The sequence below is a fragment of the Salvelinus fontinalis genome, chromosome 11 (assembly GCF_029448725.1).
Source record: "Salvelinus fontinalis isolate EN_2023a chromosome 11, ASM2944872v1, whole genome shotgun sequence".
NCBI lineage: Eukaryota > Metazoa > Chordata > Actinopteri > Salmoniformes > Salmonidae > Salvelinus > Salvelinus fontinalis.
The window spans coordinates 11621443-11830082 of record NC_074675.1 but is presented as its reverse complement, the minus strand read 5'-3'; the positions used below and the strand labels follow the sequence as shown (position 1 = coordinate 11830082).

Sequence of the window (208640 nt, the reverse complement as noted above, 5' to 3'; positions counted from 1 at the left end):
CACACTGCAACCCCTGGGGGGCGCCACCAGCCTAGTTAACTTGATGTTAGACCGTTGTTCACCCTGAAGTAGTTTGACATTTATTGTCGTGTGTCTTGTCCTGGAGGCAGAACTGATCAATTTCCCCTTAGACAGGCCAGTTTCAAAGTCAAAATTGGCTATATTGAAAACAAAAATTACCTTTTTGGTCTTCATCTAAGGTTAGCCATTAGGGTTAGCAGTGTGGTTAAGGTTAAAATCTGATTTTATGACTTTGTGGCTGTGCCAGCTAGTGACCACTTTGCAGAGCTGCCTCCAGAATAAGATTCATGACGAAAAACACGAACCTGAAAGTAATCTATGGGCCAGTGGAAACTAATCCATGGGTCTAAATCACATCCCTATTATTGCAGTTGAAACAAACTGATCTGAGGTGGTGCTGGATTTAGGCCTAGAGGTGCATGGTTGATGAGCTGGGTGTTTCCATTCAATGTGTGTTAAAATAAACCTGAACTTTTACTTGGTACACATGAATAGGAATAGGTAGACGTTGTTATTTCTTAAAGCATGTACACTCTTGTTTGTTATAAACAAAATACAGGTAGCAGTTTTGACAGAGACACTAACATGGCTAACATAGCCCTCTAAATTTGTCGATATCATAACTGTAGAGGGTAGGTATGGCCAATGATTTACTTTCTGCAAGCAGCCATAACACACTGCATCCACCAGGGGATGCCATCAGCCTAATTTTGTAATAATATATCGATTTTTTTAATCTAATTTTGTAATAATGTTCTTATTGGAATTTCAGTTCTTCCACATTGACAACAAAAAGATAAAACAACTACAATAAAGAAAAAACAAACAAACAGAAGAAAATTAAATACTAAGGCGCCGTTTAAATAGAGTAATTAGGCCCAATACATGGAACGTACAGTATAATCATGAGACAAGTAAACAAACTGCCTGCTGCCTGACGAAATCCCTATTTCAATAGTTCTTAAAAATAGATAAGGCATACTTTTAAGACTGCTGAATAACAACTATCAATCAATTATACTGATCTTTTTTTATCTGTCGGGTAGAGATACTGTACCGAAGCAACTGCTCTCTATCTCTCTTCTGTGCTAGAGATGGTAGCGACAGCAAGACATTCCACATCCAACTTTTTCGGATCGGGACCACTATGGTGTACTCATTGACCCGTGCCCGATAGGGGGTGCCCAAGAGACTGTAGGGACAGCATTCAAGATGAACGTTCGTATACACTGCTTCATGGGGCATGCCATCTTTCTAGATCCAGTTTTACTGGGATTACTACGCTTGCGCACTAGCACTCAGTGCACACAAGGAGCAGTGACGATGTCATCACGTTATCCAAAAACATGACAGACATTGGACGAATATAAAATTGTAATATCTTCGGCTGTGAGTGAAAGCCAAAGATATAAAAAATGCATTCGTCCAATGTCTGTCTTTTTTTCTTATTATTATTATTATTTGACATTTTTATTAACAACAAATCAATACAGAAAGTACATAAGGGAACACAAGTATATATAGATTATATACACTGCTCAAAAAAATAAAGGGAACACTTAAAAACCACAATGTAACTCCAAGTCAATCACACTTCTGTGAAATCAAACTGTCCACTTAGGAAGCAACACCGATTGACAATAAATGTCAATTTAACATGCTGTTGTGCAAATGGAATAGACAAAAGGTATAGACAAAAGGAATAGACAAAAGGTGGTAATTATAGGCAATTAGCAAGACACCCCCAATAAAGGAATGGTTCTGCAGGTGGTGATCACAGACCACTTCTCAGTTCCTATGCTTCCTGGCTGATGTTTTGGTCACTTTTGAATGCTGACGGTGCTTTCACTCTAGTGGTAGCATGAGACGGAGTCTACAACCCACACAAGTGGCTCAGGTAGTGCAGTTCATCCAGGATGGCACATCAATGCGAGCTGTGGCAAAAAGGTTTGCTGCGTCTGTCAGCGTAGTGTCCAGAGCATGGAGGCGCTACCAGGAGACAGGCCAGTACATCAGGAGATGTGGAGGAGGCCGTAGGAGGGCAACAACCCAGCAGCAGGACCGCTACCTCCGCCTTTGTGCAAGGAGGTGCACTGCCAGAGCCCTGCAAAATGACCTCCAGCAGGCCACAAATGAACTGTGGCCTGCTGGCTCACCAACCCTGCAGTTGGCTCACCAATAGGATATTATTTCGGAACCAATATTCTAAAAACAAAGAAGTATTTTTATACAATATATCCCGATTATTCCATATATAATATCTGTGTGGAGAAAAATTTTGTTTATAAATTAAGGACCATGACAAGAAAACCTGCCGATGAAAGGCAGAAAGTTTCACTGGAATTTTGTCAATATTATAATTGCACAACAACATGAAGTTAAGGCCACCAAAAGTAGAGAAGACATGATGAGGAATAAAATTCCAGATAGAAGTGGGTCTTCTTAGGAATTGTTTTATCCAATTGATCTTAAAAGTATTATTTAAAGTAGTAAAGTCCAGAAAATTCAGCCCACCATTCTCATAAGTGTTCATTACAACAGTTTTCCTAATGGGTACGGTTTCTCCAAAGAAAGTTGAAAAGCATCTGGTCTATCTCCTTGCTTATTTTACTGTCAAGATATAAAGATAGAGCGCCATATGTTAGTCTAGAGATACCTTCAGCCTTGGTTATTAGGACTCTACCTTTTAAAGATAAGTCCCTCTGTAGCCATTGATTTAGCTTCTTCTGGGTATTTTTAATAAGAGTGTTAAAATTCCAATGTCCTGTCATGTTTCTGGATAACGTGATCACATCATCACTGCTCCTTGTGTGCACTGAGTGCTAGTGCGCAGGCGTAGTAATCCCAGTAAAACTGGATCTAGAAAGATGGCAAGCCTCATGAAACGGTGTATACGAACGTCCATCTTGGATGCTGTCTCTACAGTCTCTTGTGACAAGGTAAGGTTGGTATACAGAAGATAGCCCTATTTGGTAAAAGACCAAGTCCATATTATGGCAAGAACAGCTCAAATAAGCAAAGAGAAATGACAGTCATCATTACTTTAAGACATGAAGGTCAATCAATTGGATGGCCAAGAAGAAGCAAGAAGCTGAAAAGTTACCACCGTTTCATTAGAACTACAACTCCCACCAGCTGTATATCTCACTTTCTCCACTTTTTGGGGGAGGGCATTTTCTAAAAGTACTGTCAGTCAGTAAAAAAAAAAAAAGCGGCCTGTAACTAATGGGTTCTTACCATACTGTAAGTCCTCAGTTCAAACAGGCACACTAAATGTTGTACCATTTTATTTGATCAAATAAAATTGTAAACTTAAGTTTAAAAAAATGAAATGTTGACAATCCAAAAAGTTGTGGAACCAAAATGTATATATTTGTTTATTTCAATTTATTTGAAGAAAAGTGCAAGGGTGCCAATATACTTGGCTGTCACCTTATGATTATAATATCAAGGTAAATAAGAAATTCATTATTTGTAAAATGTTGTACAGATTTTGAGCAATCACTTTATTATAAATCAGTTCCACTATTAAATGTCATGTAATATAATGATAATGGTGTGACAGAGTATAAAAGACACAACTTTGTCATCCAGTGTGAAGAAAATAGGTATTTCTGTGGCATGATTCTCACAGCATATTCTTTAAAGTAGCTGTCCAGTGAAAATCTTGTTTTATTTTTTATCTCATTTGTAAAGCTCATATTCTGTTTGCTAATACCCAAACAATGTTGTTGACTCTTAATTTACCGGTAGGACCTTTTTAATTCTATGAGCAGTACATTTTGCCAATATTTTAGCATTTAGCATTTTTTTTTAAGAGACTGGGTCTTTGTACTGCCCCCCTAGCTCCTGCGTCAGTAGGAGATATATCAGTCTCTAATTTTGTGTGTCTGATAGTTTATATATGAGTAATTAAAACATGACATTAATTGATCTTTCAGTAGTTCATAAAAAGCCTATCTCTATTGGAATGCCATCGAGGCCAGGCATTTTCCCCGTCTGAAAGTAATCAATTGCCAACCATAGTTAGTCCTGTGAAATTAGGCCTTCACAATATATTTTTGTGTAGCAGATAGTCTAACATGATTTTTGGGGAAACGTACAGTACCAGTTAAGAGTTTGGACACATCTACTCATTCAAGGTTTTTTCTTTCTTTTTACTATTTTCTACATTGTAGAATAATATTGAAGACATCAAAACTATGAAATAACACATTCTGAAATCATGTAGTAACCAAAAAAAGTGTTAAACAAATCAAAATATGTTTTATATTTAAGATTCAAAGTAGCCACCATTTGCTTTGATGACAGCTTTGCACACTTGGCATTCTCTCAACCAAATTCACGAGGAATGCTTTTCCAACAGTCTTGAAGGCATTCCCACATATGCTGAGCACTTGTTGGCTGCTTTTCCTTCACTCTGCGGTCCAACTCATCCCAAACCATCTCAATTGGGTGGAGGTCGGGTGATTGTGGAGGCCAGGTCATCTGATGCAGCACTCCATCACTCTCCTTCTTGGTCAAATAGCCCTTACACAGCCTGGTGGTGTGTTGGGTCATTGTCCTGTTGAAAACAAATGATAGTCCCACTAAGCACTAACCAGATGGGATGGCGTATCGCTGCAGAATGCTGTGGTGGCCATGCTGGTTAGTTGTGCCTTGAATTCTAAATAAATCACTGACAATGTCACCAGCAAAGCACCCCCACACCATCACACATTCTCCTCCATGCTTCACGGTGGGAACCACACATGCAGAGATCACCCATTCACCTACTCTGTGTCTCACAAAGACACGGTTGGAACCAAAAATCTAAAATTTGGACTCATCAGACCAAAGGGAAGATTTCCACCAGTCTAATGTCCAATGCTCGTGTTTCTTGGCCCAAGCAAGTCTCTCCAAATTATTGGTGTCCTTTAGTAGTGGTTTCATTGCAGCAAATTGACCATGAAGGCCTGATTCACGCAGTCCTCTGAACAGTTGATGTTGAGATGTGTCTGTTACTTGAACTCTGTAAAGCATTTATTTGGGCTGCAATCTGAGGTGCAGTTAAATCTAATGAACTTATCCTCTGCAGCAGAGGTAACTCTGGGTCTTCCTTTCCTGTGGCGGTCCTCATGAGAGCCAGTTTCATCATAGTGCTTGATGGTTTTTGCGACTGCACTTCAGAAACTTTAAAAGTTCTTGAAATTGTACAAATTGACTGACCATGTCTTAAAGTAATGATGGACTGTCTTTTCTCTTTCCTTATTTGAGCTGTTCTTGCCATAATATGGACTTGGTCTTTTACCAAAGAGGGCTATCTTCTGTATACCACCCCTACCTTGTCACAACACAACTGATTGGCTCGAACGCATTAAGAAGGAAAGAAATTCCACAAATTAACTTTTAACAAGGCACACCTGTTAATTGAAATGCATTCCAGGTGACTACCTCATGAAGCTGGTTGAGAGAATACCAAGAGTATGCAAAGCTGACATTAAGGCAAAGGGTGGCTACTTTAAAGAATCTCAAATATAAAAAATATTTTGATTTGTTTAACACGGTTGGTTACTACATAATTCAATATGTGTTGTTTCATAGTTTTGATGTCTTCACTATTATTCTACAAGGTACAAAACAGTAAAAAGAAAAGAAAAACCCTTGAATGAGTAGGTGTGTCCAAACTTTTGACTGGTACTGTATATCACAAAACTCATCATCAACTCAGGTTGGAGGACCTTACAAGGCCGAGTATAGCCCACAAAGATCTCCGCCACGGCACAACCCAATGGGGGGCGCCAGCCCGGACAGGAAGATCACGTCAGTGACTCCACCCACTCAAGTGACGCACCCCTCCTAGGGACGGCATGGAAGAGCACCAGTAAGCCAGTGACTCAGCCCCTGTAATAGGGTTAGAGGCAGAGAATCCCAGTGGAGAGAGGGGAACCGGCCAGGCAGAGACAGCAAGGGCGGTTCGTTGCTCCAGTGCCTTTCCGTTCACCTTCACATTCCTGGACCAGACTGCACTCAATCTTTGGACCTACTGAAGAGATGAGTCTTCAATAAAGACTTAAAGGTTGAGACAAAGTCTGCGTGTCTCACATGGATAGGCAGACCATTCCATAAAAATAGAGCTCTATAGGAGAAAGCCCTGCCTCCAGCTGTTTGCTTAGGAATTCTAGGGACAGTAAGGAGGCCTGCGTCTTGTGACCATAACGTACGTGTAGGTATGTACGGCAGGACCAAATCGGAAAGATAAGTAAGAGCAAGCCCGTGTAATGCTTTGTAGGTCAGCAGTAAAACCTTGAAATCAGCCCTTGTCTTAACAGGACGCCAGTGTAGAGAGGCTAGCACTGGAGTAATGTAATCACATTTTTTGGTTCTAGTCAAGAATCTAGCAGCCGTGTTTAGCACTAAAATGTAATGTATTTAGTGCTTTATCTGGGTAGCCGGAAAGTAGAGCATTGCAGTAGTCTAACCTAGAAGTGACAAAAGCATGAAAGTTTCAGATTTTTGCAATGTTACGTAGATGGAAAATAGCTGTCCTTGAAACAGTCTTGATATGAGTAACGCCGAGGTCCTTCACAGTTTTATTTGCGACGACTGTACAACTATCAAGACCGGGTGGCGCAGTGGTCTAGGGCACTGCATCGCAGTGCTAGCTGCGCCACCAGAGTCTCTGGGTTCGCGCCCAGGCTGGGCTGGGTTCGCACCCGGGCTCTGTCGCAGCCTGCCGCAACCGGGAGGTCCGTGGGGCGACGCACAATTGGCATAGCGTCGTCCGGGTTAGGGAGGGTTTGGCCGGTAGGGATATCCTTGTCTCAGTATGTAAATAAAAAATAAAAAATGTAATAAAATGTATGCACTCTACTGTAAGTCGCTCTGGATAAGAGCGTCTGCTAAATGACTCAAATGTAAAAGGATTTCTCCATCGTTTGTAACTTTTTTCTGTAGGTTCTTTTTGGTCGGGTTACTGTATTGAATTTGCTCTGGGGAAAAACATTTTTTTTAACTCGGTCTTTCCTGAATAAATAAATCTCCTTTTGTTTTGTGTGTAGATTATTCAGGGATTCTGTAGTACATTCAACACCATTGATGTGTAATGTTAGATGTTCTATTTATGTTGAAATTCTTTTCTCTGTTGACCGATACCGTTTTGATGAAAATGGAATTCAATGGCCTCTAAAGGTACAATAATTGGGTCCACTGAACCAGTATTGTGCAAGAAAAAGTCCTTACTTTGTGTTAAGAAAGTAGTGTCAGTCAATAAACCCTGGTTAAATTTCCAATATGCCTGTCCTCGTGGAAGGTCTGTCATACTTATATGGAGGGATACTGTATAAATTGATGATCTGATCGCATTCAATCCTCAATCAATGGACAGATACTTTAAAACATTTGACAACAAACAAATATAAAACAACTTAAAATATACTGTACAGTGAGCTATTTTATAGATATACTGTATCACAACATTCCGATCTCAGTCCATTGCTCAGCGGATCTTCATGACGAGCCAATTCCAACAAGTAGTGCCACCAAAAAGGCTATATTTCCAAGGAAAAACAAGACCAGCAGTAACAACTCCATTCTTGTCTGGGGGAGAAATGAAAAGTCAAGTACAGCCGTGGCAGACAAAATAGTTGTTATGAATGAGTCACTTACTAATTCACTGACACAATAAGTACATTTAAATGTGTGGGATTAAATGGTGGGATTCAGCGTACCGATTCAGAAGCACTCTCTGCATGATCTAGAAGAACAACCAAAGTTATATTGAAGTATTTGAAAAGAAAAGAGAAACCTGCACACTTCTCTTGCTTGTATCACTTTGTTTATTCAAGCTTACGTGTCGGCCTCTTGTCCTTCGTCAGAGCTTTTGACGTAGGCCAAGAGGCCGACAAAAGTTATATGGCAGATCCACAATATGAGGTTATTCAATATTATAGGGGGCCATATATCATCAACCTGAATTTAACTAAATTAAGATCGATATCATTATGTATTTGATCTCACCATTGAGCTTCCAGCGCATGTGGAGTTCTAGCAGGATGTACATCGTTGCCTCCCATCCAACAAACCCCCCCATCACCTTCAGAAGCCAACCATTCTCAGAGGTGTCAAAATACGACAGCCCAGTGAATATGGCTGCCACTGGAAGATAATGTCAACACAATTACTAACATGGTAGTAGTGCAACAGCAAACATGTTTGACAGATATTGGCTGAGAAGATACGGTACTTTGTACTATGCTAATAAAATCCAACAAAAAACAATGTCATGATCACAGTTCCTTACCAGCTAAAAGTTTTATTGCCACAGCATTCAAAGCATGCGACCAATTGAAGAGGAATCGCCTGTGAAAAAACAATAACACAAAAATAATACATTACCTTGAGAAAACAAGCCACTTTTGGATTTACATACACATGAGCAAACTGACATACACTAGGTATGAGTCTGGAACCCTTACCAGTGATGTTGAGGTCCACATCGGAACATGGCAGCGATTGGCTGGAAGAAGGCCAGGATCATAACGATGCAGCCCAACACAGGATGGGCTCCCTATAAACACAGATGGGCTCCCTATAAACACACTGGGCTCATAAACTGTCTCTCTTAACTATTTCAATTATCTGAGCCTTCCATAATAGAGTAGGTATAAAACTGTAGACGGCACAGCATTTGTCAGATAGGTCTGTTTGTTTTAAATAACAATCGGCGCGCAGTAAAGGTTTATGATACATACCCCACTCCAGCCTCCAACTTCTGAGAAGGCCAAAATGAAGGCGATGATGGTGGCGGCAACAGTGAGTGTCATAAGAGACACGTGCACCTGAGGAACATGCAAGTCAAGAGTACAGATTATATGACATTATTATTTGGAACTAAAAACATTACTAATTTTTATGTTCATTTTCTTATATATATTTGTTTTCTTATTGTTGTTGTATTGTCGAGAAGGAACCTGCAAGTCAGCATATTGTTGGACAGTGTATACCATGTGTATCCCGTACATACGACTAATATAACTTGAAATTTGAAACTTGACGGACGTCAGTCTGCTTGCTTAATTAACAGTATAGCTTCCTCGCCTGCTTGACACACTCTCCCAGTCACGCTATATGTAGAAAAGGCACCAATTCGATAGCAGTGAAAACATTTAAAGTACAATCTAACTTACGGTACAATCTAATTTTGTTACACTAACACATTAGGGACAGTATTATAGAAACTCACCAGAAACCAAACATCTTTCCCAAAATAATGTTTCCCCTTGGCCACACCTTTCAGATACCTGGCTATGATCATTCCCAAACTACCTGTGGTCATCCACGATATCAACATCAGGGAACCTGAAGTACAACAGGATAATAAATCAATCATCCATAATCAATACACAAATCTATAAGCTTGTATATGTAGTTATAATCAGTGTATTACCGTATAACAATTTGTTTGAGGTTATGCATGCAAACTCTTCTCACCAAGGAAACGGCAAGCTTACCATGTGCTTTAATAATAGGTGGCTCTTTTTCACTTTTAACAACTTGAGGACTTGAAATATCCACTTTAGTGTTACTGATGAAGGTGCCAGTGTGAAAGCCGATTGTCCCTGTCAAAGTCAACCGAAAGGTGAAATGGAAGAGAAACAGAATAAAAGGATATTATGAAACATATGACTGCTTGACTGAAGCAGACCGCTTTCTTCATCAGGACCAGGCCCACAATATTTGAATACTTATTAAATAACAGGGCCCGTATTCATAAAATATCTCAGAGTAGGAGTGCTGAGTTAAGATCCCGTCTTCCATGTCCATGTAATGTCACTCATTATTATCTAAAGATGTCATAGCACTATGTAAATAAAATGTCAGAGGGACACAACCACTTCCTTTGTACCAGGACTGGTGCTACAATGTTGTAAACTTTTGGCTCATACTGTACCAGTACTGGAGGGTCCGTGAACGATCATGAGATAGTAGAGGGAACTGGACCCTCCGGATCGCTGAGTTGAAATGGGGTTCCTAGTTGTAAAGGAACAGCTAATGATACTATTATTCACTGAGGATTTAACATCAGAAACATTTCCCTAGAAAAGGACAAACAAGAGACATTTGAGTCATTACCGATTGTTTTGTGAGTCATTATAGCATCAGGGTTGGAGGTACATTCCATTTCAAATCAGTCAAATCAGAACTTTAATTCCAGTCCATATTCAATTTCTATCATCCTCTTAGCTTTTCATATGTCATCATAGCAAGCAAGTACCAGAGGAAGTATGTCCGGTATCTTCCTTCCTGTTGAAAAGGCGTGTTGCAATTGGATGAGCCCGCCACTGTCCCGTCCACAAATATAGATGTCATCATTTCCCTTATGTGATGCAGAGGAAAACAGATTATGAGAGGAACACAATCAACCCTGCACAGGCCACTTGAAGGTGCAGGGTAAAATAAACAAAAATTCATAAAATAAAAATTGCACACTGTTGAATGCTCCTGCAGTTTATTGGCTGCCTTCCAACTGCCCTCATACAATCCCTCTTCGTTTTAAAAATTAACTTGTTCACCGTTTTCATTGAAGTGAAAGTATCTGGACGAGTGCCTCGAAATTTGGATAAGCATATTGAATTGCAGGATGTGCATGCACTACTTCTGAAAAGGCTACATTACCATCATCTGGTCATCTGAGAAGCCGATGGCGATGTAGCCATCTGAAGGGCCAGTCATCTCCAGCTGGACGGCTGTATCACCGGGAGAAGTCATAGCAGACAGGAAGTAACAGTCTGGACTGACCCCAGGGTCACAGTTCAGAGGTTGGCTGAAACAGACCTTAGTGCTGCCACATCCAGTGCTGGAGTTGGACAACTATTACAAACATATTCAATGTTATTGTAAAGCACTTTTGGGACAACTGATGTAAAAAATAAATGTTATTGTTTGTTTGAAAATGTAATATGACAATATTGTCTGAGAGTGAGCGGTAGTAGCCTAGAGGTTAGAGCGTTGGGCCAGTAACTGAAAGGTTGCTAGTTCGAATCCCTGACCCGACAAGGTGAAAAATCTGTTGATCTGCCTTTGAGCAAGGCACTTAACCCTAATTGCTCCAGGGTCGCCGTCAATGACCCCACTCTCGGGGAGTTGGGAAATGCAAAAAACACATTTCCATTTCACACCTCACGCTCGTACAGGTTACCCACTTCTACATGCAATGAAACAGGACAAATACAAATATCCCCTTTTGATAGACTATCAATTACACTTGTGATACATTGTTAAGACAAGTTTATGTTTAGATAAAACATATTTGTACTATTATCTATTACCATAAGTACTAAGGATTTCAATGGAAATACTGAGTACATTTACATGCACACTAATAATTCGATATTAAACTGATTATGGCAGTAGGCCGAGTATGGCATTAGTCATGTAAGCACCTTACTCTGCTTATCTTAATTGGCGTAAATTCATAATCTAAGTAAGCATACGCTGATTAAAACATCTGGTTTCTGAGCAAACTTTTGAATTATTAGGACATGTACACTCATAAAAAAGGGTTCCAAAAGGGTTCTGCAGCTGTCCCCATAGAAGGAGACTTTAAGGTTCCAGGTAGAACCCTTTTTAGTTCCAGGGTAGAACTCTTTTGCGTTCTATGTAGAACCCTCTGTGAAAAGGGTTCTACATGGAACCCAAAATGATTCTACTTGGAACCAAAAGGGTTCTACATGGAACCAAAAGGGGTTCTTCAAAGGGTTCTCCTGTGGGGACAGCCGAATATCCCTTTTGGGTTCTAGATAGCACCTTTGAAGAGTGTAAACACCTTAATCGTAGTTCCAGCAGTGTATTTGATCTGCGCATGTGATAAAATCACCAGTGCAAGCCTCCCTCCTTTGCACGAGTGAAGGGAGTTAAAAATGTCAGAAGTCAGAATCAAATAGGCTTCCCAAAAATAACATGGTAGCACGTATATTTTGATTGGCAATTTTCCACATTTATCAAAGTCCCATCAGTAGCCTGATTTCGTGTTCAAATAAACAGGATTATTAGGGAAATCATTCTTCTTGCAAAGCATGCAAATGTATTAATCAAATTATTATATTAATCTAAATATTCACAATAATCCTATAATGCAAGTTACCAAGGTAGCTTAGCAGTTCAGACGTATTTTTCCGTGTTGTCGTGTCGTGTCCTGTATATATATATATTTACACCTTTTCTTCACATATCTTTTATTTATTTTATTATCCAAGAACTCAACTACAAAAGCTTTCCTGCAAAAGCTTTCCTGCAACCCGCTTCACCAATTACAATAAGTACTATTCACCTCAATCTGAAAATCCATCGTGGAAGATAGCCAGGGGCTAATTCAGAAGCTAGCCTGAAAGCTAATCCAGAAGCTACTCCGATAGCTAGCCAGAAGCTAATCTGTAGCTGCCCCGAAATTAGCCGGTTTGCTGGCTAGCGTTGGTGTTTCAGCTGCCCACGTTTTGCGGTCATCAGCTATTCCTCTAGCTCGATAATCTACCGGCACTTTAGTGCAACGCGACTCGGACCGGAGCATTCCGGGACTTTTTTTCTCTCAGTTTCCCCGGATTCCAACCGCAGCCTCAGCCTCTATTTTGCACCTTGATTTCGCAGCTAGCTAGCTGCATACCGTGTGACTATTGGCTTACGTCGACCCCGGAGCTAACTCAAATCATGCTGGAGCTAGCCAGCTGAGGAGTTCCATCACCATCCGGACCCGCTTCTTTGTTGCTGCTGCAGATACGGAACCCCACCGGGCCTTCACGACTGACTGCCGACGTTATCTGCCCGAGGGATTTATCCAACCGGCACCTCCGTCCCGGCGTTACCTGAACGCTCATCTGAGGCCCGCTAATCGTTAGCTGTCTTATCGGCTGCTATCTGAACAAAACCCCACTACACGGAACCTACCGACGGAAACGCACGAGGTATCTACAAACAGACCTCCATCCTATGCTGCTACCGATAGCCATATACCCGGCCAGCTGTCTGGATCGCCACGACCCCAACCAACCTCTACTCACTGGACCCTTATTTATCACTCGATTAAGCTTGCCTCTCCTTAATGTAAATATGCCTTGTCCATTGCTGTTCTGGTTAGCGTTTATTGGCTTATTTCACTGTAGAGATTCTAGCCCTGCTCTCTATACCATATCCAACCCTGCAGTTCCACCACCCACATATGCGATGACATCACCTGGTTTCAATGATGTTTCTAGAGACAAGATCTCTCTCATCATCACTCAATACCTAGGTTTACCTCCACTGTATTCACATCCTACCATACCTTTGTCTGTACATTATTCCTTTAAACTATTTTATCGCCCCCAGAAACTTCCTTTTACTCTCTGCTCTGGTAGCTCTAGGCGACCAATTCTCATAGCTTTTAGCCGTACTATTATCCTACTTCTCCTCTGTTCCTCTGGTGATGTAGAGGTGAATCCAGGCCCTGCAGTACCTGGCTCCACTCCTATTCCCCAGGCGCTCTCTTTTGATGACTTCTGTAACCGTAATAGCCTTGGCTTCATGCATGTTAACATTAGGAGCCTCCTCCCTAAGTTTGTTTTGTTCACTGCTTTAGCACACTCTACCAACCCGGATGTATTAGCCGTGTCTGAATCCTGGCTTAGAAAGACCACCAAAAATTCAGACATTTTTATCCCCAATTACAATATTTTCAGACAAGATAGAACGGCCAAAGGGGGCGGTGTTGCAATCTACTGCAAAGACTGCCTGCAGAGTTCTGTTATACTATCCAGGTCTGTTCCCAAACAATTTGAACTTCTACTTTTAAAAATCCACCTCTCTAAAAACAAGTCTCTCACCGTTGCCGCCTGCTATAGACCACCCTCTGCCCCCAGCTGTGCTCTGGACACTATATGTGAACTGATTGCCCCCCATCTATCTTCAGAGCTCGTGCTGCTAGGCGACCTAAATTTGAACATGCTCAACACCCCAGCCACCCTACAATCTAAGCTTGATGCCCTCAATCTCACACAAATTATTAATGAACCTACCAGGTACCACCCCAATTCCGTAAACACGGGTACCCTCATAGATATCATCCTAACAAACTTGCCCTCCAAATACACCTCTGCTGTTTTTAACCAAGATCTCAGCGATCACTGCCTCATTGCCTGCATCCGTAATGGGTCAGCGGTCAAACGACCTCCACTCATCACTGTCAAACGCTCCCTGAAACACTTCAGCGAGCAGGCCTTCCTAATTGACCTGGCCGGGGTATCCTGGAAGGATATTGATCTCATCCCGTCAGTAGAGGATGCCTGGTCATTTTTTAAAAATGCCTTCCTCACCATCTTGAATAAGCATGCCCCATTCAAGAAATTTAGAACCAGGAACAGATATAGCCCTTGGTTCTCTCCTGACCTGACTGCCCTTAACCAACAGAAAAACATCCTATGGCGTTCTGCATTAGCATCGAACAGCCCCCGTGATATGCAACTTTTCAGGGAAGCCAGAAACCAATATACACAGGCAGTTAGAACAGCCAAGGCTAGCTTTTTCAAGCAGAAATTTGCTTCCTGCAACACAAATTCAAAAAAGTTCTGGGACACCGTAAAGTCCATGGAGAATAAGATCACCTCCTCCCAGCTTCCAACCGCTCTGAAGATAGGAAACACTGTCACCACCGACAAATCCACTATAATTGAGAATTTCAATAAGCATTTTTCTACGGCTGGCCATGCTTTCCACCTGGCTACCCCTACCCCGGACAACAGCACTGCCCTCCCCTCTGCTACTCGCCCAAGCCTTCCCCATTTCTCTTTCTCCCAAATTCAGTCAGCTGATGTTCTTAATGAGCTGCAAAATCTGGACCCTTACAAATCAGCCGGGCTAGATAATCTGGACCCTTTCTTTCTAAAACTATCTGCTGAAATTGTTGCCACCCCTATTACTAGCCTCTTCAACCTCTCTTTCGTGTCGTCTGAGATCCCCAAAGATTGGAAAGCAGCTGCGGTTATCCCCCTCTTCAAAGGGGGGGACACCCTTGACCCTAACTGCTACAGACCTATATCTATCCTACCCTGCCTTTCTAAGGTCTTCGAAAGCCAAGTCAACAAACAGATTACCGACCATTTCGAATCACACCACACCTTCTCCGCTATGCAATCTGGTTTCAGAGCTGGTCATGGGTGCACCTCAGCCACGCTCAAGGTCATAAACGATATCGTAACCGCCATCGATAGGAAACAATACTGTGCAGCCGTATTCATTGACCTGGCCAAGGCTTTTGACTCTGTCAATCACCACATCCTCATTGGCAGACTCGACAGCCTTGGTTTCTCTAATGATTGCCTCGCCTGGTTCACCAACTACTTCTCTGATAGAGTTCAGTGTGTCAAATCGGAGGGTCTGTTGTCCGGGCCTCTGGCAGTCTCTATGGGGGTGCCACAGGGTTCAATTCTTGGACCGACTCTCTTCTCTGTTTACATCAATGATGTCGCTCTTGCTGCTGGTGATTCTCTGATCCACCTCTACGCAGACGACACTATTCTGTATACTTCTGGCCCTTCTTTTGACACTGTGTTAACAACCCTCCAGGCGAGCTTCAATGCCATACAACTCTCCTTCCGTGGCCTCCAACTGCTCTTAAATACAAGTAAAACCAAATGCATGCTCTTCAACCGATCGCTGCCTGCTCCTGCCCGCCTGTCCAACATCACTACTTTGGACGGCTCTGACTTAGAATATGTGGACAACTACAAATACCTAGGTGTCTGGTTAGACTGTAAACTCTCCTTCCAGACCCACATCAAACATCTCCAATCCAAAGTCAAATCTAGAATTGGCTTCCTATTCCGCAACAAAGCATCCTTTACTCATGCTGCCAAACATACCCTTGTAAAACTGACCATCCTACCAATCCTCGACTTCGGTGATGTCATTTACAAAATAGCCTCCAAAACCCTACTCAATAAATTGGATGCAGTCTATCACAGTGCCATCCGTTTTGTCACCAAAGCCCCATATACTACCCACCACTGCGACCTGTACACTCTCGTTGGCTGGCCCTCGCTTCATACTCGTCGCCAAACCCATTGGTTCCAGGTCATCTACAAGACCCTGCTAGGTAAAGTCCCCCCTTATCTCAGCTCGCTGGTCACCATAGCAGCACCTACCCGTAGCACGCGCTCCAGCAGGTATATCTCTCTAGTCGCCCCCAAAACCAATTCTTCCTTTGGACGCCTCTCCTTCCAGTTCTCTGCTGCCAATGACTGGAACGAACTACAAAAATCTCTGAAACTGGAAACACCTATCTCCCTCACTAGCTTTAAGCACCAGCTGTCAGAGCAGCTCATAGATTACTGCACCTGTACATAACCCATCTACAATTTAGCCCAAACAACTACCTCTTTACCTACTGTATTTATTTATTAATTTATTTTGCTCCTTTGCACCCCATTATTTCTGTCTCTACTTTGCACTTTCTTCCAATGCAAACCAACCATTCCAGTGTTTTTTTTTTTAGTTTTTATTTTACCTGCTGTGTTGTACTCACTTCGCCTCCATGGCCTTTTTATATTTTTATTTATTTATACATATATCTGTTTGCCTTCACCTCCCTTATCTCACCTCACTTGCTCACATTGTATATAGACTTATTTTTTTATCTTTTTCACTGTATTATATGTTTGTTTTTACTCCATGTGTAACTATGTGTTGTTGTATGTGTCGAACTGCTTTGCTTTATCTTGGCCAGGTCGCAATTGTAAATGAGAACGTGTTCTCAATTTGCCTACCTGGTTAAATAAAGGTTAAATAAATAAAAAAAAAAATAAATAAATAAAAAATGTAATCTTACTCACTTTTGAGGATGAGGCGAAGGAGGAGGTAGAGGGGATGGATATGGATATGTTGTTAGTTGAGGGTGCAGCAGCAACGTTGTATGTAACTGGAGAACTTCTCACTCCAACCCAGAAGGTGGAGTAATCTTTTACAAAGGATGCACTGTAGAAATGGCATGGCAGAACAATAGTAAAGCAATGTAATAACATTAAGGGATGGATTTTTCATTGAAAGTGTGCTTTAGTCAAGAACGAGGCTTAATCTGTGTACCGGAAACCGGGCCCCAGGGTATAAGACGTGAACATTCTGCTTCACAAGCTAGGGGATATTGGATGGGTGAATCACCTGAATTGGATGGAGTTGAGGTTGCCTGATATGTCGGCCCTCCATATTCCCTGGATGGAGGATTTAGGTGAATCTGATGTGTGAGAAACTGCAGAATTCTGAGAAAAGGAAGGAGAAAAAAAGGATCCAGGAAGATTTAGTTTTATTCAGATGCAACAGTGTGATTCCATGCCAGGGAGACCCAAAGATATTTAGGGTTTCTTAGATTGTTCTGGCTATTCTCACATAAACATTTAATTGGGAGGAGGGATGTTTGTTATGCTTTTTACATTTGTATTAAAACAATTAGGTGGGGGGGGGGGGGTGGCATCATGATGAAAGTGGCCACTTTAGGCCCTTTTAGACCTACAGTGCATTATTGGGAAAGTATTCAGACCCCTTGACTTTTTCCAAATAATGTTATTTTACAGCCTTAATCTAAAATGTATTAAATTAAATGTTTTCCTTGTCAATCTACACACAATACCCAATAATGACAAAGTGAAAACAGGTTTTTAGAAATTCCTTATTTACATAAGTATTCAGAGCTTTTTCCATAGAGCCTCTAAATTGAGCTAAGGTGCATCCCTGTTTCCATTGATCATCCTTGAGATGTTTCTACAACTTGATTGGAGTCCACCTGTGGTAAATTAAATTAATTGGACATGATTTGGAAAGGCACACACCTGGCTGTATAAGGTCCAACAATTGACATTGCATGTCAGAGCAAAAACCAAGCCATTAAGTCGAAGGAATTGTCCGTAGAGCTCTGAGACAGGATTGTGTCGAGGGAAGGGTACCACAACATTTCTGCAGCATTGAAGGTCCCCAAGAACACAGTGGCCTCCATCATTCTTAAATGGAAGACGTTTGGAACAACCAAGACTCTTCCAGAAGCTGGCCGCCTGGCCAAACTGAGCAATCGGGGGAGAAGGTCCTTGGTCAGGGAGGTGACCAAGAACCCGATGGTCAGTCTGACAGAGCTCAAGAGTTCCTCTGTGGAGATGGGATAACCTTCTAGAAGGACAACCATCTCTGAGTGGCCAGACGGAAGCCACTCCTCAGTAAAAGGCACATGACAGCCTGCTTGGAGTTTGCCAAAAGGCACCTGAAGGACTCTCAGACCATGAGAAACAAGAATCTTTGGTCTGATGAAAGCAAGATTGAACTATTTGGCCTGAATGCAAAGCGTCATGTCTGGAGGAAACCTGGCACCATCGCTATGGTGAAACTTGGTGGTGTCAGCATCATTATTTCCGTTTTTTAAAAACCTATTTTTGCTTTGTCATTATGGGGTATTGTGTGTAGATTGAGGAGGACAACTTAATCCATTTTAGAATAAGGCTGTCACGTAACAAAATGTCAAGGGGTCTGAATACTTTCCGAATGCACTGTATACATGCCTCCTGTAAGATCCTATGATCCGTGAACCGTACATGTTACAGACAACATCTGTGTCATTATACTCCTGATGGTGTGCTCCAAAATATGGAGTATGTCTCGATTCTGATATTCAAAAATATACTTTAATTTATTCAACATTCAAAACATGAATATCTCAAAAGACATTCGTCTTCAAAGAAAGCAGAGCGCGCTCCCACTTTCCAAGGGGAAACCACAGAGCAGGCTCAACTCTCCCGACTTCTCAGTCTACTTGTCCCAGGAAATAGGGGAACCCTTAAGGTGCCTGCTACAATCAGGTTTCTGAGTTTTACTTGGTTACATTCAGGAAGAAAAAGAAAATCACCCCAACACTCTGGGACCTGTGGTGCCACCTTTGAGTTATGATACATTTTATGAGCACCACCAACACAGTGAATGGGAAAATGGATTCAAAGGAAACTCCGTCTGCTGGTGATTTTCCGAATGTGCAATCATAAAGGTCGCCGGAACTGTTCCCACCTGAGATTCAGGCAGTATATATACAGTACCAGTCAAAAGTTTGGACACACCTACTTATTCAAGGATTTTTCTGTATTCTTACTATTTTCTACATTGTAGAATAACAGTGAAGACATCTAAACTATGAAATAACACATATGGAATCATGTAGCAACCAAAGAAGTGTTAAACAAATCAAAATATATTTTATATTTGAGATTATTCAAAGTAGCCACCCTTTGCCTTGATGAAAGCTTTGCACACTCTTGGCACTCTCTCAACCAGCTTCATGAGGTAGTTATCCGGAATGCATTAACAGGTGTGCCTTGTTAAAAGTTTCCTTCTTAATGCATTTGAGCCAATCAGCTTTGTTGTGACAAGGTAGGGGTGGTATACAGAAGATAGCCCTATTTGATCAAATACTTACCTAGTTAAATAAAGGTGAAATAAAAAATAAAAATGTAACTTAGCCCGAAGACCCGACATTGACTTGCATAGAATTCTACTTTGGGCAGATATGTGCGTTTGGTTGAGCAAAGTTTCCTCTCATGACCTCTACCAGCCAGAATTATTAATAAAATGATACTTTACCGGTTGTCCGTGAGGTTGGTCCTTTAGCAGGTAAGAATGTGACATCAAATATCGACAGAGTAGTGTTATCAACCTGACCTTCAGTATGCTGGTCTGTATTTAATTTTTATTTACATTTTTTATTTTCAATACTGATGCAATTCACATGTGACAAACACTTGCACAATATGGCCGAGCCTAGCCGAACTTCCAGCTGATTGCGAGGAAACGTTCCCTTTGTCGACTATATTCAGCTATTGTTTACATATTGTGCATCAAGCGCAATGCGTCAATAGATTGAAAATACAAGAGACAGAACCTACCTGCGCCACAAACATTTGCGTAAGGTAAAGGTTTTCAGACCTGCGTGAGCTGCCAATGGAATCATCAGATACAACCAGAGAAGGTCCATGTGAGCAGCCGACTGAAGGAGCGGCTGGAGAACTGGTGGAGGGCCCAGAACCACATCCAACCATGGTAGCCTGGAGAGGCGGGACAAAGACCTCAAGCAGGAGTTCCGGGGTCTATGACAATCTAACCTCACATCTCTCACGTCTCCCAAGCTGAGCTTGCCAGCCAGAGCCCATGAATGGGTCTGCCAACACCAAGTCGACTGAGGGTTGACATAGCAAGGACTTCAACTCCACAGCAGGGTTTTGAAGTAGCAATGATGTTAACCTCAACCTCAACCGTAGCACCAGGAGACCAGTCCAGCAGCACCAATGTCAACCCTCCAGCATTCCTGAGGAAGGAGCCGAAAATGCCTTCTTACCAGCAGAGGGTGGACATTGAAAACAACCTGCTGAGGTTTTTAACAAATGGCCAAGGCGTGGCGGTGGCAAGAGGAAGAGTGGGCTGCTGTCTAAATCCATTGCTCAAGGGAAAGGCCATAGAGGCTTGCAGAGCAACTGATGAGGGGTTGTCCATAGTCTACAAGGACCTGAAGGAAGCACTGCTGGTGAAGTTGGACATCTCTCCAGAGACCTACCTTCAACGCTTCAGAGCTGGATCGACACCATCGGGAGAGTCACAGACGAATACTTCCCACCGCCTCAGGGACTTCTACTGCTGATGGGTTCGACAGGGGGAGGCACAGGACAAGATCAGTGAGGTCGTCATCCTCAAGCAACTTCTACAAGATCTGTCACACAACACTCGGACCTGGGTCCGAGAGTACGAGCCCAAGGATGGGCTTATGGCGGCCAAGCTGGCACTGCAGTGCCTCAACATACGAAAAGGAGCCCATCACAACCTGCAGCATCCACTCCAAGAAGCTTCAGAGGCATAAGGGACACCAGGAACACCAAAGATGGTGGAGGTAACTCTGGGGGGGTTGTAAATAAGGGATCGTGCAGTTTGTTCAGATGGGAGGGACCTGTTTTTATTGTCAGCAGCAAGGGCACAAAGCTTCAATGTGTCCACCACGTAAGTCCAAGCTCTCAGGTTTACTGTTAAGTGCCCAGAGAGTGAGATGGTGTTCAGGATAGGCAGAGTGGGGGAGAGTCAGTCTTGCTACCTGTGAAAGCTAATGGTCAAAGTCTCACTGAAGTGCTTGACACTAGTAGTTCCCTGTCTCTGATGCAGACCTTTGGAAAATATACATTTTAAAAACTCAAATAAATCAATTTAATATAACCTACACAATCACAATAAATCCATAATTTATTTAAGGCAGGTCTAAAGAAACATGATATGAAGAAAATGTAGTCTATTTCAGAAGAACCAATTAGCATATTCTGAGTCGTCCATATGTTAGGCCCTGATCTGGCAATGTCATATGGCTGTGGGCTACAATAGCTAATTTAATATTTCCTGTGGCATTATTTAAAAATATTTTATAGTAAGAAGAATACAATTCAACATAGCTGAATAAATAGAAATTATATTTCCGAGGGAGTGTGTAAATGCGGCTATTCTATGTTGAGAGGTTAACAAAGTGATCATTAGAAACAGGTCCTCCTATATGCTTAATTTAGAGTTAATTATGCAACTTTAGTTGTGATACAAACCTTAGGCTATACAGTGCCTTCAGAAAGTATTCACACCCCTTGACTTTTTCCACATTTTGTTGTGTTACAAAGTGGGATTAAAATTGATTTGTCATTTTTTTGTCAACGATCTACACAAAATTCTCTAATGTCAAAGTGGAAGAAAAAGTCTAACATTGTAAAAGATAAAAGATTAATGAAAAATAAAACACTAATATATCGTGATTAGATAAGTATTCAACCCTCTGAGTCAATACAAGTTAGAATCACCTTTGGCAGCGTTTACAGCTGTGAGTCTTTCTGGGTAAGTCTATAAGAGCTTTCCACACCTGGATTGTGCAACATTTTCCCATTATTATTTTCAAAATTATTCATGTTTTGTCAAATTGGTTGCTGATCATTGCTAGACAACCATTTTCAGGTCTTGCCATAGATTTTTCAAGCAGATTTTAAAAAAAGGATCGGACCCTTTTTTAAAAATATTTTCTTGCCCAAATCTAACTGCCTGTAGCTCAGGACCTGAAGCAAGGATAGGCATATTCTTGATACCATTTGAAAGGAAATACTTTGAAGTTTGTGGGAAATGTTCTTGTTACTTACAACCTCATGCTAATCACATTAGCCTACGTTAGCTCAACCGGGGGGGGCACCGATCCTGTAGAAGTTAAGTCAAAACTGTAACTCTACCACTCCGGAACATTCACTGTCATCTTGGTAAGCAACTCCAGTGTAATTTTGGCCTTTTGTTTTAGGTTCTTGTCCTGATGAAAGGTGAATTCATCTCCCAGTGTCTGAGGAAAAGCAGACTGAACCAGGTTTTCCTCTGGGATTTTGCCAGTGCTTAGCTCCTTTTCCGTTTATTTTTATCGTGAAAAACTCCCCAATCCTTAACGATTACAAGCATACCCATAACATGATGCAGCCAGCACTATGCTTGAAAATATGTAGCGTGGTACTCAGTAATGTGTTGTATTTGCCCCAAATTTGTTTTCAGGACAAAAAGTGAATTGCAAACAGAATGCATGTTTTGGAATACTTCTTATTCTGTAAATGCTTCCGTCTTTTCACTGTGTCAATTAGATTAGTATTGTGGATTAACTACAATGTTGCTGATCCATCCTCAGTTCTCCTATCACAGCCATTAAAGTCTCCTGCGCAATGTTTATAATCGGAGGCGGAGCCTGTCTGCATAGCTTGCTCACCCGCAGCTCACCAGCTGATGTAGGCTGTGTGTGGTGCATCCTTCCGAACGCTGTTGTGCTCATTAATTGTGCTCATCACTGAAAAGCTCTCAATCTCTCCAAAAACTCTCATTCCATTCAATTTAGTAGTCAGATTTTAGTCACAGAGATCATTTTGTTTCGTCTCGTTTTAGTCAAATGAAATGAAAAGTAATTGTTGCTTAGGTATAGTTTTTTTCTGGGTCTATTTAGTTAGCTATAGTCTTGTCAGTTGCCACTGAAAAATAAGTGTTTCACATATTTTAGTCACTATTTTTATCTACACTGATTATGCACAATTACAGGATGTGCTCTCCTAACACACACACAGTTTTCTATTGTTATCCTTGTGGGAACCAAAGAATTGATTCCCATCCAAAATCCTATTTTCCCTAACCCTAAATCTAACCCTAACCTAACCATAACCCTAAACCCCTAAAAGTATACCTAATCGTAACTCCTAACTCCAACCCTAATTGTAACCCTAAACCTAATCCCTAAGCCTAAAATAGGGTTTTTCCTCATGGGGACCGGCAAAATGTCCCCAAATTTTCCTTGTTTTACCTTGCCCACAAGGATAGTTAAACAAACACACACAACCTTATATAAATATATCCTTTTTCTCAGCCACTTTACCCTTGTTTGTATGCTTTTAACTACCTCATCTACAGTTGAAGTCGGAAATTTACATATACTTAGGTTGGAGTCATTAAAACTTGTTTTTCAACCACTCCACAAATTTCTTGTTCACAAACTATAGTTTTGGCATGTCGGTTAGGACATCTACTTTTGTGCATGACACAAGTAACTTTTCCAACAATTGTTTACAGACAGATAATTTCACTTATAATTCATTGTATATCAATTCCAGTGGGTCAGAAGTTTACATACCCTAAGTTGACTGTGCCTTTAAACAGCTTGGAAAAATCCAGAAAATGATGTCATGGATTTAGAAGCTTCTATTATTCTGACATTTCACATTCTTAAAATAAAGTGGTGATCCTATCCTAATTTTTACTAGGATTAAATGTCAGGAATTGTGAAAAACTGACTTTGAATGTATTTGGCTAAGGTGTATGTAAACTTCCGACTTCAACTATATCACCAGTGTCCCTGCAGTCATATCAGTACATTCTTGTGTTCTTTCTCAACTGGCATTGACACTTACATTTATTTGTATTTTTTACTTCTATATTGACACTGCTATTTTAGATTTTTATACTGCATTGTTAAAGGTTTTCAGTGTAGACTTACAGATTCTACTCTACCCGACAGGGTAGCAGGAGGACCCATGCAGGAACACGGAATAACTGATCTGTTTTGGAGTGTTTATCCGAGTGGATAAAAATAATAATACAAAAAAAAGTTATGCCCCCCCCCCCCCCACTACTAAAACCAAAGTTACGCCCCTGGTTATATGTAATACTGTAGCTCTCATAACATAACAGAAAAGCAGGCAATAGGTCAGGTGGTAATAGATAGGTGGGAATAAACAGAATGAAATGGAATTATACAGTCTCTATGGGAATAGACTCACAGGTAGTCCGTTGCAGGTGAGTAGCTGGGCCTCTCCACTTGTTACAGTGAAGGATCCCAGAGGCCTGCTTCCTCCAACCTCTCTGGCTTGTAACATAAACCCAATGAATGGAGTGGAAGCTGCCAGGAGCCTGACTGTAAACAACAGTGTTTAGTTGATTTAAACAACACCATAGAAAATGGAGACCGTTATTAATTCCATATCTACATTTCAGCATATCTACCTATAACAGCCAAACCATAGATAGATTAATAAAGCCTATATGCCTAGTAGTGAGGGTTCAATATCTCTGCATGAACCTTCCAGTAATAGAGAAAACTACATGATGTCTCACCTATGATTTCATCGCCCTCCTTAAAGCTGAATCGGTCAGTGGTGACAGAGAATGGAGCGGGATTTTGCTGCGCACCTTTTTTGTGCTGCGGTGTCATATTGTCACACGCCCCAGTCACCTTTCCGGAGCTGTAGCACTGCACCGCACGCAGATAACACGCCAATAACACAATGATAAATATGTATCGTTCCATTTAGATTAAATTATTAAAACGAAAACTGTAAAAAAAAAAATGCCTACTGATGGAGACCATAACCCACCGATGCCGGAAAATTGTGAAGTTTGGGTGAGGGGTAGAATTTGTATTATAGTGCCTTGTGGGTGGAGAGTAGACTAGTCGCGACAGGTTATGCTGCGTTCATAACCAAGTGGGATGGTGGAAATTACCAATTGTGACGTCGTAAATATTAGTTGGATGCATTCACTCCTTGATAGAATGCTGATTGGCTAATGGCCAAGTTCGCCAACAAGCTCTGTCAACCATAAACTTAAAGTACAGCCATTATGCTTGTAAACAAATGATAGTGTTCAAAAACCACATTAATAGATTGTTTTTAAGAAATTGTGTTTTGTTGTTGCATTTAACTGCCGAAAATGCTGTTATCGAGGTCACTTCCTTGACTTCAGAGGTCAGCATGTGGGAGAAGTCGGAGCTCAGGTATGATAGACGAGTTTTCCTTTCGTAATTACCAGTTGGAGGGGCATTCAAGTGGATTTTTCAGAGTGGTATGGGTAAATACCACCTTCCCACTGGGTCATGAATGCAGGGTATAACAGGTTGCTTCCATAGAGATGTGTAGAGCTCGAAACTTTGGGCTTCTTGCCCAAATTTGCCATCTACAAATTATTTGTTATTATGTTCCGGCCCCTTGACCATCCACTCAAGAAAAGAAAAATGGCCCGTGGCTGAATCTAGTTCCCATCCAATTGACTACTTTAAAATTGTGAAAGTCCTCAATGGTGCTGCCCATGCTAAAACTGGCTTTTGGGTACTCGAGACCTCTATAGAGTACCACAGTATGAGTCGTAATACCCATAGAACCTAGCGGTCAAACAGGAAAAAGGTTCCAATTGTTTTTCCACCATTCATTTTTCCCATAGGGGATTTTAGAAACATTTAAAATAAGAGCTGGGGTTTCATGTAGGCTTACTCTGGTGTGATGTTTTGATAACCCTGTAAATCTCTTGGACAAGTTGACATTTATCAAAATTCCCTGTTTGACCGCTAGGTTTTATGGGTATTAGTTCACCTCCACTGTGGGGCTGTATGCATCTCTATGGTTGCTTCCCACAATACCGTACCAATGTTCCTTCCAGGCTTACAGTTTTCTACATTAGCTTTGGTGCAATTATCACAAGTATGTGGTGAATTTTCTACACTCTTAGTACAAAAATCCAAACCGATAACTGTAATCAAATGAAACAAAGGAATTGAATGAAACGTAACGTTTAGCAGCCACTAGTTTGAATCAATCTTGAGCATTTTGCCATTGGTTCTCATCGACATCACAGTAACTCTCCTCATTGTTCATACACCTGGGGGAAAAAAACATCAAGCCTCAAATACAGTACCAGTCAAAACGTTGGACACCTACTCATTCCAGGGTTTTTCTTTATTTGTGCTATTTTCTACATTGTAGAATAACAGTGAAGACATCAAAACTATGAAATAACACATATGGAATCATGTAGTAACCAAAACAAGTGTTAAACAAATAAAAAATATATTTTTGATTCTTCAAAGTACCCTTTGCCTTACATTTACATTTTACATTTAAGTCATTTCGCTGACGCTCTTATCCAGAGCGACTTACATTTTACCTTTTTATTTTTTATTTAACTAGGCAAGTCAGTTAAGAACAAACTCTTATTTTCAATGACGGCCTAGTGAAAGAGTGGGTTAACTGCCTTGTTCAGGGGCAGAACGGCAGATTTGTACCTTGTCAGCTCGGGGATTTGAACTTGCAACCTTTTGGTTACTAGCCCAACGCTCTAACCACTAGCCTTGATGACAGCTTTGCGCACTCTTGGCATTCTCTCAACCAGCTTCACCTGGAATGCTTTCCCAACAGTCTTGAAACAGTTCCCACATATGCTGAGCACTTGTTTGCTGATTTTCCTTCACTCTGCGGTCCAACGCATCCCAAACCATCTCAATTGGGTTGAGGTCAGGTGATTGCGGAGGCCAAGTCATCTGATACAGCACTCCATCCCTCCTTTGTCAAATAGCCCTTACACAGCCTGACTTGCCTAGTTAAATAAAGGTTAAATAAAATAAATTTACACAGTCTGGAGGTGTGTTGGGTCATTGTCCTGTTGGAAAAACAAATGATAGCCCCACTAAGCGCAAACCAAATTTAGCAGACGCTCTTATCCAGAGCGACTTACAAATTGGTGCATTCACCTTATGATATCCAGTGGAACAACCACTTTACAATAGTGCATCTAAATCTTTTAAGGGGGGGTTAGAAGGATTACTTTATCCTATCCTAGGTATTCCTTAAAGAGGTGGGGTTTCAGGTGTCTCCGGAAGGTGGTGATTGACTCCGCTGACCTGGCGTCGTGAGGGAGTTTGTTCCACCATTGGTGTGCCAGAGCAGCGAACAGTTTTGACTGGGCTGAGCGGGAACTGTACTTCCTCAGAGGTAGGGAGGCGAGCAGGCCAGAGGTGGATGAACGCAGTGTCCTTGTTTGGGTGTAGGGCCTTATCAGAGCCTGAACGTACGGAGATGCTGTTCCCCTCACAGCTCCGTAGGCAAGCACCATGGTCTTGTAGCGGATGCGAGCTTCAACTGGAAGCCAGTGGAGAGAGCGGAGGAGCGGGGTGACGTGAGAGAACTTGGGAAGGTTGAACACCAGACGGGCTGCGGCGTTCTGGATGAGTTGTAGGGGTTTAATGGCACAGGCAGGGAGCCCAGCCAACAGCGAGTTGCAGTAATCCAGACGGGAGATGACAAGTGCCTGGATTAGGACCTGTGCCGCTTCCTGTGTGAGGCAGGGTCGTACTCTGTGGATGTTGTAGAGCATGAACCTACAGGAACGGGCCACCGCCTTGATGTTAGTTGAGAACGACAGGGTGTTGTCCAGGATCACGCCAAGGTTCTTAGTACTCTGGGAGGAGGACACAATGGAGTTGTCAACCGTGATGGCGAGATCATGGAACGGGCAGTCCTTCCCCGGGAGGAAGAGCAGCTCCGTCTTGCCGAGGTTCAGCTTGAGGTGGTGATCCGTCATCCACACTGATATGTCTGCCAGACATGCAGAGATGCGATTCGCCACCTGGTTATCAGAAGGGGGAAAGGAGAAGATTAATTGTGTGTCGTCTGCGTAGCAATGATAAGAGAGACCATGTGAGGATATGACAGAGCCAAGTGACTTGGTGTATAGCGAGAATAGGAGAGGACCTAGAACAGAGCCCTGGGGGACACCAGTGGTGAGAGCACGTGGTGCGGAGACAGATTCTCGCCGCGCCACCTGGTAGGAGCGACCTGTCAGGTAGGACGCAATCCAAGCGTGGGCCGCGCCGGAGATGCCCAACTCGGAGAGGGTGGAGAGGAGGATCTGATGGTTCACAGTATCAGAGGCAGCCGATAGGTCTAGAAGGATGAGAGCAGAGGAGAGAGAGTTAGCTTTAGCAGTGCGGAGCGCCTCCGTGACACAGAGAAGAGCAGTCTCAGTTGAATGACTAGTCTTGAAACCTGACTGATTTGGATCAAGAAGGTCATTCTGAGAGAGATAGCAGGAGAGCTGGCCAAGGACGGCACGTTCAAGAGTTTTGGAGAGAAAAGAAAGAAGGGATACTGGTCTGTATCCGTTGACATCGGAGGGATCGAGTGTAGGTTTTTTCAGAAGGGGTGCAACTCTCGCTCTCTTGAAGACGGAAGGGACGTAGCCAGCGGTCAAGGATGAGTTGATGAGCGAGGTGAGGTAAGGGAGAAGGTCTCCGGAAATGGTCTGGAGAAGAGAGGAAGAGATAGGGTCAAGCGGGCAGGTTGTTGGGCGGCCGGCCGTCACAAGACGCGAGATTTCATCTGGAGAGAGAGGGGAGAAAGAGGTCAAAGCACAGGGTAGGGCAGTGTGAGCAGAACCAGCGGTGTCGTTTGACTTAGCAAACGAGGATCGGATGTCGTCGACCTTCTTTTCGAAATGGTTGACGAAGTCATCCGCAGAGAGGAAGGAGGGGGGTTGGGGGGCGGATTTAGGAGGGAGGAGAAGGTGGCAAAGAGCTTCCTAGGGTTAGAGGCAGATGCTTGGAATTTAGAGTGGTAGAAAGTGGCTTTAGCAGCAGAGACAGAAGAGGAAAATGTAGAGAGGAGGGAGTGAAAGGATGCCAGGTCCGCAGGGAGGCGAGTTTTCCTCCATTTCCGCTCGGCTGCCCGGAGCCCTGTTCTGTGAGCTCGCAATGAGTCGTCGAGCCACGGACCAGGAGGGGAGGACCGAGCCGGCCTGGAGGATAGGGGACATAGAGAGTCAAAGGATGCAGAAAGGGAGGAGAGGAGGGTTGAGGAGGCAGAATCAGGAGATAGGTTGGAGAAGGTTTGAGCAGAGGGAAGAGATGATAGGATGCAAGAGGAGAGAGTAGCGGGGGAGAGAGAGCGGTTGGGACGGCGTGATACCATCCGAGTAGGGGCAGAGTGGGAAGTGTTGGATGAGAGCGAGAGGGAAAAGGATACAAGGTAGTGGTCGGAGACTTGGAGGGGAGTTGCAATGAGATTAGTGGAAGAACAGCATCTAGTAAAGATGAGGTCAAGCCTATTGCCTGCCTTGTGAGTAGGGGGGGAAGGTGAGAGGGTGAGGTCAAAAGAGGAGAGGAGTGGAAAGAAGGAGGCAGAGAGGAATGAGTCAAAGGTAGACGTGGGGAGGTTAAAGTCACCCAGAACTGTGAGAGGTGAGCCATCCTCAGGAAAGGAACTTATCAAGGCGTCAAGCTCATTGATGAACTCTCCAAGGGAACCTGGAGGGCGATAAATGATAAGGATGTTAAGCTTGAACGGGCTGGTAACTGTGACAGCATGGAATTCAAAGGAGGCGATAGACAGATGGGTCAGGGGAGAAAGAGAGAATGTCCACTTGGGAGAGATGAGGATCCCAGTGCCACCACCCCGCTGACCAGAAGCTCTCGGGGTGTGCGAGAACACGTGGGCAGACGAGGAGAGAGCAGTAGTAGTAGCAGTGTTATCTGTGGTAATCCATGTTTCCGTCAGTGCCAAGAAGTCGAGGGACTGGAGGGAAGCATAGGCTGAGATTAACTCTGCCTTGTTGGCCGCAGATCGGCAGTTCCAGAGGCTGCCGGAGACCTGGAACTCCACGTGGGTCGTGCGCGCTGGGACCACCAGGTTAGAGTGGCAGCGGCCACGCGGTGTGAAGCGTTTGTATGGTCTGTGCAGAGAGGAGATAACAGGGATAGACAGACACATAGTTGACAGGCTACAGAAAAGGCTACGCTAATGCAAAAGAGATTGGAATGACAAGTGGACTACACGTCTCGAATGTTCAGAAAGTTAAGCTTACGTTGCAAAAATCTTATTGACTAAAATTATTAAAAAGATACAGTACTGCTGGCTGGTGAAGTAGGCTAGCTAGCAGTGGCTGCGTTGTTGACTTTGTTTGAAAGTGTAGCTGGCTAGGTAACCTCGATCACTGGCTAGGTAACCTCGATAACCTCGATAATTACTCTAAACTACACAATTATCTTAGATACAAAGACAGCAAAGACAACTATGTATCTAGCTAACACTACACTAATCAAATCATTCCGTTGTAATGTATTATTAGTTTCTACAGTGCTGCTAGTCGGTAGAAGTTGACTAGCTAGCTAGCAGTTGTTGACTTAGTAGAAGAACGGTGGCGCGGCACAGCGGATGAAAATAGCTGGCTAGCTAACCTCGATAATTATTCTAAACTACACAATTATCTTAGATACAAAGACAGCAAAGACTACTATGTAGCTGGCTAACACTACACTAATCAAATCGTTCCGTTGTAATGTATTAGTTTCTACAGTGCTGCCAGTCGGTAGAAGTTGACTAGCTAGCTAGCAGTTGTTGACCAGGTAGGAGAACGGCGGCGCGGCGGACGAAAATAGCTGGCTAGCTAACCTTGATAATTACTCTAAACTACACAATTATCTTAGATACAAAGACAGCAAAGACAACTATGTAGCTAGCTAACAATACACTAATCAAGTCGTTCCGTTGTAATGTAATAGTTTCTACAGTGCTGCTATTCGGTAGAAGTTGGCTAGCTGGCTAGCTAGCAGTGTTGACTACGTTAGGAGGACGAAAATATCTGGCTAGCTAACCTCGATAATTACTCTAAACTACACAATTATCTTAGATACAAAGACGGGTATGTAGCTAGCTAAGAAAAATTGCTCAGATTTAACAAATCAAACCGTTGTACTGTAATGAAATGTAATGAAATGTAATATTACATGTGGAGCGAAGCGAACAATCATCTGGTGACATGTACCCTGTGGATTGGGGAAATCATTGTATAATGCTGGTTAAGCGTGCCTTGAATTTGAAATAAATCTCTGACAGTGTCACCAGCAAGCACCCCCACACCATCACACCTCCTCCTCCATGCTTCATTGTGGGATCCACACATGCAGAGATCATCTGTTCACCTACTCTGCGTCTCACAAAGACACAGCGGTTGGAACCAAAAATCTCAAATTTGGAATTATCAGACCAAAGTAAAGATTTCCACCGGTCTAATGTCCATTGCTCGTGTTTCTTGGCATAAGAAAGTCTCTTATTTGTATCCTTTAGTAGTGGTTTCTTTACAGCAATTCAACTATGGCCTGATTCACGTAGTCTCCTCTGAGCAGTTGATGTTGAGATGTGTCTGTTACTTGAACTCTGTGAAGCATTTATTTGGGCTGCAATATCTGAGGCTGGTAACCATATGAACGTAACCTCTGCAGCAGAGGTAACTCTGGGTCTTCCTTTCCTTTGGCGGACCTCATGAGAGCTAGTTTCATGATAGCGCTTGATGGTTTTTTCGACTGCACTTGAAGAAACTTTTAAAGTTTTTGACCTTTTCCGGATTAACTGACCTTCATGTCTTAAAGTAATGATGGACTGTCATTTCTCTTTGCTTATTTGAGCTGTTCTTGCGATCAGTAAACAATGGACCTGATCGGACAGCTCAGAGCTTCTGCTCTTTTCTGTCCATAAAAAACAAATGGATTGGTGGAAGAGGCAGGGCAGGCCAGGAGCAAGGAAGGAGGGTGTGGTCAAGCAAGGCATCCCCATAGGGATATCTTCTGTATATCACACCTACGGCAGGTAGCCTAGTGGTTAGCGCGTTGGGCCAGTAACCGAAAGTTTGCTGGATCGAATCCCCGAGCTGACAAGGTAAAAACCTGTCTTCTGCCCCTGAACAAGGCAGTTAACCCACTGTTCCCTGGTAGGCCGACATTGTAAATAAGAATTTGTTCCTAACTAACTTGCCTAGTTTAATAAAGGTTGCATACCATGTCACAACACAGCGATTGGCTCAAACACATTAAGAAGGAAAGAAATTTCACAAATTAACTGCCACTTTTCAACCTCATTCATTATCTCCAGCTTCAAATCAGTATGTGAAAATGGTACATTTCTTCATTTTGTAGAAAAAAATATAACCTTAAAGTTCTACCGGATGACATCAATAGTTAAATGTAAAAAAATTGTCATTTTTCAAACACTATGTGATTCGCAGTAACATGGGGAGCAAGAAAATACCCTCCCTCTGGCTAGAAACTCATTGCCAGTTTGAAAATCACAGTTTTTCTTACATTTAGAACTTTTCTTCTAATCTTTTTCACCACAGAAACACACCATTTTCACATGTAGGCCCCGGTTTGATGCTGGAGATAATGAATAAGTTGAAAATTGGCGGAGTTGCCATTTAACAATGCTGTTTATACAGCTTGTTGACATTCATTCAAGGACACCTTGACTTGCATTACACACCCTTCACTGCAGAAACATTCTCTCATGAAATCATGGTTATAGAAAAATATTTCTGTAAATGCGACCTGCTACAAGTAGGGAAAATGGTATGGACAAAACAGAAATGTGACCATATCTCTGACAGTAACCCTGAATGATGAATGTGTGAAATATTTTGTCATCTTTTTGGCTAACCACAATGGAACATTATAATCTTTAAAGGCATCTAATCTTTAAGGCAGAACAGGTTTAAGCAAAGTATAGTGCCATAGTTCTCAGGAAGGTGTACCTATGGCGATAGGAGGGACAGGAGGTGGACTGCTGATACTGCACTCTGCCTTTGTATGACCTTAAAACTACTTGGGTAAAGCAAATGTGTCTCATGGTGTGTCATGATCGTGATGGCCTGAACTCAGAACGCGATAGAATACCAAGGCAAACCGTAGTAACTGCAGTCAAAACATGGTGGAACAAAGCCAGAGTGCAGTAACTTTACTTACTAATGTTTTCCTTAGTTTTTACTTGGATTTTGTAGTTACTGCAAATTTGACACTCAATTTTCTCTAAAACAGAAGAAAATTTAAACAATACACTTTGCGACAAGATAAAACAGATAACACAAAGACTTCGGTCTTAATTGTTAAGCAGAATACATCTCTGATCTTGTCCATATCAGATTGTTTCAAACTTTCTGTGTAAAATAATAAGTCATCATCATAATAGTACATGACAGTATATCATACTTTATATATTAATACTTTACAAACATACATTTTCGTTATGTAGTTCTCAAAATCTGTAGTAGAAAAAACAGTTTAAAATCTATAGGTTTACCAAACGGTTAAGTGATTATGGACTGGGCATCCTCACTCAGCCCCTCTCCATTCCCATGGACGTTTGAGCCCTGGACGGGTGCTATATAGGCTGGGTCACCCACAATTACCACTCCATCAACCTACGTTTGTCAGAGAACCACAGCGAGACGATCCAATTTCTGCTCATTAAGTCTCCTTAGGTTCCCATGGTATTGGTATTATCTTGCCTCCAGCGAAACAATCCCCTTTTTGAGTGGTCTGCTGGTGCCATAATGGTCTGGAGCCCGTTCTGCCACACTCATTGCCAGAAGTCAGCGCAGCCTGCCCCGGGACGTCTTCCTAAGGGCTAGGGAGTTGCCCCGGACCTCTCGAGTACCTGCGCCCGTTCATCGACTACCGGAGCCTCAATGACATCATGGTGAAGAACCGCTACCCACTACCACTCATCTCCTCGGCCTTCGAGCCACTCCAGGGGGCCACCGTGTTCTCCAAGCTGGACCTACGTAATGCCTACCACCTGGTGCGGATACGGGAAGAGGACGAGTGAAAGACGGCTTTCAACACGGCCAGCGTTCACTACGAGTATCTGGTCATGCCATTTGGCCTTAACAACACCCCAGCTGTGTTCCAGGCTCTGGTTAATGATGTTCTCTGCGACATGTTGAAAAGCTTAGTCTTCCTCAACGACATCCTCGTCTCCCCTCTGACCACCCAAGAACACGTGCTCCACGTCCGACTGGTTCTCCAACGCCTCCTGGCAAACCAGCTTTTTGTGAAAGCAGAGAAGTGCGAATTCCGTTGCTCCACCATACCCTTCCTGGGTTACATCATCGCAGGGTGGTGGATTGGCCCCAGCCTACGTCCAGGGTGCAGCTGCTACATTTCCTGGGATTCGCCAACTTTCATCGCCGCTTTATCCGGGGTTACAGCACCCTGGCGTCCCCTGTCTGCACTCACCTCTCCCAACGTTCCGTTCACGTGGTCCCCAACTGCTGACCGGGCATTCCGGAATCTCAAACACCGTTTCACCACAGCTCCCATCTTGGTTCAACCTGACCCGTCCCGCCAGTTCATGGTGGAAGCCAACACTTTGGATTTCGGAGTGGGGGCTGTCCTGTCCCAACGTTCTGCCCTGAACCTCAAGTTACATCCCTGTGCTGCCTTCTCCCATCGCCTCAACGCCATGGAGAGGAACTACGATGTGGGGAATCGTGAGCTTCTCACAGTCAAGATGGTGTTGGATGAGTGGCTGGAGTGGCTGGAACGTCCACAAGAACCTGGAATATCTCAGCACCGCCAAGACTCTCAATTCCAGGCAAGCTAGGTGGGCCCTGCTTTTCACCCAGTTCAACTTCTCGCTCTCATACTGACTGGGATCCAAGAAGCCGGATGTGCTGTCAAGCCGCTATAGCCCCACGGCTAAGACCCCGGAACCATCCTTCCCAACTAGTGCCTGGTGACGGCACTCAGCTGGAGAATAGGGAAGCATTTCCGTGAGATGCAGCATACCCAGCCGAACCCCGGGGGGGCGGGGGGGGGGGGGGGGGGCAGATAACCGGATGTTCATTCCTGATGCGGTTGGCTCCTTGGTCCTTGAGTGGGCCCACGTCTCCAGGCTTGCCTGCTACCTAGGCTTTTTATAGCTACGGTTTACAGGCCTCCTGGGGCATATACAGCGTTCCTCACTGAGTTCCCTGAATTCCCATCGGACCTTGTAGTCATAGCAGATAATATTCAAATTTTTGGTGATTTTAATATTCACATGTAAAAGTCCACAGACCCACTCCAAAAGTCTTTCGGAGCCATCATCGACTCAGTGGGTTTTGTCCAACATGTCTCTGGACCTACTCACTGTCAAAGTCATACTCTGGACCTAGTTTTGTCCCATGGAATAAATGTTGTAGATCTTAATGTTTTTCCTCATAATCCTGGACTATCGGACCACCATTCTATTACGTTTGCAATCTCAACAAATAATCTGCTCAGACCCCAACCAAGGAGCATCAAAAGTTGTGCTATAAATTCTCAGACAACACAAAGATTCCTTGATGCCCTTCCAGACTCCCTCTGCCTACCCAAGGACGTCAGAGGACAAAAATCACTTAACCACCTAACTGAGGAACTCAATTTAACCTTGCGCAATACCCTAGATGCAGTTGCACCCCTAAAAACTAAAAACATTTTTCATAAGAAACTAGCTCCCTGGTACACAGAAAATTACCAGAAAATTAGAACGGAAATGGCGCAACACCAAACTGGAAGTCTTCTGACTAGCTTGGAAAGACAGTACCGTGCAGTATCGAAGAGCCATCGCTGCTGCTCGAACATCCTATTTTTCCAACTTAATTGAGGAAAATAAGAACAATCCTAAATTTATTTTTGATACTGTCGCAAAGCTAACTAAAAAGCAGCATTCCCCAAGTGAGAATGGCTTTCACTTCAGCAGTAATAAATTCATGAACTTCTTTGAGGAAAATATCATGATCATTAGAAAGCAAATTACGGACTCCTCTTTAAATCTGCGTATTCCTCCAAAGCTCAGCTGTCCTGAGTCTGCACAACTCTGCCAGGACCTAGGATCAAGGGAGACACTCAAGTGTTTTAGTACTATATCTCTTGACACAATGATGAAAATAATCATGTTCTCTAAACCTTCAAGCTGCATACTGGACCCTATTCCAACTAAACTACTGAAAGAGCTGTTTCCTGTGCTCGGCCCGCCTATGTTGAACATAATAAACGGCTCTCTATCCACCGGATGTGTACCAAACTCACTAAAAGTGGCAGTAATAAAGCCTCTCTTGAAAAAGAAATCTTGACCCAGAAAATATAAAAAACTATCGGCCTATATCGAATCTTCCATTCCTCTCAAAAAAAATTGAAAAAGCTGTTGCGCAGCAACTCACTGCCTTCCTGAAGACAAACAATGTATACGAAATGCTTCAGTCTGATATTAGACCCCATCATAGCACTGAGACTGCACTTGTGAAGGTGGTAAATGACCTTTTAATGGCGTCAGACCGAGGCTCTGCATCTGTCCTCGTCCTAGACCTTAGTGCTGCCTTTGATACCATCGATCACCACATTCTTTTGGAGAGATTGGAAACCAAAATTGGTCTACACGGACAAGTTCTGGCCTGGTTTAGATCTTATCTGTCGGAAAGATATCAGTTTGTCTCTGTGAATGGTTTGTCCTCTGACAAATCAACTGTACATTTTGGTGTTCCTCAAGGTTCCGTTTTGGGACCACTATTGTTTTCACTATATATTTTATCTCTTGGGGATGTCATTCGAACACATAATGTTAACTTTCACTGCTATGCAGGTGACACACAGCTGTACATTTCAATGAAACATGGTGAAGCCCCAAAATTGCCCTCGCTAGAAGCCTGTGTTTCAGACATAAGGAAGTGGATGGCTGCAAACTTTCTACTTTTAAACTCGGACAAAACAGAGATGCTTGTTCTAGGTCCCAAGAAACAAAGAGATCTTCTGTTGAATCTGACAATTAATCTTGATGGTTGTAAAGTCGTCTCAAATAAAACTGAAGGACCTCGGCGTTACTCTGGACCCTGATCTCTATTTTGATGAACATATCAAGACTGTTTCAAGGACAGCTTTTTTCCATCTACGTAACATTGCAAAAATCTGAAACTTTCTGTCCAAAAATGATGCAGAAAAATTAATCCATGCTTTTGTTACTTCTAGGTCAGACTACTGCAATGCTCTACTTTCCGGCTACCCAGATAAAGCACTAAATAAACTTCAGTTATTGCTAAATACGGCTGCTAGAATCCTGACTAGAACCCCAAAATTTTATCATATTACTCCAGTGCTAGCCTCCCTACACTGGCTTCCTGTTAAGAAGGCAAGGGCTGATTTCAAGGTTTTACTGCTAACCTACAAAGCATTACATGGGCTTGCTCCTACCTATCTTTCTGATTTGGTCCTGCCGTACATACCTACACGTACGCTATGGTCACAAGACGCAGGCCTCCTAATTGACCCTAGAATTTCTAAGCAAACAGCTGGAGGCAGGGCTTTCGCCTATAGAGCTCCATTTTAATGGAATGGTCTGCCTATCCATGTGAGAGACTCATCTCTTCAGTGGGTCATATTATTGAGTGTAGTCTGACCCAGGAGTGTGAAGGTGAACGGAAAGGCTCTGGAGCAACAAACCGCCCTTGCTGTCTCTGCCTGGCCGGTTCCCCTCTCTCCACTGGGATTCTCTGCCTCTAACCCTATTACAAGGGCTGAGTCACTGGCTTACTGGTGCTCTTTCATGCTGTCCCTAGGAGGGGTGCGTCACTTGAGTGGGTTGAGTCACTGACGTGATCTTCCTGTCTGGTGTCGTGGCGGAGATCTTTGTGGGCTATACACGGCCTTGTCTCAGGATGGTAAGTTGGTGGTTGAAGATATCCCTCTAGTGGTGTGGGGGCTGTGCTTTGGCAAAGTGGGTGGGGTTATTTCCTTCCTGTTTGGCCCTGTCCGGGGGTATCATCGGATGGGGCCACAGTGTCTCCTGACCCCTCCTGTCTCAGCCTCCAGTATTTATGCTGCAGTAGTTTATGTGTCGGGGGGCTAGGGTCAGTTTGTTATATCTGGAGTACTTCTCCTGTCTTATCCAGTGTCCTGTGTGAATTTAAGTATGCTCTGTCTTTCTCTCTTTCTTTCTCTCTCTCAGAGGACCTGAGCCCTAGGACTATGCCTCAGGACTACCTGGCGTGATGACTCCTTGCTGTCCCCAGTCCACCTGGCCGTGCTGCTGCTCCAGTTTCAACTGTTCTGCCTGCGGCTATGGAACACTGACCTGTTCACCGGATTTGCTACCTGTCCCAGATCAGCTGTTTTCAACTCTCTAGAGACAGCAGGAGCGGTAGAGATACTCTCAATGATTGGCTATGAAAAGCCAACTGACATTTACTCCTGAGGTACTGACTTGCTGCACCCTCGACAACTACTGTAATTATTATTATTTGACCATGCTGGTCATTTATGAACATTTCAACATCTTGGCCATGTTCTGTTATAATCTCTACCCGGCACAGCCAGAAAAGGACTGGCCACCCCTCATAGCCTGGTTCCTCTCTAGGTTTCTTCCTAGGTTTTGGCCTTTCTAGGGAGTTTTTCCTAGCCACCGTGCTTCTACACCTGCATTGCTTGCTGTTTGGGGTTTTAGGCTGGGTTTCTGTTCAGCACTTTGTGACATCAGCTGATGTAAGAAGGGCTATATAAATACATTTGATTTGATTTGATTCAACTGAAATGTGTCTTCCACATTTAACCCAACCTCTCTGAATCACAGAGGTGTGGGGGGCTGCCATAATCGACAGACATGTCTTCGGCGCCCAGGGAACAGTAGGTTAATTGCCTTGCTCAGGGGCAGAATGACAGATTTATTTCCTTATCAGCTCGGGGATTCAATCAAGCAACCTTTCAGTTACTGGCCCAACGCTCTAACCACTAGGCTACCTGCCGCCTCTATTTATACCTGTGTACTTTGTTTGTCTGTTGCCAGTTCGTTTTGTTCGTCAAGCCTACCAGCATTTTTCCCCTTGCTCTTGTCTGTTTCTAGTTTTCCCGGTTTTGACCATTTTCTCTGCCCTGACCCTGAGACTGCCTGCTGTTCTGTACCTTTTGTACTCTGATCTGGATTACTGACCTCTGCCTGCCCTTGACCTGTCGTTTTTCCTGCCCCGTTCTAGCAATAAACTTTTGTTACTTCGACATTGTCTTGCATCTGGGTCTTCCCTGAAACGTGATAGAGGCAGCTTATTCTAATGCTTAACCTATATTAATGCACTAAATGAAGATTTGGCACAACACATTATAAAATATATTGAGACAAATTACAGACAGTAACCTACAAGTAGCAAAATATAACTCAATTGATTGAACATGAAATGTATTTCAATATTTTATTTTACCTTTATTTAACCAGGTAGGCCAGTTGAGAACAAGTTCTTATTTACAACTGTGACCTGGACAAGATACAGCAAAGCAGTGCGACAGAGTTACACATGGAATAAACAAACGTACAGTCAATAACACAATAGAAAAGTCTACATACAGTGTGTGCAAATGAAGTAAGATTAGGGAAGTAAGGCAATAAATAGGCCATAGTGGCGAAATCATTCCAATTTAGCAATTAAACACTGGAGTGATAGATGTGCAGAAGATGAACGTGCAAGTAGAGATACTGGGTGCAAAGGAGCAAAAATTATAGATGAGCTGTGTATAGGTGCAATGATCTGTAAGCTGCTCTGATAGCTGATGCTTAAAGTTAGTGAGGGAGATATGAGTCTCCAGCTTCAGTGATTTTGCAATTTGTTCCAGTCATTGGCAGCAGAGAACTTGAAGGAAAGGCGGCCAAAGGAGGAGTTGGCTTTGGGGGTGACCAGTGAAATATACCTGCTGGAGCGCGTGCTACGGATGGGTGCTGCTATGGTGACCAGTGAGCTGAGAAAAGGCGAGGCTTTACCTAGCAAAGACTTAGATGACCTGGAGCCAGTGGGTTTGGCGACGAATATGAAGCGAGGGCCAGCCAACGAGAGCATACAGGCCGCAGTGGTGGGTGGTATATGGGGCTTTGGTGACAAAACGGATGGCACTGTGATAGACTGCATCCAATTTGCTGAGTAGAGTGTTGGAGTCTATTTTGTAAATGACACCGCCGAAGTCAAGGATCGGTAGGATAGTCAGTTTTACGAGTGTATGTTTGGCAGCATGAGTGAAGGATGCTTTGTTGCAAAATAGGAAACTGATTCTAGATTTAATTTTGGATTGGAGATGCTTAATGTGAGTCTGGAATGAGAGTTTACAGTCTAACCAGACACCTAGATATTTGTAGTTGTCCACATATTCTAAGTCAGAACCGTCGGTTGGAGGCCACAAAGGAGAGTTGTATGGCATTGAAGCTCATCTGGAGGTTAGTTAACAGTGTCCAAAGAAGGGCCAGAAGTATACAGAATGATGTCGTCTGCATAGAGGTGGATCAGAGAATCACCAGTAGCAAGAGCGACATCATTGATGTATACAGAGAAAAGAGTCGGCCCGAGAATTGAACCCTGTGGCACCCCCATAGAGACTGCCAGAGGTCAGGACAACAGGCCCTCCGATTTGAGACACTGAACTCTGTCTGAGAAGTAGTTGGTGAACCAGGCGAGGCAGTCATTTGAGAAACCAAGGCTGTTGAGTCTGCCGATAAGAATTCGGTGATTGACAGAGTCGAAAGCCTTGGCCAGGTCGATGAATACAGCTGCACAGTATTGTCTCTTATCGATGGCGGTTATGAAATCGTTTAGGACCTTGAGCGTGGCTGAGGTGCACCCATGACCAGTTCAGAAACCAGATTGCATACCGGAGAAGGTACCGTGGGATTCGAAATGGTCAGTGATCTGTTTGTTAACTTGGCTTTCGAAGACCTTGGAAAGGCAGGGTAGGATAGATATAGGTCTGTAATAGTTTGGGTCTAGTGTCTCCCTCTTTGAAGAGGGGATGACCGCGGCAGTTTAACAATCTTTGGGGATCTCAGACGATACAAAAGAGAGGTTGAACAGGCTAGTAATAGGGGTTGCAACATTTGAGGCTGATAGTTTTAGAAAGAGAGGGTCCAGATTGTCTAGCCCAGCTGATTTGTAGGGGTCCAGATTTTGCAGATCTTTCAGATACTATCTGAATTTGGGTGAAGGAGAAATGGGGGATGCTTGGGCAAGTTGCTGTGGGGGGTGCAGAGCTGTTGACCGGGGTAGGGGTAGCCATTGAAATAGGCCTATAGCCTACTGTATAGTATATTTTAATGCGTCATCTCAGTTTTAATTTGAGACATCTTTTTATATTTCGCTTGTTTGTATCAATTGCAAAGACATCGCAACCTTGAATTTGTAGTCAACCTTGTTTTGAAGTTATTGGTGTCACAGGAGGCAGATAAACCATGTAATTCTATATTTAGCGGAGATCTTCTGTTTATAAAGTGACGCACAAGGGCAAAAAAGCATCTAACAACCCACTTAGCTGTTCTACAAGCGGTCTGAGACAGGTGTTAGATTACGGTCGTTTTCAAGTGCAAAAAAATGGTTTTGGGAAACAGCTCGGAGATTTAACAATGCGCCTACGATGTACTTAGCCTTAAGATGCTTTTGGGAAACCGGGCCCTGGATAGCTAGTTTGACAAAGCTGGCTGTAGCCTTGAGCACTTAAAGCAGGGGTGTCAAACTCATTCCACGAAGGGCTGAGTGCCTGCAGGATTTTGTTTTTTTCATTTCAATTAAGACCTAGACATCCAGGTGAGGGGAGTTCCTTACTAATTAGTGACCTTAATTCATCAATCAAGTACAAGGGTGGATCGAAAACCCGCAGACACTCGGCCCTCCGTGGAATGAGTTTGACACGTGACTTAAAGGCTTAAAAAGTACATTGAAGGTAAAACGTTTTTTTTTAAATACTTAAAGGTGCAGAAATCTCTTCGCCATTTCCTGGTTGCAATTTTTTTAAATTGTTTATCGAATTTCAGTTTGTGTGACAAAACAAGCAGGTGTAGAGCCCCAAACTCTACTCCGGACCTCGAAGCCAGTGCCACTGCATTTTTTCATTGTTCCCCTCTAATCAGGGACTGATTTAGACCTGGGACACCAGGTGTGTGCAATTAATTATCAGTTGGAACAGAAAAGCATCAGGCTCCGGACCTCGTAGGGTAAGAGTTGAATACCCCTGGTGTACAGAATCATTGTACCATCTAAACCACTGTGAAATATATTTTCAGTAACCAAAAATATTGTATTTTCATCTGTTTGAAGCTGTGGAACAAAACCAAAAGTAAAAGACACAAAAACTAAACTTAAGAATGGGAAGCATAGAAATTGCTCACATAGAACAGATCTCCAACTTCTTAGACTTGCTTTCAATGAGAATGTCTGATCTATAACTCTATACAGTTACATATTGCAGCTTTCATTTAGCAAAAACGATAAAACAAAACTAAATGGCAGTATCATGTGTTAAAACATCTAACCTTTCAGACATGGACCTTCTAGATTAGAACATTCTAAAAACACTGGTTTTATACTGTGGCTTGAGCAATTAACTAATCAGGTACACCTGGAGTGTGACCTGCCATACAAAACTTAGCTACTCAAAATTAAAACAAATAAAATACTTAAACAATTAACTGCTTACGGTTGGGACTGATAGTAAGCGCTGAGTAGGCTGTGGAAGGATTTGAATGTTGATGAATACATGAATACAAAACATACAAACACGCTTGCTCTGAAGAAATAACTTTCATACACATTCAAAAGAGTCCAATGCCTCTAGTGAAGAAGCCTCTCCTTCACAGATAGCCTACTTCAGACATGGCATCTTTCCATCTCACAGAGCTTCAGATGGACTTATTACAATAATAAAGTAAAACAGAAATAGATTATTATTAATTAACCCTTTATAACCATTTAGATGGCCATATAAAATATATATTTTATAGCCTACAAACATTTAAATATAATTGATCTACTATCAGTTCAAAATATGCCACTAAAGGGTTTTGAACATGAATTGTTGAAATAACATTATTGTTCACTTTATATCAACTTCCAATAGTAGAAAAAAAGGTCAAATCTAGAACCAAAATCGTTCTTCGGCTGTCCCTGTAGGAAACTTTAAAGAACCCCTTTTGGTTCCAGGCAGAACCTTTTGGGGAACCCAATAGATGCCAAGTAACCAGTAAGTGTATGATGAACGAGATTAGGACACGAGTGCTGAAGCCCCTACCTTTCCCATCAGTGACAATAGAAAGACAATGAGTGAAGCCTGGAGCCGAGGTTATATTAAGACACCAGTCTCAATGTCAACAGTGAAGAGGTGACTCTGGGATGCTGGCCTTCTAGGCAGGGTTCCTCTGTCCAGTGTCTGTGTTATTTTACCCATCTTAATCTTTACTTTTTATTGGCCAGTCTGAGATATGGCTTTTTCTATGCAACTCTGCCTAGAATGCCAGCATCTCAGAGTCGCCTCTTCACTGTTGACGTTGAGACTGGTGTTTTGCGGGTACTATTTAATGAAGCTGCCAGTTGAGGACTTGTGAGGCGTCTGTTTCTCTAACTAGACACTCCAATGTACTTGTCCTCTTGCTCAGTTGTGTACCGGGGCCTCCCACTCCTCTTTCTATTCTGGTTAGAGACAGTTTGTGCTGTTCTGTGAAGGGAGTAGTATGCAGCATTGTACAAGATCTTCAGTTTCTTGGCAATTTCTCACATGGAATAGCCTTCGTTTCTCAGAACAAGAATAAACTGACGAGTTTTAGAGAAAGTCCTTTGTTTCTGGCCATTTTGAGCCTGTAATCGAATCCACAAATGCTAACGCTCCAGATACTCAACTAGTCTAAAGAAGGCCAGTTTTATTGCTTCTTTAATCAGAACAACAGTTTTCAGCTGTGCTAACATAATTCTAAAAGGGTTTTCTAATGATCAATTAGCCTTTTAAAATTATAAACTTGGATTAGCTAACTCAACGTGCAATTGAAACACAGGAGTGATGGTTGCTGATAATGGGCCTCTGTATGCCTATGTAGATATTCCATTAGAAAATCAGCATTTTCCAGATACAATAGTCATTTACCACATTAACAATGTCTGCACTGTATTTCTGATCAATTGGATCTTATTTTAACCCCAACCCCCAAACTTTTGAACGGTAGTGTACGTTAAGTAGGTCAGGTGTTCCGATGCGTGTCTGGGTGTGGTTTGGCGGGTTTCGTTCACTCAGGAGTGTGTGTTGATTGATGATGTACGTGCAGGTGTTTAAGTGTGTTTATTTGTGTTAGCGACTGGTTCGATGTGTGGGGAGGCGTGGTTGAGCGGTTGTGGTTCACTCAGGAATGTGTGTGATGAGTAAAGATGTGCAGGTGCGGTTGTTTATAATGCCTGTGCAGTGTTCTGTACATCAGACTGTGTTTTTCCCACGATCTTCCCCCTTCTTTGTGGTGTGTGTGTGTTTAAGGCCTGTTGCGTGTGTGACTAAGATGATGTGCGTCTCCTTTTTTTCCACACCTAAATGGGCGTGGAAAAACATCAACACATTGGACAATGCCACTACCAGTATCTAATAGCAATGTGTTGAAGATTCCAGTAAGAGGATGAATAAACAATGACTTTGCAGAAAAGAGGGGCTGAATCATCATGACTATGCAGAAAACAGCAAGAGGATTATTTCTACTGGTATTATACATACAAGTTTAAACTGGAACAAAAATGTGTTATTTTTTATTAAAGTGGTCGGTGGTGTAACATGTGGATGTATAGATTTTCACAAAATATTTGATATTTCTGATTCACAGTTTGTCTCATCAGTCATGAAGGCAAAAATATACAGGCTACAGTATGAGACAGCATTTAGAACTGGAAGAAGGGCAATTCACCATTGCAGGGATGAGTGCAGAATTAAGATAAAAGTACTTCTAAAGTACTCAAAGATTATAGTCTACAAGATTTCAAAGCAATTCAAGAAGTATTGACTAGGCCTACATTGACCATGCAAGCCACATTTATAAAAACGCACATTGGCATAATATCCAGATGTAACAGAGTTTGAGGGTTTTAGAGGTTTCTTATGTTGTTAAAGGCAGTTTTTTATAGATAGACACAGGGTTCCAGCTATGGAGTATGAGATAATGTTTCAAATGTCTTCACTGGAAATACTGTCATAAGTGAAATATTGGGAGGCTGTAACTGTAATGTGTTGAGAAGAAAAAATTAGAAAATAAAAGAGGAGAAAATATTTTCCATCTACAGATCTTGTAGGACCTCCAGTAAGGTGGTGATAGACCAGGCCTGGGTCTCACAGCTGAAGGGACAGTACTGGCCATTGTCATTGGTCAGCTCAAGTAGACACTTCCAAGATAATCTGGTAGGTGATAAGAGAAAATATTGATTATGTGACAATTACAATCAACCATAACAATTGAGTTTAACAATGGAAAAATATAATGTACTTCTGACTCAAAAATAACATTATTCCATCGTGTGACCATTTTGGTCACTTACCGTTTAAACAATTGAGAACGTTATAGTATGTGCGGTCACTTCCATTCTTTGGCTTGTGTCTTACCTCTCCAAGTGGATGTTAAGCCTCCTCTTCACTAGGTTAACAGTCTTGTCGTAGATCTCTCATCTTCTTGGAAAACTACAGTTCCTAGCTATTAAGAAATGTTTATGTGGGCTGTAAATGGCTTGTGTCTTACCTCTCCAAGTGGATGTTAAGCCTCCTCTTCACTAGGTTAACAGTCTTGTCGTAGATCTCCCATCTTCTTGGAAAACTACAGTTCCTAGCTATTAAGAAATGTTTGTGGGCTGTAAATGCGTTAACGGATCCTTCGTGGTACTTGAAGCCCTTAGCGACATTGAAATCCTCGCTATCCAGAGCGTTATCATAGACACCACGGTACTTCATGTCACTTCATGAGGGGAAAGGAAATAGATGTATTAAATGTGGGTTAAGAATGAAAGTCTGAGTGTGGTGCAAGAGATGGGTCTAGTCTAGTGAGTAACACAGACGTCTTCTGACTATTGCTGGGGAGCGAATCTTTGTTACGCTGTCAATTTTACAACTGTTTGTTCTCTATCTTTCACCTTTCTATCCTGATCTGATGTGTCTAAATAAAGCAACAACACAAGAAGAATGATGTACTGCATGTGAATGTGTGGATGAAATATGTCAGTGTTTGCGTCTGAAATTATACCCTATTCCCTATGGTTCCTGGTCATAAGTAGTGTTCATTCCCAGGGGACCAACGTCTTCATTCCCATGGGACTGAGTAGCTTCTGCTCTGCCATCTCTAGTGCCTCCCCAGACTCTATCCACTGTGAACAGCTCTGGAGCCTGGAGAACACAGAGAGGGACAAGGTACAAACATCCCAGCTAACAATTCTAGGGAGAGAGAACGTTTTTGTAATGTTACCTGTAATCAGGGTGCGAATGAGACATGAGCTCCCGTCTAGGCAATAAAAGTCCAACTTTGGGGGGGGGGGGGGGGGGGGGTCTCTAAATAATGATAATCTGAGTATTGGTGATACACTGGTAATGTTAAACACTCCTCCAATCGTTGTGAGATCTGATGTTCTGCCCAATGCAACTTGGGCTCCCGAGTGGCACAGCGGTCTAAGGCACTGCATCACAGTGCTAGAGGCGTCACTACAGACCCTGGTTCGATTCCAGTCTGTATCACAACCAGCCTTGATTGGGAGTCCCATTGGGCAGTGTATAATTGGCCCAGTCCGGGTTAGGGTTTGGCCGGGGTAGGCCTAGGTTAACAATTATGCAAATGGAGTTTACATGTTGGTCGATAAAGATCAAAAATATTTTTGGACAATTGCTGTTTGTGTCTCATGTGGTTCCACTGTTTTGCAAAAACTGTCTTGTAATAGTTACATATAATGTTAAAAAAAACTGTTTAGCATTTGCATTTAGTGTGATAACAATCAGAAATTACTAGGCTAACTGGCTACAGTTATTTGGATCCCAGTTTTGCTCATGTGGATTGCAGTTTCCTTGAGCATTCAATGAATCGAGACAAACTAACGCAGCCCACTAAACTGAAGTGGGTTTGCCAAAACAACACATTTCTCTTGCAAAATGCACAAACACCATCAAAGCTGAAAATACCCATCTCAAAATTAAAATCACTCCATCAAAACAGTATCATTTGTCATTAATGAGAAGATTTATTTAGCAAAATTAACTAACACCCTCTAAACTGTTATTTGCAATAGCTTTGCATACAACACGCTGTAGGCCTCACATGACAGTGATGTCAGGCCTACAGCGTGTTCTCTACCAGAATCCGCAGCGAAGTCTGTATATTGATTATCACTAAGTACACATGTTATTGGTTTATCATGGTTGTGAACACTGTAGGCCTAACATGACATTACGGTTGGTGCACCAGGCCAGAACTTACTTCAGGCCAGGTATGGCAGTTGCATCACTTGCAACTTAGAGTACCTTTCTCAAAACGGTATAATTTGTCATCTATTAAGAAAGTAGTCTCACCATTTGTTACATAGGCCTGATATCACAACAAATATTAGTTTTTTTGATTGCTTGTTTCTGGAATCAGGGTTCATAGTTAAGACTGCCCACTAAACTGAAAGTGTGTTTGCCAAGGCAACCCATTTCTCTTGAAAAAATGTATGTGTGGGGGGGGGGGGGGGGCAACAAAAAAAGTAGAGACACTCCCTTCATGTCAAACAGAAGTTACCCATAACATGGTTACCATGTTTTCATTCTATAAAATATTACTGTTCCAGACATGTTTCATGGGATGTTGCAAGAACATTCATGTGTTCAGCTTTCTGAGGGTTTGGAGAACGATATGTTTCATTGGAAGAACATTCCTGTGTCCAAGAACATTTAAAACACAGGACATCCTCTCATGGTCCCCTAGAGCTTTTTGTCTAGTTCTCGGCTTGTTCCTGGGACATCCCTGAAGACTGATGTTCACCTGATGGTCCCAAAGAAATGTTCTCCCAATTAAAACTTGTTTCCTTACACACCATCCCTCGTTACTGTTGCTGAGCCCATCAAGGCCCTGGTCGGTGCACCACTGATCCATTAAAGCGGCAATCCTTAGTTGCTACATCAATTTTTGGACGTATACATTTATGATATGTACCCATTGATTCTTGAAGAATATAACTTATAAATGCCTCATGTACTTAGTTCAACTGTCGTGATGAACTATGAGAACCCCAAAAAATAAACTTGTTTTATTTCAATGTTAGCAAACAAAGAAAACGTAAACAAACACTATCTAGCCTCAAAACATGGTTAAAACTATGATTTTGATATCATGGATGATCAGTCCTTGCTTCCATATCACTGTTTATGAATTTGGGAGAACTCCAGCCCTATAACTCAGCTTTTTACTGAATCAGGGATGGGGAAATCACTTTGTTATTGTTTCTACTGCTGATTGCCACTTTACCAACTCTTTGCATGTTGGCAATGTTCAGGACACCCACAAACAGTGCTTTCAACATACATACAGTATATGACACACTTTGACATACATGATTATGTTGTGCATGTTCATACATACAGTCATTATTATTAAACATGTCCTCACCTGGGATTTGAACTCACAACCTCTTGGTTTACGGCATTATCATATTCCTGCTACGCCACCATGTATTTGTCAGTGATTAATTTCACATGCATTGCTGCACTTTGAAGTAAATCTCAGCTCTGTTAAAAGTACACTCAAGAAAAACATATTGTATTTATCATAGTGATTCAGGAGCAACATTAAAACACAGTAATATGCCCCACAAACATTAGACAACTACACAGAAAATCCCCAAATTGCGGAAATAAGTAAATCAAATCAATGATGAGAGATTAGTTAGATTAACTGATAACTGACACCGGCATAGTGGCGTAGCAAGAACGGAATGTCGTGAACCAAGAGATTGTGAGTCCCAGTTGAGAACATGATGAATAATATTTACTGTATAAATGAACATAGACAATGTAATCATGTGTGTCAAATATGTAAGTTGAAAACAATGTAAGTTAAAAGCACTGCGTGTGGGTGTCGCTAACCTTGTCAACAGACAAAGAGCTGTAAATAGATCAGTGATTCACCAATCAGGACCTTGATGGGCTGGCAACAGTAATAAGGGGTGGTGTGTAAAGTTTTTCTTTTTTGGAGAACGTTTCTTTAGGACCATCAGGCAATGTCCTAAAAATGTCTTTAGGGACGTCCCCGGAACACGCTGGGAACTAGACAAAAACCTCCAGGAGACCATGACAGAATGTCCTGTGTTTTAAATGTCATTGGACACGTTCCCATGAAACATGTCTGGTGTGATGTTGATGAAATTGACATCAAAGCTGGGACCGAGAGACTGAAAAACAGCTTCTATCTCAAGGCCATCAGACTGTTAAATAGCCATCACTAGCCGACTACCACCCGGTTACTCAACCCTGCACCTTAGAGCCTGCTGCCCTATGTACATAGACTTGGAATCCCTGGTAACCTTAATAAACTGAACACTAGTCACTTTAATAATGTTTACATACTGTTTTACTCATTTCATATGTATAATACCTCTGTATTCTATTGTATTTTAGTCAATGCCACTGGGACATTGCTCGTCCAAATATTCATATATTTCTCAATTCCATCGTTTTAGATGTGTGTATTGTTGTGAATTGTTAAATAATACTGCACTGTTGGAGCAAGGAACACAAGCATTTCACTACACCCGCAAAATCATCTGCTAAATATGTGTATGTGACCAATAAAATTTGATTTGATTCTGAGAACATTAAATCAAATCAAATGTTATTAGTCACATGCGCCGAATACAACTCCTTACAGTGCGATGCTTACTTACAAGCCCCTAACCAACAATGCAGTTTAAAAAATACAAATAAGAAATAACAGGAACAAGTAATTAAAGAGCAACAGTAAAATAACAATAGCGAGACTATATACAGGGGTACCGGTACAGAGTTAATGTGCGGGGCACCAGTTAGATGGAGTAATTGAGGTAATATGTACATTTAGGTAGAGTTATTAAAGTGACTATGCATAGATAATAACAGAGAGTAGCAGAGGCGTAACAGAGGGGGGGCAACGCAAATAGTCTGGGTAGCCATTTGATTAGATGTTCAGGAGTCTTATGGCTTGGGGGTAGAAGCTATGACGCTTTGCCTGTTTGATGGTTCGTTGGTAGCAGCAACATTATGTACAGAATAAGTTCAAAAATAAGTTACAAACAATGCAAAAAAACGAAGACAATTAAACACATTTGGTTAGGAGCACGTAAAACGTCAGCCATCTTCTCCGGCACCATGATACATGGCAACCTTGTTCTGTGTATGTTTGGTGTGATGTTGATGCAAGGGCGTAACTTTGTGTTGCATATTGGGAGGGTCAGGGTCAATAGGTTCTGGTGATTTAAAAAAAAATAGCTGTGAAATTGTTATTTCCAGGGAATTTGTAAGAATTGTGATTCTTGTGCACTCACTGTACCCGAGTGGCAATGGGAGTGACTTTTAGCATGAGCTGAAAACTTCTTCCAATTTCTAAAGCCTGTGCTGACAAATGCAGGGTCTGATTTTGTGCCAAATGGTGACCTCTTATTCAGAAAAGTGTTGGTGCAATGGAAACATAAAACCCCCTTCATAGTGTTAGGGTTATCCAGAGTACTGACTAGCCTTTACAATACTAATGACGTAGCTAAGTATGCCTTAACAGAGCCAGAGTGGCCCATAGGGTAGGGGCCTATCTTCTTGTTTATTTAGCATGAGGCAGTTTGATGTAGAAGTATTTTCCCTGGACAGGACACTAGGACGTTAGCTACAAGGCTGAGGCAGTAAAAAGGAACAGTGCTTACCACCACAATGGCGATAGCAAAGTTAGGCCTTAGCTGCTAGTCACACCAGGGACGGGTGGCAGTTCTTGTAGATGCCTCTCTTGTGCACCAGGTCTGGATGTTTCTCATTGGGATCCTGAAGGTTGTGAGACACATCACACTGGGCACAGAAGTCGATTCAACGTATAATTCCACTTTGGTGGATGACGTTGATTCAAACAGTGTGCGCCCAGTGGGATAGAACATCTCAAAGTTCTGCTGGATCCTACAGTTCCATTCTTCACAGGGCAAAGAGATATTACGACTAAGAACAAAACAGATACACTACCGTTCAAAAGTTTGGGGTCACTTAGAAATGTCTTTGTTTTTGAAAGAAAAGCAAATTTTTTGTCCATTAAAATAACATCAAATTGATTAGAAATACAGTGTAGACATTGTTAATGTTGTAAATGACTATTGTAGCTAGAAACGGCTGATTTCTTATGAAATATCTACATAGGCGTACAGAGGCCCATTATCAGCAACCATCACTCCTGTGTTCCAATGGTGTAGCTGTAGCTGGGATTCCTTTGAGCTTTGTCACTCTCTCCCATCTTGTCCATCCATGTCCCACAGTTAAAAAAATTTCCTCAATAGACAAACCCAGTCTTCATTCACCCTGACCTTAACTTTAAACCCTGGTGGGGAAAGACAACCAAGTCATGAGAAAAAGAAAAAAGCTGATCAACCCTGCATCTGTAAATGAAACATACTCTTTTTAAGTTAATGAAAAAAACTTCGGAAACTATTCAGACCCCTTGACTATTTTCACATTTTGTTACGTTAGTCGTATTCTAAAAATGATTAAAATAGTTTTTCTCTCTCTCAATCTACACACAATAACCAATTAAGAAGCAAAAACAGGTTGACATTTTTGCTAATTTATTTAAAAAAAAATATATAGAAATATATTATAAGTATTCAGACCCTTTACTCAGTACTTTGTTGAAGCACCTTTGACAGCGATGACAGCCTCAAGTCTTCTTGGATATGACCCTTTATTTGGGGAGTTCCTCACATTCTTCTCTGCAGATACTCTCAAGCTCTGTCAGGTTGGATGGGGAGCGTTGCCGCACAGCTTTTTTCAGGTCTCTCCTGAGATGTTCGCTCGGGTTCAAGTCCGGGCTCTGGCTGGGCCACTCAAGGACATTCAGAGATTTGTCCCAAAGCCACTCCTGCGTTTTCTTGGCTGTGAGGGTCGTTGTCCTGTTGGAAGGTGAACCTTTGCCCAGTCTGAGGTCCTGAGCGCTCTGGAGCAGGTTTTCATCAAGGATGTCTCTGTACTTTGCTCTGTTCATCTTTCTCTCGATCCTGACTAGTCTCCCAGTCCCTGCCACTGAAAAACATCCCCACAGCATGATGCTGCCACAACCATGCTTCCCCGAAAGGATGGTGCCAGGTTTCCTCCGGACGTGACGCTTGGCATTCAGGCCAAATAGCTCAATCTTGGTTTCATCAGACCAGATAATCTTGTTTCTCATGGTCTGAGAGTCTTTAGGTTCCTTCTGGCAAACTCCAAGTGGGCTGTCACGTGCCTTTTACTGAGGAGTGGCTTCGGTCTGGCTACCCTACCATAAAAGCCTGATTGGTGGAGTGCTGCAGAGATGGTTGTCCTTCTGGAAGGTTCTCCCATCTCCACAGAGGAACTCTAGAGCTCTGTCAGAGTGACCATTGGGTTCTTGGTCACCTCCCTGACCATGGCCCCTCTCCCCCGACTGCTCAGTTTGGCCGGGTGGCTAGCTCTCGGAAAAGGTTCCAAGAGCTGGCCAAGGTGGTTCCAAACTTCTTCCATTTAAGAATTATGGAGGCCACTGTGTTCTTGGGGACCTTCAATGCTGCAGACATTGTTTGTAACCTTCTCCAGATCTGTGCCTCGACACAATCCTGTCTCGGACATCTACGGATTCCTTCGACCTCATGGCTTGATTTTTGCTCTGACATGCACTGTCAACAGTGGGACATTACATAGACAGGTTCCAAATCATATACAATCAATTGAATGTACCACAGGTGGACTCCAATCAAGTTGTAGAAACATCTCAAAGATGATCAATGAAAACAATAAGCACCTGAGCTCAATTTCGACTCATATCAAAGGGTCTGAATAATTATGTAAATAAGGTATTTATGATTTTTATTTTTCATAAATTTGCCAACATTTCTAAAAACCTGTTTTCACTTTATCATAGTGGGGTATTGTGTGTAGTAGATTACTGAGGGGTATTATGTTTTAATCCATTTTAGAATAAGGCTGTAATGTAACAAAATGTGGGGGAAAATCAAGGGGTCTGAATACTTTCTGAAGGCACTGTATGTGTTTATTTATTAATTCATTTTTACTCTTTTTTCTCCACAATTTTGTGGTATCTAATTGGTAGTTACAGTCATGTCCCATTGCTGCAACTCCCGTAAGAACTCAGAAGAGGCGAAGGTCGAGAGCCACACTGTTTCTTGGCACAATGCCCACTTAACCCGGAAGCCAGCAGCACCAATGTGTCAGAGGAAACACAGTGCACCTGGCAACCGTGTCAGCGTGCACTGCACCTGGCCTGCCACAGGAGTCGCTAGTGCACGATGGGACAAGGACATTCCTGCCGGCCAAACCCTCCCCTAACCCGGACGACGCTAGGCCAATTGTGCGCCACCCTATGGGTCTCCCGGTCGCGGACGGCTGCGACAGAGTCTGGACTCAGAATCTCTAGTAGCACAGCTAGCACTGCGATGCAGTGTATGTGTATGCGTGTGTGTATTCGTTCTTCTATCCTTATGGGGACCTAAAATCTCCCAAAGTCCCCACAAGGATAGTAAAACAAGGAAAATCCTTTCCTATGTCCCCATGAGGACAAAGGCTATTTTTAGTTTTGGGGTTAGGTTTAAGATTAGGGTTACAATTAGAGTTAGTGCACTGCGTTAGTTGTTAGGTTTAGGAGTTAGGTGTTAGGTTTAGGGTTTGGGCTAGGGTTAAGGTTAGGGAAAATAGGATTTTGAATGGAAATACATTTTAGGTCCTCACGAGGATAGAAGAACAAACCTTGTGTGTGTGTTTAAGAACTTTAAGAAAGTTGAAGCTCATTTACAGCATTTCTATACAATTGAAAAACTCTAAAATGCTATTTGGAGAACAGAAAAAATAAGCAGAAATTAGCCCAACCATTATCACATTGGTTGCTGTAGCTTCATTCACCTCAGTCGATCTAAAAACACATAGCCTATTAGCTAAACAATCAGGGGTTGGAACCAGTTTAGGGAACAGAAAACTGTAAAATAACAAACATTTTCAAGGAACATAAATGGAAACGAAGTAGTCCATACTGTTCCGGAACAGAACCATTATTTTTAAAACATGGGAACCGGTTAATCAGGTTCTTTAGGTTCCTAGTCCCACAAAAAAATGCAACAAAGTGCATCTGCAAAGCCCTCACTCTGTCACTCAGAAATGTATTCCATTATCTGCCTGCAAGCTGAAAATCTTTGCCAGTGTGTGCGTGTTTAGGCTACCTGCCCCTCCCCCCTCCAACGCATAGGCTACTGTACTGCCGTTACCATAGGCTACTGTACTGACGTTACAAGCGTGGTTCAGAAGATAGGAGAGATTTTTAATTAGCTAGAGGAGAATGGATTCGCTTTTTTCAATGGTAGTTAAGGATACAATAGGCCTAGTTATCACCTTTCACATTGGATTTCTAACTACAAAAACGTAAGATATATTTATAAATTCTGGTGCCGCTTTTTACACACGCCTGTGAGCTAGCTAGCTCAAATGACATTCAAAGTTCTTTCATAGAAGCCGCTCCTCCTAGTTATAATACTGTGGACCCAATTAGGATAATGCATGTCATAACAAGATGCCCAGCGCTTCAAGCCTCAACTCTCTCTCCACCCGTAAAATTTCAGTCGCATCTTGAGTCATAGGCTACACTTGTCTGTCCATCACGTATGTAAATCGCTTGCATGCCTGCTTTATCAGCAGTGATGGGTGAAGTCATTTAATGAGCTAAATGTAAAAAATAAAAATTCACAGGTTAAAAAAGGAACAGAAAGGAAAGATAAACCATTTTTTTTTTTTTTTTATGTTTTACCTTTATTTAACTAGGCCAGTGTGTTCAACTAAGGGTTAAATCGGTTTAGAACTTTTTTTTGCTAGTCGGAACAGTGGTACGGAATGAAAAAATAACAACAAATAGTGGTTCTGTTCAGAACTAAATGATTAGCCGCTACATATTAACTGTGCACGTGCACAGTGTTCCCGGTTGGTAATTCGGCCATGATTACTACAAATTTAGATAGCTGGCTAGACTAACTAGACCAATTTAACAAAAATGTTAACTGACATGGGCTAATTGAATGCCTGTCAATGAGTCACATATAACAAGAGGGAAATTGCTGATGCACAACCAAGTTTCAAAACTGCACCTTGTGTATTCTACCATTCTAACTCTCAACAGTAGGTTGAGTCCAAAATATATTTTTTAATAACATTTTTAGTCCAGACCTCGGTGTCCGCATATGTAGCTACTGCCCTGTGTGCCATCATCTGTCATGTTGCGGTCTATCTGTGGTCCAGCGTTCCTCTCCCTGAACTCCACCCCTTGCATGTGATGCGTCATCGCTTCATGGATGACATCATACAGCGGCTGGATCTGCAGAAGTGACATTGCAAATCCACTTTGATATGTACAGTCAATAAAGACAAGTAGAATTGAACACTGTCTACAAAAGTGTGTGTGTGTACCCAGGCTCCGGCAGGCTGTGGCTTGGACATGTTTGTGGGGTACATCCTGGCCACAGGGAACATGAGGACGTCGACACTGTCAGGCACCATGTTGCAGTAGTCATGAACGCACTGCAGCCACCACCACACTGCGTCACGGCAGTTATAGCGAGTGCCAGTCCTGTGACACTGCAGGTTGGGGTTCAGGCCACACCACAGGCTGCCGCGAACACCAGGATGAAGTTTATGTGGAAAAAAGTGACAGATATAAGCCATTAGATAAATTCAAGCAATCATCTGTATAACCCTGATAAAGGTCTGTTGGCCAAAACGTTTATGTGAGAGGCATTCAATTGTTTAGCAGCATCCAAAATCACAGGTGCACTGGAGTTTCTTACTTTTTATGGATAGTTTTATTCTCCATGCACATGGAAACTTTATAGGTGAGAGCTGAGAGTGTGAGACATAACTGGCCTTCAGATGTCTTCCTGTCACCAGCATCAGACCTCGCAGCACGATGAAGTTGTCCCGGCTCCAGCAACGGAAGATCCCAGCTGCAAAATGAGGGAAACCTGAATGTGCCAGAAAGACAAACATTAATATTGGCCACCCAGTAACAAAGAAAAAGAAAGGGAGCAACATTATGTGGATGTATCTGTATCTCTGTAACAGTACAGTCAGAGGGATCTTCCATACCCAGAAGGGCAAAAATAAAGTTGTAATGAATTGGATTTAAATTGAACTTGACTGAATTGAAAGCCTTACCTGCACCAGGGAAACACATCACTGCTCTTTATCATTGGATATATTGTTGAGACGGTAGGGCACGTCGTGCAGCGTGGGAGCGAGGGAGGCAGGGACAGGGCCAGGTGCAGGCCCACACCACACATCTGTACTGAGCCCAGAGCTAACTGCTTCACCAGGGTGGAACCAGTCTGGATAAAGCTTAACACACAAATATTATAAACTGAAGGACTGTCCATGAACTTAGAGGTTTGTGGAACATTTTCAAGTTAATTCAGAACAGCAGTATTTCTTTTACTCTGGTCATGACTAGTCTTGTTGACAAATTCAGATTTTTCAATTTTATTTCTGAATAGGAATAGCAAGATGCCATTAAAGACAGTTTTACATTTGATTGATGGTTGTATAGACCCCAACAATGATGGAGTCAAAGTAGCATAGCACCAGGTAACCAGTGATGTACAAGGGATATGTGAACATAGCCTGGAACCACTTGCCCACATGGAGGGACAACACGAGACATATCATTTAACTGCAGAACAGTATTTGTTTATAGTCACCACCAGTCTATAAAAAAAAACACTGAGTGAACAAAACATTAGGAACACCTTCCTAATATTGAGTTGCACCCTTTTGCCCTCAGAACAGCCTCAGTTCATCAGGACATGGACTCTACAAGGTGTCGAAAGCGTTCCAAAGGGATGCTGACACATGTTGACTCTAATTGCGTCAAGTTGGCTGGATGTCCTTTCTATGGTGGACCATTCTTGATACACAGGAAACTGTTGAGGGTGAAAAATCCAACAACGTTGTAGTTTGACACATTCAAACCAGTGTGCCTGATACCTACTACCACACCCCGTTCAAAGGCACTTCAATCTTTTGTCCTGCCCATTCACCCTCTGAATGTCACACATACTATACACAATCTATGTCTCAATTGTCTCAAGGCTTAAAAAATATATTTTGAAACTATCCCCTCCCCTTTATCTACAATGACAAAAGTGGATTTAACAAGTGACATCAATAAAGGATCATAGCTTTCACCTGGATTCACCTGGTCAGCCTGTCATGGAAAGAGCAGGTGTTCTTAATGTTTTGTACACCAAGTGTAAACAGTACATAATCAATGCAATACAACACAGCTGCAGAGATTGTGTGTGATGTGGTTTGTAAGTCTACTGCTTGCTCAAGAGGTAGATTACCATTTACCAGTAGAAGACAGCATAGTCTTATGGTAGTTACTTTTGTGAATGAATAGGCCCTATGTCTGCAATGCATATGTCAGATATTGTATGGGCTGAGATTCATCACAAAAACAACCAAGTAAAAGAATCATGTTGAGTAACTGTACTGCCAGTGGAGTAGTGAGTACGGCTGGAGAGTTGGCGTCAAACACACTACCTGTCTTGTAGTGATTACAGAAGTGGACGAGATGTCTCCTCAGAACCCCCACCTACTCCTGGAACTTGGGGTCCACACTCGTCCTGGGAGGACAACATGGGTTACAGACTACTAGAGTCTGAAAGTTGTACTTCAAATTAGATAAAAATGCATAGCACATCAATGCGAACTGTGGCAAAAAGGTTTGCTGTGTCTGTCAGCGTAGTGTCCAGAGCATGCAGGCGCTACCAGGAGACAGGCCAGTACATCAGGAGACGTGGAGGAGGCCGTAGGAGGGCACCAACCCAGCAGCAGGACCGCTACCTCCACCTTTGTGCAAGGAGGTGCACTGCCAGCGCCCTGCAAAATGACCTCCAGCAGGCCACAAATGTGCATGTGTCTGCTCAAACGGTCAGAAACAGACTCCATGAGGGTGGTATGAGGGCCCGACGTCCACAGGTGGGGGTTGTGCTTACAGCCCAACACCGTGCAGGACGTTTGGCATTTGCCAGAGAACACCAAGATTGGCAAATTCGCCACTGGTGCCCTGTGCTCTTCACAGATGAAAGCAGGTTCACACTGAGCACATGAGCACATGTGACAGACGTGACAGAGTCTGGAGACGCCGTGGAGAACGTTCTGCTGCCTGCAACATCCTCCAGCATGACCGGTTTGGCGATGGGTCAGTCATGGTGTGGGGTGGCATTTCTTTGTGGGGCCGCACAGCCCTCCATGTGCTCGCCAGAGGTAGCCTGACTGCCATTAGGTACCGAGATGAGATCCTCAGACCCCTTGTGAGACCATATGCTGACACATGCACATTTGTGGCCTGCTGGAGGTCATTTTGCAGGGCTCTGGCAGTGCACCTCCTTGCACAAAGGCGGAGGTAGCGGTCCTGCTGCTGGGTTGTTGCCCTCCTACGGCCTCCTCCACGTCTCCTGATGTACTGGCCTGTCTCCTGGTAGCGCCTGCATGCTCTGGACACTACGCTGACAGACACAGCAAACCTTTTTGCCACAGTTCGCATTGATGTGCCATCCTGGATGAACTGCACTACCTGAGCCACTTGTGTGGGTTGTAGACTCCGTCTCATGCTACCACTAGAGTGAGAGCACCGCCAGCATTCAAAAGTGACCAAAACATCTGCCAGGAAGCATAGGAACTGAGAAGTGGTCTGTGGTCACCATCTGCAGAATCACTCCTGTTTTGGGGGGTGTCTTGCTAATTGCCTATAATTTCCACCTTTTGTCTATTCCATTTGCACAACAGCATGTGAAATTTATTGTCAATCAGTGTTGCTTCCTAAGTGGACAGTTTGATTTCACAGAAGTGTGATTGACTTGGAGTTACATTGTGTTGTTTAAGTGTTCCCTTTATTTTTTTGAGCAGTGTATATATATATATTTCACCTTTATTTAACCAGGTAGGCAAGTTGAGAACAGGTTCTCATTTACAACTGCGACCTGGCCAAGATAAAGCAAAGCAGTTCGACACATATAACACATGGAGTTAAACAAACATACAGTCAATAATACTGTAGAAAAATCAGTCTATATACAATGTGAGCAAATAAGTTGAGATAAGGGAGATAAAGGCAATAAATAGGCCACGGTGGCAAAGTAAATACAATATAGCAATTAAAACACTGGAATGGTAGATTTGACAGTAGATGAGTGTACAAAGTAGAAATACTGGCGTGCAAAGGAGCAAAATAAATAAATAAATACATTAGGGGAAGAGGTAGTTGTTTGGGCTATTGATAGATGGGCTATGTACAGGTGCAGTGAGCTGCTCTGACAGCTGGTGCTTAAAGCTAGTGAGGGAGATAAGTGTTTCCAGTTTCAGAGATTTTTGTCGTTCGTTCCAGTCAATGGCAGCAGAGAACTGGAAGGAGAGGCGGTGTCGTCTGCGTAGAGGTGGATCAGAGACTCACCAGCAGCAAGAGCGACATCATTGATGTATACAGAGAAGAGAGTCGACCCAAGAATTGAACCCTGTGGCACCCCATAGAGACTGCCAGAGGCCCGGACAACAGGCCCTCAGATTTGACACACTGAACTCTGTCTGAGAAGTAGTTGGTGAACCAGGCGAGGCAGTCATTTGAGAAACCAAGGCTGTTGAGTCTGCCGATGAGGATGTGGTGATTGACAGAGTCGAAAGCCTTGGCCAGGTCAATGAATACGGCATTCTGAATGAATACGGATGTCTTCAATATTATTCTACATTGTAGAAAACAGTAAAAATAAAGAAACTCTTGAATGAGTAGGTATCCAAACTTTTGACTGGTACTGTATATATGTGTGTGTATATACATATATCATGTTTGGTATACTCAGTGTATGTATGGTGTGTAATGTGAATAGACAGTATATGAATAGAAACGGAGTGTACAGCAGTAGTTATATAGGATGAGCCATGACTTGTCACCCACAGACCATGTGTATCATTTGTCTCAGAGTAGGCGTGCTGATTTAGATCATATTACATGGACACACGGGACACTCCTACTCTGACACTTGATACATAGGGCACCTGGGACAATCTCAATAGGACAGTGTATTCTTACCTGAACAATATCACACTACCAGGGTGAGCTGTTCAAATTTAGTCTGCTTAACAAATTCACTGCGTCCCTTACCAGTGACGGCAGCATGCTTCACAATCTTGCTGTCATGTTGCTGGACAGTTCCAGTAGAAATAATGGTACTAGCAGTGCCTTACACATGTACATGAGTTATATTCCTTTTGTATAGACTGAAGTGACCCAAGCACAAAACATCAGGTCTAAGAACAGCCCTTAATTATCACACAATAATCCCCAGGTTCTCATGTCTTATAAACTAAAATGGTCCATTGTGTACAATCACATGCCAGGCATATAGAGACATGCCTGTAACCCTAGCTGGGAGGTAAAGTTGTAATTCTATGGTGCTGTTTTCATGTTACCTGGATGTGTTCTCTGATGTCTACAGTGTGCTTAGGCAGACTGTTGATGCCGTTCCTGTCTTTCGGGTTTGACCCAGCGATCCGATCCTCTCCACAGTCCTGGCCTCCAGAACCACCACCTCTTTTTGAAAGATTTTGTACAGTGGTGGAAAAAAATACTACATTTGTTTTACTTGAGTAAAAGCTATACATCAAATTCCTCACATTAAGCAAACCAAATACCATTTTAATTTGCTTTTTTAATTTACAGACAGGGGCACACTCCAACATTCACAAATACAGTGATTCTGCCAGATCAGAGGCAGTAGGGGTTACAAGGAGTTATGTTGATAGGTTTGTGAATTGCACCATATCGTTGTCATGGGTAACGTCGAGGAACATGGCATGGGCGATAGAGGGCACTAGACGTCTGAGGCTGGGCTGAACGAACGAGCCCACAGGCTCTCCACCAAATGTGTAGATCAACCTGCCCTCCTCGTGACTCTCTCCTGCACTCATGGCCTCTGAGGAACAGAGACAGACAGAGAGATAGAGATTGTTATTGTAGCAACTAGATAAAACAGGCAAATGGTTATAGCCAATATTCTAATATTACCCCCAACAGTCCTTTTTAGCCAAGAGACAATCAATTGCAGATGTATTTAATTTCATGTGTATCAATATACCATGAACAAAGGCAATACCCAACTGTTGAAGCAAAACAGAAACAGTGAACACTTATTTTTCAATTTCTACCAGATTATGTAGCCTGGTGCCAGATCTGTATGTGCTCTGGTCCACTCCAATGCTCAACTCATTTCCTAATTGTCAAGGAGTTGGCATGATTTCACAAATAGACTGGCAGTCAGGCTATAGATTACGTGCCATTTGTGCATTTCCCAGGCTCTTACCTCTGATGAGGGAGATAATGGCCAGTCTAGTGACAAAGACATTGTCCAGATCCTCGCTGCCCGTGAACAGCTCAGCCACCATATACAGGTCCGGCTTCAGCTTGCGAGCTCTATCCAGCATGGACTACATACAGCACAGCCACACCACATACACACAGACCAGGGCACACAATGCAACACAGGCAATGTTGGGGAAGGGAGAAAGAGATAGATATGAGACAAGAGAGGAGGAGAGGGCGAGAGATGGGAAGAGGATATAGAAAGAGATAGATATGAGACAAGAGAGGAGGAGAGGGCGCGAGATGGGAAGAGGATATAGAAAGAGATAGATATGAGACAAGAGAGGAGGAGAGGGCGCGAGATGGGAAGAGGATATAGAAAGAGATAGATATGAGACAAGAGAGGAGGAGAGGGCGCGAGATGGGAAGAGGATATAGAAAGAGATAGATATGAGACAAGAGAGGAGGAGAGGGCGAGAGATGGGAAGAGGATATAGAAAGAGATAGATATGAGACAAGAGAGGAGGAGAGGGCGCGAGATGGGAAGAGGATATAGAAAGAGATAGATATGAGACAAGAGAGGAGGAGAGGGCGAGAGATGGGAAGAGGATATAGAAAGAGATAGATATGAGACAAGAGAGGAGGAGAGGGCGAGAGATGGGAAAGGGAAAGTGAAGGGGTACAGGCTTTGGCAAGAAATAAAGTAAATATGAAAGCGACATACAGAGGGGAGGGGGACATGTCAATTACCAGGCAACAAACAAGTTAATGGTGGGAATTAGCCCGGTTAAAGCCCGATGTTGGGAAATGTAGTAACAAAATCAATTTATGTTTAAGTGAATGTGCAAAGGTAGTCCGGTGATAATGGAAAATATAGTTATACACTTAATGTTTTGTATATTAAGAACACCTGTTTTATGTGCCTTTGAACAGGGTATGGTAGTAGGTGCCAGGCACAGTGGTTTGTGTCAAGAACTGCATCGCTGCTGGGTTTTTCACGCTCAACCGTTTCCAGTGTGTATAAAGAATGCTCTACCTCCCAAAGGACTTCCTGCCATCTTGACAACTGTGGGAAGCATCAGTCAGCATTGCCCCCCCCCCAAAAAAAGGGGAGGGGGGGGGGCACAACTCAATATTAGGGATGTGTTCCTAATGTTTGGTATACTCCGTGTATATTAATGATTTTTTACAAAAGATGTGAGATTTAAAGTAAGCAGTGGAATAAGATGACCAATAGAAAGAGAGCAGGAGAGACAGACAGATTTAGCATCATGCTCAGTCAGGACAATGCATTAGTCCAGTTCCAGTACAGTCCTACACCACGATATGGCAGTAGCATGGCCTCTGACCAGACTATCACATACAGGTTACGTCTGACCGCCTTGGCTGGTGCCAGCATCGCCTACAGAGACCACCACATCACAGTAAAGAATCCTGGGGCTACAATTTGTTCTTAAACACTACTGTGCTGTGATAAAGTATTTGCCCCCTTTCACAGCACTGAATGTACTTAGATTTATTTGACAGCATTGGTAATTTTTCATAACGCTCTAGATGTTCCACATTCACACAAGATGGCAGGAAGACTAGGGGTTCCCTTTTCTAGAAAGACTTCAGCGTTTTCCCCCTTGCAATAGAGGATAATGTTGGCCTAGTAACACCTGTAATACTCAGTACATTCAATTTAAGAGTATCATGGAAAATATTCACCAGGTTATGCAGATATGAATGTGTGGATCTACAGTCAGATCAGAATGCTGTATCTCGGTCATGCAAGTGTAGCGAAGCGACAGTTGTCCAGGCGTACGCCTGTGGATTGTTTGGTCGTGATCTCTGTGTACTACTTCATGTCTCCCCAGCAGATCAGCTCTCCCCCCAGCAGCACAGCTTCAGGCTGTCTCCCCAGCAGATCAGCTCTCCCCCCAGCAGCACAGCTTCAGGCTGTCTCCCCAGCAGATCAGCTCTCCCCTCAGCAGCACAGCTTCAGGCTGTCTCCCCAGCAGATCAGCTCTCCCCCCAGCAGCACAGCTTCAGGCTGTCTCCCCAGCAGATCAGCTCTCCCCCCAGCAGCACAGCTTCAGGCTGTCTCCCCAGCAGATCAGCTCTCCCCCCAGCAGCACAGCTTCAGGCTGTCTCCCCAGCAGATCAGCTCTCCCCTCAGCAGCACAGCTTCAGGCTGTCTCCCCAGCAGATCAGCTCTCCCCCCAGCAGCACAGCTTCAGGCTGTCTCCCCAGCAGATCAGCTCTCCCCTCAGCAGCACAGCTTCAGGCTGTCTCCCCAGCAGATCAGCTCTCCCCCCAGCAGCACAGCTTCAGGCTGTCTCCCCAGCAGCACAGCTTCAGGCTGTCTCCCCAGCAGATCAGCTCTCCCCTCAGCAGCACAGCTTCAGGCTGTCTCCCCAGCAGATCAGCTCTCCCCCCAGCAGCACAGCTTCAGGCTGTCTCCCCAGCAGATCAGCTCTCCCCCCAGCAGCACAGCTTCAGGCTGTCTCCCCAGCAGATCAGCTCTCCCCTCAGCAGCACAGCTTCAGGCTGTCTTCCCAGCAGATCAGCTCTCCCCTAAGCAGCACAGCTTCATGCTGTCTCCCCAGCAGATCAGCTCTCCCCTCAGCAGCACAGCTTCAGGCTGTCTCCCCAGCAGATCAGCTCTCCCCCCAGCAGCACAGCTTCAGGCTGTCTCCCCAGCAGATCAGCTCTCCCCCCAGCAGCACAGCTTCAGGCTGTCTCCCCAGCAGATCAGCTCTCCCCCCAGCAGCACAGCTTCAGGCTGTCTCCCCAGCAGATCAGCTCTCCCCCCAGCAGCACAGCTTCAGGCTGTCTCCCCAGCAGATCAGCTCTCCCCTCAGCAGCACAGCTTCAGGCTGTCTCCCCAGCAGATCAGCTCTCCCCCCAGCAGCACAGCTTCAGGCTGTCTCCCCAGCAGATCAGCTCTCCCCCCAGCAGCACAGCTTCAGGCTGTCTCCCCAGCAGATCAGCTCTCCCCCCAGCAGCACAGCTTCAGGCTGTCTCCCCAGCAGATCAGCTCTCCCCCCAGCAGCACAGCTTCAGGCTGTCTCCCCAGCAGATCAGCTCTCCCCCCAGCAGCACAGCTTCAGGCTGTCTCCCCAGCAGATCAGCTCTCCCCCCAGCAGCACAGCTTCATGCTGTCTCCCCAGCAGATCAGCTCTCCCCCCAGCAGCACAGCTTCATGCTGTCTCCCCAGCAGATCAGCTCTCCCCTCAGCAGCACAGCTTCAGGCTGTCTCCCCAGCAGATCAGCTCTCCCCTCAGGTACAAGGTAGAGACAGACAGGGATGAAACAGAAGAGTTAGAAATATCAATGATATCTAAAACGAAAAAGAGTCACATTTCTCAGGAAAAGGTCAATCTTTACCACCCCCTTTTGGTATAGACTGGATATGGCAATTATAGGACGAAACTAGGCCACAGTTACAACAGCACTAGCAGATGACCTGGAACCTAAAACCACTGAACTATCAGCTGACCTGGAACCTTATACTACCGAACTATCAGCTGACCTGTAACCTAATACTACTGAACTATGAGCTGACCTGTAACCTAATACCACTGAACTATCAGCTGACCTGTAACCTAATACTACCGAACTATCAGCTGACCTGTAACCTAATACTACTGAACTATCAGCTGACCTGTAACCTAATACTACTGAACTATCAGCTGACCTGTAACCTAATACTACCGAACTATCAGCTGACCTGTAACCTAATACTACCGAACTATCAGCTGACCTGTAACCTAATACTACCGAACTATCAGCTGACCTGTAACCTAATACTACCGAACTATCAGCTGACCTGGAACCTAATACCACTGAACTATCAGCTGACCTGGAACCTAATACCACTGAACTATCAGCTGACCTGTAACCTAATACTACCGAACTATCAGCTGACCTGTAACCTAATACTACCGAACTATCAGCTGACCTGTAACCTAATACTACCGAACTATCAGCTGACCTGTAACCTAATACTACTGAACTATCAGCTGACCTGGAACCTAATACCACTGAACTATCAGCTGACCTGGAACCTAATACCACTGAACTATCAGCTGACCTGGAACCTAATACCACTGAACTATCAGCTGACCTGTAACCTAATACTACCGAACTATCAGCTGACCTGTAACCTAATACTACTGAACTATGAGCTGACCTGTAACCTAATACCACTGAACTATCAGCTGACCTGTAACCTAATACTACCGAACTATCAGCTGACCTGTAACCTAATACTACTGAACTATCAGCTGACCTGTAACCTAATACTACTGAACTATCAGCTGACCTGTAACCTAATACTACCGAACTATCAGCTGACCTGTAACCTAATACTACCGAACTATCAGCTGACCTGTAACCTAATACTACCGAACTATCAGCTGACCTGTAACCTAATACTACCGAACTATCAGCTGACCTGGAACCTAATACCACTGAACTATCAGCTGACCTGGAACCTAATACCACTGAACTATCAGCTGACCTGTAACCTAATACTACCGAACTATCAGCTGACCTGTAACCTAATACTACCGAACTATCAGCTGACCTGTAACCTAATACTACCGAACTATCAGCTGACCTGTAACCTAATACTACTGAACTATCAGCTGACCTGGAACCTAATACCACTGAACTATCAGCTGACCTGGAACCTAATACCACTGAACTATCAGCTGACCTGGAACCTAATACCACTGAACTATCAGCTGACCTGTAACCTAATACTACCAAACTATCAGCTGACCTGTAACCTAATACTACCGAACTATCAGCTGACCTGTAACCTAATACTACTGAACTATCAGCTGACCTGTAACCTAATACTACCGAACTATGAGCTGACCTGTAACCTAATACTACTGAACTATGAGCTGACCTGTAACCTAATACTACTGAACTATGAGCTGACCTGTAACCTAATACAACTGAACTATGAGCTGACCTGTAACCTAATACAACTGAACTATCAGCTGACCTGTAACCTAATACTACTGAACTATCAGCTGACCTGGAACCTAATACTACTGAACTATCAGCTGACCTGGCTCTGCAAAGTCCCTCAGGGGGTCATCTGACATCACCCAACCGTTGTGGGCCAGGAAGTGTCCGTCTGGCTCATCAGCTGCATTTCCTGGTCAAATGCCAAGTTGTCCTCTGGTGAAATATCTGCACACCACTGGATGTTTCCCGGTGACAGGTCCCAATTTAGGCGGGTAGTCCGCAAGGTGTTTCTAAATTACATTTCCCACGATGCAGTTCTAGCACTCAACATTAAGCTCCTCAACCAGTTACAACACTCCAGGACAGATGAGGGCTCATTACTGTAACACAAACACAGGAGTGACAAACATTTGTAGATCCAACACCAGTGACAAGGTAACACCAATCTCAAGATTACTGGGATCATTTTCTTCAAGGTATTCCCGCTCCTCTACAATTGGTCTAAAGCACCCGGACATAAAAATTGTAATTGTCTTATAGAAGTTAGCATACAATAAGGTGATTCGACAAAATTAGCAATTACTCTGTATGAGCGGGTCTATTGCAATAATGGAGTATCCTAAAGCAGACATGTTTTGTGGCCACATATGGTTTGTTTACGTTTCTACTGTTGAGGCTTAGAGGGAGTTGAAGTAGACTTACAGCTCCATCTAGCGGTCGCGTCGGGGATAACAGTTGACAACTATAGCATTAGCTTAACCCTAACCCTTCTCCTAACCTGCTATGTTAATTCACCTAAACTGCTGTGTTAATATCCTAATCTGCTGTGGCGACAAATCATACCACTAACCTCACAATCGTGTAATTCGCAAACATTCAATGAAATACTTCACTCAGTATAGTCACGCTCACCAAGTCCAACTTTGAATCGTTGATATCCCAGGATTATATGCGCAATAGCCCTGGGGACGAGGTTAGATGGTTCCTCACCCTGAAAGTAATCTATGGGCCAGGAGAAACTAATCCATGGGTCTAAATCACATCCCTGTTACCGCAGTTGAAACAAACTGACCTGAGGTGGTGCTGGATTTAGGCCTAGAGGAGCATGGTTGATGGACTCTCCCCAGCTGAGCTTGGTGTTTCCATTCTATGTGGGTTAAAATAAACTTGAACATCTTATTGGGAAACATGAATAAGTAGACGTTGTCATTTCTAAAAACATGTACACTCGTTAGTCCTAAATAAAATACAGGTAGTTGACAGACAACATCTTTGAAGGTCCTCCACAGCTTTAGCCAGTTGTTGGAGTTGGGGACGTCCATAACACAGCAGAGACAACCCAAGAAACCATTCTCGTATCATGTTTCTGCTGTTCTATGGCGGTATCGCTGCAGAAAGAGGTCAAGACAAACTATTCAGAGAAGTGACAGGTTAGCATCCCTCAAGGGCTATAAAGTCACCTTCAAGTGTACAATTTAATGAATGACAAGAATAAAACAGCCAACACAAGGGCTTTACAATGTACAAGTTTATTTTTAATGAACTCTTCAGTGGTTGGTAGTCACAGCACAGCTCGCATGTATGAAGCCACACGCCTATTTTACAAGATGGAAAATTTAAAAAAGGAAAAACAGCAAAAATGTAAACCAAAAGAGGAGATGGCCAACAGTCCAACTACAGAAACGGTTTCTTTACTACAGTATCCTTAAAAAGGCCACTGAAATGCATAAAATGTGTTTGATGCATGGACTTTATTTGATGGTGGCTGACATCAAATACTCCTCACATGGCATTGACAGTGCATGTAGACATTGTAAAAAGGACTGGGTTAGCAATACCTAGGATCTTTTAGTGACAACACCTTGGCTAATACTACGGCTTAAAAAACAACTGAAAAGAAAATGAACAGCACTCATCCAAAGATACTGAATACAATGTGTGAAATGTAGTGAAGCAATTATATTATTTGTATCTCACAATTACCGTGAACACTTAAAACTGGAAAGAAAAAGCACGGAACACTGCCAGCCATTCCCTTTAAGAGAGAGGCCCTATTGTAATCCAATGTCTTTAGACTATAAATGAAGAAAATAGTTAAAAACACACTTTTTTTGTCCTCTGGAGTTTGTATATTTTTAATAGTAACAGACGGGAACCATAAATGCATGCCATGTGCTGGTCTCAAACGATACATACAGGTATATACAGCATCACTCAGTACCTGCTAAAACGAAGTGAGAAATACAGAGTAGAAACTACACTACAACCTTAAAGAAAAGAAGGGGGGGGGGGGGGTGAAAGGGGTGAGCGATGGAAAGATGGAAGAGGAGTGAAAATCCTACTAGTGATGGACTCATCATTAAAGCATTTTTATTAGAAATAAATGCATATTGCACATACAGTGAAAGCTTAAATTCCACCAAGTCCACCTGTTCTGTAAAGCGATAGTTCCATTTACCTCTGAGGGAGACACACAAAGGTACAGAAATGGAAAGGGGGTGAGTGGCGTGGATAGAGGTGTGTGCGTGTGCTTGGGTGGTGTGTGTTTCGGGGTGGGGGGGGGGTTGCGTGCACTAAGACGGGGTACGACTGAGAAGTCTTCTGCTGTGAGGCAGAGCCTCCAAAAATCGGGGAGGACTTCTTCTGGGGGGAGAGGGGGTCAGAAAGAAAAGGACAACTACACATCGCACAACCCTTGTATGTAGGTCGAGGAACAAACAGGAAATGAAAACAAAAAGACCAAATAAGAGTTTGTGGCACAAATAAAATCAGGTGTGAAATAACTGTCCTTCTGTGACAGCCGAGAGATCGATACAAGTGTTTTATGTACAACTAAGGCTTATTGGTTAAATAGTTGAGGCTTCCCCGCCCGCAAACGCTTTTACATGCCGTTCACAACCCTATCCTCTGCTAATGTAAACTCAGTGGTTCTATCTGGAGAGCAGCCACAGGTTGAAGTGGAGAATAACCTAATGGAGAGAGGGAGGACATGGAGGACGCTGTGGTGGTGGGAGAGGAGAGAGGGATAGAAGAGCTGAGAAGGAGTCTTGTTGCAGATGTCTCTTGCAATTAATACCTAAAAGTTGCAATTCCATTAGTCACTGCCATGGAGGAGTGGGCGGGCGCAGGAGGGCGGGGGGGGGGGCTGTTCTACTTGGAAAGCTTGCTAATGACTCGAATAAGAGCTCCGTTCTCATCCTTTAGTCTCTGGTTGTCTGCTTTCAAGTCTGGTAGCGTCTGGAAGAGAACAAAAAAGAGAGAGGGAAACGGGTTTAGAGACATGTCACCGTAGAGACACGTTGAAGTTTACCAGTCAGCCCAGTTCTAGAAACTGTTAATTGCAGTGTGTCATCAGCATCTTTGACAAGCCAGTCTCAACCATTTTTTCCCCCTTGTCTTTATTTTCTTCGTTGAGAATGGAGCAAGCACACCCCGGTCCAAAGTCTCTGCTAAATAGCCATGCAGAACAGGAGAGGCGGCTCCACTGGCAGCCAGGAATACAACACACTCTTCAATTACACAGCACAAATCCTGGCAGCACAAACAGTGCTCCTTTGTTTGAAGCATACAGGGCTAAAAAATGCATGAGCGACAACTCAAACTGTTGCAGCATCAAATAATGCCTCTGCAATCGTTCAGTTTTTCCTATTTGTCTTTGTGAGGTAGACTTATCACGTGTAAAGCTAACGCCATCTCGCAGTCAGTACCCACCCAATACCCATTTCTGCCCTGAACCAAATTTCCAAACTAACTGCTATATGAAAAATGGCATTACTACATCTCTGCCTTAATACAATGACAGTAGTTACGTTATTCACTAACATAACACCACTGCCTGTCATCTTGGTCACAGTTTGTGAGTTTAGTCTGAAATAGAACCTTTAACTAGTCATCAGTGTGGTGCCAAAGTGTTGTGGATTAAGTGGGTAATATTACGAGAGAACTACGAAATACTACCCAGTTTGTTTGACAAAAGAAAATATAACTAAATCACAATGAGTCACAGATTTTCATTCCCAAATATAATTCCCTCAATATCAACTAAAACCATACTGAGCTAAGCAGATTCATGAAGCCATGCAGTCCAGCATTGCCTGGGGCAGAGCAACCATGGCGGATTGCCCAGTCCCTCTTGAAACACTCCAGCACTCAGATAGGGAACAACTGAACATCCAGGGAGATCAAGAGCAAAACATAACTGTCCACCGCAAAACTATAAGGCATTTTATTACAGATGACAATCAACCAACCTGAGCTTCTTATGGTATGTAATGGAAATTGAAATCATGAGCAAGAGCCAAATTACTATGTCTGTCTAGGTCACAGGGAAATTAAATAAGACCAAGTCTAAACCTGCAGTATTGGGGTTACCCAGTCTCAAAGCTGGGTTGATGTCATCTATAAAGACTCAATTGAAACGGGGGTAGGACTGGAGAAAGACACTGAGGGGAAAGCAAATGTGTCCGTCCTCCATAAAAAAATGTCCGCCATTTGACACTAAAAGGAAGCCACGTCATGCAAAGCCAGAAACAAGCCGAACGAAACAACGGCACTCCCTGATAAAGACTTCAAGACTGCACACTGGGGAGGAAAAGAACAAAATGGGGCACTCTCCTTTACAGTATATCAAATTATGTAGTCAAATCAATTGAATAAAGACCTAATCATGTAGTCCAATATTTATACTTCAGGTGCTGCACTAACACTAAAGCGGTACATTTGCTTATATGAAAATGAACACCTGAATTGATACTTACCTGACTGAAAATAACATTTAACTATACTGCGAACTATAGGTACTGTAAATGGAAAGTGCCCAGTCAAAACACACTCCCCAATATGAAAACCAGAGAGGACAGGGGAGGTAGGGGAGTCAGTCTCAGGGGGGGAGGAGAGAACCTTGTAGTTGGGCGGCTGGGGACCTGCCTGTCTATGGGTGAGGTCGGAGCACGAATGGAGCATGAGAAGGGAGGGTGAGGGGGTGAGGAGGAGCGGTTGGGCAGGGCTACAGGTCCACGGAGGGGGGCAGCTGGCTGCAGGCTGACTGGGAGAGCTTAACCACCACACGGGCCAGGGCCCTGTTCTCTGCCTGCAGCCGCTCCTTGACCTGACGCAGGGCCTGAACCTGCTTTACCTCTGGGAGGTTCTGCAGGAAAACCACAACACAGGGAGAGAGAGGGGGAGAGCGAGAGAGGAGGGAGAGCGAGAGATGAGGGAGAGCGAAAGAGTCAAACCAGCAGAGGGCAGAGCAAAGGGGGAGATGGGAGAGTGTACCAGAAAGGAGAGACAGAATGGAAGACAAGGGGGGCCAATACAAATTATAGAGAGGATAAGAAGAGGGGGCAAAGAAGACAAAAACAGAAAAAGGAGATTGTTAGGAAAATGGAACAGAGTTTGGAACTGGAGGAATGACAAGTGCTTTCCAAGCAGGCTGGCATGTAGTAGAGACAGCAATCTACAGTAGCAGAGTAGAATAGAGAGCGAGAGGAAGACAGATATGGTCGCTGGGCTGCCTATGACCTAGAAATAATCACTACATTATGGCAGTGCTGGGAAGAAGGAAAACACTTGCTTATTTTGTTGCCCCATTTCTAAGAACATCCAATCTCCTTAGTTAGAAGGGTTTACGCGTTATGTCAACATAGATTATATAGAGCATCCCAAAATGTGGCAATACTGAACACGCGCGCACACACAGAATACACACCACAGATAGGATACACTGGGGGCTCAAATCAAACACTGGGGAGTGTACAGTGACAACAGCACTATGCTGACTGTCAGTTAGGATTGTTACGTTTTACATCTACAATGCTATAATTCACAGCACCAGAGAGTTTATCAAATGGGATATTGAATTGACTCCAGCCCTCCTCACATTGGTCCTGTGGCAGAGTGAAAAATAGCAGTCTGTGCAAAAATGCTATCCCGTAAAGTAACTTTGCTCAGCAATACATTTCAACAGGGCATACTAATATAGTACACTAGTGGTCCAGCTAAAGTATACAGTATGTTTAACATTGGAATATTGACTGCTGTTCCTGATCTTAAAAAGGGGCAATATGCTATTATGTCACTCAAAACCTTCTGGTGCCCTACACACAAATAGGGCCTTACACCCAACAACATACATCGAGGGCACAGTCACATAAGACAGTACCTTGAGTTCCTCCTCCATCTCAGAGATCTTCCTTTCTAGAGCTCTTCTTTCCTGCGGGGAGGGGGACAAACAGATGTTAACCCCGGGTTTAAAGAAGAGGGAGACGAGCATAGAAAACACCACACAAGACAACCACAAGGCTCCCACAAACTGCTTCAGTTATGTTACCTCACACCTCGTGGCCAAAACGAAGGCCATACCTGGGCTCCGCAGCGCAGCTGTTACAGCCTTGAGTGACCCTGGCTCTGATAGCAGTTCATTTCATCACGAGACGAGATTCCATGGGGGGGGGGGGGTGATAACTATCACCAATTACTTTCATTTTAGCCAAAGAAAATGTGACATTAATGGACATTTAATTTGGCTTGACATGCGGACCACGGCGCTAAATCCACAACATTCGGCAGTCAAGTGTCACCTGGCTTCGCATCAGTTCAAAAGATTGACGAGTGACTGAAGTGACCGCCTGGCGCTGTGTGGGAGAGCTGGGCAGATCAGCTCAAATCAGCTGCAGACCACGGAACATGAAGGATGCAAATTCTGCCAATGAGAGGACTACATTAAATATTCTGCAAGCATACATGTTTAGGATTGGACATCTTTCAATTGCACAGTTTGATTGAGCTGATCTACCCAGCTCTCCTCCCACACAGCTACTCAGGTCACTTCAATCACAAGTCAATCTTTTGAACTGATGTGAAGCCAGGTGCCAGGACACTTTACTGTTCTAGTTGAGCTTAGTTACAAGTCATGTTTACTCACTTTCATGTTGGCTATTTTTGCTTTGATCACATCAGAACCTCTATTTTCCCCTTTGCACTATTATTCATCCGTCTTGCCCCTCTCGCGCAGCGATGCGCAAATGCAAGTGGTTGCTTTTTTCCTATGGGAAAAACCAATGCTATTTGTTGAATATTAGGAGTATGGTAATACTTCTGACATTTCTGGAAAGCTTAAATTCTCCCCTTTTAAAGAAACCACTTATTTACCCCCCTTTACAGTTATGATAGGGAGAAAATCAGACTCGTAAATTGTTTAACCTGTAGCAAAGGCTTTATAGCCTATATGGTTAATTATGCCTGGCATTAGTTTCAATCTGCCACATTTAATGTTAGAGGTAGCCTACATATTCATTATTTAATAGAAGAAAATGCACCGAATTATGTGGCTAAAATGTGACTAAGCCTAAAAAGGTATGTTATGACTAAAACAAAGACTAAATCTAAATTGACACCGATAGTAAAACCTAGCCGCAGTTATACCCAATAAAGTGACTGTGGAGATGAGGTGTGAACGTCAGATAACAGATGCAGGTTGAGGAGCTTCATGAAGAGAGACAGAGGCGAGAGGAGAGTGGGTGAGGTACACACGCATGACTGTGAAGCATGTCAAAGCCAGAACCATGGAGACTTATCTAAAAAGACCTAACTTGTTTAGTGATGCATGTCCCATCTTCTCCTGATGTGGTTATCTAAACATGACAAGTTAATGAAATTACTCATGGGTAATGTCAGTCATACTGGCAGGGCCAATGCAGCTAAAATAAAAGAAGCAGTTGGCTTCGTTAAAGGCACACCCAAGCTGTGAAGGTTTGGAGGTATGCAGACTTTAGGGAACGCCAGGGGAAGGAGATCAAGGGAAGTTAATCTATAATCCGGTGACAACGTGGACTTTAATATGCAGACTAAAGCAATAGAATTGGGTATGAGTAAATCATTCATGGAAGATGTTTGGAGTTCAGGAGAAACTTTATTTCTTGGCCACCATGCGAACTACATGTGCCTGTTGTCGTTAAGGTGATGTTTGTGTCAGTCGTTAAGGTGATGTTCCTATGGGGTCAATTTCACACCATATGTATTGAATTCAAAATCAAATAAATCATGAACATGAAAAATAGTTGAGAATGTAAACATGTTTGAGGACGGGTGAAATAATGGATGTTGAAATCAAAAACCAAACAATAAAAAAAATATATAAAATTGTAAACAAAAAGAAACATAAAAAAAAACAAAACAAAAAAACTTGTAAGCAAATCATTTTGCGGTTAAACTTTCCCAGCAACCAATCGTATTGAATAGATTTTGCCTATGGTCTTGCCTGCATGTACAACCCCTTTGGTTACGCTACTCGTATCTTTGCTTTCAATGTCTGTTTCTCTGCTTTCACTGCCAGTCTTTTCGAATGCGAGTCAAGCATTATTTTTCCGTGAAAGGCGGGGTTTAGAGGGAGGCGTAGACAAGTCTCCATTGGTCCGCTAGTTTTGGAGTGACGGTTCGTCTTAACCCAATCAATGAACATGATAGGCTTTTTTTCCTATTGCCTACTTAAGTACAGTCTGATGTCCTCGTTTTAGGATTTTAACCAACGTACTTCAAACTGTCAGTCACGGGTCAATAATGTACGGATATTAGAAGCATGTCTATCTAATACATTTAATGGCAAACCATCTGTCACAAAGTTCAGTGCAGGTGTTGGCAAAAGGTTCGCCATACACCTACGCCAAACATTGTGCATCAGGTAATTTGTATGTTTACCTAAGTTTACTTAAATATTTTATGTTCTCGCTTTAAAAATTATTTTCTTACAAGTTTTGGGGTTTTTGCTTTTGATGTATTATTTTTGTTTACAATTCTACATTTGTGGCCAAAAGTTGAGAATGACACAAATATTACTTTTCACAAAGGCTGCTGCCTCAGTTTGTATTATGGCAATTTGCATATACTCCAGAATGTTATGAAGAGTGTTCAGATGAATAGCAAAGTCCCTATTTGCCATGCAAATGAACTGAATCCCCCAAGACATTTCCACTGCATTGCAGCCCTGCCAAAAAAAGGACCAGCTGACATGTCAGTGATTCTCTCATTAACACAGGTGTGAGTGTTGACGAGGACAAGGCTGGAGATCACTTTGTCATGCTGATTGAGTTCGAATAACAGACTGGAAGCTTCAAAAAGGAGGGTAGTGCTAGGAATCATTGTTCTTCCTCTGTCAATCATGGTTACCTGCAAGGAAACACGTGCTGTTATCATTGCTTTGCACAAAAAGGGTTTCACAGGCAAGGATATTGCTGCCAGTAAGATTGCACCTAAATCCACCATTTATCAGATCATCAAGAACTTCAAGGAGAGCGTTTCAATTGTTGTGAAGAAGGCTTCAGGGCGCCCAAGAAAGTCCAGCAAGCGCCAGGACCGTCTCCTAAAGTTGATTCAGCTGCGGGATCGGGGCACCACCAGTACAGAGCTTGCTCAGGAATGGCAGCAGGCAGGTGTGAGTGCATTTGCACGCACAGTGAGGCAAAGACTTTTGGAGGATGGCCTGGTGTCAAGAAGGGCAGCAAAGATGCCACTTCTCTCCAGGAAAAACATCAGGAACAGACTGATATTCTTCAAAAGGTACAGGGATTGGACTGCTGAGGACTGGGGTAAAGTAATTTTCTCTGATGAATACCCTTTCCGATTGTTTGGGACATCCGGAAAAAAGCTTGTCCGGAGAAGACAAGGTGAGCGCTACCATCAGTCCTGTGTCATGCCAACAGTAATGCATCCTGAGACCATGTGTGGGGTTGCTTCTCAGCCAAGGGAGTGGGCTCACAATTTTTCCTAAGAACACAGCCATGAATAAAGAATGGTACCAACACATCCTCCGAGAGCAACTTCTCCCAACCATCCAGGAACAGTTTGGTGATGAACAACGCCTTTTCCAGCATGATAAGGCAAGTGATAACTAAGTGGCTCGGGGAACAAAACATCGATATTTTGGGTCCATGGCCAGGAAACTCCATAGACCTTAATCCCATTGAGAACTTGTGGTCAATCCTCAAGAGGCAGGTGGACAAACAAAAACCCACAAATTCTGACAAACTCCAAGCATTGATTATGCAAGAATGGGCTGCCATCAGTCAGGATGTGGCCCAGAAGTTAATTGCCATCATAGATTGCAAAGGTCTTGAAAAAGAAGGGTCAACAGTGCAAATATTGACTCTTTGCATCAACTTCATGTAATTGTCAATAAAAGCCTTTGACACTTATGAAATGCTTGTAATTATACTTCAGTATTTCATAGTAACATCTGACAAAATTATCTAAAGACACTGAAGCAGCAAACTGAGGAAATTCATGTGTCATTCTCAAAACTTTTGCCCACGACTATATATATATATACACTGCTCAAAAAAATAAAGGGAACACTTAAACACAATGTAACTCCAAGTCAATCACACTTCTGTGAAATCAAACTGTCCACTTAGGAAGCAACACTGATTGACAATAAATTTCACATGCTGTTGTGCAAATGGAATAGACAAAAGGTGGAAATTATAGGCAATTAGCAAGACACCCCCAAAAAAGGAGTGATTCTGCAGGTGGTGATCACAGACCACTTCTCAGTTCCTATGCTTCCTGGCTGATGTTTTGGTCACTTTTGAATGCTGGCGGTGCTCTCACTCTAGTGGTAGCATGAGACGGAGTCTACAACCCACACAAGTGGCTCAGGTAGTGCAGTTCATCCAGGATGGCACATCAATGCGAACTGTGGCAAAAAGGTTTGCTGTGTCTGTCAGCGTAGTGTCCAGAGCATGCAGGCGCTACCAGGAGACAGGCCAGTACATCAGGAGACGTGGAGGAGGCCGTAGGAGGGCAACAACCCAGCAGCAGGACCGCAACCTCCGCCTTTGTGCAAGGAGGTGCACTGCCAGCGCCCTGCAAAATGACCTCCAGCAGGCCACAAATGTGCATGTGTCTGCTCAAACAGTCAGAAACAGACTCCATGAGAGTATTACGAGGGCCCGACGTCCACAGGTGGGGGTTGTGCTTACAGCCCAACACCGTGCAGGACGTTTGGCATTTGCCTGAGAACACCAAGATTGGCAAATTCGCCACTGGCGCCCTGTGCTCTTCACAGATGAAAGCAGGTTCACACTGAGCACATGTGACAAAGTCTGGAGACGCCGTGGAGAACGTTCTGCTGCCTGCAACATCCTCCAGCATGACCGGTTTGGCGATGGGTCAGTCATGGTGTGGGGTGGCATTTCTTTGTGGGGCCGCACAGCCCTCCATGTGGTCGCCAGAGGTAGCCTGACTGCCAATAGATACCGAGATGAGATCCTCAGACCCCTTGTGAGACCATATGCTGACACATGCACATTTGTGGCCTGCTGGAGGTAATTTTGCAGGGCTCTGGCAGTGCACCTCCTTGCACAAAGGCGAAGGTAGCGGTCCTGCTGCTGGGTTGTTGCCCTCCTACGGCCTCCTCCACGTCTCCTGATGTACTGGCCTGTCTCCTGGTAGCGCCTCCATGCTCTGGACACTACGCTGACAGACACAGTAAACCTTTTTGCCACAGCTCGCATTGATGTGCCATCCTGGATGAACTGCACTACCTGAGCCACTTGTGTGGGTTGTAGACTCCGTCTCATGCTACCACTAGAGTGAGAGCACCGCCAGCATTCAAAAGTGACCAAAACATCAGCCAGGAAGCATAGGAACTGAGAAATGGTCTGTGGTCACCACCTGCAGAATCACTCCTTTTTTGGGGGGTGTCTTGCTAATTGCCTATAATTTCCACCTTTTGTCTATTCCATTTGCACAACAGCATGTGAAATTTATTGTCAATCAGTGTTGCTTCCTAAGTGGACAGTTTGATTTCACAAAAGTGTGATTGACTTGGAGTTAAATTGTGTTGTTTAAGTGTTCCCTTTATTTTTTTGAGCAATATATATATATATATATATTGCCTTCAATTGTTTGGTTTTTGATTTCAACATCCATTATTTCACCCGTCCTCAAATCTGTTTACATTTAACTTTATTTTTCATGTTCATGATTTATTTTAATTCAATACATATGGCGTGAAATTGACCCCATACATGTGTCAGTTGTGAAGGTGATGAGTGAACACTTTCCAAAAAGAGTGGCAAAAAGCACATGCGTAAGATAACACATTTACATTGAAACAATCCATCACGTATACTCGCTATCACACACTAGGCAAAAAGAACAACCCCGTAGAAAAAGTGACCACACACTGGCTAAAAATGTACAAAAACACGTGAGAGAAGGTAGGTAGCTCGTGCTTGGGTAGGGTTGCACGCCCCCCAGCCAACTATAAGAGCATGGTGAGCCAGCCAGCAGGAAAGGCAGTAGACTGGAGAAAGTAGTCAGGTTTATAAGACCATACCACCCAGCTGAAATTGGGGCCTGGTTGTAACCTTCAGACATAAACCAGTTGGCATTGATTACCACGCTGTTAACCACTACCATTACCAATTCAGTTCAAACCAATAATAATAATAATTGTATTTGTAAGTGCCTTTCATTCATACATCTCATTTTTGTAAGTTCATTCATTTGTTGGGTAAAATGATTAAGTTAAAAACATTAAAACATTCAAAAAAATCATTACCCTTTTCTCCATCTCAAGCTGCGACCGGTCAGCAAAGCGCTCCTGCCTCTGTAATACAAGCAACGTCGATAACCCACAGTTAGCGAGGAAGTCCTATTTATTCACAATGAGTGATCATAATGCTACATGATACATACTAATTTCCCAACTGTACAGTGCAGCCTGGCCCCAGTGCCTCACCTGTGTGGCCTTCTCCAGCTGTAGCTTCAAGTCATTCAGCTGCAGGTCGGTGTCACGTAACTGGGACTTCAGCTTCTCATTCTCAGCTAGGATCTGCTCATAAAGCTGAGAGAGGAGAAACAAGAGTCAGGAAAAAGTAACTTCACAGGGAAGAATTACTATTTCTATGGTGTTGTTATTGAATCTGGTGTGATTTTAACTAAGGTAGAAGGTGAGTGTCTGGGAGTTCCAGTACCTTCTTGTAGTCAGTGCTATCGTCTCGGTCCAGCCTGCTTGAGAATGACCTGCGACCCTCGCCGTAGACACCCAGATGGTCATAGCGGTCGGAAGAGGAAGTGCTGCTCTCATTCCTGAAGAGGAGAATAAAAACATGGACACTTAGCTCTACAGTATCTTACTGACCATGTCTAATATTAACACAGCCATATACCAGGTTGTCAATGGTTTATTTGGTCCTAAGTGGCACAAACCCTCCAAGTGAAGGGTAAAAAGACAGGAAGGAAGCATTCCCAAATGGCACCCTATTCTCTACATAGGGCTCTGGTCAAAAGTAGTGCACTATGGGCCCTGGTCAAAAGTTGTGCACTATATAGGGAATAAAGTGCCATTTGGACAGACCTGAAGAATATACTGAATTTGGCACGTACCTGGACAGTCGGTCGCTCTGTGAAAAGAAAAACAGCAGTGATTTAATGTCTTTACCCGATGTTAATACAAGCAAATCCACATGACCGATTCAAAGCAGTTTTCCTGTTGTCTAGACGAGCGCAGTGTCTGGAATGTAAATGATCAATTAGAGTGCATTTGAGGGTTTTATTGTTCTGCTGGGGAATGTTTGGAGCATCACAATGAACACAGGATCTTTAAGGTGCATTCTATTCTCCTAACACTTCTTTTTGTAAATACGGAATTAGATATACTGCTAGGTTATTCATTTCCTTGGCATCAAAAGGTCTGCCTCATTGACTTGCAAAGAGTTGACAAAGCTAGATGTTGGACAAATTAGTGTCCAGCCCCTCTCAGCTCTGAGCCGCTCTCCCTTCTCATAGCACCTGACCCCTCTGCACTGCAACAGCCCCCCACATAACCACATTCCTGAATGGCTGCCAAGCCTGCCAGTGCCTTAAAGGCCTGCCCCTGATCCCAGTCTCTCCTAGCTCCCGCTGCTCCAGCAGAGTGCCTCAGAACAGGCGGGATGTGGGTCAGAGGGCCAAGCCTACAGCAGTGTTCAAATTGCTGTTGTCTTCCTGAAGCTGAAGGAGCCCGATCGCCAGGAAAAGCACTTGTGTGTCAGCATATCTTTAAGACCTTAGCTACAGAGATTAAAGTGGTGATGGGGAAGAAAACTGACATGAACAACCAGTTGTACTACAGGTGTCAGAAAAATATACTGCTTAACCTGTTGAGGATGGGGGCGCTGTTGTCACTATGCTAATCGTGTAATTTTTGAAACGGCTTCCCACAAAATTCTTGATCGTACAATATGCATATTATTATTATTATTGGATAGAAAACAGTCTATAGTTTCTATAGGAGTTGAAATTTTGTCTCTAAGTGGAACAGAACCCATTCTACAGCAATTTCCCTGACATGGAGTCAGATTTCAGAAATGTTGGCCCCTGATCTGGAGTCAGTTAAAAGGCCTCAGTTATTGCTATGAGTATACGGACACTGCTTACGTCTTCCCCTGGATGCCTTTACGTGATGACGATTTGAATGGGGTCGATTGCGCGTTCACAGGCACTACAAATTAAAAAACCCTGTAGCTAGGAACTCTTTTCTTGCTGCGTAATGCGCCTGGAGGACATCGACCCGCACTTGTTCCAAGCATTAGTGGAGGGAGTAATATTACTCTGGTCATGTTTCTACTCGTTATGGGAGTTAAAAACATCATAAAGGTAGTTAATTTAAAGCGTTTTATAGCAATTTATATCCGTTTAGTGCGATTTTGGGACATTTATTTCTGAAACGCTGTGAATTGCTGGGCACGCTTCCAGTTCATCCCGAACGCAGTTGGCATTTCCACATGGCAAGAGGACAGCTTTCCACCAAAAGACGATTAGACCCAAGAAAGGATCCTTTGCCCAAGATACTGATGGAAGAACAGCTCAAAGTAGGACATTTTTATTATGATAAATCGTGTTTGTCGAAAAATGTTAGTGGCTTAGGACGCCATGTTTTGACGTAGCTTCGCTTGGCGCAAACTGTATTGAAAAGTTAGGATAATTAAAAAAATGTAATTCCGCGATTGTATTAAGAATTAAATTGTCTATCAATCCCTGTCCACCCTATATTTTTTAGTCACGTTTATGAGTATTTATGTATAAGAGTAGATCACTGTCTAATATGGCACACGGACATTTTCTCACTAGCTGGGCTACATTTCACATTGTCTAACCATGATTTTGGTGGCTAAATATAAACATTTTCGATCAAACTCTATATGGATTGTGTAATATGATGTTACAGGAGTGTCATCTGAAGAATTCTGAGAAGGTTAGTGAAAAAATTAATATATTTTGGCGATGTTGACGTTATCGCTCACTTTGGCTAGAATCAATGCTGGGCTGCTATGTGCTATGCTAATATAACGATTTATTGTGTTTTCGCTGTAAGACACTTAGAAAATCTGAAATATTGTCTGTATTCACAGGATCTGTGTATTTCGATTAGTGTATGCTGTGTATTTTTACGAAATGTTTGATGATTAGTAAGTAGGTAAACACGTTGCTCTATGTAGTTATTCTAGTCCATTTGTGACGGTGGGTGCAATTGTAACCTATGCCATCTACCTGAAATATGCACTTTTTTCTAACAAAACCTATCCCATACCATAAATATGTTATCAGACTGTCATCTGATGAGTTTTTTTCTTGGTTAGGGGCTATAAATATCTTAGTTTAGCCGAATTGGTGATAGCTACTGGTGAATTTCGCGGCACTGGTTTTTCAGTGGGGGTGGGGGGGGAGTGCCGCTAGCGGCACCCTCATCCTAGACAGGTTAACAAAAACACCAAAGCATGTTTTAACCTACTTCGCTCAGGTTGTGATATATTTTGAAGATCTTGACAAATTCAAATCTCCCTCAAGTCAAGAAAAAAAACATGCTTCACTTCACACTGCAAGTAATTGATAAATGCAGGGACATTCTTCATTAACTCCAGTTATCCTTGACTTTCACCACCAAAGGCCAGCTATGTTTACCACCTAAAATCAAGTGGGCAGAACTGGAGGGGTGAAACTAGTTACATATCACAATACTATATTGATACTTAGACGTGCATTCAGTACAAATCGATACTTGCAGTCAAATTTACACATCTCCAGCTGGCTTTCGGGGGTCACATTTTTTTTCTCCAATTGTACAGATGATTTTATTTATTTTTTAATTGCAGCGTTTAAAAAATCCTATATCATTGCTTTAAATCAATGCACGGGCGATCACTCTCGCTTGCCATCAATTCCATTCCAATTGCATCCAAAATAGACAATCCTGTTCAAGATTGAAGAGAGAGATTATGCATAATAAGCTTCTAATTTATTGCCTCCGTCTCTTGCACAATACGCACAGCTGTGCTCCGCTCGCTGGCCTCTAAAAAAGGCTCCTTAGCTCTTGGAGTCCCATGCAGGAAAAGCTAGACTAGAAAACCTTGCTGGACATTTTCTTTGCATTTCTTATACCAATAGACTATTTGAAGAGAGCAAACAAGAGTTGTGCGTCCGAATGTTAAATGCAACAGCCAATAGAACTCACAGGTAGTTTGAAAGAGCGAATGCGCGACGGCGCTAGACTATAGTAGTCATTTATTCAGACCCATTAACCATTCAATCCTCATGGAGAAGTGAACACCTTCCACATCTCATTCTAGTCTTACATTATTCAAGCATGTCATTAGAATGATGGACAAACTTATTTAATTTAACTGTTGAAAGCGAGGAAGGAACGGAGCAACACTAGAGAGAGAAAGGAGGTAGGCTAATAACAGGAAATATCTCGAAAAATGTCCATCAAATTTGCTAGCCTATACTTGTAGGCCGCATGTGCTGCACCTGCTTTATCATGGTCTGAACAAGGTGTGTAATTCCAGTCCATATAATGCAGTTCACACTGAAAAAAAGACTACTGCCCCTTGTTTCATTTACTTACCCATAGATGTAGCTATACGCTTTGTTTTTCTGCCGTGCATAATGTGCAGTAGCTTATATATCATATAGCCTATGTATTGGATAACGTCCCAATCATTCGGCCTTCGACGCATTGTCATTAATGTAGGGCTCATAATATGTATTTAATCAGGCTCAGGTTGCATCAGGCTTCAATTTTCAAACAAAGCTCTAATCAGATCCAGACATAGGCCAATTTATATGCTTTATAATGCTTTTGAATAACACTTCCGGTTTTGATGGGAAGTACCGGGTTACATGGGAGAAGTGACTTATTTTCAGGATGGAACATTTGTAAAATACCAGGAAACTATTCAACCCTAATTACCAGGTAACGTTAGTTGACTGTACCTGCAACACAACTCCTGTATTGTTCATCATATAGCTTGTTCTCCATCTTCTTAAATAGTGAGCCAACATGTTGTTTTCAGCCCTTTTATTTCCATGACTGATCAAAAGTCATTTTCTCATGCGCTCTCGTCTCTCTGTAGCAGACATGTAGTGATCAATAGTTTGAAACATCAAATCGCCATACACATCTTGTATCGGCCCCTAAGTATCCTAACATTGTATCGTGAGGTCCCTGGCAATTCCAAGCCCAGGGAGAAAACCAAATCAACTCTGGCAGGAGGGAGCAGCTCTTCCTGAATGCTTTCCTATCCATGCAGAGATAATAGACCATTTCCTATTTGGTGTTCCGTTAAGGCCCCGTCCCAACGTGCAGCCTTCGACAACAAAGAGATATGCTGGCTTTCTGGCTGGTTGCGCAGTCCACCAGCCCTCCTCCTCCCACTGTGTGCGTCTGATCTGCAGCCAAGCGCCTGGCCACATCACTGTCCGCTCCGCAGCACTGCATAGGACACACCCCTTCCAAAACAGGAAGACTTAGCCAGGGAGACTCCATCTTATTTAACCTTTATTTGACAGGGAAGTCATAACAAGACTAGGGTCTCTTACAGATGAGCTCTGCATAAATACAAACAGATACAATATACAACATAACAAAAAGTATTAAAAGGTCACTGATCATTACTCTGAACTGACCAAAGAGGACGAGAAAATCTAATTTCAGAGAGCTCTGGAAGTTGTTCCACATGAAGGTCGCAAAAAAAAAAAATCCCAACCCAACTGTGGAGACCAAAGGGGCCTCCAGTAGTATCCAAACCTGAGACTGGGTTTGGTCATTTGTAACTCTAAATTGAATTAATGATACAATAGATAGGAAGTTTCTTCATGAGTCCTTTGTAGATAAACAAAATTCTGCTCTCTCTTTACATCCTGAGGCCCGACCCATTTTTTGTTAGTCATACCGACCTTCTCATCTCCCTCCCAAAGGTACAAAAGGAACTCCGTTGGGGGTTCTTTAGCTATGATTACAGGGTGGATGTCGTGTCCACTAAAAATAAATCCTCTCGGATTGCAGAATACTGGACATTTTTCACTGCATGTGAAAAAATAAAAATCTTTAAAAAAGTAATTGTCAATATCTAGTCCAAAAAAGTAACTAGCCCAGAATGTTTTAATTCCTTCCATTTTCCTAATAGTGAAAACTGCCTGTACGTTCAACCTTTGACATGAACAAGAAAATGTTCTTTGTGTGGTGGCTTGTTTTGGAACTTACTGAACTATGGTGGAGAGTGCTTTGCGTTTGAGGTCACCTTAGCGACAGGACAATCACAGGAAAGGAGGAACCATGAAATCCAAAGTAAGCATAAGAGGGAGTCTTTACAGTACCAAAGCTGGCCAAAATAGGCCAAATAAAGGAAAAGCAGAGGCACTTGCTTGGCCGTGACTATAGACAAGAGCAAAAAAAGTTGATTGGGGTGGTTGAACTTCACCAAAAAAATGGCCACTCTAAAAGTGTTTAATCAAAACAGTCTATCCTTTAGTTTGGGTCTCAGGCTGGAGGTTGGACCACAGACAGTTGCGGTAAAGAGGTCAATGGAACTCATTCAAAACAATGGAAATGCCATGGAAACGAGTGCCCCCTCGTTTCCTCAATGCCCCCTAGCAAAAACAGCCTATAGGCTATTGTTCATTACGGATATTTCACAATATGTTGAGGTATAAATCTAAGCATAACGCTTGTATGGATGTCAACCCCGATACATGTCAATTTACATGTTCATGTCATAGTCACCAATCAATGGGGTTCGTGACACACACACTGAAACTCTAATGTGGACATGCCTTTCAGTTAAAAACAACTGCCTTCCCATAACCAATCTCTGTATGCTAGCTATGCTACCATCTCATACAAACTTGAGTTAGCATTTAGCAGTCACTTCTTCAAAGCGTGAAAAGGGGACAACTTTAAAACATTATGCAGTGAAAACAGCCCAAAATACCCAAATCAGACTTTAGTAACCACCTTGAACACGTTTCAAATTAATACAAAAATCATTACGGATTTCACAAATATCCACTTAGTTCGATCAGATTTGTTGAATTTGCGCAAATGAGGGCGTCACAGCATCCTGCGTTCCAATGACCTCTTTACTGCATCTATTGCGGGTATATTTCTGCATGGTTGTGTGGACTGAGGTTACCTGAGGTTCACCCTTGATGCTGCCTTCCTCCGAGTCCGCCGATTGGTCTGGGTCATTGTCATCACTCTGGAATGCAAGGAGGGACAGGAGGTCAGGAACAGCCCCGGGAAAGTTATTCTCAGAATAAACCCAAAGTCTGGCTGAAAACCCCCAATCAGCTACATCCAGATGTTTCATGAAGTGCACTTCAGTGTTGTACCTCGAGAGTAGTTGTACTGCTAAATCTATAAAATGGCTTTTTACCTCAAACTGACATGTATCCTTATTACCTTCACTTCTTGTGGATAGGGGGCAGCATTTTCGCGTTTGGATGAAAAGCGGGCCCAGAGTAAACTGCCTCATACTCAGTCCCAGATGTTAATATATGCATATTATTATTGGATAGAAAACACTCTGAAGTTTCTAAAACAGTTTGAATCATGTCTGTGACTATAACAGAGCTTATGTGGCAGGCAAAACCCAGAGGACAAACCATTCAGATTTCTTTTAGGTCACTCTTTTCAATGGGTTTTCATTGGGAATCCAGATTTCTAAGGGACCTTCCTGCAGTTCCTATCGCTTCCACTGGATGTCAACAGTCTTTAGAAATTAGTTGAGGTTTTTCCTTTGAGAAATGAAGAGGTAGCCATGTTCAGAATGAGGCTCCACTGAAGTGTACTGTTTGTTAGAGGCGTGTGACCAGAAAGCATGCTACACATTGTTTTCCTCCGGTATTGAACACAGATCATCCAGTCTTCAATTATATCGATTATTTACATTAAAATACCTAAAGTTGTATTACAAAAGTAGTTTGAAAAGTTTGGACAAAGCTTACAGGTAACTTTTGAGATATTTTGTAGTCACGTTGTGCAAGTTGGAACCAGTGTTTTTCTGGATCAAACTCGCCAAATAAATGGACATTTTGGATATATATCGACGGAAGTAATCGAACAAAAGGACCATTTGTGATGTTTATGGGACATATTGGAGTGCCAACAGAAGAAGCTTGTCAAAGGTAAGGCATGAATGTCTTTATTTCTGCGTTTTGTGTCGCGCAGTGAGGGTTGAAATATGAGAGTCTGTTTGTTTGCTTGGTTGCTATCCTCAGATAATAGCATTGTTTGCTTTCGCCGTAAAGCATATTTGAAATCTGACTAGTTGGCTGGATTCACAACAAGTGTAGCTTTAATTTGGTATAATGAATGTGTGATTTTATGAAAGTTTAATTTTATAGTAATTTATTTGAATTTGGCGCTCTGCATTTTCACTGGATGTTGGCCAGTTTGGACGCTACCGTCCAACATATCCCAGAGAGGTTAAGGGTGGGTCAAGTGGGCTCTGATCATTACACTTGAGGCATATCCACATTAAAGTGTCAGTGTGTTTATGTCACAAACCCCATCTTGGGTCCAGAAAGACACCCCGGTGGAGCGTCTCTTCTCACGGGGCCGCCGGCGATCACGTATGGAGCGGGGCTGGGACTTATCCTCTCCCTCCTTTTCCTCCTCCTGCTTCTTGTCGGATTCTGTCAATTACAGAGAGATTGAGTGAGACACATGCACTGGACCTAGTACATTTGGGGTCAATTCAAATTCTTCAGGTTTACATTGTCAAATCAAAATCTAATTTTGGAAATGCATTTGACTTTACTGAGGAGCCTAACTGGTGACAAACTTTTAGTCACCCAATAAATGAGCATGTCCTTCATCAATAGTGTTCATTATAGTCAGTGTGTGCCGACATCAAAGTTTAATTCCATCAAAGCGTAGTTCGGTAAACCTTAAGTTAAATCTTTAGTTTGCGCCACTTGGGAGGCGCAGAGGTCTAAGGCACAGCATCGCAGTGCTGAGGCGCTACTACAGCCTTGGGTTCGGTCCCAGGCTGTCACAGCCGGACGTGACCGGGAGAACCATGGAGCGGGGCACAATTGGCCCAGCGTCATCCGGGATAGGGGAGGGTTTGGCCGGCTGGGATTTCCTTGTCTCATCGTGCTCTAGCGACTACTTGTAGCGGGCCAGCCGACTGCAAGCTGACTTCGGTCGTCAGTTGGACGGTGTTTCCTCCGACACATTGGTGCGGATGCCTTCCGGGTTAAGCAAGCAGTGAGTCAAGAAGCAGTGTGGCTTGGCAGGGTCATGTTTCATTTAAGGCATTTCATTTAAGGCAACCCAATCCTCTCCCTGCCTGGGTGGAATTTAGGTTAACCAGTCTATGCTCACATGGCTATTAGATACAGTGCCTTCAGAAAGTATTCATACACCTTGACTTGTTCTACATTTTGTTCTGTTACAGCCTGAATTCAAAATGGATTAAATTGATAATTTGTTAAACCATCTACACAAATTATCCCATAATGACAGTGAAAACATGTTTTTATATTTATTGAAAACGTAATAAAGAAATATAATTTACATAAGTATTCCCCTGAGTCAATTCTTTGCAGAAGCACCTTGGCAGCGATACAGCTTTAAACCTCTGGATTTTAGGATTTTCTCCCATTCTTCCTTGCAGATTTTCTCAAGCTCTTAAATTAAAATGGGGAGTGGCAGTGAACAGCAATCTTCAAGTCTTTCCACAGATTAAGTACATTTACATTCTTTTTCTGAAGCCATTTCAGCATTGCTTTGGCTGTATGCTTGGGGTCATTCTGCTGTTGGAATGTAAATCTTCGCCCTCAGTCGAAGGTCCTTTGCGCTCTGAAGCAGGTTCTCGTCAAGAAATTGCCTGCATGTCTCCATTCATTGGTCCCTCTATCCTTACCAGTCTCCCAGTCCCTGCTGCTGAAAAGCATCCCCATAGCATGCTGCTGCCACCACGCTTCACGGTAGGAATGGTGTTACACGGGTGATGAGCTGTGTCTGGTTCTCTCCAGACATAGCCCTTTGTATTCAGGCCAAAGACTTACATTTTTGTCTCATCAGACCACAATCTTTTGCCTTATGCTTTTATGTTTTTCACGTGCCTTTTTTGCAAACTCCAGGCATGCTGTCATGTGCATTTTTCTCAGGAGTGGCCTCAGGCTCTACAGCACTTTACCAATCTGGGCTTTGTGGGAGAGTGGCCAGGCCATTGTCCTTCTGGCAGGTTCTCCCATCTCAGCCAAGGAAATATGTAGTTCTGTCAGTGGTCATTGGCTTCTTGGTCACCTCCCTGACCAAGGTCCTTCTTGCCCGGTTGCTCAGTTTGGTTGGCTGGCCAGCTCTAGGCAGAGTTACATATTATTTTATTGATTTATTTCCCAATGAAGCCCACTGTGCCTTTGGAAACATTCAAAACTCTAGAAATTGTTTTAAACCCTTCCCCAGATACATGCCTCATCATAATTATCTTGGAGCACTACCAACAGTTCCTTGGACTTCATGGTATAGTTTCTGCTCTGACATTTATTTGACTTAACCTTCATTTAACTAGGCAAGTCAGTTATTTACTTATTTACAATGACAGCCCACATGCACTGTGGGACCTTATATAGACATGTTTCTTTCTAAAAAAATAATGTCCAAACAATTGAACACAGGTGGACTCCAATCAAGCTGTAGTAACATCAATGATGATCAAAGGAAATTACATGCAACTGAGCACTATTTGGAGTGTCATAGCAAAGGGATGTGAATACTTATATACACACTGAACAGAAAATATAAAACGGAACATGTAAAGTGTTAGTTCCACGTTTCATAAGCGGAAATAAAAGATCCCAGAAATGTCCATACCCACAAAAAGCTTATTTCTATAAAATGTTGGTGCACAAATTTGTTACCATCCCTGTTAGTGAGCATTCCTTTGCAAAGATAATCCATCTACCTGACAGGTGCTGCATATCAAGAAGCTGATTAAACAGCATGGCCATTACACAGGTGCACCTTGTGCTGCGGACAATAAAAATACTAAATTGTGTTGTCACACAACGCCACAGATTTCTAAAGTTTTGATAGAGCTTGCAATTGGCATGCTGACTGCAGGAATAACCACCAGAGCGGTTGCCCAGAGAAATACATTTTCATTTCTCTACAATAAGCCACCTCCAATGTAATTTTAGAGAATTTGGCAGTACGTCCAACCGGTCTCACAAGCGCAGACCACAACCACACCAGCCCAAAACTTCCACATCCGGCTTCTTCGCCTGCGAGATCATCTGAGACCAGCCTCCCAGATAGCTGATTAAACTGAGGAGTATTTCTGTCAATAATAAAGCCCTTTTGTGGGAAAAACTCATTCTGATTGGCTATGCCCTCCCAGGCCCACACGCAGCCACGTGTGGGCCTGGGAGGGCATAGGCCCACCCACTTGGAAGCCAGGCACACACACGTAGCTGCGTCACTGCACAGTCATGTGAAATCCATAGATTAGGGCCTAATGAATTTATTTAAATTGACTGATTTCCTTATATGAATTTTAACTCAGTAAAATCATTGTAATTGTTGCATGTTGTGTTCATATTTTTGTTCAGTATAAATGATTTGTATTTCATCTTCAATAAATTGCAAAAATCTCTGAAACATGTTTTCACTGTAATTATGGGATATTGTGTGTAGATGGGTGAGAAAATCTATTTAACACATTTTGAATTCAGGCTGTAACAACAAAATGTAGAATAAGTCAAGAATTTATACTTTCTGAAGGCACTGTATATCTAATTATGTTACATACTCCAGCCATACCTCAATATGGGAATATATTCTACATCAGTAGAACTCAAGCTTCTTTTTTTCAACGGATAGGTCTGCTGTTGAAAGCAGGAGTATCTCAGTATACTATTTGTGCGTGCATGTGCGTCTACTCAGTCACAATCAACGCACTGCTGACAGTGTCCAGAATGCTCACAGTTTGATATGAGAGTACATAGATTTATCATACTGATACACCGAATGGCAGCAACATATGAGGTTTAATACAATTACAATCCATAGCATTTAGACATCTGAACGCGTAGGTCTGCTCTCATGGCTGACCTTTCTCAGTGTCCCTGGAGGAGCGGCTGTATGAAGAGGTGATGCCCGTCAGGCTGTTGGGCCTGTTGAGGGAGCTGGAGGAGGAGGTGATGCCCGTCAGGCTGTTGGGCCTGTTGAGGGAGCTGGAGGTGGTGGAGGACGGGGTGGAGGCCGTGCTCAGGGTGGAGGTGGTCGAGGGACGGAAGCGCTGGTAAGTCTGGAGAGGAGAAAAAATTGGAAGTCTGGAATGGTTACCGTCATCAGATCAAAGAACCAGGGCTTGAGGAAAACTGCCAAAAATGTATCCAATTTATTTTGAAACCTCAAAAGTGATTGTCAGTTTACACATCAACAGTAAACTCATATGTTGTAATTCCAGATGGATACCAGAGCATTGTAAATAACTCTTGGAGAAGCCATCACATACCTCTTCGAAGCTGCGGTACCTCGACCGGTAGTCGTCCTCCTTGGTCTCACCAGTCTCCTTCTCCTCTTGCTTCTCCTTGTCTTGTTTCTCCTTCTCTTCCTTCTCCTCCTCCCGGGTCCGTGTGGGGCGGCTCCTGCCGATTGTCTTCTCTGCCTCTTGGAGGTCAGTCAGAGTCACACCCTGAGAGGAAATGGAGAGAATTTAGTGATTCTCTGCCGAAAAGGGTTACAGGAGCAAATGTTTGTTATTTGGCTATTTTGATTTCCTCATGGAGGGAAAAACTACAAGATGGCAGTAATCTGCATTTTGGAAGATGAAACTGTACAACTAATTTCAGGCATTCACTTACTGCACTGTGAACATTATTGTGGTTATAGAAAGTAGACAATTTACTCTGGCATTTTAAGCTGAACCATATTCAGTTATTTCAGATAGTATTAGTGACAGCGTGGAGAAGGACCAGCCCAGTTTCATACAGCTTGTAAACAATATAATTAAAACTCACCATGCTTAGAAATATGTGCCACTTTACACAATGTTTATGTTTCCGCAATAAAAACTGGCAATACATTTTTTTTTTTTTAACAATCAGTTCAGCTATATTACCCCAAGCCACATTATGGCAGAATACTTGATAACATGCATATTACTTTTTCTTATGACTTTTATAGTAGAGAAATGGACTAACCAACCATTACAAAGTCCAATAAGAAGTGACTCAGTTGACACTGCATTTATCGACACGTATTTGGTTGGCCATTTAGGGCCAGTTCAGAAGAAGAGTTAGGACAGACGTCTTCACTAACCTGGGTAGACCGTCTGGACTGTCTAGCATGTCTGGAGCGGGCTTTCCTCTGGGACTCCGACTCTTCATCCCGGACAGGCGTGAGGTACGATCTGCAACACAAACAGGGACAGGCATGAGGTATGACCTTGAACAAAAACAAGCTAAAGCCATGTCAGGTTGAGGATGATAGACATGGTAGTTATGAGACTGACAACTGTTGTACAATTGTACTATCTCCCTTCACCTTTAATTTAGCGTTAGTGTCAAAATATTGCAAATACTGAGGGAACAACAAAACTGGTAATTGTAATGCTTTCTTTGAAGAGGGAATGTGTTCCTTCACCACATTCAAAAATATGAACTCAATCACTTGTGAGCCTTGGCTAGGCCTTGAGAAACCCTTCATCCTTATAAGGAGAACTTTCGGAAGCAGTCGGAGTTCTAGACCCCTCCCAGAAACAGGTGGCTTCTTTCAGCAGCAGTGACTTCACAGAAAGACGTGCTCTTAACCCCATTCATTTTAACAGACTCCCGCTCCTCCTCCAGTGTGTACACACTGTAGGAGATCACACCCAATTCTCAAATAGAGGCAATGCAATCTCAAACAGCACAGGATCCTGCTAGCTACAAGACATTCCACTTGAGACGGCAGTTATTACATTGTAATTGCATAAAGAAGTGAAGAAACATGAGCTGTGTGTAAAATAATAGAAAAGGTGTGCATCAGTGACATCCTTGTTTTTCCATTTCAGAGTGTGTGTGTGTGTGTGTGTGTGTGTGTGTGTGTGTGTGTGTGTGTGTGTGTGTGTGTGTGTGTGTGTGTGTGTGTGTGTGTGTGTGTGTAGACAGGTGGTGCGCGTACGTGCGCGTGTCGGACCTGCGTCTCTCCCTGCCGTCAGAGCCAATGATAGTGCCAGTAGTGGACGTGGTGGTGGTGGTAGAACCAGTGTTAATCGTAGGGATGACTGCCGCAGACTCCTTCTCCTTTTCCCTCTCCGCACTCTCCTCTGCCCAGTACCTGATCCATACAATTGTACACACACAGGACTTCAAAATAGGACAAACATTTTTTACATTCATGTGTGTAGGGTCCTCCCAGGATTTAACACCTGTAACTGCAATTCCCGACAATCTAGATATAAAAAAGCCTTATATGATAACAAATAAAATAAAATGTACTTATTTTACATAGTGGTGCAGTGCTCCTCTTACATTATTTGGGGGAGATCCCTGTGTGTCACATGCATGTGTTCCGTGTGCACGTACCTGCTGGTGAGGCTGGAGGATCCGGTGCGGGTGGAGGAGCCCAGACTGGAGATCAGGCTGCGGTCACGGTGGCCGGTGGGCGAGGTAACAGACGAGGTGGTGGTGGTAGTGCTAGTGGAGGAAGAGGTGGTCGAACCCAGGTCCTCGTGCCTCCTGCCAAAGGAACCACTGTGGATATCAGCGGAACAACAGTCAGAAGGAACGAGAGAACAGGAAAGAGGGAAGGAGAGTGAAAGATAGGCTGGAAAGGAGAGGACCCATTACCCATACCAGGAATGACACGCTATGAAAACTAGGCGATCCAAAACAGTTAACACTGTGGCCTTTGAAGATGAATTCCTCTCTCATTAGCAGTTACCCAGTATCCCAAAATGGTTAATGGGAGGGTCACGAGAACACCATAGTCACATGGAACTACACAACACTTATGTAGCGGAGACAAACAGACGGACAGACAGGTGACAGACAGACAGTGGAGGTGGATAGAGGCTGTTGTTCAGTGGGGGCTGGTGGTATACCTGCGGTAAATGCTGCAAGACTGGTAGTGGGAGGTGGGTGACTGCCAGGGTTTAGTGTTACAGGTGATAGGGTCCAAGCTGGAGGCAGACGAGGACTTGGCTGGCACGTCCCGCGTGCTGCCGCTCCGCCCTAGCGTTAGCGTGTGGGACGTGCTGGCAGTGTGTGGAGGTGGGGGGAGCGAATATAGGCATGTTAGCAAGGGGGCACACCACACACATTTATATAACATACACACACATAACGTATAAAAACTAAGCTCTGATACACTTGGTCCATGTCTTGGTTTCTTGAGCCATAGTGATGGATTCTGGATAATGTAGTTTTGGAACCTTGCAGGCTGTAAGAGCGTGACAATGGCAGATTGTAATGTATAACCTGATGTGTAGTATAGAGAAACTAAAGGCACAGAAACCTGACTGGACTAGTACGGTCATGCAGGAGACTGTGGCGTTTGTGACAGAGGCGTCGGACTGACTTGCACAGCTTTTCTCAGTAGATGTTTGCATGTACATGCACTGCTTTCAAATGGGACTCCGAAATCATAATCGACATTAGCAATGAGTCAACTAAAAAGTGTAACTGGATATGTCCACGACATTATTAGTAAGTCCATAACTAGAACTGAATGAACGGATGCGCTGATCTGGTGTAGTGAGTCGGTCAGGGTGAGGACTGAGGGGTAGCATATAGTGAAGCGTGGCAAACCTGCGCTGATAGCTGGGTGTTGTTCGGTTGGTGGAAGCGCTTCCTTCACTGTTCTTCAGCTCATCGTCCCAGCGTCTCCTTGTGTAGGAGCCACTACGTACCAGACTAGCAGCAGAGTCCCTGGGATTGGAACCACACACACTACAATATCACCCAGGGCGCCACAATATACAGACAAGTACCAGCAGCCTTGTGCTACAACAGGTCAATACTGGATAAATCCTAAAATGTGTCTAAATGTAAAATCAGTAATGACTAACAAAGTATCAATGACCGATATTTGTAACATATTGAGATATTGTCAATCTGATTGATGCTGGTCAAATGTGAACAGTGAGAATATTATTTTCCAGTACCTAATTCCTACACGTCATAGAAATATGTATGAGGCCACTTTTTAAATCTATAGATTTTTCATTGTAAACTGAAGTACTCAGAGGCAGCAGAACAGATACATAAAGACAACATGCAGTGCTGGTTTTGGGCCTGTAACACACAGCAGTGAACAGCAGGTGGTGCTCCTGTCAATGCACTTTTCCCTTCAGAGGGACCACGCTGGCGCTTCACCTGTTCTCCTTCTCGTCAATGTCTGATGTACTGGCCAGTCTCCTGGGGATGGTGGGGGCAACGTAGGCAAGTCTGGCTCCTTTGTCTTTTTCCTGCACATGAAACATTAGGATCTCAATCAAATGGCTCAAAACACAAACACATGCTACATCTACTAACATTCTTCATACATTGTCCCCCAGCCAACAAACCCGTCACCGTCGACGGTGGATTTCAACTTCAATCCAGCAATGCAACTTTTCAAGACAGTCTGGAACGGTGAACCATCAACTTCATCTTAATATACACACACTTCAATGTGTTCAAAGCAGCTGGACATATAACATGATTTGAAACAGATGTCATCAAATATCAGCACTATTGACTAGGCTAGACAGGGACACATTGTTATTGTAGGGGCACTGAGTGGGGTCCTATAGAGGCATACAGTAAGTATATGGTATTGGGTCAGCACTAATGACAAGCTTAGATCAGAACACATTATGATGGCACTGATGCCTGGGTCAGACAGCGTGGTGTTAGTTAGCTACTGACCTTCTCTTTGTCCTTGTTGTCCAGGGAGGAGGAAAGGCGGGGGCTGGAGGCCGAGCGCATCACCCCGGCCGTGTCCTTCTCCTTCTGAGCCTCCTTAGTGGCAGTGATCTCCGCCAGCGCCCCGTAGCTGCCCGTCTTCCTCAGGCCCAGGCGCCATGACGCCGGGGACTCGTCCGATTTCTTTGTCTTGTCATCCTCCTGTTTATCTTTAGGGGAGACCTCTTTAGGGGAGACCTCTTTAGGGGAGACCTCTTTAGGGGAGACCTCTTTAGGGGAGACCTCTTTAGGGGAGACCTCTTTAGGGGAGACCTCTTTAGGGGAGACCTCTTTAGGGGAGACCTTACCGGCAGAGGACACCTGCTGGGCGACCTGGGGGAGAGAGAGAGGAGAGGGGTTAGTGGGTAGCCGTTAGCAAAGACACGTTAATAAAGGGGGTTTATACAGAGAGCAGACGAAGGCAGCAGTCCGGGGTTAAGTTTTCCTTGGGTGAAGAACACAGAGCAGTCCACAGAGGTTAATCAAGAGGTCAAAAAGCAAAGGAGTTTTGGTGTGGAATGAATCTGCAGAGGCTACTGTCTGATCTCTGGCAGCGCTTGATAACGTGTCATGGATTGACAACAAATTTAAGGGGGATGTTTGAGTAGGGGCGCATGTTGGGAGGGGAACCGGAGTTCTTTAGACATGCTCGAGACACAACAAGTGACTTGCACCCCTATAAATAATATAACCACATCTAGGTCGACGGCTCCCTTGAAAAAGAGACTTTGGTCTCAATGGGACTCACTGCTAAAATAAAGGTAAAATGAATAAATAAACTCTGGTACTAGACTTTTGACTGAGCAACAGAGTACCAACTCCTTACTCTTAGCAGCAGTGGCAGGTCTACAATCAGACACTAAAGAGAACAAACACTGTTCACTGAAACTCCAGTTAGTGATAAAATCCTCACACAAGCCTTGGGCACACGGTTACACTGCACACATAATGGCTACAGAAACATCAAATAGACCACAATAGTTGGCGCACATGAGCCACAGACACAGAGAAAGCATTATAGGACAGTGTGTTTGAAGACCCATGCAGAAAATAAATGTTTTTTTGGGGGGGGGGGGCTGTCACTAGGTTAGCAAGAGTGTTGACTGGATGGGCTATTGAAGTCAGGTGATTAGGCAAGTTGTCGTTTGGTGCGGCGGTAACAAGGGCAGGGTAACTAATAACTCTGGAACACACCAATGCCTCACCATGGGTTTTTTGGGCACAAGAGAAATGCCAGTTTTGCGCAAGCCTTGACGCCACAATGCAGGACAGCTTGGCTCCGCCACAGGCATGAGGGCAGTAATATAATCAGACTAAAGCCAACCAAGACAAGAGCCATGATGAGAGAGGGGCAGACAGAGAGAAAGAGACAAATGGAGTGGGAGAGAGAGAAACAGAGTAGAGAGAGAAGCAGCAAAGATACAGTTCCTAGCACAGAGAGACAAAGATATATTTTAAGGCCTGATCACACCAAACAATGTCTGACAAGGGGGTCAATCGTTTCTATTGGTTGAGTGAGTGACAGCTCTCGCAGGACACGAGAGGCATTTTGAAAAGACAAGACAATGCTAGTCTCAAAGCGGACATTGTTAATTGTTTTGGTCACTCTTGTTAGACAGAAGACATTGCGTTGTGTGTGTGCTAGGCATTAAAGTAGGAGGGGAATAAGAGCATTTCTACAACAGAGATAAGAGGAAATATGGATAACTGGGATAGTGATGGGTATATTTCATAGTCTGGACTTCAGCTTGAATGCAGAGTCCTCCACAAAGAAAATGCAATCAGATGGGAGGATACATCCAATGGGAGAAATTCCTTGGGCACCTAACATCACCTTAAAGGGAAAACGTTACTGTTTCAAAAAATTGTACTTCAACGAAACGTAAAAACAGAAGTAGTATAGACCGGGTATTGTTTTGTAGCAGGAATTTTTCTAGTTTAATAATACTGAACCAGTAGTGTTGAAGGAAAGATAGTACATTTAAAGTAATTTGTAGTATCATTAGGATAATGTTGCGTAAGTCCATTGCCTCAGTTATTATGAGGGAATAAAGCAGAAGTGCCCTCTAAAGAGTAACAGGCCTTCACTGAGAGACAGTATATGGACAGAGGTCACTGAGTACATTGTCAGCTGCAACGCCACATCTGCACTGCAGAGGGCAGCAGACAAAGGGAAACTGGGGGCCATTTTTGAACGATAAATTCCCATCCTCATGGTGTCTAGTAATAATCAACACTGCTAAAATATTTGACTGATGACCTTACCTGTATCCTTCCAGGGGTCAACAGTGTACCATTACAATGTCGAGCAAGGCTACCCACCCCCATGTACAACCACTGCTATGCCCTCAGACAACCCATCAAACAAGCAAAGGGTTAATACAGGATTAAGATTGAATCCTACTACACCGGCTCTGATGCTCATCGGATGTGGCAGGGCTTGAAAACTATTACAGACTACAAAGGGAAACCCAGATGTGAGCTGCCCAGTGACGTGAGCATACCAGAAGACCTAAATGCCTTTTCTGCTCGCGTCGAGGCAAGCAACACTGAAGCATGCCCGAGAGCACCAGCTGTTCTGGATGACTGTGGTAACGCTCTCGGTAGCCGATGTGAACAAAAAAACAGGTCAACATTCACAAAGCCGCTGGGCCACAGATTACCCGGACGTGTACTCAAAGCATGCGTGTCTTCACTGACATTTTCAACCTTTCCTTGACCAAGTCTGTAACACCTACACGTTTCAAGCAGACCACCATAGTCCCTGTGCCCAAGGAAGTGAAGGTAACCTGCCTAAATGATAATCGCCCCGTGGCACTCACGTTGGTAGCCATGAAGTGCTTTGAAAGGTTGGCCATGGCTCACATCAACAGCATCCTCCCAGACACCCTAGACCCACTCCAATTCGCATACCGCCCCAACAGATCCACAGATGACGCAAACTCAAATCGCACTCCACACCACCCTTCCTCACCTGGAAAAAAGGAACACCTATGTGAGAATGCTGTTCATCGACTACAGCTCAGCATTCAACACCATAGTGCCCACGAAGCTCATCACTAAGCTAAGGACCCTGGGACTAAACACCTCCCTCTGCAACTGGATCCTGGACTTCCTGACGGGCCACCCCCAGGTGGTAGGAGTAGGCAACGATACATCTGCCACACTGATCCTTAACACTGGGGCCCCTCAGGGGTACTTAGTACCCTCCTGTATTCTCTGTTCACCCACGACTCCATGGCCAAACAACTCCAACACTTTCATTAAGTTTGCTGACGACACAAGTGGTAGGCCTGATCACCGACAACGATGAGACGGCCTATAGGTCAGAGAGGTCAGAACTGGCAGTGTGGTGCCAGGACAACAACCTCTCCGTCAATGTGAGCAAGACAAAGGAGCTGATCGTGGACCACAGGAAAAGAAGGGCCAAACAGGCCCCCATTAACATCGACGGGGCTGTAGTGGAGCGGGTCGAGAGTTTCAAGTTCCTTGGTGTCCACATCACCAACAAACTATCATGGTCCAAACATACCAACACAGTCAAAAAGAGGGCACAACAAAACTTTTTCCCCTCAGGAGACTGAAAAGATTTGGCATGGGTCCTCAGATCCTCAAAAGGTTCTACAGCTGCACCATGGAGAGCATCCTGCCTGGTATGGAAACTGCTCAGCATCTGACCATAAGGCGCTACAGAGGGTAGTGCAAACAGCACTATACATCACTGGGGCCAAGCTTCCTGCCATCCAGAAGCTTTATAATAAGCGGTGCCAGAGGAAAGCCCATAAAATTGTCAGAGACTCCAGTCACCCAAGTTATAAACTGTTTTCTCTACCGCACGGCAAGCGGTACCGGAGCGCAAAGTCTGGTACCAAAAGGCTCCTCAACAGCTTCTACCCTCAAGCCATTAGACTGCTGAACAATTCATAAAAATCGCCACCCCCTCGGTAAAGTCTACACTTGGCGCGGTAAAGTCTACACTTGGCGCGGTAAAGTCTACACTTGGCGCGGTAAAGTCTACACTTGGCGCGGTAAAGTCTACACTTGGCGCGGTAAAGTCTACACTTGGCGCGGTAAAGTCTACACTTGGCGCGGTAAAGTCTACACTTGGCGCGGTAAAGTCTACACTTGGCGCGGTAAAGTCTACACTTGGCGCGGTAAAGTCTACACTTGGCGCGGTAAAGTCTACACTTGGCGCGGTAAAGTCTACACTTGGCGCGGTAAAGTCTACACTTGGCGCGGTAAAGTCTACACTTGGCGCGGTAAAGTCTACACTTGGCGCGGTAAAGTCTACACTTGGCGCGGTAAAGTCTACACTTGGCGCGGTAAAGTCTACACTTGGCGCGGTAAAGTCTACACTTGGCGCGGTAAAGTCTACACTTGGCGCGGTAAAGTCTACACTTGGCGCGGTAAAGTCTACACTTGGCGCGGTAAAGTCTACACTTGGCGCGGTAAAGTCTACACTTGGCGCGGTAAAGTCTACACTTGGCGCGGTAAAGTCTACACTTGGCGCGGTAAAGTCTACACTTGGCGCGGTAAAGTCTACACTTGGCGCGGTAAAGTCTACACTTGGCGCGGTAAAGTCTACACTTGGCGCGGTAAAGTCTACACTTGGCGCGGTAAAGTCTACACTTGGCGCGGTAAAGTCTACACTTGGCGCGGTAAAGTCTACACTTGGCGCGGTAAAGTCTACACTTGGCGCGGTAAAGTCTACACTTGGCGCGGTAAAGTCTACACTTGGCGCGGTAAAGTCTACACTTGGCGCGGTAAAGTCTACACTTGTTGTATTCGGCGCATGTGGCAAATAAAGTTTGATTTGAAGACCAGGGCTCCTGTTCTTCAACTAATCGTAACTCACGCTCCCTGGGCCTCTGACTTTTGTTTCTGTTCACAGTGTACCGCAGGCGGCGACAACTCCTACCCAAGTGTTGTACTATTCATGTGACCGGCAAAACAAATCCCAGGTAACCCCCTTAATATAAACCCCGTGTAACTTGAGCCAAGCGTGAAGCACGGGTTTGTGTTAAAGCTTTAACTAAACAGACATTGAATTATATTGATCTGTATACCGGTGAGGTGTTGAGATGGCTCACTTCAGGGCCTCGCGTGAAAGCTGCATTCATAAACTGAGCTCAGGTGTCGCTATGTATCCCGGTTTACAGGTTACTTCCTAACGCATCAGAGGTTAAACCTTCCTTTTAGGTTCTATAACTAACAAACTTATGGGACACGGAACCACTTGGTCAGTCATGTGACTCCAGAAAGAGTTCTTCAGTAGTGGGAGCTGTAAAGGCGTGATAAACTCTCTGCAGAAGAGGCTGACGAGGACTAGTGGAGGACTTCAGTGGACCTATCCACCAGGCCGTACCTTCTTGACAGGCGAGGTGAGAGTCACCTGGTTAGTGGGGCTGGTTGGGGTGGTGGACACCGTAACGCTGGTCGGCGTTGGCACCACAGTAGTGCCGTTACTGTTGCTCACAGGGACAGGCGTCTTGCTCTTGTCTGGAGGGGAGGAAGAGAGGGGCTAGTATGAGTTACTGATGCATAAAAACTGGTTTATACTTCATCTAACCACATGACTGTAGACCATTAAAATGCATCAAGCGTTTCTTGGCAAAAATAAAATAAAAACGATACTCAGGTAGACTGTCTGCAGACCGTCATTGCAACTGTTGTTTGTACGATATGGTCTGATTAGCTAGCTAGCTAAAGTGCTAGCACCAAACCCCCCTTTAGACATGTCTTTTTAGTACTAAAATAATTTAATGGATGGGTTTGTTGGTGTTAAAATAAAGCAGGTATGCTTTTTATATTTTGTTGTCATGCAGACTGTCATTTTTGTGTTTATACTTTTTCATAAAGATGCACGACCATAGGTGATGTCACAGACAACAGTGTTTATAATGTCGTTGCAACAAGTATGTACAGACAGTGTTCATCTACAACACACTACAACATTTACAAATCAGTTCAACTAATGTAGACAGGGTCTAAGGTCTTCTTCAGAAATCAGGTCAAGGTTTAGAAACACCCTGCCTGCCATTGTACCATTACAGTAGGTTGAACGTACCAGCTTCAGTCTCAGACTCCGAGTCTTCCTCCTCTTCCTCCTCGCTGGAGCAGCTGGACTCCTGGTCCTTCTTGCCCTCCTCTTCCTCGTCCACCTTCTCCGGTTCCAGGGTCTCGATGCGCGGGGCGGGCTTCTCGGGCTCCAAGAGGAGGGTCTCTTTGCTGGAACACACAATGTTTGGTACTTTCAGTCTGCATGGATTCATTATTATTAGACTACAAAGACACGTGTGCACCATTTCAGAGCAACACCCATAAACCTCCATATTATCAGGGTGCCTCAATGACTTGGCGATACTTTCAATGTACTGAATACTTAAAACATGAACTTAACTCTATATACCGGGGGTACCGGTACAGAGTCGATGTGCAGTGGGCACCGGTTAGTCGAGGTAATATGTACATGTAGGTAGAGTTATTAAAGTGACTATGTATAGATAACAGAGTGTACCAGCAGTGTAAAAGAGGGGGTGGGTGACCTACCCTGGGGTTAATGCATAAAAGACAGACAATCCATTAGATGACTGTATTTCACTGAGTGACTACCTAATGTCACCCCATTTCCCCCCCAACCAGGACATTTACCTCTTAATGGATATTAGATTTTGATTGTTGTCCCCAGTGGTCGTCGTTTCTATCAAGGGAGACTTCTTAACATCCTTCTTTTCACTATTGAGCTGCAACGGGAGAAAAACATTAAATGATTGAAGGCAGTTGGCACCCTAACTGTCAGTCTTAAAAAAAAGAAAAGGAAAAAAAAGTCTGATATGATCAAGGGCCTCTGCTACGCTTACACCTGCAAGGCATATACCAGTTTTGAAAGCTTCAATAGCAGGTTATGCAGTTCATCCAGGCTCAAATGAAAGCTCTTATGTAAGCATTAGCCACACTGGCTTACCAGATTCTGCTTCTTCTGTAATTCCTCTAAGTAGCCAAGGACATCTTCATCTGCAACATCAAAAGCCGTCTGACCCTGAGGAGGAAACACACAATTCTCAGAACTAGTGTTATGAGAAGAGCACATATGTGCAATACAGTACGTAACATTACATGCTCCATATTCAACTGAACCTTAGAGGGTATGGATAGAGGATGGAGATGCCATTGAAGTACTACTCACCACTTTATTGATAAGGTCCATGTCACACAGGTTCTCCACCAGTATCTTGCAGGCCTCCTCTTTGCCCCAATGTGAAGCAGCGTGGAGCGGGGTCCAGCCGTCAAAGTCTTTAATATTTACATCATACCCTGCTTGGATTAAAAGCCTGGGGGGCGCAGGCGGGGGAGACAAAAATAGTGTTTATGAGATTTAGCTAATCTTGTTCTTTTGGATTTGGTGCTGCAAACTAATCTTATCAGTCATTGCCAGTGTCCAGGCTTTTGTTACTGTGCCAGCATTATGGCTAAATTTCCTATTAGTTAGGCAAAAACAGAACCCAAAGACACAAATAAACCAAAAAGTATTCCATCAACTATTTGCATAAGTGCAAATACATTCGCGCAAATGTTTAAGAACCCTATATCAGTCAATAAACGTCTTGCAGGACAGGAAAAATGTTGACCTCTGAGTATCTGGTACTCAACATGGTAGATGTTAGTGTTAGCCAACTATGGCAGTGGAGTGTGTGGGAGACTTCGTTGGCTGCATTCCCAGGAGCAGATGGACAGGGTGCTGCAGTCCCTCCCTTAGGCAGTGTCTGTACTGACAGGCCAGAGATTGGCTCTTGATAACCACTGACACAGTAATGAAGTAAAATCCCACAAGGGGACATAGCTATAAGCAGAATCCACCTAACAACAAATACCTAACGATAACATGTAAGTGGAAATCTCTTTTAAAATCAGCATTAATAAAGGCGATAAGTCCATAATAAAAAGGAATCCAAAGATGGGCTACAGTTTGTTAGAGGTAAAAGGTGAAGTAAGGAGTCTGGACTTACTTTAAAACCTCAGCGTATCCCTTGGCGGCGGCGACGTGGAGGGCAGTCCCCCCGGACTTGGCGTGTCGGACGTCGTTGATGGTTCCGCTGTTGAGCCACTGCCGGGCGTCCCTCAGCATGATCCGCTCCTCCTCCTTCCTGGCCGCCTCGATGTCCACGCCTGATGAGGGCGGAGTGTAACGGTGACCACTGTTAGTCTGGCCTCAGTGGATTAACTGCTACTTAAGAGGCACGTCCCTATAAACACTGGAGATTATCTAGGCTACAAAAGAGCAGTAGAAGGCAGAAACTGTCAGGAAATAAATGCTGCCTGTCTGCCATTCAACCCCAGGGAACTAACATCACAATATTACAGAAGTGATTCAAAGACAAAAATGGAACCCTGAAATTAGCTGAAAATGGACACACCACATACACATGCTTGCCACACATGGCCTTAAGTGAATGAGTTGAAGGCTCACACTCAAATGGGGAACTACAGTCCAGAGTTTCATTTGAAACTAACAATGGATGAAAAGTCAATGAGTCTGATACCCTTTACACAGCAGAAATCTGACCTGGAATGTTACACAACAGGCTAAATGTCCCTATGGTTTACACAGTGTTGTAAGCGAGCTATGGACATTTGACATGGCTTGGATTTTGACACCTCGCCATACAAACTATGTAGGCATGTAGTTTAAGCAAATAATCCACTTGTGGTTGTGCAGTGAGTGGGAGCAAAGCTAGCACTCTTTTCCATAGACTAGAGGCCTCTGACAAATTGCTTATTTCAATATTTTGTCCATGTTATCACTGCTCTGGGACTGAGAGCAAACAGAGTACGTTTTCCATGTGGGTCAGTATGTCTAAGGTATAGGCCGGCATTATACAGGATACAGGCTGTTGCAGGAACAAGCGTGTACTATCTTGCTGACACTCGACTGGAACACGAGACGGCTGAAATTTGGAGCGACTGGTGAAGGCGTGTCTGACTACTCAGCTGTGAGTTGATAGTGCTCAACTACATAAACAATGAGCATAAGTGCTCTGGGGTGGAAGCCAACAACACTTCAGCTGATCCTATAGGTTTCGGGTTTCTCGTATGATGCACCATCATCCCTCAGCTCCTGCAAAAACGGCTTTCTTTTTCAATCCATTCATGAAATTACTTTATTTTTCCATTCATGAGAAGGCCAAGGAAAGTCAAGCAGCATTAAAAAACAAAAGATTGACTAAGATCGAATAGAAGGTCTAGGAATAGTTGATTTTATTCAGAAACAGATCGACATTAGTTAAATCAGCGCAGGTTAAGTGCCTTGTTAACACTACCTGTCATTGTTGATGAGATTACCGAGTTGAAGCGTGACTAATTAAAAGGACAAAAGAAGATTCCAACTGTCTGACAGTGTGTTAGGCTGGATGGACAGGGAGCAGTTTACTCCAGCCAGAAGTTCTGGCCTGGCGCCAGCGGAGGAGAACAAGGGACGTAGAACTGTCAGCTAGGGGACCCTGGCAAAAATTCCTGCAAAAATCCACTGACAGAGCGCCGCTTGTCTGCATGCTGCGTTTCAATCGTGGGAAGAAATTAAGACGACTCAGAGAAAGTCTGAAACTGACTCCTGGCTGCCCAAGAACCAATCCTGCTGCACAGTCCATCTAGTTTGGTTTTACTTTCACATTGTGCAGTAAGAGTTAATGGTTATGACAAAAATACGTATAGCTAAACTATAAGCCTTTGCATTGAGTTTCCCCATCCCTTTCATCAACGATACCTTGGGTCACAATGACGTCTGGCTGCATGGAATAAACAAGCTCCATTTGAAAGGAGGATGGGTGTGGCTCCACGAGTCAAATTCCTGACTCACTGCACAAATGAATGGTCCAAGGAAACAGATTTTTCCAATACAGAAGTGAATCAATGGGTTCAGGCTGGTCTTGGGGGCAGATGGCACCATGGCTACAGTGTTCAGTAATGCTTTGCCCTTTAGTCCAGTCCATGTGATTCCATTACAGTGTAATACACAATGCACTGCTGTCATAATGGATCTCAATTAGTCCTTTATTCTGCTGGGCTGCCGCGCATACAGCCTGTGGAACGGGTGGACTGTGGTACAAAAGGTGAGATGTCCACAACCTCACAGATGCATGTTTTACAAATGCACCAGCAAGGCAGGGGAACTCTATTAGTCAAGGCATTATCAACATTACTAGCCCTGCAGTAATTGGCCTGTATAAATGTTTATTGCATCCGTTACAATAGGGCCCATCGCTTACTAGAGAGCAGGGAATTTAAGGAGTAGCCTGTACTGGTTCTATAAAAAGGCAGGGAGACTAATAGATCCTAAGTAGGAGTACAAAACAGCAGCCTGGTGGAGGAACTGGACACATTCAAAGCTGCTTTTTCAAGAGAAAATTGCACCTTCGACCGGGACGCTGAGAAAATAAAATAGAGAAAAGACAGTAGACCAGAAAATTGACTGGATGAGGACGGAATCACTCTCCCTCCCCCATAGCTAGGCCTACATATGGTCTGGTAAAGCCAAAATGGAAAATATCCCAAAGCATCTGACCTGGCACAAACATGAGAATCCTCTGAGGAAAGTCGCCTGGACCTCTGAGGATGAGATAACACAGGACTAAATTCAGCAGAGGGAAAACCTGCTGACTAGCCAAAACTAAATTACCCCAAGAAATTGAGCAGGGAAACTGTGTGTGTGTGTGTGTGTGTGTGTGTGTGTGTGTGTGTGTGTGTGTGTGGGGGGAGGGGGGGGGGGGGGGGGGGGGCATCAGAGACAGCCCTTATGGGCAGTTATAGAGGTAGTGGGTGGGGGCCCAGTCACCTAATGTCTGGGAGGAGGAGAGGGGATCTGAAGGTGGAGCCAGCTGCGGGGGAATGGTGGTGGCTCCTTAACGAGTTTAACCCCATGACTAAGGTATCTCTTTAGAGAGAGGAGAACATGAGACAGGAGAAAAATCACATTAAACATACAGAGGGAGCTGCACAACACGGTTACATAACTGTACCTTAGTGAACACGGAGAACGGAGAGCTGCTCTAGCCATTATTGTGGTAAGGTCAAGAACAATGCGCATGAATTCATTCCCTACGTGGGGTTACATCTAACAGCCTGAGCATTCCACTCATGCTGCAACTCCGCTGCAAACTAATTGCCAGTGTAACTGCCCATCGACTCAAACTGATCAGATACAGCCAGGAGGGAGAAACGCTTTGCATATTACAAAAGGCCCGGTGGTCTGATGTCTGTCATATGACTGATGGTAAATGCAGTGGTGTGCAACATTGTGGTTCTGCAGGCAGGGGTTTGTGTGTCTGTCAGTAAGGGATCTTGGGAGCTGGCGTACTGACGCCCCGCTTCAAAGCCACAGACTGCGTATCCATCAAGCCCGGAAAACGAAGGCTGAAAGCTGCAGTTGGCCGTGACGCGCGGGGGCTCCCGTGGGATAAGCCGCCGCCTCCGTTATATAATACTCTTAAGTAGCATAGGATGCTAACAGCAGGAGAGGTCATAACTGCTGAATGAATTCTGCACATTCAGCCCTTAGGACCAGAGTGTTAAAAGGATAGGGCTCTGACCACCTCAGCCAAGCCCTGCTCCAGGTCCCTCCACTGCTGCCTTCACCTCATACCCAGACCTGGATCATGTTACTGGGGCTAGTCTGGTTCTACTTAAGGCGGGGCTGTATAGCATATTTTACTATATGCCATTATTGCAGAATGGACCGGTTTGGGTTTGTTCTTTACCTACTATAAGGGTATTTGAATGTTTGGTTTGTTAAAATGTGATATGCTGTGTGTAACTGACATTTTTATAGTTTATACGCTACTTTAGTCATCCCCCTCCTCTCTCTCCATGCCACTTTCGACACAGACCTAGCCCAACCCACTGTCACTCAAGGAGCACTTTGTTGTTGCTTGACCATGAGACACATAGCCAGAGTGAATTTACGAACGCGCCCCATCTACTCCGATGTGCCAAAGTTCAGAATAACTGATTCATTTACGAACGCTCAATACCCGTTGAATATGTCCGGCGTCAGTAAACATTGGGAAAAAGCGTAATTAAATTGTTAGTCGCCAACACTCTGGATAACATGAAAACAGCTTAACCAGCTCTACTTGGGCATGTAAAATGGATGAGTGAGGTGTTCTCTCATGTCTGGAATTAACTAGCAAGCTAGCTAACTTTAGCCAGTTAGCTTAGGTGCTTGACTGCCGTTGTGAGGTCAGAACGCTCAGATCAACCCTACTCCTCGGCCAGAGCATCAGTGTGCGCTCGAAACACTCTGAATTTACGAAATGGACAAACCTGACAACGCTGGGGATTTACGAACGCCCAGAGCGCACTGAGCACTCGACTGAATTTACAAACACACCCTTAAAGTTAAGTCTGCATGGTCAATGCAGCACATGCAACAATGTTGACGACGTTTCTACTTCGCTTTTTAATATAAATCCACAAGGGTTAAATAATTAGTTTGTGTTTCTTACATTTGCAAACAGCTAGTTTGTCTTTTCACATTTTAGCTAAAGCATGTTTACCGCTAATGCTAATCACTAGCTAGCTAGCTAGCTTGCTAATAAAATGTACTGGGTCAGAGCAAACATAGCTAGTTAATACAGCCTGAAATCAGTGCTGATGTAGGCCTAAATCAGCATGTTTGTGCAACGTAATCTTCTAAATCAGAGGTATAGGCGAGGCATGAATGTTGGTAACATGAACATTTTATGTAGCCAAAGATTATAGGGTCCTCTAGGAAACACTGACCATCACTTTGGTTCCTACCCTGTCAACGCCATTCATTGTCATGTCAAACACACTTCAAAATGCCCAATATTATTTATATTCTAACTATAGAATTAGAATAATTATTATATTTCCAACAGTTTACCGAAGTGTTTTGATCTAAATCGCAGTTGCAACATTTGATTACAAAAATAAGGCCTAGTTTTTTTGCCCATATCATGCAGCCATTACGTGGCAGTGGGGAAATTCTCAAATGAGAGCAGGAAATGCAGAAATTGGTGAAAGTGTAGGATTTATTTTAGGTTGAAGAACAGTATAAAACAGAATGGAGAAAGACCCATTGAAATCACTTAGAATGTATGTGTTGCCACTGTAGGGTCACACACTCCCCATAAAGCAAATGTAGAACTTTAATTCAAAAACATAACGTCAACATAAAAAAATGACAGTGATGTGATATTTTGGCATATCGCCCAGCCCTAGTTCTACTCGTCTACACATCAGCCGTGTAGGGAGCAACCTAAGCAGACAAGGGTGCAAATAACGGAGGGGGTGTCTGACAAGCTAAGCTGCTACCTAACTTCTAATTATGGCTGGTGGCTAACAATGTAAACAGTGCAAAGGTGTCCAGCCACACTTAGTGGATTTGATGAGAGCTGCATTTGGAATGGCTACTAGGTGAAGGAGAGCGCCACAATCTGCCGACAACGTAGCGGCATCATGAGCAGAAGAGCGGTTCGTCCCCGGGGCCATTAGCATGTCTGAACAAGGCCTCCCACAAGAGGGGACGGGTACACGTCATCATATCAAGAACACCCAGAGTCTAAAAGAAAACCCCTTCGATCCCGTTTAGAATCATCACAAAGAGAAATCCAGAGTTTAAGTGGATCGCATTAATCTCCATTATGCAACTTCTCCGAGACAAAGCGCCGCAGCTGCCGGGACTGGGTCTCACTTTATTTCACAAATTCCTTGACACAGTACACGCATGTTATACCTGGACATCATGTACGTAAACATGGTACTGGGTGAAGTAGTGAAGGGGGAGTTAGACCAGAACAGTGAGCTTGTTGGCCGTGGAGGCTGCAGTGCTATTGAACCAAGCTGAGTGCACGCCACTGGAGGCCTGCCAAGACCTGCCTGATATGACCGGAGGCCACAGCTGCCTAGATGCATGTGCCACGATCCATTGCACACACACCAACTCTCCTCCCTTAACTGTCTATTTGGAGAGGCAGTGCATAACTGCCTAGTCTATAGCAAACACAATGATGCTATCAAAGTAGCAGCACTCATTTGTCATTAAAAAGTCATCTAGGGGGGCCTCCCGAGTGGCGCAGTGGTCTAGGGCACTGCATCGCACTGTTCGCGCCCAGGCTCTGTCGCAGCCGGCCGCGACCCGGAGGTCCGTGGGGCGACGCACAATTGGCATAGCGTCGTCCGGGTTAGGGAGGGTTTGGCCGGTAGGGATATCCTTGTCTCATCGCGCTCCAGCGACTCCTGTGGCGGGCCGGGGGCAGTGCGCGCTAACCAAGGGGGCCAGGTGCACGGTGTTTCCTCCGACACATTGGTGCGGCTGGCTTCCGAGTTGGAGGCGCGCTGTGTTAAGAAGCAGTGCGGCTTGGTTGGGTTGTGCTTCGGAGGACGCATGGCTTTCGACCTTCGTCTCTCCCGAGCCCGTACGGGAGTTGTAGCGATGAGACAAGATAGTAATTACTAGCGATTGGATACTACGAAAATTGGGGAGAAAAGGGGATAAAATATATATATATATTTAAATTAAGTCATCCATTTTGAAAACTTAATGAAAAACATTCCTATTATGTCATTTTAGGCACTTCCAATTACATCAATGTAAAAAGCCCCATTAATGATATGCTTGGTGAACAATGTTTGACTGGCAATGGTTCAACTGAAAGCAGAAGTGAAAGTTGTTGTTGACTAGCAGGTCAGTGTGGGGCAGACAGTGAGTCAGTGCTGCGGTCTGTCTGTACCTTGTCGGTTGATCTCATTCTTCAGGAGCTCCTCCATGGCCTCCTCCTCAGCGATGTCCAGTGGTGTCTCCCCCTCACTGTTCACCACCCCCACACTGGCTCCCTGGCCAATCAGATACCTGCACAAACACACACACTTACTTAGGACAGGTAAGTAGTAGTCCAAGTAGTATTAGTAACATTCAGTAGTAGTAAATTAAATTTTTCACTGAATCAATATGTATGGATCAAGTCTCTTATTTAACCCAGGTGAATACAGGTTCAATCAAAATGCCTAGGAAATCATGTCCATCTCATTCTATGTATTCCAATGTATTAGGCCTATATAAGCTACTGCTGTAGGCCTATAAAAAGTTTGAAAACAAAAAATGGGCCAAATTCTAGCAAGTCACATTTATGAGGATTGCAGGGAAACAGTCAAGTGAATATACTGTATTATGAAAACCTGTACGTCATAACCGGGGATTCCATTAGGAAAATGTGGTGTCGGACATTTGACCAGCAGAGTTTAAATTTACCGGACGGTGCTCAAAATGACAGAAATCCCATGTAGATGATGGAAATTCATATTAACAGAACATACAAGTCGAGGACCAATGACTAGAGGGAGTCGGACCGCAATTGATTTGATTGTGCCGAGCCTGGCTCGTCGTCCCTGCTGCAACGACCACCACAGAACATCAGTGTGTATTGTGCTGTAACCATATACAATTTCCGTAGCACATCATAGTCTGATGGACTGCGCCATCCAAGGCTTCCACAATGGATCAGTCAACTCAGACAGGTGTCTTGTACACCATTATTTATTTATTATTAGCTACTGCTCGACTAAAATCTGTCGACCAACAGCCTATCGACCAGCAGACTAAATGGAGTCAGCCCTAAATGTGAGATGAAAATATCAGTTAAACATTTAGAAAGAGGGGAGAGTTAATATGCAACAACTAGCATGGGTTGCTAATATGACTAGGACTGTTCCTTTGGCTACTTGACAAAAGAAAGTTCATTAAATAACTGCCTCCACAGATATGGTCTGAGTTTGGCTAGGCTACTTTGAAGTAAAATGTTCAGGTTTCAAACAATTAAGTATATGTTCTCAAAATGCATACTGCCTCCAGATCGTTGCAAAGTGGTGTGACATGCTGATGAAGCTTGCCTTCTGTTGCCTATGCATTTGCTGTTTGAGATGCTGTAGCAGCTGATCTTGCGCTGTGTCAAAGACTCCAGTCAACCAAGTCATAGACTGTTCTCTCTGCTACCAAACGGCAAGCGGTACCAGAGCACCAAGTCTAGGTCCAAAAGGCTCCTTTAAAGCTTCTACCCAACCGCCAAGGCATAAGACTGCTGAACAATTAATCAAATGGCCACCTGGACTATTTACATTGCTGCTGCTTTGTTTACACCCCCCCCCCCCCCCCCCCCCCCCCACTTTGTTTATACACTGTTGCTACTAACTGTTGATTATCTATGCATAGTCACTTTACCCCTACATACATGTACAAATTACCTCAACTAACCTGTACCACCACACTAACTTGGTAACACCTGTATATAGCCAAGTCATTGTTTTATTTTACTTAAGAAAATATTTACTAAATAACTAAACTCTGTTTCTTGAACGGCACTGTTGGTTAAGGGCTTGTAAGTCAGTATTTCACAGTAAAGTCTACACCTGTTGTATTCAGCGCATGTGACAAAAAAATTGATTGGTTAACAACTGTAGCATTGTAGCTAAGCCTAACCCTTTTCCTAACCTGCCACGCTAACTCACCTGCCATGTTAGTTATCCTAACCTGCTGGGTAAACAAATCTGTATCGAGAAACCATCAGTCTCATACCACCGGAACTGACCAATGGCAGGTATCAATTGGAGTTTGCTGATATCAGAACACCCATATCAAGAAACACTATGAATTGCAGTCTGCCATTACACCATATTCACCTGAGGGATTTCCTGGTGTACCCCTCCACTGACCTAGCCACCCGAGAGGGTTCATGCTGTCATTCTAGTACCCTGCCGCTAATCAGACAACTAGTTCACACATTCACTGCATAATTAGCCTAGTGATTCACCCTTTTTTGATTAATCATTCTCCAATTATATCTTTCCTCACCCATTTTGCACCCTACGCTGGCTGATTCAAGAGGCTCTTGGAACAGCAGGAGATCTTGACTCCTGCTGCTACCAATTACAGCCGTGGAAAGACGCAGACCCTTCTCATTAGAACACACCGCTTGAAACAGGCGCATTCCGGTAACTTCCCTCGTAATGGAGATTCAGCGACCGCCGATACATTTTAGAGTTCCACATTGCTTTTGAATTCACTTTCGACCCATTTTAGCTGGGTTTTACAAGTTGTGGTTTGGCCTTGTGGTTAGGAGTTTACCTTGCCATCTAGTGCCGGGCGATTTGTGCTTTTTAGGTCAGTTGGGTTTGACAAAAATAAATCACGGTTTTTGACTTTGAAAGATTATTTTGCCATTAAACGCACTATGCATTATGGGGGTTGAATGATGTAACAGAATAATACAATTAAAAGTCCCAAGATGGTGGTGGCTGCACAGCTTATTAGGTCAGAGATATGGTCAAAATAGCATATCAGTAAAGTACCAGTCAAAAGTTGACACCTACTCATTTCCAGAGGTTATTTATTTTTACATTGTAGAATAGCGACATCTAAACTATGAAATAACATATGGAATCATGTACATTAGTAGCCAAACAAAATCTAAAACATATATTTTTTTTAGATTCTTCAAAGTAGCCACCCTTTGCCTTGATGACAGATTTGCACACTCTTGGCATTCTCTCAACAAGATTCATGAGGTAGTCACCTGGAATGCATTTCAATTAACAGGTGTGCCTTGTTAAGTTAATTTGTGGAATTTCCAACCAGTTGTGTTGTGACAAGGTTGGGGTGGTATACAGAAAATAGCCCTATTTGGTAAAATACCAACTCCATATTATGGCAAGAACAGTTCAAATGATCAAAATGAAACGACAGTCCATTACTTTAACCTCTACGGGATCAGGAGAGGGACAATAAGTTACTCCCCACTGTATGAAAATGATTAAACTTAACATTTGACCGCTTTAACTTATTTTTAATAACTAATTTGTCATAGGGGTGAGAGGGAAGTCTAAAGGACATCTACAAGGCAGCTCTTGGAATTACAATAACCAATTGCAGCTGATGAAACACCATAAAAGGCAACATTTCTGTCAATTAATAACCTTGGTAGTATAGTAGGATACTTCTACTCTAACTTGGGCAGCAGGACTGCACAGGGTGTGATAACGCTCATGCCAGGCTCCTGTGACATAATACAGAGAAGTAAAACCGGTCACAGCACAATGAGTGCAAGTGAGCTCCTTCAGCTCTCAGCCTAAAATGTCTTCTGATAATATTTCCCTCCTTGCCGGCCCGGTTTCTGTCCCTTTAAACAGCCTTCTTAACTCAAAAGGACAATGAAAAGGAAAGACTGGAAGCAACTGGAGTAATGACCGATGCCGGTGGTTACCCCCCGATTTCTCTATATTGATTACATCACAAGGAACTTGTGCGAGGTTGTTTGGGGGGGGGGGGGGGGGGGGGGGGCAACTGACAGGCGGTTTCCCCCATCAACATGTAATCATGCACCTTGGAGAAACAGACCATTGAAAAAACTGTGACCCCTGACAAGTTTAGGCTGGTCTGCTCCATAAAAAGTAGCTATTAGGAATGAATTGATTAGCATTGCATTTCAGTCTAAGATAACTGAACAGAAAGGGTTAATTGATAACCAAAATGATCTATAGAGGATGGGGTAATGGATGTTCTCCAAACGTAAAGGCATTCGCACAATTACGTGTTCAGCCAGCCATAAACCTCAGGGAATAGCCTGGTAACACTTGGCGATGCTAAATAAACACTTGTTAAATAAAAAACTAAAACTGACCATTGATTCTTGATGTGCCTGTGAGTCATTGCATCCATTGCAAAAAACGGGTTTGCCCAACGTCGCTGCGGCCAAACTGACGTTTCTTCTCCACAATGAATGTATACGATCATGTATGTAGCGATCAGAGCAGCAGAATTTAATGCAGGGTGAGTCGTCAGGCAACAATGTGAAAGGGCTGGTACATAATGGGGTTATCCCAATGCAGTAATGTGTGTGTGTGTGGGTGAGGGGGGCTAGAGACCAGCCATTGCCCTAGAGGTCCATAACAGCCTTCAGCTGGACCCTCGCCACGTCAACATGACAGCTCTCTGGCCCAGCAGCTGTACTTACTCTGCTATGTCCATGTATCCACAGGAGGCTGCGGCGTGGAGGGGGATCCAGCCCTCATTGTCGGGCTGGTTGATGGCAGCCCCATGCTCCACCAGGAACGTCACCATGTCCACGTTGTCATCTATGCACGCCTGAAGGGGGGAGGGAGAGAGAAATAGTAAGTACGTTAGAAAAGTACAATATTTAACACTAAGAAACTTCAGTGCGACGACCCCCGAAAGGAGAAAAATCACGAGCTTTCAGAGACATGCAGGTAGATTGTCAGGAACCAGCTAGCAGCACCTGTTTGTGTGTGTGTGTGTGTGTGTGTGTGTGTGTGTGTGTGTGTGTGTGTGTGTGTGTGTGTGTGTGTGTGTGTGTGTGTGTGTGTGTGTGTGTACACCCAGTTGACCCCGCCGACAAGTAGTGGGTGGTGTCAGTAGGAGCTGGCTCACGTCCCGTTTTAAAAAAAAAGAGGCGCATCACTTCTCCAGAAAATTGTTGGGGAATGTTGGCGAGGGTAACATGGCCAAAATGCCAGGACATAGCCGAGGGGTTTGGAATACCTCAGTGCGTACTATTGCTGTTGGGATGGGGGAAATCGGGTGTTCTGACAGCTCATATGCAAATTCGTTGAATTTTCACTCCCTCTTTTGCATGACCGATATTTCACTCCAGTCAAATGTGGTTAGACAGAAAAGACCATTGAGTAACCCAAAACACACTCGCCATTATACCCTCGACTCAGTAGTATTTAGTCCTCGGGAATAGGCTAATCCGTTGCATTCTAGGAACAAGAAACCGGTAAGTCAGAAATTCAAAAGGAGCTTTCTTTTCCTTCAAATACGCATGCCAGGACTTGATAGAGGCAAGGAGCACAAACCTGAGGAAGGGAAAAACATTAGACCTAAGCGACGACACTACAAAATGGCTGTAAAGACTAATCTGCTAATTTTAGGTTGCATCCAAAGACAAACCATAACAGCACAATAAATGACATGTGGGAGTGAGCCAGCAACTGTGTGCATATACTAGCTGGGGCGTTCCCTGCCTAGAGGCAAAAGGGATGACAAAGGCCAACTATCTGTAGTAGAGAGACAGAGAGAAAGTAGAGTGAGAGCACTGTAGGGAGCTCAGACTGTGTTCAGAGGACTTGGGGCTGCTGGGCCAGCTCCAGAGTGACGACCTAGGGGTTAAAATGTCACTCACTTCAAAGCCAGCCAGATAACAAGGTGACTGTCAAAGAAACAAAGCCAGGCTGGACAAAACATTGTACACAGGAATGACAGGATTAAAACTGGACAAAATGAGTTAAATAACATTTCACTTCTGACGGCAACAGTTTCAGATATCAGTAAGTGGATTTCACAAATCAGGAATGCCCGAAAGGCCCCCCTACTCTCATTTAGACTGAATGAGAGTACTACTGCTAAACGTTACTCTGGGATCCCTTTTCGGACCCAGTACTTGGAGTTGAAATCCCTGCTTTGCATTCAATAACGTTGATCTCTTGATAACTTTCAGACCTTGAGGCTTCCCCCTTCCTAAAAGCTGCCTGTAATGTTTCGCACTCTCAGGCTGCTATGACGGCAAAAGCGGTGAGGGAAAAAAAGAAAACACACCGGACTCATGTTTGGGTCACAGCTATCTGGCTGGAATCCTTGTCCAAATTTGGGCCGTTTACAGCATCGTACATGGCCAGAGCTGGAGAAGAGTCTGAGTGGGCGTGTGTGTGTGTATTACTATCCTCATGGGTACCTGAAATTCTCAAAAGTCTCCCTCATGGGGACGTTTCCCACGTGTGTGTAAGACGTGGCCGTAGGATAGAAGCTGTTCAGGCAGCTGCTAAGAAGACTGTATCCAGGTGCGTATCCACCTTTCACTCACTGGCTGGGCTCATCTAACTTGGCTGCAGGGCGGACAGAGAGACAGACGGCGCTCCACTGAGCGCAAGCCACACAGCTGCTCACAACCACACTCTGGCTGAGTGACAAGATGACGTTATGTCCGTCTGTCAAGAGTTCAGTCACCCCTCTGTCAACATCCCTTACATTCACACACATTGCAGTCATTCTTGATAAGAGAGGGACTGCTAAATGCTGAAAACAAAATAATGTAGCTAAATGTAGATGGTATACAAACAGCTAGACCGGTATTCTGCACTGTCTGAAGATTCATACCTGATAATATAGGCATCTAAGGTAGTAACGATTTAGGTCAGTTGATTTGTGTACAACTCTCCACCATTTCCCCCTCTGTCGTGTCTCTGACTGCTCCCATACCCCTTAAGGAGAACTCACTGCCGGTTCCTGCTGCTCCCCTCTCCTCCGCTTCATCCCCTACAGGAGGTCCAGCCCACCGGCTGCAGGAGCCCAACAATGTAATCCCTTAATGGCTGTAATTGTTTGTAGCTGACAGGTGCCAGAGTTACTGCCAACATAGCAGGGACGAGTAGCATGGCAGCAGCATGGCAGCCAGGGGGACAGGAGGAGGACAGCCAGGGGGACAGGATGAGGAAGAACACAGAAGAAGAAAAGATGGTGAGTGTCATCCTTTGGCAGAGCTGTGGGGAAACTGGCATACCTGGTCTGCCCCACTGTCACCGCTCAGAGACAGAGTGGGGTAGCCAGGCATCGCTCAGTGGCCTGCGAGAGACACCCACTGACGCAGGAGGGACACTACCACTGTTTGAAGTGTGTGTGGGGGGCATTCCTTGATCAATAGAGGAGCCGCTGAGAAATGCAACGGGAGCAATACCGGGAATGGTTAAACCAGCTTTTTACTGATGGGGATTTCAGCAGCGATTCGGTGGTTAAAGCGAACAAGGCAGACAAAGCCTCCTCTATTTGATGGCTAAACACACTATGGGGAGAGAGAGGGAGCTAATCTGACTATTAATGTAGGTAATAACAGGAGACGTTGTGAGTAAAGCCCACCTCACACCCAGCTGACCCGACAGACAGGCCTGTTCTGCACTCACAAAGACAATACTAGGGGAAACCTTTTCAGCAGTGATGTCAAGAGTAGAATATAGGGGAAACACTGCAGACATGTATACTGACACTCCATAGGAAACATACATGTCGCCATGCAAACCTGTTTGACCAGTGTTCTAGCTAGAGAGTACCGGTAGGCCTTGTCACATGTAGTAGTCTGCATAACACAGCAGACAGGGAGAGAGAGGGGGGAGAGGCAGGAAGGAGAGGGCAATGCTGTGTCTCGAAATCACACAATAAATGTAGCATCATCGTAATGTTTGACCGAAAGCCATCATGACTCGCAGTTCAAGTCCAGTGTTCCTCAACCACACAGAGCTCGGTCGTCGATAGCACAACCCTCTTCAGTATTATTAACACAGACATAACATGAAGACAGCAGCGGAGTATATCAGCGGAGGCTACTTCTCCATTTCCCTTCCAAGATGTCATTAAACCAATGAGTCCCACTAAGGCCGGCGCGTTTTGGACTTCAAACCCCTTCTAAAATATTCCTGGGCTGTACCATCGGATTCCTCTATTTATTCTGAATCCGAAGACACCAACCATTAGTCTGTGTGATTAACGATGTTTATGAGACAAGAGCCGATCCCCAAAGGGCCTGGGGACCAGGTCTTTAAGTCTGAAGCGTCTGAATGTTTGCGCTACAAACTATATCAAACACGCACGTAACATGTTCTGCTCCATGACGCTCACAAGCTATTGAAGGTAAGGGGTTTTTCTACATAGATCATAGGAAATCCCAGGACAGTGTCTTTAGCTCACATAGTTGGACATTCATTTCCTACTGAGCAAACAATTTCTGTACTTACAGCATTCATATAAAATTAATTTCTCGGATTTGCTGTGGCAACTTTATTTTCCTTTCCTTTTTTTTACATGTCAATAAAACTGATGAACGCACCGGTTGTGTCAAATTGTTTTACATTGTGAGGCTAACTATAAGTGATGGATCACCCCTAGGCCTGAAACCAGGGCTGTCTCCCTCCCCCAGCCATCACTGCAGATGAGAACTCCAAAGTCAGGGCAGGGCCTGGCAAGCAGCACGCGCCGGGTAAAATGGCATCCCATCTCGGCAAACTGCACCTTGGCACATCCCCCTCCGGCCCAGGTGAAATGTCTCCCACACACGAGAGAGAAGAGTGGGGTACACAGCCGCTGCTGCCCCCCCACCATAGCAGGTGCTTTAGCCTGCAGGCAAGGTGGCCTTTCTGGGAATGCCCTTCTCTAATGGAGAAAGAGATGGGTTCTGGGAAGTAAACACTGACAGAGCTTTAGTAAATGAATCAATGACTCACAGTAGGACAGGATTCCCCACTTCATTGGTCAATAGAGTTAAAGATGCTCTTTGAACCATCTAAACTAGAGGTCGACCGATTAAATCGGAATGGCAGATTGCTTAGGGCCGATTTCAAGTTTTCATAACAATCGGAAATCGGTAATTTTGGACGCCGATTTCTTTTTTCTTTTACACCTTTATTTAACTAGGCAATGACGGCCTCGGAACGGTGGGTTAACTGCCTTGTTCAGGGGCAGAACCGATTTTTACCTTGTCAGCTCAGGGATTCAATCTTGCAACCTTACGGTTAACTAGTCCAACGCTCTAACCACCTGCCTCATGAGGAGCCCGCCTGTTACGCGAATGCAGTAAGAAGCCACGGTAAGTTGCTAGCTAGCATTAAACTTAATCAATCATAATCACTACACATGGTTGATGATATTACTAGTTTATCTAGCGTGTCCTGCGTTGCATATAAATCGATGCAGTGCGCATTCGCGAAAAAGGACTGTCGTTGCTCCAACGTGTACCTAACCATAAACATCAATGCCTTTCTTAAAATCGATACACAGAAGTATATATTTTTAAACCTGCAAATTTAGCTAAAAGAAATACAGGTTAGCAGGCAATATTAACAAGGTGAAATTGTGTCACTTCTCTTGCATTCATTGCACGCAGAGTCAGGGTATATGCAACAGTTTGTGCCGCCTGGCTCGTTGCGAACTAATTTGCCAGAATGTTACGTAATTATGACATAACATTGAAGGTTGTGCAATGTAACAGCAATATTTAGACTTTAGATACCCTTTAGATAAAATGCGTAACGGTTCCGTATTTCACTGAAAGAATAAACGTTTTGTTTGAGATGATAGTTTCCGAATTCGACCATATTAATGACCTAAGGGTCGTATTTCTGTGTGTTATGTTATAATTAAGTCTATGATTTGATAGAGCAGTCTGACTGAGCGATGGTAGGCACCAGCAGGCTCGTAAGCATTCATTCAAACATGTAAAAAGGAACCACAAGCTTTCATCTGTTCTCATGTTCTGAGCAAGGAACTTAAACGTTGGCTCTCTTACATGACACATATTGCACTTTTACTTTCTTCTCCAACACTTTGTTTTTGCATTATTTAAACCAAATTGAAATCGGCTTTTTTGGTCCTTCAATAATCGGTATCGGCGTTGAAAAATCATAATCGGTCGACCTCTAATCTAAACCGCTGTGATATATATTTTCCATAACCCCCCAAAAATATTTTATTTCCAGCTGTTTGAAGCATAGAAATAGCACAAAATAGATCTACTGCTTATTTGACTTGCATTCAAATGAGAATGACAGATCTATAACCCACATTTGTGAATTTGGTCAGTTTGCCCAAAGGTTACATATAGCAGCTTTAAATGTACGTGCCTCTCCCTCTGAAAACAGTCTGTTTATCCATTAAAATGGTTCAACCATGGAGAATATCAAAGTAGTTGTCATCTCAAGACAACCACCACTCAAATCAAAGTTTATTTGTCACGTGCGCCGAATACAACAGGTGCAGACAGTGAAAGGCTTACTTACAGGCTCTAACCAATGGTGCGGGGGGAAAAAAGGTGTGTGTGTGTTAGATAAGTAAAGAAATAAAACAGTAAAAAGACATCTGAAATAAACGACATCCGGTTTGGAGCGAGCGGTCGCATTTGCATTCGCTCTGCAGGTAGTATAACTTTTCATTACATTTCATTACATTTCATTATAGTACAACGGTTTAATTTGTCTAACCTTAGCAATTTCTTCCTAGCTAGCTACTTAGCCGTCTGTGTATAAAAGATAATTGCGTAATTATCGTATTCCGTCGTCTATCGTAGTCCACACTGCTATCTGCCCAGCAGCTAGCAAACGTCCACCGTCTACCGAATAGTAGTATAACTTTTCATTACATTTCATTATAGTACAACGGTCTGATTTTCATTTTCATTACAGTACAACGGTTTGGTTTGTTTGATCTTAGCTAGCTACATAGCCGTCTTTGCATCAACATAATTGTGTAGTTATTGAGGTTCGCCAGCCAGCTATTTTCGCCCTAACGTAACGCAACGTAGCCAACACGGCTAGCTAGCCAGCTTGCCACCGAATAGCAGCATTGTAGAAACGAGTGCATTACAACGGAACGACTTGATCAGTGTAGTGTTGGCTGACTACACAGTTGTCTTTGCTATCTTTGATTTGTATTTGTTCGATCTTAGCTAGCTACTTAGCTGGCTACATAGCCGTCTTTGTATCGGTGATAATTGTGTAGTTATGAAGGTTCGCTGAGGTTCGCTAGCCAGGTATTCTCGCCCTAACGTAACGTAACGTAACGTAGTCAACCCTGCTAGCTAGCCAGCTAGCCACCGATTAGCAGCACTGTAGAAACGATTACATTACAACGGAACGACTTGACTTGTGTAGTGTTAGCTAGCTACATAGTTTTCTTTGCTATCTTTGTATCTAAGATAATTGTGTAGCTTTGAGTAATTATCGGTTAGCTAGCCAGCTATTTTTCGCCTGCCGCGCTGCCCTCCTCCTACCTAGCCAACACTGCTAGCTAACACTGCTAGCTAGCCAACTTCTACCGAATAGCAGCACTGTAGAAACTTACATTACAACGGAACGACTTGATTAGCGTAGTGTTAGCTAGTTGTCTTTGCTGTCCTTGTATCCATGATAATTGTGTAGTTTAGAGAAATTTAGTGAAATTGTCGAGGTTACCTAGCCAGCTTCACTTTCAACAACGTAGCCACTGCTAGCTAGGCTACTTCACCAGCCAGCAGTACTATATCATTTTAGTCAATAAGATCTTGTATTTTATTTTATTTTTGCAACGTAAGCTTAACTTTCTGAACATTCGAGACGTGTAGCCCACTTGTCATTCTAATCTCCTTTGCATTAGCGTAGCCTCTTCTGTAGCCTGTCAACCATGTGTCTGTCTATCCCTGTTCTCTCCTCTCTGCACAGACCATACAAACGCTTCACACCGCGTGGCCGCGCCCACCCTAACCTGGTGGTCCCAGCCCGCACGACCCACGTGGAGTTCCAGGTCTCCGGTAGCCTCTGGAACTGCCGATCTGCGGCCAACAAGGCAGAGCTCATCTCAGCCTATGCGTCCCTCCAGTCCCTCGACTTCCTGGCACTGACAGAAACATGGCTCACCACAGATAACACTGCTACTCCTACTGCTCTCTCTTCGTCTGCCCACGTGTTCTCGCACACCCCGAGACCTTCTGGTCAGCGGGGTGGTGGCACCGGGATCCTCATCTCTCCCAAGTGGTCATTCTCTCTTTCTCCCCTTACCCATCTGTCTATCGCCTCCTTTGAATTCCATGCTGTCACAGTTACCAGCCCTTTCAAGCTTAACATCCTTATCATTTATCGCCCTCCAGGTTCCCTTGGAGAGTTCATCAATGAGCTTGATGCCTTGATAAGCTCCTTTCCTGAGGACGGCTCACCTCTCACAGTTCTGGGTGACTTTAACCTCCCCATGTCTACCTTCGACTCATTCCTCTCTGCCTCCTTCTTTCCACTCCTCTCCTCTTTTGACCTCACCCTCTCACCTTCCCCCCCTACTCACAAGGCAGGCAATACGCTTGACCTCATCTTTACTAGATGCTGTTCTTCCACTAACCTCATTGCAACTCCCCTCCAAGTCTCCGACCACTACCTTGTATCCTTTTCCCTCTCGCTCTCATCCAACACTTCCCACACTGCCCCTACTCGGATGGTATCGCGCCGTCCCAACCTCCGCTCTCTCTCCCCCGCTACTCTCTCCTCTTCCATCCTATCATCTCTTCCCTCTGCCCAAACCTTCTCCAACCTATCTCCTGATTCTGCCTCCTCAACCCTCCTCTCCTCCCTTTCTGCATCCTTTGACTCTATGTCCCCTATCCTCCAGGCCGGCTCGGTCCTCCCCTCCCGCTCCGTGGCTCGACGACTCATTGCGAGCTCACAGAACAGGGCTCCGGGCAGCCGAGCGGAAATGGAGGAAAACTCGCCTCCCCGCGGACCTGGCATCCTTTCACTCCCTCCTCTCTACATTTTCCTCTTCTGTATCTGCTGCTAAAGCCACTTTCTACCACTCTAAATTCCAAGCATCTGCCTCTAACCCCAGGAAGCTCTTTGCCACCTTCTCCTCCCTCCTGAATCCTCCTCCCCCTCCCCCCCCCCCCCTCCCTCTCTGCAGACGACTTCGTCAACCATTTTGAAAAGAAGGTCGACGACATCCGATCCTCGTTTGCTAAGTCAAACGACACCGCTGGTTCTGCTCACACTGCCCAACCCTGTGCTTTGACCTCTTTCTCCCCTCTCTCTCCAGATGAAATCTCGCTTCTTGTGACGGCCGGCCGCCCAACAACCTGCCCGCTTGACCCTATCCCCTCCTCTCTTCTCCAGACCATTTCCGGAGACCTTCTACCTTACCTCACCTCGCTCATCAACTCATCCTTGACCGCTGGCTACGTCCCTTCCGTCTTCAAGAGAGCGAGAGTTGCACCCCTTCTGAAAAAACCTACACTCGATCCCTCCGATGTCAACAACTACAGACCAGTATCCCTTCTTTCTTTTCTCTCCAAAACTCTTGAACGTGCCGTCCTTGGCCAGCTCTCCTGCTATCTCTCTCAGAATGACCTTCTTGATCCAAATCAGTCAGGTTTCAAGACTAGTCACTCAACTGAGACTGCTCTTCTCTGTATCACGGAGGCGCTCCGCACTGCTAAAGCTAACTCTCTCTCCTCTGCTCTCATCCTTCTAGACCTATCGGCTGCCTTCGATACTGTGAACCATCAGATCCTCCTCTCCACCCTCTCCGAGTTGGGCATCTCCGGCGCGGCCCACGCTTGGATTGCGTCCTACCTGACAGGTCGCTCCTACCAGGTGGCGTGGCGAGAATCTGTCTCCTCACCACGCGCTCTCACCACTGGTGTCCCCCAGGGCTCTGTTCTAGGCCCTCTCCTATTCTCGCTATACACCAAGTCACTTGGCTCTGTCATAACCTCACATGGTCTCTCCTATCATTGCTATGCAGACGACACACAATTAATCTTCTCCTTTCCCCCTTCTGATAACCAGGTGGCGAATCGCATCTCTGCATGTCTGGCAGACATATCAGTGTGGATGACGGATCACCACCTCAAGCTGAACCTCGGCAAGACGGAGCTGCTCTTCCTCCCGGGGAAGGACTGTCCGTTCCATGATCTCGCCATCACGGTTGACAACTCCATTGTGTCCTCCTCCCAGAGCGCTAAGAACCTTGGCGTGATCCTGGACAACACCCTGTCGTTCTCCACCAACATCAAGGCGGTGGCCCGTTCCTGTAGGTTCATGCTCTACAACATCCGCAGAGTACGACCCTGCCTCACACAGGAAGCGGCGCAGGTCCTAATCCAGGCACTTGTCATCTCCCGTCTGGATTACTGCAACTCGCTGTTGGCTGGGCTCCCTGCCTGTGCCATTAAACCCCTACAACTCATCCAGAACGCCGCAGCCCGTCTGGTGTTCAACCTTCCCAAGTTCTCTCACGTCACCCCGCTCCTCCGCTCTCTCCACTGGCTTCCAGTTGAAGCTCGCATCCGCTACAAGACCATGGTGCTTGCCTACGGAGCTGTGAGGGGAACGGCACCTCAGTACCTTCAGGCTCTGATCAGGCCCTACACCCAAACAAGGGCACTGCGTTCATCCACCTCTGGCCTGCTCGCCTCCCTACCACTGAGGAAGTACAGTTCCCGCTCAGCCCAGTCAAAACTGTTCGCTGCTCTGGCACCCCAATGGTGGAACAAACTCCCTCACGACGCCAGGACAGCGGAGTCAATCACCACCTTCCGGAGACACCTGAAACCCCACCTCTTCAAGGAATACCTAGGATAGGATAAAGCAATCCTTCTGCCCCCCCCCCCCCCCCTTAAAAGATCTAGATGCACTATTGTAAAGTGGCTGTTCCACTGGATGTCATAAGGTGAATGCACCAATTTGTAAGTCGCTCTGGATAAGAGCGTCTGCTAAATGACTTAAATGTAATGTAAATGTAAATGAAAAAAAGAGTAGCAAGGCTATATACAGACACCTGTTAGTCAGGCTTATTGAGGTAGTATGTACATGTAAGTATCGTTAAAGTGACTATGCATATATGAAGAACAGAGATTAGCAGAAGCAGAAAGAGGGGTTGGCGGGTGGTGGGACACAATACAGATAGCCCGGTTAGCCAATGTGCGGGAGCACTGGTTGGTCGGGCCAATTTAGGTAGTATGTACATGGATGTATAGTTAAAGTGACTATGCATATAAGATAAACAGAATAGCAGCAGCGTAAAAGAGGGGTTGGGGGGGGGGGGGGGGGGGGCACACAATGCAAATAGTCCGGGTAACCATTTGGTTACCTGTTCAGGAGTCTTATGGCTTGGGGGTAAAAACTGTTGCCTTTTTGTCCTAGACTTGGCACTCCGGTACCGCTTGCCATGCAGTAGTAGAGAGAACAGTCTATGACTGGCGTGGCTGGGATCTTGGACAATTTTTAAGGCCTTCCTCTGACACCGCCTGGTGTAGAGGTCCTTGCGGTCGGAGGCAGAGCAATTGCCGTACCAGGCAGTGATGCAACCGGTCAGGATGCTCTCGATGTTGCAGCTGTAGAACCTTTTGAGGATCTCAGGACCCACGCCAAATGTTTTTAGTTTCCTGAGGGGGAATAGGCTTTGTCGTGCCCTTTTCACGACTGTCTTGGTGTGTTTGGACCAATCTAGTTTGTTGTTTATGTGGACACCAAGGAATTTGAAGCTCTCAACCTGCTCCACTACAGCCCAGTCGATGAGAACGTGCTCGGTGCTCCTTTTCCTGTAGTCCACAATCTCCTTTGTCTTGGTTACGTTGAGGGATAGGTTGTTATTCTGGCACCACCCGGCCAGGTCTCTGACCTCCCTATAGGCTGTCTCGTCGTTGATCACTGTTGTGTCGTCAGCAAACTTGATGGTATTGGAGTCGTGCCTAGCCATGCAGTCGTGGGTGAACAGGGAGTACAAGAGGGGACTGAGCACGCACCCCTGGGGAGCTCCAGTGTTGAGGATCAGCGTGGCAGATGTGTTGCTACCTACCCTCACCACCTGGGGGCGGCCCGTCAGGAAGTCCAGGATACAGTTGCAGAAGGAGGTGTTTAGTCCCAGGTTCCTTAGCTTGGTGATGAGCTTTGAGGGTACTATGGTGTTGAACGCTGAGCTGTAGTCAATTAACAGCATTCTCACATAGGTGTTCCTTTTGTCCAGGTGGGAAAGGGCATTGTGGAGTGCAATAGAGATTGCATCATCTGTGGATCTGTTGGTGTGGTATGCAAATTCAAAGCACTTCTTGGCTACGGACGTGAGTGCTACGGGTCTGTAGTCATTTAGGCAGGTTGCCTTTGTGCTCTTGGGCACAGGGACAATGGTGGTCTGCTTGAAGCACTCGGTCAGGTAATGATGCTCTTTCTGCATTACTGAACAACTAGCAAGTGATCCTCACGGTTTGTTTAATTAAGTAAATCAAGATGTAGTCATCCTTACCAGTTGCAATATTTTTTGCATTTCTATAAGATACACAGCTTTAACATTCTTATGAATCTCTACATTAGAATAAAAAGTTAAGGCAGCTACTGGAATAGTTTATAATAGTGGATCAACACTTACCAGGCCTGCTTGTGATTAGAGAAACTCTGGGAATTTACCTCAGTGCAGGCTAGTTAAACCTCAATCGCAGTGCTGCTAAGTGACAGAACACTTAGTGTTTAAAGTCCAGTGAAAATAAGATGCTAACACTACAACACTGGACTGTTGTAACTGATGCTCTTTTCAAACACTGAAAAGTACTCCTAAATCAAACCTCTGTGTGTGTGTGTGTGTGTGTGTGTGTACACATGCGACTATACATTCCCATCAGTGGAGCGTCAGCCGGCATGTGCCAGGAAGTGACTGTGGCTATGAGTGCACACTTCACAAAAGAGCACCGAGGGTGGGAGGTAGAGTCTGTCTCATGTAGTCTGAGAGCAGAGCCAAGCACCCCAGTGAAACCTGACCCATAGAAAACACACTGGGTTCACACTGTAAACCACAATGTTAGCACAGCCAAATGCCTCCACAACATGGTCCTGCTAGCTAGCCGTCCATGTGCTGACTGCAGGAAATCAAATCAGCGGGCATCTGTCCTGGCCTTGTCAATCGTGGTTTAATGGAGAAGACAGTTGGAAGTGAAGAGGGAACCAACCAGTAGAATGTTTGATACACATGACAAACAACCTCGTCTGCTGGAAGAGACGCTTGGAAGTAGCCTCCATGCTGACTGTGTTCACAAGCTCAGGCTACAAGGAGCGACTGTCCCCCAGCAGTCGAGACTTTCTCCAACCGCAAGGCAATGAAGCAGTGCCCTTTGCGCCTCACACATTCTCTTCAATTTAGGGCACCCATATGGGGCTGATTACAGGGCACTATCTATAGATTAACTTAAATCAACCCACCACGAGCAGCAGGGATAAATATGGAAACATTATGAGCAGAAAGAATACAGTGTCCATACGCGCCAGCCTAATGCTAAAATAATACAGAGGATTTCAAGAGCCCTGGCTAGCGGGCGGAGACGGGCAAAGCCGTTCTCAGAGCACAACCAAAAATGCACCAATGACTCCTCCCCGCCCCAAGAGAGCCCAGGGACGTTGCCATGGCAACCAAGCCCAAAAGAGGACGAGAGTTCAGTCTTGTCGGGCCTTTGTAAGAAACATAAATAAAGAGAGAAAATAGTTAATTTAAAGCACACTGGGGTTGCTCAGAGAGCCCCCAAGGCAGCGCACGGAGCAGACCTCGCAAGTACAAGATCAAAAGCTAATCTTGAGAACAGGGGGAGAGAAGGGTTCCTTCTCTTTTTGGACGTTCCAAGTTTTTGGTCACCCCACCGCTGTTCTCATGACCGCTTATGGTCAAAGGATAGAAACACCGTTCTCTGTTGCTAGACCTCTCAGCAAGGTACCAGTGCTCATCTCCAGAAACGCAGAGTATATTATTGGACAGGTTGATAGCATAGGTCACCATTAACCATAATAGGTTAGCTTAAATGGATACAACAAATAGAACGGTGACAGCCTACATTAAGAGAACCCAAACTTCAGGGTGGCTATCCTTGTAGCCATTTGTGGAAATACACACAAACCACCCCCCCCTCAAAATACAACTTCTTGCTAATGGCGTGTGTCTTCCATATAGCCAGACTTGAGGCAGACGTTGCATTAGTCAGAAGTCTTTGCTGTATGACCACAATCCATTTTAGATAGGCTTTTACTGTCAAGTCAAAGGGAACATCAAAAGACTTCCACCTGATTAAAATGTGATTAGCCATTATGCGCCAACCAAGAGTATTTACCCAAAAAGATCATGCCTGTACACAAAGTATCCTTGCCCGTGTATACAGGTTCTCCTATCTATTACAATGAAGTCACAAAATACAAAACCGTTTCATGCAACATAATGAACCTGTGACAGCTTCCAAACCCTATCTCCCACCCACAGTACAGAAAAAGGACAGAGGGCTTTTTCCATACTTTAAAAGGCACTGTACTTCCTACTGCTACAGTTGGGGGTCATTGTGCAGAGCACTCCATGCTAACTTTAGCAGCACTCCACATCAAGGAGAAAACACTTGAGGACCCCTCCCACCACTTCCTCTGGCAGGGCCCTCCGATGGGCAACTAAAAGAAATAGCCTGTTCCAAACCTACTCTGGAACAGTTGTAAGACAAATCTCAAATTAAACACAACCAGTAGGCCTAGACTAGATAAAAAATAAAATAAAGTTAAAGCAACGAGTCTGATGCAACAGATCTGAACGTTTAGATTCAAAATGTTGATGAACTTATTTCTTTACATTATAGGCGCAGCAATGTACAATATTCAGTAGGATACGTGCGAATGTTCATTCCATATTGCAATTAGTTGGAAAACACTTGTCAAAATGGCACTGCGCATGCGAGCGGATTCATGTGACAGATGAAAATATCCGTAAAATTTAGAAAGAGATCTAAATGGGTTACTTTGAAGCAAGTTGCCTCATATATTAAAACATTGTTTTAAAACAAATTTAGTATAGGTTTTCAAAATGCATATGGCCACCAGCTCACTGCAAAGTGGTGTGTGACGTTCTGATGAAGCGTTCAAAACAACTGGGAACATTGAAATCTGACTTAAGTGCGTTCAAGACAACTGGGGGTGGGGGTTATAAGATAGCTGCGACTGGGAGAAATATTTTTGATCGGATATCCAACTCGGAATCTCAGGCCTCATTGTAGCGCTCCGACTCTCCCACCTGAAGATCACTGACATGATTTGACCTCATTTTTCCAGAGTTCCCAGTTGTCTCGAAAGCCCAAAAGATGCTGCTGGTCTGACAGATTTTCCAATCAAAGGCTTTGTATGCTGAACGCATGTGATAATTCCACTAAATAATGCAAAATTAACCTACAGACCGGTAAGCATGACCAGTCAAAATGTATTTACATAGACTGGTATTTCCATAAATGAATAGGGTGATTATTTTGCAGTGGGACTCCTTCGCATAGACAATTGGCCGGCAAAAATTGTATTTAACGTCGGCTTTAAGTTTTTTTCAATAAAATCGGACAATGGCCGGCTATTCCCAGCTAACGGAACCCCTGGTCTCAAACCCACCAAGCAGACGGGTCTCCAACAGGTCATTCCAACCACTGGTAGTCATGGCTAGGACCATGGGTAATTCCCAACATGATTTGAACCAGTGTGGGTCAGTTGGTAGAGCATTGCACTTGCAACGATAGGGTTGTGGGTTCACCAGTACAAAAATGTATGCACTCACTACTTCAAGTCACTGTGGATAAGAGCATCTGCAAAATGACTACAAAGCAAATGTAACATTACCAGGATCATATCTGGGCCCTAGCTGTAGGTTATATTGTAGGCTCCTGATCAGGAAACATCCAGGGCCCTAGGTAATGGTGTTCAAATATGGCACAGCCAGTGCTGGCTTTAGAAACTTTTGTTTTAGCACAGGAACCAGGTCTGAACAGATGACAATCATAAACAAAAACACTGTGTGCCATGAGGGGAGAACAGTGTGGTCACGGAGCAGCTGTTTAAACCAATAACAACTGAGAGATGCCTGAGTCACTCTCCAGTGGGATCAAAGCACCAGCACAGCCAACAAGAACTTGGAGCTCTTTGAAAACATGAATTCATAAAATCTAAATGACAGCATTATTGGTCACAATAGCAACACCATAAAAAAGTATTACTGTTGTATTTTTTCTGTAGCAACTATCACCATTATCATTTTGTCAACCGTCTGCTCATGTGTTTCAGATAAGCCTCACTGGCCTTTTGAGAAAACAAAACTGGTAATCTAATTTCAGAGCCGAGAGAGAGGAAGGCAGTGCAACATTTGAGTAGCTGTCAGAAAAAGCTAAACATCCAAGGGCCTGGCTTTAAAATATCACATGTACAACCTAAATATGCCTGCTGGCTTTTTGAGTCAGCAACTAAATGGATTAACAGGAGATAGAGCTCCACTGTGGAGCTCTTGTTTTCTTTTTGGAAAAGACCCATTTACTCCCTTATAAAGCAACAGTATGGAGACAAAGCAGCTTCTCCTGGAGACCAACACTGGCCCCTTTCTCTCCCTCGCAACCTTGCTTCCTTTCCGCAGCCACCTAGCATAGCTGCAGCCAAGCCACAGTCTAGCATAGCAGTGGAGAACTTCCCAGATAAGTAATACTCCGGGGCTCAGGGCTTCAAGGAGTGACGCTCTGGCCACACCTACTGGGCTATGTCACCGGCTCAGAGGCACGCAGCCACTTCCACAAAAGGAATTCCTTCTTACCGCCTGTGTGTGTGTGAGAGAGAGAGAGAGATGAAAAAGAGGGAGCAAGTGAGCGAATGTGTGTGTGGTTTAAAAGCACAAAGCTACTGCAGAGGCCAGGGGGGGAAAGCGCTGCGGGGCGGCCAGCTGGGTTCCTCCACTAGATGAGCCCTGTTGGGAGCCGTAACCCGTCTGCACAGAGAACTCTGCCTCCACTGCTGCTGAGGACGACCATATATGGCTCTGGGATTCCCATGGAAAAAGGCCAGGATTGAAGCAGAAGGGGAAAAAGTCCAGGGAGATTGTAACTATACATTCCGGTTTACGCTCTGCAGCCAAAACAATAGCACTGCTTGAGAGCCAAGATTGTTTCCATGAGCTGTTAGTGTCAGTGGTCCAAGGAGAGGGGCATGAGGGGACAACGAGGTCAGACGGCCACAGTAACACGAGTGTGTGTGTAGCACAATCTCCCTCAATACCGTGCATTATGTGGGTTAACCTACAGCCATGAGCAGAAAATGCTGATGAAGCGTGTTGTTCATGTCATTCTCCAGGCAAGCACTGCCTGGACTCCAGAGGTTAAAGGGACAGCGTGTATGCTTGTGTCTGCCCCACTAGGCATTCAAACAATCCATAGCCATTACGGTTGAAAAATATGGATTACCTCCATAGCCGTTGGAGTAAAGGCTCCAGCCGTTGTCCCCTGCCCTGTGCCACCGTCAACACCTCCACACGTGATCTGAACTCAATGTCTCACATAGGACTGTGCACATTAGATTGTCTTTCTTAGGCCTAGCTCACAAGACACGATCTCTTTCGTTCATGAGATTACCAAAAGGCTACTCTTGGGAAGAAACAAGTCAAGACACAGATAAGCATCAGAGTGTGATTTCCTTCAAGAGCTAAGCCACACAGTACTCGATGAGGAAACAGTTTACACAATTAGGAGGGTTGTCTTGGCTCGCCAATGTAAGAGGGGCATATAGGGCAGACTGGGCTTTGTGTTCTGTGATGGTGGGGCGATTTCTGGGTAATGGGGGGGTTAGATGAAGTAGGAGTTGGTAGATGAAGCCGTGCTCACTTGTGGAGCCTCAACGAGGAAATGAGAAAAATAAACAAATACTTCCTGTTCCTCTGCCTGAAAATCTCCCCAACACCCCCATCCCCCACTACATCCTATTCCCCTCATTTAGGAAGAGGATAAACATTCCTGTCAGTCCTCCTGCCCTCTCAAAACAGACAACGACAGCAGGGCACACCTTTAATTAGCCAATGAAAATCCACATGAGGAGTCCTGAGCAGAGACAAAAGCTCTGGTAGAGACTAGGGCGTTGGGATTTCCGAAGGCACACCTAATCTCCCTGAGCCTCAGAAAATGTCAACTACATTGGAAGGCTCACATGAATCTCCAGTGTGGTCCGGGGAGACTAAATTGGACCAAAAATACTGGTACCCCAAAAGCTTTATTTATTTTGTAAATGTATGCTAAACGGCTCATTGCTCGTGAAAGAAGGAGTTCACTTATTTGGGTTGAAAAGGTTGTACTTCTTGATTGACGTTGCTGTGCTTCCAACTGTAGCCTCTTTCCCCCAGACAGGAACATGTACAGTAGGGCAGTCTGCTTATTTTTGGTTCAGTTAATTATTCATTTGGCAGGCTAACAACATCTGGGATAAGAGCTCAATTAGACTTAACGACCAGACAATATTCACGATCTACAAAATGTCAATCAAGTCTACAATATTAGGAAACGAACAGTGAAAAATATGCAAACGACGATATTGACGCAAAATGTCCAATCCTATTTTTATTTTTTTAAATGCACAAGGGTGAAAATAAAAGTACATTTACCTTCTAGTATATTCCTGCTCTGAATAGTGTCCTACTCTGGTCTGTTCAGCGGTGTTAGTGGCACCACTAAATTACTGTACCTGGAGATACTAAATAAATCAGTGGTATTGAATGATGTCCAATTCCTACAGCCATCAAAACTCACAAGCCAAACACACTGACACCCAGCTCGATTCACTGACACTGCTTCTACTCTGCAGTCAAATACACATGCACAACACACACACACACACCACAGACTATAATTAAAAAGCCCCTGTCTGCACAACAGCACGCAGCAGTTTCACTGGCACAAGGCTGGTGGTGGCTCAGTACAAAACTTCCCCTCAGCCTGTGATGGATCTAGAGGCAGACTGGTTAGCCTGTACAAAGGTTGCTAAAGACTTTGTTGTGTACTGGGTTGACTAAAAGCAAGGCAAGTAGCCCACTTCGTAACCACATAAGGGTGTGATGCCCGTCATGTCTAGTAGGCTGTAGGTCCTTCACTCATACTCTAGGGTGGTCTAGGCCTACATCTTATGGTCCTTCACCTAGGCTGTAATTAGGGCTTTACCTCAGGGATCACGTTCGAGTTCAGATGTTTGCATTTTCCAAATACAGACCATCAAAGAACCTGATTTGAAACAATTACACTTGCGTTTTATGTTGCTTACAATATAAAAAAACATTTCTAATGTTAATCATAGAAAGAACGTAGCCAGTTACATTTCCTAATGATTTTCTGGAATTTAATCTTGCATTTTTCCAGAGAAAAGTATCTACACAGAGTGCTGTCTGCTGATTGATGAGAACTCAGAAACAGGCATTTGAGTGGAGAAGTGCAACTGAAGCACTAAATTAGTCTGAATCCAGGCTGCAATTACAATAATAAGCATTTTAGATATGGGTTTACAAAATGCAGCAATGTATTTCATATACGTTCTTTTTTGCATGAAAAACGCAGAATTCTGTTTTAATGTGACACCTGTACCTGTCAGTACAGTTTCTGGTGCACCAATTTCACTGGCTGGAAAGATGAGGCCATTTTGAGATGAATTGAAAGAATGTAACTTCTCCCTCCCAGGACAACAACAAGATAGACTGGGCTTAATTGTCCTCCTCGCTGCATACAGCTTCCAGGTGTTTTCGGTTCAAAAACACCTTATAAGCCCACACTCAGAGGCATATGACTGCTGGAACGCAAAGAACCCTGGGATGGTTTAAAGACCAATCTAGAGCAGAGGAGACTGTCACAGGGTGAATAAAAACAGACACGCTGCTGAAGTCATCCCACTCAAATTTTGCAGCAGCTCAATACTATGCTAAAGCCCAAGTGTGGCCGGAGATGTTGGGCGGCGGGCGAGGAGAGAAAGAGAGCTCTTGGCAGCTTCTCATCCCAGTTTACCTTACACAGAGGTTGTCAACAGGTCTATGTGCCGGGACTATTTCTCAGCGACCCGAGGAGCCCTGGCAACATAGTGAGAGATCTATAGCTTCTCGCTCGGGTGAGAAATAGTTTGCATGTACAGGAAAGCACAGTGACATCAAATGTACTTGTGGGAGAAGGTGGTACACAGGTGCGGATGAATGGCAGCTTGTGGTTTCAAAAATGAAATTGATAGCCGAGTCACCAGCTTTATTGTCTCGTTTTGATCATGGCCGATATCCGCGGAGCACCTAGCCTATCGGTTGCTAGTGTGTGACAGGTCAAGTCCATCTCCACAGCCTGCTTGGCTGGCATGTCTGTCTGAGCACATACGTGGCAAAAGAAGGTCGAGTTTACACCCCTGCTGAGGAATTCTACCTACAACCCCAGGTGAACCAGTTTCAACCTGTGGTGACGCTTGTCTTAAATACTTCAGGTAGTTCCTACCACTCAAGCCCTTTCATAATTAAAGCGTCAAGAAATTGGGTATCAATAAGTCAAGAAAATGTGAGTGTTTATGCATTTATTTTTTAAATATATATGTTTTATTTGAGGTAACATTGGAAAAAACTACCCAAGAAAATCTGGAGTTGAACAGGCATGGAAGGTGTGTGCGACACATTGCGTAAGGAAGCCATGCAGACGTGTCATGATCAGCAGACTACCTGACATGTTGTGAAGCAGTCGAGAGCAACGACACAAGGACTTCCTGCACTTGATTATAGGTTGTGGAAACACTTCAATGAAACCTTAGACGGGGCCCGCCTGACAGAGCAAGACCTACCAATTATAAACAAGTAGAATGTGCAAGTTCCGTGAGCTTTTCTAATATTACAGTTGTCACAGGCTAGAGGCCCGTGATGGTTACGCTGATGATTCAGAGGCAACGTTGAATCAACATTGGGTTGGGTGACCCGTAACGCTTGAATTATAATAATATGTTATTAATGCACTCGTGTCCATAAAAACTGACAAGCAATCGTCTGCTACGGTTATGAAAACATCCAACTATATTAGTCATTAACCTTTCTACAAGACAGACTGAACGCATAGACAAAGAGTAACACGATTCAGATTGCCTTAATTCCATACTATAAATATCTGCGGAACATTTTAATGTATTCTCAATTGTCATGCTGCTATGTGCATTATTAAAACGCATGAATCGCTGCCTTTGGGCAGGTAAATTAGAAAGGCTAAATTTAAGCTACAACAAAAGGGGTGGTTCAAATATTTTTCTTATAGATTTCTATAATGCCTTTCTACGAGAGGTACTCCAAGAGCTTTACATAGTAACGGCTAAAGTCCCCTCAACCACCAATGAAATGTGGATCTTAAAAAGCCATCCAAAAACGACCAAATATTCCGTTTCAGACCATTCCGCAGAATGGTTTCAAAGGAAGTGGGGCATGTCACTGTAAGAGTCCCCTCCTCCACAAACCAAACAGTGCCATGTTCACACTGCACCTCCATACCCAGTCCACTGCCAAACAGGCCACCTCCAACTTTGATTAAGGGCTAGGAATAGACACCCTCAATGAGCAAACCGGCTCAGAGTGACATTGTTTGAGTGACATCTACAGGAAAAGGTATCAGGTAGGGAATGATGTCTAAAAGAAAAATACAAATGCAGTTTCTTTATCTTCTGGGCCTTGGTATGGGGAAAAAAACTGACTGATAGTATTCAGTCTTGTTTTGTGTTCCTTTGATTATCTTCCAAGGTGAGCAACGACAAATGTCCCTAGTAATGAGAGGAACACGGTGCTCCCGTCATCAAAAGTCACACAGCTCGTTTCAACCCAAATCAACTTAATCTAGCCCTAATTGGGCAGAGCTTTCAGGTCCTGACACACACCAACTCTCACTACGGATCAGGTGATCCGTGGTAACCCAAAACGCTCTCTGCTTCCCTCCAGGGTAAGTGAGTTTACAGCCTTAAGAACAAAAAAAATAAATCAGAACACCACATGACTGGTGGAAGCAATGTTCCAGAACATAATAGTTCAGCAATAGGATCTGTGTGAAGACAACACTTTACAAGGCCAGACCTTCAAAATATCAGGTCAACAAGTACATTTTACAAATTGAATCAAGAGGTTTAATTCAAGCAACAACAAAAATCTCAACACCTCTACTGAAAGTCAGAATCTGTGCTTCCTACCATGAGACAGCCCCCCCACGGCTATCATTGGCCAACTGGGAGCCTCTGTCACAGCTGAGAATCTCAGGGTTGGGATTGGAGCAATTATGTAATATATTAATGTAACTGGTGCTGTTTTGGGTGGAACTGCAGTGAGGGCCCCATGCACTGCTGTCTGCATAGGTTCCATTTCAAGATTCATGCAGTCCATGTGATTCTAAACTGCTAATGGCTACTCTGCTCAGTCAGTGGTTATGTAACTCTGTATGTACACAAAATCGGCAGACAAGCCACTAGCAACTTGACATTCACACACTGATAGTGAGGGTGTGGAACGTAAACTGTTGCCAAGGTAAAAAAAAATAAAAAATAAAAGTGAACAGTTGGCATTTTATCGAGCCTATCCCAATGATGTCGTAAAACCTTCACCATGACATTAAAACCACAACTTACAAAAAGCTACTTTGAAAAAAATATGTTATATTTTTACAATACCTGTACCAGCTAGACACACACATATACATACATATACATATGTACATTACCAATGATAGACAATATGAATGACTCAAGAGAAAGGCCAGATATGGGTGAATACGCCTGTTGTTTCACTGTGCAGGCCCTGCCTTGATACGGCACAGTAGGTGGCAGTCAGCTGGGTCCTGGCATTGCCTGGGGAGAGGCTGGCAGGCCAGAAAGAGGGTAAGACTGTGTGTGGGGGGTGGGGGGGGTTAGGTGACAGCTGAGGAATGCTTGCTCTGCTCTCCCTTTGCCATGGTTTCCACCGACTGTCATGTGAGGAATGCACGGGCCAGGAGGACAGGGACGGAATGCTACCCATCCAGCACATATCTACAAACATCTCTCTCCAGTCCTGCTCCCTCATTCACAACTCCCTGTACCTCCTCTTCACCCAACTGTGTGGAAAGCTTTACAATTCTGGTTTACAGTAGCACCATTACAGGTCTTTCCTTCCCACATTTCCTCAGTGGTCCTAGAGGTCTGCAGGGTGTGAAGGCTTGTGCCCCAGCAGTAAAGATGTCAGCGTGCTTCAGTTTGGTTGGTGCCTTGTCAAACTCAGGTAGCTGAACGAGTGTGCTCGCATACTCCCTTAAAGAGATTTTTTTTTTTTTAAATGCAATATTACCGTTTGTCCAGGAAGACGCCATAGTCAAAGTCAGAATTATTCTAAGAAAACTCAAGAAATCGGTCATAAAATTGCTGTTTTTGCCAAGGTGATCTTAGTTGCACAATTTTACATCTAAGATGTTTGATTCAGTATTTCTCAAGGGGGAAAAAATGTGCATTAAAAAAAACAAGTCATCTCCCATTGAATGACAAAGAATTTATTGAAGAATCCCTACTGTTGACCAATCAGCGACGAAAAGGCGTAGACTTCGGCTTCAACTTGCCTCCAGAAAAAAAGAAAAGTGTGCCCAACCAGCCCAAAAAAAAACTCACTGAAGTCCAAAACATCACAAAATGTTGGGATAATACATGCACAAACTCTTCCGAACTGGAAGCACGCAGAAGCCTTAACACTCCCGATTCAGATTAACAACGTCTCAAATCAGTCAAATAGGCCTAGTTTTTTGTGAAAGGCTGGGACAAATGTCCTCCAGGTCCATAGTTAAGAACAGTGGTGGTCATTCACAACAAAGGTGAACATCAGAGGCCATTGTTCAGTGACTCGTAGGTGATCTCTGTTTCACATAGACAAACCCTTTCAAACCAGACTGTCCACAACCTCCAATGCATGCCAGGCCTCCAGTACAAAGCTAAGCAGTTCAGAGTGTGGCAATGACTCATACCCAAACTTAGAATAATCTCCTCAAACCAAGCTATACTGAGAAGAACTGGTGCAGGTGGTATTTATAACATGGCACTCAGAAGTGGCAGGAGTGCAGTGCAGTCACTGCACCCAGGGAGGAGTGAGTGACCCTCCGTGTAAAAACAGAGCATTGTTACAACCAAAGGGAGAGGTCACTGCCTTGTCACCAGGAAGGGAAATGGTTCAGGGCATGTCATCAGCACACGACAACCCCCATAAACAATTGTCGCAGATAAAATAACAGATCTACAGCTGCAACTGAAAGGAGACTTGCCACTGTACCATGTCAATAAGCCTACACTGCCTGGCTGGTCAGTGGTCACTCAGGTACCTGCGTGGTAGCAGCATTAGAGTCATGTTAAAGCCACCGTAGTCTCACTACTAAGCCAATTATTACAGTAGTGGTGAATCGTGGCACCAAGTTTGACTCAAATAAAAAGGCTAGTCAAACGCAGGCAGACAACTACTAATCCTTACTAGACTGTTTGGTTTAGTTCCATTCAAGACCAGGACTAGGGTGCATTACCACTACTGGCCTCCTGCTAATAGGAGGGGAGTCCATCCCACTTTGGGAGAGTCATTAACCATTCATTCTGACAACTTTGATTCTCTAAGCCAACTGGCCCTACTCCTTGAAGGCAGAGATTCCCAACATGGCTTTGCTAATCATTATCCATCAGGGACAATTAACGTGGCAACGCAGACTGAGCCACATTTGATGGGGGTTAGCAAAAAGGTCACTTAAAATAGTATCAAGATATTTTTAATAGCAAATATGTTTATACTTTTTCCCCCTGCGTTGTTGAGAAAGTTGTAGTCGGTGCATGTGTCCAATACAATTTGAATTGTCAGATAACCGGATACGTTTCTAACTTGAGCAATACTGCACGAGGGAGCTGTGGAGGGGCCGGTGAGATTGGAATGAGCAGACTAAGGCAGATAGTGACGCTACTCGTCTACAGCCAAGACTACCTAGCTTGTAGAAGCCACAACGTTATTTATCATCCCATATAACAGTGGCAATCTTGACTGGAGTAGCCCAGAGAAGCTAAGCTAGCTAACTATAGCTAGCTAGGCTAATTGAGGCCACATTTTGCGCTCACTATCCATTGAGCCACGTTGATTGGCCAACACTACCAGTCTTTTTTATGGGGAGAACGTCACAAAAACTACAATGAAAGGTTCGTTTTTATTAAATGTATAATTTGAAATGTCATGGTATATTCTTGCATGTAACATGGATATTTTAAATTTAGAAAATGCCTGGATGCTAAAATTAATACTCAAAAGAATTTGAATACTAACGTCCGTTCAGATATTCAAATAACCGTGCACATCCCTAAACAAAATCTCTGTTGGTTTGAGCAAACCAACATCAGCCAGACCTTCCTGAAATCCTAGGATTAGCAAGCTAAACGCCAATCCCTATATCGCCTTCAACTCTTTTCCAAGACCCTGAAGCCAGGGATCACATGCTGGAACACAAACAAAGCTGCTCCAAGTCTCTCCAGACATGGTTAGGTCTCAAGCACTGCGTCGCAAATGCTTTCCTCACCTCTGCTTGTCCCTGGAGTGGACTCCGGTCCCAAAAAAAGGCTATATTTTCACCCAGTGAGCCTGCGCAGTGCAGGAGGCTGACTAATTCCAGTTGAAAGGAAGACAAACTCAGTAACCCTAAAGAAAGGCTGATTAAGAAACAGTCCCTGACTAGTAGTGCATATCTAACGTCAGATAAGACAAAGTAATTTGTGTGAATTCCTCACCCCCCCCCCCCAAAATCAACTAGAGATACAGCAGCATCTATTCTAGAGACAAGGCACCACTTCTACACCCTGAGATCGGCCTTCGGGGATATAGCCTTGCCCGGCAATAACAGTGTATGAAAGGTGCACACATCACACTACTTAAGAGAAAGAGTGGGTGATGCATCACTTAGCAAACAGGACATCTGAGTGATGAGATCCTTGTAGATGTAAGGTGCAAGACAGTTTGAACATGCAAGCCTTCAATAAAAAATGTTTCATTCTGACTTTGCTAAAAATGCATTTGAGGAGACAGGCAGGCCCACACTTTCTCAATTTTGCATTTACACCTGTGTGAAAACCTTTGATGAACAGTTAACATGTAGCCATAACTATGGCTACAATGACAAAACAATAGCATGACTTAAAATGTTTATGTGCAGTATCCGTTTGAAGAACAAAACTTAACTGAATTAGAGAAGTTGTGGCTTCCACGGGCACTCTGTTTTGGTTGTCAGTATTCAAGGTAACAGGCTGGTGCTCCACCTGCCATAACGTAAGCTAAAGTGTTGACTAATAACATTAACAGCCCAGAAACCTAGGATTGGCTTCTTTCACACAGCTGAAAGCGACAGGTATTGACATGTAAACCTCACACCTCCCAGAGAGAATGTGTCAGCTGTTATCCGATTGCAGAACAGTCTACTGTGCAGCAAAACACGTCAGTAATGCAACATTGCAATCCGAACACACCGGCAGGATATAGGCAAGCTAGCCTAATTTAGAGCCAATAGCCAATTCCAAAGTGTAACAACCTTTATAAAAATGAGCGTAGGATTCTAATTCTGAGCATTTACTTAGTGTTATGCTAAGAATGTTAGTTAGTATACTTTTCAAATAGCCTAGCTATCATAACTACTTTGAAACACCACAAGCTTTGATGTTTGCCAATCCATGCAGATAGCTTATAATACAATTGCACAGATCTATGCATAGTTATATCATGTGTTTATATCAAAATAACTGGGCTGTGTCCACCTTACCAGAGCAGCAACAGAAAAAGGCCAAATGCATTGTGATACATGTAATGTGATATATATTACACTACAGATTACACTACAAAAAAAATGATTTGAATTCAAGGAAGCCTCAAATTGCAATTACAAAATGTGGGTACAAATTGTATCGTTATCTGCTACAATAGTATAATCGAAATTATAGGAGTGATGTTTGCTACAGAATGTCAAAAGACGTTGCTCCTGAGGCTAACGTTTGCTAGTAACACGTTAGTGTGCTGTTGTATGATCATTTAGCTAGCCTAAGATAGTTACATATGCGGTTAACCACAGATAATATTTCTTGAAAATATAAGTGTCATGACTGTAGCTAGTTTCAGTACAGTCGTCCTGCCCTTCAGCCTAGAGACTGCGGCATTGCTACTGTAGCTAAACATATTGTAAAATATTGTTGCATGTTATAGCTTCGACGTGATCCAAGCTGACATCTGATTAATTTAATTTGGAGTTTTAATGCCGTCCGACTGCAGTCAAGCTTATGCTTGGTAACGAACAGTGCCACTGGATAGCTAAACGTTCTTTCCACCATTTGCACAGGTTAGCTAACGTTAGCTAGCCACTTGTAGCAAACTAGCTTGCCATCAACAAACAAGTACATTTTCTGTACTTCCTATTAACTTCGATATAAAACACAGTCGGCCGCAGTTAACTTCGCCAACGACTGTAATAATTGAGTATTTGTTAAACAACAAACCAACAATATTGAGTTAAACTATATTTCATAGCTTACACAGGTTAGCCAGAGCAGGTCGACATATCAGTTCCAATAATGGTTTGCCTAGCTAGCTACAGTAACTGGCTGACGTTAACTAGCTATGCTAACTGCACCACCCAAGTGGCTGGTTAGATGTTAGCAAGCCAGTCAACGGCATTCTTCCTGACTATTGGATGTTTGAATCAGTTGCTGATAAACAAAGACCAAATAACTAACTATCCATATGTTCAACATTAACTAACCTACGAATACATTTAACATACCTAGCTAGCTCAAACAGGATAGCTACCAATCAGGTATTTACAGTTTATCCACCCCTTCGCTTCTGATCCAATTCAATCAACAGCCCAACAAATGAAATGGCCCTGTCTCGTCTAAAAAAGACGGGCGTGCTAGGTAAACAGACTGAGCTTCAGCAGGAATTACTCCATTCTCCATTACTGTGGCAGGAGGTAACGTTAGCTACGATCTTTGGCAAGACATATGGTTGTCGTGCTATTGTATGAGCAGTGTCTAGGCTTATAGCTGTAAATGACAAACCTGGTGGAGGGCAGTTAGACCGTCTACATTGGCGTAGTTGATGTCAGCACCCCGGTCAATCATTCGGAGCACCTCCTCAGTATCGCCGCTTGAGCAGGCAGCCAAAAACACGGCGCCATCGTCGAACTTCACCTTCGTCTTCTTCTTTTTCAGAATAGGAGGCTCGATGTCTGTCTCCGACCCTAACCACCGTTTCAACTGTTCGTTCCTTTTTTGCTTGGCGTCCGCCATCTTCATCCCCTCCCGTCTCGGGCTTCTTATCTTTCTCCGAGAGAGGATATACTTTATAGTGCCACTATCCCACAGCGCACTGGGCGTGGGAAGGGGGGCCTGAGAAAGCGTCTGGATTGTTTTCCATAAGCTCGCGAGACAAAGCAACGTCATCTCAGGATCTGCAGTATAACGTCATCATCAGCAGATGAAAGGAAAAGGAGGAGGTTGTACATTTCTTGACAGAGTTAAGAGTTTTATCATTTATTATGATAAATAAGAACACTGAGACCAGCAGAATGTCGATTATATTCAATGTCGATTTTATTCATTCGGTTTTTATGATGACTGGTCAAACTAAGTCAAAACATTTGAGAAAATAGGTATTTTATTTCTTAGACCAGAGACAGGCAATTGATAAACTTAGCTCTTTCATTCTTTTTTTTCAGCTGTTTATTAATAATATTCAAAGAACATCATCCCTATCCATATGAAATTACCAGAGGAAGACAATAAAAATTAAAGAACATTGGCAATAGAAATAGCAAGGGGGTTTATCTTTTACCAACAGTGGTAAAATGGTGTAAAAGTACACAATCCCCAAAAGCTTGAACTTGAAATCGATGTTGCAGAGCCAATATCAGCCGACAGGCAGCCCACATACTGTACAACACAGACCAGTTAAGTGCATGTCTCATCGGAATGATTTTTGGAGCCTTTTATTCATCAAGGATGAGGTGCTATTACATTGTTTTTATATTTAGAGTTATTCGTGAGGCCCTAAAAAAACTCAAAATCATATCACCATTGATTAAAATGCCAGATCAAATGACATCCCAAATCATTTTCAACTGGGCCTTTAAATGAAATGTGACCGTGGTCACTTCATCAGACTTTCAATTTTCAATAGCTTGTTTACAAAACTACCACTAGTTGAACAAATATGTCTCTATTTTCTACTTAAATATCACTGTAGTAGCAGGATATTAGTATGTTTACTCTGTTTGTGCCCATCTGTGTCAGCTGTGCCACTCCTTCAGAGGAGCCATTATGGAAAGGGAGACTATTGTCCATGAAACATTAGCTGGCTGGTCCATGGAGATAATTACATTAGATATGAGAGAGACAAGTATAATTATTTTTCCATAGGTGCTTTGAAGCACTTTGGGTCAATAGGAAAACGTTTAGTGACCAGTGTGCAACAACAACTTATCTAGAGGAAACTATTGACTTCCTCCTTGGCCTCAAATTGGATTGGAAACCCAAGGGTGTAAGCCATGGTATGGACTGCTTTGTCTCTCAGTAGTGTTTGTGTGTGTGTTTTGTCGGGGGAAAATACCTTTACAAGAGAAATCCACTTTATTTTTTGTGTTGGATGGTTATATCAGGTATAAACCAGTGGAGGCTTCTGAGGGGTAAATGGAATGGCATTTGATGTATTTAATACCATTTCACTGATTGCACTCTAGCCATTACCACGAGCATGTCCTCCCCAATTAAGGTGTCACGAACCTCCTGTGGTACAAACAGATGGTCATTCTCACCATTGCCACAATATTGCTGAAGCAAAGTATGTTTAGGGCCCTCGAAGCACCTTGCATAGCAAATGTGGCTCTGATAAGACAAACATAACTGTCACAAATGGCTATGGATAAGCTTTGTGGCAGGACTCAAACACAAATATTCAATCTGCATTTTTTTGCCTGTTTTTTTGCCCCTCCAACATGTCACCCATAAGGACATACGTGGCTAATTACTGTAGACATAACAGGAGGCTGTTGAAGGGAAGACAGCTCATAACAATGGCTGGAATGGAGTGAATGGAATGGTATCAAACACATGTGTTTGATACCATTCCATTCATTCCTTTCCAGCCATTACTATGAGCCCATCCTCCCCAGTTAAGATGCCACCAGCCACCTGTGGTAGACATAGTCTGTGTATTTGTGTCCCATTTGTGTTTCTTTTCATAACAGACACAATGCACACCAAAGAGCAATATAAAGCACCTTTACCACAAACCAGTACCTGCAATGATTTGATGGGAGCACTTGAAGTGAAAGGAATGTCTAGTGGACTCAGCCTCTGGGGTGGTCCAGACTTAGCCCTGACTGAATGCAAGGTGGACCGGCGAAGAGTGGTTTTTATTTTGGCACCACCGAGCGTTATTATTGGCAGACGCCCATGTGTACGCCGCAGGGGTGTGGTTTTGCTTCCTTGTATGCTGGTTGTGGAGTTGTTTCTAGAGGCCAGCTCCTAGGCAGTCGTCATGGAGCATGCCACAACACTATTTAAATGGAAGTGCCGTTTACTGTCATGTTCATAATGATAGTGTTTATGGGTTTGAGTGCAATAATTGTTGGTCTAATTGTCCTGCTAATTCTGGTGGGAACGGCTCCTGGATCTCAAAATAGTTCATTTCCTACATGAAATCGAGAACATCCCTTATAGGCTACTTTAGTTAATCTTCTGTAACGTTGCTTGACACGGCGTCATTTGTGAATGGAACCCTCTAGTATCTGTCAGCAGCACCAGAAATGTTGTTGTGCGATTAACTGCCTGACTTTGGACAATGTGACAAAATCTGACAACCTGAGCCAAAAAGCCATCCAAGCAAAGAAATGATCCAAAACATTTACACAGCTCCACCCACATGAGTTAAACCTCAAGACAGACCGACCACTGTGAGGACAGAGGGGGTGACAAGAGAGAGAGAGAGATCTCCTCTGTAGATCCAATCGGCTGCCACTTCTTTTCCCTACCCGGGTCCTTCCATCACACCCAGTGGACGTCCAGCGAGGACCAGTGGTGGAAAAAGTACACAATTGTCAGTAAAAGTATAGATACCTTAATGAGTAAAAGTATAGATACCTTAATGAGTAAAAGTATAGATACCTTAATGAGTAAAAGTATAGATACCTTAATAGAAAGTTACTCAAGTAAAAGTGAAAGTCACACAATAAAATACTACTTGAGTAAAAGTATAAAAGTTTTTGGTTTTAAATATACTTACGTATCAAAAGTAAATGTAATTACTAAAATATACTAGCATCAAAAATAGAAGTAAAAGTATAAATAATTTCCAATTCCTTATAATTTATTAAGCCGACAGCACCATTTTCTTGTTTTTAACATGTATAGATAGCCAGGGGGACACTCCAACACTCAGACATTATTTACAAAAGATACATTTGTGTTTAGTGAGTTCGCCAGACCATAGGCAGTTGGGATGACCACGTCTTCTCTTGATAAGTCGGTGATTTTACCAATTTTCCTATCCTGCTAAGCATTCAAAATGTAATGAGTACTTTGGGTGTTGTCTGTGAAAATGTATGGAGTAAAAAATACAACATTTTCTTTAGGAATGTAGTGAAATAAAAGTAAAAGTTGTCAAAAATATAAATAGTAAAGTAAAGAACCCCCCAAAAACTACTTAAGTAGTACTTGAAAGTATTTTTACTTAAGTACACTGTCGAGGACAGACTTTTTAATTAAATTACATTTTTGTTTGTTTTTTAAATTGAATATTAAAACATACAATCTACTTGCAGTGAAGCCGCTCAACAATTACATTGCATTCAATCATCTAACAGACTCCATCCAGAGCGACCCACAGAAGCAATCAGGGTCAAATCAGGGGACCCAAATCAGCCACCGGCCCAAGCTCCCAACCACCAGGCCACCAGCCTGCCAAGCCCCCCCCCCCCCCCCCACACACACACACACAGTTCCCCGAGAGCTGCCCCTCAACCACCCGAGACCCCCCCCACACAGTCCCCCCGCCCCGCGACGGGAAAAAAATAACAATAATTCCATGCTTGTTTGAAAAAGAGAGATACTCTGAAAAAGGTTTAAATTTCAATGAATTGAAAATGAGACATGGCAATCTGCACAAAGGCAAAAAGGCCATTTTTAAACAATGGAAAAGCTTTTCTTAGTAATCTACTGGAGAACCATTTAGGGTTCAAGTAAAACTTTTGTATAAGTGAAGCTTTTAGAGAGAGGTTTAGTGCTTTTATATTTAATAATCTCAATCCACCCAGTTCATATTCATTATATAGATAGGCACGCTTTATCTTGTCTTGTTTAGCAAAATATTTCTTGCTCATATGATTTAAAAATGAATCATCAGGAGAAAGCAGCGCCATAAGTAAGTGAGTAAATTGAGATATGACTAAGGAGTTAATCAGTGCAATTTTCCCATAAATAGACAAGTATTTACGTCTCCATGGTTGCAGGATCTTGTCTATTTTTACTAGTTTTCTATCGAAAATTCATTGTGGAAAGATAATTTATATATTTTGTGATGTGAATATCAAGTATGTCTACTTCACTGTCAGCCCATTTTATAGGTAAACTGCAGGGTAATGTAAATACGTAATATTGTACATATAATTAGGTTTAAGTCCAGAGAGTCCAGAAAAGTTATCTAGATCTTCAATGAGACAATGCAGGGATCTAGCTTGCGGACTTGATATAAAACGTAAGTTATCGGCATACATGGATACCTTTGTTTATAAGCCTTGGATTTCAAATCCTCTAACATTGTTATTTAATCGGATTTTAAAAGCTAGCATTTCAATCGCCATAACAAATAGATATGGTGACAGCAGACAACCTTGTTTTACTCCTCTTGACAATTCAAAACTCTCTCAGAGGCAGCTGCTATTGAAGTGTAAGAGGCCTCCAGTTTTTTAGATAGATTAGATATTTATATTTGCCATCTGTGTCGTTTTTAATAATAATGAGGACAGACTTAACAGTAATTGATTTCTGCAGACTCGGCACATGAATCAGCCTCCTGGCAGGACCGACGCTGAGGCGTGGAGGATCTCCAGGCCAGGAGAACCGGTGGGAGGCCAAGATATACAGAGAAGGATCAGGCCCAGTTCATCTTGATTTACTGGCCACCCCTCGAACCAAAGTCTACGGTGCGAACGGCCGTCAGGAGATCCTGGAGGGAGGTCTTTTGTGTTTAGTCACATGGGAGGTGGAGCACGCCAAATGTCTGTGGTGTCAGGATGATGGCTAAAATAGTTTTATGTGCTGATATCAGGAGAGCTAGTAGTGGAAAGTGATGTGTAAACTGCTGCTGGGCAGGGCAAGGAACAGGCCTCCCAGTGATGTGATAGACAGTGTGAGTGAGCTCAAGGTACGTGTGTTGGATGGCGTTGATATCTGTAGTGTTTGTATTGGAACACTGACAATCTGTCAGCGTCTGCGTATTGTTCTTCTCAATGTGTTCGTGGTGGTGCTCAACTCAACGAAATCATCCTACCGAATAAACACACACAAGAAAATGTGTCAAATGTGTGTTAAAATCACCTTCAAAAGTTCCTGCTTCTGCTTTCAAACGTAGATTGTCAAGCCAATAGTAGAGAAATTGTATATTAACCTTAAAGCAGGGCCCCTCTCCTACCTAAACACCTTACCGTCATCAGTTTATGCTTACTATACATAACATACAGCACCATACTGTATGTGAGACTGAACAGCTACACCTTTCCCACGGGTTAGATTATAAAGAACCAACCATTCATTATGTAAGGATGATGTCACATCAAACACAGTAAATCCATTTGCTTGTTTTTTTTGCTTGTTTTGTAAATCCATTTGCTTGTTTTGCAGGGATCATTGGTAGCTTGAGCGGAATATAGAAGACAAAATCTGTGATACAGGCAGAGGCAAGCATGGCAGTGAATTGTCTCTCCACGAGGCAGGAGTACCACCAAGAAACCATCTGTGGATGAAATGCAGTGCCAAGCTCTGTCTATCTTACAGCCAAGGCCTTCTGAGACATCAGGGTGCTAATTTGTTACAGGCTTCTGATTGGACGCCTCAGCAGAGAAACAGTAGATCAAACGGCCCCCAAGGTGAATAAAAATCCACTCGCCACCGCCCCTCCTTCTGGCCTATACTTCCCAACCTGCCAAGTCCTGTCTGTAGTCAGTCGCCACAACCACCACAACCCCTCTGCTTGTCTAACAGTGCTCATTCGCTCCCTGAGGCAACCATGTGATCCATCATCCAACCACATCAGTCATATGACTGGGTGCGCTCTGTTTGGCTTTTCCCATGTGGACTAACCTACCTCTTGAAGGTATAGTAAATGTTTAGGTGTCTTTTCCTTACACATTAAACAGTTGTGTTTACCACAATGCTCACGTGCGCCATTAATGGCTGCCTCATCTGCATGCAGGCCAGTCCAGTCATCATGTGTCACCGGGAGGGAAGGTAATCCAGACGAACTCTGTCCCTCATTACCTTTCACTTTGATGCCAGAGGACTGTTTGCTGTTGTTCCTGTTCCTCGCAGAGATCAAACAAAAGTTTGGGAGGAAGACAAATTAAGTGTATCAATACCACAAACCACCAACAATCTCTTTTTGGCATTGTCCATTGACATGTTAGTGACTGAGGCTTATTAAAAATAAGTCATAAAGACTTATCCCAGGGGCTTGTCGTGTGTGTGTGCTGCTGTGTGATCTCGTGTCAGAACGGTTACACCTATGACTGATTCCTCAGGGGAAGCTGGTGTTTACTATTGTAATTTAGTGTTTTCTGAAGCAACTGTTCCCTGATGTGGTTTATAAAACCAGATGAGGTGTGCAGTCTAAGAGCATGCAGAAGAGACAGCTGACTGAGGCCCAGGGTGGAGGACTATACAATATTGTGGACTGTTGTGAGTGGGATGATTGCTATTGCCTGTGGTTGTGAGTGGGAGTGAAACTGTTAATATATTGGACAGGGTTAAATGATCAGATATTGCACTGAAGATGAAATACAGTTTAGTTAGAATCCTTCCAATAAATAACTGACTACCATTGACAGTAAAACGGTCTCTTCAGACATATTCACTAACTACAGTAACATGTCCCTGAAGGTAACTGAAGCAGCAGCCACTCAGAGCTGGGTGACTCGTGAGTGTTGACGAGTGAGCACCATCTGAGTGAAGCCAGACGCCCACTTCCTGTCGCCCACTGCCTGCTGCCGCGGCGACGTTGGCGCCTGTGACATACACTCAACTCCTCCCAGAACAGAAACCCCAGACTGCAGTGCTATCATCACACTGATAGAAATAGTCCTGCTTTGATGTTATCTGCGATGCAAAAGGCGATGGCAAGAAATGCATAGATAGTGCCGGCTCAGACGTTAGCCTCTTCAATTAGTCACTGTCAGATTTTAAAGCTCTACTCCAGCCCCTGGTATTAGGTGAGAGTTAGCAGGTCTGCAGACAGTGTCGCTCTCGGGCCTGCTGTTTTGCAATGGGCAAAGTACATATCATCACATATGCACAGCATGACGCTTAAATGGGCAGCAGGGCCAATGCAACCCTTCCTATACATCTGTGCTCATCCACGCCTGTCATTGACAAATAGGTCTACGCCTCTATATATTCAAAGTATGAAACGTGTGGAACTTTGAACCACCATGAGTTGAGCTGAGTTGGCTGAGGCAGAGTGGTTAGATTCTGTCAGACCCTCCTCATTGAGTAGAGTAATAGTAGCAAGCTGATCTCCGCAGCAGCCAGTCACACGCTGTGAAGTCTGTTGATGTTGTTGTGTGTATGTGTGTATGTGTGTGTGTGGGCGTGGGTGTGTGCATATCTGTACACATGTTTTTATAATTTCTATAGAAATCAGTTGAGCAGTTTCCTCAAGTAAATGAATAAAATGTCTGTATGCTCACACAGCCTGTCAGGTCTTGTTGGCAGGAATGGTATGTAAGACTGTGGTTTTAGGTTTGTCATTGCGGGTGACACACTTCATGCTTCTGTGAGAAAAGCTTCTCAAGTGTTGAAGTGAAGTTCATTGCCCATGTCAGATGTTGATGAGTCCAATCAATTTGAGGTTCACAGAAGACCCAAAACAATCAACAACCTAACTATGGTAACACATCTTCTCTAAATAGATAGCAGAAATGCAAAAGAGGAAAGAACAAGCTGTGGCTAAACTCTCAGTGCACGGTATAATTGTGGCGCCCAGCAAACAGCAGCATAGCAGAGACACTGAGGTAGAGAGATTCAGGGATTTGACTCTTGCAGCCACGGGTCAGAGGTCAGACAGATCTGTGATGGAGCTGCCCCCCCACCCCCCCCCCCCCCCCCCCCCTCCTCCTCGCAGCTGTCCCAGGGCCCCCTTTTTCACTGTGCTGCTCTGAGCCTCCTTATGGGGGGTGTCTGGAAAAGCTTTTCTCTGTAGTCTCGGGGAGCTTGTCACTTTGAATTCACACTCTTAGGATATTTACACCACTGAGCATGTGGCTTCTTCGACTTAAGGAGCAGTATTGCTCCATTGTAAGCGGGCAGGCAGTTCTTTGAGAATACCAGCCAGTCTGTCAAATGCATGCCACCTGGCAAATCTTGCTGGTGCGCCCCTGTGTTCAACATGTGATATATCTCAGCGATAGCGTCCCTCGCCAAAATCCACCCCCGAGGAGGAGTGATTATGAGCTGATCTTCTCATGGACAACAGCTGAGCTCCTGCCTCAGCCAGATACAGGGCAGGCCCCTCACTTAGCAGCTCTCCCTACTGTAGCGTCACTCCATTCTCTCTACTAGTCTAAAGGCTGCACATTCACAGATACTGTAGTCCATCAAAGGAACGTTCAACTATTAAGATACCCCTCAGTGTGGGGTTATACTTCCTGTGGTATGGCTATGGTTTACTGTAATGAATGGATGTAAACTATGCACATTATTCTACTGGTGCAGGGATACAAGTCTCTTTAAGGCAAAATTAGTAGTGATAGCCTAATAAGACAAGGCTATTGGACTGACCTTGTTTCATATCAAGAGTCTAATAATAGCATGAATCTGGAGCTGTGCAGCAACCGGTAATGAGTTAGAGCTAAAAGCTCAAATGAGTCACTCCGACAGAGCAAACCATGGAAAAAGACGCCTGCCTATCCATCGTTTATTGTCATAAAAGGTTAAAAACATACATGCCATTGGTGAGGCAGTGCATTAAGGTGATGGAGTGTGTTTCGTCTCTCTTCCAAACAGCTGACCTGTCCACTCCTATGGGCTCCTAATTATTACCATGGCAATGTTGGCACTGGCAGCTTCATCAAGAGCCCAGTGGATGAGAGGCACTCTCAGCTGTCTACTCTCCATTTGTGTCTATTGGCTTATCGGCAACGGGAGGATTTGCTGTTCCTTATTTTTCTTGTCACTTCCTCATTGTCTGTCTGTCTGTCTGTCTGTCTGTCTGTCTGTCTGTCTGTCTGTCTGTCTGTCTGTCTGTCTGTCTGTCTCTAATTTCCACCATTTCTCCATGACAGTAGACATATCAGTGGTTAACATTAATGAGTGGCTGATAATGGAGAATATATCAGAAAACCTCTTGACTTCAAAGAGTTAAATATATCTCTGGGACAAAGCCACTGGGGCTTTCCCTTTTAGAGTTACTATTGGTTATATTTCCTATCCAGACTGTTTCCATTTAGCCTACCTTCATGACAGCCATGTGATAAAAAGGGCAGCCACGTGATCGATCACTCAACCTGAGGGCTGTCGGGTCTTCAACCCTCAGTTGGAACTGAACCCCAACCTTTTGATGATCAGTGGATGGGAGCCCAGTGGAGACATCTCTCTCTCAGGGTTCAAAGTTCACCAGACCAGCCCATTTGTCATGGACAGAACTTCAAGGCAGTCAAATCCGCATGCAGACAGGTTCACATTTCAATTAACAGGTGTCATATATCTTGTTTCCCATCAGCCTCATATCTCCCATGACCCCAGAGTTCCAGAGCAAAACAACTAGTTACAGGAAATTAGTATTATCCATCCACAACATTGTAGCCAGTGTTAGTTGACAAACTACAGAGTGAATAAGAGCCCTGTCCAAAAATGAGGTAGACATAATCTTCCTTAAACCTAGTCCACCATCGTTGCCACTGTGGAGAGTTTGCACATGTACAGTGAGACACCCTCCATTTTACACAAGAAGCCCTGGAGCAGCAGTAGGGAGTGTCTGCAAGATGAAGCAAACAGAACAGACCTTCCAACCAGAGTTATAAATAGAGCTATGTTCTTCTGCTTACTTAGATTCAGCTCTTCCCCCTCTCTTTACACTGGAGACACTCATGATTAGCGTTTATGTTATAGCTCTCCTCTCACCCGAATCAGAAGACCAGTGGAGGAGATAAGAATCATGCTCCTGTGCTGAATCAAAATTATTATTTTAGCACACAATACAGTTGGTTTATCAGTTAACAGAGGTGACCTGAAGTATACAATATACACACGTAGAAGGAGATGGCATTGGCATTAACATAGCAGGATTAATGCATTACAGTATTATCATCAAATGCAATAATAATTCAATGAGCGTGATTCTGCTTCAGTGAGATGAGGGCGTGGTGTCACAGGTGTGAATATGAATATTCAGCATCCAGGGAAGCTTTGCTGAGACCTGCATTTCTAACAGGAGTAGAATGACTCAGCTGTGTTGACTTATCACAGACAGACATTCTCTCATTAAACAAGTGAAATAGCTCATCAAGCTCGTTGTAATCCTATTCCAAACACAGCCAGAGTCCCTCTCTTGCCTTGCCCTTCATGACCAGACAACTGTGTCGTACGTCTGCCCTCTGACAGACTCCAAGGCCAATCTACACCCCACAGTAACCGTTTCAGCATAGCTGCTAATGGCCAATGATTTTGACCATGGAACTAGACTATGGTGGTTATGTCACCGAGCGGCGAGCTACCACTACAGCTTTCTGGGATGCGCTTTAAATTTAGAGTAACAAATTAGGTCAAGGTCGACTGAATGTCCAAAGTCACAATAACAGCCTCCATCCCTGGTCCCACTGCAGCCCACCATCTCCATCCTAGGCCCAGAGATAGATAGATCGAGATAAAAACGAAATGGCTGCCAATATACAATCTGTTGAGGTAAAATGGAAAAGGTATAGCGTATTTTGCAGGTATACATTACAAAGTGTTGAGTTGTATAGTGTAGAATAAAACAAGCCAGTCTGAATGGGTATTCTCACCTGATGATAAGGTAATGTCAGTGTTATATCTGAGCTATTGGGCCGGACGGCGAGGTGTGCAGTGTCAGAGAAGACAAGCCGACGACTGACGCTGTTCATCACGTGGAAATTGACAACAGCCCCGTGACAAGTCCTGATCCGTGCTCATGCATTACATGTACCAAAGACTGTCTAATATATTGACAAGATAGTCAAGTGACCGCTCTAACAATGGTAATACATGTCCTCAAAGATGGAAGGCAGGCGGGAGGAGGCGAGATTATGTTAGACCATTCTAGCCCATAAGAGGGCAGATACTTAGGTGGAAGACAGGTGATAGAGATAGAAAGATGACTCATCTTTGTATCTGTGCCATTATAGCATCTGTGACAGCATGGGCAACGCCTTTGAGGCTATCTCCATTTTAACATAGTCCATTTTCTTTTTCTTCATTGGCTGATATCTCCTAACTCATAGGAATCCCACCCAGTTGACTACTTTAAGATGGTGGAAGCTCTCAATGGCAATGTCCATGCTAAAACGGGTTAAATCCATGATGAGTCCTTTATCTATGTCTATGACAACAGGCACAGCTTCGATATAAATTTGCCGAAGTACCACGTGCGTTCACTTCCATCAGTGCATTCGTAACAACCTAACTATTACAAAACTTCTATTCAATCAAATAAACCTCACATAGCAAATAAGCTATTCGACAGTCCCTCATTGACCTCCATGCTAAAATTCCTCACATTGTGGGATTATTTTCGTGGACAGATTTTGGGCAGAGTAAAATCTCTCGCTTCACTTCTTCCTCTCCACCCTTACTAAGGGTGTGGTGGAGGATGGAGGATATAAGGTATGTTTGTGTGTATGTGTCGGAGAGGGAGAGGGAGGGGTGACATGCAGCTTGTGTAGCCAGTCTGTGTACCTCCCAGACACCCCTGGGGGTTCCTCATGTCAGATTTAGTCAAACACATTTACCTGTCACCCCAGATCAACTCACCCTGCAAGGTTCGATGCCTCTCTACACACACACACACACACACACACACACACACACACACACACACACACACACACACACACACACACACACACACACACACACGCGCGCGCGCGCACAGGAGAGCATATACATCTCTCATGGCATGCTGTTTTCAGGATGTGATCATTACATAATGGACTTGTTATCTATTCAAAATAGGGGTACAATAATATGACATACAGTATATCACAAAAGTGAGTACGCCCCTCACATTTTTGTAAATATTTGAGTATATTTTTTCATGTGACAACACTGAAGAAATGACACTTTGCTACATTGTAAAGTAGTGAGTGTACAGCTTGTATAACAGTGTACATTTGCTGTCCCCTCAAAATAACTCAACACACAGCAATTAATGTCTAAACCGCTGGCAACAAAAGAGAGTACACCCCTAAGTGAAAATGTCCAAATTGGGCCCAATTAGCCATTTTCCCTCCCCGGTGTCATGTGACTCTTTAGTGTTACAAGGTCTCAGGTGTGAATGGGGAGCAGGTGTGTTAAATTTGGTGTCATCGCTCTCACACTCCCTCATACTGACTGGTCACTGGAAGTTCAACATGGCACCTCATGGCAAAGAAATCTCTGAGGATCTGAAAAAAATATTTGGTGATCTACGTAAAGATGGCCTGGGCTATAAGAAGATTGCCAAGACCCTGAAACTGAGCTGCAGCACGGTGGCCAAGACCATACAGAGGTTTAACTGGACAGGTTCCACTCAGAACAGGCCTCGCCATGGTCGACCAAAGAAGTTGAGTGCACGTGCTTGGCGTCATATCCAGAGGTTGTCTTTGGGAAACAGACGTATGAGTGCTGCCAGCATTGCTGCAGAGGTTGAAGGGGTGGGGGGTCAGCCTGTCAGTGCTCAGACCATACGCCGTACACTGCATCAAATTGGTCTGCATGGCTGTCGTCCCAGAAGGAAGCCTCTTCTAAAGATGATGCACAAGAAAGCCCACAAACAGTTTGCTGAAGACAAGCAGACTAAGGACATGGATTACTGGAACCATGTCCTGTGGTCTGATGAGACCAAGATAAAAGTATTTGGTTCAGATGGTGTCAAGCGTGTCTGGCGGCAACCAGGTGAGGAGTACAAAGACAAGTGTGTCTTGCCTACAGTCAAGCATGGTGGTGGGAATGTCATGGTCTGGGGCTGCATGAGTGCTGCCGGCACTGGGGAGCTACAGTTCATTGAGGGAACCATGAATGCCAACATGTACATTGAGGGAACCATGAATGCCAACATGTACTGTGACATACTGAAGCAGAGCATGATCCCCTCCCTTCGGAGACTGGGCCGCAGGGCAGTATTCCAACATGATAACGACCCCAAACACACCTCCAAGACGACCACTGCCTTGCTAAAGAAGCTGAGGGTAAAGGTGATGGACTGGCCAAGCATGTCTCCAGACCTAAACCCTATTGAGCATCTGTGGGGCATCCTCAAACGGAAGGTGGAGGAGTGCAAGGTCTCTAACATCCACCAGCTCCGTGATGTCGTCATGGAGGAGTGGAAGAGGACTCAAGTGTCAACCTGTGAAGCTCTGGTGAACTCCATGCCCAAGAGGGTTAAGGCAGTGCTGGAAAATGATGGTGGCCACACAAAATATTGACACTTTGGGACCAATTTGGACATTTTCACTTAGGGGTGTACTCACTTTTGTTGCCAGCGGTTTAGACATTAATGGCTGTGTGTTGAGTTATTTGGAGGGGACAGCAAATGTACACTGTTATACAAGCTGTACACTCACTACTTTACATTGTAGCAAAGTGTCATTTCTTCAGTGTTGTCACATGAAAAGATATACCCAAATATTTACAAAAATGTGAGGGGTGTACTCACTTTTGTGATATACTGTATCTACCGATGGAGAAAGTGACAATTAAACTAAAGCAGGGAAGTAATTATCATCCAATTCATATGACATGGTAATCATCTAGCCCATTAATGCTTGGCATATTTTCTGGTTACAGTTTTACATATGAATTTCATGCATCACCTCCAGGGAACTGAATATCAGCTGACTCCAATCGAGATCTACGCTATCCTGAAGCTAGACTTCCACATTTTCATTGGAAAAGACACAGCAAAAGGAACCATTTTCAGGTTCTCAGCTCTGAAAATGGTTCCAATCCACACACCACATTGTCCTCCAATCAACTCCGCATTTGGAAATCGTTCAAGGAAATGTCCTTGGAACTGTGACCAGCCTGCATGGTAGCCATCAAAAAATGCAGTTTAACGGACATGTAAATACAAACAGACTTGACATGGAAAGCAGGCGGGAGGTGCAACCTAAGACAAACAAACTGATTAATTTTCAGAGCCTGTGTGACATCATAATAACAACCTCCAGCCGCGGGGCCGGTGTCTAAAAATAGGGAAGACGTCAAAGCGCTGGTACATATATGTCCATAAAGTGTGCAGCACATTCTTCAGATAACAGCAGATGGCTCACAGATTTGGGCGTCGCGGTGAGAGGACAAACAGCCCACACACGCTTCAAACAAGGCATCGCAGGCCCTTTGGTGCGGCGGTTCACCGCGGAGAAAGCGAAGAGTGGAGACGGGGCTCCCAAATTGTCCTGTGTGGAGGCAAACAGGGGTTTAAGAGGGACCCTGGGTTCGGCCATGCTGTAGCATTGTGTACATGAAGAAGTCCTTGACCCCTATCAGTGAGGTCCTGGTGGAAAAAGTTGGACTCCCTGAAACTGAGAGGCCAACAGCTGTTGTCTGAAGAAGGCATCCGCTACTGAACATGCTCTGTGTTTTTAAATTAGTTGTTAGGGTCAAGATGTAGCTAAAAAGCCTTCCTGGTAACTGCATGAGAATTTCATAGCATGGAAATTATCACTTGATACATCTTGCTGATATTTGTATTGTAGACCTAGATGAACACATAAATGGTAGTTTCGTAGAAGGGGAACCAGCTATGGTTCCCATATATTTATTGGCGCACTCCATGATCTTGTTTTTCTCTCCATCTTCAGTGGCCTCAAGACTGAACCACGCACATTAACAGGGGTGTCACACAGATGACAGTTGAATTAATGACACCCTTCTCCAGAGGCTTCAGCAGACTGTAAATGGTCCGGAACGCTTGAGAACCCTGCCTCGGCGCATCGTGTTGTCAACCATGGTCATGTCACATTCTATCAAAATGGACAGCCCTCTCTTCCTCTCTCTTCTTCACTCTCTCCTTTAAACAAGCCCTATCATGGAGAACCACGTAACTTTGACTGTGAGGAAAAGGAGGAGACAATTAGATTGCATTGCTGGAACTAACAGTTTTATACTGTTCAGGAATTTATTCTACTTTTCCAATATCTAATAGAGACAAATATAATCATTGCCACATTGAACGACTACACATGCTGCAGCAATCTGTTCAATAAACCCATGGCCTCTGTGTGCACCAGTCAGAATCTGATGGACATGAGGCCTCTGAAGTCATCGATGTTGTGTGTGTATCTGATGTGCACGACGAGTTTCACAAAGCCACAAAGCCTGCTGCTAGGCTTCTCTCCTCTTTAAGAAGGAAAGAAAAAAAATGAAAAGAAGAGAGTCCACGACGACATCATTCATCCTGGCCTTTTAAGGAGTGCTCCTGCGGAGGCCTTGTGAGCGCTGTGCTGGCCCACTTTCCCAGCAGCAGCAGCACACAGCTTCCCAGCCCCGTCCTCTCTTCTCCTGGGGAGCCAGGAGCACAACCACTGATTATACTGAGACACAGACACACACAGTGACGATACAAAGACATGCTGTATGGTTACACAGAGGCACTCCGTCAGGCTGCTTATGTCAGGGGTGTACAACCCCAGTCCTAAAGGGCCTCAGTCCTGCTGGAGTTCTTTTTGGTTTGGGAACTATATCGTTGATGATGTCATTGATGTCATTGATTAGCTATGGTGAGGACAGAAAATGGCATACATTGCAGGCCTCGTGGATCAGTCACCTATCCTATAGACACGCAGACATGCACCTCACTATAAACACAAGTAAATCACACTGTGCATATACATGCAGCCATACTACACAGACAGACACTAACAGAAAAACTCAAAGACCCCAAAAAATGAGACATAGACCAAAATGTATTTCCATGCATCTATTCAAAACACATCTCATTCAATAATTGATTTATAATGGTGGTCCATTATGTAACTGAGGTAGAGCAATAACACTACCGCTATCACTGTGTGATTCAGAGTCTGGCAAACTGGTGTTCATCAGCAAGGCCATGTTCAGAGTGTGGTGGTGGTGGGGGAAAGAACCTCCATAGTTCTGGCAGCAGTATTCATCATTGTATTTCCTCCCAGGCCCAGCAGATGTTGTCCAGGCTGCAGCCACTGTCCCAGAGCCCATCAGATAGACAGAGACGGACTGGAGAGGGACTGTGCTGTGGTGGCCCTCCCTGCCATGAACCGAGCGCTGCTGATGTCAGCCAGACACTGCATGGCCCCCACTCACCCTCCACACTCTGCCTCTTGCATGAACCCATACCAGAACCACAAAAGGAGGACAAAGGAGTGGGAGGGAGAGAGAGAGAGCGAGGGAGAGAGAGAGAGTGTGGGAGGAGAAGTGTATGTGTGAATATTTGACAGAGAGAGAGAGAGAGAGAGAGAGAGAGAGAGAGAGATAGAGAGAGAGAGAGAGAGAGAGAGAGAGAGAGAGATGGAAAAAAGAAAGTGAAAGGCGGAGAGAGAGGAGGAGAAAGAGTGTGAATGTGAGGGAGACAGTGAGGCAATGACTACTGCGTTGGCAAGTTTAGTTACTTTCCCATCATGCTTTGCTCTATTGCCAGGTCAACTCAATGTTCTCAATGTTTCAAGTATAGCTTAAAACAGAACCTTTGAATGATTCAGCCACTCTATAGACAATAACCCACTCTAAAATACATAATGACGCTTTACGAGAAAGTGTGATAAAGTAATTTAGTTTATGTGAACAGAACACATTGGATATCACCTTAATGTCATGGCCGTTACATCTCGCTAGCTTTTAACTCAATATTACAGACCATGTTGTTATCTCATATTACAGTGATAATGCCTTATATTACGCCTGGGAAGAAAACGTTTCAATTTGCTCAACAATGAAAATGTACTATCTTGAGTTCATATGCATGACACATTGCAAAATATTATGCATATTATGCATTAAACTGACAAAATGGTATAATAACTGCAAAAATCACTGAATCTGGAGACTCATATCTCCCTCACTAACTTTAAGCACCAGCTGTCAGAGCAGCTCACAGATCACTGCACCTGTACATAGCCCATCTGTAAATAGCCCATCCAACTACCTCATCCCCAGACTGTTATTTATTTATTTTGCTCCTTTGCACCCTAGTATCTCTACTTCCACACTCATCTTCTGCATATCTATCACTCCAGTGTTTAATTGCGATACTGTAATTATTTCGCCACTATGGCCTATTTATTACCTTACCTCCCTTGTCCTACCTCATTTGCACACACTGTATATAGACTTTTTCTACTGTATTATTGACTGTATGTTTGTTTATTCCATGTGTTGTTGTTTGTGTCGCACTGCTTTGCTTTATCTTGGCCAGGTCGCAGTTGTAAATGAGAACTTGTTCTCAACAAGCCTACCTGGTTAAATAAAGGTGAAATTAAAAATAAATTAAACATTTGTATGGGGTATGGTGGCCATTGTCTCAACTTACCCCAAGGCAGATTTTGACTATATTAGCCCACACAGCTACAAGGATGCACATTCATGCTAGGTTTAGGACCTCATATTGAAGCTTATAGAGACTTCAACTGATGTATAGAACAATCTTCAAAGTATCTACTTTGGTTTAGATACAAGCATCATGAAACCTCTAACACAATACATTTGTTTGACTTGGTGAAAATCGTTTTTTTTGGACATAACTTGCTTGCCACTTTTTCCTTGTGGTTTCTTCCTTCACAGACTCCATGGAATGATGACTTCCTAACTATTTGGTCAAATTATTCATTTTGTGTAAGGTTTCCTAGAAACAAGTGTGTCTCAACTTACCTCTTTGGCTCAACTTACCCCACTCTCCCCTACGTGCCTTTTCTCAAACATCTAGATGTTGACAAATGGCAGTTAAACATTACTCTGTTAAATAACCATAACATCCTCTTTAAGATTTTGGTCTTGGATGCAATTTCCCGAAATTAGAAAGCTAAAAAGCCCATCCGATTCACAGGCAGTGAACGACAGTGGTGACATTAACCACGCATACACACACATACACACTCTCTCTCTCTGCTGAAAAAGCAGTGTGTGAAAGCAGTGTGTGTGAGTCTCTGTCTCTTCCTGGAAGCTAGTGCTGTGTCTAATGATGAGCATCAGGTCCTGTGTACAGGCCAGGGGACAATGCCTCCCACCCCAGTGGGCCAGAGGACAGCTGTCTGCAAGGCCCGCCACTATGCAGCCGATGCCTGCTAAAATAGCCAAATTAATGGAAGAGGCTCAAGTCCAAATGAGGGTTTAATACCAGGACAGATTTTACCGGCCTGAGCTGTCACACACAGCAGCAGACATCAATATTTACCGCTGCCATGGCACAACGGTAAGAGGTGGAGATGGAGTGGTGGCCATTTTGGTGGCCCTCCAGGGTACCTTTATGCTGTGGTAAAGGCTGAGGAAATCCCCCCTTCAACGGCCCACCGCTATGCACCCCTGGGGCTGGTGCTTCTAAGAAAGAGGCTGGAGGCTGCCAAACATGCTGTAAATAACTGTCACTCAGAGATGTTTTAGTCCCTGGGATGTTGTGTAACATGTGATAGCCTATCAGCATGTACACAACTGACACTGAGAAGATCAAACAATGTTTCTATGAGTAACCGATGTGAAATGGCTAACTACTTAGCGGTGGTGCGCGCTAATAGTGTTTCAATCGGTGACATCACTCGCTCTGAGGCCTTGAAGTAGTTGTTCCCCTTGCCCTGCAAGGGCCGTGGCTTTTGTGGAGCGATGGGTAACGATGCTTTGTGGGAGGCAGTTGTTGATGTGGGCAGAGGATCCCTGGTTCGAGCCCAGTTTGGAGCGAGGAGAGGGACGGAAGCTATGCTGTTACATTGATGCTGTTGACCCGGATCACTGGTTGCTGCGGAAAAGGAGGAGGTCAAAAGGGGGGTGAGTGTGGCCGATGTGAAATGGCTAGCTAGTTAGCGGTGGTGCGCGCTAATAGTGTTTCAATTGGTGATGTCAAGCTATACTGACCCAGATCACTGGTTGCTGCGGAAACGGAGCCGGTCAAAAGGGGGGTGAGTGTGGCCGATGTGAAATGGCTAGCTAGTTAGCGGTGGTGTGCGCTAATAGTGTTTCATTCGGTGACGTCACTCGCTCTGAGACCTAGAAGTAGTTGTTCCCCTTGCTCTGCAAGGGCTGTGGCTTTTGTGGCGCGATGGGTAACGATGCTTCGTGAGTGATTGTGGTTGATGTGTGCAGAGGGTCCCTGGTTCGAGCCCAGGTTGGGGCGAGGAGAGGGACGGAAGCTGTACTGTTACATATGGACAAGCAGGAAAAATGTTTAGATTATGTAGCAATATGATTCCACTTAAAAAATGTGGATGCATACAGTAGCCTAGTAGTAACTACTATTATGTCACATTGACAGACCTGTGCTTCACACAGTGATGTCATTTTGAATATTGAATTGCTCCCCGTGTGTTTATGCTAAAGACTTACTCTTGTTGTGGCTGCAGCTCAATCCCTTCTTTCCACCGATATAGAGTTTGAGCCTATTCTATAACGTGGGTTTGTGAAAGCGGTCTTTATCTATGCATGAGAGAATTCAGACAAGAAACTCATCACAAAATCATGTGCAAAACCCGAACCGTTTGAGTTACAAATGAATGTCACCCCCATCGAAAAATAACACATCCACAAGCTTTACATCTGAACTCTCTGTCGCGGACATCCTCTTTTCGAAGAGATCTTCTCACAGAACCAATTGTCCAGACTGAACCATTGGACCTACAAAATAATATGTCACCAATATAGAAAGGGGAGACTCTCACAAAGTTCTTATATTTCTCAGAAATAGGACAGACACTGTCTATTTTGCCAAGTACAAATGTGTTATTCAATGCGTTTCTATGGGCTATAGCAGTAAAGGCCAAATTCAATGTTTTATCAAATAGAGGTATATTTTGTTTATACCTACAGGGGTCCTTAAAACAATTCCATATATTAGCTTAGTAGGTATTGCGCTCTAAGGGCTTAGACCTAACGGGGTTAAGGGCATTGGAGTAAAGTTTTAAGGTTAGGCATTATGGGAATATATATGGTTTGGATAGCTGTGTGCGTCAACTAAACAAGCCAACATGCCCAAAGCTAGCAGAGGGTGGCCTGGTCATGTCGCTGATACATCAAATGTCATTATCCTCTTTTGTCTGACTAACCACAACCTAACCTTGGATGGCCTGCCCCTACGCAGTGGATCAAGTCATTATGATGAAACTGGGAAAGTTGATGCCTGTGACTTCTTTAAAGAGCAGGATGTAGGGTGAAGAGTGGGAACGACAGGGCCCATTCATGGACCCACAGACAGAGATATGAAAGGTAAGACCTGTGGCTCTAATCGTTATTTCCCTTGGCAGACAGGCAGGCAGGCAGGCAGACAGGCAGGCAGGCAGGCAGGCACTGTATTCACTGCCCTCGCTGCAACGTCGCTTTTCTTCTTCATAAGCAAGCCCTGAAGAGTGCTTCCATGTCTCCATGGCAACCGTACTACTGTATTCCTCACAAAACTCCAAAGCATCCCTCTCGCCCCCTCACCCCCCGCCCCCAGGGCTTGGCAGCCCTCTCTCCCTCTGCTCAGGGAAACTTCAATTGCCAGCAACACTTTTTCTACCTCGCCTCAACCTATTATGGTCAAATGAGAGTATAACATCGACCCGAAAAGCCTGCTCCTTTGCTGTAAATCTGCGAGCCATTGTCTCATGCTCGGGGTGCTGTGACAAGATAAGGTCACGGGGTCGCGCCTCCAGGTGATGTGTTTCCATAAGGCTGTGGAGAGGGAATGCACATATATGGTATTGTCTTTATTTAATGCCTGTTCCCTGGCTTTACTGGGTGACTGGCTACAGACTCTTCTCTCTCAGAGTCCTGCACTTCTGTTCTGACAGTACAGTAGAGACTCAGCTAACTCTTTTAACAATGCAGGTTTTAGTTAACCAACTCCAACACTCTTTACGTATGAAAAATGCCATTCTTTAACCTGTTATGAAGCAGTGCTGAGGTGATTGTGCAGGGCCCCGGTACCCTACAAATACTGTGCTTGAAATACCATACCCAAAGCAGTAATCTGAGAGCGTTTAACTTGAGATCGCGGAGTGGCCTGGACAATGTAAGGAGAACTTGACAGTTGTGAACACAAAGGGATTGTGGGCTTTAGCGGGCCGCTGAGCGAAGCAGGAAATTGAGGACGATTCTGTGGCCCTAACGTGTTTCCTATGCAGACCGCGAGGGGGGTCCCAGCAACCCTCAACATGACCACACAGGTCTTTCTGTCCTGCTTGATGTCCAGCCTGGGTCCTCTCCTCGCACAGCATTTCCTCTGTCTGACACTGGGGTGTAGACATTGGCACGCTTACATGGTGGAGGAACATCCCTCCGAGTTATCTGTAGGCTGATTACTCTATGGGTTTGTCACGCATGAACCATGGCTGCAGCCCTGATGGAAAGAGCACAGTGAGCCGCAGTGAGCGGGGTTCTGAATCAGACCTACCTGCTTAAGACATCTCACACACCACATACAGTGTTGACTGTGAAACTGAGTCCATCACATAATAACCCAGAAGTCAAACACATGCTGTACGTCCTCATTCCCTTTAACTGTCACTCTAAAACACAGAGGGCCTCTTTTCAATCCTCTCATCCAACTCCAACACACTGCATGAGAATAGCAGGCCCCTGGATTTAAAAGTGGACCGTATCCCAACTCAGAGGAGAAAAAAAACACCATTTCAAAATGTCTGCATATGTGCCCCCTTGGCCTGTGTGCCTGAATGGGAGGGTGGTGGTGATGCTATGATTAGACTGGAAACTGGTGAGGGCATTGGCTGGCATGCCTGGCACAGCTATGCCAACGCTACAGGAAATGTACCCATCGAAATGTGTTGAAAATGTATTTATTGTAAGCAAACACAAACAAATATGGTTTGAAATGCATTTTTAGTTTGTATGTTTTTCACCACATATATTACAAATATATTAACACATTGGAATGGCAAATATAATTTATTCATCTTGTGTAAAATTTTCAGTAGGGTAGCCAAAGCCAGGTTGAAGAGGACCCGAAGTGGAGGTCAGTTTAGGAGAAGTGAGGGGAACATCAGAGACCATCATTACTATCACTACACATCCACACTGCACTGGGTCATTGGAGCGGAGAAGTGGGACTTCTCCCTGACAATAAAAGAAGCCAGGTGCCTGTTCACCCGCGCCCGGCATTGTAAACACCACTCTCCCTGCTGTAAATGTCAGGCATAGATAGGCGCTCCACGGTGCTCGCATGACTCATGCCACTGTATACAGATTCCCAAGATGCTATTTATCTTCAGCCCTCCCCTGCCCCGGGTATGGCCTGACCGCTTCCCTCCTTTAAGGGTAAGAGTATGACAAGACACAGACTCTACTTTCCTCTCTTCTCTCTAGTTCCAGACAGACAGAGTTGTCATTCATATAGGCTGTTCCACTGCTCTGTGTATTGTAACCTTCCATTCTGCCTTGTCATGTGCTCTGTTCTAATGCATACAACAGCATGGTAAACAAAGTGCCCAGGCCCAAAGTCACTGCGTTTACACGGGCAGCCCATTTCTGATATCTTTTTCCACTAATTGGTCATTTGACCAATCATATCAGATATTTTTTTCAGAGCTGATGTGATTAGTCAACAGATCAATTATTGGGGTTTGTTTTTATTTATTGGGCTGCCTGTGTAAACGCAGGCTGTGAGTCTTCACACAATAAATGCTTCTGGTGTCAGTAGCAGAGAACACAGATGAACAAATCCTATAAAACCACTCTGACTGTTTATTTCCATTGACATGCTGCTCTGTCAACTACAATGCCACGATAAATCATGGGAAAGCAAACAACCACAGACTCAACCAATACACTGCAGGTCGGAAGGTCGGACGTTTGATTTCAAAGAGGCTCCCCACTTCCTCTATCCCATGTGAACAGCTGGCCCATTCCCATCAGACCCCAGGCCCAAAGCTCCTCGGCACCACTGAGTCATGTGGCTCTCTGTGGTCAGCACTGATGTCAAGACGTGGCCCTTTCTGGGTATAGACTAGACTATAGCTTCCCACTCTCTCCTACACCCAGGTTCTGTTATCTCAGGTCGTAAATTCCTGGCAGAGACTCTCTCCCCCTGTCCATGCAGAAAGAGAGACACAGAGAGAACAAAGGATTTCACGTGACAAACTCCTAAATACCCAAAATGGGAATTTGAAACAAAATGTCCACTTGTGAGAAGGTGGGAATGGTCCGTGGACACTTAAGGGACAGTTATGTTGAGTGTGTTTCATTTGGTGACCTCAGAGAGGACAGGAAACACATAACTATATCTCTGAATGTGTACATTTCTCAACTATGGTGTTTGCATATAATTCTTGTATAACATGAATGAGTAAAGATTAAACTATTTGTGAAATGATGTAAGGTTTCCCTTTAAAGTTTAACTAAGTCATTGGCCTGCCCCCGTGAGCACAGACATAATCTGGCATCATAGAACCACCTTTTCTATTGTTACGAATAAAAACCCCTCCTGAGGAAATCCTCTTCAGACCACGCGTACCTCGGTGGAGACTGAGGGGGCACAGGTTTGAGTTTAGACTAAGCAAACCCACAGTGTGAGCTGGGATTATGAATAGTTATTGAATTCCTAACCATACCACGTGGAGCATTGGCTACACAGCTGGAAATGGTTCAACTCTGAGACTATCGATCCCTAGATACTAATTACTAGTCTGCAGCTATAAATTATGTAAACCTGGGATTGTGAATACCAACCACCACCAAAACATCTATTCTATGAGAACATTTCTGAATGATACTCTGAAGTATACATTCTAACCACGAAAGACTTTGATCTTCAGGGAAGCAGAGAGAGAGACTAGGGTGAACTCTCCAACAGATGGACTGACAAGTCCAACTGAGATCCCGACGACACACTGGGCGTAAATATCTATTAATTGCAATTATTCCTGAATGAGTGAGCGTTCGTGTGCAAAGGATTAGAATTTCAATTAATATAATTATCAACTGTGTAGTGACTCTTTTATAATTCCCGCCTGTTCTCAGTCCACACCCACTTCCCTTTGTCCATCAAGCCGTCATATCGGCTTAGCCCACTAGGGAACCTCCACTATCATTTCCTTGTAACCATATCTACTGTTTGCTTGTTCTTGCATTTCTTCGATTATTTAGTTAATTGGTAAATAAATGATTAAGCCAATTGGTGTATGGATGAGTCATAGTAAAGGCTGGGTTCGTGTAGATAACCAACAATTTACGATGTTTGGAATGAGATTGACGTGAGGTAAATAATTCATTAATAAGAAGACTAATTGATCAGATATTAAAATATCTGAAGAGTTATATTTGGAAAATTATAACTTTGTAATCTGATGATTTTCCTTGGTGCCCCGACTTCCTAGTTATTTGCATTTACATGATTAGTTTAATCACGTAATAATAATTACAGAGAATTGATTTGATAAAATAACAGTCTTCACTTTTAATGATGCCAAAGACACGCCACTGACCATCAGGCCAAATTCAGCTGCTTGCAACAGCTGCTTGGGAACACATCACTTTGTGTAACTGCACTGAGTTTGCGATTTAGATGTGTTTTTCTCTCATTATAAAAGTACGATTTTAGAATGTCAAAGGTTGAATATGCTAATTGGTTGATCATTTTCATCTTTGTCAATTGTCAGTCTGAACGTTGACGTCGCTGCTTAATTGTGTTTTTACCTTTATATTCCACCTGAGGATGCTGTTGAGCAGAGCTTTAGAGCAGTGGATGAGGTGAATCATTTTATCGTTTGAGACTTGACGTTATCAGTGCATTTGAAAAATAGACACTGATACGACCATGGTTCAAAAAGATTTACACTGTTCTAACCCAAGCAAGTTGTCTTTCTCTTTGTTTATTTTGACTTGTGCGTCAACGTTTAGTGTGCCTCATCTGTATTGCTCAGATTTGGCAGGATGCCCTATATCAGATCAACAAGGTATGTGCGTCAACATCCCAAATAAATATATGTTGTGGCTGTTTTTCATTACACATTAACATCTCTGTTCAATGACTAAGAGTCATTTCCTTATGCAACATTACTCCTTCAGGTTTTCTTTCTGGGCTTTTCTCACTGCTACTATGCAGCAGTGTGTGTTTATACGTGTGTGTGTGTGTGGGGGGGGGGGGGGGGGGGCTACCTAGTTGGTAAATGGCTACATCCTAATTCTATGAAAATAGAGTATTTAAAAAGTGTTTAAGACATAATCTAGTGGCCAGGCAAAGGGAGATGTATAATAATGTTTCTCAACGAAGCATTGATGCAGGACATTGGATAATAAGGACTCCCTTCACACACCTCGGTCTGGGACGCATGACTGCCTTTCATCAACTCACTTTTGGAAGCAGCTAATTTCACCTGGTGTCTGTGGAGTTCTGACCTGATTTCTCCCACAATGAATTGGACTGCTCTCTTTGCACTGTCATCAAATGGGTTACGGGGAACTAAGGACAGACACACTGAAAAAATAAACATTACAGTAGGCTAATACAATGTTGAAACTTGACGCGTACGTATAGAAGACCGCAGCAGTACATTCCAGTCATAGACACACTTTCTGTCTGTGATGACCACTTCCATAATCCAAATTGCAAACTCAATTGCCACAAACCTTGCATGCCCTCCTGTAACTGGACCAATACAAATAAATGAAGTTCAACATGCACATGGACAAATCAGCAATTGCCTGAAAATAATTTATTTTTGCAAATTGGAAAATGTAATGCATCCCATAGAATAGAAAAGTTTAGAGGGCATTTCGTGAGAAAGGCAAATGAGATTAAGCCTAAAAGCAGCAACGTACACTACCGTTCAAAAGTTTGGGGTCACTTAGAATTGTCCTTGTTTTTGAAAGAAAAGCTATTTTTTTTGTCCATTAAAATAACATCAAATTGATCAGAAATACAGTGTAGACATTGTTAAGGTTGTAAATGACAATTGTAGTGGGAAACAGCTGATTTTTTATGGAATATCAACATAGGCCCATTATTAGCAACCATCACTCCTGTGTTCCAAAGGCACGGTGTGTTAGCTAATCCAAGTTTATAATTTTAAAAGGCTAATTGATCATTAGAAAAATATTTTGCAATTATGCTAGCACAGCTGAAAACTGTGATTCTGATTAAAGAAGCAATAAAACTGGTCTTCTTTAGACTAGTTGAGTTTCTGGAGCATCAGCATTTGTGGGTTCGATTACAGGCTCAAAATGGCCAGAAACAAAGACCTTTCTTCTGAAACTCGTCAGTCTATTCTTGTTCTGAGAAACGAAGGCTATTCCATGCATGAAATTGCCAAGAAACTGAAGATCTCGTACAACTCTGTGTTTTACTCCCTTCACAGAACAGCGCAAACTGGCTCTAACCAGAATAGAAAGAGGAGTGGGAGGCCCCGGTGCACAACTGAACAAGAGGACAAGTACATAGTTTGAGAAACAGATGCCTCACAAGTCCTCAACTGGCAGCTTCATTAAATAGTACCCGCAAAACACCAGTCTCAACATCAACAGTGAAGAGGCGACTCCGGGATGCTGGCCTTCTAGGCAGAAGACCTAGATATCAAGACAGTCCACCTGTTGGTTCTGGCATGAGCAACCGATCGTGTCTGTGTTGTAGCTCAAAGACTTGCATAACTTTTAAAGGGATAGTTTTGGATTGTTGCATTTAAGCCCTTTTGTCTACTTACCCAGAGTCAGAGGAACTCATGGATACAATTTTTACGTCTGTGTGCAGTTTGAAGGAAGTTAAAAGTCCATTATTTTCTGGAGCCATTGCTAACTAGCGTTAGCGCAATTACTGAAAGTCTACAGGGAGCAGGTAGCGCGCTACCTTCAACTTTTAACTTTTAAAAGGGTTTAGTTGCCAAAATCTTGAATTATCCCTTTAAACCACGTTAGTAAAAATTATGTCTCACTAGTATGTGTTATCTACACTACAATCTTTAACTTAGCATATTTCCCAGATGGGACACAGTACTCCATGTCATACTGATCATCCAATGTCCTTGTCCCGGCCTCCACCCACTCCTCATGGATGTTTCTGTAGGCCTCTGGAAAGTCTGTACCAAATGCCATAGTTCAAAGAACGATCCTCAAAACAGGATGCATTGTTTCCTTAATGACTTGAAGAAACCAGCATTTTACTTTGGGATCCACAACTGCATGTTTGGGCTTTTTCTGGTCTGTAAGGTCTGCATTTTTAGATAGGTACGGTATAGCTATTTTCATGGTAACAACTCCACAATAAAGCATTTTGATCTGAGCTGATTTATTTTAGCTAGGATTGCTTTGCTCTGATTTGTTTTCGAGTAAGTTCAAACCTCTGGTGATTTACATTTTTAAAAAAGAAAGTCATGCTTGCTCAAAATACTCTAGAAAAAAAATTCTATAGACATTTTGATTGAGTTAAAAACGTATTTAAAATCTTACCATAACATTTGATGACTATAATGAATGTTAACAAAACCCCCCAAAATAACAAAAGGGATCATCAATGTTGAATATTTTGAAGGGTTCTGCCACAATGTATTTGTTGATGAGTGTATGTCCTTTCCATCAACTGTGAAGCCATCTGTAAAAAGAGCTACTCATGAGAAACAGCAATCAAGAATTTAATCAGTTAAACATCTTTAATACCTTCCAAAAGTATTCATACCCCTTGGATTTCTTCACATTTTATTGTTACAAAGTTACAAAAAATATATATTTAATTGTCATTTTTTTGTCAACAATCTACTCAAAATACTCTGTAATGCCACATTCTAAACATTAAAGATCAATACATTTTACATTTAAGTCATTTAGCGGACGCTCTTATCCAGAGCGACTTACATGTTTAACCTTTATTTAACTCGGCAAGTCAGTTAAGAACAAACTCTTATTTTCAATGACGACCTACCGAGGAACAGTGGGTTAACTGCCTTGTTCAGGGGCAGAACGACAGATTTGTACCTTGTCAGCTCGGGGATTTGAACTTGCAACCTTTCGGTTACTAGCCCATCGCTCTAACCACTAGGCTACCCTGCCGCCCCGGCAGGGTAGCCTAGTGTTTGATAACTAAAGTATAACTAAAGTTTGATAACTAAAATACAGTCGTTGCATATGTATGAAGCCCCTTTGTTCAGGCAAGCCTAAATTAGTTCAGGAGTAAAATTTGGCTTAACAAATCACATAAGTTAAATAGAATCACTGTGCGAAAAAATAAAAATGGACATGTTTTTTTAAATGTCTGTCCCCCATGCATACAATATCTAGGTCCCTCAGTCAGGCGTTGGATTTCAAGCACAAATTCAACTTCAAAGACTAGGGAGCTTTTTGAAAGCCTCATAAAGAAGGGCAGTGATTGGTAGATGGGTAACAATATCAAATCAGACATTGAGTATCTCTTTAAGCATGGTCAGGTTCATAATTATGCTGTTGATTATGTATTAAACCACCCAGAAACATCAAAGGTACAGTCATCCTTCTGAACTGAGCTGCAGGACAGAAAGGAAAGTGCTCAGGGATGTTCCCATGATGCCATTGGTGATTATAATACAGAGTTTAATGGCTGTGATGGGAGAAACTGAGGATGGATTAACAACATTGTAGTGACTACAATAATGACCCAGATGAGTCAAAAGAAGAATAAAATACAGAGTAAAAACATTCCAAAACATGCCTATTTTATGCAACAGGGCACTAAAGTAATACTGCAAAAGAAAAACATGGCAAAGGAATACATTTTTTGGCCTAAATGCAAAGCTGAGTAACTGCCTCCTTATTTTCAAGCATGGTGATGATATCTACACTGGATTTGCTTACCAAAAAGACAGTAAATGTTCCTCAGTGGCCAAGTCACAGTTTTGATTAAAATCTGCTTGAAAATCTATGGCAAGTCTTGAAAATAGCCATCATCCCAACCATCTTGAAAGAGCTTGAAGAATTATGAAAAGAATAATAGGCTAATTATTTGACAATCCAGGTGCTCTTATAGACTTACCCAAGAAGACCTTTGGCAGCTGTAATCGCTGCCAACGGTGATTCTGACATGTGTTGACTCAGGGAGCTGAATACTTATGCAACAACTATATTTTATTTATTTAATTTCTTTAATATTTCATATTTTTATTAAAATACTCTTCCACGTTGACATTAGTGTTTTGTGTAGATTGTTGACAATTGCAATTAAATCCATTTTAATCCCACTTTGTCACAGAATAAAATGTGACGAATTCCAAGGAGTATGAATACTTTTTTCATCCAAACCACATGCATAAATTAATTTAGCTAATGTCTCACTCCACAAAGCAGCGGTGTTGCTTGTGCTTGTTTGTACTTTACAGCGGTAACGCTATGTTTTCGTGTGGCCAGTGGGGATCTCAACACTCAGTCTCAGCAGGACTGATCCGTCAACATTGGGTAGAGGCCCAATGACTCTGACCCGATCTGTCATCACAACCCTATCTCGGGTCAAGTGGACCTTAGGTCAGTGCTTGTCCCATGACATCTTAAGGACACATCCTCTTTGTGAGGTATGTGCTTGGCAAATATGAAAATTATAGAATAAAACAATGTTGACTGATGTAAATACCACTGTTGTAACAAACAGGGAAGGCAAATCGATTCACATGCACACTTAACTTCACAACCCCAAATCCTGTTATTGTGCACATTCATCCGCAGGTCTTTGTTATTGCATAGTCGCTCGACTGTATCTGTTCATCTCACCCGTCTTCTGTTCTACTGCGCCAGCTCCCTCTCGTCTTCATGATATTGGTGAGTGAAGCGCAACAGTCATGCTGGAGAAACTCCTTAAAACATGTGACTCCTCACTTTGTTTGAGTTCCAACTCGGTTCTATGGGGTTTGCCTGTGGAGACTCTGACATCCATGTATGAGAGGTAGGTTCAAAAGTCAGGAAGTTCTCACCATTGAGACCCCATTGGTCAAACCCAGTGGAAGATTCATTCGTGATGTAAGTGCAGCCACGCCGCCTCTGAAGAACATCTAGAAAAGATGTTGTAAGAAAGACTGAGTTGACTGGACTTGTTCAATCAAATCCGGATTTCAGGTTATATGAAAATCCCCAAACAACTTGATAACTGCTGAACAACAGTTACATTTTTGTTTCACTCAGTAAACATTGTTTTGTGAGTATAATAATCATATTTTATATAGTGCCTTTAATTATACACATAATCTCAAAGATGCTTAAAAACAAACATACATGTAATATGAAACGTAACTAAACTGCATATCAGATATTTCAGGAATGAACTGAATGCACTTTGAACACAAGGTTGTATTTTGCAACAAACAAAAAGTGTTGCTCATTAAGTTCGTTTCCATTTTTGATCCTCTTACAATATCACCGAAAATTGTTTTCAGTGAGCATATAATTGCTGACTACCCTCATGCTTAAACCCATTTTGATATTAAATATGCAATAATTGTAAATACTGCATACAAGATCATCCACACAAAGACAGAGAGTACTCACCAACTGTACTATTGCTGATCATATGACGTATCTGCCAGAGAACCACTTCATGTTCTGTGTGGCTCTGAACAATCGAGGGTCCTCTCCCTTCATTGTGGGCTCTGATTGACCCAGTTCTGTCTGAGCTTTTCTTTCCTAGTCACTGTCACAGCGCGATATGACGACTCCATCAAACACAGTTGTCTGTTCAAACTGTGGTCGATCACCAGACTCTGAGACTATTATAGAATGGAGCTCTGAGATCGATATGAACCACAGTTAACATGACAAACATATTTTTCACATACAGTTTCTGATTTACTTTTTAATCAATACTGTATTTTCAAGACTGATATGTTTAAAAAAATAATATTTTTTTTTAGAACTGGGACATGTGTAAGTGTACATGTTTGAGGTGCCTTTGTGGAATGAAGTTCAACCTGGTCTTGAGGACTTCTGTTTTGTCAGCCGTAAGAGTAAACAATCAAATGAAGAAAAAAACTAGTTTACAATAGGTTACAGATCTAAACTTGGCTTAATCACTGGAATGTGTGATGTTGGGCACAATATACACCTTGATTAAGTTGATATAAATCCCTATCATTTAAAATATAGATTTTAAATTTGAGTGTCATTATTTTTTATATAGCCTTCACTTTCTTGTTGAGAAAGTCTAACATTGGTGGGATAAGCGCAGGTGTGGTTTACTGACAATGACCACAAGAGCAGCCGCTCACCTATGACAGCTCTTCCAACTCTGACACAGCCTAAACAAAAGCAAAGAAAGGCTGTGCATTTGTTGGCGAACATGGCTTAAGCCTACTGTTGATTTAATTTCTATCCTGACCTTTTGTTCGTATGAGGAATGAATGCGATTGCATTCATAGTTGTTATAACCATTTAAGTCATGTGTAAGTGTTATTTATTACTAATTCATAGTCATTTATTTTGAAATCATAAAAAAGTATCAGACTCACTGCTCTTCCTCTTAGGACCACAAGGCATGAGGAATGACATGAGATTAAACAAAAAGATGGAGTGTGGGATTGGGAGAACAACATTCAACAAGATCAAAATGTAATCTGTTAAATTTTCACAAAAGACGGCTGGAATTCAGTCGGACCTGCATTGCAGAACAGTAGGGTACTGTAGCTCTTTTCCGCCATGCACAACTAAAGAATGTATGACCTAGCCTATTAGATTTCCCTCACAGGTAGATGCTTACAGTTTCCAGAATAACACATTTGTGTGTGCACAGGTTCTTAGTTTTGTTGACTTTTGTTTGCCAGAGAAATGTGTGAAATACATTCAAAAACAGATGTCAGTAGTTCATCATTTGGAGTGATCCAGAAAAATTAGACATCTGTTGCAATCTTGTTAGCTATTATTATTAAAACAATATTAACTTAGTGTATTGCTTACCACAAAATGTTGTTGATATCAAAAGACTGATGAGGCAAACTGACATTCACCTGATAAAATGCCATGATTCATTAAAAAAATATATCAATGACAACTCCAGCATAGCCATAACACCTATGTTCACAAATTTCTGATGTGCCTCCAAGAAGGGTAATGCAGCATCTGGGAAAAAATGTAAGGTTTAAAAGGCAGCTACAGGAAATACATGTTGCAGAACAGGAAATGTGTGGCACATACTTCTTCAGAGACCGTTTTAAGTCCAAAATAAACAACACAAATTAATGTAGCCTATAAGCTTTTTAATTCAACAAGAACATTGCGATAGAACAAGAAGCACAAATTGAAGAACTACACTCTGTTGGAGTTTGGACCCTAAGATTTTCACTGTATCCGCAATTATACCTGCAACCCTGTACATGTGACTATTAAATACTAAATCTGAATCACTCTGGTGATTATACTGCGGGAGAAGCCATGAGACTATCCAAATCAGGGTTGGAGTAACTGAAATTATTTTCTATTAGAAAGATCCTGAATTAAAAAGTAATTGACCCCCAAACCTGATCCAAGTCAACAGATTAAAACCATGTTCTCTTGAGAGCATACTGTACCTGACAGTGGAGGATGTTTCACTGGTTTACCTAACACACCTCACTGAACATAGTTCCACAGATTCACTTTATGAATTTCCGGTCCACAGATTTTCTGGGAGCCTTCAGTCACACAACCGGCTTGTATGCATGGCTGTTAGGACTGCAATGCTGGTACCTCCCAAAATAGACCATGTATGACATTCCATGATTTGAAAAGACTTTAGACCCTGTACTTGATATGCTGTGTATCATGTAATAAGGGTTTGTATAGTCCCAGTATGTCTGATCAGAGGAAGGGAGGATCATAGAGGGAGGAAGGTAAACTCAGTGAGCAGCAGTCCTGAACAACAGAGACCCTCTTCTCCGTTCAAGTCAAATATCTCACCATCCCCCATCATGTTGCCCCTCTGCACCACAGAGATATGACAGAATGGTGGGATAATGCAGCATTCTTAAGACAAAACAGAGGAACCCTGGGCTGCCCTACATAACGACCGTACAGCCAATGACATGGAATTGTGACAAAGTTGAATACTGTTGTATATTACTGTAGCCACAGTGAAAGGTGTGAAAATGTGAGAAAATCAACTCCTTTTGGAGGAATGTCTCCTGCGACGGCTGGTGTGACTGTTTCGTCGCGTGAGCTCAGATGGCTCGGAGTGCGATCGCTCGTGCGCCTTCAGGAGACGCAGGTACCTGAAGGCCTTTCCACACTGGCCACAGCTGTGGCCCTCCCCTGTGTGTTTAAACTTGTGCTCCCTCAGGTGCGTGTGTAGTTTGTAGGTCTTCCCACACTCGTCGCAGCTGTAAGGGCGTTCGTTCGAGTGCAGCCCCCGCTTGTGTATGCGGAGGCCCCCGCTGTCTTTAAAGGTCTTGTCGCATATGTCGCATCTGTAAGGTTTCTCTGAAGAGTGCCTGCGTATGTGGGCCTGGAGTAGGCTGTTGTTGCCAAACATCTTCTGGCAGACGGGGCAGGGGAGCTTGGGACTGGGGTCATGGTCTTTTTGGTGTCTCTTTAGGTCAAACTCATAAACAAAGGTCCTTCCGCACTGGGCACACAGGAACTGGCGGTTCCCAATGTGGTAGCCCATGTGTCTCTTTAACAAGCTTGGCATAAAGAAACGCAACCCACACTGCTCACAGGCGTACGGGCGGTCCATGGTGTGCCAGCGCTGGTGGGCAGACAGCTGGAATTGGGTTGGGAAACTCTTCGGACAATGAGTGCAAAAATAGGTATTCTCACTTGTATGACAATCCATGTGTCGTTTGCAGTACTGTACCTGCGTGAAACCCTTGCCACATATGGTGCATTTGTATGGTCTAGCATCCGTGTGGACACGATGGTGATTCTGAAGGCCAACCTTTCTCCGAAAGCACTTGCCGCACTCATCGCAGCTAAAGGGCCGCACGTCAGAGTGAATTTTCATATGGTTGGTCAGGAGTGCCAACGTCCTGAAGAACCTGCTACAATCGGTGCACTTGAAAGGTTTCTCTCCGGTGTGTATGCGGAGGTGATCCTCCAGCCGTCCCCGAGACAGAAAACGCTTCCCACACTCTTGGCAGGAGTTGGTTGCAGGGTTTCTCTTTTTCGAGCACGCTACTCGTAGTGGCTTTTGCACCCTCTTCCTTTGCATAATGGAACTCTCAAAGAGATCGACCTCTGTTTCCTGACCCCCGATCACCACACTGCTTCCGAGACCTGTGTCGGCCGACTCCATCTCCTTGTCCAAATTATCGTTTTGTGGAAGGGGTGGCAAGGAATGGAGTGATAAAGTGTAACTGGCAATATGGGAGACCCACTGGTCGACACTCGTTAGCTCGACCGGCTGGTTATCCGTGGCAGGGAGGACTATCTGTGAAGGAGAGGCTTCAGTGATGGAAGTACTCATCAGTGATACAAGTTGTTGCTGTCTCATTGTTTGCAACATACTCCTCACTGTTGGTGCCCCTTTTGATGGTGCCCCTCCCACCAGCCCCCTAACACCTTGAGGACTAGAGCAGACCACGGCGCTCTCTGGCAGTACATCGTCTTCTCTCTCCACAGTACTATCTTCTCCAGCATGGTCAGAGTCATCTGACATCATTCCCAGATCCTCCAAGTTACTGAAGGAGGCAGGGTTCATGACGCTTAGAGCGGCATCTAATGATTCTGATGGCTCGTCAAAATCTGGCTCCATTGATTGCATTCCACACGCGAGGCGGAAGGACAGCGAGGACAGCACACAGTCACCCACAGAAGAAGTGACAGGTACTGAGAGAAAGGGACAAATATAGAAAAATTACTTTCTGATTGGTTGAATGTGAAAGCCTAGGAATAAGCATGTTGACATTAATACCATTGAAAAACTATTTCACATTCCTGTAAATACAGCTAGTTCAAAGTGATCCATGACATTTTGGGGAAAACTACATTGTTCTTTGTTTATCTGTTGATAATTCTACTTAACATTAACAGGAAGGAGAAGATATGATTAAAGTAAGCCTACCAAACTGAATCTTATTTAGCAGGTTCTGGTGCTGGAGGAGAATCTTCAGGTGCTCAGGGTCAGACACAGACTTTCCACACTCCTCCAGGTCAGAGGGGGCAGCACTGATAATGGACGCTATCTGAGAAGAGTTAGAAGCTAAGATCAGCAACCAGGGGGTTTCTTAGAATGCGCAGGATAAACAACATTATGGCATGTGTTGGCATGTATACAGTTGTCTAACAATGTCAACATTAGATATGATTGGCAAATTGTTAGTTATAGACTTGTTGTGTAACAGTTCATTACCTGGGAGAGATCTGGCACAGATAGCAGTCGTTCCAGTCTGAGGACCAAGCCTCCCACAAGGGCCTGCAGTGCTGTGTCATACTTGGAGCCATACTGTGTATGGAACTCCTCCTACATGGAAGGAAAGAAAATTATTTAAGTCAGTGTCTTTGAAATGACAAAGTGGACAGTGTGAGAGGAAAGGGAGAAAGTGTGCCGAACCTGGAAGAAGTGCTTCCTCTCATAAGGGTTTTTCAGCAGGGTTTGGACCAGCGCCACAAAGTTAGCCTGTGACTCCTCCACTTCTGCATCTGGCTGCTGTAATCAGGATTTGCATGGGTGACAGGGTTTGTAGAAGTCATAAGTCCAACCTGAAAACAACTTTTATCTCTTACCCCATCCGTGTTTTCACTTTGCAGATCTAAAGAATCAGATGAGTAACAGCAAAGCAAGACAGATGGCAGAAAGCTCCCGCAACCCCACTGGAAGGTGTTAACACTAATGTTGTTTATGCTTATCCATTACCCTCAGATTAGTACACTACTGAGCTAAAGGCTATTTTCAAACCAGACTAATGTGCAAATCAGACTAATGTGCTCTCTTTTAAGTAGTCGTCCGAGAATGGTATTGACAGAAATGTTTTAGTATGCCGTGTTACAGGTGTGTTGAGTCTGTGCGCCGATATAGGGCGGAATTTCCACACTGCCACACAAGAGATAAATATTCTTACCCCCAAGATGTTCATCTTTTCCAGGAGACGTTGGATGTCCTGAAGGTTGGGTGGGTCCTTGCGGAACAACTCCAAGATCATCTAAAATAATGGGACAAAATTGTAAATGATTTTTCTAATACACAATGTGTCAAAACCACCCCTCCCATGACCACATATCATGTCACTCACCCTTGCTCTCAGGCCCAGGATGAGTTGAGCCCTCTGTTTGTAACTCAGCAACTTTGGAACTGCTTCAGTCACCACAGTTACAAACTCCTCGACTTTCCCATAGTGCATCACATTGCGTTGATTCACCACGTGCCATACAAATGAATACATCAGCCGCAGCGGAGAAACCAATAGTCGCAAAGAGGAGAGAGGAAGTGGGGGAGCTATAGCAAGACGATAGAACAACATGTTAGGGTGTGTAGCTTCATCCTCTAGGCTCTTTAGCAACAAATACCTCCAGCAGCAACATGGCTAACTAGCTAACTAGCTAGCAAACTTAAATTTAGAAGGCAAGCCGAAACGAACATTAGCTTTACACTTAGCTACCCATTGAAGATAGTCGCTAGCTAGCTAGCTAGCGCTCTGCACTGCAGTGACTTGGGTCTGTAGCCAGGCCCACATTTGTAAAAATGGTTAGATTGCTAATACATGTCTAGCAAGTGTCGTATAATGTAACCTACCCGTACTGGCAGTACTCTTCTTTACTCGTTTGTCCATGCCAGAATGTTACCAAATATGTACGATAGGCAGAAATCTAACAGTAAAGGTAACTAGCATGATAGATAGCTATCCACAACCCACTAACGATTTAAGGAAATGGCGACAACAACAGATGGAAACGGAACCAAAACCAGAACAGAGTTTTGACCAGACTATTAACAATAAGATTGACAGCATAACATCATTACTGCCACCTATCGTGCTGGAATAAGAGCCGCAATTGAATCCTACTGCTCTCTTTTCTTGAAATTACATTTTTAGGTTAAAACACGAATTTCATAATTTTTCTGTATATATTTGGTTGAGTATGAATCTTTATTTTGTGGCTTAATAAACACCTTAAATGTATTATAAAAAGTCATCACACAGTACCATTCTAGCATACATTTGGTTACCTTTGCTGTGAATAAAATAGCAAAACAAGTGAGTAGTGGCACACAATTGTGACTTTATTTGCCTTTATCCAACATCAAATGTGCATATTTTTTGTAAAGGCTTCCGGCAATCATTGACTACTCTCAAAAAGAGAAATACGTGAGTGGCTGTCAATGTACATCTTATGTCATTGGAATTTCAACCTATCCAAAAAAAAATCATCACAAACAAATATGTTTTAATGACACAATCATTCATTGTTATCTAACAGGAGATATGTTTGTTGCTGCATTAATTAAGCCAGACATTATATTATTTTTCAGTGTTCAGTCTATTTAGGGAATCCTGAATTATGGTCCAAAATGGTCAAAAATCTAAAGTCTACAACAAAAAATGAGAAATATTATTACAGCTATTGGCAATTTGTCAGGACATTAAAAATAGCATCCCCGACAGTGTGGAAGGCAGCCACTGTGCAGTAAATCAACTCATTTTGGAGGAATTTCTCCTGCGACGGCTGGTGTGACTGTATTTCCTTGTCTGCTCAGATCGCTCTCCTGAGTGCAACCGCTCATGCGCCTTCAGAAGACGTGGTAACTTGAAGACCTTTCCACACTGGTCACAGGGGTGCCCCTCCGCCGTGTGGTGGATAATTATGTGCTCCTTCAGGTGCTGATTCAGCTTGTACGTCTTCCCACACATGTCGCAGTGGTAAGGGCGTTCGCCCGTGTGCAGACGTTTGTGACTGCTCAAGCTGCTGCTCTGTTTAAAGGTCTTGTCGCATATGTCACATCTGTAAGGTTTTACAGAGGTGTGCGTAAACATGTGGGCCTTAATGAGTCCGTTGCTGCCAAACACCTTCTGGCAGACAGGGCATGGGATCTTGGGCTTGGGGCCATGGTCCCTTTGGTGTTTCTTCAGGTCAAACTCATAAACAAAAGTCTTTCCACACTGGGCACAGAGGAACGGGCGGTTCCCAATGTGATAGCCCATGTGCCTCTTCAGCCCACTAGGATGAAAGAAGCGCATCCCACACTGCTCACAGATGAATGGGCGCTCCATGGTGTGCCAGCGCTCGTGGACAGACAGCTTGTATTGAGTTGGGAATCTCTTCTGACAATGAGTGCAGGGAAAGTTATTTTCACTTGCATGAGACTGGATGTGTATTCTGCAATAAAATGCTTGGCTGAAGCCCTTTCCGCAGATGGTGCATTTGTGTGGTTTTGCACCCATGTGGATGAGCTGATGCTTCTTCAGGTCAGCCTTTTTCCGAAAACCCTTGTCACACTCATCACACTTAAATGGTCGCGCTTCAGAGTGATTTTTCATATGAGTGGTCATGTATCCTAAGGACCTGAAGGCCCTGCCACACTCCGTGCACTTGAAAGGTTTCTCTCCTGTGTGAATGCGTAGGTGATTTTCCAGCTGAGACGGATAGACAAAACTCTTCCCACACTCCTGGCAAATTATGGTTGCCTCAGGGATTTTCCTCTTCGAGGGTACAGTTATTCTTTGTGGCTTGGGTGGCCGTCTCCTTCGGATAACAGCCCTCTCAAAGTGATTGGCTTCTGCTTCCTGACCCCCAATTTCCACACTGCTTCCAAGACACGTGTCACCTGACCGGATCTCCTTGTCTTCATCGTTTTGTGGAAGGGGTGGCAAGGAAGGGAGCGAGATAGTGTTACTTGCAATGTGGGAGACCCACTGGTGGACACTCGCTAGCTTGACCGGCTGGTTATCTGGTTGGTTCCCATTGGTGACCGTTTGAGGGATGACAATATGTGAAGGAGAGTCTTCGGTGATGAAAGTATTCATCAGTGTTACAAGCTCTTTGTCGCTCTCTGTCGGCAGCATGCTCTCTACTGTTGGTGCCCCCCCCACTGGCCTGCTTATACTTTCAGGAGTAGGTGAGACTATGTCGTTCTTTGACAGTGCATTGTCTTTTTCACTGTGGAGTACTGAATTCTTCGCCCCACATGCGTTATCTCTGGAATTGTGCTCTTCTCTCTCCACAGTAGTTACTGCTCCAGTGTGGTCCGATTCATCTGACATCATTCCCAGATCCTCCAAGTCCCTGAAAGAGGCAGGGTTCATGATGCTTAGAGCGGCTTCTAATGATTCCGCTGGCTCGTCAAAATCTGTCTGCATGGACTGCATTCCACAGGTTAAGCGGAAGGACAGCGAGGACAGCACACAGTCCCCTACAGAAGACGTGACAGGTACTGAGAAAAAGGGACAAATACAGATTTAAAAAAAATAATAATAATAATGAATATTTTATATTACACCACATTCTGTTTGTTTGAACTTGAAAGTATTGGGCATGTTTAGATTAATACCATTTCAAAGTAATTCAAATTCCTGTAAATACAGCTGGTTCAAAGTTATCAATAGAGTGAACCATGGCAGTTTGACAAAAAGGGAAAACTACATTGCTCTTTGTTTATCTGTTGATAATTCTACTTAACATTAACAGGAAGGAGAAGATATGATTAAAGTAAGCCTACCAAACTGAATCTTATTTAGCAGGTTCTGGTGCTGGAGGAGAATCTTCAGGTGCTCAGGGTCAGACACAGACTTTCCACACTCCTCCAGGTCAGAGGGGGCAGCACTGATAATGGACGCTATCTGAGAAGAGTTAGAAGCTAAGATCAGCAACCAGGGGGTTTCTTAGAATGCGCAGGATAAACAACATTATGGCATGTGTTGACACGTACACTACTGTTCAAAAGTTTGGGGTCACTTAGAAATGGCCTTGTTTTTGAAAGAAAAACACATTTGTTGTCCATTAAAATTACATCAAATTGATCAGAAATACAGTGTAGACATTGTTAATGTCGTAAATGACTATTGTAGCTGGAAACTGATATAGCTGAAAGTTGGAAACTGAATATATACATAGATGTACAGAGGCCCATTATCAGCAACCATCACTCCTGTGTTCCAATGGCATGTTGTGTTAGCTAATCCAAGTTTATAATTTTAAAAGGCTAATTGATCATTAGAAAACCCTTTTGCAATTATGTTAGCACAGCTGAAAACTGTGGTGCTGATTAAAGAAGCAATAAAACAGGCCTTCTTTAGACTAGTTGAGTATCTGGAGCGTCAGAATTTGTGGGTTCGATTACAGGCTCAAAATGGCCAGAAACAAAGACCTTTCTTCTGAAACTCGTCAGTCTATTCTTGTTCTGAGAACTGAAGGCTATTCCATGCGAGAAATTGCCAAGAAACTGAAGATCTCGTACAACGCTGTGTACTAACTCCCCTCACAGAACAGCGCAAACTGGCTCTAACCAGAATAGAAAGAGTGGGAGGCCCTGGTACACAACTGAGCAAGAGAACAAGTACATTGGAGTGTCTAGTTTGAGAAACAGATGCCTCACAAGTCCTCAACTGGCAGCTTCATTAAATAGTACCCGCAAAACACCAGTTTCAACATCAACAGTGAAGAGGTGACTCCGGGATGCTGGCCTTCTAGGCAGAGTTGCAAAGAAAAAGACATATCTCAGACTGGCCAATAAAAATGAAAGATTAAGATGGGTAAAAGAACACAGACACTGGACAGAGGAAGATTGGAAAAAAGTGTTATGGACAGACGAATCTAAGTTTGAGGTGTTCCGTTCACAAAGACGAACATTCGTGAGACGAGGAAAAAATGAAAAGATGCTGGAGGAGTGCTTGACGCCATCTGTCAAGTATGGTGGAGGAAATGTGATGGTCTGGGTGTGCTTTGGTGGTGGTAAAGTGGGAGCTTTTTACATAGTAAAAGCAATCTTGAAGAAGGAAGGCCATCACTCCATTTTGCAACGCCATGCCATACCCTGTGGCTTAATTGGAGCCAATTTCCCCCTACAACAGGAAAACGACCCAAAGCACAGCTCCAAACTATGCAAGAACTATTTAGGGAAGAAGCAGTCAGCTGGTAGTCTGTCTATAATGGAGTGGCCAGCACAGTCACCGGATCTCAACCCTATTGAGTTGTTGTGGGAGCAGCTTGACCGTATGGTACGTAAGAAGTGCCCATCAAGCCAATCCAATTTATGGGAGGTGCTTCAGGAAGCATGGGGTGAAATCTCTTCAGATTACCTCAACAAATTGACAACTAGAATGCCAAAGGTCTGCAAGGCTGTAATTGCTGCAAATGGAGGATTCTTTGACGAAAGCAAAGTTTGAAGGACATTATTATTTCAATTAAAAATCATTATTTATAACCCTGTCAACGTCTTAACTATATTTCCTATTCATTTTGTAACTAATTTCATGTGTGTTTTCATGGAAAACAAGGACATTTCTAAGTGACCCCAAACTTTTGAACAATAGTGTATATAGTCGTCTAACAATGTCAACATTAGATATGATTGGTGAATTGTTAGTTATAGACTTGTTGTGTAACAGTTCATTACCTGGGAGAGATCTGGCACAGATAGCAGTCGTTCCAGTCTGAGGACCAAGCCTCCCACAAGGGCCTGCAGTGCTGTGTCATACTTGGAGCCATACTGTGTATGGAACTCCTCCTACAGGGAAGGAAAGAAAATAATTTAAGTCAGTGTCTTTGAAATGACAAAGTGGACAGTGTGAGAGGAAAGGGAGAAAGTGTGCCGAACCTGGAAGAAGTGCTTCCTCTCATAAGGGTTTTTCAGCAGGGTTTGGACCAGCGCCACGAAGTTAGCCTGTGACTCCTCCACTTCTGCATCTGGCTGCTGTAACACAAATTGGGAATCATTTGATACAAAGTACAGCCACTTTGGTCATCAGAATTACATGTGTTACTTAAAAAGAGGGGTATTGAGTATGGGTGACAGGGTTTGTAGAAGTCATAAGTCTAGCCTGAAAACAACTTTTATCTCTTACCCCATCTGTGTTTTCACTTTGCAGATCTAAGGAATCAGATGAGTGACAGCAAAGCAAGACAGATGGCAGAAAGCTCCCGCAACCCCACTGGAAGGTATTAACACTTGTATGTCGTTTAAACTTATGCAGTCCCCTCAGATCTGTACACTGCAAAGCTAAAGGCTATTTTCAAACCAGAGTACAGCGCATATTTTACCCTCTTTTAAGTGTATGTCGCTCCACCCTTGGTTTTTCTGGGTTAATGATATTGACAGTCATTCTTGAATATGTTGTTTTACAGGTGTGAGTTGTTCACTGGTATGGGTCAGAATTTCCACACTGTCACACAGGAGAGAGAAATATTCTTACCCCCAAGATGTTCATCTTTTCCAGGAGACGTTGGATGTCCTGAAGGTTGGGTGGGTCCTTGCGGAACAACTCCAAGATCATCTAAAATAATGGGACAAAATTGTATATGATTTTTCTAATACACAATGTGTCAAAACCACCCCTCCCATGACCACATATCATGTCACTCACCCTTGCTCTCAGGCCCAGGATGAGTTGAGCCCTCTGTTTGTAACTCAGCAACTTTGGAACTGCTTCAGTCACCACAGTTACAAACTCCTCGACCTTCCCATAGTGCATCACATTGCGTTGATTCACCACATGCCATACAAACGAATACATCAGCCGCAGCGGAGAAACCAATAGTCGCAAAGAGGAGAGAGGAAGTGGGGGAGCTATAGCAAGACGATAGAACAACATGTTAGGGTGTGTGGCTTCATCCTCTAGGCCACAGGTGTCAAACTCATTCCACGGAGGGCCGAGTGTCTGCGGGTTTTCGCTCCACCCTTGTACTTGATTGATGAATTAACATCACTAATTAGTTAGGAACTCCCCACACCTGGTTGTCTAGGGCTTTATTGAAAGGAAAGACCAAAAACCTGCAGACACAAGGCCCTCCGTGGAATGAGTTTGACACCCCTGCTCTAGGCTCTTTAGCAACAAATACCTCCAGCAGCAACATGGCTAACTAGCTAGCAAACTTAAATTTAGAAGGCAAGCCGAAATAGACATTAGTTTTACACTAAGCTATCAATTGAAGATAAAAATCGGGTCTATAGCCAGGTTCACATTTGTAAAATTGAATAGATTGCCAATACATGGTTAGCAAATGTCGTATAATGTAACCTACCCGTACTGGCTGTACTCTTCTTGACTCGTTTGTCCATGCCGGAATGTTACCAAATATGTACGATAGGCAGAAATCTAACAGTAAAGGTAACTAGCATACTGGACAGATATCACCAAGTCACTGACGATTTTTTGGGGTGAAATTGGCGACAACGGGAAACGGAACCAAAACCAGAACAAAGTTTTGACCAATTAAAACCAAGATTGGCAGCATAACAACATTACCGCCACCTACCGTGCTGGAATAAGAGCCGCAACTGAATCTTCTCGTTTCTTGAAATTAAATTTTTAGGTAAAAACATAAATTTCATCATATATATCTGGATAAATATGAATCTTTATTAATTAACTTTTGTGGCTTAATACACTTTAAATGTATTATAAAAAGTAATCGCACAGGACCATTCTAGGAAATACTAGGTTTCCCTTGCTGTGAATGTTTTCAACTAAAACAGCAAAACAATTGAGTAGTGGTACACAATTTTGCCTTCATCCAACACCAAATGTTGTGCATATTTTTTGTAAAGGCTTCCGGCAACCATTGACTACTCTCAAAAAGAGAAATACGTGAGTGGCTGTCAATGTACATCTTATGTCATTGGAATTTCAATAACCTATCCAAAAAAAAAAGCATCACAAACAAATATGTTTTAATGACGCAGTCATTAATTGTTATCTAACAGGACATATGTTTGTTTCTGTGTGAATTAAGCCAGACATTCTACTATTTGTCAATGTTCAGTCGAGGGAATCCTGGATTATGGTCCAAAATGGTCAAGTTTACGGAAAAAATCTGGACATGATTACAGCCAATGGCACTGGATTTTTTGACAAAGTTAAACTTGTGTCAGAACAATAAAACTAGCATTCCAGTCATTGTGTGTGTGGAGGGCAGCCACTGCAGAAAATCAACTAATTTTGGAGGAATGTCTCCTGCGACAGTTGGTGTGACTGTATTTCCTTGTCTGCTCAGATCGCTCTCCTGAGTGCAACCGCTCATGCGGCTTCAGAAGACGTGGTAACTTGAAGACCTTTCCACACTGGTCACAGGGGTGCCCCTCCGCTGTGTGGTGGATAATTATGTGCTCCTTCAGGTGCTGATTCAGCTTGTACGTCTTCCCACACATGTCGCAGTGGTAAGGGCGTTCGGCCGTGTGCAGACGTTTGTGACTACTCAAGCTGCTGCTCTGTTTAAAGGTCTTGTCGCATATGTCACATCTGTAAGGTTTTACAGAGGTGTGCGTAAACATGTGGGCCTTAATGAGTCCGTTGCTGCCAAACACCTTCTGGCAGACAGGGCATGGGATCTTGGGCTTGGGGCCATGGTCCCTTTGGTGTTTCTTCAGGTCAAACTCATAAACAAAAGTCTTTCCACACTGGGCACAGAGGAACGGGCGGTTCCCAATGTGATAGCCCATGTGCCTCTTCAGCCCACTAGGATGAAAGAAGCGCATCCCACACTGCTCACAGATGAACGGGCGCTCCATGGTGTGCCAGCGCTCGTGGGCGGACAGCTTGTATTGGGTTGGGAATCTCTTCTGACAATGAGTGCAGGGAAATTTTCACTTGCATGAGACTGGATGTATATTCTGCAATAAAATGCTTGGCTGAAGCCCTTTCCGCAGATGGTGCATTTGTGTGGTTTTGCACCCATGTGGATGAGCTGATGCTTCTTCAGGTCAGCCTTTTTCCGAAAACCCTTGTCACACTCATCACACTTAAATGGTCGCGCTTCAGAGTGATTTTTCATATGAGTGGTCATGTATCCTAAGGACCTGAAGGCCCTGCCACACTCCGTGCACTTGAAAGGTTTCTCTCCTGTGTGAATGCGTAGGTGATTTTCCAGCTGAGACGGATAGACAAAACTCTTCCCACACTCCTGGCAAATTATGGTTGCCTCAGGGATTTTCCTCTTCGAGGGTACCATTATTCTTTGTGGCTTAGGCGCCCATCTCCTTCTGATAACAGCCCTCTCAAAGAGATTGGCTTCTGTTTCCTGACCCCCAATTACCACACTGCTTCCAAGACGTGTCACCTGACCAGATCTCCTTGTCTACATCATTGTTTTGTGGAAGGGGTGGCAAGGAAGGGAGCGAGATAGTGTTACTTGCAATGTGGGAGACCCACTGGTGGAAACTTGCTACTTTGACCGGTGGGTTACACAGTTGGTTCCCAATGGTGACCGTGGCAAGGATGACTAATTTGACTATCTGTGAAGGAGAGGATTTGGTGAAGGAACTACTCATCAGTGATACAAGCGGTTGGTGTCTCTCTGTTGACAGCATACTCCTTACTGTTGGTGCCCCTTTTGATGGTGACCCTCCCACTAGTCCGCTAACACCTTGAGGACTAGACTCGCTCTCTGGCAGTGCATTGTCTTCTTCACTGTCACACACTGCATTTTTCTCCCCACTTCCGTTATCCCTGGCACCCTCTTCTCTCTCCACAGTACTATCTTCTGCAGCATGGGGCGAGTCATCTGACATCATTCCCAGATCCTCCAGGTCACTGAAGGAGGCAGGGTTCATGACGCTTAGAGCGGCATCTAATGATTTTGATGGCTCGTCAAAATCTGTCTCCATTGATTGCATTCCACAGGCGAGGCGGAAGGACAGCGAGGACAGCACACAGTCACCCACAGAAGAAGTGAGAGGTACTGAGAAAAAATTCAATATGAAAAATATTTAAGTACATTACATTTAAGGATATTCTGCAAATTAAAAAGACTAGGCTTTTTATATATATTCCTGTTAAAAAAATCATAAAATGGTTCATAATGAAGTGAAAGGTCCCGTATGTAGCTTTGTGCGCGACCCAACCAAATGTACATAGAAATGTCAGTTATAGATCTGTCTTTCTCATTGTAAACAAGTCTGAAAAGCGGTATATCAGTTCTATGCGTGCTATTTCTATGCCTTCCGTCCTTAAGTTTAGCTTTTGCATCTTTTTATTTAAGGTTTTGTAAACTTGTAATGTTCTTTGTTTAGCTGTTTATAAATCTACTGTACATACACAGGGAGGATAACAGATAATGATTGAAGTAGAGACTACAAAGCTTCCTATGGACTGTTTTCAAGTCTACCATTTTTGTTGAACTGGGTTTTATTTAGCAATTTCTGGTGCTGGAGGAGGATCTTCAGCTGCTCAGGGTCAGACACAGACTGTCCACACTCCTCCAGGTCAGAGGGGGCAGCACTGATCATAGATGCTATCTGAGAAGGAGAGGAATAACCAAAGATCAGCAAAAGGGAGGTGGCTTAGCATGTGAGGTAAAGACAATAATATGGCATGTGTTGACATAAATTGTTATCTAATAATGACAAAATGTAGGTATGATCAGTGAACTGCTTGTTATAGACTTGTCATTTACCAGTTCAATACCTGGGAGAGATCTGGCACAGATAGCAGTTGTTCCAGTCTGAAGACCAAGCCTCCCACAAGGGCTTGCAGTGCTGTGTCATACTTTGAGCCATACTGTGTATGGAACTCCTCCTACATGGAAGGAAAGAGTGACAGTGTCTATGAGAGAACCTACCTGAATGACGAGCCGCTAAATGCAAGTCAGAAGAAATGAAGAGAGAGAAAGTATGTCAAACCTGGAAGAAGTGCTTCCTCTCATAAGGGTTTTTCAGCAGGGTTTGGACCAGCGTCACAAAGTTAGCCTGCGACTCCTCCACTTCTGCATCATGCTGCTGTAACACAGAATGTGAATAATTTGATACAAGTATAACTTTTCTGGTTATCTGAATTAAGCTATTAAAATGAGTAGCTGTTACACCCTTTGAATGTATGCAGGAGAGAGAAAAATGTACTTACCCCTGAGGATGCACTGATGTTCATCTTTCCCAGGAGACGTTGGATGGCCTGAGGGTTAGGTGGACACAATCCTTGCGGAACATCTCCAAGATCATCTAAATAATGGGAATCATGGCGATATTGAGTAAACTTGCATCTTCCCCGCCCACCTTACACACATCTAGTTTCTACTGGCATTGATACAAATGTGTCAATCAAAGCATAATAAACCACCCCTCCCATGACCACACAACATGTCACTCACCCTTGCTCTCAGGCCCAGGATGAGTTGAGCCCTCTGTTTGTAACTCAGCAACTTTGGAACTGCTTCAGTCACCACAGTTACAAACTCCTCGACCTTCCCATAGTGCATCACATTGCGTTGATTCACCACATGCCATACAAATGAATACATCAGCCGCAAGGGAGAAATCAAGAGTCGCAAAGAGGAGAGAGGAAGTGGGGGACCTATGGAAAGAAGAGAGAACCAAAAAAATTTTTTTGTCTACAACATCAAGCCTATACAAAATATTATGATAAGACTATACCACAGATGAGCGTTATAATCTTTGGCTTTACTATATTTAGCAGCAATAGATAGCTACATTTAGAAAGAAAGCCAACATGACATTAACATGAAATGAATGTAGTTAGCTATACTAGTAAATTACTTTACAGTTCACTTAGGGCTGCCTGTAAGTTGAATTTAAGCTACTCTAGCTAACGTTAACGTTAGCCAGGGTTAATAGACAGTTTAGAAACAACCCCTGCCCTACCCGTACTGGCAGTAGCTTTGACTCGTTTGTCCATGATGGAAAAGTTGTTATCAAATGTATGTATAGATAATAAACAACAAAATCTAACAGCATACAGCTGTATATCAACATGCAATACAATTCATAAATGTGGAAATGGCAACAACAACTGTACATCCAGAAAACAATTAGTGTGTCGTCAGCAACACCATAAAAGTACTTCTGGGTCACGGTTTCGGGAAAATGTCAAAATAAAAGTACCATATGTAATAGTATAAAAGTAATTCACCTGTATGTATTCATGATGTATGAACAATTATAGTATGAACATTAACAATGATACATATTTGTTCATATTTACATTTTAGTAGATGCCCTTATCCAGAGTGACTTATAGTTAGAGCGTTCATCTTAAAATAGCTAGGTGGGACCACATCTCACAGTCATAGTAAGTACATTTTTCCTCAGCAAAGTCAGTGTCAAGTGCGAGTGTTAGTTCACAAAAGGCTTTTAAGGGGGGGGGGGGTTATTTAAGTGAAGGGGGGGGGGTTAAAATACTAATTGTAGAGGTAGGGTTTCAGATGTTTTTCGGAAGATGGGCAGGGCCTCTGTCCTAGCTTCAGGGGGAAGCCGGTTCTACCATTGGGGTGCCATGACAGAGAAGAGCTTGGACAAGTCTGAGTGGGAGCTGCTCTCCCGTAGGGGTGGATGGGCCAAGAGACCAGAAGTGGCGTGGAGTGCTTGGGTTGGGGTGTAGCGTTTGAGCATAGCCTGAAGGTAGGGAGGGGCAGATGCGTGTCGCCACCTGGGTGTCAGAAGGGGTGGAGGAGAAAAGTAGTTGAGTGTCATCCGCATAGCAATGATATGAAAGACAATGTAAGGATATGACAGAGCCGAGTGACTTGGTGTATAGATAGAAGACGGCCCAGAACCAAGCCCTGGTGGACATCGGTAGTGAGAGTATGTGGTGCAGACAAAGATCGTCTGCATGTCACCTGGTAGGAGCGGCCTGCCAGGTAGGATGCAATCCAAGAGTGTACAGAGCCTGAGATGCCCAGTTCTCAGAGGGTGGAGAGGAGGATCTCATGGTTCACGGTTTCGAAGGAAGAGGATAGATCTAGGACAGGTATTCTCAAACTGGGGTATGCCCAGGGGTACGCGCAATGCCGTCAGGGGTACGCCAAGTAAAAATGTGATTCACATTTAAAAACAGTCCATATATATTTTCCAACAGGGCTATACATTTGTGTGAGTTTCTCTCTCGCCTGAGTAGCCTCATTTCACTGCCCAAAATAAAATTAAACCATCTAGTGTTCAGCGAAATAACAACACAATGTCAAATACAGGTAGCCTAGTCAAATAATTAACATCAAATCACATTAACCATTACTCTCTCGCAGGAATTCCACTAACAGTCCGTATGTAGCCAAACGTAGCCACTGATCTTGTTGGTATCTGTACTGATGGCACAAAAACCATGACAGGGAGGCATAGTGGAGTGGTAACGCGCGTGCAAGCAGTTGCTCCCAACGCCACTTGGGTACACTGCAGCATCCACGAGAGGCTCTTGCTGCCAAGGGAATGCCTGACATCTTGAAAGACATTTTGGACACTACAGTGAAAATGGTTAACTTTGTTAAAGCAAGGCCCCTGAACTCTCGTGTATTTTCTGCACGATACAATGATATGTGCAGCGACCATGTAACGCTTTTACAACATACAGAAGTGCACTGGTTATCAAGGGGCAAAGTATTGACACGTTTTTTAAAATTGAGAGACGAGCTTAAAGTTTTCTTTACTGACCATCATTTTCACTTGTCTGACTGCTTGCATGATGACGAGTTTCTCACACGACTGGCCTATCTGGGTGATGTTTTTTCTTGCCTAAATGATCTGAATCTAGGATTACAGGGACTCTTCGCAACTATATTCAGGGACAAAATTGAGGCTATGATTAAGAAGTTGGAACTCTTCTCTGTCTGCATTAACAAGGACAACACACAGGTATTTCCCTCATTGTATGATTTTTTGTGTGCAAATGAACTCAAGCTTACGGACAATGTCAAATGTGATATAGCGAGGCACCTGAGTGAGTTGGGTGTGCAATTTCTCAGGTACTTTCCCAAAACGTATGACACAAACAACTGGATATGTTATCCCTTTCATGCCCTGCCTCCAGTCCACTTACCGATATCTGAACAAGAGAGCCTCATCGAATTTGCAACAAGCAGTTCTGTGAAAATTTAATTTAATGAGTATCCTGCCTTGGCAAATCACGCTGTTAAGACACTGATGCCCTTTGCAACCACGTACCTATGTGAGAGTGGATTCTCGGCCCTCACTAGCATGAAAACTAAATACAGACACAGTCTGTGTTAGGAAAATGATTGAGAATCTCTCCAATACAACCCAAAATTGCAGTTATGTGCATCCTTTCAAGCACACCCTTCTCATTAACCTGTGTTGAGTTATTCACAATTTTCAATTAACAAATAAGGTTTTATATGTAAGATGGTTAAATAAAGAGCAAAATGATTGATTATTATAATATTATTATTTGTGCCCTGATCTTATAAGAGCTCTTTGTCACTTCCCACGAACCAGGTTGTGACAAAAACTCACACTCATTCTTATGTTTAATAAATGTATCGTATGTGTGTGTGTGTGTGGCAGGCTTACAATGATGGCAAAAAAAACATTTGAGAGTGCGGTGACCCTGGTCCTAGAAGGGGTACGCAGCTGGAGGTTGAATGTTTGAAAGGGTACGGTACTATAAAAAGTTTGGGAACCAATGATCTAGGAGGATGAGAACAGAGGAGAGAGATTCAGCTTTGGCAGTGCGGAGAGCCTCCTAGAATTGGAGGAAAGGGAGACAGAAAAGGAAACAAAGTATAGACCTGGAGGGTTTTGCGGTGAGATTAGTAGGTGAACAGCCTCCCATAAAGATGAGGTCAAGTGTATTGCCTGCTTTGTGAGTGGCAGGGGACTGGGAAAGGGTGAGGTCAAAAGACAAATCATGTACAGGAAACACTCCAGTCTGGTTTTTAGACCCCATCATTGTACTGAAACTGCACTTGTGAAGGTGTAAATTACTTTTGAATGGCGTCAGACCAAGGCTCTGCATCTGTTCTTGTGCTCCTAGACCTTTGTGCCGCTTTTGACACCATCGATCACCACATTCTTTTGGAGAGATTGGAAACCCTAATTGGTCTACATGGACAAGTTCTTGCCTGGTTTAGATCATATCTGTCAGAAAGATATCACTTTTTCTCTGTGGATGGTTTTTCTCTGACAAATCAATTGTACTGTAATGAAACAGGCAGGGAGCAGGTCTCGAACCCTCGACCTCCTATCCCGAGGTCCGGCGCGCTATCGACTGTGCCGCAAAAGCATGCTCAAACGGCAGAGTCGATTTCCGCGCTTATAAACCCAGGGTCGTTACACTACTCCCTCCTTTCAAAGAGCGCGTCCTCGCGCTAGCTTGCGACTTTACGTCTTACAGGAACGCGCTCACCGGCCAAGCACACGCACTGTCGTGGATGCGAGGTCCGATCACTTCTGACACCAATGTAATGAAACAGCAGGGAGCGGGTCTCGAACCCTCGACCTCCTAGCCCGAGGTCCGGCGCGCTATCGACTGTGCCGCAAAAGCATGCTCAAACGGCAGAGTCGATTTCCGCGCTTATAAACCCAGGGTCGTTACAGTACGTTTCTGTGTTCGAGGTTCCGTTTTAGGACCACTATTGTTTTCACTATACATTTTAACTCTTGGTGATGTCATTCGGAAACACAATGTCAACTTTCAATGCTATGCGGACCACACACAGCTGTACATTTCGATGACACATGGTGAAGCCCCAAAATTGCCTACCCTGGAAGTCTGTGTTTCAGACTTAAGGAAGTGGTTGGCGGCAAATGTTTTACTTTTAAACTTGGATAAAATAGAGGTGCTAGTTCTAGGTCCCAAGAAACAAAGATATACGCTGTTTGATCTGACAATTAATCTTGATGGTTGTACAATCATCTCAAATAAAACTGCGAAGGACCTCTGCGTTACTCTGGACCTGAGCTCTCTTTCGACAAACATATCAAGAATATTTCAAGGGCAGCTTTTTTCCATTTTTAACATTGCAAAAATCAGAAACGTTTTGTCCAAAAATTATGCCGAGAAGCTAATCCACGCTTTTGTCACTTCTAGATTAGACTGCTGCAATGCTCTACTCTCCGGCTACCCAGATAAAGCACTAAATAAACTTCAGTTAGTGCTAAATACGGCTGCTAGAATCTTGACCAGAACCCAACATTTTTATCATATTGCTCCAGTGCTAGCCTCTTTACACTGGCTTCCTGTTAAGACTAGGGCTGATTTCAAGGTTTTACTGCTAACCTGCAAAGCGTTACATGGACATTATAATGTCTGGAACGGAGTGAATGGAATGACACCATTCCACCAATTCCGCTTCAGCCATTACCACGAGCCCGCCCTCCCATCCTCCCCAATTAAGGTGCCACAAAACTCCTGTGGTTGGTCCATATAAACAGGATGCAACCGTAACAGACAGTCCATGAAGCGTTGTATGTGAACGTGAGTAGATTACCTTGAAAACAACAATCTTGAACACAGTCCCCAGTTCTTATTATACCTCAGTGATCCAGTTAGTGTTGCTGCCACGAACCAGAAAGTAATCTTAACATCCAACTGGAAGTTTTTGTGCGGCATAGAAGCTGGCAGCATTACCGCCACCTAGCGTGCTGGAATTTGACGCGTAGACTATGAAAAACAATGTAAAACCTATAGCGCAGGAAAGGCCTACTCTTGAATACACAAATACTTTTTAGGCCAACACAAATGTCTGGATGGTTTATACACTTTGCACACTTGCTCTGTCAGTGTTACTTTTCTGTGTTCTGTCTGAACCAACCTTACCTAATGTAGTATCGTGATCTATATCTGCTATATTAGTTACTATGCCGTTACTAAGCAGTAATGTATTACGGCAGTGTTATGTTACGACACCTAATAGACAGTGCGCATGCGCACTATTGGGCTGTAGGACACGAGATGTTCTTACTAAACTACACTAACTGTACTCCCGTATCCTGCCTGGTAGTTTTCTCCACAACACAAATATTGCAGTGGAGATAAGGTGATTAAGCTTATTTTCCGCCAGTAGAAGACTGTTTATTCTAAGCACTGCTATAGCAGGTACGGTGTTCGGGAGCTGCCAAGTAGCCTATTGGAGTTGAGAACAGCGACACTGCCCTCTGGTGGTTAAATTAAGAACTGTCGTTGAACCCATCGAAAATAGGCATCTCATTTGAGAAATATTGTAAAAAAAAATATATATAAAAAGAAGAAACGTGCAGATAATAAAGAAATTGCAGAAACTCTGAAATGGAGAAAGTGAAGAATTAGATTAACATTTTTGAAAATGAAGCAATACAAGGAATGAGGAAACTGAAAAATTAACTGTGAAAATGGCAACCATTGGTCGAGTACCAGAGTTTGAGGCTACAAAAGAGGATTTTGATTCCTATTTAGAGAGTTTTGAGCATTGGCTCAAATTAAATCTTATGATGAAAAGAAAGCAGATGTATTTCTCAGTGTTTTGGGTCCAACTGAGTATGGATTGCCGAAAGGCCTCATTGAACCAAAAAAAAGAAGTGGAGTTGACCTATGCAGAACTGACTGAAACTCTTTCAAGGCATTTCAAGCCTAAGCCAATTCTCATTGCAGAACGTTTCAGATTCTACCAACGTCACCAGAGTCAAGGGGAAACCGTGGCTGACTACATCCTTGCTTTGAAAAGGCTGGCAAGTACATGTGAGTTTGCACAATTTCTTGATGACGCTTCCCGAGACAAGTTTCTATGTGGTCTCACAAGTGAAGCATATCACAGAAGGCTTCTGTCAGAGAAGGACCTGACTTTCAAGAAAGCCTGTGATATCGCACTTGAACTCGAGCTTGCACACAGGGATAATATTGAGCTATCAGGACATGCAGAACGTCAGAAAGGATTTCACAAGGTCAGTGACACACGTGGAGGAAAAGGCTCACAAAAGTCACACTTTTCTCATTCCCGTCCTCAAGGTTACACAAGAACAAAGCAGCCCACATCTCAAAGGTCTAAGCCAAGTTGCTACAGATGTGGGGGAGATAATCATCAGCACAGTGAATGTCGATTCCAAAATGAAAAGTGCCACAATTGTGGAAAGGTTGGACATTTACAGAGAGTATGTAAAGCTCCAAAATGCACAGCAAGAGCGCACAAAGTGTCAGACGCAGCACAAGAAGAGGAAGGCACAGCTGGATCAGTATTGGAACTGTTCACAGTGTACACAGCTCAACAACAAAAAGATGGAATCTATCTCAGCATGGAGTTAGCTGGAAATCTGAAGCGACTGTATCTTGTTCCTGAGAGAATCTACAAAGAAAAACTGAGCGAGTGCCCTCTTCAGCCAATGTCCATCCGCCTTTCATCATACACTGGTGACACTATTCCTGTGTTAGGGCAGATTCAGGTACCAGTCTGGTATGAGGGGAAGGAGTGGACACTACCGCTTATCATTGTTAAAGGAGAGATACTAGCCTTCTAGGCAGTAACTGGTTACAGAACATCAAGCTGAACTGGGGAGAAATCATTAGTCTGAGAAATGACAAACCAGTGAGTCAGGCTGCACTCACTAACATGCTGGAGAAGCACAAAGATATTTTTAAAGATGGCTACCTACGGCGAGATAGAAATCACCACTTCATTTTAAGAATGTGAAATGTCCAAAAAATAGTAGATAGAACAATTTATTTAAACTTTTATTTATTTATTCACATTCCCAGTGGGTCAGAAGTTTACATACACTCAATTAGTATTTGGTAACATTGCCTTTAAATTGTTTAACTCGGGTCAAACGTTTCGGGTAGCCTTCCACAAGCTTCCCACAATACGTTGGGTGAATTTTGGCCCATTCCTCCTGACAGAGCTGGTGTAACTGAGTCAGGTTTGTATGTCTCCTTGCTCGCACACGCCTTTTCAGTTGGGATTGAGGTCAGGGCTTTGTGATGGCCACTCCAATACCTTGCCTTTGTTGTCCTTAAGCCATTTTGCCACAACTTTAGAAGTATGCTTGGGGTCATTGTCCATTTGGAAGACCCATTTGCGACCAAGCTTTAACTTCCTGACTGATGTGTTGATGTTGCTTCAATATATCCACATAATGTTCCTCCCTCATGATGCCATCTATTTTGTGAAGTGCACCAGTCCCTCCTGCAGAAAGCACCCCCACAACATGATGCTGCCACCCCCGTGATTCACGGTTGGGATGGTGTTCTTCAGCTTGCAAGCATCCCCTTTTTCCTCCAAACATAACAATGGTCATTATGGCCAAACAGTTCTATTTTTGTTTAATCAGACCAGAGGACATTTCGCCAAAAAGTACGATCTTTGTCCCCATGTGCAGTTGCAAACCGTAGTATGGCTTTTTTATGGCGGTTTTGGAGCAGTGGCTTCTTCCTTGCTGAGCGGCCTTTCAGGTTATGTCGATATAGGACTTGTTTTACTGTGGATATAGATACTTTTGTACCCGCTTCCTCCAGCATCTTCACAAGGTCCTTTGCTGTTGTTCTGGGATTGATTTGGACTATTCGCACCAAAGTACGTTAATCTCTAGGAGACAGAACGCGTCTCCTTCCTGAGCGGTATGACGGCTGCTTGGTCCCATGGTGTTTATACTTGCGTACTATTGTTTGTACAGATGAACGTGGTACCTTCAGACGTTTGGAAATTGCTCCCAAGGATGAACCAGTCTTCTGGAGGACTACCGTTTTTTTCTGAGGTCTTGGCTGATTTCTTTTGATTTTCCAATGATGTCAAGCAAAGAGGCACTGAGTTTGAAGGTAGGCCTTGAAAAACATCCACAGATACACTTCCAGTTGACTGAAATTATGTCAATTAGCCTATCAGAAGCTTCTAAAGCCATTACATAATTTCTGTTTAAAGGCACAGTCAACTTAGTGTATGTCAACTTCTGACCCACTGGAATTGTGATACAGTGAATATAAGTTGAATAATCTGTCTGTAAACAATTGTTGGAAAAAATACTTGTGTCTTGCACAAAGTAGATGTCCAAACCGACTTGCCAAAACTATAGTTTGTTAACAAGAAATTTGTGGAGTGGTTGAAAAACAAGTTTTAATGTCTCCAACCTAAGTGTATGTAAACTTCCGACTTCAACTGTATATAAATATATATATATATATATATATACACATACATCTATACACTTTTTTTTTATGTACCATTCCCCGCAAACCTTACCTCCCCTCCCCCAATTGGAGTAAACTAATAAACAATAACACTTAGGCTTCTATCTTCAGTTTATACATACTATACACATTTTACAGACACAATCTATTTTACAATAGTTATATTTTGTTTGTTTTTAGTCCTGGCCTTCCTCTATTTCTGATGTCCATCCAGTTTGATTTCTATTTGTATCCGTGCTGTTTCACAACAGTTCTGAACCTATATACATTTTACAGACCCCGTATGTTTTACATTTGTTATCTTGTTGTTATTAGTCCGCACCCTTCAGCTCCATTCAACCCCTCCCTTCTATCGCTTAACACCATCCATTCTGGATTTCTATTTGCCATATATTTCTCAACTGTGCTGTGATGCTTCACAAAAGTACTGAACCTTTCTATTCTCATAGTTTCTACAGATTGTAAATTAAAGATAAACATTTTTGCTAAAATATTTATTATATTATTGATTGATTGACTGTGACTTTTCAAATCACCAGTATTGCTATCTGCAGTGTTAATTCTAGGTAAATGTTGCAGTTCTTCAGCCATTCCTGGACCTGTGACCAAAAACGAGCTACATATGGACAGTACCAAAATAAATGATCAAATGACTCTGCCTCCTTGCAGCAAAATCTGCAGAGCTGGGAAGATTGTTCTTACTAAACGAGATGTTCTTACTAAACGAGATGTTCTTACTGAACGAGATGTTCTTACTAAACGAGATGTTCTTACTAAACGAGATGTTCTTACTAAACGAGATGTTCTTACTAAACGAGATGTTCTTACTGAACGAGATGTTCTTACTAAACGAGATGTTCTTACTAAACGAGATGTTCTTACTGAACGAGATGTTCTTACTAAACGAGATGTTCTTACTGAACGAGATGTTCTTACTAAACGAGATGTTCTTACTGAACGAGATGTTCTTACTGAACGAGATGTTCTTACTGAACGAGATGTTCTTACTAAACGAGATGTTCTTACTGAACGAGATGTTCTTACTGAACGAGATGTTCTTACTGAACGAGATGTTCTTACTAAACGAGATGTTCTTACTAAATGAGATGTTCTTACTAAACGAGATGTTCTTACTAAACGAGATGTTCTTACTAAACGAGATGTTCTTACTGAACGAGATGTTCTTACTGAACGAGATGTTCTTACTGAACGAGATGTTCTTACTAAACGAGATGTTCTTACTGAACGAGATGTTCTTACTGAACGAGATGTTCTTACTAAACGAGATGTTCCTACTAAACGACACTAACTGTGCTCCCGTCTCTTGCCTGATAATTTTTTCCACAGCACAAATATTACACCTAAATGTGCATAAATACACACTCACAATGGCATATTAACTGATATTATATTCAGATTGGGCCTTGACCGTACCTGTATTTTCCATGATAATCCTTGTCATGATAAATATTAATATTGAATTTCAACACAACATTTGTGAAAGTCCCCAGTAGGCAGATTTAGATCACTTCCTCTACAGCTGAGGGAGGTTTTTGTACGGCTCTGTATCACTGTGTGAACGGAGTAGCTTCATGCTGCTGACAGTAGTAATCTCCTGCATCTTCAACTTGAACTCCACTGATGGTCAGAGTGAAATCAATATCATATCCAGTGCCTTGATATCGACCAGATGTGAAACCTGTGCTAAAGTCGATGATGAATTTAGGAGCTTCTCCAGGTTTTTGATGGTACCAGGCTAAGTCATCGTCAATGGCACTACTGGCTTTACAGCTGATTGTGGCAGACTCTCCAGACTGGACCATGATAACTGCAGGAGTCTGGGTCAATAGAATGTCCCCTGCACAGCCTGGAAGAGATAAACAAATATTAATTTGCGGTCTTTGATTTAGATTAAACCTGTTTCAGTTCAAATACGAATATTAGAATAAAGACTTTCTGTTCAAATTAGGATAATAATATTAAAATAGAATGCTTTAAGGTCAATTACTGAAGTAATTCCAAACTTGCCATTTGTGTAAAATGCAAGGACCAAGATAGTTACGGAGATAAAAGTCATTTTTGTCTTATGTTGTGTTGCTTCTATAAAGGACACGTTTAACTCACAGGGCTATAAACACTTTAAGAACACTGAAGCATGTGTTGTCAATGCAAATTGTCTTCATATGCAAATGGTGCAACAGTCTGATGATACAGGACACCTGTGATATGAACGCAGTTGACAACTCATCAGTGAGATGACCAGAATTGTAGTGTGGTTTATTTATTCATTAAAAAAGCAGTATCAATACTGTCCCATATAAGACAGACACTAATATAAAAACATTGTCTAGATATATTTTTGTTCACTTTAGAGTTACAGTATCTTCCTTCCCTTGTAAATACATCTGGCACCTTGTTTTTCTTCGTCTCCATGCGTTTCGTACCACCTTCCCTATTGGTTCCTAACGTCCTACACAGACACAGACAAAATGTACTTTGTTAGGTAACCTTGTGTGTGCCTGATCAAAACCTTACAACAAGTAACAAGTGAGTGATTTGTCACATGAGTTGTACGTTCATCCTCCTCCATGTTGTCTGACTCATATATGCTACCAACCACTCTGTGCACTCTCACCGAGCAACTTATGTTGTCACAAAATCTCACAGACAGTCTCTCTCGCTTACACACACACACACACACACACACACACTATGTGACAGTGGACTGGTCACACAATGCTGTCCTTGTGCCGTACACAAAAGGTCAGATGAATCAAAGCATATGAATCACAGACTGTCTCTCCTCTCATGCTCTCAGACGTACTTCTAATCCATATCACAGCCAAATATCCTCCTCATATTCTTGGATACTACACTGGATATTGATTCACAATCTATTTGATAACATTTATGATAAATATTAGCTGGAAATGTTAGTGAATCAGCACAGAGACGTTTTTGTGAGATGGTGCTTGGTGCTTGAAGAGGCTCAGGGCAGGTTATGAACGGATACGGGACTACAACTCTTGAAAAAAAAAGTGATTCCCCCATTTAGATAGACCACAAATATCAAACAAGTAAGAGTTTCTAAAATGTGTGTGTGCGTGCGGGTGAGTGAGTGAGTGACAGACAGTAGTGCCCGTAGGCGGCCCTTGCGACACTAGTCAGCCGGACCCTGGTCTATAGTATTTACATGTTATCATGACATGTCCTCTGCTTGAAGGAAGAAACATTGGATTTCAAGTCTTCCTCATTAACTTCTCAAGTTCCATATGAAGAGCAAAGTGAGTAAAAATCCATATTTGTATGTATGATATTATTATCAGATTTTCCTGAATATCTTGTGATTTTTGTTTTTAGAATGTTTCTAGAATTAACTTGAGGGTTGATGAGAAAGTGAAGTCATATACAGATTTAGAAAAGAAAGCCATGTACGGAGGGGCTGGGAAAGGAAAGTCTTCCCTTTCTGATATGCTTCCTCTGTCAGATTCGGACGACCACGTGTGTCCTCCTATTTCTATTCACACGTCTTGGAGTATGCTCCGGAGGATTTGGGAATCCTGTCACAGATGACGTGAGCAGGCTGATGTTATTGGTAAGAACTTCTACATACTCTAACCTGAACTGTACTATGCAAAACTAGTCTGGTGATTATTTAGAGTTTATTTCGTCATAAAAACAACTTTAAATCTCTTCTTTTGATGCAGAAAAATGGGCCAAATAATCCTAATTTATTTTTACAGAAACACAATATTCCAAAGGATTATAACATTTCTATGCATTATATTCCCAAAGAGAGGGTGAGTAGAATTTCTCAAAAACAAAACATCACGCAGAAACTTTTAGAAGGAGAGAAGTTGGGTGGTCTTAAACTTTGGCAGCATTTTTGTTGAGGAACATTTTTGTTTTATTTAGAATCTGTAGATTGGAATCATATGTATCCTAGTCAGTTTTCTCCCTTTTCTTACTCCAGAGTGGTGTGTGCTGGGTTCTACTGAATATCTACCCACTGGAACAAAGCCTCAGGGAACTGACCCGGGTGTTTGGTGCCATTTCTTCCAACAAAGATAATATTATGATCTTCATCACCATGCTGCAAAATCTACGCTTCAAATGTGATCATGAGGAGCTGGTAATGCCTGTCAGTTCTGCCAAATGTAGATCCAGTTACTGTAGACCCAGTTTCTGTAGACCCAGTTACTGTAGACCCAGTTTATTGACTGTATTACAGTTTTTTACAATCGCTAGGACCCATTTCTCAATAATTAGGTCACTTTTTCAAAACTCTTCACACAGTTCTCCTAACTAACTTTTAGCTTGGCACAGCAGTTAATTAATTTCACGTTCAAAATGCCCCAAAACTACCAAAACACTTCATACATGTCTGAAATCAACTCGTTCTTCCATAACACTAGCAAGCACACGTTGTCGCTCATAAAACAATGACCTAAACAAAACTAACAACAGGTAGCATTACATAATGTTTTCTTTACAAAACAAGAACGACACCTCTCTACTGTTGAGAATTCACTGTGGTATATGTTACAGGAATGTATCAGACATGATGCAATATGCTTCAATATGTTTTATGTCATTTTATGGCATTGAGTGATTTCAAAATACAATCATTCGTATATACACCATCTACCGATACAGATACAGTAGCAATACTAGTCAACCCTGTCTTACGCATTTGGCCACAGGTTCTCATCCACGTTACATCTTATGTCATCTTGGGCAATACACCTAGAAAATAATTTTTTGGCATGCCTGGTCCATCCCTGGTAATCTTCTGCAGATATGTCCAGGCATCCAGCATTCATTGCGTCCAGGAGGGACATTTGATCATGTGGATGGTGGTCATAAACCTTCCACCTCCATGAGGAAAATAATTCCTCTATGGGGTTGAGGAATAGAGCGTAAGGAAGGAGGAAAAGTGACATCATCCTGGGATGGGCTGCAAACCACTCTGACTGCACAGGAGTGGTGAAATGCCACATTGTCCCATACAATTACAAACGTCGGCCGATTTCGCCTCACTGCAACCCTTTCCTCACCCGGCACAACCCTTCCATAGAGGTCACCACTAATTGTATGGCCCAATTAGCGGTTTGTGTAACAGCAATCCATCAGAGGATATTGCTGCACACATTGTGTTGTTGGCACCCCTCTGGCCCGGGAGATCCACTGTGGCTCTTTTTCCAATCACATTCCTTCCTCACCGCCGTGTTTTGGCCAAGTTGAAACCAGCCTAATCCACAAAGATGAATATGTGGGGGTGTTTGCCTGGCTTCAATCTCCATGACTCTCTAAAATAAATCCACAAGGCAACATAAGAGTTAGTCTATTACGGTAGTTTACATTATACCTTAAAACATGCCATTGTGTGCCTCTGCCCTGTTTGGTTTTGTTCAAAACCAGTTCTGTATTTTATAGTCATCTTACCTGGACTTATTGGTTCCTGAGTTGCTTGACTCATTCAGAGTTCCTCTCAAAGGGGAAAGTGTACAACTGCTTCATCCTGACTTGATGTTGTTTCAGGACTCTATAAATATTTGTTATGCTTACATTGTCTGCCAACACTCGTCCCAAATCTCTGTGAGTTTTATGCCATTGTTTTCGATGACCTTATCAACGATTGCAGTTTCCTGCACAGCAGTGAAAATCCTTCCTCTCCCGCCTGTAGGCGGTAACCGTTGGGTCCTAAGCAGAAATACAAAAACAATTACAATTACACACAAGTAGGTTTGGAGGCTTTGCTCAATTTACTTCTGTAATGTGCAGTTCAGTCAGATGCCTTTGCAGTATGCACATCTTACCTGTTGTTTTGCCGGAAATTTCTCAGAATAGATGCCACTGTTGAGCGTTGCAGATTTAACTGCACTCTCAGACCAGCGTCTCTCATTGATAGATCATGATTTATTACATGATCAATTATAGTAGCCCTAATAAGCATTTCACTACACTCGCATTAACATCTGCTAAACATGTGTATGTGACAAATAAAATTTGATTTGATTTGATATCATCTGAGACTACAGCTCTTGATCTTCCTCTCAGTCTTCTTCCACCACGCGTACGTACTCCTCTCCCTCGCCCAGCCACTCTTCTTCCTCTGTCAGCCACTTCTCTGGCTGGGTCCATGTTTACATTACAGTACAGCATTATTCCTAAAATGTCCCCTTTTGTATAGATGGTAATGTAATTGAAAGACTAACACCTGTGTAGGTGTTCAGCTACAATGGGAATCGGCTGTGGTTGGTCTAATTGTTTTGATAGTATTTAATTTTTTAGATTTGGAATATATTTCAATACGGTATTACTGTAGAAATGTAGCAAATGTATGCCTTATTCAATTTTGTGTTATTTTAGGTTTTGAACTTAAGTTGAACAGTTTTGAAAAGAGTATGTAAACATGTGCAAATTGGCCTGTAGGTACATAGAGTTTTGGTGGTGATTGTGTCTGAGTGAGAAAAGTGTTCATGAAAATTGAAAGATGTAGTCATTGAATGTATTTTGTACCAAAGCAATGAAAAGTGACCTAAGTATTGAGAAATGGGTCTTAGCGATTGTAAAAAAAACTGTAAGTGATGCAACCATCCTGATAATTACTTTGTTTGTCTGTACTTCCAGGAGGCAACAATGCAAGTCTTTAAATGCCACTATAGGGCGGTCAAATGGCCGTCTGGGCAGTATTTCGACTATATCAGAGACATTTTGAATTCTGCAGCTCAGGGAGAAGGAGGATTCCGCTGTGTGCCTCCACCCTGCCCTGCCCCTACTACATCAGGTACGAAACACACCCCAACACACAGTATCCATTCAGCCCCAACATACAGCATTCACAAGTCTCTTCCTCACAGAGTGTGTTGTCGTTCTCAGGAAGTGAAGCACAGGACCATGAACAGACTCGGTCAAGGCGGAGTCTGCTGTTCCTGCTTCCGATCCCAGTCACAGCCTGCGTGTTCCTCATTGTGTGGGCGGTAAGTTAACGATGTAGATGGCTTGCTCAGGCTGTATGACAGTCTGGTCCAGAAGACCTACAGGGTATGCAGACTCTTGTTCCAGCCCAGCACTACTACTACGCACCTAAATTAACACTTCAAGTAATCATCAAATGTGTTAGTACTTGGCTAGAACAAAAGCCTGCACACTGGCTCTCCAGGATTAGGACTGAAGAGCACTGGTGTATGGTATTGGATGCTTCAACGTGATACTCTGTTCCACAGATTAAATCTAGAAGAGGAGGCTCCCCAGAGAGTAACCTTGAGAGAGGCCATAGAAGGCTGTCCACTAATGTGGAACGGACCATAACCATCCCTATTCCACCAGTCACCAGTCCAACTGACACACCAATAATGGGGGAAGCCTGATCACCACTGAGGGAGCAGAAGAAGCCAACATCAAGCACTGCATAGAGATCAGAAAGCTCCCCGTCTGGACTGGTGTCACTCTGGACTGGTGTCACTCTGGACTGGTATCTCTGATTCTTCTTGGGTGATATCCCTGAGAGAACAGAGCTGAAATCTCATATTTGGTGTCTTTGACATATCGGAGCTGATATGTCTAAAATATATGGGTTGATATAGGGGTCTCACTTAAACAAGGGACAATGGCGATAAGACATTAATCAACCGCTTACTAGAACTATATAATTTGGACTGCCATATATTTTGACACAACACCATGTATCACAGGTTCCTACCTTGTCTATATCTGTCTAATCAGAGATTTTGACATTGAACAACATCAGAGACATTCTCTACTGAGACTGGACTTTGTTGTTGCCTAAATATCTATTGCTGCTGTGTGGCCACAGAGTGTGTGCTGACACTTTTTTGTCTCACCCCCTCTTTGAGTCACATCATCAGTGTGTGTGTGACCACAGTATAACAGTTTAACTACCAGCTGTGTGTGTGTGTGTGTGTGTGTGTGTGTGTGTGTGTGTGTGTGTGTGTGTGTGTGTGTGTGTGTGTGTGTGTGTGTGTGTGTGTGTGTGTGTGTGTGTGTGTGTGAGTAAGCTACCCTGCTCTGGATGATCTCAGTGAGGGCCATAAGAGGGGCTTGTTCTCGCCACAAAAGAAAAGAGCCGTAGGCTGAAGGAAATACCAGTTCCATGCTAACCGACAGAGACAGATCCTTATGAATCAAAAACCGTTTGATCTTCAATCCCCAGACAGCAGGAAATCAGGATTATCTGCCATCTCCTCTCATGCTGCACTATCACACGCATTATGAAGCCTTCCCACTGGGCACAGACGTCAATTCAACGTCTTTTCCACATTGGTTCAACTTAATTTTAATGAAACGATGTGTAAACAACGTTGATTCTACCAGTGTGTGCCCAGTGGGATAGGACTGACTGATTTCAAGCATAAGTTATGGCTGCTTTTTAACTCCCCTCTAGTGGTCAGATACAATAACTATACTTGGTTCCCTCAGAACCTGCAATAGGTCCCAGCTGAAGCAGTACAGTCACTGTGCAGTCTGACTGAGGAAGGTTTTTGTACGGCTCTGTATCACTGTGGAACACCTAGGCACTTTATGTAGATAGTGTAGTGTAGTGTAAGTAGAGTAGATAGTGTATGTAGATAGTGTGTGTATGTAGATAGTGTATGTTGTAGATTGTGTATGTAGTGTATGTACTGTAGTGTAGATAGTGTATGTGGTGTAAATTATGTAGATAGTTTATGTAGTGTAGATAGTGTATGTAATATAGGTAGTGTAGTGTAGAGAGTGTATTTAGATAATGTAGGTAGTGTATGTAGTGTAGATAGTGTTATGTAGTGTAAGTAGTGTAGTGTAGATAGTGTATGTAGATCATGTAGTTAGTGTATGTGGATAGTGTACTGTATGTCGTGTAGATAGTGTATGTAGATAATGTATGTAGATAGTGTAGATAGTGTATGTAGGTGGTGTATGTAGATTATGTAGATAGTTTATATAGTGTAGGTAGTGTAGTGTAGATAGTGTATTGAGATAATGTAGCTAGTGTATGTAGTGTAAATTATGTAGATAGTGTAGGTAGTGTATGTAGATAGTGTACTGTATGTCGTGTAGGTAATGTATGTAGAAAGTGTATGTAGGTAGTGTAGATAGTGTATGTAGTGTAAATTATGTAGATAGTTTATATAGTGTAGATAGTGTATGTAGTAGTGTAGTGTAAATAGTGTATATAGATACTGTATGTAGTGTACACGTGTCTCATGTTTGAGTCCAGCGTCATTCACAGTCTCATTCACAGATCTAGCGGTTAGTAATCTGCTACTGAAAACAGTTAATATAATGCTAGAAGATTGCATCAATTTAAATCAGACATTTGGTTAAAGGTTCATATGAGGACTTTGTTCATATGAAGTGATTGTAACTTTGAAGTAATGTTGAGGTCATAACATCTTTTGTTTTACTCCTATGGATCTTGCTTTGCATATGGACAGGTATTGTGTTTCAAAACATCAAATAACTTTAATTTACACTTTCAGGCCATGACAAATATAACAAGTGTCACGTTCTGACCTTAGTTTCTTTTTTATGTCTTTGTGTTAGGTTGGTCAGGGCGTGAGTTGGGGTGGGCAGTCTATGTTCTTTTTTCTAGGTTGTTTGTTTTCTATGTGTTTGGCCTGGTGTGGTTCCCAATCAGAGGCAGCTGTTTATCGTTGTCTCTGATTGGGAGCCATATTTAGGTAGCCTATTTTCCGTTGTGGTTGATTATTTTCTGTCTAGTGTCTGTTCACCTTTCAGAACTGTTTCGTTTTTATTTTGTGTTATTTTGTGTAGTGTTCAGTTTTAAATAAAAATTATGACGAACACTTACCACGCTGCATTTTGGTCCTCTCCTTCCACCAACGAGAATCGTTACAACAAGTCATAGCCATGATGATGATGATGATGATGATGGTCATGTGATCTGATTGATTGCTTTCTAATCATATTGTAACATGTCACAGTTGACCTCCTTTAGTGACCAGTGTTCTATGTCACTGTATCTTCCCCCTCAGATACAGCGATCTGACTGAGGGAGGTTTTTGTACGGCTCTCTATCACTTTGTGAACACATTACCACTGTGCCAACTCTCACATTAGTAATCCC

General features: G+C 43.4%; 6 protein-coding genes and 1 pseudogene across 20 annotated transcripts; 1 reads left to right on the top strand and 6 right to left on the bottom strand.

The window, feature by feature from the left end:
- Window positions 1–3371: 3371 nt before the first annotated feature.
- Window positions 3372–25034, bottom strand: LOC129865045 (putative ferric-chelate reductase 1). The gene is made up of 15 exons (XM_055937466.1): window positions 24694–25034; window positions 24360–24493; window positions 17185–17282; window positions 16860–17001; window positions 10678–10872; window positions 10277–10378; window positions 9953–10097; window positions 9513–9620; window positions 9245–9360; window positions 8754–8840; window positions 8478–8569; window positions 8303–8361; window positions 8020–8157; window positions 7731–7756; window positions 3372–7599 (listed from the first exon to the last, which is right to left on the bottom strand). Exons 1-15 carry the CDS (start codon window positions 24884–24886, stop codon window positions 7510–7512), a joined length of 1725 nt encoding a protein of 574 aa, XP_055793441.1. The 5' UTR covers window positions 24887–25034; the 3' UTR covers window positions 3372–7509.
- Window positions 25035–45225: 20191 nt separating this feature from the next.
- On the bottom strand, window positions 45226–61654 carry LOC129866057 (glycogen debranching enzyme-like; annotated as a pseudogene).
- Window positions 61655–68013: 6359 nt separating this feature from the next.
- LOC129865043 (protein phosphatase 1 regulatory subunit 12A-like) lies at window positions 68014–142478 on the bottom strand. Of its 12 annotated transcripts, XM_055937463.1 has the most exons (28): window positions 142128–142474; window positions 114722–114852; window positions 110450–110568; window positions 103709–103868; window positions 102889–103033; window positions 102667–102741; window positions 102354–102445; window positions 101770–101930; window positions 101068–101201; window positions 96908–97015; window positions 96006–96035; window positions 95667–95885; window positions 95133–95224; window positions 94566–94685; window positions 93860–94012; window positions 93342–93509; window positions 92938–93093; window positions 92095–92185; window positions 91289–91468; window positions 90883–91078; window positions 87328–87455; window positions 85952–86017; window positions 79887–79903; window positions 79475–79589; window positions 79240–79344; window positions 79060–79107; window positions 72661–72711; window positions 68014–69737 (listed from the first exon to the last, which is right to left on the bottom strand). In XM_055937463.1, the coding sequence occupies exons 1-28, from the start codon at window positions 142362–142364 to the stop codon at window positions 69651–69653; spliced, it is 3384 nt and encodes a 1127-aa protein (XP_055793438.1). In that variant the 5' UTR covers window positions 142365–142474; the 3' UTR covers window positions 68014–69650. The 12 variants fall into 12 exon arrangements, with proteins under 12 accessions (XP_055793438.1, XP_055793433.1, XP_055793439.1 ...); XM_055937458.1 differs by lacking the exon at window positions 96908–97015 and having other exon boundaries at window positions 95667–96035; window positions 142128–142477; XM_055937464.1 differs by lacking the exon at window positions 96908–97015 and having other exon boundaries at window positions 92953–93093; window positions 95667–96035.
- A 32351-nt stretch (window positions 142479–174829) lies between these two features.
- On the bottom strand, window positions 174830–179519 carry LOC129865041 (zinc finger protein 34-like). 2 transcript variants are annotated; one of them, XM_055937451.1, is made up of 7 exons: window positions 179299–179519; window positions 178799–179001; window positions 178628–178708; window positions 178120–178212; window positions 177919–178029; window positions 177631–177751; window positions 174830–177395 (listed from the first exon to the last, which is right to left on the bottom strand). In XM_055937451.1, exons 1-7 carry the CDS (start codon window positions 179333–179335, stop codon window positions 175729–175731), a joined length of 2313 nt encoding a protein of 770 aa, XP_055793426.1. In that variant the 5' UTR covers window positions 179336–179519; the 3' UTR covers window positions 174830–175728. The 2 variants fall into 2 exon arrangements, with proteins under 2 accessions (XP_055793426.1, XP_055793425.1); XM_055937450.1 differs by having other exon boundaries at window positions 178120–178215; window positions 179299–179515.
- A 247-nt stretch (window positions 179520–179766) lies between these two features.
- LOC129865040 (zinc finger protein 287-like) lies at window positions 179767–185831 on the bottom strand. 2 transcript variants are annotated; one of them, XM_055937448.1, is made up of 7 exons: window positions 185742–185831; window positions 185084–185286; window positions 184913–184993; window positions 184318–184413; window positions 184117–184227; window positions 182221–182341; window positions 179767–181935 (listed from the first exon to the last, which is right to left on the bottom strand). In XM_055937448.1, the coding sequence occupies exons 1-7, from the start codon at window positions 185776–185778 to the stop codon at window positions 180197–180199; spliced, it is 2388 nt and encodes a 795-aa protein (XP_055793423.1). In that variant the 5' UTR covers window positions 185779–185831; the 3' UTR covers window positions 179767–180196. The 2 variants fall into 2 exon arrangements, with proteins under 2 accessions (XP_055793423.1, XP_055793424.1); XM_055937449.1 differs by lacking the exon at window positions 185742–185831 and adding an exon at window positions 185540–185625 and having other exon boundaries at window positions 185084–185338.
- A 1882-nt stretch (window positions 185832–187713) lies between these two features.
- LOC129865042 (uncharacterized) lies at window positions 187714–195460 on the bottom strand. Of its 2 annotated transcripts, none has more exons than XM_055937453.1 (7): window positions 194889–195460; window positions 189801–190003; window positions 189557–189651; window positions 189337–189429; window positions 189122–189232; window positions 188823–188952; window positions 187714–188396 (listed from the first exon to the last, which is right to left on the bottom strand). In XM_055937453.1, exons 3-7 carry the CDS (start codon window positions 189578–189580, stop codon window positions 187714–187716), a joined length of 1041 nt encoding a protein of 346 aa, XP_055793428.1. In that variant the 5' UTR covers window positions 189581–189651; window positions 189801–190003; window positions 194889–195460. The 2 variants fall into 2 exon arrangements, with proteins under 2 accessions (XP_055793428.1, XP_055793427.1); XM_055937452.1 differs by having other exon boundaries at window positions 189337–189432; window positions 194889–195458.
- A 3800-nt stretch (window positions 195461–199260) lies between these two features.
- Window positions 199261–208372, top strand: LOC129866055 (uncharacterized). Its single transcript, XM_055939183.1, has 6 exons — window positions 199261–199869; window positions 201969–202145; window positions 202294–202350; window positions 202524–202682; window positions 205184–205340; window positions 205433–208372. Exons 1-6 carry the CDS (start codon window positions 199261–199263, stop codon window positions 205540–205542), a joined length of 1269 nt encoding a protein of 422 aa, XP_055795158.1. The 3' UTR covers window positions 205543–208372.
- Window positions 208373–208640: the final 268 nt, after the last annotated feature.

What these genes read in the sequence shown, in the direction of transcription:
- LOC129865045 (XM_055937466.1), bottom strand. Translation starts at nt 24,886, where the DNA reads ATGGAACGATACATATTTATCATTGTGTTATTGGCGTGTTATCTGCGT. An exon ending in ACCTATTATTAAAGCACATG is followed by an intron (nt 9,361 to 9,512) that starts GTAAGCTTGCCG and finishes GTTGTACTTCAG; the next exon opens with GTTCCCTGATGTTGATATCG. An exon ending in AAGTTGGAGGCTGGAGTGGG is followed by an intron (nt 8,570 to 8,753) that starts GTATGTATCATA and finishes CTGTGTTTATAG; the next exon opens with GGAGCCCATCCTGTGTTGGG.
- LOC129865042 (XM_055937452.1), bottom strand. Translation starts at nt 189,580, where the DNA reads ATGAACATCAGTGCATCCTCAGGG. An exon ending in AGAGGAAGCACTTCTTCCAG is followed by an intron (nt 189,233 to 189,336) that starts GTTTGACATACT and finishes CCTTCCATGTAG; the next exon opens with GAGGAGTTCCATACACAGTA. An exon ending in CTGTGCCAGATCTCTCCCAG is followed by an intron (nt 188,953 to 189,121) that starts GTATTGAACTGG and finishes TCTCCTTCTCAG; the next exon opens with ATAGCATCTATGATCAGTGC.
- LOC129865040 (XM_055937448.1), bottom strand. Translation starts at nt 185,778, where the DNA reads ATGGACAAACGAGTCAAGAAGAGTACAGCCAGTACGG. An exon ending in CTGTGCCAGATCTCTCCCAG is followed by an intron (nt 182,342 to 184,116) that starts GTAATGAACTGT and finishes AACTCTTCTCAG; the next exon opens with ATAGCGTCCATTATCAGTGC. An exon ending in GCTAAATAAGATTCAGTTTG is followed by an intron (nt 181,936 to 182,220) that starts GTAGGCTTACTT and finishes CCTTTTTCTCAG; the next exon opens with TACCTGTCACGTCTTCTGTA.
- LOC129866055 (XM_055939183.1), top strand. Translation starts at nt 199,261, where the DNA reads ATGTTCTTACTAAACGAGATGTTCTTACTGAACGAGATGTTCTTACTA. An exon ending in TGAGCAGGCTGATGTTATTG is followed by an intron (nt 202,146 to 202,293) that starts GTAAGAACTTCT and finishes TTATTTTTACAG; the next exon opens with AAACACAATATTCCAAAGGA. An exon ending in AATGTGATCATGAGGAGCTG is followed by an intron (nt 202,683 to 205,183) that starts GTAATGCCTGTC and finishes CTGTACTTCCAG; the next exon opens with GAGGCAACAATGCAAGTCTT.
- LOC129865041 (XM_055937450.1), bottom strand. Translation starts at nt 179,335, where the DNA reads ATGGACAAACGAGTAAAGAAGAGTACTGCCAGTACGG. An exon ending in AAAAGATGAACATCTTGGGG is followed by an intron (nt 178,216 to 178,627) that starts GTAAGAATATTT and finishes TCCTGATTACAG; the next exon opens with CAGCCAGATGCAGAAGTGGA. An exon ending in CTGTGCCAGATCTCTCCCAG is followed by an intron (nt 177,752 to 177,918) that starts GTAATGAACTGT and finishes AACTCTTCTCAG; the next exon opens with ATAGCGTCCATTATCAGTGC.
- LOC129865043 (XM_055937454.1), bottom strand. Translation starts at nt 142,364, where the DNA reads ATGAAGATGGCGGACGCCAAGCAAAAAAGGAACGAACAGTTGAAACGG. An exon ending in GGATACATGGACATAGCAGA is followed by an intron (nt 110,569 to 114,721) that starts GTAAGTACAGCT and finishes GTGTTTGTGCAG; the next exon opens with GTATCTGATTGGCCAGGGAG. An exon ending in TCTTGCAGCATTTACCGCAG is followed by an intron (nt 93,510 to 93,859) that starts GTATACCACCAG and finishes TGATATCCACAG; the next exon opens with TGGTTCCTTTGGCAGGAGGC.